Below are 288,358 nucleotides of genomic sequence, written 5' to 3' on the forward strand. Positions count from 1 at the left end.
AACTTGTCTGAAATTTAAACGGCATTTTGGGTAAGGTGTGATCATGATATACAAACAGAGAGTAGACAACAGAGTAGATAACAGATTCAGCTTGATAAAGAAACCAACCCACTGGACGGAGATAATTTTAGAATTCTACCATTGATATAATCACCAGAACAGAACCAGTTTAAAAGTTTACACTATTACCTGATAACAAGCCAATTTCAGTTTAATGTATGAAATACTATTGTAAGGTCATTTCTTTCTTCCTTAAAGACAGGAACCAAAAGGCGACACATAAAAATGAAGTGCAGCTTTGAACAACGGTTAAGTATAAATCCTTGTCTACACAACTTTCCATCCTACTTCCTGCATTAGGTTCACAATTAAAAGATCAATTCCCTTTTAGCTCTAAATCAGCTGTATTTTTGCACTGGACGGTTCTCAGGAAAAAAAAAAATTAAATATAAAACCTGATTGGAAAAGATCCTTTTCCTTGTGTTAATCAAAGAATTTTCTTTGATTTATGTTTTAAAAGCACAGGAAGCTGGCGATGCCGCAGCTTTTAAGGTACTTTATTTTAACAAGAGGCAGGCAATAAATGAATAAAAGCTATTTTCCATGCAAATAATAGACAGTATTGTTTGGTAAGAGACAGGTGAGGCTAAATGAATTAATACACCTCATGAAAATGCAGTCCAAAAGGTTTTATTTTAGTGCCAATGGTTTAAAATTTGGCCATGGAAGCTACTAAAGGCAGTTAAGCGACATTAGTGTATATAATGAGAAAAGTACACCATTCCATAGGTAACTAAAAGAATACTATTTAAACCTGGCCTCTAAACACTAGAGCTCTTCTACTATTACTTTCCACTTGGATAAATATGCAAACCAGAACATTTTCTGGTCTTCCAGTTTAAACAGATGTGGAAGGAGAAACCATGCTGGGGGTAGAAATTCCATTTGCCTATTCATAGAATATCCATCCAGCTGATTGGATTTCTCCTGGAATCAAGGTGTTTGTCATGGTTTGTGGTGGCCTCCCTGGGCATCTAGAGGCTGCTGCATATTCTGTAGAGCAGGACCTTCAAGCCATACCTGGTGACCCCAGGCAGAGCCCCCGTGAATATTATAATTTGTGCAGAAACCTCTGGCTAAGCTGGGATCCTGGGAAGAAGTGGAAGAACCTTCTCTAGAACCATATAGAAACAGCTGAAGATACAAACAGTTCTCCTGAACATCTGTGGCAGGTTCCACTCAAACTCACTAATATGCAGCCACAACACCACAAGAATTACACAGCTGACTGTCCTGGTATTAAATGATACTTAAGACTTGCCTTGGGCCATGTTATGGTACATCAATGAAAGCTGATAAAATAAAAAATGGTATTTGCATTCATTGTAGTTTTTTTAGTGCATTTGATCCTGTATTTTTATGGAACAAGAACCAGTTGTTTTGGGAAGCCCTTTATCTCAGTTTAGAAAACTGTCTTAAAGCAGAAGTCTACACACAGGCCCCAGTGTCCCTTGGTAGTGTAGATTATTGTGCAAGGTTATACACAAGCTTGTTTCTGGTTGCAAAGCATTGCATATACTGCATTAATCTATGCACACATTTCCACATTGCTGGACGTACTTGCTTTCAATGCAGCACTAGGATTTTGCAAACCCAGTACATCAGATGCAGGCATCAAAATCTGTTTCTGCACATGGATTGCATTTGCTGGATTGGAGTGCTTGTGTATATATACTGGAGCAGCTCTTTTCTTTTTGTACATCTGTGTAAATGTGCTTAAATCAATAGGCTTGTGTGCGCAAAGAGTTGTGTGTAAGTAGATGAGTACATGCATGCGTACCTACATGTAATTATGCATGTAGGAGAACAGCCAACTAAGAAATTCAAGCACAAAAATATGTCATCATGCAGTTAGATCTCATTGCAGGCACCTAAGTTTTCAGTCCTTGGGTTATCTTGTTTTTAATGCTTAATCCCACAGTTGAATTCAGGGACATACATTGTGTTATTAATGATTAGTTGTCGTGGCACTTAGTTCTCTTAAGTTGAAAGGCCATGATTGACTCTACCAGTTACTATGCAACCTCAGCAAAGTTCAGTGGTCACTGGTAGAAGTTTTCCTCCTTGAAAAGAAAGAGGTCCTTTAAGTTGCAAATAGTATGACATAATTTCTTTTTTATCGGGGTGGCCTTGCACTGCAGACACAATCGCAACGCTCGTGATGCTCCAGCTGAATATCTATCAGTGCCATGTTGTTCTTGGTTCGACCCTTCCTCTTGAAATGACCTGCTTCAGGGATGAATCTCAGCACCTAAGGAAGGAAATGGATGGTTGGTCAGAACCATGTAGACAGAGGGAAGGACACTGATCTTATCTGAGGAGTGCCTTACATCCAAATTCTAGAAAGGCAGTTGGTGTCACCCCAACCATAAGGTTGTAGGTTTGGCCTGAGTTTTGATAAGGTCTGTTTTCGTCTAGAAAAGTTTACGGTGGTTTCTCACATTACCATTTCTACTCGAAAAGACATTTGATAATAGAGCAGGGGTGTCAAACATAAGGCCTGTGGGCCAAATGAGGCCCCCGGAAGCCATTTATCCTGCCCCATTATAATTGGGCTCTCCCAGTTTGATAATTGGACCCGCTCATATTGTGAAAACATGGACAAGATTTGCACATTTTCTCTTCTCATTTACACCTAATAAGATTCTATGTGAGAAGGAAGTGCTTATTTCTGACCATCCTCTGCTTAATGTTGTCACTTTCTGCCGAATGATGTCACTTCTGGCCCTCAGCAGGTACCATGAATGCTAATTTCGGCCCTCTGTATGGAACAGGTTTGACATCCCTGTGATAGAGTATATCTGTGTGCATCATTAGAACAATGCTTTGTGAGATTTTAGGGGATACATTAAAGAATGGTTAGCATGAGTTTCCAGAATTGGCATTCTTTGAGTTTAAGCCCTCTTCCCTGAGGGCTTTAGTAGTTAATATGAGAAGGGTGCCTCTTGTCTCTAGTCATGCATCTCGAAATGCTTGCCTAAGACACCATGGAGTGCATTGCTGACATTCAGTTTGAGTTGTTAAGTACAGTATTATAGGGCAATTATTTTTCCAATGTTATCTTTAATCCAAAGAACAAACAATTTCTAGGCTCTTAAATCATTGGAGGACAAAATATTGGTCAGAGTAAATGAACACAGCTTCCAGCAAGTAGAGGTGAGGCTTCAGCAATGTATAATTTGAGGGGAGGGGGCATGTTCAGGCACTGATCCTTGGTGTAAGGATGAAAAAAGTACACAAGAATGTGCCTTCTTTTCATGCCAAAAGTTGAAGAAGGGCTTGGAATGCCGTGTCTGTAGAATCAGTTGTAAAGAACATATATGGTTTGCAATTTATCCCCAAGAACAAAAACAAAATGACATTTATCCAACTCATCTGACAAGGCTAGCATCCACACATAGCACTATTGTGTAACTGCGAGAGTCCAAGTGCCCAAGAATCCCTGCTGCCTTGGTCCCCTGGGAAGGACTGACCTCCTTCACCCGGTGTAATGGAAGATCAGAAGATCATCAGGTGGATGATGTGGTGTTGACAGCGATTCCATGTTTTGACAGTTCTGGAAAGGGCTGGCTCCACAGCTGTAATCAATCAAGGCCAATGGGACTCTGATGGACACTTGAGCTTCATTTGACCTTGATGGGACTTTGAATGGACATGGACTGAAGAGATGGCTCAGCTGAGCCTAATTTGGACTTAACAAGGTAGCTCACAGCTGAGCTGCATTTTGGATTATGAGACATCCAAGGATAAAAGGCAGCTTCAGAAGGACCAAGGGTACCCTGACCCAGAGGGAGATGCTACCTGACCTGGCTTACCTGGACTGTGACCTGGCATATTGACTTTGGACTGTGAGTTGGCAATCTGCATTTATTGGACTGGGACCTGACTCTGACTTTTGCTTGCTGCACTTGTGAGTTTAACAAGGGAAACTAATCAGCCTGAAGCAGGCACAAGGCCCAGTGGGGAGGAGCTGTGACAAGACACCCTGTGACTGCTGATTAGCTCGCTCTCCCTCCCCTTACCTTGCCAGGGACTGTGGGGATGGATGTGGGTCTCTACTATGGAAGTAAGAAAAATAAAACATCCACGTCCTGCAGCAGCAAACTTGCCAAGGTAGAGGGTGGGAGATCCAGCAAGGTGGGGAGAGGAGAGGATGGAGCATGTGCAAACTCATTTTCAAAATCCAATTAATGTTAGGTGACTTGGGGAAAAAAAAACTAGAAAGTCTTTGTTAGGTGGATGTGGCTATTTCAAGTGAAAACTCACACAGAGGGATGACAGCTAAGAATTGGGCAGTATTTAAGCCAACAGTCCTGACAGTGTAGGGATTTTGTCTGCTCTGTATTTTCTATTAAGAAACATAAGCACAGTATATGTACTTTACTGATAACAGGAGAGAAATCAATTGGCAGACTCTTTCCCATCTAAGGCAGGAAAGCAGAGTTTGCACAACTGAGAAATTGGACAGCTTTACTTGCTGATCAAAGGACTGATGCTTAAAGTTTCAATCCTAGCCTCCATCTAACAGTCTTAGGGTCAGGTTTATTTGGCAGACCTGAAAAGAAGAAGAAAGAAAGGTCCCTCGCTGTGGTCACGGTATTTAGAGGGAAACTCTGTCTAGTTGAAATAAAGCTGACATTTCCAGATTATGGGAATGAGGCTTGCTGAAAGATCTAATTCTACTGAAATTATTTGAAACTGACCTGAAGTTATCGAATGTGAAGTCTTTTCTCCAGTGGGGAACAGGAGCCCTCTGCAGAGGCTCAAAATAAGTACAGATTAATGTTTTGGCAGTGGAACAGGTTGCTGAGGGAGGTGGTGGATTTTTTCTCACTGGAGATCTTCAAGCAGAGTTTAGGCAGGCACCTGCTGGAGTTGCTCTAGGTCAGGGGTGCCCAAACCCCGGCCCTGGGGCCACTTGCGGTCCTCGAGGACTCCCAATGTGGCCCTCAGGGAGTCTCCAGTCTCCAATGAGCCTCTGGCCCTCTGGAGACTTGCTGGAGCCCTCACCAGCCCAACACAACTGCTCTCAGCATGAGGGTGACTGTTTGACCTCTCCTGTGAGCTGTGGGATGAGGGCTCCCTCCACTGTTTGCTGTTTTACATCTGTGATGCAGTAGCGGCAGCAAAGGAAAGGCCAGCGTTGCTTTGTGCAAGGCCTTTTATAGGCCTTGAGCTATTGCAAGACTTTCATTTATATAAGTTCATCTTTAATCTATTCATTTATGTAAACTTATGTAAATTTATTCAAATTTTAAATGTAAATCAATTCTTCTTTTCTCTGGCCCCTGACACAGTGTCAGAGAGATAATGTGGCCCTCTTGCCAAAAACTTTGGACACCCCTGCTCTAGGTGGATATCCTGCTATAGGCAGGGGGTTGGACTAGATGACTTTGTTAGACCCTTCCAACTCTATGATTCTATATCTGGGATGGGGTGGTTTATGAACATGCCTGCTGACCCCATCTCAAGTTCCACATGTTTGAAATTAAATCCGTATACAGGTCAACACATGAGCTTCTCAAAGCATGAGGGACTAATAATAATACAGGTATTTAATACAGGTATTTCTATACCGCCTTTCTTGGTCCTCAGATTTCTCCTTAGACTTTATTCAAGGCGGTTTACATAGGCAGGCAATTTAAATCCCCATAGGGATTTTTACAATTTGAAAGAAGGTTTCTATCTTTCAAGAAACCACAACATTCAGATGTTTCTTTCTTGATCTGGTCGCACATTCTGGCCTCCATCCTCCCACGCTCAGAGCAGATGGAATAGCTCGGCTCAGCTTGTCAGCTGCTTCAAGGTCGCACGGTGCCGGTGGCCTCGCTGGCGACCTTCGGATGTTATCTTCCTATGACTGTGAACTCACAATCTGTACCCTCCATTTTACAAGTTACTGATCACACAATCAGAGCTTATGCATGCCTTTTGGGAGGCATCGGTTCTTATGCAGGAACATGGAAGTCGAGGCAGCTCTGACCTTGACACTACCTCTAAACGTTCACTGAATATGTACATTGAACTCTGGAATCACAAGAACACAGAACTACATGGAGCGAAAGGCCATTGACTCAAATCTTCTCTTCCATCAAAATCATGATATGCAGAAAGGCAAAACATCGCAGAAAGCTTCCTGAAGGGCACACTGTCATGGGTAATGCAAGTGAGCCATCCACATGCTACAGGGGAATGCATTCTTCCATTTCTTGCCTCACTGGTCTATTAAGGACCCAATCCTAATAGGCTGCTTTGCCATCAGAGCTCCTGTTCTGGTGGCACAGTGCTTTCTGTCATGGCAAAATGCAACACACTGGAGAAAAGGTAAGAACTAAAGAGGAAGGATGACTTTTTATGGTGTTTCCAATTGTATGGAAAAACCTAAGCATCTGTATGCATGCAGGGTTTTATTCCATTCAATACATGCAGGTCATAAGGCAGGGACAGTGGGCACAATCCTAATAGCCCCTTCATTTGAGCAGCTGGTATGTCTTTGAAGGTCTGAGCTGGAATTGAATCAATCATGTCTATGGAGCCACATTAATAATAATTGGATGGAAACTGCAACTGCTGGGCTGGATACTGTGTTTATAGGAATATAAAGGATTATGATGGCCTTATAAAAGATCTCAAAGCATTGACAATATATGGGAGAAGCAGACAAATGTGATGCTACCCAAGATTTCTGTCTTGTAACTCCACTGAAGGATAACAAGGGCTAGAGCTTGTGTCACTTCTCTTCAGGCAAGAAACGCTTTTGTTCTTTTAATGAAACCTGTATCACATTCCCTGAGCTTGTTGGGAATTTAGGTGAATATGGAATTATCTGGGTTCACTAAAAATGCTTGACAACAAAGTGTTTTCAAGGCTGTACACCAAGTAAAGGTTTCTGTAGGTGACAATTTATTTTCTGGCTTTTAATCCATAAATCTGCAAGAGGGATCTGAAGGCCTTAGGAGTAGACCTCAACAGGTGGGAAACCCTGGCCTCTGAGCGGCCCGCTTGGAGGCAGGCTGTGCAGCATGGCCTTTCCCAGTTTGAAGAGACACATGGCCAACAGTCTGAGGCAAAGAGGCAAAGAAGGAAGGCCCATAGCCAGGGAGACAGACCAGGGACAGACTGCACTTGCTCCTGGTGTGGAAGGGATTATCACTCCCGAATCGGCCTTTTCAGCCACACTAGATGCTGTTCCAGAACCACCATTCAGAGCGCGATACCATAGTCTTTCAAGACTGAAGGTTGCCAACAAAAAAATGTAGTGCAGTATAGATGACTGTAGTGTATATATGAGCTCATCTCCTGTACCTGTTCGTGTTGGCTGCCATCTCATCATCTGGGGCAAACAGCTGGAATGTTTTCTTTGTACATATATCTATTTCTTTTTTATGGGCACATATTTTTCCATAGTCTTTCGAGAAAGATACTGTAGTCTTTCGAGACTGAAGGTTGCCAACAACAATCCATAAATCAATAACTTTTAAGTGTTTTATGTTTGTAAAAACCCGCTTTATTGATGTGATACTTGGAATCAAATATTTTTAAAGTTAGTAGAGTTTTCAACTGAAGTGAATCTGAGAGTGCCTCCAAGTTAAGTTAAAAATATGAAAATATGGCAAAGAAATGGGAACAGGAATACATCTTGCAGAGGCATTATCTTGGATGGAGCCTGAGGGGCATGTGGCCTGGGCATCACGTGGGGAGGTGCATGATTCATTCCCCCAGGCTCCACCCAGTCCCTCTGGGTTCCAGGAGAGCTGCTGGCTTTGTCACGCCCTGTCCCAGCTCCTGTGAAGATTCCCAGCTTTCATAGGAGCTGGGAGAAAGCACGCAAAGCCTCATCCTGGGAAGAACTTCAGTTCATGTTCTCCCCAAGGGTGGGGCTTGGCTGGCTTCACTGCACCCTCTTCTAGCTACTGTGAGGGCTCCCAGCCTTCATAGGAGCCAGGAGGAGATACACAAAGGGAGTTCATGTTCTCCCTGAGGGTGGGGCTTGGGTGGCTTTGCTATGCTCCATTCTGGCTTCTGTGAAGGCTGGGAACCAGCTGCCTCTCACAGAAAACCAGGGCCGTGACATCACAATATTGCGTGACATCATGATGTCACTCCTCTGGCCACTGGGGTGAGGCATTATATCTCTGACATCTTGCCTGTTGCATCTTTTTTGTATGATACAGAGCAGAGCCCATTGGATGAGATTTGAGAGGAGGCACTTTTAAGGTGGAGAACGTATGCTGCCTTCTGGAATAGGAAGTCACTATTACCTTCAGAGACCGGGGAGGTGAATCTTGGTCTAGGGTAGGCGGGCAGTGGAAAGGGGATCAGAAAGAGGGGGATCCAAGAGACCGATCTACTCCCCATTCAAGGACAACCATCATGGGGACGCCCTGGTGATTATGGGCCTGAATATGGCAATTCTTCATGTTAGACTAAAAACCAAACAGCAGTAATTACTAAGCAGCTGAACTCATTTTGAGTATGAAGTCAGTCACCCCTTATGACATGGAGATTCCCCATGAGGCCCCAACAACATTTTGTCAAGCAGTGTGTTTTATTGACGTGAATTGGAACATACAATGTCAGTCAGTTTGTTTCTGGCTGAATTCAAAGTGCTGATTTTGATCTTTACAGACATAAATGACCTTGTATCTGGAATATGTTTGCAAAGCTCACATAATCTTTTCAAACAGTATTCTCTTCATATTAGTTTATAGGGCAAAATACGCCTAGTATCCTCAACAGGACCACATCTGACTGCTTCCTGTCTGATATCAAGCATTCCCTACATGTAGAAAGCTAACACAGCAAGAGGGTAGCTTCTATACCTTCCCTTTTTCTTGATACATTAGCTTTGCAAAGAGATCGTTACAGGAGCAGCATTGAGAAAGGCAGCTCTTCATATGCATTCTGAAGTGGTACAATCTCTAGAGAAGTGAACAAGTGAACTGAGTGCCCTTGCTAAACGTTAAATTGGTTCTAAGACAGGAAGGCCGCTAAAGAGTCCATCTCACCTGCTCTGCCCCTGCTGACAACATTTAAAAAATGTGGAAGAAAGCCAGTGAAGAATAGTTAGCTCTAGGACACCGCGAAATTAAAGGACCTTGCCTAGGAAGAATGCACTGGACTCACATCAGTTTCGTCTTTGATGTATCCAATATAGATTTATCTTCACAGCGCCTATTAATACTAATGTCTAAATCTGTGTTCATTGTATTGTTAATTCATCCCTAAAGGATACATTTACATTTAAATTTACAAAAGCCAGGTCATTCAAAGCTAAATCGAGAACATTGTCCTTAATTAATTCCGTCCCCGAGATAAAGAGAATGGAAAGAATTAATAGCAATGTGGCAGAGCTGTTGAGTTAATTTTTTCTCCCTTTTCTCATTCCAGTGGCTTTTCTTCTCTCTCTCTCTCTCTCTCTCTCTCTCTCTCTCTCTCTCTCTCTCTCTCTTTTTTTTGCATGGTGCTGATTGGCCCACAAATCTGTAATCCTGTTGCGATACCATGCAGCAGAACCTTTACATTTAGTCAAAATTAACATAAATTACATGCATTTCTGGGTGTGGGATCCATAAATTGGATTGATCACATCCATCAGATGTTCAGTGGGGATGGTGGCGTAGCTAGAGGGGGGTGCAAAGCATGAGCAGGGAGCCTCACTGCAGAGTGCAAGCAGCCCCTCCCCTTCAGAACACCATGGAGGTGTTCACTTCTGTTTTGTGCCCACTGCCCAGAATGACTCTGAAGGACAGGAGCCACTTACATGCTGCAGTGAGGCTCCCTGCAAAAATTAGTGCTTTGCACCCCTGTCTAGCTATGCCACTGGGTGGGGAAAAGGGAGCAGGGGCCAACTGAATCCAGTGTTACCTCTATTTCCCAAAATCTGATTGCTGGAATTGTAGCTTCTTGCATATCATGCAATCATGCATGCATGAAGGGAGTTGGGTGGGTGCCTCTGCAGCATATGTGACCTTGATCCTATGGGGGACAATGGAGAAATGTTGCAAGAGTAATTAAAGAGAGTAAAATACCTCGTGATATTTTTTCACCAATTTGCCTGCTGTGCACGTGCAGGATTTCCAGTTTGTAAAGCCACAGCCACAATTTCCTCCACAGCGTTGGACGAGCAGGCAGCGTGGAAAGAAGACGACATTGGTCAGCTTCAGCTCCTCCCGGATGTTAACGGAATAATTCCTTGGGGTACAGCTGTAACGTTTCACCTCTTCGTTCAACCTGTCCAGGTCAACTAGAAGGGGGGGGGGGGAGAAGAAGAGACATTTCATTGTTAAGAAGGAATGTGATCTGTAGGTGAAGCCTATATTATTTTTAATTTTTGAACAGCACACAGTTAGAGCTAAACTGGCCCAGTTATGGCTAAAAATCTCCAGTGAATAATTTTAGTTCTATGGGGGGTGGGAATTGGAAGGCAATACGAAGGGAGGGGGGAAGCTGGCCTTTTTGGTTACCAATTTTTCAGTGGTTGCTCCAGTAGTGTAGCTAGAGGGGGAGCAAAGCACTAAGTTTTTCAGGGAGCATGACTGCAGAGAGCAAGCGGTCCCTCCCCTTTGGAGTCAGTGCAGGCGGTGTGTGCAAAACGGTGGCCTGCCATTTTGCAACCACTGCCTGGAATGGCTCTGAAGGGGAGGAGTCACAGTGAGGCTCCCTGCAAAACTTAGTACTTTGCACTCCTAGCTATGCCACTGGGTTGCTCAGTTTTTTCCCCTTTCAGAATGCTCCCTCCAATCAAGTCTCTGTCATGTAGTGTCATTCTAATGGGGTGTTGTTGTTTTTTTTGGAGAAAGGTGATCTTTGGGGGAGTGGGGAAGTGAATACTGGAGGGGGCATTTTAATGATTTGTATGGAGAGTTGAGTAATGGGTCAACTTAGCTGTGGCAGTGACACATTCACCTGTTGGCTAGGGCTTTTGAATAAATAAGCCAATATTATATGGGGCTTGTGTATACTCTGATTGCATTCTGCTAGTAATATTAATATTCAGCTTGGAACACACCATCCTGTGAACTGTCATTTTCTTTTTAAAAGAAATCAAGTTTCTAGCTCTTAAAGCTGCCAACGGTCTTGAAAGTGTGGGAGCAATTCTTAATGAACTCTCAGACTCTATGGGAAAGCTAAGCAAGATTTCCATTCATCTAGCTCAGGGGTACCCAATCCCCGGCCCTGGGGCCACTTGCGGCCCTCAAGTCCTCTCAGTGCGGTCCTCGGGGAGCCCCCAGTCTCCAATGAGCCTCTGGCCCTCCTGACATTTGTTGGAGCCCACTTTGGCCAGACGCAACTGATCTCACCGTGAGGGCGACTGTTTGACCTCTCATGTGAGCTGTGGGATGAGGGCTTCCTCCACCACTTGCTGTTTCATGTCTGTGATGCAGCAGCGGCAACAAAGGAAAGACCAGCGTTGCTTTGTGCAAGGCCTTTTATAGGCCTTGAGCTATTGCAAGACCTTCATTCATTCATATAACTTCATCTTTAATATATTAATTTATGTAAACTTATGTAAATTTATTCAATTTTTAAATGTAAATTCTTTTTTTCCCCGGCTCCTGACACAGTGTCAGAGAGCTGATGTGGCCCTCCTGCCAAATACTTTGGATACTCCTGATCTAGAGCTTGGGCTACAGCACATAGCATACATAACTTTTTCAGTTCTGCATAAGCATACATGTAGCATCTCACTGTAAGCATGCTTCGCTCTCTTCAAAAAAGTACTATTGCCCCAGCTGTAATCACAAAATCAATGGGAGTTACTAGTGCATCCAAGCACTGAAAGAATGGTCTTTTTTTTATTTCTTTGCTTTGACAGATTACATTGGGTTCTCTGTTGTCATTCTTCAAATCCACTAACCACACAGACCTCACTCTTCAAACGAATGCCACTTCTCGGGAAGAAGAGTTTCCTAAGTTGGTTCCCCTCTCATGCGGTTTTCTGATTGTGGTCATATCAAAAAATAAAAAATAAAACATCAGTTCTCAAAGTCAGCAACTGAATTGTCTGGTACCTTCCAAGAACAGTGGCAAAAGCAGTCACCTGGGTCACCTGCTCCTTAATTTGCCCTTGGTGCCCTCCCATTAATATGATCTGGGCAACCTGTAGCCACCGAACATATTCTCCATAGCCCTGGCTAAAGAAAAGTTTGCTAAGCCATTTAGGTGGGTAAGGAGAAGGAAAATCTATTTATTTATTAAAGTATTGATATATCCCAAAGTAAAAACACACATTTAAAACAAAAATTTTAAAAATGTGAATCTAAAATTAAAACCAATAACTGAAAACTCACAGCCTGCCAATAAGTTGACAGCCAAATGCCTACCAAAATAAGAGCCCAATTCTATCCTCCCTCTTTGCTTGTGCAGCCTTCTCAAAGGACCTTCTCTCTCCCTCCCTCCTCAGGCTGTCTTCTTTGTCTCTCCCTTACTCAATGTCCTCTCCTCTTTCCACTCACCTCCGCACTGTCCTGCAGCCCCTTTTGAGGGCTCATACCAGGTTCAAGCTGTTATGTTAAGTTGTTGAGACATACAAAATTATGCAGGGGATGGGCAGCGTGGATAGAGAGAAGCTCTTTACCCTCTCACATAACACCAGAACCAGGGGACATCCACTAAAATTGAGTGTTGGGAGAGTTAGAACAGACAAAAGAAAATATTTCTTTACTCAGCGTGTGGTTGGTCTGTGGAACTCCTTGCCACAGGATGTGGTGATGGCGTCTGGCCTGGACGCCTTTAAAAGGGGATTGGACAAGTTTCTGGAGGAAAAATCCATTACGGGTTACAAGCCATGATGTGCATGTGCAACCTCCTGATTTTAGAAATGGGCTATGTCAGAATGCCAGATGCAAGGGAGGGCACCAGGATGAGGTCTCTTGTTATCTGGTGTGCTCCCTGGGGCATTTGGTGGGCCGCTGTGAGATACAGGAAGCTGGACTAGATGGGCCTATGGCCTGATCCAGTGGGGCTGTTCTTATGTTCTTATGTTCTTATCATTTGTTGTTGATGGACCATAGAGGCAAGTGGTGATGATGTCATCACCAAGCATCCCCATGGAGGTTTGTAGCAAGCCTTGGCCTATGATGGCTTGTCCCATGCCATAGGGAGATGCAGCACATGACAGCTTGACAGCATGCTTGGAATCTCTATTGCCAGTTTGAAATTTAGGAATTTAGGAATTTATTATATAACCATAGGTCATTACAATGTATGCAAGCACATACTGCAATATACACATATAAAACAGACAATAGCATTACTATTGCCAGTTCGGAATCTGGGAACTGTATAAACTCCACAAAACTCTAGTTCTCAAAGTTTCCATTAGCAATGGAAACTCCAATATGCTCAGAAACCTTAATTACAGATGAAAATTAGATAGCTGGGATGAACCTTCAGATTCCACCAATCTTAGCTACCTATTTCTCTCTCCTCTCTTACAATTTGTTAAGTTTGGAGGAGTGTGGGGAAAGTGCATGACCAATGGGGTAGAGGTGAAACTAGGAACAGAAGGTCATGATGGAGGAGTAGCTTTCCTGTATGGGGTCTCTCCAAACTCTTGGAGAACTCTTGGGTGGCGGGGAAGAAAAATAATTCCTTTGAGTTTTCCAAGTAAGCTAATTATGCATTAAGTCTTGAAAATTCCTGTTAGAATCAAACCTACTGTAGTAACGGCCATGTGGATTTGTAGTCTCCAGAAACCCCTTTTAAAATGATATATAAGTAAAATGGTTCCATTAAAATAAGTGACTCAAATCGCAGCGTTTTCATTTCAAGATACACTTAACCAAAGAAATCTGCACAACAGTGATGTCCTAAAGTTGGGCCAGTTTCTCAGGCAGAAAGTTTCTCAGGCAGAAATATTACTTTTTTAAAAAGATTGAGAGGGCTAGAATTTTTAGTGGAATTATAACTGTCCATGTGAAAGGAGCACAGTGGCTCATATCAGTTGGCATGCCAATTACCTTGCAGGAGGAAGGTCAAGTGGTTGAAGCAAGATGAAATTACTGCTGTCATAAAGGGGGCACATCTCTGGTGATGTCAACTGAATAATGCCAGTGATGCATCTGGCTTTATAGAACTCCCATGTCACTTTTTTTAACAGAAAGGATTGAAGCTGGAAAGCTGGTTCAGTGTGGGTCAAACATCACACAGCATTTAACACACAGTGACTGTATATATGTGTGTGCGAGAGTGGCATTGCTAGGGTTGTGTGGGGGGTGTGGGCCACACCGGGTGACATGCACAGGGGGGGTGACTCACACTGGGGGAGGTGACATGCTAAAATCGCGGTCGTTAGGAGTAACCCCATCATATTATATACTGTTGGATGCAGAATTTCAAGCGAAATGTAATGCAAAAAACCAGAATGAAATATCTCCTTTCTAACAAAAGTTATGGCCAAAAAAACTGGAGAACAAAAAATGCATGGATCCCTATGGAAAGTGAAAGTGAGCCATATCACGCGTTTACTCGCGAGTAGGTGAACCTGCCTTAGTGCGTCGGAAAGGACAGGCTGAGAGGAATCCAACGACTCCAGAATGGTCCTGATCCAATGAATGCGGCCCCAAAAAACACCTGAGAAGGAAGTCCCTCCCTCCAAGCAGATGAATGTATTGTGCCCTATGGAAAGCAAAACTAAGCCTCACGGTCATGTTTACTTGTGAGTAAGCAAACATGCCTTGGCTGATGTGGAAGATCAGGTGAAGGAAAGTGCAAGGCTACCAGAATGGTCCTGATCCTATGCACCTGGAGTTAAACAAGTGCTCCAGAAGGCAGCCTCCCCCCCCCACTAATAATGATTAAAACAGAGGCTTCAGCTGATAAGGTGAACCTTTTTGAGATTTGCAAAGCCAGGTGGATCCTGACAGGGAGCTGGTTTAAACAGAAGTTGTTAAATTGAACCAGGCACTGGGTGGAACTGAAAACCTTACTGATTGGGGGGGGGGGGGGTCTTATTGCAGGCAGGATAAAAGGAAATTCACTTGGTAGAACAGGGCTGGCTTCTGCTTATTTAATTATTTGTTTTACTTTAATTATTTATACTTATTTATTTTAATTTGCCTGATGATGTTACTTCCACCATGACATCACTTCTGGTGGGTCTTGGACAGATTGTCATTCTAAAAAGTGGGTTCCAGTGCTAAAAGTTTGAGAACTGCTGCAATAAGGTGTTGGTAAGTTGACACCCTTGGGGGGGTGACACCACTAGTGATCAAAATCACTAAAATCACAGTTTGGAGGAATAATACCAGCATGTTATATATCAATCAATGCGTAATTTCATGCAGAATGTGTTCTATCTTTGTTCTATCAAAAGGTACAGCCAAAAAACCAGTGGAGGCGGAGTGATGGTACATCACCACACCCACCACCTGGGGTGTTGCCCTGCCCACTGCATGGGGGGTGACGCACTGGCATTCTGCACCGGGTGACGCGCACCCTAGTGATGCCACTGTGTGTGGGGGGAATCATTACAGCCCCATATAAAGCAGTCCCATCTTTCTTTGGGCACATGCTGACACAGAGAAAAACTAATGTGTGAAAAGGCAGCTCCCAGATCGGATGGTAATTTTTGCTACAGCAAAATTCTGGACAACCATTGCCTTTGTTTATTTGTTTGGTTTTGCTTAATAGCACAGCTTTAGTACTTTCTATCCTTGCTGCTACCAATAAAGAGCAAAAACTACCAGTAATCATTTTTATTTAACTCTAGCTTTATCACTACTCAGGATGTAGTTATCTTATAAAGTTATTGGGAAGAGCTTATCTTTTCTGAACTAGTTAAATCAGCATGTACAGAGATATCTACAAATATTAAAAGCACATCTTTCTAAAAGCTGACATTACATTAATCACATGGAGTTCATTTCTTTAAAACATTTTTACCCCACCCTTCCCCAGACAACAGGGCACCCGCTGATGTCAGTTTCAGAGTTTCCATAATTTTGTCTGCCAGTAAAGGTTGATGGTTTGTATGCTGTAATTTTTTTTAGTTTTACTTATTAGATTTCTAGGGCTACAATCCTAACCACACTTTCCTGAGAGTAAGCCCCATTGAACAAAACAGGACTTACTTCTGAGTAGACCAAGTCAGGATTGGGCCCAAAATCACTTTAGAAAAAAAAAAAATCATCAAAGCAATGATATAGGGACTTTGGGATGCATCCATGGCAAACCAAGCAGCAGAAGTAGCAGTGGCAAAAATCTGTTGGCCAGCTCTTGCCACTGGTCCTTTTGCAAAGGTGTTGACCAGGTTCCTGTCGGAGTGAATGTTTAGGCCCTGGGAAACTCTTAGCCTATGTCCAGTGGGATGCTCAGCCTTTGCCTAGCTTGGCCTACCCAACACTTACCCAGCTATTTAGATTGTAGGGTCCTAAGAAAAAGGCCTTTGACCAGTGAAAGCAGAGATGATGCACTGTAAATGGCATCAGCAGCAGCTGTGGTTACATTTTGGTTTCATTCTTTGTGGGAAGAAAGGGAGGAGCCTTTCCTGCTACCCACCTGCCAAGTCAGGGGAGTGCTAGTGCACCCTGGTGGGTATAGATGCACTGGAAGAGGCAGGACTTTGCCTTAACCCTCCGCCTAGTTCAATTGTATTGTATTGGCAACCTTCAGTCTCGAAAGACTATGGTATCGCGCTCTGAAAGGTGGTTCTGGCACAGCGTCTAGTGTGGCTGAAAAGGCCAATCCGGGAGTGACAATCCCTTCCACACCGGGAGCAAGTGCAGTCTGTCCCTGGTCTGTCTCCCTGGCTATGGGCCTTCCTTCTTTGCCTCTTAGCCTCAGACTGTTGGCAAAGTGTCTCTTCAAACTGGGAAAGGCCATGCTGCACAGCCTGCCTCCAAGCGGGCCGCTCAGAGGCCAGGGTTTCCCACTTGTTGAGGTCCATCCCTAAGGCCTTCAGATCCCTCTTGCAGATGTCCTTGTATCGCAGCTGTGGTCTACCTGTAGGGCGCTTTCCTTGCACGAGTTCTCCATAGAGGAGATCCTTTGGGATCCGGCCATCATCCATTCTCACGACATGACCAAGCCAACGCAGGCGTCTCTGTTTCAGCAGTGAATACATGCTAGGGATTCCAGCACGTTCCAGGACTGTGTTGTTTGGAACTTTGTCCTGCCAGGTGATGCCGAGGATGCGTCGGAGGCAGCGCATGTGGAAAGCGCTCAGTTTCCTCTCCTGTTGTGAGTGAAGAGTCCATGACTCGCTGCAGTACAGAAGTGTACTCAGGACGCAAGCTCTGTAGACCTGGATCTTGGTATGTTCCGTCAGCTTCTTGTTGGACCAGACTCTCTTTGTGAGTCTGGAAAACATGGTAGCTGCTTTACCGATGCGCCTGTTTAGCTCGGCATCGAGAGAATGAGTGTCGGAGATCGTTGAGCCAAGGTACACAAAGTCATGGACAACCTCCAGTTCATGCTCAGAGATTGTAATGCAGGGAGGTGAGTCCACATCCTGAACCATGACCTGTGTTTTCTTCAGGCTGATTGTCAGTCCAAAATCTTGGCAGGCCTTGCTAAAACGATCCATGAGCTGCTGGAGATCTTTGGCAGAGTGGGTAGTGACAGCTGCATCGTCGGCAAAGAGGAAGTCACGCAGACATTTCAGCTGGACTTTGGATTTTGCTCTCAGTCTGGAGAGGTTGAAGAGCTTTCCGTCTCTTTCCGTCTAGTTCAATATGGCACTGAGAACCAGGCAAAATATAGCCTACTTACTGCCCTCTCTGCTGGCGCTGTATGTCTCCCACCAGTGGGAAAATGCCTTCTGGAATTTTTATGACACCCCCCTCCAGCTGTGGGGGTGGAGCACTGGTGGTGCGCCGTTTAGGATCAGGCCCTTAGAAAGTACATTCTGAGTTCATGAGTGGACATGGTGGAGCCGAACAGGTCTAGTTAAGGCTGTCATGAATTGACTGAGCAGTGATAAACATGGCTCTGAATCTTTGGCAACATACAGGGGTTCTTCAGCAAAATGAATCATTGGAGAAAGGGTTCCCTGAAGGCAGGACATTTGAAAATGAATGACTTGGAGTGATTACCTGTTATACAAAAGGGTATTTTGGACCACAGAATGCATATTTGCCATGAGTGAGCACATATATTTGTATTCATCATCTGATTCATAGTGGCTTACTGGCAGATGGCCCAGAACCCTTCAAGGATAAGTACATGGATATTACAGTAATTTATTGGTGTCTCCTTGAAGCCCCTGAGACATGAGATCCTTCCACTCAGTTTTTGTTTAAAATTTTGAAAACTATTTTTCATCACATGAATTCCCTACACTCAGTGAGTACTTTCAGCCAGTGGCATCACTAGGGTTTGTGTCACCCAGTGTAGGAGACTAGCATGTCACTATGATAGACCTCCTATGATAGACCCCCTATGGTAGACCTCCTCCCATGCAGTGGGTGGGGCAACACCCCAGGCAGTGGGCACAGTGATGTACCGTCACCCTGCTCCCACTAGATTTTTTGGTTATAACTCTTGACAGCATAGAGATATTTCAACATGGTTTGTTTCATTGCATTCTGCATGAAATCACTCATTGATTGATATATAACATGATGGTATTATTCAAAAATATCAAGATTTAAAAATTTTTGACCAATAGTGGTGTCACTCCCCCTATGCACATCACCCGGTGCAGCCTGGACCCATTGCATCCCCCAGTGACACCACTGCTTTCAGCTTTCTCTGATGCTCATACTGGAAAATTCTAACTTGACATTCCATACTTCCACCTCCTAGACTCTATAAAAGTACAGCATATGACCCTGTGAGGCTAGCAAAAGTTGTTTAACTTGCAAACAAGTTTATTGTGGACTGATGTTTTTTCAAGAATATTCCACTTGATTAACTGTAGTATATCACCTGTGCATTCAATCCTTTGCCCCTTGGCTTACAATGTCTAGTAGAAGGATATTGACTGGATACGTCCAGGAGGTTATCGGTGCTTCCTTGTGCGATGGAGTGGGCCTGGCCACCTTGAAAAAATGAGCCATTAGGCCATTCCAAGAGGAGGCTTTCTGAACCCTGTAGTAACTATTGGCTAGTCATATATATTCCCTTGTGTTTAAACTGGTGGTTCCTGTGCAACTCCAGGTGCTATTGAATTATTATTATTATTTATTTATCACATTTTTATACTGCCTTTCTTCTAAAGGGCTCAGGGCAGTGTACACAGCTGCTCCCCTCCTTTTTCCCTCCCAACAACCCTGTGAGGTAGATGAGGCTGAGAGAAAGTGACTGGCCCAAGGTTACCCACAATGCTTCATGGCTGAGAGGGGATTTGAACCTGGATCTTCCAGGTCTGAGTCCACCTCTGAAACCACAACACCACCCTGGCTCTCAGGGTGATTACTTAGTTCTATTTCATGGTGGTTTCAGACCTGTTTTTGGTACAGAAACTGTCTTGGTCACTTTGATGACACTTGCCAACATAATCCTGCTAACTCTACTGCACCTCTCAGCAACTTGCAAAACCATCAACCATGTTATGCTTCTGTCCAGGCTGGGGTTTGACCACATTGCATTACATTGGTTCTGTCCTACCTGGAGGGCTAATTCCAGAATATGGTGCTGGTAGACTACTACTTAGATCCACAGCTTTTACACTAAGGGGTCATCTTGTTCCCCACACACTGTTTGACATCTACATTAAACCATTGACTCAGGTCATCCAGAGATCTGGTGCCATCCATACACTGATGACACCCAACACTACATCTCATTTTCGTCTAATTTAGGAGATGTTGTACAGTAGAAGTGTTGAGTTCTTGTCTGGGATCAGTGATGAACTGGGTAAGGGCACAAAAAAATGAACTTCAGTCTCAGAAAAATGGAGATACTGTTGGTGAATAGTGTGTGGGATCATGTTGTGGTGTTCAACATTTTGTAGACAGTGTTGCACTCCCCCCCCCCCCAAAAAAAGGATCAGGTTCACAGTCTGGAGAAATAATTGGTCTGGGTGCCCTTGCCTTCTGAAATTCGGAGGGTGGTAACAACTGCTGCCCACCCTATTACGTTCTCTCTCCTCTCTCTCTCTCTCTCTCTCTGTATCCTGCCTCTGCCCCATTCTGCCTCCATGCTTCTCAGTGCAGATTTTACTTTTCACAGTCTGTGCTGTTGCCTTTGCCCTAGAAAAGTCCTTTATGGAACTTTTGCTATGGCAAGCACTGATGCAGCACATGCTGCCGAGGATTGGGCCAAAAAAATCTGGTAAACAACTACATAAACTGTGCTGATGAGTGTTTTGTATACACTGGCTATATTTTACCATCATGGCCCTATATGGATATTCAGGGACATGGGGGGAGGGGCAGTGTGCTGGATGGGCGGCAAAAGCAGGCACACTTTCACTCCCAGGTGGGCCAGATGAAGGTGAAGTTCTGTCCGATCTAGCCCCAGGTAAGTTACCACAAAAATCATTCAAAACTTTTAATATGTATCCTCTTAAATATGGGTATAATAATACAGTAATGCCTCTGTTAACTCGGTCCCTTTAGTGCTGTTTCACTACGAAGTTCTTGTCCTGAGTTGATTGACAGTTACTACAGCCAATGAAAGTAGTGTGTTTTCCAAGAATAAATCCCCTATGTTGTGGCAGATGTATGTACAGTGATATCAACCATCCAACAATAGCTTTCCTTCAAGATTTCAGTGGTTCTCCAAGTTGCTGTAGCTAAAGATCACAGAACATGCATGGTGGCTTTCAGGAAGGCAACGCCACTGTCATACCCCAAACTAATCAACTGAGCAAATGTCAGGTCTCAGTTGTCACTTCCGGGCAGTAGCGTAGCTATTGGGGGGAAGTAGGGCTGCTTACACAGCATGTTGCGGTGCCTGCAATGTACTGTACTTCTGTACAGCTGCCCCTTGTAGCTATGCTACTGTTTAGGGAAATCATGTTTTATAACAATCTCAAAAAGTTTCTCAGATTTCATAGATTCTCTTTAAAAATCTCACGGCATTCTAACACAAATATTTTGAAACTGTTCCCTGTTGAAATTCCAGCCGCTTCGTCCCTGCCAAATTTCAGCTACAGATGTCATTTACTTTTAGAGGTTTCAATAAAAATAATTTTGTATATTTAATGAGTGCCATTGGCAGACACATTTTGAAAAAAAACAAAAAACATATTTCCTAAACATTACAGAGAAATTCTTTTTGTTGGCAAAAGGACAAATATCACAAAATATTCATTCCTATCCTTTGGGTTGAAAGAAATTTGGAACCTTCTTTATTTTTCATTAGTATTTTGTTATGCCAAAGTACTGAGTTCTGTTTTATTCACTGGCGTCTGTGTTGCTTGCAAAAGCAAATAAGCCTCAATTAGCATTTAGAGCAAATGGTTTTCAAATGGCTAACTCTAACTATGTTTCTGACCATTGGGGATTATGGACCTGGACCTCCCCCTATACAACAATGTGATCATAAGAATTGAGTGCAGACAATCATGGCCCATTTCTAATGAAATGGCTTGCTGGCAGAACTCGTGTTCCATTGGCATGGACTGTCACAAAAACGAAGTATAGAGTTTTGCAACAATGTGAAGATGCACTGGTGGGAAGGCCACAGCCTTCCCACTGCTGCTGGCAGGGACACCCGCTGGGCCAGGTAAGTCATAAGAACATAAGAACAGCCCCACTGGATCAGGCCACAGGCCCATCTAGTCCAGCTTCCTGCATCTTACAGCGGCCCACCAGATGCCCCAGGGAGCACACCAGATAACAAGAGACCTCATCCTAGTGCCCTCCCTTGTATTGGCATTCTGACATAGCCCATTTCTAAAATCAGGAGGTTGCACATACCTCCTGCACGGAGGAAGGGTGGGGAGGGTGTGGAACAAGGTGGCAAAGTGCGGTGATGGGGACGGGGTGGGCAGATCAGGCCTGGGAGGGGGATGGGATGGGTGGTGCTGGCATACAGCATATCCTAATCCTCTTCCTGGGCCTGATCCCCTGACACAGATCATTGCAGACTTTAGCCAGCTATAGAACTGGCCCATGTATGAACTGACCCATTGCAGTGGCTGGGGCCTACCCTGGAGCAAAGGAACAAAGGTTCCCTTGAGGAAACCTCCAGCAGCCAAAATTCCCCCTACAGAATGCAGAGTAGCCTGCACCCGCACTGCTGCATTGCCACACAGGAATTTATTTAAAATATGGCTATCAACCTGTGTGTGTGCTGAGGGGATAACCTCTACCATACTTGACATTTGTGTGTCGGACTCACTTTTGCACAGGGACCTTCGTGGACTGAAGACAACACTCCAATACCTGAGTTTCAGACCCAGAATTAGAAAGCTGGCAACACTAAGTCCAATACATGTAAGGCACCATCCATTCGGTCTGTACATCACAACATTTAAGTGCAAAGAACAGTCTGCAAAGATAGAACCCAAGATGGAACCTAACACAAGTTCCAGATAGGATTGGGCCATAAGTGGCCTTAGTCAAACCATTCCAGTTTCAATCCCTGATTTGCAATTGAAAGATGGTGAAATTAACCTACTTTAGCGGATGACGTGTGCATGATGTCTGCAAAGCATTTTCAACACTAAAAGGCTACATTAATGCCAAGTAGCATAATTTCCCAAATTAGGGTGGAATTGTGTGCATTGTGCAAACAATAAAGACACATATTGTAATTATTTTATGAAGCGTTTTAGAGTGGTTTACTCAGTTTGTTTTGATTGCACTTTTGTATTGTAAACCACACAGTGAGCTTTGCTGGTGAGCAGTGGATAAACTTAACAAATTAACACTAAATGGTTCACTGGGTACTTGCCCCCTTTTATTTTGTGTTCCTAACACTGCACTTTTTTATCTTGAGTTTCAGCAGCTGGATGCTACTAAAGCAGATAACAGGGTGCAAGATACAGAAGTTCTCCGTTTCTTCACTTACAATTAAAATGCTTAACCAGCCTGCCTACATAATGGAAATTGGAGAGATGTTCACAGCCTATAAAAACCACCTGCTCTGACAGGTGCTGACTCCAGATGTTCTTCTAAGCACCATGTGATAAAAATGATTATCCAACTCTTATTATACAGCAGGATAGTTAAGGTGGCAGCAGGGAGGCGGGGGAAGATAGCGCCGGTAATTAGGATATCCATTGCTTATCTGCGAAACCTGGCTTTTAAGGAAAGCCAAAAACCATTTGTCCTCCAGCGAAATGATCATAAGTGTCTCAATTTTATTTGGCAAGTTACTCAAAATGGCAAGCAGAAGGCAGCTGGCTAACTTGGATGGCACTTCAGTCAATCACACAGATTGAGAGAGACAGTCTCAGTCTTTGTAAATACACAACCCCCATTACTACAAAAGTTTGAGAACTTCACCAAAGGGTGAACAAATTACAGCATTGGGATTTAAACCTGGTAATCACTCCAATCCTGGAACTGACTTCCAAGTGTAAGTTCCATTTATTTTAATGCAATGTTTGACTTTGGTGCAAACTGTTGTCTTATTTTAACGATGCTGTGTTGTTGTTTTCTCGTATAGTATTTTATCTTATGCTGTTCGATGCTTTGAGTGTTTTAATATGAAATGGAAAGGTTGGTTATAATCATAAATAAGTTCCACTAAAAAGCATTGTATTTGACGTAACATGGGGCAGCATCAAAGTTCATTCTCTGTTGGTCCCCTTCACACATGCGAGGCATCTCTTGATCATGTAGAGATAAAACCTGCATGATCTGAACCAGGGGTGTCCAAAGCTTTTGGCAGGAGGGCCACATCGTCTCTCTGACACTGTGTCAGGAGCCGGGGGGGGGGGGGGAAGAATTAATTTACATTTAAAATTTGAATAAATTTACATAAGTTTGCATAAATGAATATATTAAAGATGAAGTTATATTAATGAATGAAGGTCTTGCAATAGCTCAAGCCCTATAAAAGGCCTTGCACAAAGCAAGGCTGGCCTTTCCTTTGCTGCTGCTACTGCATCACAGACATGTAACAGCAAGCAGTGGAAGGAGCCCTCATCCCACAGCTCACTTGAGAGGTCAAACAGTCACACTCACACTGAGAGCAGTTGTGTCGGGCCAGTGTGGGCTCCAACAAATCTCTAGAGGGCCAGAGTCTCATTGGAGACTGTGGGCAGCATTGAGAGGCCTCGAGGGCTGCAAGTGGCCCCAGGGCCGGGGTTTGGGCACCCCTGATCTGAACTACACAGAATAAAATGTCAAAACAAAATTTGTGTTGTGTCTTGGTTTTTTACATTAGTAATTTAGCATCCCATCAAAGAAGGGTTGATTTCACACATTTCACACATTTCTGCCCGGCCCACAGGTGTACACATTTGGTCCCTGTTGCTTAAATGCAACGTTGGGCAAAAATGGCTTAAGCTGCAATCCTCAACAAACGTGCCTGGGAGTAAGTCCCATCGAAATCACCAGGGCTTACTTCCAAGCAGACATGCAGAGGATTGTGCTGTTAGAAATCTTTTAAAAGTCAAATCTGACACTAGAATGCAACATTTAGAATGGTAAAATAGAAGTAACTTCTAGTCAATAAGTGGCCACTAGTCACTTGTTAATGGAACATATGAAGATATTCTATACTGAGTTAGACCACTGGGCCATCTAGCTCAGCATGGTTGACCCCCAACAGGCAGCAGATTACCAGAGTTTCAGATGGAACTTTCTTCTTTTCCATACATGTGCACCTTCATTGAGCTATGACCTCTGCCACTATGGAAGTGGTTCTCAAACTGTATTGCAGTGCCTGACGGCACCACAGCAAACACAGAGGGGCTCTGTGGGATGTTGCAGGTGGCCTTCCTGTCTCTCCTGGGTGCCACCATTTTGGATCCTACAAGATCCTGTTTGATTCTCACACCCTCTCACGCGAGCCAAGATGGTGGTCAGATGGTGGTTATGTCAGAATGCCAGATGCAAGGGAGGGCACCAGAATGAGGTTTCTTGTTATCTGGTGTACTCCCTTGGGCATTTGGTGGGCCGCTGTGAGATACAGGAAGCTGGACTAGATGGGCCTATGGCCTGATCCAGTGGGGCTGTTCTTATGTTCTTAAGTTCTTATGTGGTGCCAGGAAGAGCTGGGAAAAAGAGGCCACTGTAAAAGAAAAGTGCCATGACTACAGTAAGCTTGGAAACCACTGTACTGTTTTGGAAACTGCATTGGAATCTGACCAATTTTCTCATTTCTATGCAGTCCACCCAATGGGTTATTTATTTTGTTTTAAGAGGGCATTATTTTGCTCCTGTCACTTGCCTGTTGCTAATTTTACCATTAATTTTAATGATGTTTCTCTGAAAGCTCCTGCAACAGTACAACACAGTTAAGTGCTAAACAGGGTTATGGCATTCCATTAAATCTCCTCAAAATGCATTAACGTCCAGTCAAACTACTGTTTAGTGCTGTGAGTTTGGTAAACGTTCGCCAGGTTTTTAAGAAGGCAATTAATATAATAATTCTGCTGAAAGAAGAATCTCTAAGCCGTTTCCTAAGTATGTTCTGTTTTCAAGTATGTTCTGTTGAAGTGGTCCAAGTTGTGATTGGAATTGATGGTGAATACGTATATCTGCACCACAGACTTAAATGGATTTAATCGTCATTCCTTCCACTCAGTCTTAAGAATCTTTAAAAGAGAAACTTTAGCTCAGTTCCAGGATTCCATAGGGGAACATTTGACATACACTAGTGAAAAACTGACCTAACTTTGTAGCATTAAGGTGTCCTTACATTTCACACATTTTTCCTCAGTTCCTTATGCTACTGAGCATGCATGTGACATGTATGTGTGGTCATGGGTGAATGCAATCAGGGCAGGCTTTCCAGACCAGACGCCATCTTTCTTTATCAGGGGTGATGCTAAGGGAGAATCAGACCCATGATCCTCTTAACAAAGACAAACTTCTCCATGACTTGCCTCCCACACAGCCCTCCCTTTGTTCAATGACAATTCAACGACAGCCACACTTTGTCATGCCATCCTGTTCAAGCCTGCAAGACAATGTTCCAGTCTTTGGCACATCCTGTGGTTGAGACTAATAGCCCAACCCTGTGTTCCCGTGGCACGCGACTGCAGCAGCACCGAAAACAGCTGCCACCGTATCCAGCACACCCACAGCAGCTGTGGGCAGCACCTCAAGAGAAGGGGACTTTTGTCCCCTTCTCTCAGGTAAGGGAAGTAGCCCTACAATGGGGCTACTTGATTTACTGCCTACCAAAAGGTCGGCGGTGAGGGAAGAGTGTTCGTGCAGGACTCTAAGCCCCGCATGAACGCTCTGGATCTGATGGAGCTCTGCTCCACCGGGCCCACCTCCCTTCCTCCCCGCTTCCTCCCCTGGCACACCTCCTCCCTGCCCTCTTCCCACCTCCCCTCTCCCCAGAATGCCTCCTACCTGCCTCTGCCCTGCCCCCACTTACCTTACTGCGGCTCAGTGGTCTGTGCAACTGCTGAGCGGCAGAGGCCGGTCACCCACCCAGCAGTAAGCTTTGCAAACGTGCCTAACGGCATGTTTGCGACAACACGTGCCAGCGGTAAGCCGGTGTGTTGAGCCCAAGATTAGGCTCTAAGTCCGTAGTCCTAACCAACTTTCCAGCAGTGACATAAGGGCAATGCAACACTGAAGTAAGGGAACAAACATTGCCTTAACTTGAGAAGGCCTCCCCCGATTGCTGTCCCCCAATTGCTGTCTCCTGATTGCTGGATGCAGCACATGCCCCACTGGCAAAGCTATGCTAGTGCTGGAAAGTTGGTTAGGACTGCATCCTAAGAGGGCCATTTAGTTCCCAAAAGGTGGCATCTCTAGTTCCTGCTTCTTCCTCATCATCCTAATTCAATCCAAGCCCCATGGTAACTGAATTTTGGGCTCCACTGGGAAACAGGAGGGCATCCACCAAAGTCCCTCTAAGGCTTGGCCCAAAGAAAGAAAACCACCCATCCCCTGAAAACCAGGAACGGACCTTCGGGAAACAACACGTGGGTTTGGGAGGAGCTCATCCTACAACAGTCATTAGTCTATGGCCAAAAGCCCTATGAAGACAGTGGCCACAGATCCCAGGTTTTTCTCATTTCCCAGTCCTCAGCACTGCATGTGCCTGCCATGTGCATCAAGCACAGGCCACACATTCTCCCTACAAGCATAATTTCATGCAATTGAACAACTAGGGGCACAATCCTAACCCTTTATGTCAGTGCTTTCCAGCACTGTCATAACGGTGCCAATGGGACGTGTGCTGCATCCTGCAGTTGGGTGTCACTCATGGAGGCCTCCTCAAAGTCAGGGAATGTTTGTTCCCTTACCTTGGAGCTGCATTGCCCTTACAACAGTGCTGGAAAGCACTGACAGAAGGGGTTAGGATTGTGCCCTAGAACAGGTAACTTGATCTGTCCTCATTCCTTACCTGCACCTTTCCTTCTCCCTTTGTCTCCTTTCTGCAACCCTTACAACAGTCTTTCCAGCAGCAATGCTTGGAAATTAATGCTTGTAAGGTCCTTTCTCTACACCTCAAGAGTACCAGTAATTCAACCATTTATAACATTGGTTCTTCCTACCTTTGGATTTCCTTTCATAGAAATTTCTGCCTCGGTACTGAGCAGTGTCTGTGTACAGGTTCTCGAGATCTTCTTGCCAAGTATCTGGATTAAAGTGCCTGAGCAGCTCCTCCACTGTGTCAAATTCAGCGATGGTTTGATCCAGAGCTTCCGCAGTCAGAGTAGGGTCAGTCACTGATGGAGAGTGATAGGATACCCCCTAAGAGTGACATATAGTGCAGTGTACTTTGAATGAATGAGCAGTTCCATAAGGACTATAAACAATGGCTATGATGGCACCAGTTCTGCAGACATGTTCATTTGGACACATCATTAAATGCACAGCCTTGTCCCCTGGCCCAATGTAGTGAGCTTCAGTCTTAACTTTCCATTCCCAGGACTTTAACTCCAACATGGAACATTGGACCCACTGCTAATGTTGACATTTTTATACTGTATTTAATATATTGGTTTATATAGATCTAGTCTGTTTCTTTCTTTTCTGTCTGTCATACCCCTCTTTTCTCTTTCTTGCTGTCCAACAGATTACCATGGTGAAACAAGCATGGCCTCCCCTAGCAAAAGTCATGAGTCAGTTCTGGATCTTGACTGAACAGCTGAAGATCAATGATGCAGTTCTATCCAGCAGTACCTTTCTTTGATAATGGTTGGCAACTTTCTTTTGTGAGCCCCTTGAGGACAGACTGGTTGGTTGGCAACCTTCAGTCTCGAAAGACTATGGTATAAGCATACAGCACCCAGTATTCCCAAGCGGTCTCCCATCCAAGTACTAACCAGGCCTAACCCTGCTTAGCTTCCGAGATCAGACAAGATCGGGCATGTGCAGGGTAACAGGGTAACACTTGTGCCATGGCTATAAGTAGGGCTCATTTCATTCTAAATATTTTATTGGGTGGCTGTCAGGCCAAAACTTACTCTTGCATATATATTTGTTTTGTCCAGTTTGTTCTGCGACACCTTTTCCAACAGTCAACATTGGCAGTTTCATTTTTGTATTCATTTGGCCTCTTTTCATTCTCAAACTATTACTTTCTTTTGTGAGCCCCTTGAGGACAGACTGGTTGGTTGGCAACCTTCAGTCTCGAAAGACTATGGTATAAGCCTACAGCACCCGGTATTCCCAGGTGGTCTCCCATCCAAGTACTAACCAGGCCTGACCCTGCTTAGCTTCCGAGATCAGACAAGATCAGGCATGTGCAGGGTAACAGTTGCTGCACCTTTCTTTGATATAAAATTCTCAATTTCAAAAAGATACTTGCAGCACTCAGTTCCTATGAAGAAACAAGTCAAGGGGAAGGGCCATCGCTCAGTGGCAGAATACATGTATTGCATGAAAAAGGTGCCAGATTCAATCCCTAGTTATCTCCAAGTAGGACAGAGATAGACCCCTGTCTGAAACTCTGGAGAGCAGCTGTCGGTCAATGTTGACATACTAAGGCTGCAATCCTAACCTCACTTTCCTGGGAATAAGTCTCACTGAACACAATAGGACTTACTTCTGAGCAGACCTAGTTAGGATTGTGCCCTAAGCTAGATAGACCAATGAACTGACTCGGGCTAAGACAGCTTCATTGTTCAAAAAGAAAGCTCAGCTCTCTTCACAAAGGTATACATGTCATAAGAAAAATGGCTGAACCTCAAATAACCTGTTGGCAGATGTATCAAAAAAAGTTATTTCATGTATGGCAGCCTTAACTAATTCCAGCTTATTCAAATTCCAGAAGCTTTCACCAAGTCTATTGGGGCTCAAGTGGAGCCTCTAAAGGGGAGGCTGGAGAAGAGTATTTAATGGGACAAGGGAAATGCTTGACAGACTATAAACCTCACTTTCAACACAACTCTTTCAGTTATTACTTGATAGGAAACATGGGCAGCTCTTTTCTAATGAGTGCCAGGCCATTCTGGTGTTCTTATCCTTCAGAGAGATAATAAGGAAAAAGAACTCAGAATGAACTTTCACATTTTTAATGGCAAAGATTCACCAAGGATGAAAGAAAAATTGATAGTTTTTCCACAGCCACTCACATGTACAAATGAGCCCTTTCAGATGTTTTGGTCAAGCAGAATGACCACATATTTGGAAGGGGTGTTATTGTGGCAGGCTCTTCCCCTGACCAATGCATGTTCATTAGGACATGTGTGTTAGACCACTTGGATGTACAGTTGTGAAGACAGCGCTTCGTATGTACGTGATCAAAAAAGGAGTTTCCAATAAAGCCCTCTACATATGCATCTTTACTCACTTGTTCTAAAGAATTTATATCAGTCAGGGGAGAAGCCTGCCACCATGATGTTGTCCCCTATAGGTATTCATGTATCCCAAAGACATTGGATAAGGGCTGTCTGTGGTGTGAAAAAAAGAGAACCTCAAGAAGGTGTTGTTGTGCGGTTAGCCTAGAAGTGCATGCAAGTTACCATTCACTTTTTGGCAATTCCTTGGAGGAAGCAATGAGGAGTGTGAAGCTCACTCCAGCACCTTCTGGAGCTGCCTATGTTGCACCTTGATAGACCACCAACACAGGCTAGAGCTTGTTGTCCAGCTGGCCTTCCTTCCACAGAAGCTAGACCAAACTTCACCAGCATTGCAGCCATGCTTTGACAGAAGCTGGAATTACTGAGTAGTCTTCTGGGCTGATTTTGGGAGATATATTTCCACACAGTAACACCTTCTGGTACATCAAGGATCTAAGCTGAAAACTCCATTCTCTTTTCCAGATAAAATAACTGCACATTAGTTACCAAGACAGGGCTGGTGACTGATTCCCAGTTGGTTTCGGATGCAGCAGGTTGGAGATCATCCTGAAGATCAAACAAAAAAGATAGTATAAACACAATGCTATTGTAGAGGCATTTAAAGTAGGAAGTTAGAGGATTACTGGGCATTTTAATTCAGAATAAAAGATTCCTTTGTACTTGTAGCTGTGTTTATGTGAGAAAACACAAAAATATTTCATAGCTGTAAAAGGGTTTTTGGGAAGAAGGCTCCTTACTTCTGTAGGAAAAAAGGGTGTCAGTAGGATTGGTACAATGTGTAATTTCACACAAAGTGTCATTCAAGGTGGATTTTGGGATTCTTCACAAAGACAAACACCTAAACACTTCCAAAGGAAACCAAATGAATTTTCTATACAAGTGAAACTTCTCAAGGGGATTTAATTCCAAAAGTCGTCTCCTATTTTTACCCTCAAAAAGAAGCATGTGTTCAACAGAGGTACTTTAATATGGCCTTGCACATTCTATCAAAATGCCAGGACGGGAAGGGCTTGAGAAAACTGAAGTGACATTAGAGGAAAAACTCATGCCGAGTCTGATTGGAGATGGCATTGAGACTACCCTGTGGCAATCATTTCCAATTTGCTGCACTTAAATAGTAGCTCCACAGTTTCTGTCTCAGGGAAGCCACCACAGCTTGCCAGAGTTGCATATTTCTCTGCAAGCTCTCTTTAAGGATACATGCAGCAAAATAAGGTGCCAAAATGCATGTTATTTAGATAGTAGAGTGGACCCTAACAACTTAAGCAGAGGGGAACAACAACAGCATATCACGGTGAAAAGTTCTAGCCTACTCCTTTTGATTGCTATGTTTGTTTTCTGTGCGCAAGGAGTCTTTACGTCAGACCACATACAAAACTATGATGCAAACTGCGGTCCCTTCCTGCAATCTGAAGTGGTGCTGTCCATTCCAGCACTTTGGTCTTTCAGCATCTCATTCTGTGTAGAACAGGTCTACAGCAGTTGCCTGGGCATCCTCACAGGTTGACGTCACAGATCTCCCCACCCTCAACACATTGTCCTAGGAATGAGAAGTACAACTCACGAGCATTTCACATTTGGCCACTTTTATATAACACGTGCTTAGGAGGAAGATGCTGGTCGAATGTCACTTCCAGCACCAAGTGCAGCAAGGCAGGCAGCACTGACACTAGTATCCAGGCATGCTGAATGGAGAAGACTCCATCTGCCAGTGTGAGGTGAGTGGTGGTGGGGGCAGGCAGTGGGAGGAACAGGGCAGAGAGGGGGAGGAATGGTGGAGTTTTTGGGTGGGGAGAGGACAGGGAAGGAGGAGGGATGTGGAGGGAGGAAGTGGGCTCAGCAGCATGCGTGTACAGCTGGATCCTGTCTCCCTCTCCCTCTGTGTCACCATTACACTCCTTGGTTCTGCAACAGCAAAATAGCTGGTGAGAGGAAACCCATCGGGAAAGTGGAGGCTTTCTCCAGAGCAAGGGAACAAAAGTTCCTGTACCCCAAGGAGACCTCTGCAACTGCCCCCACCCTAGGATGCAGCGTGCACTCTATTGGTGCGCCTGCATCAGCCGGGGGGGGGGGAGTAAAGTAGGACTCAGCTGCCCTGTGTATTATGCATTGCACTTTTGTCACACTCTTCCTTCTGAAAATGGCTTACATTAGATTATCCCTTCTGAAAGAAACTGGAGTCTGTGTAGTTTAGATAACCACAAGACCATTTGTATTTTATTTTACTATGTGCTTTTGATTATTGTGTGTTATCTTATTGCCATGTTGAGAGAGACTGCTTTACAGCCCTTGCTAGCATGCTGCTTCGAAGTCCTAGAGCTAAACTAGACTGAGATGCACAGTGTGGACCTCAAGGGAGCCATGTTTTATTAACAGTGCATAGGAGGGCAGCAAAATCTAACAAAAGCACAGTAGGGCATAGAAGACTTTAATACTTTGCCCCTATCACAGATTATTCCGATTACAGCCTATGCACATGCCATCTGCAGTTTTTTGTTTTTTTAAAATTTCCATTGGCTTTCAATTAAAGTTTACTTAAAACTAAAATAGCAAGTGGGGGAACCACAACTGGGGTCAAATGCCAGGCACAAAGTACAAAAGTACTGCCATGGTTGCACTGCTTTCCACATGGTATCAACAGAGAGAATTAATCTGCTATAGGTGCCGTATTGCATATTTAAGTGCATGTCTAGCTTAACCAGTGAGGTGGCTAAGATTGCAGACGACACCAAACTTTTCCGAGTGGTGAAGACCAGAAGTGATTGTGAGGAGCTCCAGAAGGATCTCTCCAGACTGGCAGAATGGGCAGCAAAATGGCAGATGCGCTTCAATGTCAGTAAGTGTAAAGTCATGCACATTGGGGCAAAAAAATCAAAACTTCACATATAGGCTAATGGGTTCTGAGCTGTCTGTGACAGAGCAGGAGAGAGATCTGGGGTGGGGGTGGACAAGTCGATGAAAGTGTCGACCCAATGTGCGGTGGCAGTAAAGAAGGCCAATTCTATGCTTGGGCTCATTAGGAAGGGTATTGAGAACAAAATGGCTGTATTATAATGCCGTTGTACAAATCGATGGTAAGGCCACACCTGGAGTATTGCGTCCAGTTCTGGTCTTCGCATCTCAAAAAGGATATAGTAGAAATGGAAAAGGTGCAAAAGAGAGCGACTAAGATGATTACTGGGCTGTGGCACCTTCCTTATGAGGAAAGGCTACGGCGTTTGGGCCTCTTCAGCCTAGAAAAGAGGCGCCTGAGGGGGGACATGATTGAGACATACAAAATTATACATGGGAATGATAAAGTGGATAGAGAGATGCTCTTTACACTCTCACATAACACCAGAACCAGGGGACATCCTCTAAAATTAAGTGTTGGGAGAGTTAGGACAGACAAAAGAAAATATTTCTTTACTCAGCGTGTGGTAGGTCTGTGGAACTCCTTGCCGCAGGATGTGGTGACGGCATCTGGCCTGGATGCCTTTCAAAGGGGATTGGACAAGTTTCTGGAGGAAAAATCCATTATGAGTTACAAGCCATGATGTGTATGTGCAACCTCCTGATTTTAGAAATGGGCTATGTCAGATGCAAGGAAGGGCACCAGGATGCAGGTCTCTTGTTATCAGGTGTGCTCCCTGGGGCATTTGGTGGGTCTGTTGTGAGATACAGGAAGCTGGACTAGACGGGCCTATGGCCTGATCCAGTGGGGCTGTTCTTATGTTCTTATGCCTCTAGTCTCTCAATATGTCCAAACTGAGTGAATGTACAAAGAGAGAAGATCTACATTCACTTGAAAAGTCTGCATGGAATTCATGCATGCACACCAATATGTACAGAGGATTCCCTCCCAGTAATTGGGAAGCCTGCTTTTCCTGGGTTCCTAATTATGTGGCAAGAGCCCTTTGCAAGTGTGTTGGCTCCATGCAGACATTCAAGTGAACCAGTGCTTGAATTACACTGGAGTGGCAGGGGAGGAGGGAAGCAAGGATGATCAAGACAAGAGTTCTGTATTTTTAATGAAATTTTAAGAGTTCATTCCTATTCTCCCTTTTCCCACTGATGCAGCCATGCCAAAAATGAGCATGCCTTATCCAGAGGGAGGCTTTTCCTTCCCCAGGATGAGCAGATGTCCTCTTTTTCCAGGACATGTCCTTTTTTTTTTTTAGCTTCGTATCCTAGAAAAGAACTTAATGTCCTCCTTTTCCCTGTGAGCAGGCACCTGCGGACAGTGCATAGTCTTCTTAATAAATCATATGTAATAAAGTATATGTAATATAGTTTTAAATTTAATAATAAATAATATAACTTTTAAATGAACCACATGAAATCAATATGTGTTTTTAGCTTTTATTTTTTCATGTCCTATATTTTTCTTGAGTGTCCTCCATTTTGGTGTGCCTTGTCATCTTTTGAGGTTATGACATCTGGTCACCCTGCCCTTCCCCCTCTGTACTCCTCCCATTCTGCAATGGGTATCCTTAGACCTGCACCAGCTCTGTAGCCGGTACAATTTCATGAGGAGGGGAGGCTTGCAAAATGGGGGGTAGGATCCAGCACGAGAGATTGCTGCCAGATCCGACATTTCCCGTAGCCTCCCCACAACCGCCCTTCTCCCTCTCACTCAAAAAGAAAAAGATCACCTCTTCACTTGGCTTAGCCATAACAATATTCTGATTGATTACATGATCAATTTTTATACCACACCTGCAAATGCATTCCTAGTGAAAGTGTGAAATGTGCAATAAAAATGAACAAAAAGAAGATGCAACATCAGCAAGTCTGTTTCCACTCTCTTCCCTACCTCAGATGGGCTTAACTGTTTTTGAGCATCTGGATCATAGCCAAAGAGAAAGCTCTGGACAAGATCCTATTTACCTCCACAGAGAAAGGCAACACCTGTCCACTGTTTCAAATGGATGGCAATGATTAGGTCTTACCATCTACTCCTTGACTTTTACAGCTTGCTTATTTTGTCTGTGTGATCGCACTTCCCTTACTAAAATGCACTATCTGCTATTCACTGCAAGAAGGTTTTTGTTCCAGGATCACTTAACACAGCTGTACTCTCTCAGAGCTTTTGAAGGGCTTTCCAACCAAGCCCAATTTGCAGTTCGCATTCCCAGATTCAGTTCCTGCTTTCAGACACTTAACTGAGCAACGTCAACATGATTTTTCATACTCTTTAGATCCGTATTGTTCATAACTCTGAAAGCATTGCCTCCCATCAGCAGCATTGCGATGCTAGCTAAGGGAGCCCAAATTACGTTAAAGAAAAAGTTGGTACATAAACTTTTGTCTAATTGAGAATGTGGACTTTTTAACCAGTACAGTATTGCATTACAATGGTTTCATTTTTAAGTGGGTATAATCAATGCATCTAGGTTTAAATAAAAAGGGTAATTTCACGCAGCTAACTCTGTCTGTTTGGGGACTGTCAAGGGTGATCCAGGGTCCTGGAAGCAGCAAGCATGATCAAAGGTGATCCAAGAGCCTTGGAGGGCAGATGGAAAGCAATGTGAGGGCAGAAGGAAATGTGTGCAGAGTGCTTTGGGGGAGGATGGCACGTGGATCTTAGGTACAATAGTATCATCATCATCATCATCATCACCACCATCACGCTATTGAACTTTTTCTGCTGTCTCCTTTTTGCTTTCTATTTTGAAGTTATTGTTTCTCATCCTGCTGTTGTAAGCTGCCTTACTGCTTACATCCTGTAAGGATGGAAAAGTGGGGTATAACTCTTCATGTAGTGGAGAGAGCCCAACAGGCTCACTGAGAAGTGCAAGGAGAGACTGGGGGTTCCAACACCCAGGTTACCAGTTATTCTTACCTTACGTTGCTTGTCATGTGCTGCAGTACTACCTGGATGCGTGGGAGTTTGTAATGGAAGATCAGAAGATCATCAGGTGGATGATGTGGTGTTGACAGTGATTCTATGTTTTGACAGCTGGTTGACAGCTCTGGGAAGGGCAGGGCTGGCTCCACAACTGTAATCAATCAAGGCCAATGGGCCTCTGATGGACACCTGAGCTTCATTTGACCTTGATGGGACTTTGAATGGACATGGACTGAAGAGATGGCTCAGCTGAGCCTAATTTGGACTTAACAAGGTATCTCACAGCTGAGCTGCATTTTGGATTATGAGACATCCAAGGATAAAAGGCAGCTTCAGAAGGACCAAAGGCTACCCTGACCCAGAGGAGAACTTACCTGGACTTTGACCTTGGACTGTGACCCGGCATATTGACTTTGGACAGTGAGTTGGCAATCTGCATTTATTGGACTGGGACCTGACTCTGACTTTTGCTTGCTGCACTTGTGAGTTTAACAAGGGAAACTAATCAGCCTTAAGCGGGCACAAGGCCCAGTGGGGAGGAGCTGTGGCACAACAGAGTTCCTGTTTCATTTACAGGGACAGAGTTCACACTGTCCCTGTAAATGAAACCCCAAATCCCACAATTCTGAGTTTCATCACAGCACACGAGGAACAAGATAAGGGCTTTCTTTTAAAAGCGCAGAGGCAGCGGACCTGAGATAGCATCAGGTGGCAGACCTTGGGTTTGAGATACTTAATTGGCACATGGTCTGGATTCAAAGCACCATGGTACTAGTGTCATGTACCCAGTGGAGCTTCGGACAGGTGTTCCTTGAAAAGCAAGAAGCAGAACTCCAAAACTGCATGGCAAGCATCTTTTGAAACGGAAGACAATTTGAAAAGCAGCTTGTGATGTGGCAAGGGAGGTGCCATTATTCAGACATGACTTTGTAATGGTTATAGGGAAATACATCAGGTGTCAAGATGCAACACCTGAACTGAGCCTTAAACAATAGCCACATCTGGAGTGAGCTACTGAAAAGCCTGCCTGCCAGTATATATCACTAGCTATAATTCCATTATTGGTGATGACTATGTTAATAATAGTGTGAAATGATTTGCTGGATACCTCCTGATGCGTCCTGACATAGTCACTTGCTATAATAGAAGAGGGAGTATGATAGTCCAAACTCTGTCAAAGGAACATGAAGGTTTTCAGCTGTAATTACAGTCAAGGTCAGTCTGAGCCTAGTTTGTCTATTTATGAAAAGTGAAAGGTGTAAAGAGGGAAGAAAATGGCTTTAAGTAGCAGGTGTGTTTGATCGAGACCTCTTATTTTCTTGCTATCACATTACAGGGGCAAGGTATTGGAGCATGGCCTATTTATGAAACCAAGCAAACTATCTAACGGCACAGTCCTATGCATATCTACTCAGAAGTATGTCCCATTGAGTTCAATGGCACCTACTCCCAGGTAAGTGTGTACAGACTTGCAGTCTAAGCATGACAAGGGAAAAAAAATATCATCTAAAATAAAAAGACTTGGTGTCCTCCATTGCAACATAGAAGGCATCGAGTTTAAAACAAATATGTCATAAAATGTTGTATTATCCTGAGGAATTCATTGCCACAAGATCAGCAGGATCATATGGCACCACTTTTGCCAAATCTAAACGATGCTGTGGAAGATGAAGGACTACAGACTTGACGGCTTCTCCTTACACAAGAGAAAGTTCTAGGCATATAGGAAACTAGCCCGTCAGGGAGTAAAAAGTCAAGTCTATCCTCCATACTATAAAGTAGGGCTTCTCAAACTGGGGCATCGCAACGCTCCAGCCTGTGGGTCTTGGACTCTGCCCCCTTAGGGGCGGGGGGAGGGGGAAGGCAGGAATGCGATCCCCAGGATCACTTCTCTAAAGGGGGGGGGCAGGGATTGGCTTGCACTTACTAGTCCCTGTTGCAGCCTCCCAGGGTTTGCAATTGCAAACCGGAGACGGAGCACGATCGCTCCGCTTTCACTTTCTGAAGCTTGGGGAGCCCTGCGGAGGGTCATGCAGGGCTTCCCGCACCCCCGGGAGGCTGCAGCAGGGACTGGTAAGTGCACGCCAGTCCCTGCACTCCCTTTAGTGACGCGATCCTGGGGATCTTATTGCTGCCTTCCCAGCTCCCCCGCAAGGACTTACTGCGGTCCTCAAACCCCCTGCGAGTTTGAGAACCACTGCTGTACAGTGTTTTCTGTGTGCAGGAGGGCCCTTCCAACTCACCATCAGTCATTTTTTTTCCCAGGGGGAGTTACAGAAGGATATTTCTGTTGCCAGCACATGTCTGGAAACTGGGATAGGGAAAAGTCAGCTGGGATGGGAGTTGAAGGGGAAAAGCCGCAGGTGAAGGAAGGGTTAAGTGTTCTTCTCCTGCCTGCCACCACTCTCCTGGAAATCAAGGCCTCCAGGTCCCAGTTTGCAAAGAACTGGAGACATATGGTGAGAATGGAATGTGAAGTTCTGCCCTTTCTATCACACCAATTCTCTCTGCGTGAGAAACTCTGACCCTGAGAGTTTAATCTCATTCGCAGTGCAGAATCCAATGCCCTTGACATGACTTTGGGGAAATTCTGTCATGCTGACTGACAGTTCTTGGAGTCAGCCTCCTTGGTAATACAAGAACATGCCTTGGGAGAGACTGCAAAAAGAAGCGGATGCTTCGGTAGCTTCTCCTGTGTCTAGCGGAGCAGAAAAACAGCCCTTCAGAATTAACAGGAGGTTAATGATGGTGCGAGAGAGGGAAACTGGTCATTCCCACATCCTCCTTCCTTTGGTATGAGAGACGCTGAAGAGTGACATTTTGAAGGAGTCCTGTAAATAAGGGCTATGCAGGGCTGTTAAATGAAATTAAAGGGGAGTGTTTCTGAAGCAAGGAAGCATGACTTGCCCTGCATTTACAGCATACGGAAAACGGAAACGTTTCATCTGACAAAACATCTGTGAAATGCATTAGAAACAAGGTCTTTACAAATACAAAATATTTCTCCTGTGTCTTACAGGACACCTTTGGGACAGCATCTCCTCCTGGAGCAGCAGGTAGGGTCCTCAGCTGTGTCTCATCTGCTCCAGCCCAATCTGATCTTGTGGCAGAATGGTTGGCAACCTTCAGTCTGGAAAGACTCTGGTATAAGCCTACAGCACCCGGTATTCCCAGGCGGTCTCCCATCCAAGTACTAACCAGGCCTGACCCTGCTTAGCTTCCAAGATCAGACAAGATTGGGCATGTGCAGGGTAACAGTTGCTAACCTGGTTCTTTTTTAGCCTCTCAGGTGTAGCATCACAACAGGGGTGTGGGCTGCACTGGGTGTCACTCTCAGGAGGGGTGACACCACACTACCGAGCCTCATTCAGTAATCTTTGATCTGCTCCAGGCCTCAACGATTGTGTTTTCACCACTTGCTGCTGAGAACATCAAGCAACTAGGTCCATAGTGGGCCAAAGATCGATGAAAGGAGGCAGTCTTTTCACATTTAAAGTGATGTGATAGCTTGGGAGTGATATGATTGGGTCATTACATCATCTAGAACTTCTAGAACTCCAAGTTTTGCCAGGTAAGTACCACACTGGGTGACACACACACACACACACACACACACACACACACACACACACACACCAGGGATACCTCTGGCTCTGAGCTTTGAAAAGTTTTTATCTTCCATCTTTTCTCTCTGGCTTTCTTCTCCTCACCTCTTAATCATCAAGATGGGTCATTTTTTGTGTTAGGGGGACACAAGTGGGAAGAGGATTGATTAGGGGGTTGAGGGAGCAGGCTTGCCCCCTCACACAGGAGCCCAGGGTTCCTTTGTTTGCCTCCATCCTCTTGTAAGGGGCTTGCACATCAACAGCTGCTTGTAAACACACCTAACTTTCGCCCCTTCCCATCCTTTCCAGAAAGTGGAGGAAGGCAGTACACAGTTTTGGTGGGCTATGTTTGGGCAGCAACCATGAGGGTGCCATTTAATGGTGCCAGGTAAGCACAGGTGTCTCTCCACACTGTTGGGAAGGAAACGTTTCCCATCTGCTCCCGATGCAGGCAAGGTTTCTCCCTCCCCTACCTCAAAGCTTTACTGGGAGCCAATGGAGGCTGCTTCTGGGTTGCGCCAAGCCTGTGACCCACTCCATAGGCTTCTGTGGGTTCTAGAATACCTTCAGAAGCAAACCAGAAGTAAACCAGAAGTTGTGGGAGCAAACTGGAAGTTACTTCCAGAAGCTTCCCAACACATTCTGAGTTGCAGGTCTGGCGTGACTCAAAAGTGGCCTCTGGTGGCTCCCGGTACGGCTTTGCAGCATGGCAGGGATTATCCCACAGTTTGACTCACAGTTTGAGAATGTTGCCCTAAGGGAATTCCAGGACCTGCTCCAGGTTTGACAGTAAAGTTCTCACCAGTAAGCCCCCCCCCCCTTCTATATAGATGGGGCCTCCTGAAATTCAGGGGGTTAGAACATAAGAACATAAGAACAGCCCCACTGGATCAGGCCATAGGCCCATCTAGTCCAGCTTCCTGTATCTCACAGTGGCCCACCAAATGCCCCAGGGAGCACACCAGGTAACAAGAGACCTCATCCTGGTGCCCTCCCTTGCATCTGGCATTCTGACATAGACCATTTCTAAAATCGGGAGGTTGCACATACACATCATGGCTTGTACCCCATAATGGATTTTTCCTCCAGAAACTCGTCCAATCCCCTTTTAAAGGCGTCTAGGCTAGACGCCAGCACCACATCCTGTGGCAAGGAGTTCCACAGACCGACCACACGCTGAGTAAAGAAATATTTTCTTTTGTCTGTCCTAACCCGCCCAACACTCAATTTTAGTGGATGTCCCCTGGTTCTGGTATTATGTGAGAGTGTAAAGAGCATCTCCCTATCCACTCTGTCCATCCCCTGCATAATAAAATTATGTCTCAATCATGTCCCCCCTCAAGCGTCTCTTTTCTAGGCTGAAGAGGCCCAAACGCTGTAGCCTTTCCTCATAAGGAAGGTGCCCCAGCCCCGTAATCATCTTAGTCGCTCTCTTTTGCACCTTTTCCATTTCCACTATGTCTTTTTTGAGATGCGGCGACCAGAACTGGACACAGTACTCCAGGTGTGGCCTTACCATCGATTTGTACAACGGCATTATAATACTAGCCGTTTTGTTCTCAATACCCTTCCTAATGATCCCAAGCATAGAATTGGCCTTCTTCACTGCCGCCGCACATTGGGTCGATACTTTCATCGACCTGTCCACCACCACCCCAAGATCTCTCTCCTGATCTGTCACAGACAGCTCAGAACCCATCAGCCTATATGTGAAGTTTTGATTTTTTGTCCCAATGTGCATGACTTTACACTTACTGACATTGAAGCGCATCTGCCATTTTGCTGCCCATTCTGCCAGTCTGGAGAGATCCTTCTGGAGCTCCTCACAATCACTTCTGGTCTTCACCACTCGGAAAAGTTTGGTGTCGTCTGCAAACTTAGGTTGTCTGGAATACAAGCCAGCAGCGGCAGTGGAACTGTTCTGTGCAGCTATACTGTTGACCATCATAGGCTGCAATCCTAACCACACTTTCCTGAGAGTAAGCTCCATTGAACAAAATAGGACTTACTTCTGAGTAGACCTGGTTAGGCTTGTGCCCATAGTTTTCTTTCCTAATGCTGCCAGCATAAAAGCTACTATGTAAAGGTCTCTAGGTCTAAACCTGGGGGGGGGGGGGAAGGGGATGAGGTCAGCTGCCATCCACAGTGGTCTTTGTGGAGTCTTGGCATAATGACAGGCCTAAGAAGATCCATGATGCATGGATACTGGGTTCAGATGGTCCATGAGTATCTGATGGAAACCCTTCTTTGTCTTGCAGATGTATTTTGGAGGTTCCACCCACTTTTAAATTAAGTCATCTCTGCAGGTTCTATTTAATTTTGTGCTAAACACATAATTGGCCCACAGATCATGATTCACAGAGGCAATGCAAAGTAAAATAATTTGTTTACTTCTTTCATCTGCAAAAAAAAAAAAAAGTTCTTTTAAGGATTAGATTTTTCCCACCTGCAGATTAAAACAAAGCAAAATCTCTGTCATCTTTCTGATAACAACTAAAGGAATAGCAAGAGACCCCTGCAGTCTCTAAAGATTGGAAGCATGGTCTTCTGTCAGACTTTGCTGTTTGCTAATAAGATCAAAAGATGCTGATTTAATGTAGGCACTAAGCAGTAAAGACTAATGTTTGTTTGGATTGTTTTAACCTGACCTCAGCCTGATTGTCAGAACAGGAGTGAGAGATCATTGATTTTGCAACTCTAGTTCCTTGTGCCCTGTATTTAAAGGGCTGTTACAATTCTTTTCAGAGCTCCAAGTTAACCACAGGTGTAGATAATAGGGTGAGCAGCCCTGGGTGTGCTATTTCAAATTTCATTTAGTGGGGATGGGAGTTCAGGAAGATCCAAAAACTTGACCTTGGCTTTATTCAAGGTTCAACAAAGCTATAATTTAAAATCATTTGTTGTGATTATCTTTTCTTTTTTTTTTTTTTTTTTAATACCACCCTCTAAGCTATAGAAGTTCAGTCAACAAGGAACTAAGAGTCAACCCTTCTCTCCTTTAGCAGCTCTAGCTAGGACAGTGGTTCCTAAACGTTTTAGCACTGGGACACACTTTTTTTAACCAACACTCTATCAGGACCCACCTAGGTTTACCAGACATTTGAAAAAAAGATCCAGAAAGAAATAAAATTTATTTATAAGTAGCAATAACCAGAAGAACAGACCCTCAAACATTTCTCTCCCTATGTTTACGCATGCTTGCAAATGCAGGAGCTGAGATATTTGCAAGGTAATTAGCAGCTACAGTACCTGATTTTATAATAACCTCAGGGCTTCAGACAATTAGTTATCTGATCTTTCCACCACCCTTTGGTGATCCACCAAAAATCAGGTTGCAATCTACCAATGGGTCCCAACAGGGCCTAGGAGAGGGGTGTAAAGGTGGTAATTTGTACCCAGGCCCAGTGTCAAAAGGGGGGCCCAGGAGCCAAAGGAGGGGGCCCAGAAATTTCCTGGGATCTGACATTTTCCTATCTACTTAGACTTGTTGCTCATATAGGATGCTGGGGACACTACTGATGTCACGTGGGTGGGTAGACCTAGGCTCCAAAGACTTCTCTATCTGTTTCTACCCTACTTCGCCCCTATTCTGCTTCACCGTCACCACCCTGCTCCCCTCTGTTTCACTCCTCCATCTTTGCAAAGGGACTCAAAAGAAAATTTGTACCCCCTGATAAAATTCCTCTCAGAGGCCCTGGGACCCAACCTACAGTTTGGTAACCACCAATCTAGGTCATAAACCATTTACTTCTTTAGTACACAAGTCACTCCCAGCACAAGCCTATGCATGCCTACTCAGAAGTAAAGTCCATGGTGCTATATGGGACTTACTCTCAGGAAAGTGTGCATAGGCTTGATGCCTAGTGTGTAAAACCGGTGAGATGGCCAGAAATAGCTGTCTTCTTAAGGAACAATCACATGCAGATGTGAAATGGGTGTGTATAGCTCCCTTCTCCCATTCCCTCTGAGGTTCATGGTACCAGGGAATGCTACAGATGGGGTTCTGAGCAGGGGCAGGATAGTGGTAGCAAGTTTACTCTGAATCATGACAAGGTGCATGATGAGACCTGGAATGGAGTATGTAAGAAAAAAGAAAGGTATTTGTCATGAGTGGACTGCAGTTTGGATTTGGCCAGTTAGGTAAGTAGCTGAGTTGGGAAACCTATCTGTAGCCAAGACAGGTAAGTAGCCCATACTGAAGAGCTGGGCCAGCATTATTGGACCAGATAAATTATATTGGTCCCTTGTATCATCTGACCACTGTTGAGCAGGTAGATAAATTCACTGATGTGGCAGCAGAGAACAAGCCACCAGGCCCACCCTGGTTGATGGCACCCTAGAACAGAAAGTACAATGGCTGATCTTGCTGCCAGAGCCCCCAGTTTGGAACAGGAAGGGAAAGAGATTGTAAGTGGTATAGTTCCTGCACAGGCTTGTGCTCTGCCTAATCTTGGTTTCGATAAAAGCTACTAGCTCACTTTCCTTGTGTTCTGGATGGGAGTACCATGTAAGCCACCACAGCTCAAGAAAATCACCTGTGTATTTGCTAGCTTATGGGTATCAGAGAGTTGGCTGCGCACAGAAGCACTTCCCACACCTGTAATTGCTTCCTTAATGCACCTGGCAAATGTACCTGAACTAGCACTGAGATGGTACTGCAGGTTCAGAGAGCTGCAGTTGAAAACAAGCAAGTGGAAGGTTTTTACTTGTGTGCATTTGTGGAGGAGATAAATCACCCACAAAGGGAATGGAGTGCCTGATTATCTATTGTCTTACTGTCTCTGATGTGAATGTTTTCCTTCTTTTGCCAGCCTCTCTGTGTTCCAAAAGGCAAGCAGGGTGCTTCAGTTTTATTCACCATTTCTAGGTTCTGACTAAATGATTATCAAGCTGGTGTTAACTAATAAGCATTCCGAGTCATTTTAAGGAAATATGATCATATGAAGCTATCTGATACTGAGGTAGAACTTTGAGCCCAATGATGTCCCAGGAAGAGAGATTTCCAAGCCCTGCTGCTCAAGATCCTATGAAATGAGGAATGCCTGGGACTGAATTAGTGTATACAAAAGCTAAGCATATGGTCTACCACTGAGTTATGGAGCCTCCTGTACAGAGAAGGGTGTTAGAAAGAGAAAAATGAGAGTAAAGGCATTGCAGTATAAAGGCATACATAGCACCATGCACTGAAATAACAAGCTATTCCTTGTCACCAAATAAGCATTTTTCTTTCACCCAGGAGCACAACTGCCACCTCATCAGGAGAGCCACCCCTACCATTTAGCTTTGTGTGATTAAACTTCAGAAGAAGCAGGGCTCAGAGCTGCTTTCTGTAATCTTGTGTGGCTCAGTGTGACATGGATTCCAACTTCCCATCTCTTGCAGAGTGCAAAAGAAAAGACACCTGCACCTACCACAATGAAGCCATTAGTAGACTTGAAGGAGGCAGGGCATTTTGTACTTGGAGACCATAAGGGAGAGCTGTAGCCACTGGAATGAAGAGCAGGTGCTATAAGTAGGACGGTCTAATATTGGACCATATTTTGAGTATGATTTTGAAATCTGTCTGTTTTCATAGTGATGTTTTTTGATTGGTTGAAGGGATGGCGAGGGGTGTGCTAGAGTGAACCTTGCAGGGTAAGTAGGGGCTATGGAAAAAACAGATTGTGACAGTTGCTGGCTGCTTCAAAGTATCCTTCAAGAGGAATGCTGTTGATTAATGCACTGAACACCATGCTAGGCTCTGCATAAATTCCCAAAAACAAACGAGCCCCTGCCAACACTTTACAACCAAACAAACAAAATAACGAGAAGGATAGAGGATGGGGAGAAATATAAATAAAGCAATTTTCAAAGTTATATGAATCTAGATGGAGACTCTGGTTGCTTGCCAGAAGTAAAGATTGCTCTCATGAGAGGAAGGCCAAAGAGAAGAGTGATGTTTTCCTGAAAGAAGAGGACATAGCAGCATGTGAGAACTCAGGTAAAATGATCCATTTTAATGGGACATATAATGGGAAAACAAGAGAGAAGAAACACATAAATAAGCAAGTTCAAAAAAAAAAAAATTGGCTTGCTCCAGGTCCAGTTGCTTTGTGTTTTCACTGCAAACAGCAAAAACATGATTGTCTGTGAGGATACGAGGAGGCTGGACCCAGAGTGGGCTTAAGTTTGTTGAACAGAGGCTGGCACAGTGTGGTGTCACCCCCTTCTGAGGGTGTCACCTGGTGCAAGCCTCACCAGCCGCACCCCTGTTGAGATGCCACTGTTGAAATGTTCTGTGACTATGTGTTATCATCCACTTAATTTTCAACTGAACAGGAATGTGAATGAGGGCCTTCTATATCCAAACCCAATAATGTTCTATGAGTACTTGAAAGAAGAAAAGAAATAGTGACTAGGAAGGAAGAGGGAGAAATAGAGCATAGATCTTCAGAACAGCAAAAGGCGGTATGAGTAATGTGGAGGCATTAAAGACAGAGAAAATATAGGCATGCTATGAAGAAAAATCTTCCTGACACGGAGCTTTTTCTCTGTGATGATCTCCCTGAAGGAACGATAGAAGGTCCATTTCAGGAGGCTTTAAAAACAAGACTGGGCTGAAAGACGGGAAGAAATACGTATATAGCAAGAGAGATTTTCACCCTGAGAAATAGTTTAACAAGATGTCCTAATAGCTTTTCCAGATCTTTAGTCCCAGAGTCTGCATTCCTCCCTAACAAAGCTGCAACAGAATATGAAAGCACAAGAAACAGTCCATCCTTGCACCTGTGACATCGTAGAAAATATCATTATTATTTGACCCGTGTCTGCAAGTATCTCCCAATGATTTTTACTTGCCACGATAAAACCAGAGAGGCTCTTTAGTATGTAAATAATTACACATTTTGGACAACTGCATTTTCCAATTACACAGTGACTTTTGTGGTCAAGAGTCCATTGTTATTTCTTTTGCTACACTCATTATAAATATTTCAACTTATAATACTATAATGTATCTACATGAGTCAGAGGAGAGGTGACCTGCTCTATCGGTAATGGCTGAAGGCAGCTTTCAAAATATTGAATGCACTGAAAAAAGTAAATGTCAGTAAGGACACTGATTATAAAACATCCCACAGATTTAAAGTGTCTTTGAAATATGGAGAAAAATTCTTCAAAAGTTAATACAGCCCCCCCCATAGCTGTGGATCCTGTATCTGCGGTTTCAGTTAACCGTGGATACGGTTCATGCCCCCCACGCCCCCTTGCCTCCTGACAGTTTTCCTCCTCTCAGGTCCAGAATGTTTTCTGAGCCCAGCAGAGGCTGCACACATCCACGTGTAGCCTCTGCCAGGCTCAGAATGACTCTTACAACTGAAAAAAATGCTACTTCCAGATTTTTGTCAAAACTGGAATTGAATTTTTTAATGCTTTATAATGCATAGGGAGACCCAGGGAAGCCCTCTGCTGGGCTCAGAAAACCCTCCAAAGGCAAGGCAAGCTCACCTTCCCTTCCCTCTGGAGGGTAGAGCTGTTCCTGCACCATAGATACTATCCTATAAGGTAAGAAATTTCTACCACTAAATCAAGCATAGATCATCACCTTGCCTTATTTGTAGGTTGGTCAGGGCTGCTCAGGCTGTCACGGCAACCAGAAGAAGCCTGGAGGTGCTTTAAAAATGCCTGCAGAGGGTCTGTGAAGCCTCTGATGAACATTTTGAGTGATTGCAGACAGCTTACAAACACACAGCTTTGTCTGAGCTCCATTGTAGAGACCCAGGAGAGGGGTGGGCCCAGCAGAGGCCTCCTCTGCCAAATCCTGTTCCCCCTCCTGGCCTCAGCAGCCTGATTCGGGGCTTCTCAAGTTTGCAGCAACTAAATAGGGGACTTGTCCCCTTACTCTGAGGAGACCTCTAGCCTGCTCAGCTCCAGAGCAGGATGCAGCAAGAGCAGTGTGGCACCACTGCTGGATAGGATTCTTGGACAGCAGGACTTTTCTTAAGTTTTTACATCTCCCCAACCCTGTTGAAATACCACTTCCCTCAAACCCAGAATCGAAAAAGGCAAGCATGCTGTTGACAGGCACCTGGGGAAGAGTTCTAGGGGTCCTAGCTAGTTCTAAGGGTCCTAGCAGTGGTAGACCACTGCTTTGCATGCATCTCGAGGGAGGGCTGGAAAAGACTGCTGTCTGAAATCCTGGAGAGCTGATGCCAATCATTGCTCAGCTGGATGGATCAATGGTCTGATTCTGACTATGGTAGCTTCAGATGTTCATCTAGTTTTTGGTCTATTAAACACACGCACCTTTCTCTAACAGTGGTTCTCAAACTTGGGAGCTTTACTCCCAAAGTAAGTCTTTGCGAGGGAGGGGCAAGGGCAGTGACGCAATCCCCAGGATCACTAAGGAGAGGCGAAAGGGATGCTTTGACTTACTGTGTGTTAGGGCAAGCAGCAGGAGGTGCAGGGAGCCCTGCGCAGCCCTCCGCAGGGCTCTGCCGGGCTTGAACTCTTCTGTAATAGCAAGTGCAAGCCACCTCCTAGCTGCGTTTGCAAATTGGAGGTAAAAGCAACCCCCTGGTCCCCCTTAGCGATGCGTCCCCTTCGCGTCCCCTTCCCCTGCCCCTTAAAGGGATGGGGGAAGCATTACACGAACCGGTGGGTCATGACCCACCAGTTTGAGAACCACTGCTCTATAAATTGTGAAATAGTGTACAGTTCAGCACAATAGAGGGCCTGAAGAAATGTATGGAATTCAATCTTCAGGGACTAGAAGTTTACAGTGTATCTCTTGTATGAACCATTCTGGTGAGATTATGCAGAGGAGCAACTAAGGATTTGCTTTTACTGAAGGTTACACCTATGGGGTCTTATTTTGGATTATTTTCAACTATGTGTCTCAGGTGATGAAATGCTCTCTGTCTCACAACAGCCATGAGATGCTCAGAGATTTCACAGCTGAGAGAAAGAACAGCGATGTTGGAACAACGCTGTCTCATAAAGGTGATCCAGGATGCAAAGATTCTTTCTGTTCACATTCCTGACATGATAGATGTTCGGCAAGAATGCTAATCATTTTTCACTGCTGAAAAACTACACTGTTGAAATGATAGATTTTGTTTTTCCCAAACCCCCAGGGTCCCATATTAGCTGCATACAGTTTCTCATAAAGCTGGCTAATTGTAAGAGAGGTCCTTTGGAAATATCAAGCTATGTTGCACTGCTTAATTTTCATGCATTGTAGTACTCCAGGGAAAGCAATATCATAAATTGTTGTTTTGCTAAATTGCCTGCAAATTAAAGGCTTATACAGCATAGTAACTTACTCATAAGAACAGTTCTACTAAGCTGGGCCAACAGTCAATTTAAACTCAGCATCCTGTCTCTAAGAATAGTCAGATCCAGATTCATCAGAAATGTACTACTCCACAAACTATTTAAATGACTACAGATTGAATTTTGGTCTCCATAGGGGGATTCATTCCCAGTCACCCACCCACCCCCAATGGATATATAAACCACAGATAATGGAATCTGGAGGTGGGGTCCACTAGGACCTCCAGACACAACCAGAAGGTGCTTCCAGTGGCATCCAGGAGGTCCTCTGTGAGGTTCAGAACCCTCAATGGGTGAAATCTGCGGTTTCAAATCTGCTGGGAATGAGGACCCACTGTATGCCATTTTTGTTCTTCACTTCCCCCTTTCTAGATGCATGGGCAGGTATTAGGACACTGATAATCACTGGGAGTGAATATTCCCAGATCGAGTTTGAGAATAGCAATATTTCTGCAGTCCAAGAACATATGCATGTTCAGAAGAACATATTGGTAGGCAGCAACTGTTACCCTGCAGATGCCCGATCTCATCTGAACTCAGAAGCTAAGCAGGGTCAGGCCTGGTTAGTACTTGGATGGGAGACCGCCTGGGAATACTGGGTACTGTAGAAGAAAATAAGAAAGGCTGGAACAGACTAAAGGCCCATCTAGTTCAGCAATCTGTTTCTGTTCCACAGTGGCCCACCAGCTATCTCTAGGAAGTCCACAAGCAGGGGGGAAAAAGGTGATTGCTGGACCTGTCTTCCATGCATTTGTCTAATCCCTTTTTAAAGTCATCCAAACTAGTGGCCATCACCACACCTTGTGGCCACAGATTCCGTAGATTACGGTAAGTATGCGCTGGGTAAAGAAGTGCTTCCTTTTGTTCAGCCTAAATCTCTTATCCATTAGTTTCCTTGGATGATCCCCAATTCTCAGATTGTGAGAGAAGCAGGAAAACCTGTCTGTGTCCACTCCGTTGTATCATGCATAATTTTATAAATCTCAATCATATCCAGGGTTCCGTCTAAAGGGCGCGGCAAAATAGCCGTACACCTCGCAGCTTAGTGCCACTTGCAAAGCTCAGCAGCCTGGGAGTTACCTAACGATGTCATTGCCAAATATCCAGATGTGGTATTGCAATTTGTCACTATGTTGCACAGCTACTGAAGGGGTCTACACACTGGTGCAGACCTCTTAGCAGGAACGGTGATCACATCCCGCATTTTTCCAAACCAAAAAGCCCCAGATACTGTAGCTGTTCCTTGGAATGCTCTGGTAGAGGCAGAGGAGAAGGTTACAGGCAGCTGTGCCAGAAGGGGAGAATTGTTTCAAAATCTGTGGGACAAGCAAGCAAGTTAGCAATTACTCACTTTAGGGCCATGCTGTGCCTTCTGGAGGCTGTGCCAGACCTGCAGCCCACTCAGGGCCTCAGGATGTGACTAGAAGCCACTTTTCACATCCTCGACTTCTGGATGCATCTAGGAGGCCCTCTGAGGGAGCGACCTTGGTATCTGCAGATGGTGGAATCTGCGGACGCTGTGTCCATGGATACCAGGGGCCCACTGTATGTACCTATCCATCCCGTCCACCTACCCATCCAGATCTGTACAGGCCAGTGAACAATCTTGCCTTCTGCAAATCAAAAAGTCTCCATCTCATTAAGATGGTGAGCATGTATACATGTGATGCCTCCATACTGGAAGAAAACCACCAAGCCTAAATTAACAACCTGCTAAGGCACACTGTGTTCAGTCTGCCGCATTTATTGCATATGACCTGTGAGCATCTCATTTAGATTCATGAACTATAACCCCTGAAGGCTTTTCTTCTCTGACCTCCTTTAAGCTAAAGCTTAAAAGGATCGGCTATTTCCACTGTTATTCATTCTCCGGGTTGTTTGTCAGTGCCATCAGCTTGTCGCTTCAGCCCAGAAAGCAAGCAACATTTCTGAAACATGTTATTAAAGTGAACAGTGGCGAGTCTTGGTTTATAGCTTCCCCCCAAGTTCTTATTTAGTAAGAGGATGGTCATTCCACTTTGATCTGTGTTATATATATTTCCTGAAAGGAAATATTTACGGCCAGTTAATTTTTCTTTGCTCTAAGGCATCTCCTGCTCCATCCATCCTCAAAGCTTCAACAGCCTTTCCTGGTTGCAAGCTTTGCTTTTATTCAACAAGTGGCTCTGTTACTTACCACCAAGGAGTAATAAATCTTGAATCCAGGTTTAGCCACAAAGTAGTCATCTGACTTGAAGGTTATCTTCAGCTGGTTTGTCTTTGATGTTATTCTGGGAGGAACTTCCTTGTGCCCACACCAGCGCCCTCGGATAATTGTGCTGATTTCAGATACGTCCTCCACTTCCACAAAGTCGTATCTGGAACCAGGGTGAGAGAGTAATGAGCTCATATTGAAATACATCTTGTATAACAAGGCACTGCCAATGCTTAAGAGACAGGCAGCCCATTCCTGAGCTGCCCAGAACCCAGAGGAGCAGTGGTGCCAAAATGGCTGCTGCTGTATCCTATGGATTTTTGGGCAGCCGCCGGTGTCTCCTCGAGGGAAGGGGACATTCATCCCCTTCCCTTCAGGAAAGGCCCCAGCCCTGCAATGGGTCTATTCAAGTCTGCGCCGGCTATTTTGCAGGTGCAGAGTTGAGAGGCTCCATGTTGGGCCAGAAGGCCTGATGTGGGTTCTCGGTTTGGCGGAGCAGAGCTCCGCCGGTCCCACCCCCTGCTGCCTACTCCCTCCTCACTCTCCCCGTGCCACCTCAACATACCTCTCCACCACCTGGAGCTCATCCCTTGCTCCGGGTAGCGTGTGGCAGGTCTCTGGTTGGTGCTGGCTCAGCATGGACTGGTACTAGGCTGGCACCAGTGCTGACCTGGCATTGAGTGTTGTGGGTGTGCCTTAAGGCATGTTTGCCAACAGAGGGCCAGTGCTGAAAGTTCAGGATCAGACCCTCAATAGCCCCAGCTTAGGGGTAGATTAGAGGGTTGCTTGCATAGTAGTGTAGCCTGCAGGTGTGAGTTGGGAATTGTCCAAGGCTCTTACTGTTTCCCTAGGGATACATCTTTCATTTTGTTTATTTATTCAATTTATAAGCAGATTGCAAGGAAAATGTAATGTCACAACCATCATAAAACACATCAAAACAGAATCCATACATTAAAAAAAACAACAGCATTCACCAAGAACCAAATTGTGCATTAACATTCTCATCCTACGAATACTTTCATCAAAGTAAGTCTTAATCATTTCACGGACTTTACTTTCAAGAGAGCATGCTGACCCTTATTTAACGTCCCAATCCTAAGCCACCTAACTGGCTGGTGGGACTGGCCCGTGCACTATTGCAAATGTGCTGGAAAGCACATTGCGGTAGCATGGAGGGTCGTGGTGCTGGCAGATGGGCCTGCATTGACATGCTGACAGCAGATTAACACCTACTTGAGCAGGTAGTCTCACCATTGGCCAGTGGAGGGACAGGGGAGGGCAGAACAGAGGTGGGGGGGTGTAACAGGGCGGGGAGGGGCAAAGCAGGCCCAGAAGGGTGCAGGCATGGCAATAGTGGCAACCGCCATATCCTAGCTCCCTTCCCAAGCCTGATTTCCTGACACAGGGCTGCTGAGAGTTGCACCAGGGATTTTGCTGGTGCAAATAGCCCTATAGTAGCTGCTGGGGCTTACCGTGGGAGAAGGGGATGAATGAGCTGCCTCTCATTTCATGTTGGATACAACAGAAGCCATTTCAGCACTGCTGCATTGTGGCATAAGAACATAAGAAAAGCCTCGCTGGATCAGGCCAAAGGCCCATCTAGTCCAGCTTTCTGTATCTCACAGCGGCCCACCAGATGTCTTAGGGAGCACGCAGGACAAAATAAGCCTGCATCCTGGTGCCGTCCCTTGCATCTGGCCTTCTGAGGTAGCCTACTTCTAAAATCTGGAAGTTGAATATATCCATCATGGCTTGTGAGGGACTTTTTCTCCAGAATTCTGTCCAATCCCTTTTTAAAAGCATCTGAGCCAGACACCATTGCCACATCCTGTGGCAAGGGGTTCCACAGAGTAATTACATGCTGGGTAAAGAAATATCTTTATGGAAAGCTAGTTTAAGTTTGGGCTGCGCACTTCCAGTTTATCAGTCAGAAACAATTCAGCAATTGGGAACAGAGATATGAGTTACTTCATTTCCTCTTGAGTGCTGCCTGTGCTTCAGGGACTTGAGAAGAGCATATTGAATCACCTGCATTGAACTAGCAAAGAGGTTTGAAGCTGGCTTGAAAATTCTGGTTGAAGCTAAGCTTGCTTAATGTCAAGCATGATTAGTGCCAGCGCAAGCATAATGCTATGCTATTGTTGAAACTGAGAAGGAGAGAGAAGGCTATTTGCACCAGAGAGGGAAGGAGGAGGACTTTCACATGAGCTCACAGCCCACACCTGATCTCTTAATCATAGGTAAGAAATCAGTATGCCAACTGAGTTTTTAAAGTATTGCCATGGGAGTTTATGTCAATAGGTAACCTTTGAGTATCCTCAACAACAATGTGATCTAACAGTCTTAGAACCTGACATTTCAAAATTCACAAAACTTTTCAGATGCTTCTGTTGTAACACAGGGGTCTGTCTTTGAAAACATGTCACGAGAAGTTCAGGCTCGCTTGGATCTCTCCTTGGCCACAAGCCCAAAAATCCCCAACAGGACGTTGTGGATTATTTATTATGAACTAAAATTCATCCATATGCTTTGAATGCTCTGTGGAAGCAAAAGAGCTATAAAGCAATCGGTGCAGCTTGGAATATGGCTCCTTTGTGTGCCCAAATGAGTCCAAATTGTATCTTTATGCAAATAAACATTAAAAAGAACAAACTCTGCATGCAGACCATCATTCTTGTCCAACATCAGGCTGCTCCTCACCCATCCCTTTCCCACTCCTTTCTTGACTGCGGTACAGAAAGGGAGACATATTGGATGGTGCACAGAGCAGTCTGAGGACGGGATGAGAGTCTGAAGCGCGCTCATCTTGGAGGTTGTAGCCTTTGCTGGCTATAGTCCCTGGACTCCCAGAACTACTTGTTCTGTTCTCAGAACAGAACTGGGAGACAAGTAGCTTTCCTTATCACCCACGCAGGCTTCCTGACAAGGATCTGGTTGAAGAAGTTCAGCCCTGAGGATTCAGCTGACATGGGGGGGGGGGGGGAAGTAACTTGGCATAGATGCTAGATACTATTTAGGTAGTCTGGATAACGAATGGAGAAAAGCCATGGAAAATGACTTGTTCTCACTCTTCCCTGTGAGGACAGGGGTGGCGTGACCAGGAACACTACCTGATGCCATCTCAGGTCTGCTACCTTTGTGCTACCAAAAAACCCACACCAAAACCCTCACTGTTTGTCCTGCACGCTGTTGTCAAACCCGGAAGTGAAGGACAGTTTGCTCTATCCCAGGGATGTCCAAACATTTTGGCAGGAGGGCCACATCATCTCTCTGACACTGTGTCAGGGGCCGGTAAAAAAAAAATGAATTAATTTACATTTCAAATTTGAATAAATTCACATAAATGAATTTATTAGAGATGAAACTTATATGAATGAATGACAGCCTTGCAGTAGCTCAAGGCCTATAGAAGGCCTTGCTCAAAGCAAGGCCAGCCTTTCCTTCACTGCCGCTGCTGCATCACAGACATGAAACAGCAAATAGTGGAGGTAGCCCTCGTCCCACAGCTCAGGTGAGAGGTCAAACAGTCGTCCTCATGCAGAGGGCAGTTGCGTTGGGCCAGCGTGGGCTCCAGCAAGTCTCCGGAGGGCCAGAGGCTCATTGGAGACTTGGGGCTCCCCGAGGGCCAGATTGGAAGCCCCTGAGGGCCGCAAGCAGCCCCCAAGCCAGGGTTTGGATACCTCTGCTCTATCCCTATAAATGAAAACAGAAGTCCTGTACTTGGTAGAAGTGGTGTGGGTGGGCAGCCAGTTCCTTCTACTCTTCTCACACTCTAAGCAGCTGTGGAGTTCCCAACACTGCTCAGAGCGTACCAGCCACACTGGCCTTGGAAGAAGGAGGGAAGTGCTCGATCTCACCCTTCCTCCTCTCCCTGCCAGGTTAGTGGGGTGCTCCAAGTGATGGGGTGAGGAATGACCAAGATGGACTCTTTCCTCTTTCCATCTTCCCTACATGAAGATTGAAGAAACTAGAAGTTCACAGCATAAATCTAGAATTCCTAAGTGAATTTTGAAGCTGCCACAAGTCCTGCAGCATCCAAAGAGGCCAATAGGGCTGGGTAGCTGGGACCTTATGCAATATGTGGGCTATCAGCATGTGCCTGGGTAGGCCTTCTCCTTTGAGCCAGATCTGATGGTTAGAGAGTGGGTTTAAGACCAGGAAGACTTGGGTACCAGAAAGACCGGGAAGTACTGTAAGGCATGTTTGCACACTTGGAGAGTTCAAAGAGTAAGCAATGCCGGCGGGGAGGCCTGCACCTCGCCAATGCTGCATCCAACCCTCCCACCTGACAGAGCAGGTAAGGTCACGCTGGGCAGTGAAGGGGCAGCAGGAGGATGGTTCAGAAGCAGTGAGGGGGCGTTTCAGGACTGGAGGAGAGCAGAACGGAGGCCCAGTAGGGGGGGCGGGATAAGCCGAGCCTCTCAAGCTTGCACCTGCTATTAAGAGGCACAGATTCAAGTAGTCCCACAGGGCAGGTTGGGGCATTACTAGGCATAAGGGGAAAGATATTCACTTTTCCTGAGGAGACCTCCAGCCTGCTCCAAAGCTGCACCGGATACAGTGGAAGCCATGTTCCCCCTCTGCACCAGTGTAGGTTAGGATTAGGCTGCCTGTGACTTACAATTAGACCCAAATCCTAACCAGCTTTCCAGCACTGAGATAGCTATGCCAATGGGGCGTGTGCTGTATCCTGCAGTTGGGTGGCAGCCATGGAGGCCTCCTCAAGTCAAGGGAATATTTGTTCCCTTTCTTCAGAGTGGCATTGCCCTTACCTCGGTGCTGGAAAGTTGGTTAGAACTGTGCCCTCAGTTCCTATATTTCAGCCTAACCTAGTTCACAGGTCTCTATATATGCCTATATATGCCACCCTGAATTCCTTGGAGGAAGGGTAAGATGTTACTAATAATAACAGTAACCAATTCAGTAGATGGTAAAGAGACCTCCTGGGGCCCTGTGGGTCAGAGGAAACATCGCTGGGCTTGCTGGACTGATGGTCAGATATAGTATGAGGCAACTTGGTCTGTCTGGTCACAGAATAATGTGGGTGGAAGGGAGCTTGGAGGTCATCTAGTTGAGCCCCCTCCTCAGTGCAGGCAGGTCATCTCTCCTGGTTATGAACTGTGATCTTAGTCTTGACATGCATGTAAAAAAGATTAAAACAAAACACCCCAAACATTTACCAGTGCTATTTACTGAAGCAGTTCAGTCAGACTATCTTGGTGTCGCCTGGCAATATCCAGCCCAAGGTCTTTAAGGGTGCAATCCTATCCCCTTAGGCCAGTGCTTTCCAGCACTGACATAAGGGCAATGAAGCTCCAAGGTAAGGGAACAAACATTCCCTTACTTTGAGGAGACCTCTGTGAGTGACACCCAACTGCAGGATGCAGCACATGTCCCATTGGCACCGCTATGCCAGTGCTGGAAAGCACTGACATAAGGGGTTAGGATTGTGCTCTAAAAGTCCAGCTATCATGTCTGTTTTGCAACCACTTAAGCTGAGAGCGAGAGGTTTCTGCCTGGAACACATAAGCCCACTGAGATAGAGGTCAGTTCTGGGACACAGCCACCTTGTTCAACTCAAATTGAATTCCGACCAGTCTCCTAAACCATGCCAAGAAGCTGGGCTGGCTGTTTCTATTTGCCGTTGGGATAACATCTTGTTAAGTTTTGCCTCCCACTCACCTGCAGATTTCGTTCTCGGGCTCCTCCAGTCCAAATTGGATATCAAACACCAGCTGTATCCTCGTGTTCTCCCGTGAAAGCAGTCTCCACGTCAGCAGCAGGTTCCTGGGGTAGCTGTTTGGGAACCGAGGGCTGTGGATGTAGTTGTTTCCCCAGACGTTGATAATCTCTTCTTTCCGGTACAAGGCTGTGAGGTGATTGCTCTCTGTTAGTAATCACAACTTGTGCAAATTAGTATGTGGTTCAGAACCGAAGGGTAAAAAATACAAACCATTCAAACCAAAATAAATGACAGTGTTTGAAGAAATGGAAAATGATACGCATTTACTGGATTTTGAGGACAGGTTGTATAGGCAGGTTTTTTTGGAAAAACTGGACCTCACCATGGCCCTTTTAACTGAACTGAAAATATGCAATCTCTCTTAGGGTTGCCTCTTTGCTACCTGAACTCCAGATAGACAAACTATAGAGCTCCAAGGTAAGAGGAAATCTCTGCCTGCTTCTTCTATATGTTGCCTCATTCTCCTTAGCCACTAAGGGACAACTGGGGGAAATTTTCAAAACCATATTAGCATGTGATGGCTACAGTAAAATTCCAATCACATCAGCACATTGGAAGGCCATTATGTGTATCCCCCACTAGAGGCTAGATCGGTCAAGGTTTTAGCATGGTACCTGTAGTGGCGTAGCTAGAGGGGGTGCAGAGCACTAAGTTTTGCAGGGACCCACACTGTGGTGTGCAAGCATCTCCTCCTCCCCCCCTTCAGAGCTACTCCCAGCAGTGAGAGCAAAACAGAGGCAAATACCTCTCTGTTTTGCTGTCACTGCCAGGAATGGCTTTGAGGGCCACTTGTACACCGCAGTGAGGCTCCCTGCAAAACCTACTGCTTTGCACCCCCTCTAGCTATGCCACTGCGGGTACCTGTACTGCAAATGTTCCAAAAACTAAAGACTACACACATAATTTTTTCAAGAACTTTGTTCTGAAAATCTGGAAGAAAGAGTACAGCACTCTATTGTAGCAAAAGCACCAGACTGTACAATGCACTTGATAGTCTTTAAGATGCAACACAACTCTTTACCATAACTTCCGAAGAGATGCCCAGGCAATGAATCATTGCCACTTTCATCAAGATCAACCAAAGTGTGATTCAACCGGCTTGTGTCTACTATGCAACTTCCCACAATTGTTCTCAGAGCAATTAAAATAAGCTAGGAATCCACCACACTTTTTAATTTTGTGATGATCATTCATAGCAGATGAAAAAAAATTATGTGTGGCTTGAAAGCTTGCATTTTTTTTTAATGTTCCTTAAAACAGAGATGGTTTCTGTCTGGCAAAACTGTCTCTCTTTTCTTCTGTTGGACTGTTGGGACACTTACACATTATAATCACCACTGGAATTCCACTGACAATAGTCACCAGGGGAGTAATCCACATCTGGGTTATAGCACTTAGAATCACTTGCCATTGTGCCACTGAGCCTACTGACGCCACTCAGTCCAAGAAAGTCTACAATATGAATTGGAGAGACATGGGTCGCTACTTCTTCCTACTCTCACCCACTCAATTGGCTTAAACAGCAGCTGCAGCTGTACTGATGACAGCTGTGTGACGGGTGAAGAGAGACCTCTCTTGCTCTTCTTTTTTTCTCCCTCTCCCTCTCTGGGACTTGGAACTCTGTTCCAGGTGCAGGGATACTGGGAAAGGTGGTTTAACATAAGAACATAAGAACAGCCCCACTGGATCAGGCCATAGGCCCATCTAGTCCCGCTTCCTGTATCTCACAGCGGCCCACCAAATGGCCCAGGGAGCACACCAGATAACAAGAGACCTCATCCTGGTGCCCTCCCTTGCATCTGGCACTCTGACATAACCCATTTCCAAAATCAGGAGGTTGCGCATACACATCATGGCCTGTACCCCATAATGGATTTTTCCTCCAGAAACTTGTCCAATCCCCTTTTAAAGGCGTCTAGGCTAGACGCCAGCACCACATCCTATGGCAAGGAGTTCCACAGATCGACCACACGCTGAGTAAAGAAATATTTTCTTTTGTCTGTCCTAACCCGCCCAACACTCAATTTAAGTGGATGTCCCCTGGTTCTGGTATTATATCAGAGTGTAAAGAGCATCTCCCTATCCACTCTGTCCATCCCCTGCATAATTTTATATGTCTCAATCATGTCCCCCCTCAGGCGTCTCTTTTCTAGGCTGAAGAGGCCCAAACGCCATAGCCTTTCCTCATAAGGAAGGTGCCCCAGCCCCGAAATCATCTTAGTCGCTCTCTTTTGCACCTTTTCCATTTCCACTATGTCTTTTTTGAGATGCGGCGACCAGAACTGGACACAATACTCCACACGTGGCCTTACCATAGATTTGTACAACGGCATTATAATACTAGCTGTTTTGTTCTCAATACCCTTCCTAATGATCCCAAGCATAGAATTGACCTTCTTCACTGCCGCCGCACATTGGGTCGACACTTTCATTGAGCTGTCCACCACCACCCCAAGATCTCTCTCCTGATCTGTCACAGACAGCTCAGAACCCATCAGCCTATATCTAAAGTTTTGATTTTTTTGCCCCAGTGTGCATGACTTTACACTTACTGACATTGAAGTGCATCTGCCATTTTGCTGCCCATTCTGCCAGTCTGGAGAGATCCTTCTGGAGCTCCTCACCATCACTTCTGGTCTTCACCACTCGGAAAAGTTTGGCGTCGTCTGCAAACTTAGCCACTTCACTGCTCAACCCTGTCTCCAGGTCATTTATGAAGAGGTTGAAAAGCACCGGTCCCAGGACAGATCCTTGGGGCACACCGCTTTTCACCTCTCTCCATTGTGAAAATTGCCCATTGACACCCACTCTCTGCTTCCTGGCCTCCAACCAGTTCTCAGTCCATGAGAGGACCTGTCCTCTAATTCCCTGACTGTGGAGTTTTTTCAGTAGCCTTTGGTGGGGGACTGTGTTGAATGCCTTCTGAGAGTCCAGATATATAATGTCCACGGGTTCTCCCACATCCACATGCCTGTTGACCTTTTCAAAGAATTCTGTAAGGTTCGTGAGGCAAGACTTACCCTTACAGAAACCATGCTGACTCTCCCTCAGCAAGGCCTGTTCGTCTATGTGTTTTGAGATCCTATCTTTGATGAGGCATTCCACCATCTTACCCGGTATGGATGTTAGGCTGACCGGCCTATAGTTTCCCGGGTCCCCCGTCTTTCCCTTTTTAAAAATAGGCGTGGCATTTGCTATCCTCCAATCTTCTGGCACAGTGGCTGTTTTGAGGAACAAGTTGCATACCTTAGTCAAGAGATCTGCAACTTCATTCTTCAATACCTTAATAACTCTTGGGTGGATGCCATCAGGGCCTGGTGACTTATTGATCTTTAATTTATCAATGCAACCTGATTTTCTAATGCAACCTGAGATAGTTACATTTCCCAGCATCTGTGGTATCAGGAATGCAGTGTTTCAAGTGCTGGAGGACAGAAATGGGGGGGGGGGGAGAGTCCTTCCTCCCTGTAGCTGCTGTTGTTGGAGCTCAGAAGCCACCAGCAGAACCCAGCAGCTGTAGCTGCCAGATAAAGGACAGTTGGGATTTGGTGAAGTTTCAAGCTCAGAAATATCCCTGGCGGTTGTGAATGCATTTTGAACTTGGAGCGGGGGTAGATGTTTTTATCAAGTGTTCTCCAGTGATGCTCATAATTTCTGGTTTAAGTCCTAATGGAACCAGAGTGAGTTCACCCTTCATTGCTTACCACAAGGATTGTCAACAACACACTGAGAAATTGCCATGCTTGACAGTCATGTTTGCCACTCTTGGGAACATGACGACTCTGAACTAAACATGATGAAGGCAATCTGTATGGCCACAGTTCTAACTGTTGCGACTGGGGCAGAAATCTCTTGTAGCAGGAAGGCTGTTTTGGGTGATATCCCTATCACAAGTGTAACCTGAATGTAAAAAAAAAATGGCTGTCTTATTCTAGGTTTCTTGGGCTGCCCAACTTTTAGCTTTCTAAAGGCCCAATTCTAATAGGCTGCTGCACCAACAGAACCTGCATTCTGGCTGCACAGCATGCTTTATGGCTGTCACAAAATGCAACATGCCATTCAGCATGGCCAGACTGCAACCATGAGCACCAAGCAGCCACAACCATGTGCCAGCAGCCCACCAAAGAGCACTGGCACCGGTAAGTCGGTGCAAAGTGTGGGCAGAGCAGGTCAGGGATGGGGAGGTATGGAGCAGAGATCCGGCAAGGTAGAGGTGAATTGAGGCCAGGAAAGGGGTGCTATCAGTGGTTGTAGCACCATTGGAATTTTATCCCAATTCCTGGTCTTGATCGGCCTTCCCAGGTCCGCCCGGACTTGTGCCAGTAAAATTGCTGGCACAGGTCTGGGAGGGGGGATATATGGCAAAATGAAATGGGACTAAAGGATGAATCCTTCTCCCTCAGCATTGTCTTCCTAAACCAAATTGATACACCTATCTCTGTCTTTAGTGAAACAAAAAGTCATTAGGAGATCTGATCACAGATCCCCCGCCCCACATACGGTTTGGTCCCAAAGGTGGGTCAATCCTGTGTTGAGCAAAGTAACTGGACATATTAACTTCAGCTGTAAGAGTTCCATATCTTTAAATTAAAGCCCAATTCAAAAGCTGAGAAGAGGCATCGTTCTCAAGAGCACTTATTAATCTTATCAACAATAAAATTTAAAGATAGGGGTTTTTTTTTTTCTTCCAAGGAAAGACCTCAGTTTCTCAACCAGTAATCACCTCTAGACAGGAGAGTAGTTTCCTTTGAGCAATAGCATAATCTTTCTTTCTCAAACAGTATTCCCAGCTAAGGGTAAACTTTGATGATAACAGACAATAGGACCTTCGACTCTTCTCTTCCAGTCCCTTGTAAGCCTTTCAGCTAACAAAAATAAGATCTGGATTCATACACCCCAGTGTGCACTATTCAGATTCTTATCATTCACTATTAAGACAGCACTTTAAAAGCTGGAAGCTGACAGGCAAGGATGGTGTCAGGATTTAGCCAGGTCGGGCACTGGCCAAAGGTCCACATCCTTCAGAAAGCTGGGCTGATAACTGAACTTCCCTTACTAGTGGCAACGGTAGCGACCCATGCACCCTCCAGAGGTGGGGGGCACCATGGAGGTCCTGATGCGGGGCCCATCCAGCAACCTAGCAATGGCACTACTGACAGAAATAAGCCCTACTGAGGTATTATCTTCCAGTGTGTAAAGGCAATTTGTGGTCTGGGCTGAAGGAAATACATCAGCAGAACCTGCACTTATAGTGTCTGTCAAATTCTGACAAATACTGTATTCATGGAGAGATCCTTCTTGCGATTAGGAATGCTAGACACCTAGTGGGGAGGATAGCCTCCTCCGTACAGCTTCAAATAAAAACTAAACATAATGCGCAGGGCTATACTGCACGGTTGGGTGGGCTTGCTGAGGGCAAGATGACCAGATATGATGGAGGACAGAGTGCCTATACCTTTAACCAATATATAGAAGGGGGAATTTGGGCAGGTGCAGTTTTTTAAACCCTTCCATTTTGAGTTGCATCTACCAAAATTCCCTTTTCTATCCAGTGGTTAAAGGTACAGGTGTTCTGTCCTCCATTGGATCTGGTCACCCTAACTGAGGGTCAACTTGCTCCTTTTGACCTGGACCATATATTGCATTTACGCACTGGAGGTAACACCTCAATACAGCTCTCATCACGTTGACCCAGTACTACATATGTGTTTTATTTATTTAAAACATTTACACACTGCCCAAGACAGAATACATCAAATCGTAAAAACCAAAACGACAACAGAACTCAAGAACCAGAGCAACTACTGACAGCATCTGTCAGAAAAAAATATGCCTGAGATAAAAGATTTTACTGTTGAAACAAGGGCAAAGAGAGTGCTGACCAATTTAATTAGGGAGAGCACTTCAGAGGTAGGGCACCACAACTAAAAAGACCCTGTCTCCTGTCACTATCTGCCTGACTAATGAAAATGGGGTACTGGAGCAAGGCTTCCACTTATTCAGTGGGTAGACTTAGCTCAGCCATACCTAAATCACTGCAACAATACCTGAATCATTCAGTCCTGGCCATGGTGACACATACCTAATGTCCCAATCCTAACGGGCCTTTACACAGCCAGAATGAGTGTTCCAGTGGTGTAATCCCCTTTATGCAAAATCGACAACACTGATGGATGTGGCAAGCAGCCAGGTCTTTGCACCAATGGGGTGCTCACTGCCAGGGGTAAGGACATGCAGGAGGTGGGAGAGAGACAGGGAGGAGGTAGAACACGGTTGGGCAGGATGGGACAGTGAGGATGATGAATTGGGCCTGGGAACGGAGCAGGACCTGTTGCAGGAGCACCTGCTAAATCAGAACTCCCTTCCTGGGCCTGATCCACCTTCACGGGTGAACGCAGACTTGCGCCAGTTATAGAGTTGGCTCATAGCGGCTGCTGGGACTTATCCCAGGGCAAGGGAACAAATGTTCCCTTACCCTGAGGAGGCCTCAACATGCCAAAACTCTCCTGTGGGATGCAATGGAAGCAGCATTGGTGCAGCTGCATCACAGTGTGGAGAGTTACATAGGATTAGGCTGCCCTTGACATATAGATTAGGTTACTGCAACACACTCTACATATCAACAGTCCTTTGGATGTCCTGTTCCCATACTTCTTGCCTCAAAGAAGTATTTTATGTAAGCATTCTTGCTGCATACATAAATATGTATAAACTTATATATATATAAACTTTTTTTTCACAATTCACACTGAAAAACCCCAATAAATGGAGTGCTAATCAAGCACCACTGTAACTCCCTGTGACTGTATTTTTATGGACATGAAAATGAACTGGAGGACGAGCCCTTGTTCTAGTTAAGCATCTGAAGCCTGGAAGCTGGGGTGAAAATAAACGAGCACAAGAAAAAAATTTGGAATATTTTTCTTTATTTGACAGGTCTTCTTCAAATTCACTTAGAAACACAAATGTACCATTTCTTGTCTTCCCCTGAGCTGTTTTCTAGTAAATGGGTGAATCTGGATATCCACATCTATCAAATTCTGCATTAGAAATGGAAGTATGTCAGTCTATCAACCAAGTACCTAGAGAGCAAATAACTCTGCAAAAACAACTTGATATACAAGGCAAGCACCTGTGCACTTGTATTAATGGCTTCTCATTATATATATATATATATATATATATATATATATATATATATATATATATATAAAACAAGAGTGAGCCGTCTCATTGTATAGACCTTCATTCTGCTGCATTCGGGCTGCTGCATTCGGGCTTCCCAAAGGGACTTGGGTAAAAATTATAACCATGTCTCAAAGCCCCAAGAGAATCAATATTTCCACAGCTGCCACCTAAAATCAAGCCATTCTGGCAGGCAAAAGTGAAGCAAGCACATCTGTAAAATCTGTCCCTTTGCAATATCTGGGTCACACGGGTGCAGAGCTTGTTTGGAGTTAAAAAATATCATCGAAACTGCCCCACTCAGGGCTCACAAGGGGCTTCAGCCTCCTCTTCCCTCTGAAATTATCACCAGGTAGACGGAAATGGTGGTGGTGCGAGGACAGTCGGGCAGCCCTCAACTCGGTGGTACAACACCAGAAGAGGAGCAGAAACCTCCATTCGCACCCTGTGCTGCATCATCAGCCACAAATTTGAATGCCCTAACATCATGGAAGTGAGGCGTTGGGACTGGCTGCAGCCAACCTCCACCCCAGTGGTTCCCAAACTTGCCATGGTCACAGCACCCTTCTTTTGCAGCGGTCTCTTCTTCCTGGCTCTCCAAGGCGCCACTATCTTGGATAGAGCAAGATCTAATACGATCCAAGATGGCAGCGCCCAGGAGACCTGGGAAGAAGAGGCCGCTGGGGGCATCCTGAGTCGCCCCGTGAGTTTGCTGTGGTGCTGTCAGGTGCCATGGCACACGGTTTGGGAACCACAGCTCTACCTCTTTGTGGTATATCATGGAAGGTGTGGCTTATCTCCTGTTCTTGCATTGTACCTGGCCTGGGTGTGCAGAAAGCTGGGCTCCTCTCACATGATGCCTATGGGAGATCCTTTCTTTTCCCTTGGTGAACTGGGGGAGGAAATTGCCCTTTTGGTGGCCAACCCCCCATTTTACATGATGATGATGATGATGATGATTAATCATAATTTTGTTGTATTTATGAATTGCCTCTCTTTTTGAAAAGGTGCTGTACCCCAAAAAGCACTCGGTTTCAACAACTTTCTTTGCAGTTGCTGCCTCCTGTGCTTGTCATAGATGAATGGATGGCTTAATCTTAGGCTCTCACTTCCTCTTTCCTGTGGCTGTCTTCAGGCCCCCTGAGAGGCTGTTCTAGTCTGTGGTCACGAGTAATTCTATGGGTTGTCATGTCTGTTCACCCTGCTGATGCTACTTGCAGGTTTGATTTTTAATTCAAACCTCTGTGGTTCAGTGCTTTCCTGGGAGGGTCTTTTTTTTTTGCCCCAGAGGGCACTCCTCTGCCCAGGATGATGATGATGATGATGATGATGATGATGATGATAATAATAATAAACAACTTTATTTATACCCCGCCCTTCTCCCCAAAGGGACCCAGGGCGGCTTACAACTAATTAAAAACTGATTAAAACATAATTTAACAACAAATAAAAACATATTAAAAACACATTAACAGACACCATAAAAACAGTAGTCAGATAAAAAGTCAGATAAAAAGAGCATAAAGCAGCAGATCATAGAGGACTCAGGCCTGTAAAAAATACTAAAAGATGTAAAAAAGATGTTAAAAAGGCCATGAACTCAGAAGGCTTGTTTAAACAAAAGGGTCTTTAGGCCTTGCCGAAAAGTCTCAAGAGAGGGAGCCATTCTCAAGTCAAGGGGAAGGGCGTTCCATAACGTTGGTGCCACTACTGAGAAGGCCCTATTTCTTGCCGCCTCCCCACGTACTTCCTTAGGCGGCGGCACTTGTAAAAAGGCCTTCTCTGATGACCTAAGAGGACGAGCCGGATTGTGCGGAAGTAGGCGATCTCTAAGATACCCTGGCCCAGAGCAATAAAGGGCTTTAAAGGTCAAAACCAGCACCTTGAATTGGGCCCAGAAACGAATGGGCAGCCAATGTAGCACCCGGAGAAGCGGGCTGACAGAGTCAAACCGCCTAGCTCCAGTGACCACAAGGGCCGCTGCATTCTGCACTAATTGCAGTTTCCGAACCGTCTTCAGGGGCAGCCCCACATAAAGCGCTTTACAATAATATGGTGGCAGCGGCTACAACCTCCAAGGTTTTTTCCCCATTTAGCTGCTGGTCCAGTAAAGGGAAAGAAGGAAAGGGGTGCATGCAAGCTAATGGCTAGGCTGCTCCCCTTTCTTAGCCTACCTTTGCCTAGGAGTCCCTCCTCCTGGTAGAAGCCTTTGCACATATTCTGTCCTCGTTTGAACAAGTAAGATGGGGGCTCCTTTATTTATTTATTTTTTTACAAAGTAATATTTTCTGCATACCCAGGGAGTTCCCAGAGTATGCAGAACCTCTTACGTTGTCTTTGGGTGGCCCCATTCCACTCCCCTACTGGTCGCCCTGGAACCATAACATTTACTGTGATCTGAGAACTTTCATAACACTGCCTTCCTTTTTTTTTTTTTTTGCCAAGATCACATCTACCAGCAAACAAGCATCCCCTGTTATTCAAGTTGAAATATGCCCTTCATCAACCTATTCTGTAGGTACATTTACACTTGAGATGTAGCCTGCTGTGAAGAGACTGCCAGAGGCAATATGGTCTTAACCCAGCCTCATAATGCTTTGGAAAGAAAGATGATGTGAGTTAATCCACCCTGCTAATAAAGGAAGCCATGCTAGCATTCCCCCATCACATACGTGATAAGCTCAGTACCCCCCTTTACATTTCTAAGCAGACTTGCACTGTGTTCTGTGCTGTGCAAACACATCAACCTCAGGTTAGCACTGGGAACGCAATACCTTGACAGACTCCCGCAATAACCAAGTCTTACTTTTGAATAATGCATGTTTGCAAGAGTAGGAAATAAATGTGACATATTAAGGCCCTGGAAGAAGAAAGGCCTTCGTGTTTTTCTTTCTAGCTAGTTTTTTTTGTTCATTTCTTTTCATTTCCCTGGTGGAGCCTGGAAGAGTAATTGATTATAAGGACAACATTTACAGTAGTATTGAGAAGCATGCTGGAGAAAAGGCCAAGACTGGTCAAAGCAAAATGGGGAGATAATGGGCCATTGATATTGGCCTTAATATTGCAAGTTGGTCTCTTTTTTTTTCCACAAGGAGGAGGAGGAGGAGGAGGAAGAAGAAGAAGAAGAAGAAAACGTGAGCCTGCTGGAAAGGCTAGAGCTGTTAATCCTCAGGAAACAGAGGAAGAGGATATGATGGAGAGCTGTGGACCACAGCTAAGTGGCATCCCTTATGTTTTGCATGTAGGCATTCCCATTTCATTCTCTAGGGGGATTTCCTGCCATAGGCAGGGGTTGGACTAGATGACCTTGTGGATAACCATGATTCTATGATTCAATCTCTTAGTTCCCTAGTCTGAAAAATTGGAGCAGAAATAATCTGCAGTCAACATGGCTGTTTCCCAGTATCTGCACTGGGCCATAGGCAGCCAAACACTTGGACGGCTGATAGTACAGGCATATACATGACTAGCAGGAAGGTCAGTCAAGGGGCAGATTACATTCCAGACCAGGATTTGATGAAAAGGGGACTGTCAGGCAGGCAGGCATCAGGATAGGGAAGCTGGAAGGTTGATAGGCTAAGGTTGCAATCCTAACCACACTTTCCTGAGAGTAAGCCCCACTGACCAAAATAGAACTTACTTCTGAGTAGACCTGGTAAGGCTTTTGCACTGAGGGCCCAATCCTGTGGTCTGTGCTGTGCCTCCGTGGCATGGACCACAGTCGCAAATGTGCCATAAGGCACGTTTGCGGGACTTACTGCCGGGCTCCTGCCGGAGTTGGCTCAGCTCCAGCCAGCGCTGAGCCACCGCCCAGTGGGCGCCCATGTTCTGCGGCTCGGCGGTGCCTGCGACCGCTGGGCTGCGGAATGGGGAATGGGGGCATGGTCAGGGGCATGAGGGAGGCGTTCTGAGGAGGGGGGAGGCGTGGTCGGGGGCATTCCGGGGGGTGGGGGAGAGGCAGATCTGCAGAGCCAAGCTCCGCAGGATCCTAGGCGCTCATGGAGGGCTGCGCACCTTACACGAGCACCTTCACTTTAGCAGTGACCAAACAGTCACCGCTAAAGTGAGTAGCCCCATTGCGGGGCTGCTTCCCTTACCCGGGGGAAGGGGACAAATGTCCCCTTCTCCCGAGGAGCCTCCTGGGGTAGCATGGGAGGCTCTGGATCTGTCGGAAGCCCTTTGTGGAGCCGCTGGGTCCCGCAGCTCCTGGCAGCTCAGGATTGGGCTGCCCAACATTTAAAATAAGACTGGGAACAACAGAGCAAGATAAAATGAAGGTCCCACAGAGTCCTTGCTTTGAAATCAAAGTAGTCAAAAGTGCTTCACTTCAAAGGCTGCCAGCATATAGATCAGAAGGCTCCTCATTCAAATCCAGGCTGAAAGTCCAGCTCAGGATGCAACTTTCAATCCAGAAGAGCTAGAGCAAATCAGGTTCACACTGAAACCCAGTTCCAAAGATGTTATACCTGAATCGTCAAGGTAAGGGGTGATGCCAACATAGGAAAGTGGTGAAATTAGCAGGAATCTTTAAGTATATACTATGCTTTCTAAATTCCCAGTCCATTTCTAAACAGTAACTTGTAGCCATTCAAAAAGTGAAGGCTTATGAGCGGTAGAGATCACTGAAGGGCCAGGATAAAATGGGTAATATAGAACTAAATTTATTCAGGAAATGAGATACAAACATAAAAAGTCATAAGCTAAAATAAGCATAGATGAATGCCAGTTAAAAAATCATTGCACTTAACTAACACGGATAAATTCTGGGCAACTGTCCACTGCCTTTAACAGCTTGGAGACTAACAGCATTTTAGGAATTTAGAAACAGCATCCACAATGGAAATATCTGAAAGATGATGAATATAACACTCTCCTTGTAGTTGAATCCTGTCCAACTAATGTTGCTAGTGCTGGTAATGGAAATGTTGTTTTAAACCAATGATTTGAATAAAAATTAAAACACATGCTACAGTCCGCCTGGAGCCTTTCAAAATATTAAGCAATGGACTTTATTAAAAGGAAATTTTGTTGAGTAGCTGCCATGGAAATCTAGAAAAATTCAGAGCAGAAAGTGCTTAGTAAATTGGTTTTTTTTGGCCTTAAAAGCATGACTAGGCAATGAAAAGTGAATAAAGAGGTTAAGTTACAAGACCAAAAGAACAAGCGCTTAAGGACAAATTCAGAAAGATGGAAATGCACTGGAATTGGGAATGATACTTAGCTCAGCCATTTGTGAAAAGCTATGCTTCTATTTGGTGTTGTGTTTGCTGTGAAGAATAGAGTTGACTGTGCTACTCCCTTCCACAACAGGCCCACTTGGACCCCTCTTTACTGCCATTTTAGCACACATTAAAGACTTTTTTGTTGCGACCTGCTTTTGGGTACCTTGGTATCTTCCTCTGTGATACCAAGCTGTCTCCCCATTCTGCTTTTTGTTTGAAAAATATTACTTTGATTTTTTTGTAAGCAGATTTAACTTTTTGATTGATTGTTTTGTGGTTTTAAAATGGATACTGTTGTTCTGAGTTGCCTTGGGGACCGAAAGTTGGGACATATGTATCTTAATAAATAATCAAAAAGGCCTCCTAAAATTATGTGAAAGTAAGACTGGGATAGCATTATACAGGCGGTCCCATGTTTCTGCGGATCCCATATCTGCGGATTCAGTTACCGGCGGATGCAGGGGCCCCCAGCAACCTCCAATACCGCTATTCTGAGCCCCACAGAGGCTGTGCCTGTGGCCTCTGCGGACCTCAGAATGCCATTAAGTCAAAAAGCATCACTTCCAGTTTTTCGTAAAACCAGAAGTGATGTTTTTATGCCTTAATGTCACTTCTGGTTTTACAAAAAACAGGAAGTGATTTTTTTGGCCTAAACGGCCATTCTGTAGCCCCTCTGTAACAGATGCACATGGCCTCTGCAAGACTCAGGAGACCCTCCGGAGGTGAGGGGAGTGCAACTCCTCTTGCCTCCAGAGGGCAGGGGGTGTCCCCGGTAGCTGTGGTTTCAGCTAACTGTGGGGGGTTCCAGAACAGAACTCCCATGGATAATAGGCATGCTTGTAATTCCTTACTCTCCAAGCATCCTGTTTCAATTATGGCTGCCACATTTTTCAGAGCCCTGGCCAGGGGAAAACTCCACCCTCTGAACATCTTTGTTCAAGTGTGGCAGTTGTCTCTGTGATCTTTTCATCTTGTTGCCTCTGTGCTGTTTTCCAAGCAGTAGCAGCTCCTGAACTCTGGTCAGCCCAACTTATATATAAAAAAAAGACAGAGGGTGCAATCCTGGGTTGCCCATGGACTGGCACAAGTCCCTTGCATTGACTCAAGTGTGCCCCAATTATGCCGTAAGATCAGTTAACTGGTGTGCTCCCTGGGGCATTTGGTGGGCCGCTGTGAGATACAGGAAGCTGGACTAGATGGGTCTATGGCCTGATCCAGTGGGGCTGTTCTTATGTGTCACAAACATAGTGACTTGAGAGTCGGGGAGGCCAGCGCAAGTACGCAAGCCTCAGGACTGGTGAGTACACACTGATGGTGGGGGTGGGAGAGAACACTACTGGGGTGTTCTGGGGTGGGGGAAGGGCAGGCGGTGGACCTGTGAGCAGGCTGGGCCTGGGAGGGGGGTAATGCCAGGATCCAGCACTTAGGCTGGATCCTAATCTCCCTCCCTGGAGGCCCACCCTAGCACCGGGCTGCTCGGATCTGTGCCACATCTTTAGGTGGTGCATAACCAAGCAGCCCCATTTGGGCTGCTGTGGCATTACCTGGGGTAAGGGGAATCAATTCCCTTTGGCCCGGGTTGTGCCGCAGCCAGCCCCAACCCTGTGCTGGAAGTGGGTCAGGTCTCCTGGCCTGCCTGTTCCAGCACGGTTTAGGATTGGGCTGCCCCCTTCTCTTATTTCCTCACTCAGATGACCAGTTTTAAGTGTCATTTCTTCTAAGTAGTGATTTTACCTTTTTCCCAAAGTCTCTTTTTCCCTCATTTTTTTTCTGAATAATACATTTGTTTTCTGTTTTTCTGGGATGCCGTTACCACTCTGCCTATAACTAAACTGAAATTGACAAGAAACTCCCCCCCCCCCAATGCAACTATTTACAGCACAATGCAGAACAGGACACAAATGTAAAATGAAGGGAAGCAGGTACATCTCTTCATACCCACCCTGAGTTAATTTGCAGTTAGTGGTTGTTTCACTCCCAAATATTTGAGTTCCCACATGTTCTTATTTCAGGGGATTTCTTCCTGTTCTCCAAAACTCCTGTTGCTGTTTCATCCATTTCACACACTCACACACACACACACACACACACAGAGGAAAAAGCCACACACACACACACACATGCATGCACGCACAAAACCACCACTGCTGCCAATGTTTTTTTGCCCACCACACACATCACATGAATCTTTTGCAGGCAAAAAAAAATTTTTCTGGTTTGACAGCCAGCAAGATCAAAACAGTCAAGTCCACAGAGCTCCAGAGAAGGAGAGAAAAGCATTTTTGAATCCAGGCCACAAAACAGTTCATCTTCAGGTCACAACAGGCCAAGTAAACTGAATTTGTACAGCTAGTTCTGTCTCCTATTTTGATGACCCCCCCCCCCCACTTTCCCCATAGTAAGCAGGACTTATATTTGTTATGTTCAGGACTCTGTGTAAATCAGAAGGAATCTTGGGGCGGAGGGAATTCATAGTCCAAACACAAATGACATCACAGGATACAGCTTGTTGGGAAATGCTTTAAAACCACAGGATTATTGCCTTGCACTTGTTTGTACAGAGCGAGAGAGAGAGAAAGAGCGAGCGAGCAATACAACAAAGACAATATTACATCACTGTGCTCTTATACGAGGAAAATGATATCTTGTGGTGCCATTAATATTAGTAATTCATGTCACTCATACTCTTCCTCTCTGATCCCAAATCTCCACTGCCTTGTGGCTACATCCAGTTATGGAAAAGGCTTCAGGAGTCAACCTCGAGGCAAAATCCAGAGCTGGAGTCCCTGAGGCAGTTCATGGCTGAACACAGCCACGTTCTGGCAACTCCTGCGACGCCGCTGGAACCAACCGTATTGGCCTCTGCCTTTCCATTGGACCATTTCAGCGATGTGGAGAGGGGGGATTTGCTGCATGGGTAACAGCCTATCCTCCATACCTACTTTACCCAGGCTTCACGCACTGGAGAGGACACTCTGTTCCAGAACCACCATTCAGAGCGTGACACCATAGTCTTCTGAGACGGAAGGATGCCAACAACTCAACATACTCTTCCTCTTAAAGATAACTGTTCTTGCCTCTGCACCCACAATATACAATGCTATACAGTAAGTTGGCTTGCTCATGATAGGTGTGATTGCAGGGAAACCCCTTTGTCAGGCCTGGTGATACATTATTTGAGGTGGGAAGGCCCACAGAAGTGAGATGAAGTGATAAAATCTGGATCAGAAGAAATAAGAGCACAACAAAAGGCTGAATAGGACAAGGCACCAGACAAGATGGTGTCCAGGCACTGCAGGGCAAGAGATGGAGGGCTGGCCCGGTAGCCAACTGACAACCATTTTAGATACTCAGATGCTTTCATTTCAAATACTCTGAAATTCAGAATACAGGTAAATGGGTCACATATTTTTAAATCATTCCCCACATCAGACATACTCTGCATACTCATCCCTCATGTCAGGGAGAAGGCTAGATCAGAACCCAGATATGTTAACTTTCCAGGCCCACCGACAAAGGCGAGTCAGTGGGAAGGTGGCGCAGGACGGGGGAGGGTGGAAGGAGGTGGGGAAGGGCAGATTGCATCCAGGAAGGGCGCAGGGTTGGCAGTAGTAGCATCACCAATTTCAGTCTCCCTTCCCCGGGTTCATGCAGACCTATGCCAACGATTTTACTGGCATGGGTTCAAGTAAACTCCTCTGTGCCTGGATTACCCTCCAGGTAAGGGAACAAATGTTCCTTTACCCTGAGCAGACAGCCCTCTGGAACCGCCCTCCACAGGATTCAGCAAAAGTCATTTTGGTGTGCTTGCATCGGTGGGGGGGAAGCATAGGACTGGGCTGTCAGTTACATTTTTAAAAGGTATGAACAACAACATCTCACAGGGTAACAACTTTGTCATATGATTCATTGTAGCCTTTGTAGACTCTAGTCTTCTTACAATGCTCTCTTTTTTAGCCAGTGCCCAGTGGTGGCACACAGGTTGCACTTGAGTAGACAAACCCTGCTTTAGCAGCCAGTACAGGTATAAGTCCTGATGTCCTTGAAAGAGAAGATTGGAGGGAATGTGTTCTTACATTCCCCACCTTTATCCACTAGAATTTACTATTACAGCAATCCTGTCACATTTCTGGGAGCCTACTGCGGTCACAACTTAATCAACAGCAGTTTAAGATCTTGCTTTTACTGCACAGGAAAAGGAAGTGCAAGTTTCCTGTGCTTATGTTCCATGTTTCCAAATTTCAACCTTTGCCTCTCCCACACCTGAGAAATGCACATAGTCCTAACCAGTGCTTTTTTTGTAAAAAAAAAATAGGTGCAGGAACTCACAACTTTTTATTTATTTATTTATAAACCATTTTTATACGTGCGCGCACGCGCGCGCACACACACACACACACACACACACACACGTCCATCCCATGTGAGCTCCCTGATAGCAAAAACACTCCTGCCACAGCTGGAGTGAAACACCCCATTTTTTTTAGGTGGGGAGGTGCTCCATTGGGCTATAGGAAAGCCTATACAGTAGTTAAAGTGTTCAGAACAAATATATAAGGTCTTGAGCCCAGCTGGTGGCCATCAGTGCCTCAAGTGTTAGTTCCAAACACTTTGAGCCTAAGAGCTCTGGTGGCTCAATGGATAAACTGCAGGTCTGTGAAGCCAGAGGCTTGGGGTTCACATCCCTATGAAGAATAATTTTTTTTAGGTGGGAAGGTGCTCCATGGCTGCAAAATATAAAGGTTGGTTGCTAGTTGTCAAAAGGGGGGCCAGTTGAGGCTGCAAAACTCCTCAAAGTTCAGTCCCAGGCAGGCTCTTTTTTGACCTTTATTTTTTTTTAAGTTCCAGTTAGGACTCAACCCACAGTTAAGCTCCTGGAGTGAGCCCCCTGCTGGAGGCTGTGGGTTAAGTCCTACCTGGGACTTTAAAAAAAGAAAAGTTCAAAAAAGAGCCTGCCTGGGACTGAACTTTGAGGAGTTTTGCAGCCTCAACTGGCCCCCCTTTTGGCAACTAGCAACAACCTTTATATTTTGCAGCCATGGAGCACCTTCCCACCTTAAAAATAAAAATAAAAATATTATTCCTCACTGGGATTTGAACCCCTGACCGCTGGCTCCACAAACCTGCAGTTTATCCATTAAACCACCAGAGATCTTAGGCTCAAAGTGTTTGGAACTAATACTTAAGGCACTGATAGCCACCAGCTGGGCTGAAGACCTTATATATTAGTTCTGAACACCTTAACAATAGGCTTTCCTATAGCCCAATGGAGAGAATGCTGGGCTGTGGAGCACAAGGTTGGAGGTTCTAATCCCTCCCTAGCCAGCAGGCAGGGGAAAAAAGGTAGGGGCAAGGAGGAGGGAAAAAAAGGGGGCAGGGTGGGGCAGGGAGGGGGAAGAAAAGGTGTGGAACGCCGTTCCATTACAAAAAAAGCCCTGGTCCTAACATTGGACAGCTTTCCTCCAGCTTGGGGAGAGGCAAAGGCTTCAGGTGCAACCTTATTGCCAAGGAACAGAAAATGCAGGAAGCTTGCACATTCTGTTTCTTACAGCAAGGGAACATTGCTAAGCCTTTACCAGGAAAAGCATCTTGCTGTGAGCAACCAGCTTGCTTGCATTCAAGCTGCTGCAGGGCATCCTTGACCTTCCCCCCCATTTCCAAGATTTATCCCACAGTTAATTACCACGACTTAGTATCTTTAATCCTAGGTATACTAAACCCAGAGAGAGGGCTTAGCCTGAATTACATGTTTGTTTTACCAGAGTTGTGTTCACGTTTGCCTTTGACCTTGCAGAGTCTTTGTGATGGTGGAGGCAGGGATAAACAAAGAAAAAAAAATAACAGTGCATCTGCTGTGTAGCAAGTACTTTTTTCTCTATCTGGTTGATGATACAGCTTTTATCCACCAGAAGATCAGCTCTGTTATTAGGTGCATTTTGAGAAAATTCCTCTCATGCAATACTGCAGTACTGGGAGAGGCAATTTTGCTAGCGCAGAAATCCCATAAAGCTGTGCAGCTGTTCTGAATTATGGGACTGAATTAAGGGCTAGGTTTATTTTGTTTGTTTTTGTACTACGGTTATTAGTATATTGAATACACTATATTCATGCATTTCCACAGAGTGAATATAAGGGATCAGGGATCACTGATGTGGATCCTTCTTCAGCCTGAGTGAAGAGAAAACCGCTCTTTACCTCTTATAAATTGAGCTTTTGGACTACTGTATAATTGCAGGTGGCTTCCATAGCAAACTTTATTCTGTTGGCCTGACTTCTGGAAATCACTTTTTCAGATGGTTAAAATTGATCGTTCCCCTGCACCTTTAGTGCTGTACCCTCAGCTCCTGTCCGGTACTAGCTGCACAAATAACCCATCCCTAGATAATGAAGAAAGGAAGGGGCAAGTCTCTTTGTTTCCATTCTGTCCAAACTCTGCATAGTTGCTTTTGATTTCTGTTCTGCTCTCTGCTGCTGAACATCCTGGAAATCTCCTCCCCCACTCCAAATTCATATTTAAATACTACTTGTTCAAGTATTTCCCCATATTTCCTATCCAAACAGCTGATATGTTAATAGGTTGTAAAGTAGGCATCTCATGGTATATTTCACAAACATATGGAATGCATAGAATCGGTTATCTTATAAAATCCAATCCACCAGGGAGCAGGTGGGTTCTGAAATAATGCATTCCATCACAATGACAGCAACAGAAAAATCTGGTAATGTCAAATTTCACACAATCTCTGTCCAGCCAAGATGGCCTGCACCCAGGAGAGGCAAAAGAAGAGGCCACTGGGTACATCCTGTGGCACCCCTATGAGTTTGCCATGGCACACAGTTTGGGAACCACTATCTTAACTGATCTAGCAAGACCTTTGAGCAATAGATTTCTCAGCTGCCTTTGCCTGAACAGGAGCAACAACCACTTCTCCAAAGCAATCCCCCTTCTGAGAGGGACCGGTATGTTAGTTAAGCGTTGTCCTATAGCGGGAGAGACTTAGGACCCAATCCTATCTGACTTTCCAGCACTGATGCTGCAGCAATGCAGCCCTGAGGTAGAGGAATAAATGTGATCACATTAGGAAACCACCATGACCATGCCCACACTACAAGATGCAATGCATGCCCCATTGGCACGGCTACATCAGTGCTGGGAAGTTGAATAGGAGTTTGCCCTTAGTCTCCTGCTGCAACGTGATTGAAATACTTTATGATCTCTCAAGAGGTTCACACCTGGACTCAAGTCAGTGTTCCAGGATATAATGAATCTCTAACGCTGCCACAGTTTCATACCTTGGTTGGAATCCTAACTGTCCTTCTCTCCCCACCCCACGATCTCTTCATCCCACCCAGGAACCAACAGTTTCCCTTTCTAACCCTTTGGCCCCTTTGGGTAAACAAACTATTTTACATAGACACTAACATCCCTGCATCCATGTTCTATTCCCCCCCCCATCTCTTTCCCCTTTGTCCATTTTGTGTGTTCATGTCTCCCCTCCCTAAAATTGATGTGCAGAAAATTTCTTTTTTGTAGAGATCTATTCAGTCATGGGAGTTCCCACCTGTGCTTTGAAGAGGCTCAACCCACACTAGTGAGAGAGCTACCCTAGTGAGAGCTAGACCAAATACTAGTCTTTCATTTACTCTTGAGGGTTAAGTTAGTAAGGATCCTTGTTTACAAAGAGGAAAGCTCTGTTTTTTCTCCCCAGTACTCTTGCCACTTGTAGGAAATGGCATGCAAAACATCAGTGTTTATATATCAAAGCACAAATTTACTACCATGCTGTTAGAGATAGTGCCAGGTGTAGGAGAAGATCTGGGTGCTGGATGGGTGCAGGGAGTGGGGTTTGTAACTTTTGGCCCTAGTTTTGAGTCCAGATAAAATGCGTACATTCCAAAATGGCTTGGGACATGCTGGTCATCGGACCAATTAATTCAGAAGATTAATGTAGGATTGAGGGCAGATGGTCCCTGTCCATCATCAATAACCTGACTGACCCTCTTCCATTTCAATTTCCCTTCCTCCTTAATGTGTCTCATCTTTATTCTCAGATTGTAAGCCTGTAGGCAGGCCTGGATTTTTGTTTTTTTCTCTTAATTTATGTAAAAAAAACACATAAAAAAATTAAGTGATTTGGGTAGTAATCAAAGTCTTCAGCAAATGAAATGTGCTCTGTGTGTGTGTATGTGAGAGAGAGAGAGAGAGAGAGAGAGGTTTTCTTCAGTCCCTCCTCCCCAACTGCAGTTCCTTGTCCTTCCCGGCACTGCTCTGAAGGGTTGGAGGTTGCAGCAGGGAAGGTAGAAGTGTCAGTCTTTTGACATGGCAATCATTTGGTGGGTGTGTAGAAATACAAGGATGGATTCAAACTCTGGATTGCATAGTCTAACATCAAACTTGTGGGGCTTAATCAAATTATTTAATTTTATAATATCCCTACCCTACCCTGCCGTACCTACAGTTTGGGGGTTTACAACAACATGAAAAAAAAAATATTGTAGAAAGACTCATTCTCCCAAATTCAGTTGTGCAATACTCCCATAGGGAATTTGCTGCATATAGGAACCTGGAGCAGCCATTTTCCTGCAACATAACTGAAAGATGGTCAAATCTGGAAATGCTGTTAACTTGGAAGGTACAGTTTATCCCAGCTTAGTTTCTCTGTATCTCAGGATCATTCTTGGAAAACAGCTGTTTGGCATTTTCCCAAGAGATTACTGGTGCAAAAACACACACGCAACAACAGTTTTGCACAACTTTGTGCTTACGTACACGTGAGGAGAGAAATAAAAGTTTAAAAATAAAAACTGCAATTGCTTTCAGGATTAATTATTGATGTCACCTCCTTGGGGTTTCGGTCATGACCCTCCTGAGCAATAAAATAAAATAAAGCATTAAAAAAAATACCATTGAGGGGAACTGGCCATGAATTGAAAGGGGAAAGATGATCAACAGATGGCTTCAAGAAAAGATGTTAATGATGTTAGGAACATTTAGATTCTTTTTCTCCTTAATGGCAAAAAAAATCTTTTTGGGAAAAAAATTTTTTTCCTAACAATTTTATTTTGCATAGCAAAGAACCTAACTGCTAAATACTTAATCATTCTGCAAAGTGTCTCCTTAGGCAGTTTCAAGAATGTTCTGCATTTCTGTTTGTGGGGAGTGCAAAGGGGCCTACACTATACAAGAGGTATCACGATGATCTAAGGCGGTGTTTCTCAAACTGTGGGTCAGGACCCACTAGGTGGGTCGCAAGCCAATTTCAGGTGGGTCCCCATTCATTTCAATATTTTATTTTTAATATATTAGATTTGATGCTACCATGTATGTGACTGCATCTGGGGAAATGTTACAGCTCTGTACTTTTAACAGGCTAGTATGCATATCAGTGATTTTCAACATTTTTCATTTCATGGCACACCGGCAAGGCACTAAAATGGTCGAGGCACACCATCGGTTTTTGGACAATTGACAAGGCACACTGTACTGTCATATCCCCCAATGGCCCTACTAATAAATGACCCTCTCCCAAATTCCCGTGGCACACCTGGGAATCATTCATGGCACACCAGTGTGCCACCGCACAGTGGTTGAAAATGGCTGATGTATATGCTTTTAACAATGATAGTAAATGGAACTTATTCCTGGGTAGGATTGCAGCCTAGGATTGTTAAAAATTTTCCTGCTTGATGATGTCACTTCTGATCATGACATCACTGTTGGCTTATACCATAGTCTTTCAAGACTGAAGGTTGCCAACCACCACCATCACTTCCAATGGGTCCTGACAGATTCTCGTTCTAAAAAAGCGGGTCCCAGTGCTAAACATCTGAGAACCACTGATCTAAAGGGTATCAGAGTATACAAGATGTGAATGCTTTTGACAGTGTGAGCTCAGTTTACAAGGACGTAAGTGCTGAAATTTGTTCCCAGGAGCTACCCTATGAAATTCAGGTTTTAATTTGCTATTTATGACCCCCCAAAAAATCTAACAGCCCAATCTATTCAGTGCTGGTGCAAAAGATGCACACATCCCACACCATATCCAGCACTGAAAATGAGCAGGCCAAAGGTGTCGTCACAGTAAGGGAACAAATGTTACTGATTTTACTCTTCCTTTTGCGAAGCCGTAGCTTAGCACCTGTTGAGGTGCACTGCAAAATCACCATTGACATCCCTCTCTGGAAAGAACCCTTAGCTCCCTCACCTTGTTTTCCAGCTCCTTCCTTTTGCTAGCAGTCATCCTTTGAAATAATTCTGGTGTAAGGTTTATTCCTCTGCCCTTTTAGGAAGTCTGTCTCCCCTTTCCCAGTCTAGGTGAGTGTGCACGTACTGCTTATGTGAAAGTGTGTTTATGAGATCTATTTTCAAGACCATATTAGTAGGAGACTCGAGTCTTTCCTCCAGGTTCGTTTTTGTGCAAACCAATAGCCAATCTATCAGGTGGGCAAAATCACAAGCCATTGGATGTTACTTCTTTTCACCTGATGGTGATATCATTTAAAAGATTTTCACAGCAGCGAGCAAGCTCCCCTCTGTGAATGATTTTTGGCTGAATTAAATTGGCTTACATCGATCTTCACAACCCATCTCTAAGTCAGGGAGAGCCAAGTCGCAGTTGCATCTTTCTGCCTCAGCTTGGCCCCATTTTCTTTCAGCTTAATTTCCTACTTCTTTCTTGTTTTAATGCACTATAAATCTCTTTTCTCCCTTCCGGCCTCCTTGTCCCCTGGGCTTGGGTAATGCCACAGTTTCCATAGGTGCAAATGCCTCTCTGCAAGCCATTTGTCATCCCCCTATCTCTTTCTCCTTCCCCATTTAACTCTTCATATTAACTTTTCTGAAAGCCAGGTTTTTCCATGCTCTCCTGTTCTTCCTAGTGACTGTTGCTGCTTAGGTTTTAGTCATATGAGAGAGCACATGAGTTAGATGTGTGTAGCCTTTAAAACCATCACTTGTTTATTTTACCACATTTTATTCTTGATTATCCCTCCCTCTTCTTGTACAGATATCCTGCAATCAATACTACTCTGTTTGAACCTATGTCTCCAACCCTCTCATTGCAATAATGGGAGGAATCTAGCATTGTTCTCTCTAAGGCCCACACCTCCAAGCCACAATGTGGAACTTGGTAACCACAAAGTGGAACTTGGTAACCTCAAAGTTTGGTGATGACATCATCATAAAATGCCTGGAAGTGGCATTGTGACACAGTCATGATGCCACACAGCTACAGAATGGGTCTGCGCACCAGACCCCTTACAAGGAACCTGGTACTTAATTCTATGCCTGGACCTAGCATAATCTGTGAGAATCAATAGCATAGCTAGAGGGGGGCAAAATTATAAGTACTGGAGGTGCTGCAATGTACTGTATAAGCATTATTATTATTATTATTATTATTATTATTATTATTATTATTATTATTATTATTTTATTAATTTGTACCCCGCCTTTTTGCCCAACGGGCACACAAGGCGGCTAACAAACAATTTAAAAATACAACATGAAAACCAGTTAAAAACAGTTTACAATTATTAAAAAGCTAAAAACAAAACAAACCCCATGGATTTTCATATAAAAAGCAAGAACGCCAGCCAGCCTGTCAACAATTAAAAGCTTTTTGAAATAAAAAGGTCTTCAGTCCACGCCGAAACGTTAGCAACGAGGGAGCAGTTCTCAGTTCTAAGGGGAGGGTATTCCACAGTTCGGGGGCCACCACCGAGAAGGCCCTCTTCCTGGCCGCCACCCCTCTCACATCCCTTAGTGGCGGCACAGTCAAAAGGGCCCCCCCCCCCGAAGATCTAAGCATCCCCTCTCAACTGCCATCAAAGCCATTTCGGGCAGTGACAGCAACACACAGAAGACACTGTTGGGTTCAGCAAGTGCCTGCGCATTTCTGTCACTGGCCCAGAATTACTCCGACAGCATGTGGAAGGGCTGCTTACAAGGCACATTGGGATTTGTGTCTTTGACATCCATATCCAGGGCATGATCCATTCAAAGTGAAGCACTTTTTAAATCTTATTAATTACAATGGGGAAAATTTAACAGTGCAGTCCTATTCATGTCTACTCAGGAGCAAATCCCAATGTCTTCAATTGGGTTTGCTCCCAGGGAAGTATACCTAAGACTGTGTCCTAATTCACTGAACCCAATGAGACTCATAGCCCAATCCACCGTAAATCCCCAATGTGGCACCCAGTGCATCCTGAGGGCAGGGGAGGGGAGCTTCAGCCTTTTGAGGCCTCCCTGGGGCAAGGGAACATTTAAACCTCTGCTGGACCTGCCAGTGATATCTCTGGTATATGTTCGTGTGGACCCATGAAGGTGGATCGAGCCTATGATGGGGGTTATGTTGTGGTATGTGCTGCTGTTGCCAAAACCACTCCCTTCCTCATTCCAATCCTCTCTCCTTCCTGCTCCAACACCACCATGTTCTGCCAACTCCTTGCCCCACTCTGCCCATGCACACCTTCCTCCCACCCCCTGAATAATCTTTCTGGATCAGCGGGCATTCACTGCCACAAGGAGTTGGCCACTTCAGCAGCCAGTCTGTGTGCTCCAGCATGTCACTTTTGCAGCAGCTGGGACGTGTCTAGCGCCCTAGGGGTGCTTATTCTTGCAGCACCAGGTGCCAATAAGATTGGGTCCTCAGTGCTTAATTTTGGCTGGGTCATACCTTGAAGACATATGCTATTTAATCAATTGACAACGATTCTCATCTGGTAGGTAGCATCAAGAAGCTGGCTAGAAAGGTTGATGCTGTTCAGGAATAATCTCATATGGTAGGAAAATGGGGTAGAATAGCCACAGCTCCATGTGCCTACTCCTTCCCTAACCTACATGCCTTACTGTGTTCCCCCCCCCTCTTCTTCTTGCAGTTGGGTATTTTACATGTGCTTGTCTTCAACATGGTCATACGTTTCCTTGAGTATTTCAACAGAGTGATTAATAAGTTTAAAACAAAAATACACACAAAACAAATGGTGTGTTGTCACGGTGGCCCATAAGCTCATGCCACAAGCTCATTATTCTGTTTCCCACCCTCCAATCTGTTCTTAAGCATAGAATGAATTTGCTACAACATTAACCACAAAAATGTGGGGCCAGATGCTGCCAATTAGAGAATAAAATTCATCACATTCCTGCCTCAAATGAAATATTTTCATACATCTCCAACATAATATTATGAGAAACGAGGAACCACATTTTGCTTGCATTTTGAGCAAGGAAGGAAAAATATGACAGAAATCCAACACTTGGTTCTTGCCAAGTTTAATCTTATCCCTCTATGCTCTTTTCAAAAAAATTAAAACAAGTGCTTTAGAAAAATGTATTCAGCTTTGCAGCAAATGGACAAAACCAGGCTTAGGCTGCAATCCTATACACCAGTGGTTCTCAAACTGGTGGGTCACAACCCACCAGCCCAAGAACCCCTGCCCTTTGAGGGGTGGGGCAGGAGAAAGCAGTGACGTGATCCCCAGGATCGCACTGCTGTGGGGGAAGGGGGGCTGTTTTTTTACCTTTACTTATTTGCTGCTGGGATCCAGGGGTGTGAGGGGCCCTGTGGAGCCCTTACAGGGCTCCCTGTGGCTTGCAGAATGCTAAAAAAATGATTGCAAACCACATCTGGTTTAGCGATCGCAACCAGGAAGTGGGTTATGATCATTTTGTTCAAACATTCTACAAGCTGTGGGAGCCCTGTAGAGGGCTCCGCAGGGCTCCCCCCACCCTGGCAGCAAGGAAGTAAAGGTAAAAAACAGCCCCTCTACCTCCCAGCAGCGCAATCCTGGGGATCATGTTGCTGTTTTCCGCCCCCACCCTGCAAAGACTTACCTTACACAATTTCCTGGGAGTAAGTCCCACTGAACACAATGAAACTCTGAGTAGTCATTGGTAGGATTGTTGTCAGGCTGCAATCCTATGCATGTTTACTTAGGAGTAAAGCCCATTGAATTCAATGAGAGTTACTACTAATAGAATAATAGAGTAATAGAGAGTTACTACTAATAGAGTAATAGAGAGTTCTACTCTATTCAATGAGTAGAAAGGTAAGGAATTGGGCTGTGCAATCTTCTACATCAGACTTTCTCAATTGTGGGCACAGATCTGAGGCGAACCAGTGCCACCAGTGGAGCTCAACACGGGGTCAGGGAACAAACGTTCTGTTCCTCCAAGGAGATTCCAGTAGCTGGTCTAGCCCCACAGGATACAACAGCAGCAATTTTTGCGCCACTGTAAGAACATAAGAATATAAGAACAGCCCCACTGGATCAGGTCATAGGCCCATCTAGTCCAGCTTCCTGTATCTCACAGCGGCCCACCAAATGCCACAGGGAGCACACCAGATACTTCAGAGGTACTGAAGTACTTCAGTGGTCTTTCAGCAGTACTTCAGAGGTGGGGGTACTTCAGTGGGGTTACTTCAGCGGTGGGGCATAAGATTGGGCTGTAAGGCACCTGGCTACTACTGCTGGGCCTCTGACTCAAGACCACAGGTACCTTACTCACTGAGAAGCTCGTGAGCAGCGACAGTTCATTCATGGGGCTGACTGAAGTGGCTGCCTCAGACAAAAGATTGGCAGGGGCCACCTATGTCCTCTCACTTCTACTGCTAATGTTCTTCCCACTCCCCGGAAGGGAAAAAGAAGATGTGAACAGAATGGAAGAGGAACCATTGGGGAGAAGAGAGTAGTAGGCTCTGACACTCTAGGACATCACTCTTTTCTCCTCCACACTTCCACCTGTGCTCCATCCACCTCTTCCTTTTCCGATCCAGGAGGCTGGCACATCCCCATGTTGTGGGAGGGGACAGCATTTGGCCCACTGTGCCTGGCTTGTGCTAGTTCTATCTTGAAGTCTGCCTGCCAGGTGGAAAGCCTATCCAATATGAATGTTGTCCCTCTTTGCTGTTCTAAAAATCTTCTCAAAGTTAGTTTACAATGGAGACTGTAGAACTGTAATTACCCAGATAAGAAAAACCTAAGTGTCGATTTAAGGGTGGACACCCATTTTTGCAGCAGATAACCCATAGTGAAAATAGAATAAAGTGGCAACAAATATTTCTTAAGGCTCTTGAGGGTGATATTTTCTATTTTTATAGCCAAGACTATAATTATAAAAGAAGCCACAGCAATTACCTTGACTATCTTCTGGTATAAACTATAATTAAAAAAACCAGACATCTATGCTAAATAACAACTTTGTGGCACGACGATGCTAAAGGAGTTTTTATTTACACATCTCTATGCTACTTTGCTGCCTATTGATTTAATTGATTTAATGCACTTTCTTTTAACGTTTTAACAGTTCCCATTCTCCTAAGGTATGTTTGGCCTTTCTCAAACCTCTATTTTTTATTTCTTACTAAACCAAGGCTCCTTACATCACCCAAATCTCAGTTGCTTGTATGCAAACGGAAAATAATATTTTTCAATGCTTCCCCATGGGGGAAAAAAAGTCTCTGCAAGTAATATCTAGAGCTCAGTGTGCTGTTTAATATAGTTATTTTGTGTGTGGAAGAATAGGGTGGGGTTGTAATTGTGATCAAGGGTGTTGTCAAGGAGAGGTGGGGGAATGGACTTATCCTTTAGCACAGGTGTGTCCAAAGTTTTTGGCAGGAGGGCCACATCATCTATCTGACACTGTGTCGGGGGCCAGGAAAAAAAAAGAATTAATTTACATTTTGAATTTGAATAAATTAACATAAATGAATATATTAGAGATGCAGCTTATATGAATGCATGACGGTCTTGCAGTAGCTGAAGGCCTATAAAAGGCCTTGCACAAAGCAAGGCCAGCCTCTCCTTCACTGCCACCGCTGCATCTCAGACGTGAAACAGCAAGCAGTGGAGGGAGCCCTCATCCCACAGCTCACACGAGAGATCAAGCAGTCACCCTCACGCTGAAAGCAGTTGCAACCGGCCAGTGTGGGCTCCAACAAATCTCAGGAGGGCCAGAGGCTCATTGGAGACTGGGGGCTCCCTGAGGGCCGCATTGGGAGTCCTCAAGGGCCACAAGTGGCCCCAGGGCCGGAGTTTGGGCACCCCTGCTTTAGCAGAAGTGCTGATGTCATCAGCAGGAGTGCTCAGATTCTGCCTTTGAAACAAATTTCAAAAGGACTTTAGCTGAGAAGCATCAGGCTCAGCAAGAGGCAAGCTGAGAAATTTGGCTAGGGGCATATGTTAATATCTAGGGCCCTCAAGGACTACCTGAGAGACAGTATGTGGCTCATGTTACATTAAGGCTACAAGCCAATGTAAATTTGCTTAGGAGATCTTTAAATGAAATATAGTAAGTTTCAATCAGTGACAAGAGAAGAAAACATTCTAATTAAGAAATTTCACCTGCTCACCTGTCATCTGAAATGGTACAGTCTATCCTCATGCTTCAGGGACTGTACCACCTTAGTCCCACTTTATACTGCCATGTGTGAGATCAAGCCCTAATTGTACAAATGGGTAAAAGATAAAAACAACAACTCTAGAAGGAACCATAGCTGAGCCTGGCAAGGCTTCATGTGGATTGGGGGTAGGGGTGGAGTCCCTGAACTTGTTTTAAATGCCAAAGCTTAGCTATGAAGTGTGATGTTATGCATACCTCTGACCATGTGAAGAGAGCCTTTTGCTGACCACAATATAACTGCAATGAATCTTCACATAGGTGGGCTAAGAGGCACAGCTGCAGGAGTGCAGGCTAAAATCCTTGTTTCCTAGCCCTGTTTTCTAGGCAAAGAACTTGTGTTAACTGTAACTGCAGAACCCTATAACTGTAGAGATGATTCGGATTTTAACCTTGTGAGAAAATCAAATTTCCAGCAACAGCATTTGAGCCATTCTTTGTATCCACCCTCAAGAGAGACATATAGGACTGAGGCCACGTGTCAGATGTCATTTTCAAGAAGCCTCAGACACAGTCACTATTGGAGCCACTTAGTGCATCCCTAACTGTATAAAATCACTAGAAGCATCTGTGACGACAGCACCCTACTCTGACCTTATAAACTGATGGCCAAGTCTCTAGAGCTTTAAATATTTTGCAAGCTATAAACCTATCACTGCAGAACCCTATAACTGTAGAGATGATTCGGATTTTAACCTTGTGAGAAAATCAAATTTCCAGCAACAGCATCTGAGCCATTCTTTGCATCCACCCTCAAGAGACACATATAGGACTGAGGCCACGTGTCAGATGTCATTTTCAAGAAGCCTCAGACACAGTCACTATTGGAGCCACTTAGTGCATCCCTAACTGTATAAAATCACTAGAAGCATCTGTGACGACAGCGCCCTACTCTGACCTTATAAACTGATGGCCAAGTCTCTAGAGCTTTAAATATTTTGCAAGCTATAAACCTATCACAAACATTCCCAGAGTTTGGAAAATAAATATTTAAGAATACAAAGTCCACTCCCTTCCCTGTACTCTTTTTACAGTTCCACCTCTTTTATTTAGTAGTAGCTACACTGGAATGCTGTGGTTTGATCTCTAAAGTCCTTGCAATTCCTCTGGAATGCCAAGGATGCTGTCATTCACTATTTTTTCCCTTTGTGCCCGGTGGTTACCAGTAGGAGATGTACTTTGCTTCTTGCCCCAATGGTGGCAGCTGTGGTTATTTGGGGCATGATCCAATTTGTATGATCTTTCCTCACTACGACTGGAAGGAGAGGAATCTTCGCCACATGGAACTGGTGGACGAAAGAGAGGATATGCCTCCATCATAGGAAAAGTTCTCAGCCTATTGTATGAACTGGCTCAAAATCTATGATTTTTTAAAATAAGATTGGCATGCTGGTCATTAACTGGTCAAGTACTGTAATTGCCAAATACTGGCAAGTGTAATTATGACTGACTTCTGTTCAGAGGAATAAACATATTCCAGCCATCACACTGCTAGGTTTGCGTCACCAGGTGTGGGAGGCCAGCGTGTCACCCCCATGAAGGACCTCCTCCCAGGCAGTGGGCAGGGCAACACCCCAAGTGGTGAGCATGGTGATGGCACAATTGTCCTGCCCCTGCTGGATATTTGGCTATAACGTTTGATAGAATACAGATATTTCAACACGGTTTATTTCATTGCATTCTGCATGAAATTACACGTCAAATGATATATAACATGATGGCATTATTCAAAAATGTCAAGATTTAAAATTTTTTGGCCAGTAGCAGTGTCACCCCCCCTGTACGCATCGCCTGGCACCCCCTGCACCCCCCTAATGACACCACTGCACGACTATTATAGAATTGGTTACAGTCAGGTTTGGTTTGGTTTCCCAAGATGTAGATCCTGGGATTCATTGGGTGCATCTTGAAAGGTCAGGAGCCATGCCTACTGAGCACAGGGCATCTCTTCTTTTATGTGGCAGTCTTGCCACTAGGGCTGGCCTTTGAAGCTATAGGGCCCAATGGAAAATATTTTTGCAGGGACTTCACCCCCACGGCCCCCTATTCATTGGGATGAACAGTGAACCATCCAGCAGTGACATCACCGTCAACTACTTCCTGGAGGTGGCAATTTTAAGCCAATCGGACCCAGGGGTGAATGAGAGAGAGGACTGCCTAGTAGCAATGCTCTGCTAGCCACGCTCTCCTCATGATGCCTCAGCATAGGAGATTCCATGTCAGAGTGTCAGATACAAAGTGAGGTGCTGGCTTTGAGTGCTCCACTCACCGCTTCAGTGTGAAGGGCAAGGTTTGGCCAAATTGGTCAAATTACCGTAAGGCTGCTTTCCCCCTTTTGCAGAGGATTCTTCACATGTTCTCATGAATGAGCATGAAGAAGGATTCACCTACTGTCTTTACCACAAAAGTTTGACACAGCTTCTGAAAGGACTTGGGTGTGTACAAACTGTGTGTCAGCTTGCACTGTTAGCTTTGTGTTCTGAGGGAAGCAGAACCACAGCTTACAAGTTGGTTCAGGGAGCAGGTGTAGATTGCTGAGTCAGCAGAATCAGCAGGCACCTGGGACTGACACACCCTGGGTGTGACCAAGCCAGCACTGATTGGCTAAGCTGACTACATAAGGTTAGTCTGCTGGAGCTTCCAGTGCAGCAGTAGGGGTGTTGGAGATAACTGTGAAACTGCTGCCAGTGACTGAGGAGGCTGGATACTGTATGTATATGTTATTACTGACTTATGGACTGAACCTTTGACTGTGTATTGCTGGAAACTGATTTGGATTTGTTATACTTGGACTGACTGCTCTTCGTGCTGACTCTTGGACTGTTTACTGACTACTCTACTTGTGATATCCCTTGCTCAATACATCTGCTGAAAGTACTCTGCTGTATTTGCTGTTTTTCTTGCAACCTGCTCACATTGGGACAAAACAGGGATCCTACACCAATCATCCCACAAAATAACCTTAACATGCACAAGCAGGGATTGTGTCTTTTCTTGGCACCTGCTTATGTGAACAGAGCCTGAATCCACCAAGTTTGTCTCGATGCGTTATCAAAATATGTTTATTAGAACTGTCCTTCCGTCAGTTACTCTTTCCCACTAAAACAGAACGAAGGATGAAGAAACTGGAAGAATGTGTTGGAAAATGGAGATTTAAACGTTTAGAAGAGGGGAGAGAAGTCAACCTTTTGGGAAATAGATAACCTCCCTTTGTCACACCGATCATTAACTTCTTCTCTAAGAATTGGGTAGGGGTGGGGGGTAAAATATCAACAATGTTAAGCAGGCATTTGACTGCCTTTCTGCCTTTAAAAAGATCAAGGTCCCAACCCTATCCAACTTTCCAGTGCCCATGCAGCCGCAATGCAGCCCCAAGGTAAGGAAACTGATATGATCCTTGGTTCTTTGACATCTATGACAGAGCCTGACACTTGAGTCTGACAAAAGCAGTTCAAAGGGGAACCCGGAGGAGTGAATGGAAAGAGGGAGGAAGTAAACAAACAACATTTTTCCCCCCAGTATTTAACTCTCCCATGATGACTCACAGCCCAATCCTAAACTGCCCATTGCTCCAGGACTGCTATGGCATCCTGTGCGTAACAGGGCTGCTGCCAGTTGCTGCCACTTTCGTCCCCTTTCCCTGGGTAAGGGAAGTAGCCCCATAATGGGGCTACGCGATTCTGCAGCAGCCCTTGGGCTGCCATAGAATCAAGAGGCTCTGGATGCGGTGGAGCGGAGCAGAGCAGAGCTAGTCACACCTCGCACCATCCTGCTCTCTTTCCTGGCACATCTCCTCCCTACCCTCTCCCCATTCTCCCTTGTCTCCCCTGTCCCAGAACACCTCCTCTCCACTCACCGCTCCACACCCGGCGGTCTGAGTGACTGCCAAGCGGCAGAGCACCGCTGATTCACCAGCACTAGCCCAGCAGCAGCTGGTGCTGAGCTATCTCCCCTGCTGGATTGGTGTTGAGGGCCATGAATGTGCTTTACAGCACATTTGCGATACTCGACACCAGCAGAGCGCTGGTGGTATGAGCTCAGGATTGGGCTCTTAATCCGTTGGCATCATACACTGTTTTCTAACATGACCTGATGTTTAGTAGCCACATTGTAAAATTGATCAAGGAGACAAGTGAGTACATAAAAGCTGGAGCATTCTGTTTGTATTTCTGACTTCTAACTGTTCCAGACAGTAATTGCATGTTATGAAGCAAAAGGTGTAACAAGGTTGAGTCAAAGGAATCTTTGGTTTCTTGAACAGTTGATTTGCGTGGTTTCATATTCTTAGGGACATATCCACTGTATTTTTTCAGATACATTTTGATCAGAAAAACGTGTACCCTACACTGTGTGAATGGCAGGAGGTGGATTCCTGATCTGTTTTCAGCAAACAGAGGAGGAACAACAAAACAATGGTAGTGTCCAAACCAACCCATTCAGATATATGGTCAAGCATACAGAAACCCACTAACAAAATCTAGATTGCCCAGAGAGGGCCTTCTGTGCCTCTGAAGCCCATCACTTTCATTGGTCCAGTTCATGAGACGGCCTTCTATACGGTGGCCTTTAAGATGCGGTGGATCTTCCTGTCTTGGGAGATCAATCAACTTGGCTACCAGCCTTCCTGCTTTTCAGAGACCTGGCCATTCCAGCAAGCTTTGATGAGCTACCTTCATTTCTCTATTTAATCTGGTCTGTTGGTTTCTGCATTTTGTATTTTGGTTTATATACATACATACATATATATTATACACATAATTATATACATAATATATACACATATTATATACATATTTATTTATTTATTTATTTTACTTGATTGTGTCTATTTGATTAATTGCATCAAAAGGCACTGAAAAGGTGGGATATATCTCCCACCTTCCCACCTTTTCAGTGCCTTTTGATGCAATTAATCAAATAGACACAATCTATATATATATATATATATATATATATATATATATATATATATATATATATATATATATATATATATATTTTCAGGGTTTCTAATCACATAGAGAGAGCCCTCTGCCTCTGCACAGCTAGATGTGCAAGACCTCTTTCAGATTTTACATGAATGTGTTGAGCTCAGGCACATATTCATGTAATACCTAGACAAGGCTTCGGAATACAACCTACAAGTTGTGCATGCCTAGTCCAGTTTCTAGGGCTACAGCAAACCTTGCAAAAGGCAGAGTCCCCAATCGTGTGCATAGTTGTACATATGTAGGCTCCGTTTAGACTTTCAATGAATGTATGGTGGTTGGGAGAGAGGATGGTGGCACAATTCTTATTTATGCACACAGGCGAACATTCTTTGAATGTATGAAATGTGCTAAGATTGATGTGCTTATGATCCTTAATTGGTTGGCAAATATTTATTCAAAGTGTATCTTTCATGTCTAGGACAAATATTTAATACCTCTTTAAATTGCCAACATTAAAATGAGAAAGAGGCCTCTTTGCTGTTGCAGGATGAGTCGGTGTGTGTGTGTGAGTTTGCTACAATGAGGGTAGCATACTGTAATTATACCAGACTAATGGCACTGCATCTCTTCTGAAGGGTACCCAGAGACTTCATTTGCTTCAAAATAAATGCAGAGGACCCCATAAGACTTCCATCTAAAAAGCTCATTTCATTGAGTGGAATTATCAAGCCTCATTATGCAGTAAACAACTGTCTACATTTACAATGCAAAGGCAGGTAATTGCTGATTGAGAAATGATTTCTTGTTTATAAGAACATGCCGTACAATGGGATAGGCCAGTCACAAACAAAACACAAGTCACACATTAATCATTTTAACTGGCGTTTATTACACAAGAAGAAGAAAAAAATCACACAAAGGATGTCTCCATAAAAGGAAACTCTGGCGGGGAGAGCATGACCTCAGGTTTACATAGATAATTGTTCTTAGAGGTACTAAAGCAAATTGCAGGAAAAAAACTTGTGCAGTCATGCCATGGGGCTTGAGGAACACCAGAAATCTTGAATAAGTTTCTCTAATTTCGATCCCAGGATCTGGGATAGAATATATATGATGAAATTAAGCAACTCGGGGCACAAGCCTAACCAGGTCTACTCAGAAGTAAGTCCTGTTTTGTTCAATGGGGCTTACTCGCAGGAAAGTGTGGTTAGGATTGCAGCCTTGGTTAAAGAAGAAAGGCAGAGGGATGATGGTTATGTTCAGAAACAGAAACATAACGTTTCTGTGATCTCTTATAATGATGAAATTCATGATGGAATTCATGATGAAATGATCTCTTATAATCATAAAATTCAACCACAAGGCTTGTTCAAAGCATTTGAAAAAGGCATAGAGATATTTGGGATGATATATTGATTTCTAAGAAGGTGTAATGATTTCCAGGAAGGCATAAGTGATTGTTGTTGTTGTCATTGTCTATCATAAACTTGGTTATGCCTAATGGTTGAACCTTTATTTTTGTACCATATATTTATTAGACCTTGTGCAACTGTGCATTGTGCAATTTAAAAATAATAAATCTTTAAAAACTAAGAAATCTTGAATAAGGGTGAGTCTAATCTCAGGGCAGAAAATCCACAACTGCTACATTGCCTTTGAGTTTGTGCAGTTTTAAAGAGTACCTGTGCAATAAATTCAAGCCTAGTTATTTGTCTTTTATTATCCCTGAAAAGGCAGAGTTCCAGACAGGCTGAAAATCACATGCTGGGTTTCCTGTTTACCATTCCAAATGTGAGCTTAAATGAGTCACAACATGTTTTTTTCTTCTTCATTTTGAAGACCCAATGTAAACAACTCCCTGAAGGTAGCATCCCTCAATTCGTGTAACAGCCTAATACTGCAAGACTGATTCATTTCATCTATATTACGCCTTTTTTTCTATGGTGGGACATACCAAGATAGTGAACGTGGGGCACCCCAGAAGTCTTCCATCTGGGCACTAACCAGAATCATGTGATCCTACATCATATGCCTTCAGAGTTCAGATCATAGCCCCTACATGCCACTTTAGACTTCATTGCTGCAAAGATACACTTGAAAGGACAAGTGTATTCACTTGAACAGACAACAGATTTATCTAGGCAATGCCGACAGAAATCTCAGAAGCCTTAGCCCATATGGGAACATTGTTGTCTGGGTGGAGAGCCAATGCACAAAATGTGGATCAGAAATAGGAGCATACCATCAGGCCACGCCCTCACATTGATGCACCACTGCAGTGGTAGCCCTTGTCACATTCAGTGCTTGTCTGCAGTGGCAAGCTCAGAACATGGGGAAGACTTTCTCCTCTGGATTTAGAAAAAATTCTGTGTAGGAGGGCTAAGGAGGATGTTGAATGAGATTTCCAGTAACTAGAGGTAGGTTTTCAGTCAGTGCCCTAGCAGCTGTACATAAGAACATAAGAAGAGCCCTGCTGGGTCAGGCCAAAGGCCCATCTAGACCAGTACAGTCCGCAAAATAAGAGAAAATCCTCCAAATATGTTCAATTTGCACAGTGTATCCTGATCACAGAAGTCATCTTTTTGGCAGAAGAATCTGGACTGACTGCAAGGTTGTCCCCCCCCCCTTTTCATAACACAGAGTGCCATGCTGGTAAGCTGTCCAAAATAAGAAACAGAAAGACCATACTCTCTGAAATATGAGTTTTTAGACACAGTTTATGCCACATCACACACACGCACCCGCGCTCATCCCATCTTCTAAGAAACAGGAAGCTATGATCTTGGCTTATACTAATGCTACGCTATGCTTTAGTCACCATGCCAAGAACAGTGAATCCTGTGGTTGGTTTTGCCATGTAATGGGCCACATAAAGCAATTATATGCAAATTATTCTTGAATTGTAAACATGTGCTGAAAGTCCTTTTATTGTCCCATCTGTGAATGAGTTCTTTTAATTAAAAGGTGACAAAGACACTGCTATATTACATGTGCACAGTAGGAATATAATTTCCTTTCGTGGGTTCGTTGTCTGAAAATATAAGTATAGGTGCAACCTATATATCCACGGATTTTTTATCTTCTGATTTATCTCAACTCGAATCGAATGGGGAGAATTGAAAGTCGCACACACCTTTGCCTCCTTTGCCCTGCACTGGCTTTTCAAGGCAGCCCAAAACACTGCAAAAAGGCTCCCCCTGGCACAGGCAGGGAAACTGCCCTGGAGCCCTGGAAGAGGTTCCCCTTTCAAAGGATCAGTAAGACTCCTGGAGCCCCTGAGGCAGCAATGAGGTTGAAGAGGGGAAGGGGGGGGCAGAAATCCTCTGTAGCCAGAACACTTGCAACAAGGTGGAGCTCTCTCTCTCTCTCTCTCTCTCTCACTTACTTACACACACACACACACACACACGTTTTTTTCTTAATCTCCTCGGGTCACTGTGGAACCGAACTCACGCGCATAAATAGGCTCCACCTGTATTTACATATCATGCAATTTTCTATATCAGTCATGATATTTTCAGCAAGATCTGCTTTCTATATCCATTTTTAAGCCATTTCTGCCCAACCTTGCATATACTCAACAGGGACCAAATGTGTACCCCTGTGGTCCTGGCAAAAAATGGGTTTTAACACCGTCTACCAACAGCAGAGACAAAGGGATGGGCTACTTTGAAGGAGAGCAACCCACTGAAGAGTGATGCAAAAGAAGACAAGTATTGACTCTGCTGGAATATGCTGAGGGTCAGCTTAGTCCAAGAGTTTATCTCGGTTATAGGCCATCCAGGTGCTTTCAGGAAATACAGGTCAGACATTAAAGCAGCATTCCCCCCAGTTTGCCCCGAACACCCAGCGTTAAGAGGAATAAAGGGTCTTAAAAATAGAGGTTCCAATTAGCTATCAGGGCTAAGAGCCACTGATAGATCTCATATCCACAAGAGCCTCATCTAGCAGCATTATGGAAAACATTCTGTGGCCCAGTGGTTTTGTTTGTTTGTTTCATAAACAGCACGCAGAGGGATCTTTAAGGGCCAAATCCTACCCCTTGACAGCCCAGATAATGCAGCCCAACTGATGATGTATGTGCTGCATGCTATAGGCTGGGGGGGGGGAAGCAGGACATGTAAGTTAAAAATGTATTATGTGCCTCTCCACAGACCGCTTGTCCTCCAGTGGGTATCCTTGGAACTATGCCACGTCTTTAGCAGGTGTCTAGTCTAGGCTGGGAAGGGGAGACAAGATCTCAGTGTGCATGGTTGCCTCTGAGATCCTACCTCCAGACCATTCTGAGATGCCATCCCTCTCCTTCCTCCAGCCAGTTAGGCCCCAAACAGCCTAATCCTTGCCCTGATCTGTCCCGATAGTCCCCTGAACCACTTCCACCACCAACTTACAGCCCAATCCTATCCACACGTTCCTGGGAGTAAGCCCTGTTGACACTAATGGGACTTACTTCTGAGTAGATATACATAGCATTGGGCTGTTACAGGCAATGACAGGGGATTTATATAGAAAGATGTTCAAAAAATATTCCTCTAGTAAAAAGTGGTATATGGGGTGATGGGAATGATCAGGATTGAAACTATAGCGGGGCAAAGTTCTAAAGCCTCCCTAACCCACTATAGTTTTGCCATGTTCTGCATGCATACACATAGCTCCCCCACCCACATACACCCCTATTTATAAAAGAAAAATACCCCCAGGCATGCTATGCAGTTTGACCCTTAGCTGCTAGCCACATAGCTATCAAGAATAGCATAAGAAGCTGCACTAAACCGAGTTGGACTACTGATTGTAGACCTTGACTGACAGTGGCTCTCCAGGGTTGTAGACAGGAAGTTTTCTCTGCCTCATCTGAAGATGAGTGAAGCTGGTGCCTTCTGCATGCAAAGCATGTGCTCTGCCACTGAAGCACTGCCAAAGGTGCAAGCACACAGTTCCAGTTATAAATATTCATGCAGGCCCAGACAAAGATAACCAGATAATCAGCATGATGAGGCTGTCAAGTCAGCTGCAATTTGTAAACCCAACAGGGCTGTCAAAAAGTGTTGCAAGCTGCTTTTCTTAGGTAACAACTCCAGAGTGATTGTGAACAACATCACATATGCTTCACAGATGTTCCCGGAGAAAACAAAGCACAACACTGTACGTATGATTTCACAAAGGAGTGTGTGTGTGCAGGAAATCTGAAGGCTGGGTACAGAGGTGTTCCAGCCAGAGGGAATCCGAAGTGCTGACTTTGCCTCTGAGCTGCTGTCAGAAGATTTTGGGAAGAAGATGTTGAGAAGGTTATAAGGGGGATTGAATGCTTACATAGATCAACAGGTGAGTTTCAAAGAAAGATCATTCTGGTGTGATGAGCTCTTTTATCACACCAGAAAAGGCATTCAGCACAACACATTTCACTCCAAGCCTCTCACGGGATCATAAGCACGATACAGAAGGGCAAAAAACATGCACAAGTCAGAGCAGAGACATTACTTAAGAGCCAGAGAGAAGGAGTGGACGGTTGACTCAGTTCCTTGGAGAACATCAGCAAAGTATAGTGAAGAATGGCATAAAGATCCATATTGATGCAAACTGAAGCTTTCCAGACATGGTCTTGCAGTGAAAAACCCACCAAATGTGCCATGTGTGTCTCTTGCTGGCTAAATATGTAGAAGTAGAGGGCAGGAGGTCTGGCTCAGTTGGTAGAGCTGCTGCCTTGTATGCCTGAAGATCTGAGGCTGCCAGTTCGAAACAACCAGAAGTACCCGAGAACTGACGACACGTTGATATACTGATGAACTGAACCTCGGTGGCAGAGAAGAGTTGCCATCAAGTGGAGCATGGAAGGTGAAGGGCCAGAGAGAGGCCAGACCGGGAAGGAATCCAGCTGGAACGAGGAGTTCTATGAAAGACTAGAACTATTCAATTGTAAAAATCCTTACAGGGGTTTAGAACAGCCTGCCTATGTAAATCGCCTTGGATTAAAGTCTGAGGAGAAATCTGATGACCAAAGAAAGGCGGTATATAAATACCTGTATGTATGTATGTATGTATGTATGTATGTATGTATGTATAAACAAACAAACAAACAAACAATTAAATAAATAAACAAACAAACAAATAAATAAATACGTGTGGGAAGCCTAACCGTGCAATTTCAAAAATGATCCCCTGAAAATCACACTCCCAGCATTGTTTCTAAATCGCGTTATTCCAAAAACGTGCAAATTAAGACCATGTAAATTGAGAGCTACCAGTTATAAAGGTATAACCTAATTATCCATGGATTTTTCACCTGCAGTTTTATCTCAACGTGATGAGAAGGCCCTTTAAATTAAAGGAAAAAAGTTGTTTAACAATAGCCTTGTTAGTGTGGAGAGGGCAGCCTGCAGACAATCAATCATTCCCTCTCCAGGCACTTAGAACAACTTCACTTTGAAGCAAGTGACTCCTCTCTTCCCCCCCCCCATATGTGAAAGAAAGCAAAGTGGAAGTGATTATCACCTCCTCTTTGCATTCTTTCCCTGTGATGCACTCCCAGTGAAGGGAAAGGGTCACTGCCTCATTGTGAAGCCTTTCTAAGCATCTGGAGAGAGACTGATTGATTGATTGTCTGTCTGATGCCTCTGTCCTGCGTTACAAAGGTCAGCAAGGCTGTTTTTAAATCACTGAGCAAAGGGACATTGTTTTTTAAATGGATTTTCTTTAACCTGATTTTTGGCATCCATGTGGGTTCTGGAAGCGAAACCCTCATGGATAGCAAGACTCAACCTGTATTCTAAATAATAATAAAAAAAATTAATGCCTTTCCTTAACCCATAAGAACAGAACCACTGGATCAGGTCACAGGCCCATCTAGTCCAGCTTCCTGTATCTCACAGCAGCCCACCAAATGCCCCAGGGAGCACACCAGATAGGTAAATTTACTGGTGTGCTCCCTGGGGCATTTGGTGGGCCGCTGTGAGATACAAGGTTAGTTGTGAGGATAAAACAGAGTGGGGGTAGGCAGGTAAGAGAGCCTTGCATAGTACCCTGAATTCTTTGGAGGAAGAATAAGTTTAAAATGTAACATATAAACGAACACAAATGAGGAACAATGCAAAGAGCTATGAATTGCTGCCCACTAGTGGCACATGTTCTACCTTTCAGACTTCCGCTGGATAAACAAATTTTGCTGAAGGTCGCCCACTAGCTTGTTGCATTTCAAGTTGTTCTCTGTAAACAGAAGGGTTACAATCCAATTGTCCAATTGTGAACTGAAATTCCGTGAATGTCAGAAACATTCTTAAATCAAATGTCAAATGTTGCAGTTGAGTGGTGAGGACACAGGCATGTGACATTTGCCCAGTCCCGCACATCTGGCTGACACGATACGCAGAGACGTGGCTGAGAAGATTATATCCAAGTGACTGAAGATTGCACGTAAAGGGCGAAGAGGCTTTCGGGGGTCCGTCTTCCCACCTGCCTTGCTGTACATCTATGCTGATAAACGTGCCGGCCAAAATTGGCAGCGGAGGGCTTGTTCCTTTCCACAAGGTCATTTTCAAGAATGTCATCTCAATGACACGAGGGCAAATGGCTCTGACACACTCTTTATCCGGACCTTCTCTCAAGCTCCCTTACCTGCATGCTCTGAGCACTCTCTGGAGCGTAATGCCCTATGCCAAAGGTCTGGCAATCTCCTGCAACCAACACCAGCCTGGCCTCGCGCAACACATCTTTTCGCAAGCCGTCGGCTGAGAACATCACCTCTGTCGTGAAGGGGATTAACTTGCTATCAGGCTTGCTCACACAGCAGCCGATATGCTCTCTGCCTAACCATCACCCTCCATTCATCGCCTGCAGTTCCATTAAACACAGACATGCTTCTCTGATGCTGCACTTGCCGTTCCCATCCACAGCTACTGTATGTCCGTGGAAACTCATGTCAAAATACTGCATCTCTGCTAACGGGCACAAGCAGATCTGCGGACATCTCCCATCTTCCCATCCTTGTCCTGTCTGGCGAAGCACTTATTCATTATTCATTTTTTTTCCTTTCCAAAGAAATATACAAAAAAACTCCAGCATGTTTATTTCTTCCCTTTTGTTTCTGAGCTTAACCCATCATCAAATGTCCAAATATTCAACTGTTCCTCCTCCCCAGTGGATTTAATGCCGGGTTTCATTTCGCTGAAGGTCTCCGCTAGACAGGCCTGTTAGGTAAGCAGCAAAGCAATCTGCAGTTTCATTTTCAAAAGAACACAACTCACGGTTGTGGTTTCTTTGTTCTGCATGTTTTTCAACCCCATCTCCTGGACCACCCGTTGTCTATTGTGAAGTAAGCAAGACACATCTATTTATTTATTTAAAAACTCAAATAGGGCATTCAAAGAGAATAAGTGAGAATGAGATTGCAGGGTTTGCTCTCTCTCTCTCTCTCTCTCTCTCTCTCTCTCTCTCTCTCTCTGCTACCATTTGGTGCTGCTGTGGGACTACAGCAAGCAACAACATGTGCCCAGCACAAACAGAACAACCAATACGGACTGAACTACACACATAGCAGGATGTACTCATCAGAGTTCCCACCAGATTCTCATACGGTATTCTGAATTCCAGTACAGCAGTCAGGCTGTACTGATGTTGCCAAAACTTGAAATTCTCCTGTTCAAATCATGAATTAGGCCGTGTGGGGAGGGTGAAACATATAAGCTATCTAGTAGAAAAGAGGGAGGGAAAGAGGGAAAGAGAAAGAAACTAGCAGCACAATCCTATGCATGTCTACTGAAAAGCATAAGTCCCATTGCGTTCAATGGGTCTTATGGCCCAATCCTATGGGCTACTCTGCCTGCACCGCTGGCCTGGGCTCTTGCTAAAAGTGCCAAAAGACACTTTTGTGTCAGTACTCAGAATGGGCCACCAGCACTGAGCCCAGCATCAGTTGGCGCTGGGCCTCAGTGCCCAAAGTTGGATGCGGAGAGCTCCCAGCAGTATGTGTGGTTGCTGGCCAGCAGCAGGACTTTTGAGGGCAGGAAGGGGAAATAACTGGCTGGGGGGAAGGGAGGGGAGGATTGGACCTGGGAGGGGGCAGATATGGCTGTAGGCTCTGCCGCCATTTCCTGACCCCCATCCCAAACCAGGAAATCCGACAGAGGTCTCCTTGGTTCTGCACCAGTTCAACAGTAGGCACAGATCTGAGGGCACCCAGTGGGGCTGCCTGGATCTTACACAGTGCTTAAGAGAACTGCTGCTGCTTCCCTTCCCCATAGGATACAGTGGTTGCCATTTTGGCACTGCTGTAGCCCTGGCTGCTAGGGAAGCTTAGGATTACGCTGTTACTTCAGGAAAGCATGTATAGGATTGCAGCCAACTAAGGGCACAATCTTAACCAGGTCTACTCAGAAGTAAGTCCTATTTTGTTCAATGGGGCTTATTCTCAGGAAAGTGTGGTTAGGATTGCAGCCTAAGATATTTCTGAATAGCTGTGCCCAGGATTGGGCTTTGCAAGAGGCTTTAAGCAGATGCTTGTTGGGAAGTGATTGTTGATAGACCAGACTATTAGTTTCTACAGCAGGATATGCCTCTTTAGGTCTGACTTGTGAGTTCAGCCATGCTGGCAATGGGCATTGAGACTATTGGAACATGCATTTAATCTTAGCATCTAAAAACTCCAATGTTAGCTGGACCTTCACAGGGCACAGACATGTTGGACTCATTCAGCCAATGAAAGAAGTTAGACCTAAGATTGATAAGTAACAGAAGCCATGATAACACACTTTCTTTCCCTCGCATGTTTATGACCCCCTAGCAATCGGAAAAGAATACAGTCACAAAAATTGTCTGAGGATGGAACTTCCTGGTTCCTTTATGAAGTGAGAGCTGCCATAATCTACAGTGAATAAATCCAGGGCTTTAATATAGTTGTGATTGGGTAGCTGTGTCTCCCCATTGGGGCTCCCCACATCAGACCCACTTCCTCAAAGTCACCAGTTGTTCATCTTTTTTTCCTTTAAAGTTTCACTTTCTAAAAATTCGTTTAACCATTTTACAATTGTCATGCCAATGTCAATATTGTATATTATGTCCTGGCACGACAAAGTTCCAAACAACACAGTCCTGGAATGTGCTGGAATCCCTAGCATGTATGCACTGCTGAAACAGAGATGCCTGCGTTGGCTCGATCATGTTGTGAGAATGGATGATGGCCGGATCCCAAAGGATCTCCTCTATGGAGAACTCGTGCAAGGAAAGCGCCCTACAGGTAGACCACAGCTGCAATAGAAGGACATCTGCAAGAGGGATCTGAAGGCCTTAGGAGTGGACCTCAACAGGTGGGAAACCCTGGCCTCTGAGCGGCCTGCTTGGAGGCAGGCTGTGCAGCATGGCCTTTCCCAGTTTGAAGAGACACTTGGCCAACAGTCTGAGGCAAAGAGGCAAAGAAGGAAGGCCCATAGCCAGGGAGACAGACATGGGACAGACTGCACTTGCTCCCAGTGTGGAAGGGATTGTCACTCCCAAATCGGCCTTTTCAGCCACAGTAGACGCTGTTCCAGAACCACCATTCAGAGCGCGATACCATAGTCTTTCGAGACTGAAGGTTGCCAACATGACATTATGTCCATGTGGTAGTGTGGCTGAGTGACAGTGGCTTACGACAGCCCTGCAATGGAGTACAATGTTAATATTGCAGGTTAGATGTTGGGCCAGAGGCCCATTCCCACTTCTCTCCAGGAAGTGGAGGCCCATTCTCCACTTCTCACCATGTTAAAAACAACATCTGAACAGGGTCGTACTTCTGTTTGATTATCAACACTGTCAATAATATTCATGGGGAATAGCCACCTCGTTGACTGATGTGGATGAAATGGAGGCAGAAGCAGTCACACTCCTTTCCCCTCTTCCTGCTGGCCACTGAGAAACATCCACTCATCCAATTGGCTGGCAGAGAAGAGTGGCAGGGGAAGCAAACACATGCAAAATTCACATGGGCACCTTTGCCTTCCTCATCTCCCACTGGCCAACAGGGATTTTTACCTGTCTGCCCAGACTGGTATGTTGCCATGTGGAGGAGTCAGCAAGAGTGAGAGGGTCAGATGCACAAGATTTGTGTCCATGGGGGAGGCCTTTGGAGAGGGCTGTGACCTCGGCCTCAACGCAGCCTGGCACTGACACTGCTCTGGTACCCACCAAATGCATCTGAGCTAACAGAGGCCCACTGAACAGGGCCAGTGAAACCCATCTTAGGCCTAACTAGGATCATATGGTTGTGGTTGTTGAGATAGCTCAGTCCCAGGCAATGAACTTTATAGTCTGAAACCAGCTCTTTGAACTAAGCCCAGAAACAAATTGGTAACTCGCACAGCTGGTGGAGTCCATGCCACCCACCACACTCTTGCGAACATTCTCATGGTTGAATTTAGAGCCAATTTGTGCTCAGACTGTCTTCAAAGGCGGAGAGCACATGGCAGTCGTCCAGTCTGGGAGCTTGAAAACACATAGGAATGGTCAGTTTTGGATGGTCAGGATGCTTCACTCTAGTCTGAAGGCTGCTAGCTGGTGACATCAACGGGCATACCCCAGCTCAGTCATCTAGGAGGGACTGAACCCATGGGACCAGACAATTTAAAAGAAGCCAGATGCAGGGATCTTTCCGTGACACCGCTTTCTTGTTGCATCTCTTTAGAACCTGAATCATATTATGCTAATGTTGTCTAGGATTCATTACGGACTGTGACTTTTTAAAACCGCATCAATTACATAAGGAAACCAGTGGGGCTGGAACTATGCTATATCTGTAATTGAACATGAACTTTATAATTCCAATCTAATGAAAAGGGTTTCTGGTTTGTTACCCACTTCATTGAAAACAGGCATGTGTACACAATGGATCCAGTCCAGTGGCTTCTATGCAACAAGCAGGGACTTGGCAGCACAGGCAGAGACCTCTTCAAGGTGGCAGCTGCCCTGTCCTCTATGGCAATGGCAGAATGGTTCTTGCACGGAATAGAAATAGTTGTACAAGTATCCTGTGTTCCATCGTGTGTGGAAGCCATAAAGCTTTGGAAAACAGTCACACAGGAACCTTTGTTTCAAGTAAGGGACAGCGTATACATTACACAAATGAGTGTAAATACCACCTGAATCGTTATCATATATCCCCTCCCGTGCTGATGCAGTTGCAGCAATGGGGGGCACTGATGCAACCCACCAATGGGGGAAGGCTGTCCTGGAAGACTGCTCCAGGTAAGGTAATTTGTTCCCTTGCCCAGGGGTAAGCCTCCGCTACCTGCATGGGTCAACTTGATATCACTGGCACAACTCTGAGTCAATCTGTGCAGGCTGATCAGGCCTGGGAAGTGGGTTAGGATACAGTGCACATTTAGCTGGCACAAGTCCAAGTGGACCCAGGAAGGCGGACTGCGGCCAGGAAGGGGGATAGGATACTGGCAGCCACATTGCTGCCAATACTTCCCCCTTCCTCTCCTTGACCCACCTCTCTCTTCCCCCGATCTCCTCCCTCTTACTCTCCCCCATTCTGCCCACCTGCATTCTACTTCCTTCCCATTCTACCCGCCTCACTGACTTGTCTGTGCCGTGGGACATGGACAGACCACTGACCTGCTGCCAATGGGGGACCTGCTCCCCCATTCTGCCCACCTGCATTCTACTTCCTTCCCATTCTACCTGCCTCACTGACTTGTCTGTGCTGTGGGACATGGAAAGACCACTGACCTGCCGCCACAGCTGCTCAGTACTTATGACAGCGGCCTGGCTTTTTTGACAGCTGTGAGGCCCTCATAGGACTGGACCAAAAGATTTTTTTTTTTTTTTAAACTAAAAAACAGGTCAGGAGGAGGCTCACATTTTGAATAGAGGACTGGCAAAAGAGGGAGGGGTGTTTGAATATTTCCCCACTGACAGTTTTTTTAGCTCCATGTACTTCCTATCAATTTTTTTGCCCTGATAGTATTTCTAATGTGTATTTACCAGGACAATTATACATCTGGAATCCTGTGAGAAGAGGTCATTTTGGGTGGGGAAAAAAGAGTCGAGGGGGGGAGGGTGTTCAGCCACTTCCCCTCCCACAACTCAAAGCTGCAATCTCCTTTTCATCAAAATTGCAAGGTTCTGTTGCATGCATTTGTATGTAATGTATAATTTGTTTCACGGGCCAAAGCCAATTCCACTGCCTGGCAGCACATATAAGATTGTCATTCATTATAAATAGGATGATGGCCAAACGTATCCCCTTCTGATTCAGAATCAGCCATGATTTGTGCACTTAGGTGAAAGAAAACTGCAGAGAAAATTCTCCTGTATGCCAAGCTTTCACTTCATGCTCAGGTTGTAGCATATTCATGTTTCTGAAGTGCAAATGGGGAACATGATGTGTTTTCCTCCCCGCCCCCCCGTGTCACGATCATATAATTTGTCACAATGCACGAGCTTCTCATTGACCATTCTCACATTGTTGCGACTACCCAGACTTCTCAACTATGGGGAGGAACTGTTCCTCCATTCAGTGTTCTACAACAAAGTATTGAACATAGCGAAGGTGGCTCTGGCTAGGGAGCACATTTACATGGGGTGAGACCAGCTAACCCATTCCTGCTCCCTCCTCCTTTCTCTGTTCAGTGGATGTGGGGAGAGAAGTTCTGAAGTAAGCTTATAGCATATGCACATCAAAGTCAAATTTAAACCACTGTAACAATTGAATCTTAATAGCTTATAGTACCAGTGGCACAGAGTGACTGCCACTACAGGTATACCCTGGGTATATGCCTGTACTTTCTCTTATATCATTACATGATTGCCATTCACACCTATATGGAAAAATAAAGCTGCACAATATTTGGGATCACCATCATGTGGCTCCAACCCTGGCGCTGGAGGGGCAGGGGACATGGTCTGCAATGGCAAGTGCCCCCTGATGGATGGATGCTTCACTGCCTGTGGAGTGCACATTAATGCGCCTTATTCCCTCTTGCGATAGACTAGCCCTCCTTGCACATCAATCTTGCCTGTCACAGTGACACATGCCTCATTAGCATAAAATATTAAACTAGTTTCAGTAAATGTCTAAACACCCCAAGTACAATGTCTGCACTGCCCAAAAGATGTCATGTACAAGCCTAAACTTTTGAGCACACCAGGAAAAACTTCAATCGCTGATTCATCTCCCTGAGAAGGTCAATCATTTTTAAAAAGAAGGTATTTTGCCTCATAAGAAGAACATATCCCAACAAAAGCACCGAAGAAATAACTTTGCAGAAAGCCCTTGATGAAACATTCAATAAAACCCCCAAGATCAATAAGATCTTTGAAGTGCAGCTCTGAAGTACAACTAGTCTCATTTTCTCAACTTGCTCGGAAAAATTGATCTCGAAGCAATGCTTCATGGGCAGGAAATAGACAGAAATTGCCATATTAGCAATGGAGACCATCAGATATTTGATTCAGGCACACCACAACTTCTGAATCCATTATGGAATGCTTTTGATTTCAAATAAATCCCTCTTTTTTAAAAAAAATGTGTAAAATGTTAATGCACCAAAGAACATTCTCTTTTTATTTAATGAGCATCCCATGAGTGCAGAAGTTTGCATTGCAAGAAATGCAGTGAGATATATTAGGGAGACCTGTGCAAAAATTCTGGACTGAAAAACAAACCTGTCTCAAATTATTCCATGTTAGAAGGAGACCTAGTGTGACCTCTATACAGACGTGCACCACTTAACAACTGTTTACTTAATGATGTACTGCATATATGACGGAAGTCAAAGCACAATAAAGATGCTCTTAATGAGACAATTGGGTCTCTCATAACCTGCAGCAGAGTGTCTGTTTATACAACAGAGAGGCTCTTCATGCAAAGAAGAGGCAATCAGTCTCCAATATCCTGTGCAGCCAGCTAATGTCTGGCAGGGAGTGTCTGCTTACACAACAAAGGCAATAGATTGGACTGAATGTTCACTTAACAACCTAAATCACATAACAACAGGAATAGGAGAGCATATCCCCATCATTAAGTGGTGCACACCTGTATTTCAAGGCAGTGTATCTCTGCATGAACTATTCTGGGAATAAATAATAAGGAAGAACTATCACCTTCATGCTCTATTTCTGGGCTTTCCAAGAAATATCTGGGTGGCCACAGCTGGGAGCAGAATGGATAAGAAGGGCTTTGGTTCTGCCTGACGTAGTCTTCCTAGGGCCACGTCTACTGTGGCTTTGCTATTGTGAACTGCAGTGCCTTCAGGGAATGTGAACTGGTCCCATAAAATTGTTTTGGCCAAAAAATGTGCATGCGTTACATTCACCTTGAGTAGGTGAATCAGATTACATACAGGTCCGCTCAATCTTTTGTTTTGTGCATAGGATCCGCACGTTGCAACAGCACTGAAGTTCATAGCACTGGTGGGAAGGCCTGTGCCAGCACCCGCTGGCACCAGCTGGCACCAGGTTGCGATGTTCATTGGAGCAGGTAAGTTCAGCACTGAGCAGCAGTGGGGTGGGGAAGGGTGGGGAGGGATGCTAATGGGGTGGGGAAGGGCGGTGGAGGGCAGGGCTGGGGTGGGCGGATCAGCCTGAGGAGGGGGGGTGGGATTGCAGCACATGCTGCATTTTATCCCCCTTCTCGAACCAGATCTGCCAACATAAGAACATAAGAACATAAGAACAGCCCCACTGGATCAGGCCATAGGCCCATCTAGTCCAGCTTCCTGTATCTCACAGCGGCCCACCAAATGCCCCAGGGAGCACACCAGATAACAAGAGACCTCATCCTGGTGCTCTCCCCTACATCTGGCATTCTGACTTAACCCATTCCTAAAATCAGGAGGTTGCGCATACACATCATGGCTTGTACCCCATAATGGATTTTTCCTCCAGAAACTCGTCCAATCCCCTTTTAAAGGCGTCTAGGCTAGACGCCAGCACCACATCCTGTGGCAAGGAGTTCCACAGACCGACCACCCGCTGAGTAAAGAAATATTTTCTTTTGTCTGTCCTAACCCGCCCAACACTCAATTTTAGTGGATGTCCCCTGGTTCTGGTATTATGTGAGAGTGTAAAGAGCATCTCCCTATCCACTCTGTCCATCCCCTGCATAATTTTGTATGTCTCAATCATGTCCCCCCTCAAGCGTCTCTTTTCTAGGCTGAAGAGGCCCAAACGCCGTAGCCTTTCCTCATAAGGAAGGTGCCCCAGCCCCGTAATCATCTTAGTCGCTCTCTTTTGCACCTTTTCCATTTCCACTATGTCTTTTTTGAGATGCGGCGACCAGAACTGGACACAATACTCCAGGTGTGGCCTTACCATCGATTTGTACAACGGCATTATAATACTAACCGTTTTGTTCTCAATACCCTTCCTAATGATCCCAAGCATAGAATTGGCCTTCTTCACTGCCGCCGCACATTGGGTCGACACTTTCATCGACCTGTACACCACCACCCCAAGATCTCTCTCCTGATCTGTCACAGACAGCTCAGAACCCATCAGCCTATATCTAAAGTTTTGATTTTTTGCCCCAATGTGCATGACTTTACACTTACTGACATTGAAGCGCATCTGCCATTTTGCTGCCCATTCTGCCAGTCTGGAGAGATCCTTCTGGAGCTCCTCACAATCACTTCTGGTCTTTACCACTTGGAAAAGTTTGGTGTCATCTGCAAACTTAGCCACTTCACTGCTCAACCCTGTCTCCAGGTCATTTATGAAGAGGTTGAAAAGCACCGGTCCCAGGACAGATCCTTGGGGCACACCGCTTTTCACCTCTCTCCATTGTGAAAATTGCCCATTGACACCCACTCTCTGCTTCCTGGCCTCCAACCAGTTCTCAATCCACGAGAGGACCTGTCCTCTAATTCCCTGACTGTGGAGTTTTTTCAGTAGCCTTTGGTGAGGGACCATGTCAAACGCCTTCTGAAAGTCCAGATATATAATGTCCACGGGTTCTCCCGCATCCACATGCCTGTTGACCTTTTCAAAGAATTCTATAAGGTTTGTGAGGCAAGACTTACCCTTACAGAAGCCATGCTGACTCTCCCTCAGCAAGGCCTGTTCGTCTATGTGTTTTGAGATCCTATCTTTGATGAGGCATTCCACCATCTTACCCGGTATGGATGTTAGGCTGACCGGTCTATAGTTTCCCGGGTCCCCCCTCTTTCCCTTTTTAAAAATAGGCGTGACATTTGCTATCCTCCAATCTTCTGGTACCGTGGCCGTTTTGAGGGACAAGTTGCATACCTTAGTCAAGAGATCTGCAACTTCATTCTTCAATTCCTTAATAACCCTTGGGTGGATGCCATCAGGGCCCGGTGACTTATTGATCTTTAATTTATCAATGAGGTCTGAAACATCTTCTCTTTTAACCTCTATCTGACTTAACTCCTCGGTCAGGAGGGGCCGTTCGGGCAGCGGTATCTGCCCGAGGTCTTCTGCCGTGAAGACAGATGCAAAGAACTCATTTAATTTCTCTGCCATCTCTAAGTCTCCTTTTATCTCCCCTTTCCCTCCCTCACCATCCAGAGGGCCAACCGCTTCTCTGGCGGGTTTCCTGCTTCTAACATATTTGAAGAAGCTTTTATTATTCCCCTTAATGTTGCTGGCCATGCGTTCCTCATAGTCTCGCTTGGCCTCCCCTATCACCTTCTTACATTTCTTTTGCCACAGTTTATGTTCCTTTTTATTCTCCTCATTAGGGCAAGACTTCCATTTACGGAAGGAAGCTTCCTTGCCCTTCACAGCCTCTCTAACTTGGCTGGTTAGCCATGCGGGCACTCTCCTGGATTTAGTGGAACCCTTCTTTCTTTGCGGTATACACCTCTGCTGGGCCTCTATTACTGTTGTTTTAAGCAGCCTCCATGCACTCTGGAGAGACTGGACTCTTTTTACCCTCCCTTTCAACCTCCTTCTAACCAGCCTCCTCATTTGAGGGAAGTCCGCCCGTCGGAAGTCAAGGGTTTTTGTTAGAGATTTGCCTGGTATTCTTCCCCCAACGTGCACGTCAAAACGGATCGCAGCATGATCACTGTTCCCCAATGGCTCAGTAACGTTTACATCTCTAACCAGGTCCTGCGTACCGCACAAAATTAAATCCAGAGTCACCTGTCCTCTGGTGGGCTCCGTGACTAGCTGCTCTAAGCCACAGTCATTTAGCACGTCAAGAAATCCGGTTTCCTTATCGTGACCAGAACACAAATTGACCCAGTCAATATGAGGATAATTGAAGTCCCCCATGATTACAACCCTGTCCCTCCTTGTCACCTCCCTGATCTGTTTCCTCATTTCAAGGTCCCCATCAGATTTCTGGTCTGGAGGACGATAGCACGCCCCCAGTATTACATCGCTGCACAAGCCTGGTAATTTAACCCACAGAGATTCTACGGTGGAGTCGGACCCACCTTCAATCTCTACTTTGCTGGATTCTATCCCTTCCTTAACATAAAGGGCCACCCCACCTCCAACACGCCCCTGCCTGTCCCTCCTGTAGAGATTATAGCCCGGGATTGCTGTATCCCACTGATTCTCCGCATTCCACCAGGTTTCCGTTATGCCCACTATGTCAATATTTTCCCTTGTCACCAGACATTCCAGTTCTCCCACCTTTGCTCGTAGACTTCGGGCATTCGCATAAAAGCATTTATACACGGAATGCCCCAGGATGGGCTGCTTATTTGCTCCTTTGTCCCTGCATCCTCTCATTGTGCCAAACCGTCTATCACATCCCATCACCCTACCTTTCCCAATTTCTTCTCCTACCCTGCCTTTGTCTTGTTGTTCTCTAACCTCCCCATCCTCATCCCATAGGGATGAGGAGTCCCGAACCGGATGCCCCTCGGCTCCTGTCGGCCTTCCCCCAGGGATCAGTTTAAAAGCTGCTCTGCCACCTTTTTAATGTTATGCGCTACCAGTCTGGTTCCATTCTGGTTCAAATGGAGCCCGTCCCTCTTGTACAGGCCCCGCTTGTCCCAAAATGTTCCCTAGTGCCTAACGAATCTAAACCCCTCCTCCCTACACCACCGTCTCATCCACGCATTGAGACCCCTGATCTCCGCCTGCCTAGCTGGCCCTGCGCGTGGAACAGGTAGCACTTCAGAGAACGCTACCTTTGAGGTCCTGGCTTTCAGCTTCCTGCCTAAAAGCCTAAATTTGGCCTCCAGGACCTCCCAGCTACACTTGCCCACATCGTTGGTGCCGACATGCACCACAGCCGCTACCTCTCCCCCAGCACTGTCTACCAGCCTGTCTAGACGAGAAGTGATGTCCGCAACCTTCGCACCAGGCAGGCAAGTCACCACGCGGTCCTCACATCCGTCGCAAACCCCCCTCTCTATGTTTCTAATAATTGAATCCCCCACTACAAGAAGCCCCCGACCCCCCTCCCGCCGAGGAGTATCCCGAGTGCGCTCGGATACGGGCCCATCCCCTGGAGAAGGGATCCCCCCTAGGGGATTGTTTCCCTCCTCTCCAGGATGACGTCCTCCAGTCCCGAGACTTCCCACCCGGGCAGCCGAGGAGCTGCACGCCTGAGGTTGGGAAGAAGCCTGATCGTCCCCAGAAGTCTCCCCACGGTCCTCCTCTGGCTGCCTGCACTTCTCCAGGTCGGCCACCAAGGCTTCAAGGGAGCAGACGCGTTCCCTGAGAGCCTGGAGCTCCTTGCACCGAGGACACACCCATGACTTATGCCCCAGAGGCATATAATCATACATGTGGCACTCGATGCAGAACACTGGATAGCCCCCACCCTGCTGCTGGCTGTCTGACTGCATAGCTTTTTTGTTGTTGTTGTTGTTTTATTTAGGGGTCCTTTTAAAAACCGTACACTGGATAGCAGCCCTTTTCTCAAGGGAAGAGGAAGGGCAGTGTATGGGGCCCTGGCCTCCTCGCCCTGCTGCTGAACTCGCCCAGATGCTAAACTCTTGTGCCTTACCTGGCACTTAGTTCCCGAGGCACTGGGTTCCCAGAGGCCACACGCGTCTGCAGAGAGTCTCACGCGATGGCCTGCCTAGCTTTATACTCCTGGCTGGCTCCTCCCCCCTCCTTCCTTCCTGATTGAAAGGGGGCTGGCCTTCCCAGGTGAGTTTACAAAAGCTCAGGAAGGCAAATGGCTGCTGATGGGCGTGACCTACTCTGCAGGCTCCTGAATGGACTGCTTGGATTAGCCTAATGGGGCTCTTAATGGGTTGGGAATTGGCCCTTCCTAGGTCCTTTCCCTCCTAGTTCTGTTCTCTTAGGCTGGACTGTTTTTGTAACCTCAAGCTAGTTTTTATTTGGGTTTGTTTAATTATTTATTGCTCTCTAGATCCTGTGTCCCAATTTACTGACCTGTTTAGGTTATGTTCTAACTTAGATTAGGTTTAACCTGGGTTAAGTATAGGTTTAATTTAAACAAGTAGAAAAAACCTGCTTTCCACTTTATCCTCCTCCCTTCCTTCGATTAAGTGCTACCTTAGGTGCAGCTAACTTTCAACTTTGATTTAAATGCCTGACCCTTGGGCTCTTACTCACGAGTAGGACTCTGCTCCTGCTCAGAGTAGCCCTATGTACCTCCCTTAGGTGCTAACTTTCAATTTTGATTTAAGGTTGCTTTAAAGATAAGGTTAAGGTTAGAAGACAGGGAGTTAGAAAGACAAAGCGTTAGAATGAGTACACTTACCTCCTCCTCCTCTCCTTCTCCAAAACTCAGAGGTCTCCTTGCCTTCTCCTCGCCCAGATGCTAAACTCTTGTGCCTTACCTGGCACTTAGTTCCCGAGGCACTTGGTTCCCAGAGGCCACACGCGTCTGCAGAGAGGATTGGCTCAGACTTGTGCCAGCTATTTAGCAGGTGCAGGTCCTAATAGACCCATTGTCACAGCTGAGGATTTCCCCAGGGCAAGGGGATAAATGTCCGCTTACCTTAAGGAGACCTCCAGGATGCAAAATTCCCTTGTGGGATACAGTGCAAGCTGTGCTGGCCCCGCTGCATTGTTACGTGAAAATCCCCTTTTGCCTTTTAGTTGTGATTTTCTCTCTATCCGGTTATGTACTATGGACTAAAATATCATGCAGGTTAAACCTCAGCACACAGGCCACAATCAGGTCAAGTCACAAGCTTACACAACCTCCACCTCCCTGTGGTCACACATTATGGGAGGAAGTCTGGCATCGTAAATCATTGTTTAAGTGTCTTCTACATTGCCGTATTCATTGTATTGTTTTAACCCAATCACTGTTTAAGAACTGTATGCAAAAGTGTTTCCTAATCCAATCAATGTTTATGCAAACGAACTGCCTTATTCATAGTATTGTTTAAGTTCCCCCAGCTAGGAAGCCAGCCATTTGACTCCACTGAATTTTGCTGATAACATCCTGATCCTTTCAATGTTTTATGTGGTAGTAAGCAAGCTACCATCCAGCTCAGCACTGTCTGAAAACCCTTTTTAAGAGAGGGCTTCCTGCCACATGCTCTCTCTCTGGCTCCCCCTCCAAGGACCAACACATCTGTGTTGTGTCAGAGGGTCCTCCACACAGGACTCTCCCCCCCCCCCCATCCAACTGCTCTACAGGACAGGTAACTATCTTGTGTCTGGAACTTTTTTCCCTTCTCCCCCCCTTTTTTTTTCTCCCCTTCTCTCCCCATCTTTAGTTAGCAACTGGGTTTGGCAGACCAGGGACCCCTAAAATCCTTCCCTACAACCTTTCCTTTTCTAATTTCCTCGGATGCACCAAATACTCTCCACACGCAACCACCATGAAAGCTAGGTACACTGGATTCAAGTATTAGGACCAAGAAACATACACGTATCATTTCTCCATGTGCATTATGTTTACCTTTGTGCTTTTGTAATAAAACTACAATCTTTTATTAAAAGTTATCTTTCTCTCAGTCTCCTCTTTAAGTTAAAGGGAATTTCTCTGCATTACGCCACCTTGTTATCCAGCCTGCAATCCTGAGGTTCCAATAAGGGTAGTGTAATAATTCCCCTAACAAAACAGCCCTTTTGGTAACAGCATCACCTCTGAGGAGATTCAATAGGATTGGGCTGTGCGTTATTCAAGCACTGAGCAGACGTTAGCCATCCCGGGTAGAAGAGTGTACGGAAGCCTCTCAGGATCCCCTGCTGATGGTATGCATAGTTAGCCCCCTTGTCCACATAAGAACATAAGAACAGCCCCACTGGATCAGGCCATAGGCCCATCTAGTCCAGCTTCCTGTATCTCACAGCGGCCCACCAAATGCCCCAGGGAGCACACCAGATAACAAGAGACCTGCATCCTGGTGCCCTCCCTTGCATCTGGCATTCTGACATAGCCCATTTCTAAAATCAGGAGGTTGCACATACACATCATGGCTTGTACCCCATAATGGATTTTTCCTCCAGAAACTTGTCCAATCCCCTTTTAAAGGCATCTAGGCCAGTCGCCATCACCACCTCCTGTTGCAAAGAGTTCCACAGACCAACCACATGCTGAGTAAAGAAATATTTTCTCTTGTCTGTTCTAACTCTCCCAACACTCAATTTTAGTGGATGTCCCCTGGTTCTAGTGTTATGTGAGAGTGTAAAGAGCATCTCCCTATCCACTCTGTCCATCCCCTGCGTAATTTTGTATGTCTCAATCATGTCCCCCCTCAGGCGTCTCTTTTCTAGGCTGAAGAGGCCCAAACACCGTAGCCTTTCCTCGTAAGGAAGGTGCCCCAGCCCAGTAATCATCTTAGTTGCTCTCTTTTGCACCTTTTCCATTTCCACTATGTCCACCCTCTACACATTCAATATTTGCCTGAAGGGATAAATTTTGAGTGTGGGTAGTTGCCACCTTGGAACTCACAGAGGGCAGATCTAGGTGTGCTCATGGTTCGCAGGGGGCATCGGCTGAGGGCTCTCCACATGTGAGCCTACCCTCTATGGCAGGGGTTCTCAAACTTCTCGGGAGCAAAACTCCCAAGGTAAATCCTTATGGGGGAGGGGAAAATGGAGCGATGTGATCCCCAGGATTGCACCGCTGTTGGGGGGGCAGGGTCTTTTTTCACTTACACACTGCAGCGGAGCCCCACAGAAACCTTCACAGGGCTACCCAATGTGTGGAGAATGTGAAAAAAGCTATCACGACCCACTTCTGGTTTGCAATTGCAAAATCAGAAGTAGGTCACAATTGTCCTATTTTCATTCTCCACTCATCAGGGAGCTCTGCGGAGGCTTCTGTGGGGTTCCCCGCACCCCCCTAGGAGCCTGCTGCTGGGATGTGTAAGTGAAGGAAAGCCCCTGCCCCCCTGACAGAGACATGATCCTAGGAATCACGTCACTGCATTCCCCACTTCCTGCCCCTTAAAGTGGTACAGGCAGAGGACCCAAGCTGGGGCATTGCGCCCAGTTTGAGAACCTCTGCTCTATGGGACATGCCTGCACAGAACTTCAGTTGCATCATTTGTTACTTGTGGAGGGCAAGACAACTGGCATCAGTATTGGATACAGAACATTTCATTCATTCATTCATTTTTCACATTTTCACATCACCCTTCGTCCAAAGGACTCAGGGCGGTGTACACAGCTGCTGCCCTCCTTTTGTCCTCACAACAACCCTGTAAGGTAGGTGAGGTTGAAAGAAAGTGACTGGCCCACGGTCACCCAGGAAACTTTGTGGCTGAGGGAGGATTTGAACCTGGATCTTCCAGGTATAAGTCCACCTCCCAAATCACCACGCCGGCTCCATGCTCTGTAGATCCCCATTCATTAAATACAGAAACAAATGATCTGCTCGCACCAGCATGCAAACACAAATGACATTCAGGACTTCCCATGTATATGTGATGTTGCTTCAGTCAAAAGCTCTTAGCCATTTGCATAATGCTCCATGTAAGCAGCTTCATTTACAGCACTGTCTAGTTACACCACGAGGTACTTAGGATCTGCCCTTTTCAATAACAGCTTCGAATCCCTTTTGATTGACACTGGCATATTTTGAGAAAACATATATATATCTATGTGTGATTAATTTCAGGCAGGCTTAATTGCAAGTAGGGTGGGAAGTCACAGATGGGCAGACATTAAAAATGAAAGCAAAGACACTTGCTATTTAAGATACATGCCAACTGCTTCCTCTCGATCTCCAGAATGGTTATTGACAGAGAAGCCTCATTGGTATTCTATAAGCTGCAGAGCTTTTTACAGCCGCATGTCAACATACCAGTTATCACGGCACTGACATGCAGAGCTCTTGGAGTTTAGCTTCTGCCAGCCCTTTCATTAACATGCTTAAGTATTGTAGCACTAGATTTGTTCTGTAGCAGTTAAATCGCAAGTCTTTATTCCAGCAGGGCAGCTGATCTCCACTATAACCAACACTGGTACGCCTATTGATTCTAGAGATATATGGGAACTCCCGTGGTTATGCATGAATGCTGCCTTTGCCTCATGGTACAGGCTAAGCATGCTGAAGAATGGGATAAAATCTCAAGAGAGAAGGGGGTGCATACCGCACCGGGTGACACCCTGGGGTGGGTGACATCACTAGTGGCCCAAATTTTGAAACTCTTTTGAAAAATTTGTAAATATTTATTTATCATGTTACGTATCATTGGAAGGGTAATTTCATGAGGAATGTAATGAAACAAACCATGTTGAATTATCTGTGTTCTATCAAACGTTATGGCCAGTTAACCAGAAAAAGAAAACACAACTGCCTTATATAACAAAAAGAGGATTTATTTCACTCAAAACTGACCAATGGGACTGATTGCTCTGAGAGCCAATGAGGGGTTTTTATGACACAGCAGGGAACCAATAAGGTGTTAGTATGAGTCAGCTCTCATTTCCATGTCTCAGAGCTCATACTAGAACTCTTATTTAGTTGTGTGAGTGTCATCAAGTTGGGCACTGGTTTTTTGTGGGTTACTGATTTGTTGGACGACCTGTACTGTTCAATATATTACTCTGTTGCCCGGCCCACCAATCTCTTTGAGATACACACTTGAAATCTTTGCTGTCCTCCTTCTCTGGTATTTCTACCGATTTCTTACTTGTCCTCCTGAGTGATAACTCGGTGGCCACTACTAACGCAGTAGCAGAATTTCTTTCCGCGGTTCTTAAGCTAAAACCCCCATCCTGACTCTATACCCCCCCTTTTGTTTCCCCCTCCTCCTCCCTCTCCAGTCCCCTGTTGCGATTTTCTCCCTCTGCAATACAGCCAATGTGTTGGTTACTGTTATCATTATTTATTGTTTTAATGCCAATAAAGGTTTATGGTATAAAAAAAAAGCAGCAGAACTCCACCACATTATTTCCACTTTGGTCTGCTGCTTGTGCAGACCTGGCCTCTGTCTCATTTCCCTTCAGTGCAAACAAAATGGGATAAAACCCATGTATGCTGTCCTGAGCTCCTTGGAGGAAGGTTGGTATATTATTTCTTAATTGAATTTCTCAGGTCATTAGTATACAATGTGAAATGCATTCTAGAACATTGAGCGAATTGATTAATGAACTTACTGAGCCATGGACAATTATTTTTAAAATGTCATGGGGAACTGAATAGGTAACAGGAAAACAGAAGAGGAAAAAAAATACAAGATCAATTTTTTTTTTTACTAGTAAGTACCCAGAAATTTCCATTTACGAATGTTGTGTTTGCACCTATTACTCAAAACGTTCTTCAGTTATACACAATGCCAATCACCATGTTAACTGTTTCATTGCTCTGTACAGTCTTATGACAAAAGTACTGACAGGCTTTTTCTAATTACCTGCTGCCCTTCTTCTTCAGCTGCATCAAACTCCCTCTCCCTAAAAATATCTTTTCCCTGGAATTAGAACTGCCATTATTTTTCACAGACAGGTTTGCAGAGAAGGCAGAACAGAGTGTCGGGAGGAATGAGGCGGAATAGGGGGAGGGTGGGAGGTGTGTCAGGGCAGAAGGGGGGGCACATGGCGCAGGCAACTTGGTAGCAGCTGGCCACACCCCCTGTCTCTCCTCAGATTTGAACCAGCTAAAGAGCTAGCGCAGGTCTAAGGAGACTCATAGGAGACCATGGCACAGCAGAGTAGGGTAAGTAGGACTTTACTTCCCTCTCCACATCATGGTGCCCCTCACTGGGTTCAGCATAAGCCTCCTTGATGCGGCTGCCTCAATGGGAGGGGGCAAAAATTTATCTGGCTGGGTCATACCTTTTGTTCCGTTTAATATCTTCTGCCCGTGTCTGTGCGTGATAGTAGCGATTCATGAACAATGAGTAGAACAGCACAAATTCAAGAGGTTGTCATACATATGAATCTTGGGGGGGGAGGGGGGGCTCTTCTTTTAAAAGTAGAAAGCAAGCTAAACAACAAATCTTGTGGCACCAAAAAAGACTAACTACTTCTTAGATGCCACCCACCAGCTCAGAAACGAAGAAGCGCACTTCTATCCTTCAAAGGGAAGGGTTGTTCCCCCCCCTTCTGTGCTTGGTGTTGAAATATTTTTGTTTTTTATTCCTTGCCAATTGCAGAATGCACCCTCCCCATTTTGAGACATCAAAAACTCAGAGGCCTTTTATGATGACTACTGATGACAGCAAAGTGCCTGACAAACAGATGTCGGGTGGGGAATGCAGAGGAAAGTTCACTACAGCAGCTTTCCTTGTGGCCTTCCACAGGAAATTCTATTATGTTCAAATATGAAGTGCTGTTTTCTAAAGCTCACAGATTTAGCAAATTCCCTATTCAGAGAAGCAAACAGAAGATTTTCTCAAGCCGAGCAGATTGGTTCAAACGGCTAGCAAAAGACCAACTCCCACAGCTGTAATGTCGGCTCCAGAGGGGTAGCCACACTCATCTGTTGCCACGATGACAAGAAAGAGGCTTGTGGCACCTTAACGGCTTGCAAATGCACTGGAAGAAGGCTCTGGCGCACAAAGTCTGATGTTGCAATAAATAGGTTAGCCTTGAAGGCGCCACGAGGCTCTTCAATATTAATTCAGGATGTGAGAAGCAACACTTGGAGCAAGAGGCTTGCTATTCGGGTGGACGGGGTGCGTGGAAGGGGAAAGCTTCTATATTGCAGGGACCCCTGTGTGGAGGGGGAATACAGTGCATCTCTGTGCACTTCGAGCTCAGAGGAATTTCTGGCAGCGAGGACAGGGTCACCCAGTACCATGCTTTGCCCTGACTACAACAGTGTTCTCTTAGTTCTCCCGAACGGCAGTGAATGGCAATCATTCACAGGAAGCTAGTGAGACACCCCTGCCGTGGGGCCAAAATCCACTTGCTCTCCCTACAGACTACAGTCTTTGCAAATCAAACCTGCTTTTATGTACGGAGCACCAGATCTTCATCTGGATAGCACCATTCGGAGGTCTGCAAGAATGGGATGGGATATTGGAAAGTGACTTTTGCTCATGAAAATATCCACCAAGCTCTGCACTTGATATAGGGGGCTAGCCCACTCATGAGGTCGGGTGAAGTGGGGGGAGTGGCAGGAGAAGATGGTCTGGTCCAGAAACTGCCAAAGCAGCTTTTGCTCTTTGGTTGCAAGGTAGTATCATGTTCATGTTCATGATGGACATGCCTTATCGTGATTTTGTGGCAAGGTTGCAGCAGCTCTTGTGGGCCAATTACTTGTGCTCTTGTGCACCAATCGCTTTGCCATTCAGAAGCTACTTGAGCATGTGCATACTCTCATCAGCTAGTCAGGGGATTTTGCCCCAGCTGCTTCTGCAAAGGCTTGTGCTCTCCAATCACTTCCCAACTGGGGAAGCTATTGGAGTGCACATACTGGCACCAACTTCTAACTGGCACTCAGGGCTCTTGCCCTGTCTTGTCCCAGGGCAGATATGCCTCTGGTCTCTGTCAATACCTCACCCATGGAGGAGGAACAGAATCTGTCCACTAGTGTTCTCTTCTGAATATAAGAACAAGCTTTTTGGCCTAGAGCTGAAGACCATGAAATAGGGTTGCCAGAACTCCTCAGGTTCAGACCCACGGACTGAAAAGCAGAGCCGTTGTGTGAGGCACGCAAGCACTCACCCACAAACTCCCGTGGCACGTGGTGGCACCACTGCTTTTCAAAGGACTCTAGTAGGGAGGCTCTGCCTCACCTGCCTCCCCACCCACTGCACATTCCTGCTCACAACTCATGCACTCCTGTACATGGGTTATGCACTCTTGCAAGTGGATTGTGAGTGCTTGCACGCCTCACATGGTGGTGCGCTATTTGACGGACTCTGGTGGGAAGGCTCTGCCTACCCAGCCTCCCCACCTACCACGCATCCCTGCAGCAGAGGCCACAGATGTCTGCCTGAGGCCTCTGCTGGGCTCAGACAGAGCCTTAGGGGGAAAAACTGACTTCCAGTTTCTATGTGAAACCAGAAGTGACGTTTTTAATGCCTTATAAGGCAATAGGAGGCCTGGGGATGTGCGCAGGGGACAAGAAGGGGCGGGGCCTGCAGACCCAATCTGTGGATAAGTGAATCCATGGATATGGGATCTGTGGAATACAGGGGTCCCCCGTACATGCTTCTGCTTCCCTCAAAAGCCTGCTTTCCTCAAAAGCCTGGTGGAAATTGAAAGGCTTTGTGCAAATCCAGAGAGAGAGACACAGCATCACACAAATCCCCCGCAGTAGGGAGTTCGACAGATGAAACGATCGTGGAATAAGCCCTGTCCCATATTGTATGTGTCAATTGAGCCTGTCAGTGATGGCATTCACAGCAGAGCCTCCCCCACAGATCCCAGTGGGTGGGTAGCTTCATAAGGCAGGAAACAGTCATTAAGAATCCAGGGCCAAACTATATTATAGAGCTTTAAAGGTAATGACTAGCACTTTGAACTGAACCCAGACACAGATGTGCAGTGCGCACAAGACTGGCGTTACATGCTCCACTTGTGAGGCCATCAGCAACCTGCCTGCAGCATTCTGCACCAGGGGCAGCGTGAACACTATTCAAGCGCAGTTCCATGTAGAGTGCAGGCTTATGCATACAGATCTCCACACCTGGCTCAAGGTATATATTTGTACTAATATTCATTTATAACAAATGATTACAGCAGTGGTTCCCAAACTGTGCACTGCGGCACCTGAGGGTGCCATAGCAAAGACACAATACCACCCCATGATGAAAATAGCCAGAATAGTTGCAAAATAAGGAGTGAACCTTTCCAGGGACATGGTGAGTCCAGCGTGGCTTCATTCAAGTCGAGTCATGACTCTTCATCCCCACGACTTGACTAAAAAACGAGTCCTAATGGGTGGACCTTCCAAGTCACTCAGAGCATTTTGGTAACTCAAAAAGACTTGGATCACAAGTCCTTCCCTTTTAAAAGTCATTTGCGGCTCCACAATCGGAGCTGCTGCTTGGCTGTGTGTGTTGGAGTTCTCTTTAAAGACTCCCCTAATGTCCCCATCACATCTGTAAACAAGGCAGGAGGGGGTGGGATGAGCTGTGTTGAGAGCGGGGGCAGAAGCAGCAAGAGGAGGAGAGTCACATGCAGCAGGTGGGAGGCTTACCAGTACAACCCAATCCTTTGCAGCTCTACTCAGAAGTACTCCCATTTTTGCCAGTTGGTCAATGAGGCTTCCTCCTCCTAAGTAACCATGGAGCCGAAAGGAGCCATGTGGTTGAAAAGTGTGTTCGCTACAAACCACCTCACCTACCTCTTCCTCCTCCCTGAGCTTCTCCAGCCAATTCTAAGGTAAGAACCCCCACGGGCTCCTCCTTCTGCCCTTCCTCATCCAAAGTCAGTCAGACCGCCCATCCTTTGTCCAATGACCATCCTTCCAATGTCCAATGGTTCCTTCAGAGATGGACAAGAGAGGCTGCTCCTGCCTCCCCCCCCCCATGCAAAAGCAAAACATTAACCCTTCCCTGCCTCCTGGCTGGAACTTCCCTGCTGTTACCCGGTCTGAATGGTGGCCCCAAGAGGTCTTTCATGCTGCAAAAAAGTAAGCCAGCACACCCAGACACAGATAGACTTGAGTCTGCATGCATGGGGACCAAGTGCCGAGTCAGTGGCCTCAGGCTCGAGTCAGTGCCCGAGTCATCAATGCAGGTGACTCCAGTCTGCACAAGTCAGTGTAAAACACATGTTTTTTGTGACCGACTCCAGTCACCTGGCTCGAGTTCCCATCTCTGGGGACAGGTTCCAGAAAATTAGAAATTGTCCCTGGTAAATAGGAACAGCTGGAGCAGATGTTACCAAACAATTGATAGCAATAATGCGAAGTAATAACAACTGTATTATACGAAGTTGCAAAACTCGTAAGTTGCAAAACTTGAAATTAGACTGAGTGATGCTTAGTCTTGAACTGTCTCACGTGACGTTTGGATCAGCCCCGATGTTGCCAACAGAGAGTTCAAATTAGGGGCACAATCAATAAATGCTTCAGTAAACTTTAAGATCTTTGCTAGCACTTCTTTCACTTGCTCCCACACAAACCCAAATGGGTATCGGTGTTGGAAGAGGATGTCTGGGATGAGTTCAGATTCTTATTTCATAGGTTTTTTTTTTTAGCTAATATCTGTCACAAGCCTTTAGAAATAGGTAGGCAACAAATTGAATTCATAAACCAGATTACACTGGCTATTTTTTCCTTTTCTTTCCTGCCTCCAGGTCTCCTTATCAAGGCTGTGTCAACAGTACTTGAGCTAATAATGGTTGAGGAAAAACACAGGGAGAATCAGTGCAGACAAATTCATAGCCTAGCAGACTCTAGGCATACATGACATCACCCACTAGCAGCAAAGAGGCCAAATCCTGCCACATTTGACATCCTGAGTGCAGGCAGAGGAACTAATACCGTGTCTCTCAATTTCACATCAAAATCTATTTTCTGTTACCATTTTGCATTGCTTTGCATTGTTTGGGTCTTTGTCTGCCATGCCTGCCGTTCAAGGAAATAAAGATAAATTGCATTTTAAAAAAATTTCCATATGAACACCAGCTTTTTCTCTGTTACCCTTTCTCACAGTTACAGGTTCCAAGAGAAGCAAAGCAGGGAGGGGGAGAAGACCGTGTGTCTAGAAGCACAGTCCCTGTGTCTACAAGGTAGGGAGATGCTAGGATCAGTGCTAGGGACATGGAAGAAATAGACCAGGGGACTTGGTTTGTCCCAAGGGAACAGTGCATAGATAATATACTGTGCTTGAATGCAACACAATTTAATTCAAATTATTCATGAATCCACCAGAAATTAAAATCTCTGGCACGTTGGCATTCACTCTAACCACCTCTTAATGGTTATGTAATGTGCCTGCATAAATACATGCTAAAAGGAATACCCAAAGAAAGATCTTTATCACCAGATAGATTCACATCAAAAGAACAGGAGCCTTCAGAAACAAATAAGGCTATAAATCTTGCATGAAAAGTGTTCCTCTTGGAATGAACTCCGGAGAAAGAATGGCATCGACACAGGGAGAAAAAAAAACAACCAAGAAAGATATTGAAGATGAAGGCAGGAACTTAATTTTCTGGAAGATATCAAATTTTCTATGGTCTCTGTAACCTCAGGAGATGTTGTTCTAATATGATCATGTAAAAGGTTTTTAATCATATGATGTGACAGTAGGGAACATGCTGTGAATAATACAGCATTTTTGTTACTTTGGAGGAAAAAAAAACCCACTACGTTGCAGGTTGATGGGGTAAAACATTTCCATATGTGGAAAATCAAATTTGCTTGCAGAAAGTGTCTCCTGAGCCCCCAAGTTTGAAAGATAGTCAGGGGAAGTCTTGTGTTAGACTATCTAACTCAAAAACAAGATCCCCAGAGGGCAAAGAGTAGGACCTCTGCTATGGATCAAATGCACTGGATGGAAGAATCTAATTATTTTCGTAAGGGCAGATACACACCCTAAGATTATTCAGAAGTCAGGCACTGATGTGATAAATCCCTGATGGACAAAAAAATAGGTGAGATGGGGGGGGGCAGAGAAAAATGAAAGCTCACCATAGAGAAATTACTTATATTTGATGCGGACAGAGTTCCAAATTGTTAGATCTACTGTTGTATTCTGCAAGTTCCCTCAGTATCTGTGGGGGAATAATTTCAGGACCCCCTGAAGATAATGAATTCCATGAATAATAGGATGGGGGGCACAGGACCACAAGTACTTACCTGGGGGCTGCGCTGGGCCCTCTGGAGGTTGAACAGCCTCCCAACCTCCTTAGAAGCCTCCTTAGAACCTCCTTAGATTTTCTAATGTTAACTCTGGAATTGGGATCTAAGATGTAAGAACCTCCTTAGAAGCCTCCTTAGAACCTCCTTAGAAGCCTCCTAAGTGACTGGAAGGCACTTCTGATTTGTGCCCTGTGACTCCTGGTCGCATCCAGGTGGTTCTCTGAGGCTCTCCATTTGCAGTCTTGGCATCTGTGGATAATCTGCAAATGCAGATAAAGAGGCATCTTTGGATGCAGATAAAGCAGGCCCACTGTACAAATGGACCTACGAGTGATCAGATCAGGGATTCTAACAGCTTCAAGTTGTGGGGGAGGGAGCTCTTTTGTGGCTACTGCTTAATTAGCCCATCATCTCCAGTCGAGTTACCTTCAAAGCCTGGTGCATTTGGTTTTTAGAACTGATTGTCCGTTCCAACGTTTTATGAATGTTTGCTTTGCTGTTGCATGTTGTTTTATTCAGCTTTATTCCGTGTTGCTTCAACTGCCGCTTGGCAGAGACTGCTGTTTGGAAATGCCAGAAAGAATGAAAGAAAGCCAAATCAGGGGAGTTCAGTGATCTGCCAGGGGTGGGGGTGGCACTGAGCAAACCTGGCGAAGATAACCTCATTCTTTCAGACTTTTCTTTGGAGCCAACAAAACACAGATCAGGCGGCCCCAGGTTTCATGCCTGGTCACTCCCAATAACAGGCAAGTACTTTGAAAGTGAAAGGGTTTCATTTCACACATTTTTGTTAATAATTAACAAAAAATACCTGTGCAATAGATAAAAACTCCCAATGAGTGCCTTTTTAAAGAAAGAAGGTGCTGTTATTTCTTGACTGATGGAATGGGACACTGTGCATGCAAAGCATGTGCTCTCCCACTGTGCTCTGAGGGAGAAATGAAGAGCACCAGGTAAGGTACTCCAGTCCATGCTCCAATCCCCATGCTAATTGCTCAAAGAGAGCAAGAAGAGGATCTGAATGACAATGACCCCCTTTCCCCCCCCCCCAATGCTCCTGGAGGAAGGAGAGGGGAAAGAAACCCTGCTGTGGCTAGCTCTAGTGGCTTTCCTGGCCCTGGTGCTGCCCAGGACCATGACTGCAAACTGCCGACTCCCCCGGCTGGTCTACCCATGCACCAATCCCACCTGCTGCCTGCCTTCCAGAGGCATTTGGAGGGCTGGAGAGGCCGCGCCGCACCTACCCGACCTAGCAAAGGCCTTGTAAGGCCCTTAGATGGCCAAAAAACATCACTTCCAGTTTCTCTGTCAATCAGGAAGTGACGTTATAATGCCCTTCGAAGGTCTTCTGAGGACCAGGCCTCTCTGGCCCCCCAAAGGCCTCCATAAGGGAAGCAGCGGGCAGGACGAACAGTGGGAGGTGTCATGGTGCGGGGCAGCTGGCTCTGCCTCTCCATCTCCCAGTCCCTTGGCTGCTTAAGAAGACCAGCTGGGAGATGTAGAAGTGGAGTTCCCCCCCCACACTTGTGTAGCCGGGGGGGGGGCAACATGGTCAGTGTGGCAGGTGCCACACTGAGCCATGTAGATAGCCCCACTCACCATTGGAGCCATTCTGGGCAGTGACAGCAACACACAGGGGCTCACTGAATCAGTCTCCGGTGCGTTGCTGTCACTGCCCAAAATGGCTCTGATGGCGAGTGGGAGGGGGTCGCTTACACGACACGGTGCAGCGCCTGCAGTATGCAATGTACTGCCCCCCTGTAGCTATGCCACTGCTTACAAATTATGGTCTGCTCCTTCCCTCCCAGCTTCAGCTTCCTGCTGAAGACACATTCATTTTGCTAGGCTTTGGGGCAATTTGTTTTCTGAAAGAACGTATGATGTGATGCTATCTCTGATTCTCTTCTTATGTATTTTGTGTTTCCTGAACAGCACTGTTTTATTGTGTTTTGTATATTTACGCATTGCTGTGAGCTGCTTTGGGGGCTGTTGGGTGAAAGGTGGGCTATACATTTAACCATAAATAAATCAAATAAGACATATATGAGTACATGCTTTTATGCAAGAAGGCGATAATGTCTCTGTTGGAAAAATGTAATATATGAAGTTGCTCCAAGGGATCAAAGCAATTATTATTATTATTATTATTATTATTATTATTATTATTATTATTATTATTATTCTTGTTCATTATCTAGATGCAGAACAAGCAGCTGAGTCCCCTGTTTACCGCATACCCCTCAGAATATATAGTACCATCACTGCAGAAGAGAACAGACAATGTGGAATATTTATAATCCACGAAACATTGCCTGGTCATCGTTAATAGCTGTTTAAAGAGCCCAGTGAAATGAGGATGTGTACTTCAATGATAAATGGCAGCTCAACAAGTTCGTGCAAATAATTAGGGGCAATCTTCGATCATACAATAGGGGCGAGGATGATTATTACAGAAAGGCTCATTAACACTGTTATTCTCGAGGTATGATGGTGAGAGCAATTTTATTAACAGGAACGAACAGCCCAATCTTACCTAAATCCCCGTGCAATGATGCAGCGACACCAGCGCGGGCTACACAGCATTCTTTGGGGGATTTTTGGTAACGAGAGATCTCCTTGTGGTAAGAGGATATTCAAACTCTTGCCCCTTGGTAAGCCCCAGCAGCTACAACAGGTCAACTTGGACTGGCGCCACCAATATCACTGACACATGTCTGCATTGATTCATGTATGCAGTTCAGATTCGAAAAGGGGGGGGGGTTAGATACAGCATGTGATGGTGCTGCCAATACTGCCTCAATCCTGGACCTGATCTGCCCACCTCACCCCCATTGTCACCCCATTCAGCCTTCCTTTGCCCTATTCAACCCCTTCTGTGCCCTTTCCCCGCCTTCCCCCACCCCTGCAATGGACTCACCTGCTCTCGTAGGCCTCTGTCATTCTGCCAGCACATGCATGAAAGCTCCAGCCTTCTTACCTGGGCCTTGCACTGTTTCAAAGCACTTTATGACACTTTTGCATCAGTGCACTTAAGTGGAACATGCAATCCAATGGCGCAGGACCTCATAAGAACATAAGAACAGCCCCACTGGATCAGGCCATAGGCCCATCTAGTCCAGCTTCCTGTATCACACAGCGGCCCACCAAATGCCCCAAGGAGCACACCAGATAACCTCATTAGGATTGGGCCAAAAGACATACATTTTTGTGACTCAACAATGAAATGAAATATTAAAAATTACGTGTCTCACCTTTGTCTATATCATAGCCAAGATTAACTCCTCAGCCCTACATGTTGCATTGAGAATGAAGCATCACTGGGACACATCGATGTTGCCCTGACCTCACCGGCTCCAGCCTCTCGGTGGCGCCTTTGAGATGAAGCAGGAAGGAACTGCTGGGCCAGCTCCGCTTACAAGACTGGCCCATGTGCCTCTGGATCCCTGTCCTTCCAGTCCCTCCCTAGGAATGCTTTCACACAGACCTTCTAGTGCCCCAAGTTCCTGCTCCCAATATCACTTGCGATCATCGGCTATGTGTTGCATTTAAGCACAGTGAATTGACCATGTGCCACCCTCAATAAGGCAGCTTCAGCAGCACTGGTCATAATGCCACAGACCAGAAGGCATGGGGGTGGGGGGAATGACTTAAAGTGAGGAGGCAAATGCCCAGATCAGGGCTTGAAGTTGGCTGCCGAAAAGCAGTTTTTAAAAATCCCTGCCAGCCCCAGCAACAAATGTAAGTGCATCCCTCCTGTCTCTAACACATGGCAGGTGACCAAAAAATTTTGCAGGCAGGCAGGCACGGGAGGCTTAATCACAAGGCTGCCTTAAGTATAACTAGCATTGGCCCAAGACTTCCTGATGCCTGCATGAAAAATGCTGCCCCTCTTTACCCAATGATGTGGCTCCTTCCATTTGCCAATGTCCTAGCTCAGCACTTTCCTCCTCTCCACACTTCCTCTCTGTCCCTCTCTTTCTTTTCCAGTCCAGGGTGGAAGGAGGAGGAACAACAGGGAAGGCAATATGCTGCCTGATACAACTGCTTCAGTTGGCCTCATGGATGGGCCAGCCCTGAGTGTGATCATACACCGCCCCTCTCTTTTCTCTCTCTCTCTTTCCCTGAACCTAGGAAAACCTTGCAGCAAGTTTGTAATAAGGACCCTGCTACAGGCTTGTATGAACTCTGTGGCAAGGAATGAAGTTGTCACCACCTATGCAGAACCTGAAATTTGGAGCCAATATTCGACCTCTCTGCCTGGGTCCTCTTGGACCTGATCCTCCCTTGTCTTTCTGCTAGACCTGACCCTCCCTAGTTTAGAAACACTGTCTATGAGCTCAGTCTTTGATGAGCAAGTCTTTGAGCAAGTCTATGAGCAAAGTCATGCTTTGATGAGCAAGTCTTTGAGGACTTTGAAGTCCTCTATATGCTGCACATATAGCTATACTGGATGTCAAATGCAGCTTCCTGCGTACCACAGTCTGTTACCATTTATGACAGTGGATCTGAGGTCATAAAGACCAGTTAGGATTGTACTGCATGTTTAGGTGAGAGAGTTTAAAATGTTTGAGGAACACTGAAGTTACACTACACTGCAACAACTAAGATATATTAACCTACAATGCTCCTAACCCCCTTGTAGGAGTTTGCGAAGCACTGGTTTGGAATACAGGTGCATATGCAAAGCTCTCTGAGAGGACCTTCTTTATGGTGGCACCACAAATGTAAAATTCCTCCTGAGCTGAAACTAGCCCTTCCATAACTGCTTGAAGACCTTCCTTTTTTTAATTCTGCCTATGATTTTGTCGAGTTCAGGTTGTTTGTGGGTTCATTTCTTCACAATGTTAATACTGACCTTGAATGGTTTTTCCGACTTGAGCACCTCTTTCAGAGGGGAAAGGTGGGATATAAATATTTAAGAGCCTCCAAAATAATTTGCAGCCACTGGGGCAGTTGTCATGAGTGGTATCCTGACCTCAGACAGCTCAAAGACTCAGTGCGGAGACTTCTCGACTACCTTCTGTGACAGGGAATTACTGATGCGCAAGTAGCCCTGTTTCGTAAGTGCACAATTTCTTCCAGTGGCCAAGCTCCAAGATACTTATTTAACATTTTTAAATCAGAGCAGTTCTTGAATAAAAGGGGGAGAAATACTGGCAGATTCACAATTATAAATAGTCCTAAGTAGGCGCCACTTCAGGGGAACACAGACATTTCTGACATTTATCTTGTTTCTGTGCAATCATTGCAAAGTATATTTTTGGTCATTTTAAATGCAGATTAGCATCTGTTTTATTGCTTTGCTGTCTCCATTCCATCAGATAGTTTGGCCTGAAGCTGTACGTAACCAGACCTTTCCCCATCTCAGTGGGGTCTGTTACATATTGCGTGTCTATTAAAAGAACGCACGAATATTTGCACAATAAACATCTGCTGTTTTCCAAGTGATACAAAGGAGTGACAAGAAGGAAATAGAGACAATAAATGCTGTTATGTCTAATAAAACATTAGCCTGTAATACAGCTACTTAATGCGTTGGACTGGCCTCTTCCCAGGTCCTAATGAATTAGGAAAGAAAGACTGAAGAACATTAAGAGCCCTGTTATATCGTGCCAAAGATCCATGTGGCAACTTGCTTCCAGCCGTAGTCAGCCAGGTGTCTCTGGGAGCCCACATGCAGTGCAGATAGGCAATGGTCCCCCTTGCTGTGTGCCTCCCATTAACAGGGAGTCAGGAGCACCTCTGAACTTGACCCATGAACCACTGAACCTGGACCCATGTAGCAAATCAGAGTGAAACAACATTGATGGACCTGCTTATTTTTAGTGACGTAGGCACTGGTGCTCAACCTTTTTATAATAAAATCATCATGCTACAGGCAGTTTACAAATAAAAAGGGTTTATTATCACTATAGATCTCAGGGCAGTGGCATAACTAAGGGGTGTCAGGGGTACAATGCCTTGGGTACCTCACCTTGAGGGGGGTGTCTTAGTAACCTCTGAAAGGTACTTCTGTTTTTCACCGAAAACTAGAAGTGTCTTTCAAAGGCCTCTAAAACAGCCCTGCAAGGCATGGTGCCCGGGGCATCAGAAGGGCCTCTAAGGTGGCATATGGGGGGTATTATGGGGGTTTGGGGGCATGTGGGTGTAAAAAATGTTTGTACTCCTGGGTGCCTGATGCCTTAGCTATGCCACTGATGCAGGGATAGCATCAGGAGAGTACTGGTGGCAATAGTTGCACCCAATGCACCTTCAGTGGGCTGGGGGGGAAGTATGTGTGGCTTTCTCCCAGCAACCCTGCCTCCACGGTTTTGTTTCATCTGGTTGTAAAGCCTTGCCTGCTCCGTGGAACAGGTCCTGTGGCACTGTCAGTCAACGGACCCCCTCAGCTTGTTGGCCATTTCTCTCTCACCTCTTGACCCCCAGAGCAATGTCTGTTTATCGCTTGCTTTGGAGACAAGGAGGATTGTGCGAAATGCACACCAAACACATTTCGACTCATTCTCCAGCATAGCAAAAAAACCCGGCTTTTTCCAACAGGCAGCCTCTCTTTCTCTGCCCAGTTTCCCTGACTTCAGCGATCCAGTATCAACTGGGGACCTCCGAGTACAAAACGCTGTGCTGTTTTCAAACCCCGCAACAGCTCAGAGGAAATTGCCCACCCCTGCAATGCATTCTCTGCCCTCCCTCTCTCTCTCCCTGGGTCAATTTTCAGGCAGGCCAAGATTGCTTCCATGTGTTTGGGAGACGAGCTTTCCAGCCTTTTGCATTATGCACATCGGGCGCCGGCTGTAAGGCAGCAGCCTTGGCAGCACGGAGACGGAGTGGAGGTGGAGAGGTTGAAACATGCATAGTCATTAGGTCTGTGCAATTAGCGTTCTCGCAGCTAAGCAAACTTGACAGGAATGTTTTGGCAGCTCCTCGCTTTGGAAAGAACGTTCTCCCCCAGCCAGATGGAAGAATACAAAGAAACCTGCTTAATGACATCGAGTTAGAGAGAAATAATGCACAACATCCCACTGGTACAAGCCAGCCTTCCCAAAGCTGTTACGGTAACACATTTTTGTAGCCACATCCACATCCCAGCTGACATGGAGCCTAAGCGCATGTAACCGCATTTGCTGGCATTCATTTGGCTTCTGTTAAAACTGACACTCTAGCTGGGGGCACCTATGACATTTTCCATGTTCAAAAATCTTCCTGGATGTTGTGTTTCCCAACAACCTGGTTTCGTTTCTGGACAAGCACAGACAATACACCAGTCTTCTGTTTTTTAATTCCCAGACTTTATTCAGACCTCTGCACATGCAGTGTTCTCTGTCTGTTGGACCCCCAATCTGTCCTGTGGGGGATCCCCCAGTCTCCAATGTCCCTCTGGCCTGCCAGAGACTTGCTGGAGCCCACACAGTTCCCTTGTGACTACTCTCAGTGTGAGTGCCAACTGTTCAACCTCTCATGTGAGCTGTGGGCTGAGGGCTCCCTCCACTGCTTGCTGTCTCACGTCTGTGATGCAGTAGCAGCAGCAAAGGAAAGTCTGGCCTTGCTTTGCGAAAGGCCTTAATTCATTCATATAAGTTCCATCTCTAATATATTCATTTATGCAAATTTATTTTAATTTTAAATGTAAATTAATTCCGTTTTTCCCAGTCCCCAACACACTGTCTGAGAGATGATGTTGTCCTCCTGTCAAAAAGTTTGGACAACATCAAACCCTGCCTTAGAGGTTACTGGTATGCCCCAGCACATAAACTCACTCATTCAATCATAACACAAAAAGGAGTCTTGATGCCATCATGTGATCAAAAATCTATGCAAAAAAAAAAACAAAACAAAAACAGGTCCTGGTGCAATATCCACCACTCATACAGTCTCATCAACACCTCAGTGCTTTTTTGTACTGCTGTGTTAACAATGTACATACACACAAGGGTAGCAAAGAGGCAATGATGTTGATGACGACAACAATGATGATGATAAAAGACAGATGCAAAAATGCACTGAAGGAAGTGAAAGCTGCGGCAAGCATCTTAGATCCCAATTCCAGAGTTAACATTAGAAAGTCTCTGAGTTAGATTCCCACCCAGTCAGTGGGAAGAGCAGATCTTGCAAAATAGTGGAACAACAGAAGGATAAGAAAAATCTGCTCATCCCTAATTGTAGGTTCCTTGCATCAGGGGCCTGTCTTTTCTTGTTTATGTTACTCTGTAAAGTGCCATGTACTGTGATGGCCCTATGCTAATCATAAACATATTAATAATGTCAAACATGAAATCTGGGGGGACTTGTCCATTCAAGTATCTCACCCCGGAAGCAGTTCTTTCTCAACAGGGTGAGTGCCCAAACATGTTAATTCTCACTCTTTTTTGATGAGGGAAGGTTAGCCTAGGAAAAATATCCCCCATGATTTGCAAATGGTGAGTGCTTTTGTTGAAGGTACACCTATATGGTGAGACCCGTTATTATTTATTTCCGATGGAATAAACAGAGTGGGATGAGCTAGGAGAAGATACAGTGAAATGTGTATGTAAAGAAAATAGAGGATAAGAGAAAGGTGAAAATAATGATGCTGTTAACACAAACTACAAAGCATTTCCTTCCCTTTGTAGCATCCACTAGGGATTGAAAGGAAGTTCAGTGGCTGATAAAATAAATTTTATCACATCTTCTGGAATTATTGCCTGCTTTGGCCTTACTTGCTGATAATTCTGCTGATGTGTGAATCTTCATATGCAACCTTGTATGTTTCCAGGAAATAGGCCTTTTTGATCCCTGTGAGATGAAATTTTAATGTTTATGGCAGATACAAGCCAGTTAGGTCCCTTCATTTCTAATGCACTGAATATAGCCTGGAGAACTGTGTATGGAGCCGGAATCCAGGAATTCCTAAGTTCTGATATCGGACAGTGTGTTTCCTTTCTGTGTAAGATTGATGAGGTCTAGAAGATAAAGTTCCAGATGAGCTTCTTTGAAGCTTCTCTTTCAATAACTTCCCAGTCTTCCCCTCTTTGTTTATAATTCTGAACGGAGAGCAGAGCATTACAAGGCCAGAATGTGTTTGGGTAGATAACATTGATGGTTCCCCTGCCAGTTTGCTTCCCCAGATGGGATTCCTCCACTATTCCAAGGAAGTCAGTGCCAATCCGATTGGGCTGCCAAGTGGGGAGAATTACGACAGTGGAAGTGACTTCTGTTGTTGTAAAATGGCTGCCAATGGCATGCGCCGCGCTCCATCAGTGGTCGTTCCAGCACTGCTGCAGCAGGCAGCAGCAATGCAGCTGTTGTGCCTGCTGGTCCTGGTGGGGTTAGGGGATGGACAGGAAAGGAGAGAACTGGGGAAGTAACTGAGTGGGGAGGGTGGAGGTGGTGGAAGGAGGTGGATCCGGCAGCAATGGCACACACCAGATCCTACCCCCATTCAGAAGCATTCTCTCCACTGAAATAGACCACCAAAAGTGGTGGACTATGTCCAAGGAGACTTGTTGGAGGCCCCAGGGTTCACCAGGAGATAAATATAAATATTTTAGACTTACTTCATGATTGCCTTTGGGTCTGCCCCCCGCCCCCCACTGGATGCAGTGTGCACCTTTTTGGCACAGCTGTATTGGGGGAGAAGAGGATTAGTTTGGGCCTTCTGTGTATGAAGGATCTGCATGGGTGGAGCATGATGTAGAGTCTTGAATAAAGTCTTGAATAAAGACCAAGAAAGGCCTGTTGTTGTTGTTGTTGTTATTATTATTATTAATCAACGGTCACCATTATTACTTGCTCAGGTAAAAGATCAAAACGAGTGCCTCTTTTTAAGGCAGAAGGTCATATTAAATTTGTTTCACATGTTTAGGCTATGTATATACAATAAATTTTAAAGTGAAGGCTCTACAATGTCTCTATTACTTGGGGTAGTCAACTGGATACAGCTTTATACAGAGGGAAGACAATCATTCCATTTTCCATTATGTGGTCGTTCTTTTCGCTCTTTTTAAAATTTATGTCCTACTGTATTCCTGCACAAGGGAGATAAACCATCATCAGTGGAGACGCTCGCAATGCTGTGATGTAGCGAAGAGCCGCAGGGTACATATTCTCCAAGCGGGTCCCACGTTTCATTCATCCTTCCGAGATACTGTACACTGTTTTGGAAAAACAGAGCTGACACACTGACTCAAACAAGTGATCAAAGGTTGCAAAGACCGAAGGTGTCCTTCACAGATAATTACTGAAGGCAGATTTGGCAGAATTATTTGGAATACTAATGCCTGCACTGATACCTGCTGTATTTTTTAAAATCCATTTCCATTTGTCTGAGTCAAGCAATTTGAATGGTATTAAAATAATGCTCAAATGTATCTATGTATAAAACGGTATCAAACACATTATTGAAATACTAAAAACCCAGAAAGCAATGAGCCAAAACAGCAAGGTACATCAGCAGTAACCCAACATACCAATTGCCAGGATGCATCCCCAAAAGTATTCCCCGACAGTTTGGTTTTGTTGCTCACCGAAAGGCAGTCCCTGATGGACTCAGGCAGGTCCTTTGGCAGGCTTTTGTACAACAGTGTGTTTTACAGGCTGTTGGGGGTGTGTGAACATAAATAGAATGCTAGATGCAGGTAGGTGGCATCGAGATGCAAGCGTCTTGTGTGTGCTCCCTGAGGCATCCGGTGGGCTGCTGTGAAATATAGGAAATTAGACGGGCCATGGACCTGATCCTCCAGGGTTGATCTTATGTTCTTAACCGAAATACCATGAATAAAAAGAAAAGGCCCTGAACTATGGAGGCCACTCACTCCACACAGTAGTGGAGCATGGAGCACTGTCACTGTTGGCCATGCACATGCTGCTGGCACTGCCTTGTTGCTTGCTGGGGGCTTATCTGTAAGAACCTCACACAAAACCAATTTTGATATGATCTTAAAGGTAAACCACAGAATTGCTTCTCTAATCCTATTGGAAAAGAAGTGCATGCAGAATTTCACATAGCTGTGAGTGTTCATGAAATACAGCATGATGCAGCCATCCAACTAGGATACTGCTGGCTTAATTAAAAAATAAATGCAATCTTGCACAGTATTACTATTACTGACAGCATTTATATGCTCCCTGTCCCTAAGGGGCTCACAATGCAGATGTGCAACGGGAGGATTATTTATACGTATGGCCATTGGGGGATGTGAGTGCCCATCCGGCAGTGCAGTGTGTCTTGTCAAGTGTCAAAAATCCGATGATGTGTCCTGACAATTTTAGCACCTTGTCAGCATAGCGTGAGATGAAAAAGATTGAAAATCGCTATGCTTAATGAAGAATATTATACAGCGATAAACTTTGAAACACACACACACACAAATTCAAACTCTGATTTTGTGCATGCCCTGCAGTTTATAATTAACAGCCCAATCCTATGCATGCCTACTCAGAAGTAAGTCCCATTAGAATCAATGGGGCTTACTCCCAGGAACGTGTGGATAGGCTTGGGCTGTACGGCTGCAATCCTAAGAACAGCTGCATGGGAGCAAGCCCCAGTAAGCTCAATGGAACTTATATCTGAGTAGCTCTGCTTAAAATTGTGTTGCAAGGCTCTAAGGGCAGAGAGACCATTTCCCCTCTACCCATTTGTCATCCTTCACCCTACAAAAAAAAAAGTGACTTGACATTGTTAATAAATAGTTTTAGGAATAAAAGCATACCATATAGTGGGGATTTTATACTGGTAGTCATTTTAATTAGAAAGTACATTTTATAAGCAATTAGGAAGAAGAAGGTTTACTTGAAATATTGAATGAGGAAACAGACCATAAGAGGTGGCTGAATAAAGAATCTGATAGTGAGGGAAATAACTAACAGTTATATATATTTATATCTATTTCAATATAGTGCTCAGTGCTATAACAGATCCAAGACATGGAAAAATCTAGAATTAGTTTTTACTTAATACTGGCAACAAGATTGGTTTATACCTGATACTAAAAAGTGGGGGGGGGGGGGGAGGAGACAATAAAAGAGAATGGCTCTATAAAGTGATGGATCTATGGACACTCTTTATGATTACAACTTACTAAAGACAAAGTATGTAACATTAAATGAACTGTGGTGACCTATGGTAATATAAATGCAATGAATTCATTCCAAGGAACAGGCAATAATTTTGTCTGGCTTGATCAGGTTTAAACCACATGAAATGTATGTGTGAGAGACCGCTTTTATGATATGCCACAAAAATGGCCCCTTCCTGAGTGCCCCTTCACCGCTTCCTTGAGCAACATAAATACTGGTTGTGATTCTGAATGCACTGCTAGAAGTTATGTCACTGCTACGTCAGCTTGTGCTGTTTCTTACAGTTAACCTTTACAAGGAAAGTGGCTATGATTCTGTAAGTTAAACCCATTGCTAATATTAGACATTAATAATTTGCCAGAATGAGACAGAAAATAATTAACCAGCCCACGAACTTGCATGGCCTTTCTATCTTTAAAAAAAAAAATACTACTACAGTAAGTACTGCAGAATGCTCTAAATAGCTATGAGTGCATCATTTATTACAATTACTCATATTGCATATTTTAATTATAATTTATAATTATGTAAGCATTCATAATCATTTTATACCAGCAATAAGCAATTAGTCTTGAATAACAGTGCAAAGGCGTCTAGACAGCGATAAAAACTTTGCTTCCAAATCTCTCTGCTGCGGGGGAAATACATGGAGAGAAAAAGAACCTCAGAGATTTTCAAGCATCAGCAAAACCTTGGTAAGGGGCACAGCTAAGGCACGCACTGTCACCCATCATAATCACCATCCCTTACTAAGAAAGCACCAGAACTACAACAGGTAGTGCTCATAAATGCAAGCTAGAGCCTGCTGCATGCAAGTTTCATAGTCAATATCAGGAGCCCTACACATGCCCGATCTTGTCTGATCTTGGAAGCTAAGCAGGGTCAGGCCTGGTTAGTACTTGGATGGGAGACCGCCTGGGAATACCGGGTGCTGTAGGCTTATACCAGAGTCTTTCGAGACTGAAGGTTGCCAACCAGCAAACAGGGGACGGTCCACCCTGGGTGTCCTGTCCCAGGGGATGACAGGTGCGCCACCTAAGCCCCCACCAAGTGGATGTTTGGCGGTGGATAGGCCTTCCTGCCCACCCTTGTCTTCGAACAGCTACAAAGAGTGCTCCCCCTGGGAGCCTTTTGAAATGTGCTGCTGAGTTCCATGGTTTTATCTTTTGTTCATCCGACACCTTCCAAGTTAGGTTCCACCCATGGGTAGTATCAGAGTTTGGTTGGGTTGGGCTGATGGTGCTGAGGGAAGAAAAGTGTCCATCCTGCCCACACTTACTTAGGAGTAAGTCCCATTTACTATATTGTTAAAAGCATGTACGCAGTAGCCTGTTAAAGCACAGATGTGCAACATTTTCCCAAATGCAGTCACATACCATGGCAGCATTAAGTCTAATGTATTAAAAATAAAATATTGACATGAATGGGGAGCCACCTGAAATCGGCTCGTGACCCACCTAGTGGGTCCTGACCCGCAGTTTGAGAAACACTATACTATTCTGAAGGTTGACAATAGCCTAATATTTCTGTTCATTAATGTTAAACATCTTATGAGATGATGATTGGATAGTTAGTTGCCCAAAATCGTGCTTCAAGCAAAGAATAAGGGGCAGCCCATTTCAGAGCAACTGTTCTGTTTGCCCTGGCATTCAGAACTGACAAATTGCCTTGGCAGTACCAGAGTCTTCTGTAGTGCCTCCAGATGGGATGCTGCCACCAAAATCTGGCAACCCCCAAGGGGAAAACTGCTCACTTGGTGCCTCCATAATCTTTCAATCTGGATGGCGTTTGGCTGAGAGAATCATTTTGTTCAAGTAGAGAAGGCCTTCCGATATCAAACATCTCATAAATATTTTTCCAAACTATAATGAAACACATTGCTCTATTGCTTCCCCCATAGAGAGGGGGAAGATTTTAAATTCATGTAAATTTTCCAGAAATGTGCTGTTAGTTATAATCCATAAAGTTAACAAACACATTATATTTTAATTCTGTGATTGGTGCTTTAACTGATTTATCACCTGCTTTTTAATCAACTAATAGCCCAATCCTAACCTGTGCTGGAACAGGCAGGCCAACTGGCTGCCCCATATTCCAGCACAGGGTTGGGGCTGACTATGGCACAATTCGGAGCAAGGGTAATTGATTCCCTTTACCCTGGGTAATGTGGTACCAGCCCAGTTGAGGCTACTCAGATCTGCACCACTTGGTGGTGCAAATCCGAGCAGCCCAGCACTAAGCCAGGCCTCCAGGGAGGAGGGTTAGGATCCAGCCTATGTCCCACCACCCCATCCCTGGCCTGGCCCATCCTCCTCTGCCCCATAACGCCCCAATACTGCCCTCCTTAGACCCCTGCGCCAGACTGAACTCACCGAGCCTGGGGCCTGCGCAAACTCACCGAGCCTAGGACTTGCTCCGGCATGGGATGGCTGGCTCGTGACTTTGCATCAACCTTCCAACTCCCAAGTCCTTGCAGATGTGACTTGCACTGGCTGATAGAACTCTTGAGAATGTGCTCTATCTGCACAATCCTAATTGTGCTGTGAGCCAATATAGCTGTTCCTGCGCTGACTCTGAGTGCCTCAAACGTGTCATAAGAAACATTTGCACCTACTTGGGAGTCACCTGGGCTCTGCGACCCCTACTCTGTGCCAGCCATTGGGAAGGTGACAGGGGGATGGTTTGGAGGTGGGGAGGGGGCTTTGGGGGGGGAGGGCGGAAGAGGAGAAGGATCAGACCCTGGAGGGAGGTGGGAACAGTGGAGGCCTCCACCACATTCTAACCCCTGCTCCTAGGCCAGGGAGCCCTACACAGGCTTCCCAGATTTGTGCCAAGTATATAGCTGGCCCAGATCCAAGAATCCCCATATTGGTGGCTGGGGCATTACTCAGGGTAAGGGGAAAACTATCCCCTTACCCAAGGAGACCTCCAGCCTGCTCCTAGGCTACACTAGACGCAGCACAAGCCATGTGACCTGGCTGCACCAGCGCATCTTAGGACTGAGATAAACCCTTTCTCACGATATTGAAGAAAGTCCTCAACACATTGTAAAAAGAAAGGTCTACCTATCTATTTTCTTTTTCATTCCAAAGCTAAGATGGCTTCAAAACATGAACAAGTGTACCCTTCAACCTCAGATCCATCAATGAAATTTTTCCACCATTGATGAAATTCCACTCCCCAATTAATTTCCCAGTCCCTAGATGCTGTTCCAGAACCACCATTCAGAGCGCGATACCATAGTCTTTCGAGACTGAAGGTTGCCAACAACAACTAAAGTTTCAATTGATTCATTTGCTGATTAATTAAAATGCCCTCTGTCACTTATAGTGTTTTATTTTGCATGTGGACAGATTGCTACCATCCTCCTGTTTCCTCTGATTTCTGATTACATGCAAATTTGCTATAAAAATATAGATAATTGGCTTATCATGTGATGACGCACACACTAATATGTTAGCACTTGATAAATAAGTGCATTTGCCCATGAACCGGCCTTCAAATACTCAGGAGTTATGAACTTCCATCATTCTTCTATTCCCTGCTAGTCTTGGCTTAGTAGCAAGGCAGCTGATTGAAGGAGTTCTGCCATGTCTGGGAAGCAGAGATATCATTTTTCCCTGAATAAATAAAACCAACAAATCTGCATAGCATCAGAACATTTTTCTTATCTCCTTATCTCCTTCATGTCGGTTCCTACATCTACACCATCTGCCTGAGAGTAATTTTGTGCTCTATTTTTGTAAAAGGAATCTGTTGCCAGCATATAAAAGCGCTAGCTATCCATTTGGGGGCTTGTCTCAGGTATCTGGTGGGCCGCTGTGAAATGCAGGAAGCTGGACTAAATGGGCCTTTGGCCTGATCCAGCGGGGCTCTTCTTATGTTCTTATGTCACATATCTGTTGGCGAGAGGAGGGAGTTGTAGTTTCCATACAAGGTACTCTTGTGTCTTGGACTTTTCCGGTGTAACTGCTAAACTGCTTAAGAACATGAGCATAAGAAAAGCCCTGCTGGATCAGGCTAATGCCCTATCTAGCCCAACAACCTATTTCCTACAGTGGCCGACAAGATGGCTCTGGGAAGCCCACCTGTAGGAGGTGAAGACATATCCTTCTCCCATCGTTGTCCATGTAACTGGTATGCTGCCTCTGAACCAAGAGGTAGCATATTGCCATCATGACTAATAGCCACTGATAGACTTTTCCTCCATTCAAGTCTAATCTGCAATAAAGCCATCTAAGAGAGTATGGATTACCATATCCTGTGACAGTGAATTCAGATGATTCAAAATAATACATAGCGCAGTCCTTGCTGGCCTCTACCACTCTGGCCTCTACCACTTCAGCTTGCACATGGAAGACTGCATGTCACAACAAAACATGCAAACCTTGTCAACTTAAATAGCACTGTTTCATAAGGGCTCATCATGTGCTGTTTTTTGACTCATACCAAAATACAGTTTAGATCACTAGCTGTTGGGGGTTACTAACCTTGGGAGGAGTTACTGTGGATGCAGTATATGTGAGATAGATACTTTATTTACGGTCATCCGACTAGCTAAACACAGACAACAAAACAAAATACACAGAATTAAAACCAACACCCCTTTACATATATATAAAATCATAAAATCAGAGGTTTACATGGATGCAGTATATGTGCCTTGACTTCTAAACCACACAGCTTTCCCATGTAATAATACAGTACTTAGCACCTCTGTGCTTTCTGAGTGTACAAAGCACTTGATATTATCTTGATATTGTCCTTACAAAAACACGGCAAAGTGAGTATTATCCCCACTTTGCATGTGAGATGGAGGGGGACTGGCTTGTCTACAGCCACCTAGGGACTAATATGAAGGAAAGGCAATTTCGTTGGAGTTCTAAGTTAGGAAAGCAGTTGGGTATGAGTAAGATGTAAGAAGATGACACCTTTGCTCCTTTTGGTGGAATCAGGTCACTAGCAGGACATTCCTAATAAAGACAACTAATACTGCTTATCACTAACTCTGTATGATAACCTTGATAGAACAAGGTGGTAGTTTTAATTTTTTTAATGAGCTCTTTAGAATAGCAGCAAGTTAAATCACCTGAACATTCATTTTTAAATGTAGATGTAAAAATGGCACCTTTCATTTTCTACTTTTTCAACCGAAAATGTGTTTTTCTTTAATTACAAGCGGGCAGCTGAATAGCCAGAAGATGACTTCAAATTATCTGATTACATCCTTGCAATATTTAGATGTCATTATATTTCCCTGTAAATAAGGTATTTTTCTGTTTTTCATCTCTTTTGGCAACATACAAAAGTGAAATTGAGGGTTTTGTAACTGCAAATCAGTAACACATGCTAATATTTTCCAGCGCTTTCAAAAGTACAAATATTATAACCTAAGTCAAGAACTCTGCCAAACTGTGTTAAGTGAAATTAGAAATATTCTACAAGAGTAATGATTGCTCCGTCCACAAAGTTCAGGAATTTATATTGGTAGCAGAGAAAAATAACTGCTGGTATGTTTTGGCATGGACAGCATGCAAACCCTTATGGTTGAATTATTTTTGGCTTTCCCATACGGCAGTAATTCAGCTAGGATTATAAAAATTGTTTTTCATCCGTGGGCATGCCGTAATAAGGGATAATTATTACGCACTCACCATGGAAATGCATAAAAAATTGAGTTCTGATAAAGTATTGAGTTTCTGAAACTTAAAAACGCTGACACAAAGGTCTGACATTCACTCTGAACCTTCACCATATTTTCAATTCATTAACTTAAGAGCTACACATTAAAAATGGAGCATTACCTCAATCCTAACTGGTAGGTAGGTAGGTAGGTACCTTACTGGTACCAAAAAAGCATGGTAAAGCATGTTTGGGCCTCCTCGGGAGGAACCCAGGCCAGTGCTCCAAGAAGCGCCGGCCTGCGGAGGCTTAGGGAAGCCTCCACACTGGCTTCCTCCCAGTGCCATGCATCAGCTCGGATGAGCCAACACAAGGACGAAAGGTAGGCATGGAGGAGGCAGGGAGGAGGAGGAGGGAGGGAGGCGTTCCTGGCCAGGAGCAGGGTGCATGGTGGGCGGCCCCGGGGGCAGACAGGCAGGGAGAGCAGGGAGAGGGAGGTGGGGCTAGGATCTGGCAGTTATGCTGGAGCCCAACCTTGTTCCCAGGGAGAACAGAGCAGCTTCAAGCCGCTGCGCTCTCCTTGGACTTGCGCCACCTCCAGAGGTGGCACAAGTTCGAGGAGACCCATTGGGGCCAGCAGCCCTTATCCGGAAGTAAGGGGAAATGTTTCTCCTTACCTCTGGCTGAGCTGCTTATGGCCCTTATCCTGCGCTGGATACAGTACAAGCCTCCTGGCTTGCCTGTTCCAGCGCAGGGTAGGATTGCGCCCTATGATTCTCATAATATTATCTGCATTTTTTTGATATTTCAACCATTGGCACTGAACCATCTGCATTCTCTTGATGTGCTCTCCCTTTTATGCAAAACCACTGCTACATGTATCATTGAAAGGTGTGTTTGTAATAATAATTTTAAGACTACAAAAACCATGATGCAATGCAGTAGAGAATTAAGCACTTACGCGTTCAAACATCAGGACCTTTATCAAGCCTAGCAATGAACATAAGAACAGCCCTGCTGGATCAGGCCATAGACCCATCTAGTGCAGCTTCCTGGATCTCACTGTGGCCCACCAAATGGCTCAGGGAGCATATAAGACAATGAGAGACTTGCATCCTGGTGCCCTTCCTTGCATCTGGCATTTTGAGGTAACCCATTTCTTAAATCAGGAGGTTGTACATACACATCCTGGCTTGTAACCTGTGATGAACTTCTCCTCCAATCCCCTTTTAAAGACATCTAGGTCAGATGCCATCACCATATCCTGTGGCAAGGGGTTCCACAGACTAACTACATGATGAGTTAAGAAATATTTTTAACTACACTCTGAGTAAATAAATATTTTATTTTGTCTGTCCTAACTCCCCCAACACTAAGTTTTAGTGGATGTCCCCTGGTTCTGGTGTTGTGGGAGAGGAAAAAGAGCATCTCTCTATCCATACCTTGCATAATTTTGTATGTCTCAATCAACAATGCACAATATTGAAGCACAGGCAGCCCAAACAGAACCAGCTGAAATCTAAATAAGAAGATAGCAAGAGAGAGAGAGAGAGAGAGGATTTAGTAAAAGTTGTATGTACATGGTGTGGAGCAAGGGTGAGCAGAAAGTAAGAGGGTCGCCCAGAAAGTAATGCACCACATTTTTTTTCTCAGCCTACAGTAATGGTACGAATGCGAAACTTTAGATATACATTATTTGAATTTTCAGGAGTGCGCACACAAATTTTTGGTTTCTTCAGTCAGATAGCGTAGCTGCAGCAGTGTTTCGAAATGGCGTCTGTAAGTGATGTACGTTACAAGCAGCGTGTCGTCATTGAATTTCTCACTGCGAAGAAAGAAATTGTTGGGAACATTCACAAACGTTTGTGTACAGTTTATGAAGAATCTGCAGTCGACAGAAGTACGGTTAGTCGCTGGGCACAGAGGGTGAGGCCATTAGAAGGCGGTTCGGCAGAGCTCCAAGATTTGCAGCGTTCGGGGCGGCCATCCACGGCTGTCACACCTGACAAGACGCAGCTTGCTGATGTGCTCATTCGCGAGGACCGACGCATAACGACTAGGCAGTTGGCGCTGAAGCTGTCAATCAGCAAAGGAAGTGTGGATGCAATCATCCATGCTCTTGATTACTCAAAAGTGCGTGCACTATGGGTTCCGCGCTGTCTTACGGTGGACCACAAATCTCTCAGAAAAAACATTTCTTCTGAGTTGCTGAAACATTTTGAAGATGAGGGGGAAGCGTTCTTGTCCAGGATTGTGACAGGTGATGAAACCTGGGTTCACCATTTTGAGCCCGAAACAAAACGACAGTCGATGGAATGGCATCAACCTCAATCTCCACAGAAGAAAAAATTCAAAGCAACTGCTTCCGCCGGTAAGGTCATGATCACTGTGTTTTGGGACTGTGAGGGTGTCATACTCATTGATGTGATGCCAAGAGGCAGCACCATTAATTCTGAAGCTTATGTGAAGACATTAACCAAACTCAAGAAGCGCTTCCAGCGACTTCGGCGCCATAACAACCCAGGTGAATGTTTGATTCAACATGATAACGCTCTGCCTCACACAAGTTTGAGGACTTCAGAACACATCACTAAACAGGGTTGGACTGTGTTACCCCATCCACCCTACAGCCCTGACCTAGCTCCCTCAGACTTCCACTTGTTTGGGCCATTAAAGGATGCCATTCGCGGAAGACATTTTGAGGATGACGAAGAGGTGATTCGCACAGTGCAGAAATGGCTTCGTGACCAGAACAAGGAGTGGTACTGATAGGGCATACATGCCCTTGTGTCTCGCTGGAGGAAGGCCATAGAACTGGACGGAGATTAAGTGGAAAAATAGGGAGTGTAGAAGAAACATCATTCTTTCTTGTGTGTAAGTTTCATTGTGTTCAATAAATAATTGTTGAAGAAAAAAAATGTGGTGCATTACTTTCTGGGCGACCCTCGTAGATCAGGAGGATCTACTGGTAGATATTTGGATAGTTTACAGTCACTTAGCAACAGTGGCTGTAAATCACACCAGTTCCTGCATGCACAGCCACGTTACTTCATAGCCCCACCTTGTCTTCCATTCCTTGGTCACGTGAGAATATGAATGACAGAATGCTGGATTTTCATAAAGCAGAGGTACATTTTTAAATTACTACTTACTGAGTGTGAACACAATATGTGATGGTTCACAGAATTTCATGAGCAAAATAAAATAAAATAATGGCCAGATTCCTTACCTAAAGAATCTACAGTCTGAGAAGCCTTTATAGAGCTGGTGGGTTTTGGAAAGAGATTTTCAGTAGTGGTGTAGCTAACAGCCCAATCCTAGGCTCATTGTGCTGGTCTTATGCCAGTGCTAGGTTTTGCAAGCGTGCCATAAGGCATGCCCACGATCAGGGCCTAGGGGAGGGGGGAAAAGGGGGTAATTTGTACCCGGGATCAGGGTCAGAAAGGGGGCCCAGGAGCCAAAGGAGGGGGCCCAGAAATTTCCTGGGATCTTCCATTTTCCAATCTCACCCAGACTTACTGCCCACACGGGATGCTGGGGGCATTATGTGGCACATGATGACGACCACTGCCACAAGCCATACACACCACGCCCAGGAATGCGTACACTCCTTAACAGTGTCACACCTGGGAGAAAACCGACCTGCTACAGTCGCTCTTAGGGGTGTGGATGCACTTCCCATGGTACAGCAACTGTTACCCTGTACATGCCTGATCTTGGAAGCTAAGCAGGGTCAGGGCTGGTTAGTACTTGGATGGGAGACCGCCTGGGAATACCAGCTGCTGTAGACTTATACCATAGTCTTTCGAGACTGAAGGTTGCCAACCATTTTCCCATGGTAAACAAGACCCTTTCCATTCTACGGTGAGCCTAAATCCAATGCTACAAATCTCCTGCAGGGATTTTCTATATCTGAAAGATTTTAGCAAGACTTCGGAGTGTGTCGGGTTTTCTGTATTACTGCATCGAGTTGCCAGCGCTGAGCAGGCCTGAGCTCTGCCTGAGGAAGCCTGGTAGACCTGGGCTCCAAAAACTATTCTGGCTGCTGCCGCTTTGCCCCTTTCTGCCCTCCCCCACTGCCACCCCCCACTCTGTCCCACCCCCTCCCTCTTTCAGAAGGAGCCCAAAAGAAACCTTGTACCCCCTGAGGAGATTCCTCCCAGAGGCCCTGCTCACAATACTATGCATTGTGTCAGCTCTGGTGCCAGCAAAGTGCCAGTTCGCGATGAGCCCAGTGCCAGCCACATGCTACCTGGAACAAAGGACAAGCTCTGGGTGGCAGAGAGGTCTGTTGGGGTGGGAGGGGAGGCATTCTGGGTGGGGAAGGCAGGGAAGGTGGGGGGAGAGCAGGGTGGGAGAGGAAGCAGGGAGGGGTGGGACTGGTGGAGCTATGCTCCACCAGATCCAGAACCTCACATTGGGCCTCCCGGCCTGACACAGGGCCTCTCAACTCTGAACCAGCAAAATAGGTGGCGCAGACTTGAGAAGCCCCATTGCGGAGCTTGGGCCCTTCCCCAGGGGAAGGGGATAAAAGTGGCTTCGATGGCACTGCTGGATGCAGCAGTAGCTGATTTGGTGACACTGCACCTGGCAGCACCGCCGCCTTTAGGATTGGTCTGCCCAGGGGCAGGAGGTTACATTGCCCCAGATACAATACCTTGAAGGAGGACCAACCCACACCGCCAATGGCGGACTTGAGGCAAAAAAAGTGACCTTCAGAGGCCTGGGGAGGCTGTACATGGTCTCTCTGAGCCTCAGAAGGCCTACTGGAGGACATAGAAAGGCACTCGTGGTTTTTGCGAAAACCGAATGTGCCTTTCTAAGGGTTCCAGGAGGCCTTCAGAGGTGTGTGGAGGCCATACATGACCTCCTTGTGCCTCGGACCACCTCCCAGATGCCAGAGGGTGTTAAACACCCAGGGGGGTTTACACTGGGGGGTAAATTTGAAATGGAGAGTGTTAAAAAATTTTGTGCCCCAGGTGCCAGATGGCTTAGCTACCTGCATGCCTCTATAGAATACAAATGTTGCACATAAGAATGTGTTCGGTATAGTTGTGCAGAAATTCACCAGTGATGTTAGCTTGATAAAACTATCAAGGGAAACTGGCAGGGAGAAGTGTAGAATTGAGAGGATCGACTTTATTACATAATGAAATGAGGGTTTGTGAAGCACTTTGGAGATGCAAAGAACGTATTAACATGCATACGGCCATTATTGCGACCAGGTTTTTCTCCTCCTGCTCAGAAATCAATTCAAGGAGAAACATCATCAACACTAGAACAATTTCAGAATTCTCTTGGTTCAGATTAGATCAAATGAAGAGTTTTCTGTTCCGCTGAGAGAGTTAATACCATTCAAAGCTAAGGAAAAATAGCCACTGTGTTTGCTGATGCATATCCCATTATCTTCAACACGCTGTACACAACTGCCTTTGTTTTTCTGCTTAATTCAAATCCAGTGGACAGAGACAGGGAAGGACATTAATTATTGCTGGTTTGGGATGGAGAATTTCATTTTGAAAACAGCTTTTTGCAAGAGAAAGAAGATGCACTGACTCAGACTAACATACTGTTTTGTCTGATACCTTGCCTTTGCTAAAAAGTCTTCCAACCAAAACTTCAAAGTACCATACATATGGGAAATTTTATTGTATTGAAGATTCAGAGTAGAACTCCAATTAACTCCCTTATTTTTCCCAGGGAAGAACTGTAATTTCAGCACATTATGAACATCTGATTAAAACCTATGGATGTTTGAAATGAACCAAGCCTCAAGGTCTTGGAATATGCCACTCATATCATGGGCTTCACTCTGGGGCCTAGAGACATTCATATTTGCCTTGCCTCTCCCAGGGGATCAGGTTCTCCCCCAAGAACAACACTTTGGGAAAGTGCAGTTCAACTTCAGGCAGCGGGGGGGGGGGGCACATGATACTTGTGTGCCCCCCCCAGCTGTGCTGACTCTGAAGTAATTGGTGGTGACATGATGACATCACCACCAATTACTTCCACATAGCCTGGTTCTCTGTTTGACATACAGGATACAATGGAGGTTCCATCAGTGGCCCTAAATCCTGCATGCCAGCAGGGGATAGGATTGGGCTGTTACTCTTAGGTAGGTTGTATTGGACTGAAGCCCAAGTTCATTGAGGATAGTAGATTATGTGATTCAAAAAAGTTGAGTGAACTTTTAAAGAAATTTGGTTTCCATGACTACTCATTTTTCTCTGAATTGAAACACTTAAAGATCTTCTGTGTGTTTAGATTTTGATGCTAAATATGTGTGGTGGCTTTTGGGAAAATAAAATGTATATTTCTGGACTGCATGGTATCATTTTTATGCTTCTGAACATAAAAATTACTCATATTTGATATAGTACCATAGACCACATATCTTTTGATATAGTATCACATCAGTACCACATATCTGCTTGATGTGTTCATTTACAGCATAAAGGCCACACTATCAATTCCCTAGAAGGTATAAAGCAACTATGTGAAATAGATTCACCTCTAACAATGGCACCACCTCATGTATTACAATTACCTGTTCTTTCTTTTAAAAAAAATTGTCATCCATTCAGAGTAGTGTGCAAATTAGATGCTAATTAAAACCATATGTATACCTGACTTTTGCAGCTCAATGCTGTAAAATAAATTAGCATTTTATTTACTGGCCATTAGCATGAGGTGAAGAGTAGCTGAAACCACACTACTTTTAATAAGGTCACAATTACCGTAAATTACTTGTAAACACATTGGGCCCAAGCACCCAAAGATAAACATTCTGGGCTTGCAAAGAAGGCAGGATGCACAAGAGGGGAGAAAGCAGGATGGGGAGCTAATTTTGGAACTGACATTTCCTATAGCACTTGGTGACAGCAGGAGTTGGCTTGATTTGCAGCCACTACATTTTTGCAAGATAATTACAAAGAAGTGGGATCACTTCTGGATGGGATCAATGGATTAAGACCTGACTGTTTCTGCAAACAAGCTTACTTCTTCATTATCATAAGGCAGAATATTTGTGGATGTAGGTCTAAATGATGTCTTAGCATAGTGAGCTAGGATGTTCATGGTTCATCAGCATGTTTTAGAACAAGGGTGCCCAAACCCCGACCAGGGGCCATTTGTGACCGTCTTGGACCCCCAATAGGGCCCGTGGGGATCTTCCAATCTCCAATGAGCCTCTGGCCTGGCACAGACTTGCTGGAGCTCGTGCTGGTCTGATGCGAATACTCTCAGTGCTGACTATTAGAACTCTTGTGTGAGCTGTGGGCTGAGGTCTCCCTCCACTGCTTGCTGTTTCACATCAGTGAAGCAGCAAAGGCAGCAAAGGAAAGGCTGGCCTTGCTTTGCTCAAGGCCTTTTATAGGTCTTGAGCTTTTGCAAGACCTTAATTCCTTCATTTAAGTTCCATCTCTAACATATTCATTTATGTAAATTTATTTCAATTTTAAATGCAAATTAATTCCTTTTTCCCCAGCCCCCAACACAGTGTCAGAGAGATGATGTGGTCCTCCTGCCAAAAAGTTTGGACACCCCTGTTCTAGAATTTGACTCCATGCATGTTTATTCAGAAGTAAATCCAATGGGACTTATTCCTAGGTCAGTATACATAGGTAGGATTGCAGGACTATATGCTTATATTGGTCATTATGGTTGGTTGGCAACCTTCAGTCTCAAAAGACTATGGTATAAGCCTACAGCACCTAGTATTCCCACGTGGTCTCCCATCCAAGTACTAACCAGGCCTGACCCTGCTTAGCTTCCAAGATCTATGAATATGGACCTTTCTAGTGCCTTCTTGTTATCAGTTATCTCAAGACTTACTTAGTGATCTCCAGTAGGGGGCTTGGTCAAGGGGGTATTGGAAGTCCAGCTATATCACATCTGCTTGACAAGGCAGGCCCATTGATGATATAAATGAGGCGGCTGTGGGGAGTGGGGAACATACTTGGTGTGCCTTTCTTGCTGAGTCTGCCACCACCTTCCTTCAGTCTACCATGGACAGAGTTGCTCCAACAATGGGCAGCCCAATCCTGAGGTGCCTGGGGCGCTCAGGCTCAGCGGCACCGAGAACGACTGCCACTGGATCCTGCACACCCCGGGCTACTTTTGTCCCCTTCTCCCGGGTAAGGTAAGCAGCCCCGCAATGGGGCTACTTACTTTAATGCCGACCAAAAGGTCGGTGGTAAAGGTGCTCATGTAGGGCACCGAGCCCTCCATGAGCCCCTTGGATCCTGCAGGGCGGTGCTCCACAGACCCGCCTTCCTCCCTCCCCCCCGGCACACCTCTTGCCCACCCCCCTCCCTGCATCACACCTCCGCGTCACACCTCCCCCCCACCCTCTCTTCACCCCCTGCTGGCCTTCCCCCTCCCTGGAACGCCTCCTCCCTGCCCCCGCCCCTGCTTACCGTGCCATGGTTCAGCAATCCATGAGACTGCCGAGCTACGGAGGCTCGGCGACTGTCCTGCGCTAGCCCAGCAGCGACCAGCGCTGGGCTAGCACAGGCAGGAGCCTGGCAGAAAGGCTCAGAAACGTGCCTTACGGCATGTTTGCAACATACGAAGCTGTGCCACTGAGCACAGGATTGGGCTCTTAGTTTTCTAAAAGCGCTGCACCCTCATTCAAAAGACCATGTGGAAGGTGGTATTCTACTTTCCTACCCCTTCACCTTGCTCATGCAGTCCCTTTAAACAAATCAAGAAATGCAGAACATTTTGGGGAACCAGCTGCGAAGGAGTGAAATGAGAATTTTCCAATAGTGAAGGAAGCCCCCTTGTTTGGGAGTAGGGGGTGGGAAGAAGGTCATGCAGTACTGTGCTTTAAGGTGCTCAAATCACCGGGTCCATGAGGAGGAGGAGGAAGAGGAGGAGGAGGAGTCACCTCAGGCACAATCTGCTCTCAAGCTAGACCTGCTACTATATTAACTTATCTAAATATTTGTTGATACTTTCAAATAATTCTGTAAGATTGGTGAGGTATGACTTCCCTTCACAGCATCTGTTCCTTTGACATGTTTTCTGTGTAGTTTTAATAGCATTTTCCAGCAATTAACTTGGGACAGATGCTAGCTAGTGGGTCTATTTCCTCCCCCCCCCCAACCCTGGTTTTTTAAAAAAGTTTTAGGCTAACTACCTTCCAGTCCTGGGGAGCAAGCCAATTTTAGTGACACGTTGCACATTTTTGTGATATCATCATTTTCATAGCTGAGTTTTTGAACAACTCCAAAATGTACACCTTGTGATTTTGTTTTAATTTGTTACATATCTCAAATTTTTTATATGTGAAATTAGTTTTAAGCAAATGAGAAAATTTCTCAAGCAAGCTTTGATTCATTTTTTTAAAAAGATAATTATAATATTTATCATTCTCATATGATGAGGCATATGTGAGTGTATATATGGAAGTTTTGGAAGCAGAAGGAGATGACTGTGTTCTGCCTCCCTCCCCCCAATCAGCAAAGGTCCTTCATCCATGATATTAAACCCAGCAACGTTTCAAACTCTGGCAGAGCCAAGAAAGCTGTGTCATCTAACAACAATCTTGACAGTGCTGAACAATGTTTTCATAAGGTGGTGGCCTGGCTAGCTTACACTGAGTTTTCTAGGTTTGGACTCCATTTTCCTTTGCTCCAGCAGGGATACTGTCTGAAGCACAGACGAGCAACTGCCTTGCCTTGCTCAGTTACCCATTGCAGTTTACTATAAAGACCCGGATCAGGCCTACACAGTCTGTGGCTCCTTGCTGAGTTCACAACTCAACCCCTGCCCATAGCTAGGTACTAGTGGGAATCTAAGGGGGCGGCAAATCAGTACCGAACAGTTGGACTACAAACAGGGGTACCATAATATGTTTAAAGCAATGGGCAACCTGATAGAACAGTGGTTCTCACACATTTAGCACCGGGACCCACTTTTTAGAATGAGAATCTGTCAGGACCCATCGGAAGTGATGCCATGACCGGAAGTGACATCATCAAGCAAGAAAATTTTTTGATAATCCTAGGCTGTAATCCTACCCACACTTACCCAAGAACAAGTCCCATTTACTATCATTGTTAAAAGAATATACATAGTAGCTTGTTAAAAGTACAGATCTGTGTAACATTTCCCCAAATGCAGTCACATACCTTGGTAGCATCAAGCCTATTAATAATAAAATACTGAAATGAATGGGGACCCACTTGACATTGGCTTGTGACCCACCTAGTGGGTCCCGACCCACAATTTGAGAAACACTGAGATAGAATATGACCTAGTTGCTTTCTCTTCTATCTCTATGAGTAAAAGGCAAAATATTTTTATTTTAAAAATGTAGGGAAGAGGCTGCTATATCCCCAGAGGTGATCAGGCTTCCCTGGGGCTACAGCCATGATTCAGCACACCAGCCATGTCTTGTGAGTGACCATTCAATGCCCTGATTGATCTTTTTCTGTGTGTCTGAGATTGCAAAAGGAGGACAGCTGTCAATCCCCTGACAGCCCTGACACACATGCCTGGTGGGTGTCGTAATTTCACCTTGGCAGGTCACCAACTCTGCAGGCCTGAATGCAAAGTGTTTTAAATACTCCCAGAGCCCATCTAAATGCTAAATATTGTGAATTGTCACCTGGTTCTTTGAACTCAGTTAGAAAGGAACTACCAAAGTAGTTGTTGTTTTCTCAGGGACCACATCCTGGGAAACAGCAGCATTGAGACCAGGTTTGTGAAACAACAGCCAAGTTGGACAAAGATTTGAGAGCTATCGAGCAATTGCATTGTGCAGAGACCCAGCAGCTGAAGTGTTGTTGAACTTCAGATATTTTCATGAAAGCCAACAAATACGTCAAAACTGCTCTCTTTCCCTTCCTTTTTCTGTACACAGCCTTTGTAGAAATAGGGTTGCCAGTTCTCAGGTTCACATTTTGGAGGGCTATGTTTGGAACTCTGTGCTAGTGGCCCAATCTCCAGTCACCCCCCACCACTCTCCTCTTCCATATATGAATGTACGTTGCTGGCATGGCACTCTGCCTCTCTAATTGGCTTGAAAAGAGATGACGAGAGAGGGATTAGGGATCAATTGATAGTTGGCAATCATATAACATCATCAGGCCCCACCTTTTGAATCTCAGGTTTGACCTGGCATTTATCAGGCAAAACAAGCCAAACACAGGTGCCACGGATTCCTTAACAGCCCAGTCCTATTGGGTCTTATGCTGATGCACCTCACAGCCACTAGGACAGGGGTAGGCAACCTTAAACACTCAAAGAGCCATTTGGACCCATTTTCCAGAGAGAGAAAAAACCTTGGGAGCCACAAAACCCTTTTGACATCTAAAATGAAGATAACATTGCATATATAGTTTTTGTTTTTGTTTTTACCTTTATGTTCTTATAGGTCCCATTTTTATAATGTAGCCCCCTCTTGTAGCTTTTAGTTAGTTTTGTCATACATTCTTGTCCTGTGTTTTCAGATGCCTGGTCCTCTATGATGTTTTGCCTGATTTCAAGTCCATTCTCTGCCTGGAGAATTATGCCCACTTTAAGCAGATTAGCTCCCCTTCTTTCCCCCAACAAATGACCCTGGTTCTGCCCTGCAGTCCTGCTAGACCCCACCTCCAGGGTAGCTCGCCTGTTCAACCTGCAGAGGTCCTCTCTCCTGCCAGCAGCCTCCCACCACTACAGCAGACCCACTACAGCTGGTCTTCAACCAGGTCTCAATCCAGGGGAGGACCTGTCCTCTAATTCCCTGACTGTGGAATATTTTAGTAGCCTTTGGTGAGGGACCATGTCAAACGCCTTCTGAAAGTCCAGATATATAATGTCCACGGGTTCTCCCGCATCCACATGCCTGTTGACCTTTTCAAAGAATTCTAAAAGGTTTGTGAGGCAAGACTTACCCTTTCAGAAGCCATGCTGATTCTCCCTCAGCAAGGCCTGTTCATCTATGTGTTTTGAGATTCTATCTTTGATGAGGCATTCCACCATCTTACCTGGTATAGATGTTAGGCTGATTGACCTATAGTTTCCCGGGTCCCCCCTCTTTCCCTTTTTAAAGATCGGCATGACATTTGCTATCCTCCAATCCTCTGGCACCATGGCCGTTTTGAGGGACAAGTTGCATATTTTAGTCAAGAGATCAGCAACTTCATTCTTCCTTAATAACTCTAAGGTGGATGCCATCAGGGCCGGGTGACTTATTGATCTTTAATTATCAATGAGGTCTGAAACATCTTCTCTTTTAACCTCTATCTGACATTTCCTTAGTCAGGACGGGCCATTTGGGCAGTGGTATCTGCCCGAGGTCTTCTGCCGTGAAGACAGATGCAAAGAACTCATTCAATTTTTCTGCCATCTCTAAGTCTCCTTTTATCTCCTCTTTCCCTCCCTCACCATCCAGAGGGCCAACCGCTTCTCTGGCGGGTTTCCTGCTTCTAACATATTTGAAGAAGCTTTTATTATTCCCCTTAATGTTGCTGGCCATGCGTTCCTCATAGTCACTCTTGACCTCCCATATCACCTTCTTACATTTCTTTTGCCACCGTTTATGTTCCTTTTTATTCTCCTTATTAGGGTAAAACTTCAATTTATGGAAGGAAGCTTCCTTGCCCTTTAAGGCCTCTCTAACTTGGCTGGTTAGCCATGCGGGCACCCTCCTGGACTTAGTCGAGCCCTTCTTCCTTTGCAGTATACACTTCCGCTGGGCCTCTATTACTGTTGATTTGGGCAACCTCCATGCTCTCTATAGAGATTGGACTCTTTTTTACCTTCCCTTTCAACCTCCTTCTAACCAGCCTCCTCATTTGAGGGAAGTCCATTCATTGGAAGTCAAGGGTTTATGTGAGAGATTTGCCTGGTATTCTTCCCCCAACATGCATGTCAAAACGGATCACAGCATGATCACTGTTCCCCAATGGCTCAGTAACACTGTCATCTCTAACCAGGTCCTGAGTACTGCACAATATTAAATCCAGAGTCACCTGTCCTCTGGTGGGCTCCATGACTAGCTGCTCTAAGGCACAGTCATTTAGCATGTCAAGGAGTCCGGTCTCCTTTTCGTGACCAGAACACAAATTGACCCAGTCAATATGAGGATAATTGAAGTCCCCCATGATTACAACCCTGTCCCTTCTTGTCACCTCCCTGATCTGTTTCCTCATTTCAAGGTCCCCTTCAGCAATTCACACTAACTCCAGCAATTCACACTAACAACCATTTTAGCAAGATATTCCCAGAAAATGGAAGTAGAGACAAAAGAGAAACAATGATTTGCAGGTACCAGAAGATGGAAATGTTCCCTGGGGCACTGAGAGCTTATTTCACTCAAATATGTAAGAACTTGTCAGAGTTCCTTGAGCTGTCAGTAGTGAAATTTTAGGGTAATTTTACCATATATAAGGCCTCCGAACCGATCAGAAATATGTATAGTGCTTTTTAAGAAATCTAACTGCAGGAGTCAAAATAGCAAGGAAAGTATCTTCAGCCCCTACAGAGAAAATATGGACATTGCTGGGTTTGACTTGTATTCATTCAGCAAGTACTTCTAGTGAGAAGCCACATTAAGACCACGGGAAATTTTTTAGGAAATCTAGTTAAGGGAAGTTACATTTTTGTACCACAGAGATTTGTATCTAACTACAATACTAGAAAGAAACACTAACCAAAGAACTTGTTTTTTTTTTTTTTTTATAAAAACCCACTTTTTTCTCATCTTTTCAGAATTAAGGCTGCAAATCTACATGTAGTGTCTTGATTATCCTCCACTGTGAAATCAAATAGGCAAGCTGACTAGATAAGACCATATATATATATATATATATTTCCTGTTCTCTGATTACTCTTATTTCAGTGCGGGCACTTGGAAGCAAGTAGCTCCATATTCTATTGCTAATCCAATATTAGCTTTATATTTGGTTGTTAATCCACTTTTTATTGCATGCCATAAACAGTTCAAAGATGCAGAGTCATTTGAGTTGAAAAACAATGGGATTGATTTCCTGCCATTGAGCCAAGGAAGAAGCTTTTTTTTTGGGGGGGGGGGGGGGAATTAGTTCAGTAGAAGAGAGTAGCTATATGAAAGTTGCAAACAGTAATATGTATAATATTATATCCATATATGCCAGCTTTCAGAACTTTTCTTTGAATGAATGAACATAAGAATATCTGTGACATTATAGCAAGAACAACTTAATTGCTATACTAGCTTACATTGGTCCAGTATAATATATTACCTATGGTGATTTTTATTCTTTGAGATTTGATTTGATCAAATTGCGAGCTGCTGTCATGCCGTCTCACACATTTGTGTTCTGAGCAGATCTAGAATGTGCCAGAAAAAATGAATTTTCCAGAGTGTACGCTTAACATTGTGCTGCATCTCTGATGGGGGTTATTTGTATGTCACATGGGTTTCTAAGCACACAATTCATTCATCTCATTCAAATATAAATACTTTATATTTTCAGTCGTGCACTCCTGGGCACATATCTTGCGAAGTGGCACTGAATCTCCCGATTATCTGAACTTGCGAACCTTTACCCATGCAGCTCTGTGACTATGTACACTTTTGCAGTTCTGTGTTTAGTTGACAGATACATGCTATGAAAGCTACAGTACCATCCCCCAAGGTTAAGTTGATCCTGGCTGCTAAGAACAGCCCCACTGGATCAGGCTATAGGCCAATCTAGTCCAGCTTCCTGCATCTCACAGCGGCCCACCAAATGCCCCAGGGAGCACACCGGATAATAAGAGACCTGCATCCTGGTGCCCTCCCTTGCATCCGACATAGCCCATTTCTAGAATCAGGAGGTTGCACATCCACATCATGGCTTGTAACCCATAATGGATTTTTCCTCCAGAAACTTGTCCAATCCCCTTTTAAATCCCCTTTCTGCCAGTTTGGAGAGATCCTTCTGGAGCTCCTCACAATCACGTCTGGTCTTCAACACTCGGAAAAGTTTGGTGTCATCTGCAAACTTTGCCACCTCACTGCTCACCCCTGTCTCCAGGTCATTTATGAAGAGGTTGAAAAGCACTGGACAGATCCTTGGGGCATACCACTTTTCACCTTTCTCCATTGTGAAAATTGCCCATTGACACCCACTCTGTTTCCTGGTCTTCAACCAGGTCTCAATCCAGGAGAGGACTTGCCCTCTAATTCCCCAACTGTGGAGTTCTTTTCATTAGCCTTTGGTGAGGGACCATGTCAAACGCCTTCTGAAAGTCCAGATATACGTATAATGTCCACGGGTTCTCCCGCATCCACATGCCTGTTGACCTTTTCAAAGAATTCTAAAAGGTTTGTGAGGCAAGACTTACCCTTACAGAAGCCATGCTGATTCTCCCTCAGCAAGGCCTGTTCATCTATGTGTTTTGAGATTCTACCTTTGATGAGGCATTCCACCATCTTACCTGGTATAGATGTTAGGCTGTTAGGACAAACAGGGAAAAAGGTGCAGTTGGGTTTCTGGTTAAGTAAACTACCCACAGCTGCAAAGGGATACAGGTGCTGGGAGGTATTACAGACCCAGATTACCAAGGAGAGCTGAAAGTTATTCTCTACAGTGGCAGCAAGGACAATTTCACATGTCATGCTGGGCAGCAGATCGCACAGCTGATCTGTGAGAAGTGCAATATGGCAGCTGTCCGGGGAGTGGATGGCCCAGGGAAGCCCACTGTTAGAGGAGATCAGGGGTTTGGCTCTACAGATCAGGAGATGTGTAGTGGTCAGAAATTTTGGGTTGTGTATCTCCATTAGCCAGATGAAGCTGGGGAGATCATCAGTCAGGGACCAGGAGCCACATACTGGGTAATGGTAACAGGGAAGGACTCTCCTGTTAGTTGATAGTCTTGACAAAGGAAAGCTAAAGCGAAGGGAATGAAATTATGCAGATAACACTCCACTTGTGAGTTTTTTCATGAAGAACTGAAAGGAAAGGAGAAGGACAAGAACAGTGATGGACCAAAACAAGAGGAATCACTGGAACACCAAGGGGTGGATTGTAATGGAAGATCAGAAGATCATCAGGTGCATGATGTAGTGTTGACAGCATGTTTTGACAGCTGTTTGACAGGTCTGGGAAGGGCAGGGCTGGCTCCACAGCTGTAATCAATCAAGGCCAATGGAGACTCTGATGGACACCTGAGCTTCATTTGACCTTGATGGGACTTTGAATGGACATGGACTGAAGAGATGGCTCAGCTGAGCCTAATTTGGACTTAATGGGACATCCAAGGATAAAAGGCAGCTTCAGAAGGAGCAAAGCTACCCTGACCCAGAGGGAACCTGACCAAGAGGCTACCTGAACCCAGACCTACAGGACAGACACACGGGAGAAGGGGACTGCCAGGACTCTGCTGGAGGACACAGAAGAGAGGACTGCCAGGACCCTGCTGGAAGAGACACTCTGCTGCAGAGGACACAGAGGAGGGACTCTGCTGCAGAAGACTGAACTGGGAAGATTGGACTGTGCTTTGGAGACTGGATTGGACTTGGACTGGAGGCATCAGACCTTTACCCACTGAGTTAAGTGGGGTTTTGGGGAGGGAAAGCCTCTGGACAAGAGAACTTGGAGGGAATGTCAGTGTTTGTAGCAATAAATTCTTGTTAATTGCTATAGATAAGGAGTTGTGTTCATTTCTTTGCACATCACAGCTGTTGTTTCTAGAGATAAGGACGGGTTAATTAGCAAAAGTGGGCATTGGGAACATTTTTTGTACAGGACACCTTGCTTGGCTGCAAGTTATCCATAATACCTCTGAAAGCCTCTTTTTGGTGCTTTGATATGAACTTTCCTTGACCTGCAATGCAACACTGAATACTTGTGGGAAAATAAGCAGTGCTTCCTGTCATGATGATGCCACCAGATGATCCGGAAATTACTAAAGGTCAGCTGTGTCCCATTGGCTTGAATGGAAACAATGCACTGGGGAACACTGTACAGTCCCCTTAGTGCTTCTTGCTATATTGTAACCTGGGTTGGGCCACAGATGGATAAATTATACTGGTTGTCAGTGTTGCATTATTGACCCTCCCTACTCAGCAATGCAAATCTATGAATCTTCCCTGACATCATAGTTGTTCAGCCACTGTGACAGGAAGAGGTGGGGCTTGCGAATGACAATCGATGGGCGTCTGGGCAGCAACCAGCTTTTGCCACATTTATACGTCTCTCAGAGCCATGAAATGCGTTGCATGTTTGCAGTGGCAAATTGCTTAACACACACACACACACACACACACACACACACACACACACACACATAAAGATCAATTCCACTTCCACTGAAGTTTATTATGGGAAGGATGCCATTTATTATTTCAGTGGGAGGGTGAAAGGACAAGCTCATTGTATTTTAAATGTTGTGCTGCTCATGGAATTCAACCTCATAGTCCCAAATATACAGCAGGAACGTCTAAGTCTGGCAGGAAGTCTATCAGGAGGCAATGCTTGCCCTCTCAGACCATCAAAGCACAAATGTAGGAAGCTGGCTTTTAAAAGATGGGACACAGATCAGCGCTGAAGAATGAAACCAGAAATTACTCAGACAATAGGAAGCTAGACATCGCATGGAATGTATTGCTTACTGGAATGGCAGAGGCATGCCACGCTCCCAAAAAAAGAAAGGCTGGCTCATTTGGGCTGCCATTCTTAGAACACGTATCCTGCAGCTGCATCACATCCATGATGGTTACCAAGAATCTGATTGTGTTTAGCTCATACCACTTGATTGATTGTTTTATTTTCCACATATTTATACCACTCTTCCTCCAAGGAGCTCAGGGCGGTGTACACAGTTCCTCCCCTCCTTTTGTCCTCATAACAACCTTGTGAAGTAATGGAGGCTGAGAGATAGTGACTGGTCCAGGGTCACCCAGGAAGCTTCCTGGCTGAGTGGGGTTTTGACCCTGGATATTCCCGGTATAAGTCCAACTTCAGAACCGCTACACTAGAAGGCCATTATACTCCATTATAGAACATTGCAACAATTGTCCAATCTTCTCTGCACTCAGAAGTGGCCCATGACATTTTAATGCCTGAATAACACCCCCCACTCTGCCCATTCAGTCAGTTCAGTCTCCTGCCCTCTTACTGGCTGTTCTTCAATCAGTAATGGGCAGTCACCTTGCAATCAGCAGGTGGGCCCACTGCTGTTAACGTCACCTCCACAGGTACTAAATTCTTTAAGGAGAGAGAGAGAGAGAGAGCGCAACACTCGAGAGTTGGGTCAGAGCCACCTCTCTTCTGTGGTGCTCTTGGCCAGAGCAAGCAAGCCAATGAGTGAGAAAGAGGGAGTGTAGATCACCTAAAAATGTGCTGCTTCCCCTGGTTTGCCACCCAAGAAAGCCTGTTGCTGCCTAGGAGAGCCAGCCCTGCCTTGTGATGAGTCCATTCAGTCATTGTGGATGCAGAGAAGCAGCAGAATTGATTACCTCCTAAAGAAGCTGTCCAATACGTCTCTGCATGAGTAACTGTTCTGCATTTGCCCGCTTCCAATCAAAAGGCACACCCAAATCCATGACATGCAGAAATGCAGGGAATGAATTTATTTGAGGGCAAGTAAGTCTTACTGCTTCACGGTCTTATCATTAGAAAAGGTATTGAGAACAAAACGGCTAATATTATAATGCCGTTGTACAAATCTATGGTAAGGCCACACCTAGAGAATTGCGTCCAGTTCTGGTCTCAAAAAAGACATAGTGGAAATGGAAAAGGTGCAAAAGAGAGTAACTAAGATGATTGCTGGGCTGGGGCACCTTCCTTATGAGGAAAGGCTATGGCGTTTGGGCTTCTTCAGCCTAGAAAAGAGACGCCTGAGGGGGGACATGGTTGAGACATACAAAATTATGCATGGGAAAGATAAAGTGGATAGGGAGATGCTCTTTACACTCTCACATAACACCAGAGCCAGGGGACATCCACTAAAATTGAGTGTTGGGAGGGTTAGGACAGACAAAAGAAAATATTTCTTTACTTAGCGTGTGGTCAGTCTGTGGAACTCCTTGCCGCAGGATGTGGTGACCACATCTGGCCTGGATGCCTTTAAAAGGGGATTGGACAAGTTTCTGGAGGAAAATTCCATTACGGGTTACAAGCCATGATGTGTATGTGCAACCTCCTGATTTTAGAAATGGGCTATGTCAGAATGCCAGATGCAAGGGAGGGCACTAGGATGCAGGTCTCTTGTTATCCGGTGTGCTCCCTGGGACATTTGGTGGGCTGCCGTGAGATACAGGAAGTTGGACTAGATGGGCATAGGCCTGATCCAGTGGGGCTGTTCTTATGTTTCTTATCCCTCTGCACCATCAAGGTGGCAGAAGAAGGTGGTATTCTTCCTCTCTTTGCACAGTTAATTCCCACAATCTGCCTGCTATCTTTGGTCCCAATCATGCAATCCTTTCAGAGACAGAAGAATGGAATTCTATTTCTATGAACTAAAGAAGCGCAGTGATAAAAAACGGTATTTTAAGGGGTTCTTAAAGGTTGATGCTGATAATCCCATTCAGCAGTTTCAAGACTACTGTAACTGCAAGACTGACTGGGAAGTTTATAATTGAAATATCTGTCCTCGTGTGATATACATCTATCTGATAAAACAGGCTTGCCACTGCCAGGTCCTTTGTAGAAGTCCATTGTATTGATTACAGCTGAGTCAGATGTGTAATTTCCCTAGTTACTTTCTTTCCAAATGACAACAATGTAGTTAAAAGAGAGTGTCGTGCTAAAGAAGGGCATTCATTGAGTGCATTTCAAATCTCTGTTTGGCCACAGATGGAGCAGTCTTAGGCAAACCACCAACTTTCAGCATTGGCCTCAATATGTAGTATGGAGAACACATGTGAAGAGACGTGGAACAAAGAAATGGCCAAAAAGTATACACTAAGGGCCCAATTTTTTTTTTTTTGGGGGGGGGGGTTGCCTTTTGCAAATGCTTCCAGTCCCTTGTGCAAAAATGCACCTACATTTGTGATCTTTTGCAGGATGGTTTGTGCAAGTCAGCAATGGGTGTTTGCCCCTTGTGTTGGGGTAGGTGACAGGGGAAGCGGAAGCACGTCACCCCTTGTCTTGTCATGGTACACTGATGGTCAATGAAACCATCAGCACAGCTCAGCACATCAGGGAGCCATGGCCTGCTTGTCAGAAGGATGCCTTTCCTCTCCCCAACCCCATTTTGAGTGAGGACAATTTGAGGGTTTCCTGTGCCCTCCTGACATGAACATGTAGTGAAATCTGACTGCCTTCATAGCACTGGCTTCCCCATCAGCCTGACTATGCAGACTTTGATGGCTTGTAATTCTGGGATCATTGAGTGAATGAGGAAGAGCATCTAACAAAGTGGAGGGGTCGGTGCCAAAAGCAGCAACAGATCAGGTTGCCAACAGGGACTAAAGAGCCAAGATAACTTTCGGGGAAGACATTTCCGCCCATTCCAAACCCACACCTTATGCCCCTAAAATTTCAGGAGGCAACAATGCAGTCCATTCCTAGTACATGGTACATTTTAAAAGGAGCTTGAATAAAGGGAATTAGCAAGCTCTCAGTGTTATCACAGCTTGCACATTCCATTCCATTCCATGCCCCACATGTTCCTTTCAATTCAACCCCCACATCATAGAAACAATAAAAATCACAATTCACTTATATCTCTCTTCCCGTCTTCAGAATGCACAAATTGACTTTCTTATCCCCTGTAATTTCATGCCCTGGCTCCTCTCACTTGCCCATTATCAGGTATCTCCTCCCTTCTGCCTCTCATACAACCCCTCACTTTCACCATAACTTTACCCTCTTCACTTTTGCTGTTCATGATAGGACCAGAAGTTTCCTTATAAGTAAATCCCCTAATAGGAAGATAGACAACTTGTGAAGAAGGCCTGTTCTCAGAGCAGAACTTGATTAGTCTTCAGGAATTTTTATCTAGCCAGCTGACCCCATCGCACCCCACCTGCCCCTTGGGAAACAGGCGGTCAAATATGTATACATATGTTTACATAGAAAAGTCAGTTTCCTATATTCCATCATGTCAAGAAACTTAATATGGAAGGCATTGAAAGGGTCTAAATCTGACCTTTACAACAGACACTAAGGCCATCTAGGAAAGATGGGTCAAGACCCATCTCTATACCACAGTTCTATCCCCCACCAGTTTACATGATGCAGTGGTGCAGAGTGTACACTACATTCTGTGGTGGTGGGGGCAACCAGACAGCCCAAGAGAGGTAAGTGAAAATAATTTTTACTTACCTCCCAGCAGGCTGCCTAGTTACCAGAGATGGAAACTGGAGTCAGGTGACTTGAGTCTGAGGCACTACAACACATGTTTTTTGCAAACTCATGTACCCTCAAGTCATCTGTGTCAATGACTCTGGCATTGACTCGAGTCTGAGGCCACTGAACAGAAATGAGTCCCCATGCATGCTGACCTGAGTCTACCTGGGTGGGCTTACTTACCTTTTTCATGGCGTGAAAGACCTTGTGGGGCCATCATTCAGATCGGAAGAGCAGGGAAGTTCCAGCCAGGAGGCAGGGAAGGGTTAATGTTTTGCTTTTGCAGTGAGCAGGAGGTGGGGGAGGGGGCTCTCTTGTCCATCTCTGAAGGAACCGATCATCATTGGATGAAGGTTTTTTCCCTGCCAGGAGTGAGAGAAGAGTGGGGGGAGGTGGCTCCTAGCCATCCAGTAGAAATAGCATGGCTCTAGCAAGCTCATTGAAAGATCAGCCGGAATGGGACTACTTCTGAGCAAAGCTACAAAGGATTGGGTCAAAAATAAGTCTCCTGGTTGCTGCATCTGACCCTCCTGGCACTTGCCACTTCCATCCCCTCTCTCACACAATGTCCCACCCCCTCCTGCCTTGTTTACAGATAAGCTGGGGACAGCAGGGGAGTGTTTGAAGAGAACTCTCTCTCTCTCTCTCTCTCTCTCTCTCTCTCTCTCTCTCTCTCACACACACACACACACACACACACACACACACACACACCGGCAGCAGCTTTTTTTTTTTTTTGCAGACTCTGGACTCAAGTCATTTAGAGTCCCCAAAATGCTCTTGGCGACATGGAAAGTCCACCTATTAGGACTCGTTTTTGATTCAAGTTAAAGAGAGCAAGACTCATGACTCAATTCTAGTCAAGTCAAGCTGAATTTGCCCATCTCTGCTGGTTACCAATGGATCTCCTTGGAACTACACCAGTTACTTAGCTAGCATAAGTCTGATGAGCCTCAGGGGATGAATTCATGCTGGAAAATAGGATACTGACTGCTGTCACCAAAATCCACTCCCTACTGCCCTGGTTTGGCTCATCCCCTGTCCCGAGTCTCCCCTGAACCACCCCACTGCTGCCCTACCTGCTCTGATGAGGTGTCTGGGAGCTGTTGATGGACATATGGAGCTTCCATCTGTTTGTGCTGGAAGGTCCATAGTGCATGATGGCAACAGAGCATTTGCCACACCAGACTGGCTGTTACGGCAGAGGACTGGGAGACCTGTTGCCGTCTATGCCCAATTGACATTGGCTGAACTCAGAAAATCAGAACTTCCTGATTTTGAACCTTGCCTCTATTATTAATCCTTGGGGTGACCCAAAGCAAGTCACCCTATCTCAGTCTTCAAGTCTGCAATACAGTGATGATCATATGCACATATCTGAAAGGGTCCAGTAAGGATGACATCAAGATAATGCGGGTGAAATTCCAAGTGCACTTGTATAAGTGCAGCTAGTATTAGTTCCCATACAAGTGAATAGTTGCCATTCCAGGGAACTGTAGACTGCTGGATATGCTGGAGCTGTGCTTTTCAACAAGTGGTACCCTTGGTGATATTTCACAGTAGCACAAAATGGTACCTGGCCCCATTGCCATGGCCTCCTGATTTTAGAAATGGGCTATGTCAGAATGCCAGATGCAAGGGAGGGCACCAGGAGGCAGGTCTCTTGTTATCCGGTGTGCTCCCTGGGGCATTTGGTGGGCCACTGTGAGATACAGGAAGCTGGACTAGCTGGGCCTATGGCCTGACCCAGTGGGGCTGTTCTTATGTTCTTATGGACTGCATCACCTGACCTGAAAGCAAGGGGTGGCAGCCTGGTCTTTCAAAAGGTGCTGTCAGGCAAGCAGAACAGAGGCGAGATTAGGAGGCAGCAGCAATTGAAGAAGTCTTTTCTGTGCTGCCAAGATAACTGTGGAGCAAGCAGTGGCCACCTCTAGAGGGTGGTGGTACTCAAAAAAAGTGGTACTTGCAAAGGTGATGCTTGGAAAGTGGCACTTGCAAGAAACGGTTGTATTGTTGGAGTGAGAACAAAACTTGTCCTCTAACCTTGACCCTGGCATCCCAAGGAGTTAGATATGTGCATATTTTTGCAGGGAGAACACAGAGATTAACCATACCCCCAAGGACCTTCCAGGCCTTCTTACATATGTCCATGCATGCACACACAAAGTACATTGCTTTGAGATATATATTTAACTCTTCATTGATTGAAAAGGCCCATGAAATTCCCCTGTTAAAACTATTCAACTATTAAAACAAGGGCCTTTGAGAGTGTGTTCTCTCAAAAGGATACTGGCAACAGTAATCCAAAAGGTTATTTTCCAATTTATGAAAGAATCTTTTGCCACTGAACAGTCCCAACTTCTAATCCTGGTATTCGTTAGCAGTCAAAAGACCTGGATCCCCTAGAGATGTCTTTGCAAATCTGCAAATTAAGGTTCCTGAAATCTGGACGTGAGCCCAGAGTATTTTACTGAATTAGGTTTTGTCCTTGCATTGTAATTAAAGTAGCAACCCTGGAACATGCTCAGTACAGATTTCCCCCCCCCCCTCTCTGTTCAGAACAGATCTTTTCTGAAAACTCATGTACTCTGTGTTGGCAATTCCCAGTCGGTAGGTTAGGACACCACAGAATGTCACCAAAGCTCTCTCGATATAGTGAGGTTGCCAGTATTAGGGCAAGGTCAGGAGAAGTGTGCCACATTGCTGAAAGATTAAAAAGCATCCTGAACATGTAGGTATGTTTTTTGCCAGGATATGTAGATGTGGAGAGAGCCAGCTATGTGCAGGGCACAGAGTACATGGGTCCCACGGATAGCATTCTAATATGGGCTGAAGAACAACTAGAAAAATGCCCGTTATTATGGTAGGTGGGTGTATATTATGGTGGTAGGGTTTATATAGTGCAAGAACCCCAGGGAGTGCAGTGTTTTTCTGAATTCAGAGACATGTTGCACCTTCCTCTTTGCTTCTCAGTTAGTGATTGATAGGTCACCCAGTGTCAGGATTAGAGAGCAAGTCTGCCCTCAATCCAATAATATTCCCATGTGAATTGCTTCACTTTCTCCCCATTCATTTACAAGTAGGAAATTAAGATGACGCTGTTAGGCTCTTCTATAGTCTATTGGAGTGGGTAGAAAGTAGATCAAGATCTTCTGGTAGATTGCTGGGTGATTCACAGTAGACCACACCACACTTTTTTTTTACTCTCAATTGTTTAACAGCAGCAAAAAAAATGGTTGGCAACCTTCAGTCTCGAAAGACTATGGTATAAGCCTACAGCACCTGGTATTCCCAGGTGGTCTCCCATCCAAGTACTAACCAGGCCTGACCCTGCTTAGCTTCCAAGATTAGACAAGATCAGGCATGTGCAGGGTAACAGCAGCAGCACCAATTTTTTTCCTACAATTGGCCCAATCCTATCCTTTCCAGCTGAGGTTCTAGCACCTCTTCCACTGGCACTGACTGCTGTAAAGTCGTAAAATGTACTCCAGTAGCAAGTACAGCAAAATGTACTCCAGCAGTGCCAGTGGCATAGCTAAGGGGGTGCAGGGGGTAGCAGTTGCACCGGGTATCAAGCTTTAGGGGGGCAACAAGCTGAACTTGACACTAGTGACCCAAATTGTGAAAATCTTGGTATGTAAGAATAATACCATCATGTTATATATCACTGGAAAGGTAATTTAATGCAGAATGCAGTGAAATAAACTGCATTGGAATATCTTTATCCTATCAAAAGTTATGGCCAATTAACCAGAAAATGAAAACACAACTGTCTTGTGGAACAAATAGTGGATTTGCTTAACTCCAAACCGACCTATGAGACTGATTGTTCTGAGTGCCAATGAGATGTTATTATGATATAGCATGGAATTAATAACTTTATATTTATTTACTTAATTAAATTTGATTTTATCATGCAGGGGCTCTGCAAAATCTTGTAGACCCCAGGTAGCAGATAGATGCCTTAGCTACACCACTGATTGGGGAGAGGCAGTAGAGCAAGTGGGTGGTGAGCTGCTGTGGGGGGGGGGGAGGAGGTGATTTCCTAACAATTTTCACTTTTTAAAAAGCCCGGGCATGATATCACTTCCGGTTGTGACATCACTTCTGGGGCAACATTTTGAACTTGGCACCGGGCTACATGATCATTAGCCACACCCCTGAGCACTGCACTGCTGGAGATGCTAGCAGGAAGGCTGCAGCCTTCCCATTCGTGTCATTGGCTCTCCTTTCGTCCACCAGAGAAGTCAGCAGAGGAGACAGGAGGGGTGGGAGAGGGGATAACGGGGGCAGGAAAGGGGAAAAATTGGGCAGGGAATGGGTGTAATAGGGATTGAAAGTGGATGGAAAGGGATGGAAATGCAGGGAGATTGGATCCGGATCTGGATCCTATCCCCCTTTCCTGCCCCCGTTACACCCTCTCCCACCCTGTCTCCCTGCCCCTTTCTCTCCTCCGACTTGCGCTAGTGAAATCACTAGTGCAAGTCCAAGGAGACCCCTTGTGGAGTGGAAGGCTTATAGAGGTGTAGGGGGATTTAAAGCCCCTCTCTCTGCCATTCCATCTCCCCCTCCCACACACACACACACTGGATACAGCATGTCCAGTTTTGGGGCAGCTGCAGCAGCAGGGGCAGGGAGAGGGAGGATAGGGCTGGGCTCTCAAACTGATGAAATGAAGAAACTAAAGCATGAAACAGAACTAGTTGCTTGTATGGAACAGTTGAAAACCAGCTTGTCAGTGGTGGCAGGGCTGGTTCAAGATCTCTTACAGAGACATATGCCACGTGCTACCCCCTCCCCCCCCCCCCGTTTTCTGGGGCTGTACCAGCTTCTATTCCTCCCATTCCTTGTTGTGGGTGCCATGCAGGCTGGGAAAGCCACAATCCACTAATCAAACTCACTGGTGCAGGATCATTTTAGGCCACACTGCATCCATTTTCTTCCCCAGAAGATGTTTCCTAAATGTCTGGTTTGGAGTTAAAATGCTCCACTAGGAGTGGCAGAAAACCCACATAGTTGTGCTCTCCAAAAACTCTGAAATAAATGATTAGAAGGAATAGAAGCTTATCAAGCAAGGGAAAGCACTAACTCCACCCAAGGGATAATTTACCTATTACAATCCCTGAGACCTTGTTTGGGACCTCCCAGTGCTATTATTTCTTCAAGGGCTTCCCTTTGTAAACATATGCTGGGGAGAAGTATTGAATTCCAGCTGTTTCCAGCTGTAAATCCTTGAACATTAATATTTACATGGGGGGGGGGGGTTGCATTCATTGTTGCATTCCCTTCCTGCATTCCTTTCTCCTTTCAACCGCCACCCCCCATGAAGCACAACCCCCCACCCCCTGCTCTGAAATATCTCAAACTTTGTGTGCTCCTGAATTACTAAGAATCTTACGACATCACCAAATTGCATCTGCAAGATTCTCAGCAGAGCAGACATATGAAAAGCAGGCAGGGGGTGGGATCTGCAGAGTTGGTTTATTCAAGGCTTGTCATCTAAATGTTTATGGAAGTCAGCAAGTCAGGGGGCAGGCTAGTGGAAGGGCAGCGCATGAATTATGAGTATCTTGCTGTCACTCAGCCAACTTAAAACAATTGGCACTACAACAGTCCTCTGACAGCAAGCCCAAGTCATTCTTCTTGCTAGGAGTCTTTGTTTTCTGCTGCGTGCTTTACAAACAACACAATCGACTCAGATGGTTCCATGCCGCTAAGGAAGAACTGGAAACGGATAAAGCAACCCACCACTCAGACATGGAATGTCTTTTCGGTGCCAGGATTCTGCTCTGGAACAAGGTCCAGGAGACAGTCTAGATAGAACATGTCCTGATTCTCAATCTGCGGAGTGAGCAGGCTGCTTGGAAGTGGGACACCCTAGATATAAAGTTCCTGGAAAGAGAGAGTCTCCTTCTTCCCACCACCATCAGCAACAAGGGAATGAGTTGAATATACCCAGGCAGAACTGACAGTGGATTTGAAGGGATGCCATGGAGAGCAGAGATGTCTGAATCCATCCATAGAACCTGTTTTTGTTGCTGCTTCAAGTGCACCATGGAAAACATCCTGGGAGGGGCACATTTGGGGAGGCTTAGACATTTGCTGGGTTGATCTTGTGATTACACTTAGGGAGAGCCATTGCTTTGTTCTTCTAATGAAGTTTCCCTGTACCAGTGAAGGTTCCGAAACCTTTCCAAGGGTTTTGGAAGGGAGCTAGCAATGTCCTGTTCTATTTCACATCTGACGGGACTGGGAAATATAGATTTTTGGGAAATATAGATTTTTATTTTAAAAGTTTCATACTACATACTGACGGGACTAGGGCTTCATTTTATTAATCGTTCCACACAACAGGTGCAACTGCAGCGAGGGTGTACGCCTGCATCTGTAGAACTAGTGCCTAGTTATCTGGTTGGAGTCCACTTTTTTACCCTGTTTTAGAAGGGAACTCAACTTTGTAAAAGTTTGAAAAACACTGGTCTAACAAGAGCTAGAGGAAGGGCAAGAGATGAAGAGAAAGAGAAAAACATCTTCCCAGGGTGTTCCAGCCCTTACACCTCTAATTTTCGTAACTGACTGCTGCCCAGATCTTTTACATCAAAAATCCCTGAAGAAGTTGAAGAGGTTACACTGAGAAGTTTCAGCTAGCAGCTCCTTTCCAGTTCCTGCTATGAGCTTTTTTTGGAAAAATGTTTCTCCAAGAGATATTGCAGAAAAGGTGAAGAAATATCTCAGGTGGCTAGAGCAAACAACCTGATAATCTCACAGCCCCTTTCAACCCCTTGATGCAAATCCACTGTGACTTAAAAAAAAGTTCTTTCCCTAATTATCCAGTGCTCACAGATTAAAACCAAACAAGAATCCTCTCCCTAGCTAGCAACAACTTCTTGTTCTTTTTGCAGTCACCTTGTGGTCTAGGCTGTCTGAAGAGGGCCAGTTCACAACTTTCACCCTAACCCTCACCCGTCTTAAACTTCCATGGGAGAGCAAGTCCACCACCTATTTGGGACCAGAGCTGAATTTGACACCGGATTCTGGAAACTGAAATTATGATTTGACTGGAATTAAGGAGCTCACGAAACTGACTTCAGCAGACTGTCAACTCACCTAGGGGTCTCATCCACTCTGACTGAGAAGTGCTCTTTAGGATTTTGGACAGCGTCTTTCCCAGTCTTGCTGTCTGAGACTTTTTTTTTTTTTTAAGTAGCAATGTCTAGGGATTGGAACTGAGACCTTGTGCCTGCAAACTATATATGCTCTATCACTGTGTTGTTGAACCTTGCACCCTGATGTAGTTGGCCAATCAAAGAAAGAGGCTCCAAGTCCCAGGAAGAACTTCAGCAGCTGCCTTTTGAGAAATTAAACCCTTGATAGACCTCATCAAAAGACTTGTCATTAGATTCTCACCAGGCAGTGGGTCACATCATGCCCTGTGATTTTTTCCACAGACATTGTGTGAAGTTTTCATATCTGTAATAAGTGAAGTGCCTGTACATGGGACTGGGGGGGGGGAGGAGAGGTCAGGTGCACTCATTCAATCAATATCCAACCTCCAAAGAGCCTGCGTGCTTCAGCTGCTAGTTGATCCCAGCTTTCCATATACAACCAGTGCCAATGATTTCAAAGCTGAGTGAACGAATGTTGGGACACTCTTTGCAAGGGTGTCCCAGGGTGGGGGGTATCTGCCTTTTCCAGAACCAATTCCTGGGCCTCTAGTTGGGAATTTAGTGGCAAGACCTCTGCCCTGTGCACTTTTTCTTAGTAGTAAGTGCCACTGAGTTCAGTGGAGTATCACAAGGAAGTCTGAATAGGATTGCCTCGGGCAGCTGCTGTGGGGGGAAGTGGTTCTGTAGCAAAGCACTCAATGGCTTCTCCCCCCCCCCAAAAAAAGCACCATGTTAATGATCAGGGACGTGCAGTGAGTGGGGAGGCAGGTGAAGAAGGTGAGGTTGAGCCTCCCCACCACGTGGGTGGGAGCTTTTGGGTGCCTCACATCGCGGTGGTACTTTTTGAAGGACTCAGGTGGGGAGGCTCTACCTCACCTGCCTCCCCACTCACCGCCTGTCCCTCCTGTTAATGATTCACGTGTGTGTGTGTGTGGAACTGCACCTCCTCAAAGAGCTTCCAGGGGGCTCCCTTTCCCCAACCTGCCTTTTGGCGCCCGCCTGCTCAACTTCTGGTCAATTGCACCCCGCGAGAAGAACCGCGCAACTGAGGCAAGGAGGGACTCACCATCTCTCCGCAGGTTGGAGGCTCTCAGGGCTCGGATCGAGGAGGAGGGCCCACTCTGCGCCCCGGTGGCTGCAGAGGAGCCCTGCTGGCCGCCCAGGTTGGCCCAGACCGCCGCGGAAAGGAGGAAGGGCGCGAATAGCTGCATCGGGACCCTGGATGCTGGGCACGACGAGGAAAAACCAGCCAGCAGAGCAGCCCCCCCCCCCCCCCAAGTCCGGCTCCCTCTTCCAAAGGGTGGTCTCTCCCTCCGCAGTGCTCTTTGCAAGCAAGCCCGGGACTCCTCTGCGCCCTGCTCCAGGTCTCCTCTCCAAAGTCACCCCCAGCCACGTCCAGCACCTAAGGACTTTTCTCCTAGCTCTGGGCCAAGTTAGGGGGCCAGCAGGGGGGACAGGTTGCCCCCTCCCCTCCCCGCCCACCTGCCTCCTCCTGGGGCAGAGTGAAGCGCGATCCCCCAGCGGGACGCCCGACGGAGCGCTTTCTGGGGGGTGGGTTGGCTGCAACGCCCCCCTGGCTGCCTCCTGCCTCCCAGCCGGGCTGCCTCCCGCCACTCCTTCGCCCGGTCCGGCTTGGCTGCTGCCCAGGCTTCGGGAGCGCTCAGAGGCGGCGGGGGGTGCCGCTCAGACCAGGCACCGCAGTCCGGGCTGCGCGCACAGGCTCTCCGTGCTGCCCTTCGGAAGGGAGAGACGGCGGCGGGAATGGCACCGGCGCCTCTGGCCATGGGGCAAAGAAGGCGGTGGAGGAGCCGGACGGGGCGGGCTGGCGGGGGGGGGAGGAACGAGGGAGAGGCGCCTTCTCGTGGACTTCAGGCTGCGCAGCCCCCCCGCAGCCCGCACCGTAAGAGGAACTGAAGAGCGGTGGCGTAGCCAGAGGGGGGCAAAGCACTAAGTTTTGCAGGGAGCCTCACCGCGGCGTGCAAGGGGCCCCTCCCCATCCCCATCGGATCACTCGCCTCCCTTTTGCTCTCCGCCCGCCTGGAATGGCCCCGAAGGGCCCCTTGCCCGCCCCGGTAAGGCTCCCTGCAAAACTTAGTGCTTTGCCCTCCTCTGGCTACGCCACTGCTGAAGAGCACTCAAGGGGGGCTGGTGGAAGGGACCTGGCTCCTCCTGTAGGACTGGGGGCGAGAGGGCAGGAGAGGCCAGCTGGCACCTCTTGTGTTAGCCCACATCAAAATAATGGGCATCCCCTGGCATCTGGAAAACCCCCTCCTCTGTCAAAATCCAGAGTGGAGCCTGGCTACCCACCCTCTCCTCAGCTGGGGACTTCCAACTCATCTCTCTTTCTCTCTCCTTTCTTCCTGGTAATGTTAGTTTGTAAGCTCCTTGGGGGGCAGGGTACAGCTGGCCCTAGCCCACCCCCCCCCCCCAGCATCAGAGGCACATGCTGAATGCAGGCCCTCCCTTTACTTGTTGACCAAGCAGCTCCTCCTTCTCCAACCTCTTTCATTGGAAAAGAAAGAGGAACACAGAGAGGGGGAGGAAGTGTGGAGGCGCTCTAGCCCTCCACTTTCCTCCTCTACATTTCCTTGTCCATTCCAAACCAGGAAATGATCCAGGAAGTGCATGGAGGTGGGTGATCCTGCCAAACTGCTGCCTGAGGCAGCTACCAAAGTGGCCCTTATGAATGGACCTGCTCTGGGGGCAGAGGCTTGTTGTTGGTAAACTACAGTACTTCACACACTGAGGACACAATCCTAACCCCTTATGTCAGTGCTTTCCAGCACTGGCATAAGGGCAATGCAGCTCCAGGGTAAGGGAACAAACATTCCCTTACTTTGAGGAGGCCTCCGTAAGTGCCCCCCAACTGCAGGATACAGCACATGTCCCATTGGCACCGCTGTGCCAGTGCTAGAAAGCACTGAAATAAGGTGTTAGGATTGCGACCTGAATCTCTCTCTCTCTCTCTCTCTCTCTCTCTCTCTCTCTCTCTCTATATATATATATATATATATATAGAGAGAGAGAGAGAGAGAGAGAGAGATTATAATATAATATTATAGATTATAATATAATTATATATTTTATAATAAAAATAAAATATAATAAAATAATAAAAATATAATAAAATAAAATAAAATAATAAAAATTTTATAAAATAATAAAAATATTATATAAAAATATTTTATAATATCTATAATTATATTATAGATATAATATTAGATAAATATAATATTTTCACATTTTTATACTACCCCTTCTCCAAGGAGCTCAGGGTGATGTACATGATTCTTTCCCTCCTACATGTCCTCAGGACAACCCTATGTGGTAGGTTAGCCTGAGTGACTGGCCCAAGGACACCCTGGAAGCATTGTGACTGAGCAGGGACTTGAAACTAGATCATCCAGGGTCCAACAACAGAACCATTATAACACCCTGACTCTCATATCCCACACTCACCCCATACGTGCCCACCCATCTGCCACTCACCAAGCCCCAGCTGCACTGCCAACTCCTTTTCCTGCTCACTTCCCAAGGTCTGGTGTTTGAGTCCTGCTTAGCTGTGAAGCTCAGTGGGAGACCCTGAGCTAGACTCACTCAGTCAGCGTGGCATATCTCCCAGGGATGTTGTGAGGATACATGGCCAGGTGGGGTAAGGACTACATAGGCTATGCTGAGGGAGGAAGGGTGGGATGCAAATGTGGTAGTCGGTACAATTGTGTTACAAAAATGTGCTAGCCTTGAAACTCTGTTGTTTCTGCTGGAAATTGTTACCATAGAATGCACACTGAAGAAGGTGAAGTAGTTGACAATACCATGTGATGTTGAAGACCACATGGCAAGGATGGAAAACCATCACCCTTTAACCTTGATTTTGTTTTAAATTCTCTGTGGGTGCTTAAGGGGTGTTAAGGCCTTGAGTTTCTCTGTTGATAGAAACTCAGATGAGTTTCTACTACAGTTTGGCAGAGGAACAGATTGCCAACGGAGGTGGTGTGTTCTCCCTCACTGGAGATCTTCAAGCAGAGGCTCGACATGTACCTGCTGGAGGCAGGAGGTTGGCTATATGACCTTTTTGGTTCCTTCCAACTCTGTGATTCCATGGTAATTGTAATACCTAATCTGTATTATATGGTCTTGGATGCTCTTCATGCTCGTTTTTTCCAACCCAGGGACTGGCAGGAGCAGGTTTGGGGGCAGTCCTAAAGACTACCACCAAATGTATATTCAATGTCATTGTAAGGCTGCCTGCAATCCTAAGCATACTTATTGTGATGTGAACCGTAATGGAGTCAGTAGTACCTGATTCCGAGTAAATCAACACAACCACCTAAAATGTTCTAAACCTTTTTTTCCCCCCTGTCTTTAACACACGAGTCAGTTTTTGACCTTTGGCACAAATCTTGGGCCTGTCCCCCAATATCTGTATACCTCCTTTGATCAAACTGGAAGTGGTGCCTGAAGGAAGGCGTGTTAGAGTTGTTGACTTTCTAGATTCCATAATTCTGTGCATTTGCTATGAGCTCAAAGGATCTCCTCTATGGAGAACTCGTGCAAGGAAAGCGCCCTGCAGGTAGACCACAGCTGTGATACAAGGACATCTGCAAGAGGGATCTGAAGGCCTTAGGAGTGGACCTCAACAAGTGGGAAACCCTGGCCTCTGAGCGGCCCGCTTGGAGGCAGGCTGTGCAGCATGGCCTTTCCCAGTTTGAAGAGACACTTGGCCAACAGTCTGAGGCTAAGAGGCAAAGAAGGAAGGCCCATAGCCAGGGAGACGGACCAGGGACAGACTGCACTTGCTCCCGGTGTGGAAGGGATTGTCACTCCCGAATTGGCCTTTTCAGCCACACTAGACGCTGTTCCAGAACCACCATTCAGAGCGTGATACCATAGTCTTTCGAGACTGAAGGTTGCCAACAGTTTATGGTGATTACTGCTCAGAAAATCCATCACTTTGTTCCTTTAGCCCTCACCCAGATCCCCAATTCAAGAGTTCTGTAACAGTATGGAACTTTGGAAAAGAAGAAAAAAGGCTGAAATGCTGAGTCAACTGAAGAGCTTCTCACTTCAGTAGTAAAAGAACATATTTTTGGTCTTTTTGTTTGTTCAAGAAGTTCAAAAACAGAAAAGATCTAAAACAGCTGTGTAGATTTTAACATAATTTGGAAAAGAATATCTGGAGAAGATTAAATCTGATGAGTGAATCTCTGGAGAGTTGGTGGAACAACTGCAACATGAGCTATGAGTTGGAAGTCCCCAGCTCAAGCCTCAGGTCAGCATGAGTTCTGTGGGCATCAACAAGCTGTGATCTCAGGCTCACCCGCAACCTCCTGATTTTAGAAATGGGTTATGTCAGAATGCCAGATGCAAGGGAGGGCACCAGGATGAGGTCTCTTGTTATCTGGTGTGCTCCCTGGGGCATTTGGTGGGCCGCTGTGAGATACAGGAAGCTGGACTAGATGTGCCTATGGCCTGATCCAGTGGGGCTGTTCTTATGTTATATCTAGTATAGGATGATAATAATTGCCTTCTGTACCTATGTGAGATAACATATGTGAATCACATCAAGAAAGCACAGTATCAATGACAATCAATCCTGCAATCAAGGACTTGAACCAAATTTGAATCTGAACCCCAAAACCACTTCAGACAGGACCAGCCCGTCCATGAGGCCAACTGACGTGGTCCCATCAGGCAGCAGTTTTGTAGGGGGCGCCCATCTCTGCTGCTCACCTGCCTACACTGTTCCTCCTCCTTCCAGGCTGGATTGGAAAAGGAAGAGGGGAACAGAGAGAGGAAGAGGAAGACTACCTCCACATTTCCTCTTCCCTATGCATGATGTCAAGGTGGGGTCCACATGTGCATGGACATGGGATTGGCAAGCAAAGTCCCACTTCATGTGTGTGCGTACATAAACACACATCTTATTTTTAGTTCATCTCATCTCAAGAACTTGCAGCAAGTAACAATAAGTTGTTCTGTGTAAGCTAGAACCTCATTCTCCTGTATGAAACTGGCTGGTTGGTTTACAACTTTCTTGTATGCCCTTCTTTGGATTCCAACCTTTTCAGAAGTTTGGCACCTGGGGACCCATGAATGGTTCCTTTCTCATCTTTGAAATTCTCTCCCTAGCAAGGTGTATTGGAATTGCGGAAGATATGGCAAGGAGCTAGGATCCGTGGCATAGCTAAGGAGGTGCCGGGGGTAGCAATCATACCAAGCAACAAGCTTTAGGGAGGAACAACAAGGCTGAGCTTGACACTAGTGGCCAAAACTGTGAAAAAAATTGGTATGTACAAATAATACCATCATGTTATAGGTCATTGGAAAGGTAATTTAATGCAGAACGCAGTGAAACAAACCTCATTGGAATATCTGTGTTCTATCAAAAGTTACGACCAATTAACCGGAAAACAAATGCAACTGCCTTAAAGAACAAAAAATAAATTTCTTTAACTAAAAACTGACCTATGAGACTGATCGTTCTGAAAGCCAATGAGATGTTATTATGTCACAGCATGGAACCAATAAGGTGTTAATATGAGTCAGCTCTCATTTCCATGTATCAAAATACCACTACTCCTGCTAACTGGTAAAGAGGCACTTTTTTTTCAAATGGAGCTCCTCTGACATTTAGCATGGAGGGAATAACTGTCCCTCTTCACTCCAGCACAGTGTCTCTAACCACTAAGGGGCACACTTTTTATTTATTTTCTTAATTAAATTTTGTCATGGAGGGGGGCTACAAAATCTTCTTTGATCCCAGGTAGCATAAGATGCCTTAGCTATGCCACTGGCTGAGGGCAGGTGGCAGATCAAGTGGGTGGTGAACTGCTGGGGGAAGGAGGCAAGTTTCCCCCAATTTGCACTTTTAAAAAGCCCAGGTGTGATGTCACTTCTGGTTGTGACAGCACCTCTGGGGTATCATTTTGAGCTCTGCACTAGGCTGCACAGTCATTAGCTATGCCACTGGCTAGGATGTGGTATCAGCAGTGGCCCTTTGCTCTGGGGAATGCAGGGTTAAGGCCTGGGCTTTCAGCAGAGGGTGTGCTGCACAACTGCAGCCACCAGAGGCAATGAGGCCTCTAGGGATATAAGAAGCACCTGTTGGAGGAGGAGTTTGTTCATTGTAGTTGCAGACAGAGTGGAGACTTGCTAGCAAAACACTGATTTTTTTTGGCTGAAATGGCTTGTTGACTTGTGGCTCTACTTATCAGACTGACTCTCTGGCTAACTGACTTTCTGACACACTAATTCATGGACTGGCAAACAAATAATGAACTGGCACCCTAACTGATGGACTGGAGGATGAACCATGAACTGGCACACAGACTAATGAACAAATCCAATAGAGACTGCTGAGTGGTGGTGAGCTGAGGTGGCACTGCTGTACCCAAAAGGACTGCTGCTTGACGGAGGGACCCTGCAGACTTACAGGCAAGCCAGCCAACTACTAGTCTCCTTTCTGTTGGTGTTAGGGTACAGTGGTAGTTCTTGCAGTCTGCTAGATCTAGCTGTGGTTAAGCTGGGGGAACTAATTAGTTTAAAGCGGGCATAAGTTCTTTAGGCAAAGCTCAGAACAGGAGCTTGTCAGAACACAAGTCTCACCTGACATTGAAGCCTAACAGAAAAAGAGAACAGTGTCTAGACAGCAGCAAGGAAAAGATGAAAAAACTGCTAAACAGCTGCAGAAAAATCCTAGAACTGAGCCTCGTAGCTTTCTAATGCCAGACAAGTCACTATTTTCAGCCGGATTTTTCCCATGTTGCTGCTACATTTTCTGCTTTTATCCTGTGTGTGGATTTTTTTAAAAAACGTATTATTGTTGTGTTTTTCAGAACAATGTTAGTAACTCCTCTGAGAAGCTTTTGGCCAGTAGGGCAGGATGGGCATTTAAAAAATAACTTATTTGATCACCCCCTCCCCCAATATATTTTATGAAACCTTCTCACTAATTTACACACACATATTGGTGCATTTTCCTATGTCCTTCTTAACATTTTCCCATGTATAACTAACAGCTCATTACCAACGTGAACTATGGTTCCTTATAGTTCTATTTATTCACGCATACAAGTTAACTTCCTCAATAGATCAGGGCCAGGTATGTACTGATAAGGGAGAAGCCATCAGAAAGCCAGACATTGGGGTACCTGTGCATTATAAAATGCTTGATATATTTTTTTTTCCTAGCCAATTAAGGCATGAGTGAGTGGGATGAAAGGACAGAATTCAAAGGCTGAGAGTGCCAAATACCCTCACAGCAGAAGAGCAGAAGAGCAAAGGGATAAAGTGAACTCAAAGGATGACAAGCTTTGGATGAAAGCCAGTCACATTGATACCAGCTCAAAATACCAGAAGCGGCTGGCGTACATCCCAAATCAATTAAAGAAGATTACTGCAGCATAGGCAATCTACTTGTCTCCCGCAGCAGAAAACGTAGATAACAAAGCAAAAAAAAAAGGAAATGAAGAGAAATGTTAACTAAGGAAATCAAGAGAAGAAACCTATGGACATTTGGCTTGCAAAATCCTATACAGTGGTGGTGTTGTTGAACAAGAAGACTCATATCTATGTGACTCAACACATCAAGTCTGACAGCAGGATAGGAAGCTCTCACAGAAACAGAGCTTAGAACAGCTGATCTGAGGGTCTGGTAACACCGGATTTAGTAAAATTTCTAGCACAGTTTGGGATGTGCTTTGTCCCGTCATTGTTCCACCATATCTCAGAGTTTTTCTTTCACCTTGCCCAGCCATAGGATCCTTCTTGTCTTGCCTGCTGGGCCTTCCCTCGTGGCCTCAGTGCTGTTTTGAGAGGGGAATGGGCTGTACATCACCCTCCTCTTCCTCCTCAAACAGGACCACTTCCCTGCAGCATTGTCTCGCCATGGCTGTAAAGCAGTGATTTTCAACCAGTGTGCCGTAGCACGCTGGTGTCTTGTCTGATCTCGGAAGCTAAGCAGGGTCAGGCCTGGTTAGTATTTGGATGGGAGACCGCCTGGGAATACCGGGTGCTGTAGGCTTATACCATAGTCTTTCGAGACTGAAGGTTGCCAACCATTTGGTGTACCACAAAAGGTCTGCAGGTGTTCTGCAGGAGTTTGGAGCACAGCTGTTGAAAATACTGAAAAAAGACAAAACAACTCTTCCAGGTACTGAGGTTCTAGAGTCCTAAGAGCCAGCAGAAGAGGGACAGATAATTTATTACTACAGATAGTTGTCCTAGAAACAGAACTGCAGAACCCATAAGAGACTCCCAGAAGCCACAGCTGGTATCACAACAGCAAAGACCATAGAGAACAGTACGTGATGAGAAGATAAACATTGAAAATCGCTGCTGTGGAGGCAGAACCCTCAGCTTTTCATCCTGCCATTACAGCCTCAACACTGGCATGGTGTAGCTGGCCTTATGGGCACACACATCTTTACCTTCCCCACAAAAGCCTGCCCCTCAGTTCTTTGGTGGACTCAAGCAACCAGAAAACCTGCTTGAGAAGTCCCAGGGGAGATGGAAGTAGTTGCTGGATCTGCCTGGGACCCATTTCAGCTGGTGAAGGGACTGGTGGCAGGCTTGCCAATGTACTACTGGGTTAGTACCCCTGGCAGTGAGCCAGGAGAACATGAAGGAGTGGTGGCAGGTTCCTCTGGGGAGCCTGCCAGGTGCTTGTTGTGGGGGGGGGGACCACTGCTGCTCTCGGGGGACACTGCTGCTCTCTAACAAGTTCTTCAAAATGTACTTGATAGCTAACCACTCAAGAGAGAACCATCCTTAAAGTGGGAAGTATTCCTTGCAAACTTGTAGGTCTTAACATCTGGATGTTTTAAAAAATGATAGTTAATATCTAATGAGAATAATTACTATAATATCCGTTGGCATCCTTCAGTCTCGGAAGACTATGGTATCGCGCTCTGAATGGTGGTTCTGGAACAGAGTGTCCTCTCCAGTGCGCGAAGCCTGGGTAAAGTAGACATGGAGGATAGACTGTTTCCCATGCAGCAAATCCCCCCTCTCCATGTCGCTGAAATGGTCCAATGGAAAGGCAGAGGCCAATACGGTTGGTTCCAGCGGCGTCGCAGGAGTTGCCAGAACGTGACTGTGTTCAGCCATGAACTGCCTCAGGAACTCCGGCTCCGGATTTTGCCTCGAGGTTGACTCCTGAAGCCTTTTCCATAACTGGATGTAGCCACAAGGCAGTGGAGGTTTGGGATCAGAGTTTTCCTTCTCTCAGATGAGCTGCCTTCCCAGGCTAACGAGTCCCATCTACCCGGTGGCTGTTTAGTCGCCTCTTACGACAAGTACAGCCAAACTGAGGGCCTATTCTTATCCCCAGCCCCCAGGGGATTATTACTATAATAATAATATAATAATTAATAACACAGTCCTGGAACAAGCTGGAATCCCTAGCATGTATGCACTGCTGTAACAGAGACGCCTGCGTTGGCTTGGTCATGTCGTGAGAATGGATGATGGGCGGATCCCAAAAGATCTCCTCTATGGAGAACTTGTGCAGGGAAAGCGCCCTACAGGTAGACCACAGCTGCGATACATCTGCAAGAGGGATCTGAAGGCCTTAAGAATGGACCTCAACAGATGGGAAACCTTGGCCTCTGAGCATCCTGCTTGGAGGCAGGCTGTGCAGCATGGCCTCTCCCAGTTTGAAGAGGCACTTGCCCAATAGAGTGAGGCAAAGAGGCAAAGAAGGAAGGTCCACAGCCAGGGAGACACACCAGGGATTGACTACATTTGCTTCCAGTGTGGAAGGGATTGTCACTCCCGAATTGGCCTCTTCAGCCACACTAGATGCTGTTCCAGAACCACTTTTCAGAGCGCGATACCATAGTCTCCTGAGACTGAAGGATGCCAATGATGGAATGAGATTAATACAGGAAAGTAAGATTTTCATGATCAAGAAATTGCTTTGGTTCATTCTATATGTGTCAGCCTCAAACCTGGTCAGGGTGACTCTTTAACACACAGGTCAGGCTAGGCCTGACAGATTTCACTTTGAGGTCTCCCTCTAGTAGCTGGTCCCCCCCCCATACACTCTTTTATTTACACTTAGATGTTTAGGGACTCGTCAGTATCCATTGCTTTCTTACCAATGCAGTTGGTTTCTAAACTCACCATTTACCTCGTATGTTTCATGAATCATGAAAACATGAATCTCCCTATGTTTTAGATATGCTTTTGTGGATGGCCAGACCTCTGAACAATCAAAGACCAACACAAGAGCAATTGAATGGAGAAAATTCTGTTCAAGAAAGCAAAACAATTACAGGTGCATTAAAAAAAACAAAAAACAAAACACAGAATAGCATGACTAATTGCTACTCTGATTCCTTTTAAAATATAAACTTGAGTTAGGGCCTAAGGTTTTCTCCAGCTCTTCTAGCTGAGATTCTTTTGACTGAGATGTTTAGAATTGTCAAAGAGTGATGGCCTTTGCACAATAAAGGAATCTTATTGCATCTTGATAATGCCAAAGCAAGTGAGATTTCCTGCCTGGCAGAAGGTGACAACCAGAGGAAGTTCAGTTTAGCTGGTCAGTCAAGATCCAGAATTCAGGAATCTCACTTGATAAAGGAAAGAATGCATTTGAACGTGGACTTCAGGACCTTGTTTGTGGGTAGGGTGGGAACAGACTCCTTTGAAGTTCCCAATGGCACTGGGTGTTTACATAAAGATGACACACCGAGGTTGTCCCAGAAAAGGAAAATTATATTTTAAGAATCTTTTTTCATACAATTAGAGACAGTTGCTGTGTTTACAAAGCCAGATGTTTCTGCTGAGAACACTGAGATGGATTTCAAATGGACAGCCCGAAAAACAACACCACAGATTCACCATGACAGAATACGGAGGGAGGCCTTGGGACCATATCCATTCACCAACATAATGAGGAAGTCATGCTTGGCCAACATGTACAAATCCAGGCATAATTTGCCTTATCAAGAAGGCTTGTACGTTCTACTGTGAATGCGGCAAACCTGTATACCTCTGGACTTGAGACTTGTGCAAAATTGTGTCGTTCCTGAACTCTCAGATCACCACATCTGGTGATCACTATTATCTTGACCACTACTATTAAGTGACCACAGAAAAGCCACAGATGGTTCCCAATATCTTTTCAATGATGGCTACTAGTGTTGTTTCCTCCTGAATGGGAAAATAGATAATTACAGACACCTCCCCCCCCCCACGCACACACCCTGGACATTCTTGATAAAGGAAATTGCTTTGTCTTGGCAGTTTCCAAATCTGCAATAGCATGGCAGGATTTATTCCTGAACTAAATCAAACTTTCTCTGAACCAAATCAATATGAGTGTAATCAGTGGTTAAAATCTTCAAGTACAGACCTTCAGTCACTAGAAAATGTGCTTATATGAAGCCCTGTTTAATAAATAGCCATCAATACTCTATGACAAAAAAGTGTGTGTGTGTATGTATGTGTGTGTGTGTGTGTGTGTGTGTGTGTGTGTGTGTGTGTGTGTGTGTGTGTGTGTGTGTCCCTGAAGACAGTTTTGATGAGATTATTATATTGAAGAAATGTAAAGTTTCACATTTTTCTATCATTACATAGAACATTACTATGCTGAAAAGGAATGGCAGCCTTGCTTTGCTAATCTCTATGTGCCTGGAGGCTATGTGCGGCGGGGGTGGAAGTGTATCTGCTCTGTGGCCTGCTGGGTGAAACCACTCTTCCTCCGAGTCCACAGGACATCATACATAAAATGCAGGAAAGAGTCGTGCTGTTCAGGCCTATGTAAGGTGAGCTATAACTGAAAGTTACAGACAGAGGCTGCAATCCTATCAACACTTTCCTGGGAGAAAGCTCCATTGACTATAATGGGACTTCTGAGTAGGCAGGCATAGGATTGGGCTCAGAGATATATAGAGACAGTAGGCAGAAATCAATATTTTTTGAGATTCATTCTGGAAAGAGGTAAATAGTCCAAAAGGGTATGGCTGGCTGGTTTAGCCAAGGAAGGGAGAGAGAAGTGGGGAAGGTCCTATTGAGGTTAAGCAATCAACAGTTTTGGCAGGAGGTCCAGAGTGGGCGTTCAGGTTACCATATTGTTCCCCTTTATCTGGAACACAAACCTTCCAAAAGTTTCCTGGGCAAAACAGAGGAATTGAAAGGAAGTCTTCCTCACAATTTCTACTGTGGAAATATGTTACCAGTGGAGTGGAAGTGAATTCTGAATGCAGATTTTCAGGCTTTCATTCAAAATGCCTAACATTTTCATATCATTCCATTTCAGCACCTGAAATGAAACACAATTCAAGTGGAGTCAGCTTGCCAGTGGTGTTCCAAAGTCATTTGGCACTCATACATTTTTTGCACCCCTTGGACAAGATTATTTTCAGTAATGGTTATGACATGAAATGACAAATAAAATGGCCAGAGATCGTGTTGGCAACCTTCAGTCTCGAAAGACTATGGTATCGCACTCTGAAAGGTGTTTCTGGAACAGCGTCTAGTGTGGCTGAAAAGGCCAATTCAGTTTCAGTTTCAATTTATTTGCTTAAAACCAAAGGTCGTCGCAATACATTAAAAGAAAAGCAACAACAAAATATATAACAATAACCAATAAAAACACTCATCCTTAAGATTTATGGAGTTTTGCACGGATCTTTTTTGCGGCTTTGGCAAACTTTGCTACTTGATAGGTGATAGTAACATCTGTACCCGCAAGCAAACTGCATAGCTGAGCAGGCAAGGGTCTATCATGCAATAATCTAAGTATACCAGCAAGAAATTGATTCCTAGGATGTTCATACAAGGGACAACTAAATAAATAGTGAAAGATATCATCAATAACCCCTAGTCCACATCACATAAACAAACTCTTTGATAAAAGGGGGTATTATTATATTTCTCCTCCAACCAGGCCGATGGCATACATTGAAAGCGAAGGGCCGTAAATGCTTTTCGTATCGGAGCAGCAGTTAAATTTATAAAATAATTTTCCAAACCAAAAGATGTTTTATAAACATGAAACCAAAATGCAGATGACATTTGGGAAATAATACATAAATCCATCCTCTTAGAATAAAGGCTAATTTTTTCTTTGAGCAATTTCTTGATTTCATTAGTAATAAGAATAGGAAGGGACTCTACATTGAGTCCATATTCATCCATTATAGGTCTAATTGAATTTGTCCAAGACTCTTGTGCAGGATTTTGAAGTTGTTCTAAAAAACATTTCTTTGGAAGGCGGGAGTCATTCATGGAGTTCAGTTTTAACCAATACCTAATGAGTGCAATATGACAGCTAGCTTCAACTGAAATCAATCCCACCTCAGCTCTTAAATATACAATTGGCATTGCATGGGGAACAGATAAAAGAGATCGTATAAAAAAATTCTGGGCCAATTCCAAAATAGGGGACTTTGTATATCCCCAGACTTCAGCCCCATAGGTTATTTGAGGAATTATTTTTTTGGCAAACACCTCAACAGCTGGAGCAACCAAACTTCCCCTGTGAACTCTAGTAAATTGAAGTAAAGATTGAGTAGACTGAGTCGCCTTCAAATTAACTGCATTAAAATGGTACTTCCATGAGAGTGGAGCACTAAAATGGAGACCAAGATAACTAAAAGCACCAAGCTGTTCTATAGGTTTTCCATCAAGGTTCCATCTATGAGTTTTTCCTCCCAAAAACTACAACTTTAGTTTTGGCATAATTAATAGCCAAATATTCTCTTGTGCAAAACTTACTCAATTTGAGCAAAAGCCTCCGCATACCCACAAGAGTGGTAGAAATCATTGCAATATCATCAGCATATAAAAGAATTGAGAGCTTAACATCCCAAATTGAAAGTGGAAAAAAATCTGGGCCACTCAATTCCTGTACAATATCATTAATATAAAAGTTAAAAAGGGAGCCAACAGGCATCCCTGCCGAACTCCTCTGTCTACAGGAATTGCCTCAGAAAGCAACTCATTCGCTCCTAATCTGACTCTAAGACTGGTATTTGAATGAAGCATCTGAATTAAAAACAACAATCTTCTATCAATATTAGTCGCAGCCAATTTTTGCCACAAATGATCTCTATTAATAAGATCAAAGGCCGTGCTAAAATCCACAAAAGTGACATAAATCTTTTTTTTACCCAACTGGGAGTATTTTTGAATCAAATGGTGGAGTACAAAGCATTGGTCTATAGTGGATTTCCCCTTTTGAAACCCAGCCTGTTCCTCTGCAATTATTGAATTCTCTGCAGCCCAATGTTCTAGTTTACTCAATAAATATTTAGAATACAATTTAGAAATTATACTAAGAAGACTAATAGGCCTAAAATTCTTTGGGTCAGCCTTAGAGCCTTTTTTATGGATAGGGACAATAACACTAACTTGCCACCCCTGTGGTATTTTCCTGGACTGATTTATATAGGTAAACAACATAGCAAGAACTGCGCTCCACCAATTAATGTTTGACTTAAGCAATTCACCGGGAAGCATATCCTCGCCATTTCAGGAGTGACAATCCCTTAATGGCCAGAGAAGAAGCACAGATAGTGCCAAATTGCATTTGCAACCAGGGTTACCCCCGCTGCCACCTTGGCGCAGCCTATCAGACACCCCCCTGGTACCCCGGGCCATCCACCTCCAGGCCACCCGCTTAGTACATCACTTCAGCTTGCACACATAGTTGCCAAATGATGAACATTAGCTATGGAGAAGCCTAGTGATGTCCACACATATATGTGAGTCAGCCCAAAGTCTTTTATATTACTCCAGTTGTTGATTCGCCTTACATTTTGAACGTTATCCAACCAATTTGGGTAGTTGTGCTTTGCGACCTCTATCTCAGATGGAGATATACTAGCAAGGCCATTTGAGTAGACATTCATTTTCCAGCAAAATTCATCCCCATTGCAGTCAGGTTTTAAAACACAAAGACCGTAGCAAAACAAATTACATAAAATGAGGGTAAAAATTTTCCTGCTCTAATAGAAATATTTTTTCCTGCCATCAGCTGTGACAGAGAAAACAAATATGAAGAAAAGAATTCCACAGTATTCTTCCTTTCATCCCATTAATCTTAATTTAAATCTGAAAGGAAAACCAAGAATCATCAATCTCATTTTACTTTGCACAGACTCTCAGACAATTGGTACCTCCAAAGCCTTGCAATAACTCAGTGCAATTCTAGCTTTCGGGGAGAAAAATTGAGGGGAAGGAATAGAGGGAAAACATTATTGTTGAATCCATCCTTGGAAAAATCCAAACAGATGAGCAATTGGGAAACCAGGTCCAGGATCAGCCTAGTTCTGACAATCCAGGGTGAGAAAACATGCGGGGGAGATTACAACAGACAGTTGGATGGGTGTAGAACCCATTCACACAATCTGCTGAATATATACTTGATTGGGCTTTGCCAAATACTGCTGTGGACTATGTCTGAGAGAACCAGAACTGGTCAATCAGAGAACCAGAACTTATCTCTGAACTGGTGACTAGCTGGTGACCACCTAGATGGGTAATACTGCTGCTGCCACTGTGGGATGACAAAAGGTTAGATGCCTTCTATTATCCTGAATCACCTCCTCCAAAAGTTATTCTTGGAGAACCTTCAGTTCAACCAGCTGTGTCACTAGCAAGACTGGCCTTTTGGATATGCGTTTATCACATTGGAAGCCATCAGGTTCTTGATTTTTAATGCCAAGATGGCGTAGTATTTTGTGACTTGGACTTAGACAAGGTTCAAATCCCCACTCAGCCATGAAGCTTCCCAGCTGACCTTGGGCCAGTCACCTCTCAGCCTCACCTCACAGGCTTGTTATGAGGACAAAAGAAGGGAAAGAACCCTGTCCACCACCCTTTGCTCCTTGGAGGAAGGACAGTATACAAATGTGAAAAATAAATACAAATAATAAAATAAATAATGTGTGATGTGCCACTGACGGAACATACCAAGATCCAGGTCTACAGAGCTTGCGTCCTGAGTACACTCCTGTACTGCAGCGAGTCATGGACTCTTTGCTCACAACAGGAGAGGAAACTGAACGCTTTCCACATGTGCTGCCTCTGATGCATTCTCGGCATCACCTGGCAGGAAAAAGTTCCAAACAACACAGTCCTGGAACGTGCTGGAATCCCTAGCATGTATGCACTGCTGAAACAGAGACGCCTGCATTGGCTCGGTCATGTCATGAGAATGGATGATGGGCGGATCCCAAAGGATCTCCTCTATGGAGAACTCGTGCAAGAAAGCGCCCTAGAGGTAGACCACAGCTGCGATACAAGGACATCTGCAAGAGGGATCTGAAGGCCTTAGGAGTGGACCTCAACAAGTGGGAAACCCTGGCCTCTGAGCAGCCCGCTTGGAGGCAGGCTGTGCAGCATGGCCTTTCCCAGCTTGAAGAGACACTTGGCCAACAGTCTGAGGCAAAGAGGCAAAGAAGGAAGGCCCACAGCCAAGGAGACAGACCAGGGACAGACTGCACTTGCTCCCAGTGTGGAAGGGATTGTCACTCCCGAATTGGCCTTTTCAGCCACACTAGACGCTGTTCCAGAACCACCATTCAGAGCGCGATACCATAGTCTTTCGAGACTGAAGGTTGCCAACAACAAAGATGTGCCACTGCGCGCCAAGCATGTAAAAGATAACCGTTTGTCTGAAGTTAGCTAGTAAGCGAGTATTAAAGCATTTAGGGTGCAATCCTAACCCACTTTCCAGCACTGACATGAGGACAATGCAGCTCTGAGGTAAGGGAACAAACATTCCCTTACTTTGAGGAGGCCTCCATGAGTGACACCCAACTGCAGGATGCAGCACCTGTCCCATTGGCACCTCTCTGCCAGTGCTGGAAAGCACTGGCATAAGGGGTTAGGATTGCACCCTTAGGTTGCAATCCTTTGCATACTTACCTGAGAAGAAACTCTGTTGGCACAATGACTTACTTCCAGGTGCACCTGCATAAGAGTGGGCTGTAAATTTCTCATTCCAATGAGGTTATACAATGAAACTGGTTCTAAGGATGGAGCAAAAATAATCATTCTTGGGAGAATGCTTTATTTGAAGGAATGCTCCTAAATGAATCATGTCCTGGCTAGACAGGGAAGTATCAAATGGACAGGACAAACGCTTGAGCCGCAAACTGCATCCTGTATTGCCACTCGGAGTTGGCTTGCGATCATGATATATAATTAGCAGAGTGGTTGAACAAACAGCTTTGTCATTCAGCGTCAAGGAGAAAGCATCTTGGAAGCATGTCAGAGGGGGGTAAAGCATATGATGCGTGTGTCAAAATTAGAGAAACGTTTAGGAAAATGGTTGTTTTCAGAGATGCTTACAACAAAATAAATGGTTAGCGACTATAACTTTTTATAATTGCACAGATGTAGCGTCCAGCCCTTATCCTGACAATCCTGTGAAATGAGTCACCGTTATGCTGTTGAGCATACTTCTCTGAGAGATCGGAAGTCTCCAGGAGCAGAACTAGGTTTTGTTTCCTTTGGATGAGAGAGTCCTGCAGATTTATGGTATCTTTAGTAGTATTTCCTTTATTCATGAATTTGCAAAGCACCGGGAGGCCAAGGGTCACCTGGTGAGTGTCAGGGCTGAGAATTTGGGCCTGGGTCTCCCTGCTCACAGACATTTTTTACTGACCATGGTGGGGAAGGGTGACATACAAACAGCTGGACTTCAAACATTAACAGAGGTTCATGTAAAAGCAGAACTGTTGGCCCAATTCTATTCCCCCCCCCCCCCGCTCCAGAAGAGTGTGTGCTCTGCTCATGCAGGCTATTGCAAACATTCTTTAAAGCACTATGACAGTGTGCGTGTTAGTGGTACTGGCTGGAAGGATTGTGCCATCCCACCAGCATCAACAAAGGGAGTAGTGCACACCAGACAAGGTCAGTTCTGCATCTGCAGGGTTAGGGTGCAGAGAACCCCAAGTCTGCCCCACTGCATCTGCTCAGTGGAATTTGCACTGGTTTGTGATGCCTGTGACCCACACACACTTCCAGGGTTCCCCACATTTTAGAAAGGGAACTACAGCTTCTTCATTGTAGCCATTGGTACAGAGGCCAAGTGATTTCCTTTATTTACCTATTTTTCATTTCTCTCCAATTACTTATACTGTATCCTCCTTTCCAATGCAAAGCAGCATCAAAGTTGCTTGTGTATAAAGTGTAAAAACATACCAACAAGAAAACACATTAAAATGTGGAAAAGGAACAAAACACAGTAGCATTCAGTGGCGTAGCTAATGATCCTGTAGCTCGGTGCCAAGATCAAAATGATGCCCTGGAAGTGATGTCAGAACCGGAAGTGACATCACACCCAGGCTTTTTAAAAAGTGAAAATTGGGAGGAAAACCCACCTCCTTGCCCCAGTAGCTCGCCACCTGGTTGCTCTGCTGTCCTCCTTCAGTCAGCAGCATAGGTAAGGCATCTATCTGCTTCCTGGGGGTCAAAGACAATTTTGTAGGCCCCCACCCAAATCAAATTTAATTAAGTAAATAAAAAGCTTAACCCTTGGACAGAGACACTGTGCTGGGGTAAAGAGGGACTATTATTTTGACCACAGGTGTCAAGCTCAGCTTGTTGCCCCCCCAAAGCCCCCCAAGACGCCTCCCCCAGCCCTCTCGGGTCTGTGCAACAGCTGAGCGGCAGAGGCTAGGCACCCACCCAGTGCTAGCCCAGCGCCAGCCAGTGCTGGGCTAGCACAGGTGCCCGCCTGGCAATAGGCCTCGTGTACGTGCCTTACAGCACGTTTGCGACAGTGCACACCGGCGGTAAGCCAGCGCACGGAGCCCAGGATTGGGTTCTTAATCAGCTCTCCCCAGAGAGAGAATTCCACAGATGTGGTGCCGCCAACTGCTTCCCACCAATTGGCTGACTATGGAAGACGGGCCAGAGAACAGGGTCTCCAATGCTAACCTCAGTGCTTAAGTAGATGAATAGGATGCTGGAGCATCCTAACCTCAGCTTGCATTCTCATGGGTTCTTCCTGCCCCCCTGACAGGGAATTGAGCCTCCTCTTCTGGCAGACCAGCTCAGGCCTTTGCTTTCTCTGCTTTCTGGCTGCTTCCTCCATCTTTCTATCCCCCCACCCTGGAGCTCTGAGGTAGTAGCATAGCCAGGGGGCACAGAAAGTATTGCAGACCTGCAGGACACCATGTAAGCAGCCCCCACCACTTGCCATCAGAGCCATTGGGGCAGCAAGGGAGAGTGGGAGGGGCCTGCTTACATGGCATGTGTTCTGCCAAATCCCTTTTCTGAGCTTTGCCTAAAGATCTTATGCCCACTTTAAACTAATTAGCTCCCCCAGTTTAGCTACAGCTAGATTTAGCAGACTGCAAAAGTTACTTGTGCCCCAGCACCAGCAGGAAGGAGACCAATGGTGGCTTGCCTGTAAGTCTGCAGGGTCCCTCCTCCCAGTTCTCCTAACAGCAGTCCTTTCAGGTACACCTCAGCTCCCCATCGCTCAGCAGTCTGTTTGATTAGTCAGTTAATCCATCCAAAAGTCCAGTAAGTTATACACCAGTCCTTTGGTTCATTGGCAGAGTCTTGGGTCAGTCTGTGAGTTAACAGCCAGTAAGTCAGTTAGCCAGAAAGTCAGTCCAATAAGCAGAGCCATGAGTCAGTCCATGAGTTAACAGGTACATTAGTTAGCCAGCAAGTCTCCTCCACTCCCATTCCAACATTCCTCCTGCAGAGGGCAGGAGGTCTGGCTCAGTTGGTAGAGCTGCCGCCTTGTATGCCTGAAGATCTGAGGCTGCCAGTTCGAAACAACCGGAAGTACCCGAGAACTGATGACATGCTGATATACTGATGTGCTAATCCTTGGTGGCAGAGAGGAGTTGCCTTCAAGTGGAGCGTGGGAGGCGAAGGGCCAGAGAGAGGCCAGACCAGGAAGGAATCCAGCTGGAAGGAGGAGTTCTATGAAAGACTAGAACTATTCAATTGTAAAAATCCCTACGGGGGTTTAGAACAGCCTGCCTATGTAAACCGCCTTGGATTAAAGTCTGAGGAGAAATCTGAGGACCAAAGAAAGGCGGTATAGAAATACCTGTATAAATAAAATAAATAAATAAACTACAACCCACAAACCCTTCTTGCATCAGGTGCTCCTTATATCCCTAGAGTACTCATTGCCTCTAGTGGCTTCAGGTGTGCAGCACACCCTCTGCTGAAAGTCCAGACCTTAACCTTTAAAAGGCCACTGCTGAGACCACATCCTACCCCCTCACCTGATCTTCTGCAAGTTCAATACAGCATGTTGTGGTGCCAGCAATATTTACCACGCCATCCACCTCTGGCTATGCTACCACTCCGAGAGTCGGCTCCCCACTGGTCTGATCCATCCTTCCCTGGCGGTGGCGCATCACTTGGTTGATCATTGACTGCTAATGACATCATTCTGGGATGATGATGATGATGATGATGTGTGTAGCTGAGCTACAAGGCTCTTCCTGTCATTTAAAGGTGGCATTTGGCCACAGGATTCAGGAGCATTGCATTGCAGCAGTCTATGAATGTACTCCATGATCAGGTAATGACTTATACGGTCCTATGACCAACATTCCATGCCGAGGAATAACATGGCCATTGAAAACCCGAACGGGATCATTCTGAGAACTGCAATTGCGCCTTAGACTACTGGTGTCATGTTCTCGTTCCTTATGACCTGCGTGAAGCAGTCAAGTGGCACTTCACTGTTTGTTAGAAGTAGGACGTCTGGATATCCCCGCCATACGATTAAAGTTGCAATCCGTGCCGAAATGGCACATTTTCCGAGACGTTTAAAAGATCAAAGCAGTATTTATGCGCAATGCATCCGTCATACTAACATGGGTGTCCAAATCCCCCGAGATGAAAGGGATCTTGGGAGAAATGTGCCAGAAGGATGCAATTTATGGATAAATTAGCAGAAGGAGGGGAAAAAAATGAAACTTTGCTACTCAGTTTAGACTTATAACCAGCAGGGTTCCCTCCCTCCCCCACAAATCAGAAGAACAGCTCCCAGAAAGCAAATCTCTGGATTGCAGGATTGGTCCTGCTTCCAACTTGCAATAATATTCTTGGCAGGTTTCCTCATGAGCAAGTTTCCTATATTGGCATGAGGCATTGGCTGGATTTGTGTCTATTGGCTGTAGTCTTTTAGCATCTGTCTCTTACAGTATCTCTTGGATAAGATCCCAGGACTATCTATACACCCAGTCGTACACCAGGTATATTCAGTGGGGTTTGTTTTCTCTTGTAGCCAATCATCTCCTCCCAGCAGAGCTGTTGTGGCATTGCAAGTTGTCTAAAAAACAGCCAAGTAACAAGTGCTTGTGAGGTCTGGCTGCACCAGCTGGTTCACTGCCATGGAATTTGCAAAGCCACAGGGGCCTGGCTGGAAGGTCAGCAGCCTCACTGAGCAGCAGCTGGATTCACGCTGGTCACTGTAGGCCACTGCAGGTCATGATAGGCTTTCCTTGGCGTCTGCACGAAGTCCTGACCTATGGGATATCTGCCTGTGGGAGGTAAGGACACAGAGAGGGTAACAAGGACTTGACAACAGCATCAGCCACACCAGTTTCTGGCCTTGAGATGCACAGTCAGTGTTTGTGAAGGAGTGGTGCCACCAGAGTGAGGGGGTGAGAGTTCTCCTGGGGGTGGGGGCTATAGTGGTCCTCTGCAGTGCTCCCCTGTGGCAATCATGCAGTCTGAAAACAAGAGGGGTTTAGAAGAGTGTTTGGCATGCAGTAGCAATGGTTAGAGTCCCTGGCCTTCACTGAAAAGGAGCAGGCACTCCCTGCTCTTAAGCTATGACAAAAGGAAGGGATGGTTGCAGAGGTGTAGCTAGGTCATTTGACACCCGGGGCCCATACATTTTTGTCACCCATATGATTTAATTAATTAAATAATAATAATAATTAATAATTAATTATATTTTTAATTAATTAATTCACTTTTTATACCACCCTTCCTCTAAGCAACTCAGGATGGTGTACGTGGTTCCTCCCCTTATTTTGTCCTCACAACAACCCTGTGAGGTAGGTGGGACAGAGATAGTAATAGTCATGACATGGAATGAATAATAATAATGGCCAGAAAAATAAATGCAGTGAATACTTCCCCACAAGCAATGAATGAAATTCTGCATCACATAGTATAAACATGATGGTATTATTCCTAAAAGGCACAATTTCCAGAATTTTGGTCACTAGGATGTCCCCACCCCACCCCTGATGTCTCATTGGCCTGTTTTGAGTTAAGGCAGTGGTTCTCAAACTTTTAACACCGGGACCCACTTTTTAGAATGACAGTCTGTCCAGGAACCACCGGAAGTGATGTTAGGGCTGGAAGTGACATCATCAAGCAAAATAAAATAATTATAAATAATTAAATTAAAGAAAAACATATAAATAAGGGGAAGCCAGCCCTGTTCCACCAAGTGAATTTTCTCTGTAGCCTGCCTGCAATAACACCCCCCCACACACACACACACAGATAGAGCAGTGAGATTTTCAGCCCTCCCCAGTGCCCACCTTACCAGCTCAAGCCTCTGGTTTATTTTTTTTTTTTTTTTTGGGGGGGGGTTGCCTTCTGGAGCATTTGTTGAGCTCCACTTTCATCAGATCAGGACCATGCAGCTAACCTTGCATTCCTCTTTGCCTGATTGACCAGGAGCCAAGGCACGTTGTTTGCTTACTTGTGAGTAAACACGACTGTGTGGTTTACTGTCACTTTCCATAGGGCTCAATACATTCATCTGCTTGGAGGGAGGGACTTCCTTCTTGGGTGTTTTTTGGAGGTTGCTTTCATTGGATAGGAACCATTCTGGTGTCATTGGATTCCTCTCAGCCTGCCCTTTCTTATGAACTATGGCAAGTTCACCTACTCGTGAGTAAACACGCGATATGGCTCGGTTTCATTTTCCATAGGGTTCCAGGCATTTTTTTTGTTTCTGGTTTTTTGGCCATAACTTTTGATGGAAAGGAGATATTTCAATCTGGTTTTTTTGCATTGCATTCCTCTGGAAATTCCACATCCAATGGTATATAGCGTGATGGGGTACCCCTAACCTTCACGATGTTAGCAATGTTGGGGCATTTGTGGTGTGACACCCCCCAAGGGTGGTACCCAGGGTGGATCGCCCCCCGTCCCTGCTAGCTACACCACTGGATGGTTGCACAACACAATTGATAGCAGGGACATGTGATAATCTAGAAGGGTCAGAATGTAAGGTGTAGAGACATGAGAGGGAGATGCAGCATCAGTACATTGCAGCATGATATTCCCTCACTCTTTGCTGTGTGAAGTGCAGTGACATGGCATGAGGCAGAGCCTCACCTAACCCAGCAAGTTAAAAAAAAAAAAAAGTAAAGGACCCAACAAATTTTTTTAAAAAACTTTTCACATTTCCCAAGTTGCTCCACTCTGCTCCTGCTCCAGCTTAATCCATTTAAAGCAATACACACCCAAAATACAGAGGGAACAAGGAGAGCTGCTTAGTCAGTGGGCAGCCCAATCCTGAGCTGCCCGGGGCATCCAGGCTCGGCGGCACAGAGAAGGGCTGCCGCCGGATCCTGTGCCTCCCGGGCTACCACGGGAGGCGCCTTGGGAGAAGGGGACTTTCGTCCCCTTCCCCGAGTAAGGTAAGTAGCCCTGCAATGGGGCTACTCACTTGACCATCGACCAAAAGGACAGTGGTAAGGTAAAGGCACTTGTGTAGGGCGTGCAACTCTACACGAGTGCCTTGAATCCTGTGGAGCAGAGCTCCGCGGTCCTGCCTCCGATCCCTCCCCCAGGCACGCTTCCAGCCCGCCCCCTCCTGGCATCACACCTCCCCATCACGCCTCCTCCCCGCCCTCTCTCCATCCCCACCAGCCTCCTCCCTTCCCGGAACACCTCCTCCCCACCCCCATCCCCGCCCCTGTTTAGCATGCCAGTGCTCGGTGGTCCGGGAGACCACCGAGCAGCACTGGCTGGCACCAGGCTAGCACCGGCAGGAGCCCGATGGTGAGGCTTGCAAACGTGCCTTATGGCACATTTGCGACAGTGCTCCGCGGCACGGAGCTGTGCCACTGAACACAGGATTGGGTTCTCAGTCACTATAGTGGCTTGCAAGAGACAAAACAGGCAGGGATGCCTGTGCAATTAAAACCACCAGGGAGAGATACCTCCATTTGCCCAATAATAAAAAAGAAAGCCCATGTGTCATCAATTGCTGGGAAAGCAGGAGGGATATTGCCTCTAGCAGGTTAGGCTGCAATCATGGGTATCTTCCAATTTTTTTTTTTTTTTTAATAAAGCAGGGCGGCTGTCTTCCAATCAAAAAATAGCAGGACACCTACATCAGGAAGCTCTGGGGAGGTGGCAGGAACAATTGCTTCTGTTAAAAAGTTAAAATAAAAGCCATGAAAAAAGCAGGGAGCATGGGCAAATGATTGCTCTGTATAGCTCCAGGAGAGGCAGCTTTTCTGTTGCTTCTGGGAGCCTGTGCTGAGCTCTCCCTAACTATGAGCGGAGGAAGAAAAGGTGATTTTTAAAAAAAGTTTGGGGGGGGGGTGTATGTGCTTCAGAGGCTGAGCTTCATTCATTCATTCATTCATTCATTCATTCCAACTGGGTGTCTGTCTGTAGACTCTTCCTGTGGCAGAATACCTGCAATAATAATTCTGAGAAGGCAAGAGTTGACTGCAGTGCTATTACCCTCTGTCCCCTTATCTCAAGAGGGAAATGAGAACAAGAGCCAGAAATGCCTACAGAAGAAAGATACACCTTGCCTGGCATAATGCAGATGACATTGGCTTGGATTTCCACGGCACTTATGGAAGCTCCATAAATGGAAGAAGAGTTGCAGGTGGTCTATGGACCCTGGCTGTGAATGTGATTCACCTTCTGTTCATGGAAGGAAACTCCATCAGTGGTAAGTTAGGATCCAAGACTTTTTCTTTCCTCTTTCACCAAGAGGGGAGGGAGGGCAAGCAGTGGTTAAAAGAATCTTGTGATTGTGAGAGTTCTTCTATAGGTTTCAAGTTTTTCATCTTCTGCCACACTGTTACAGGCAGAGGTGTAAGGCACTGCCCTGGCACCCAGGAAAGTGACATCATTCACTTTCATGTGTTCTCCCTGGTGTAGGGGTACTTGCTGTAGCAGCTTTGCACTCCCATCCCCTGTGAAGGCTCTAAGCCTCCACAGGAGAAAGAACAGGGGTGCAAAACAGCCAGTACCTCCTTCTCCTAACTTGTAGTCAGTTCCGGGTTCTCTTTGGAGATGGGGCACTCTCTGCAACAGCTTTAAGAACATAAGAATAGCCCTGCTGGAGCAGGCCCAGGGCCCATCTAGTCCAGCTTCCTGTATCTCAGAGCAGCCCACCAAATGTCTCAGGGAGCACACAAGACTACAAGGTACTTGCATCTCACTACCACTCCCCTGCATCTGGCATTTTATTTACCCTCCCTTGTACCTAGGGCAGAGCCTGAGGGGCAGTTATGAGGAGTTATGAGCACCTAGGGCAGAGCCTGAGGGGCAGTTATGAGGAGCCCAGATGGTGTAGCATCTGGGGCAGGTGTCCCTCAGGCTGTGCCCTAGTTACGGCTCTAGTTATAGGACTTGCGTATTGAATTGTGGAGGTGGGCTTTAGAATAGAACACATGGTCTTTTTGAGTCTCACTTCCTGCTAGTAATATGTTCCCTAGTGTGGAATGTCCAAATTAGCTGCAGTATTGTACTAGGAAAAGGAACATGCATAATTATGTAATGGCTTTGCTATACCACAGAGCACAGGAAATCAAGCAGGGACATCGCACAACTCTCCATGTCTCTAAACATCCAAAGAAGCCAATGTTTGTTACATCCAACAGCAATTTGTTGATTTTGATCTACAGAACACAATGTGTTAAGCTATTTCCATATCATTAAGGCTTTATGAGTAAAGGAACATGATGAGCTTGGAGTTAAATAGGACAAAATAACATTCAGCCTTCCAAATAAGACTGTCAGAAATTTAGCAAGTGAGTAAGCTGGGAAACAAAATGGTTTAGGCTGTCCAAGTATTAAATAGACTGGCTGGCCTGTTCCTCCCGGAATTAATGACAACAGCAGAATAATCTGAAGCTGTGATGTATTGCAAGGCTGTCTCATACTAATCAACACAATAAATTGGGAAGATTCTTGCTCAGCTGTCTAGCACACAGTTATCTCTTCATAATGCCCATCTGCACAATGGCCAATTCCTATAAACAGTTGTACATTGGTTGTGAGCATCTGATTGTGAGGCATCTGGTGGACCGCTGTGAGACAGAGGGAGCTGGACTAGATGGGCCTTTGGCCAGATCCAGCAGGGCTTTTCTTATATTCTTATGAGGATATTTTGCAGAAGAGATCAGTCCTTGTGCTGGACATGCGTCCCAGCTAGATCACTCCTATTACATTTCAGTGGTTAAACTGGAATTCATTTCTTGCAATTGAAAAAAGAAAGATGGGTCATCTTCTTAGGAAAGAAGCTTCACATTAATGAAATACAACTTTACACTGATCCAGGAACTGTTGATATACAAATGTGGTGAAACAGAGCTGTTTGTGGACAATCTTTGCAATGATCACATGTCTTTTAGTTGCATGATGATTACATCACATGAGAGCACATTTGTGGGACAGAAGAATTACAGACAGATGTGGTGTCAGGGTTATGCTGACCTCTAAAAACAGCTGTACAAAACCACTTTATGTCAAATGCACAGCTTCAATGCATCCTGTCTTCAGAAACCAGATACTACCCAGCTGCTATATCGTTTCCGACACTTCTGGTTTAGTGCCAAACCAGGAGCAGGCAATGCTCCTATGCAGACAGAGAGTGTCTGGAGGAACAGTAAAGGCTATGACAAAGAGTACGACAAACAAAAAAGGTCACAAAAATGCCTTGTTCAGTCAATGAAACTCCAACACATTTCAGTAGTCACAGCTTTCTTCTCATCCAGTGAGACATAATGAATGGACACAACTGTTTTCTCTTGCTTAGAAGACCTTTATAGCTTTTTTCTTTTTTAATGGACAATCTATATATCATCTTCTTAGAAAAAATGGAGCATTTTCTTTGCCTTGCCATGTCACAGTATAGAATAATACAATCAGCAAATGTTAGAGTTGGAAGGGTCCTTGGAGGGCTTCTAGTTCACCCCTACTCCTTTGATTTTCAACCTTTTTCATCTCATGGCACACTGGCAAGGCACTGCAATGGTCAAGGCACACCATCAGTTTTTTTACAACTGTCAAGGCACACCATGCTGCCAGCTGGGGGCTCACAATGGCCCTAACTAATAAATGACCCTCTCCCAAATTTCTGCGGCACACTTGGGGACCATTTGCGGCACACCAATGTGCCATTGCACAGTGGTTGAAAATGGCCTCCCTAATCAGTGCAGGTCACTGCAACAGCATCCTTGATAAGGGACTGTCCAGCTTAGAACATAAGAGCAGCCCCACTGGATCAGGCCATAGGCCCATCTAGTCCAGCTTCCTGTATCTCACAGCGGCCCACCAAATGCCCCAGGGAGCAGAACAGATAACAAGAGACTGGCATCCTGGTGCCCTCCCTTGCATCTGGCATTCTGACATAGCCCATTTCTAAAATCAGGAGGTTGCACATACACATCATGGCTTGTAACCCATAATGGATTTTTCCTCCAGAAACTTGTCCAATCCCCTTTTAAAGGCGTCCGGGCCAGATGCTGTCACCACATCCTGCGGCAAGGAGTTCCATAGACTGACCACATGCTGAGTAAATTAATATTTTCTTTTGTCTGTCCTAACCCTCCCAACACTCAATTTTAGAGGATGTCCCCTAGTTCTGGTGTTATGTGAGAGTGTAAAGAGCATCTCTCTATCCACTTTATCCTTCCCATGCATAATTTTGTATGTCTCAATCATGTCCCCCCTCAGGCGTCTTTTTTCTAGGCTGAAGAGGCCCAAATGCTGTAGCCTTTCCTCATAAGGAAGGTGCCCCAGCCCAGTAATCATCTTAGTCACTCTCTTTTGCACCTTTTCCATTTCCACTATATCCTTTTTGAGATGTGGTGACCAGAACCGGACACAATACTCCAGGTGTGGCCTGGAGTACTCATCAATGTGTACAACAGCATTATAATATTAGCCGTTTTGTTCTCAATACCTTTTCTAATGATTCCAAGGCCTGTTCATCTATGTGTTTTGAGATTCTACCTTTGATGAGGCATTCCACCATCTTATCCGGTATAGATGTTAGGCTGACCGGCCTGTAGTTTCCTGGCTTCCCCCTCTTTCCCTTTTTAAAGATTGGTATGACATTTGCTATCCTCCAATCCTCTGGCACCGTGGCCATTCTGAGGGACAAGTTGCATATTTTAGTCAAGAGATCAGCAACTTCATTCTTTAATTCCTTAATAACTCTTGGGTGGATGCCATCCGGGCCCAGTGACTTATTGATCCTTATGAATGAGGTCTGAAACATCTCTTTTAACCTCTATCTGAGTTAATTCCTCAGTCAGGAGGGGCCGTTCGGGCAGCGGTATCTGCCCGAGGTCTTCTGCTGTGAAGACAGATGCAAAGAACTCATTTAATTTTTCTGCCATCTCTAAGTCTCCTTTTATCTCCCCTTTCCCTCCCTCACCATCCAGAGGGCCAACCGCTTCTCTGGCGGGTTTACTGCTTCTAACATATTTGAAGAAGTTTTTATTATTCCACTTAACACTGCTGGCCATGCGTTCCTCATAGTCTCGCTTGGCCTCCCGTATCACTTTCTTACATTTCTTTTGCCACAGTTTATGTTCCTTTTTATTTTCTTCATTTGGGCAAGACTTCCATTTATGGAAGGAAGCTTCCTTGCCCTTTACAGCCTCTCTAACTTGGCTGGTTAGCCATGCGGGCACCCTCCTGGACTTAGTCGAGCCCTTCTTCCTTTGAAGTATACACTTCCGCTGGGCCTCTGTTACTGTTGTTTTAAGCAGCCTCCATGCACTCTGGAGAGATTGGATTCTTTTTACCTTCCCTTTCAACTTCCTTCTAACCAGCCTCCTCATTTGAGGGAAGTCCGCTCATTGGAAATCAAGGGTTTTTGTGAGAGATTTGCCTGGTATTCTTCCCCTGATGTGCATGTCGAACGGATCACGGCATTATCACCGTTCGCCAATGGCTTAACATTGACATCTCTAACCAGGTCCTGAGTACCGCACAATATTAAATCCAGAGTCACCTGTCCTCTGGTGGGCCCCATGACTAGCTGCTCTAAGGCACAGTCATTTAACATGTCAAGCAATCCAGTCTCCTTTTCATGAACAGAACACAAATTGACCCAGTCGATATGAGGATAATTGAAGTCCCCCATGATTACAACCTGTCCCTCCTTGTCACCTCACTGATCTGTTTCCTTATTTCAAGGTCCCCTTCCGGTTTCTGGTCTGGAGGACGATAGTATGCCCCCAGTATTACATCACTCCTCAGGCCTGGTAATTTAACTCATAGAGATTCTATGGAGTCGGACCCACCTTCAGTCTCTACTTTGCTGGATTCTATCCCTTCCTTACTGTAAACGGCCACCCCACCTCCAACATGCCCCTCCTGTAGAGTTTGTAGCCCGGGATTGTGGTATCCCACTGATTTTCCACATTCCATCAGGTTTCCGTTATGCCCACTATGTCAATGTTTTCCCTAGTTTTCCCAATGTTTTCCCTAGCTTCTGCTTCACAATGTCCAATGAGGGAGAGCTCACAGCATCTCATGGAGCAATTTGCTTTCTATTTGCTCTGTCTCTTTCTGCCTGCTGAGCTAACAAAGAGGTACTGTGTGGTACAGTAGAAAAGGGTTAAATACCTCTCTCCAGTGTTGCAGGTCTGGTCTTTACCATCCCCAGTCTGCAGCTCATAGTTACCTTTTTAAAAAAAGTGTAAAAGCTACACATTTAAACATAACATGTATTTCAGCCCTTAGCTGAGATGTGAAGTCATGTAGATCTTCCTTGGTCATGACTGACATGCCAAGTATGGCTGCAGCCTTTAAGACTGTTGGTGAATTTTTCTAGGCTATGGGTAGGGAAAAAATCTTAAAGAGTCAGAAACACTTCCACAGAAGGAGAGGTGAACTCCTCAAGCTCTGAGATCCATGAAAATCCATCAAACTGCACTTAGGTCTTAAGGTTTATCTGGTGTGCTCCCTGGGGCATTTGGTGGGCCGCTGAGAGATACAGGAAGCTGGACTAGATGGGCCTATGGCCTGATCCAGTGGGGCTGTTCTTATGTTCTTATGGTGATGTCTAACTTCACCTGTGATAGGTCATATACTATTTCTAGATCAGTTGATTCCCCAACTATTAACATGTCCATTTTCCAGATGGACAGCTTAATCCTACTCAGGGCTGATGCAGCAGGGGCCACATGGTTTACGCCGTATCCAGTGCTGAAATTGAGCAGGCTGGAAGTTTTCCTGGGGTAAGACAACATTTGATGGGGCTACTTGGATCTGTGCCAGCTAAATCGCTGGTGCAAGTTCAAGAAGACCCATGTAGTGCTTCTAGGGATGAGGAGGAGGTCAGGAAATGGCAAAGGCCTCCCCCACTGCCCCCACCTCCCTCCCAGCCTGAACCGCCTCCTCCCTGCTCTCCCCTTGCCCCAAAACACTCCCTCCCTGACTCCCTTCTGCCCTCCCCCTGCCCCTGCGCTGCTCAGCATGGCACTTACCAGCGCCATCACCCTTTGGGTTGGATTCACTGCCAGCAAAACGGTGCAGGCCTTTCTACCAATGCTTCCTGCTTGGAGTCATCACAAACGTGCTTTACAATACGTTTGTGCTGCTAGCAACAGCGCGGCAGCCACAGCAATGGCACTTGGGCCATAAGTTTATGTGTCAGTCTGAGGCTGATTCACACATGCACATATGCAGTAGCATAGCTAGAGGGGGTGCAAAGCACTTAGCATGGAGGTGTTTTGCTCTAGCAGCCCAGAATGGCTCCGAAGGGACCACTTGCATGGCGCAGTGAGGCTTCCTGCAATACTTAGTGCTTTGCACCCCCTCTAGCTACGCTACCGCATATACATCCCTTGATTTTTCTACAGTTGATCAGACCTGCTGATGGGCAACTGAAAGTGTGAAAGGACTCCACTGAAACATATTGTGTTAGACATGATTGGAAAGAGCTGCATGTGGTGATAAATCTGGAAAGGCTGGGTTACACATGCAAATCATCGCAGTGGTGCAGTCCATCATTAAGTGGACACGCATGTACCCCTTTTCCAGGATAGAGTGCACCCCTTCATGCAGGTGAGGGGATGAGCACATGGATCTCGTGGTTAGATGACACAGGCATCGTCTGATCAGAAATTATTTGCCCCTTTGTGTTCATTTTTTAAAAAGTAATTTCACCAGGCGATTAATCTGATTTAATAAAGACATTTGATGGAAACATCTAGGGCTTGGGATATAAAAACGTCAGTGCTGGAATGGTTAATGGCCTGATCTGGGATGTGTTGTGACAGCTAATGAATGTAGCTATTTGGACAGCAATCTTTAACAAATCACTTTTTCCAACTGGTGTTATTGAGGGAGTTTTCATCTGTCCTCTGCTGCAATTTGAGTAATGTTTCTGTTTAATGTCTCTTATTTTTTTTTTCCCTTCACTGGAATAGTTTATAGAGCATCTGAGGCAACTGAGACCAAGTATATTTTTTTAGCTGCATTGAGGTAAGGCTGTTGTCCTTTTCTGATACTGCAACAGACCAAGGAAAAACTCTACTGTTTACCCAGTACTGACTTGAGAATGGCTCCCTCTCTTGAGACTTTTCGGCGAGGCCTGAAGACCCTTCTGCTTAAACAAGCCTTCTGAGTTCACGGCCTTTTAACATCTTTTCTACATCTTTTAGTATTTTTTACGGGCCTGATTCCTTATGATCTGCTGCTATATGCTCTCTTTTACCTGACTTTTTATCTGACTACTGTTTTTATGATATCTGTTAATGTGTTATTATGTTTTTACCTGCTTGCTAAATCATGTTTTAATCTGTTTTTAACCGTTGTAAGCCGCCCTGGGTCCCTTTGGGGAGAAGGACGGGGTATAAATAAAGTTATTATTATTATTATTATTATTGGCAACCTTCAGTCTCAGAAGACTATGGTATCGCGCTCTGGATGATGGTTCTGGCACAGCGTCTAGTGTGGCTGAAAAGGCCGATTCGGGAGTGACAATCCCTTCCACACTGGGAGCGAGTGTAGTGTGTCCCTGGTCTGTCTCCCTGGCTATGGGCCTTCCTTCTTTGCCTCTTAGCCTCAGACTGTTGGCAAAGTGTCTCTTCAAACTGGGAAAGGCCATGCTGCACAGCCTGCCTCCAACCGGGCCGCTCAGAGGCCAGGGTTTCCCACTTGTTGAGGTCCACTCCTAAGGCCTTCAGATCCCTCTTGCAGATGTCCTTGTATCGCAGCTGTGGTCTACCTGTAGGGCGCTTTCCTTGCACGAGGTCTCCATAGAGGAGATCCTTTGGGATCCGGCCATTATCCATTCTCACAACATGGCTGAGACAACGCAGGCGTCTCTGTTTCAGCAGTGCATACATGCTAGGGATTCCAGCACGTTCCAGGGCTGTGTTGTTTGGAACTTTGTCCTGCCAGGTGATGCCGAGGATGCGTCGGAGGCAGCGCATGTGGAATGCATTTAGTTTCCTCTCCTATTGTGAGCGAAGAGTCCATGACTCGCTGCAGTACAGAAGTGTACTCAGGACGCAAGCTCTGTAGACATGGATCTTGGTATGTTCCGTCAGCTTCTTGTTGGACCACAACAGCAGGCAGGATTTATGGAATTAAATGGGCCACTTTATTGAATACACAAATTTAGGGCAGCTGAGGGTAAAATCAAAACCCTCCCCAAGTGCTGGGTACTAAGTGGGGAAACAGCCTTAACTGTCCTCGTCCCCTAGTCTCATAGGGCGTCCACCCAACTCCAGGCGTCACTCAAAATTTATTAAGCCCGCCTCTCAACATCGCCCGAAGAAGGTAAGTCAGCAGAACTGCTGTGTCTTGCAGGTCACCCCTGCCTGGCCCACCAGTTTGGGTAGGGGACTTGCCAGCCAGCCTCCTTGAGCCGGTCAGGCATCATGGGAGCGATCCTGGCTCACCCCCCTCCGTCCTTGCTGACTTAGATTGGACACCAAGGAAGTCCTCTACCTACCCAGCCCGCACTTCTAATATGTATCCACGCGCACGCGCGCGCACACGTATGTGTGTGTGTGTGTGTGTGTGTGTGTGTGTGTGTGTGTACACATGTACAATATGTTTTACTCACATTCCTGCTGCAGCACCCTGAGGGCACAATCTTAACCCACTTTCCAGCACCTGCATAAGGGCAATGCAGCTCCGAGGTAAGGGAACAAACATTCCCTTACTTCGAGGAGGCCTCCATGAGTGCCACCCAACTGCAGGATGCAGCACATGCCCCACTGGCACCACTATGCCAGTACTGGAAAGTAGGTTGGGATTTGGACCTGAGTCTGTTGCAGTTTCTAAATGCTTTTCAAGGGCAGCTCCAGGTAGAGCACATTATGGTAGTCTAGTCTGGTTATCACCAGGGCATGAGCGGCGGCCGCCAAATCCTTCTTTTCCAGGAGGAAATACAGCAATGAGGCAACGATGAAATGGTTTGATTCAATACAGAGAAAACGCTGTACAAAAAAAAAAAAATCAAAATCATTTCCTTGCTAGCCATCAGGCATGCTTTATTAGTGCCTCATTGCCTGACCTTTGTGGCACAGCCAAATTGATTTATAAGCTTCCACTGTCAGAGTGACACATTCTATTCGTCAACCCTGTCGTTGCCCTGGTTTGTTCCCGATTAATTTATTACGGCATCATTCAATGCAGAACTGATTTGGGAGCAAATTGATTATTGCCTTTGATGAGATGGCACGCCTGTCTCTCTCCTGCTCCCCAAATGGTGAGTCATCGTTCTCTGTCAGGGAAACATCTGTAACAGCATCAGAAGCATGTACTCAATGCTATTAGCATCCGTGAACGGTGTGTGGGCCTTGTGCAGCCACGAGAGGTATAAACAGAAGCAGGTGGCATTGTTATTTATCCGTCATTTTGGGAGAGCAAGTGACTTTTTTTCTTCAGTAATGATCCGAAACTGCATCCTCTTGCCAGGCCCAGTTCTAATTTTCAGCCATAGCCGCAGCGGCTGAGAAATCACACAAGATCAGCCTTCCATTCCACAAACTGACAAACCGCAAGTTGCCATTTTTGTCGTTCGTGGAAGATGAGCTGCAAATATTTGTGCAAGTTCATGACTCCAATATTACGCAGCTCACAGAGTTACACTGTTCGCGCGAGCGGTGATGTCAGTAATCTGTCGGGTGATCAACAGCCCTGGCTCTCGCTCAGCTTTCTAACAGTTCGGGGAGGTCAGTGATAATCCTCCTCATTTCACAGAAGTAGATCTGAGAGGGAAAGATTGTGACTTTTCCCCAAATGTCAAGCAATACAATGCTTTCCGCTATCTTTTATTTCAGTAGTGGCAACCGTGTCCGTAAGGCATGCTTTAAATCCTTGGAGGCATTACTTCCACCTTTGGCAACTTTTTTTTTTTTTGCTTCTTCATTGTTTCAGTAAAAGAGTCACCGTAGGTTTCTGTTCATTGATCTGTCTCATTCTGCCTGCTGAGCTCACAAAAGTAATATGCGACCAACTTCTCATGCTCTTAGGACTGAACTGTTTTGTTACAATAAATGCAGTAATTGGCCCTTCTGCTTGCCTATTTTCCATTTGTACCAGTGAAAGCTTCCTTTCTGGCACTAGTGGCAGTGGAGGAAGGGAGTATAATTTTTTAGTCAGGGCCACAGTGCAGTGGAAACTGCTAAATACACCCAATGACATTCCTGGGGCTTGTGCTGCCTTGGGGCTGCCTCTTTAAGTGTCACCCCCTGCCCTGACCCTGAGGTAATTACAGTGACATGACGACATCACTCCAGTGATGTCATTCCTGCACATTCTGAGTGGCTGCAGCCATTCTCAACAGCTGTTCGCTTCTTTCACACTTAAAAACAGTGGGTTGCCTGGGCACTCCAGCAATGCACAGCCAATCTGACTCTCTCAGAGTGGCTGCAGAGGGAGTAGATGGCAGCACTACCCCTATGCCTCCAGGGGTCTCCCATTGCAGAGTTGCCAGTTGCAGGGGCACAGCTGTGTACATAGACAGCTTTACACATAGGAACTCCATTGGCAAGTTCAGTGAATGCACATACACATGTCCCCTCCCACATGCAATTTGCACATGTGAAAATGACTCAGAATGCTCCCAGTGTAAGGAGAAAGGATGTGCTGTACCTATTAATACATGCGGCTGGAGGGTGTGCTTTCCCGCCATTCCTCACAATCTTGCATCTATTTCTGAACACTTTGTTTGTCCCACCCGCTTGGCTACAATGTGATCTTTTCTGTCCTTTCCACAAAATCCTCATCCCATTTGGGGAGGTAACAAAAGAGAACATCTGCAGTATTTCAAGCAAAAAAAAAGCAACAGGCAAGTGTAAAAATAACCCACATTGGGAGTGCCAGAATCCAGACATAACACTGGCAAAATCCAAGAACAAATTATAAGGAAGAATGAAAACAATGAGGTAGGCAGATGTGTGGAGTCCTGTTTCAGATCCATTAGAGAAGCCCTGACCAAACCCCATGGGGTTATGTAGAATTGAACCCACCTGTCTGATTTAATTGTTTTAGATCTCCGGCGCAGAATTCTGTTAGAGTTTGGGGGCAAGATTGCCAATTAAAAAATTGAGCAATGAGCTGCAAGGAATCAAAACACATTCACAGGAATGCAGATTCTGTATTATGTTCTACAGTGTAGAATCGACATCATTCTGCTGTCAAAACTTTGTTCAGCAAGAAAGAGCTAACATGAATTTAATAATAATAATAATAATAATAATAATAATAATAATAATAATAATAATAATTTGCTCGCAGAAATTGTCTACAAAATATTACTGTACAGGTGTTTGGGGAATCTTGGGACTTGTTGGACTGGTCCTGTATGAGAATGAACTTTAGCAAGCCATATGAGAAGAAGACACAGAAAGTTTCCAATTTCTATTATGAACAAACCATGGTTCCCTATTATGTACAAATCTGGGAAGATATAATTTGTTCCTGTTTGTTTACAAACAGGGATATTGCATCTTGGGGTGAGATCATAACTCAGTGATGGAGAATCTGCTTTGCGTAAAGAAGGTCTCAGCTTCAATCCCTGACATTTCCAGATAGAGATGGCAAAAACCCCTACTTGAAACCCTAGAAAACTACTGCCACTGCTGACAAGATTGAACCAGATGGACCAATGGACTGACAGCATACTATTGTACCTTCAACTGGACCATGTGGTCAAAAAACATCAGCAATCACCATGTGGTAGCAAATCATAGGCTGCAGTCCTAACCAACTTTCCAGCACTGACATAAGGGCAATGCAACTACAAAGTAAGGGAACAAACATTGCCTTACCTTGAAGAAGCTTCCATGACTGCCCCCCAACTGCAGGATGCAGCACATGCCCCACTGGCACAGCTATGCCAGTGCTGGAAAGTTGGTTAGGATTGCGCCCAAAGTTCACTAGTGTTAGGCAGGCTGTCTTTCCCAGGATCCCTGGAAGTCAGTTTGTAAACCAGTTTGTGAAGATGACATGCAATAGTATTTGATTGCTGACATTCAATGGCATTCTCTTTTAGCATTTGATTGGTGATAGAATGCAGTGACAATTTAGTATTTGAAAGTTGACCGCTTATGATGTTTCACACATGAAGGATGCTGAAATCTAAGCAATCAAGAGATACCAACAAGTTCATTTTATTGAGTTAACATTTCTGATTCAAAGTACAAATTGGAATTTTGCTTTGAAGTTTGACATTCAAAAACTTGAATTCAGCAACTGGAAAAATTCATCCGATTTTTAAAATGTGCAGAGATTCATTGCAGGTCAATGTATATTATTAGGCTAGATTTTTCAGGAGAACATTAATAGATTTATTCATTGTGGATGTTTATACCCTGCTCTTCAGTCCAAATACTTTCAGAATGGACCACCATTAAAAACATAAATAGAATTAATAAATGAATGCATGGCTCTAGTGCACCAGTCTCATATATTTTAATACTATTCCTTCCTTCAGAATAACGTAAAGTGTCATTTTTTCCATTTCCTAGATTTCCCAGAGTTTGTTCAGAATTAGCCAAGAGGGTGGTTCCACTTTATCTGTGTGTGAACAGGGAGGCCAATGCAATCGTTATTTCCTATGAGCTGATGAGTTCCATGCATAAGGTTTGCAGAGACAGAAACATGTTATTTAATTGAAAAATTAGAAAAGAAACTCACACGCCCATTCCCTGAAGACAGACGCTGGAGAATACGCAGTCTGTACTGAGTTCCCCCTCTGGCTATGAGTCAATGAGAAGCATGAGACTGCACTGACCTCAAGTCAAAGAAAGCTTTTAGCAATCTAGTTTCTTGGTGGGGTGCTTACCTGGTGGCAGCCGCAGTTACATGGCTCCAGCACACCTTGCTCAACTAGAATTCAGCTCGTGCTGTGCAACTTCCAGCAGTAGTGTGATGTAGCAGCCTGAGTGCTGAATTATGGCAGGAGATACCAGGATTCCAATCTTCACTTGAAGGTAAAGATCTCAACCCGGATCATTAGATGCATTTGATCATCACTCATCATTTAATCATTATATCATGCGATTGTTACTCTGATGAATACCCTGCTTCCGCTCCCCTCCCCCCATTTTTTGCTTTATTTTCTCTTATTTTTTTAACACCTCCCAAAGGCTTTTGTGATATCTTAGCATCCTGCAAGCTGCTGGGGCATTCTCCAGCGGTAGTTTTTGTCCTTTTAAAAAATCCCATTGCCAAGGAACCACATGACAGGGCAGCCAGGTCAAGGTACGCATTGCTTCTCTTCACATTTGAGTTCATGCAGAACAAGAGACCCTAGCCCCACCTTTGGGAAGTCTGGGATACAAGTTGGATTTACTGATATTCCACTGAAGGGATCTTGGGTTTTGTCAAATAACTTTTGCACCTGCTACACAGACTTCTGTTGTTGCTCAAATAAGTGTGAGCTCAATGTGCAATTTATTTTGTGGCACTGAAGTCTTCAGTTTCTTTGTGATGTTTTTTTTTTTTTTTTGCCGCTATCTTTTTGCCCTTGTTATGACATTTTTTCCCCATAACAAGGGCAAAAAGGAGAACGTTCTAGGAGAACGTCCAATTCAGGTCTCAGTGAAGGTCACTGAAAAGTGTAAAATTTTACATTGTAAGTATATCAGCATTCATTTGTCCAGCTCCCCATCTCACTGTTCAACTGTAATCTGTACAACTGCACATCTAAATGGGTTGGTAACAGATAGGTTGCGCAGTTGTATTTTAATCAGAACACCTCTGTGAATATAAACAACAACACCTGATCATCTGGATGGAAATAGGTCTCAAGAGGACTATCTAGGACATCTGCCTGCATCTTGGCAGAATTGATTCAGTCAACCCTAATAACAGAAAATCAAGTGTCTGCTCCAAAATGTCTTCAATGATGGGAATCAAAGAAGCATCTCATAATAATAATTTACATTTTTGTTTCAACTTTAATCTCAAAAATACTGAGCTGAGTCACACACCCATGTTCAGCTCTTGCTAACAGAAGCATGTGTGAATCACCAAGATTCAATGCCACAGAGAAAATTGTCATATCATCTCACATCATTCCAATTACACAGTCCCAGTTTGTATCTAGTATAGACTACTGTAACGTGCTCTGTGTGGGGCTGCCTTTGAAAAATGTCTTCAGCTGGTATTAACGGAAACCTGATGAAGCGGTCATAGAACTCTGGCACTGCACAAATTCCATTGACTTCCAGGTCAACGTGCTGTTCTTTTCATTTAAAATCCCATATATCTTGTGAAATGTCAGCAAGGAAAGCCACCACAAAGACTATCATAGGTATGTAAACTTTCCATACCAGGGGAAAACCCTGACTGCACAGGGTTCATGCATGTGTGGAAAGTTAATGTACATATATCTATACACGCATAGCACCCCCTTCACTGATGTTCCATTGAAAGCCAGGTAAGATACACATGCTAGGGAGGGATATCCTTGCTCCTCCCCATTGAGTATTCATACAAGTTCATATGAACAACCCTTCTGTGTTTAGGCAGGTTGGTGCTGAAGTTAGATTGCACCCTTAAAGCACTGAGCTCAGTCTGCTGGGCTTGCAGTGTAAACAGTGCACTGGTGGTGTAGGACTCAAGAGGAAAAAATGCAGACCTTCTCCAGGCACTCAATTAGATGCCAATTAGGTGAGAAAGACCTATGCAATGAGCTTCACCCATGTGGTCATATTATTTACACATCTGTCCCTGCAGTACATTACACCAGCTTCCATGCGGCTGGGAACATGTTTTCAAATATTTCATGAATTGTCCAATATTTTAGAATTACAACACCCAGAAGGTGTCCATCTTGACTCACTTTTAATACAGCAACGTGTTTATAGCATCAAATGATGAATGAGACTGTTTCGTTGAGAAATGTAGGTGAAATTCACAATTGGTGGAAATGCAAAATGATTGAAACATTTTGGAAAGGTGAATGTAGGGATGGAAAACAGTGAATTCTGAAATCTGTTTGTTAAATTATTTGCAGATGCATAGAGCTTTCTTATGGATTACTAGCTACCTGCACACAGTAGCTGTGGTAAAGGACTGGAAACATAACAAAAAACTTTCCAAGGATGAATGAATAGAAAAGGTTTGGTATATAGTACTAATGAATTATAGTACTTATATTCATTAGTATTCATTAGTACTAATGAATTATAGTACTAATAACTTTTCAGTTAATTCAGGGAGGGTTTTTTGATACCAGTGTTATACCTAAATACCTTTCAGCAGTCTGGTTCCTTTTTGGTTCAAGTGGAGCCTGTCCTTTTTTTTTTTCTTCATTAACTCTATTTTTTTTTTTTACAACTGAGTTTATTTATTTAAATAAATAAAGAGCCTGTCCTTTTTCTACAGCCTCAGCTTCTCCCAAAATGCTCCCTAGTGTCTAACAAATAGTTAGGCAATGCTTATCCACTCAGCACTAGATCTGAAACCTTATCTCTCCTTCCCCAAATATTTTAGGTTAAACAGACTAATGACTCAATTTTTCAGTGCCACGAGAGCAGAGCTAAACCTTCAAGGATTGGGAAGTGTGCCCAAAACACACAGAAACTGTGTGGCTCTGTCAACACGCATAAGTACAAGCAGTTTGTTTGACATGATCAGCCGTAATCCTATAACAGTGTAAAGCAGAATTCCCTAAAGGGGTTTTCTCAGCTTTAAAATGTCTCTGACAAGTACTTTTTAAAAATAATCTCTATCTTATTTTTTGCAATGTTTTAAAATCCTCAGTAAATGGGGATGTCTCCAAGAGAGACATATTTTAATAAGGGGGAGGGCCAAAATTTGAAGGGGTGTACATGTGTGTGTCTGCGTGGGGGTGTAATTTTCAGTTGGTTGTGAGTTGTTTCAGCCAGGTTCCCTGAGGGTGAAAGAGCCTCTTCCAGTGCCCTTTTTCATAGGCAGAGCTCAGTGGCTCTTGCACAGTCTCAGAATAGAGAACATGGTCAGGTAGCGGCATATAGCAAATAAATGGTCAGCAGCATATATAATCTCCTTTACTTGGAAGCCATGAATGAGGCAACCATGAACTTGTGGGATAGGAATGGGGCCTGGACAAAATTGTTGTGTGGGCCAGCAACCAGCCACAGGTCACTAGTGCATTATCCCTACTTTAACAACAAACTGCTCTGCTTCTTTTCTTCCAAATGATGGAGTTTCCAAGGCAGTCTTTCCCAATTTGCTTTCGTTTTGAGGATTCTTTGAAAATGTTCAAACATCTGCAGGTTGGTGTAGCAAAGAGACACCCACACCTTACACCTAGGATGGAGCAGGGAGTTCCAAAAATCAACAATTCCTCTTTGCATATAGTATCAGGGAAAGTGTTGCCCTTTCCAACCCTACCCAAAGCCTTGATGCCTTAGCAAAGGGTGAGGTAAGACTCAGAAGGGCACATATAAGCCCTTATATGTCTCTAGTGGCCCACTCCTATTTGGGCCTTGTGTCGCCGGAACATTCTGGCAGTGTAAGGCCCTTTACAGCTGCTGCAAAAGGCAACAAGCCATTCAGTGTGGCTCAATCATCATCACCATCACCATCACCACCATCATCATCATCAATATGGCTGTCCCATTCATGAAGCCATGAAGCGGACAATGCAGCTTATGTAGACTGCAGTAGCAGACCTCCCCGGCCCCACACCCTGGGCAAAGGTCTGCTATGGCTCCCCCCCTTGGTCTGCTGCCACCCCCTGTGTGAAAATCCACCCCTCCCCCCTCACCTGAGGCTCATGGAGCCTTGTATGATCTTAGCCCTCACCGAGGAAGCCTCTCTGAGGTTCCCTGGCACTATAAACTGTGCTTCCGGAAAACCAGAAGCACAGTTTCCAATGCTGGCGGGAGCCTCAGAGAGGCTTCCGCAGGGTCCTAGAGGCTCTTGTCTGGGGCATTTCCCCCATTGGACCTAATGGTAGGTCTGCAACTGGTAGAATGGCCGGTTGCAGCAAACAGACTTGTGCCCTTTACCCAGGTCTGCCAGTGCCTACTTCCATGCCACCATGGACAGATCACCACTCTGATTCGTTTCCCTGATTTCTTACTTTGCTCCTTCCTTGTGGTAGTTCAAAAGAGGAGGATGTGGAGGGCTTACCTTTCTCCCTTGGAATTCAGGGGAGGAGGAGGGGGAAGCCTTTCCTCTCTCCCTTGGCCACCTCCTCCTCCTCCTCCTCTACCGGCTGATGGAGGGAATGCTGGCATTCCCTCTGCATGCATTCAAGGAAGCACTGGCTGTGCTCAATGCTGAGCAGAGACGTATGCAGAGTGAGCAGGGTTCAGGGGGCTGACCTCTCTCTTGGTATCCAGTGTCATGTAGCCCAGCCTTCCCTCTTTGGTCATTAGCAGATATGGTGGCAACAGCACTGGATGCTGAGGGAGAGAGTCAAGTGATGTTGGCAGGGGCCTGGTGTCTCACTGTTGCTGTTATTCTAGTTAATGAGAACAAGGACAAAATTGGCAACACTGTAATAAACAACGATGTCCCTCTGAAAGCTCAGAGGGTGGGGGAGGAGAAAGAAGAGTCCTCCTAGCATGCTCTGCCCATTCTGTTTGATTCAGGCAGAGCCAATGAGAGGACCAACAGGAGCCAGCGGCAGCAACAGACTTGGTGAGAAGAAAGAGGTGGTGGAACTCTACTTTGTCTTGTCATCCTACCTTAGGGATACTTCAACGGCTGGGGAAAACGAGGAAGAGGAGGTAGCAACAGCGGTGGTGGGCAGTGGCATAGCTAGAGGGGGTGCACAGCACTAAGTTTTGCAGGGAGCCACACCATGGCATGCAAGTGGCCCCTCCCCCTCCCCTGCAGAGCCATTCCAGGAGGTGGGAGCAGCTATATGCCGGGTGCTGGCATATGGGAGCAAAGCAGAGGCATACCCACATGGGTCCTAAGGGGAGGGGGTGGGGCCACTTGCATGCTATGGTGAGGCTCCCTGCAAAACTTAGTGCTGTGCACCCCCTCTAGCTGTGCCACTGGTGGTGGGGTGCATGTGGGGAGGATTTGATTTTTTTTAGCAGGGGTGTCAGATCTGCCTGAGTTCAGTCCTCAGATCTGCTCAGGCCACTCCTGTGCGGTGGCTCATGCCACTACTCATTCAGACTTGCAGTCTGCACACAGGTAGTGCTTTTCCCTGGCGCATGTATTAACCCAGGCTTATTCTACCCAGCCACACAAAGGAAGAAAGCCCTATGCATTAGCAGTTTCCTGCTGTAGGACAGTTTATCCAGGAAGTAGTCGCCTCTCCCATTTGAAGCCACCATATTGCCTATTTTACCAATGGGCATCTGATAAGTAAATAATCAAAATAGCATGCCATCAGCTTTTATCTTTACACTACCGATGTGGGACAGAACTTTAGCCAAGTCCTCATGGATATTCAGTGGCAGTCAAAAGCACAGAGAAGTGCTGCAGTGGCCTGGCTCCCCCCGAGTCTGCATTTTGCTAACTTGCAGAAAAATGAGGAGACATTTTAATGGACCTCAGTACCAAACCCATAATGTGAAATGAAGGAAGAATGAAGAACTGCAGATCGATAGACCTTCAGTATCTAGCCATCATTAAGTCACTCAGCAGATGCAATCTGCACTCCACTGGCTAAAAATGAGCAGAGAGTGGATCACCCACCTCCTTACCTCCTTACCTTGCTGTAGGTGTAGTTTCTTCAAAGGCAGAAGTGCAGGAGTTTGATTTACAGGGACAGTTCAAATAAAGGCACTCCTTTTGTGCAGTCCCTTTAAATCACACCAGAAGTCCTGCATGTATGCAATTAAAGAAACTGCACATGGGGCGCAGTAAGTGGTTGCTTTTATTTTTTGTAATTATGCAGAAATGGCAACCTAGGGCTGTGTCAGGCAGTATTCTGGGTACCACTGCCACTATGTTTACCCCAAGGTAGCTAAGGGCTAGCTGCACCCCAGAGTATCTGAAGCTCCAACCCTAGACCAGGGTAATGCCATATGGAGGCACCAGTGGGCATAAATCCTACTTTCTCTGATGGACTGCTCATTTGGGGTTATGGGAGGCATTTGAATTTCCTATTTGGTGGGCTTCAGGATCCGATGAGCTGACTCGGGTCAAGTTACTGGCGGTATTGGTCAAGGGAAAGAGAATCTTGAGAAAGAAAAGATACCAAACCAAGGATAATGGTGATTTCCACTTGGACAACTAAGCAAGCCTTGGGGTGTTGATACATCCCAAACCTGAGATTTATACGTGGGAGCTTGGGTTGATACATGTGCCAGGGAAAAGCACTACCTGTGTGGGGACTGCAAGTCTGAATGAGATGAGCCACCACACAGGAGCTATTTCTGCCCAATGTTGCATATATGCAACAGGGACCAAATGCCTGTAGGCCAGGCAGAAATGGGTTAATGGGGGAGAGGATAGAACAGTCCAAAATAGGTGAAAAAAATAGGGGGAAACTGTGGATTTTCAACACAAATTCTGAAAAGGAGCTGCCAAACAGTATAGACAAAACTGAGCTAGTTGTACCAATGGTCTGCTACATAAAGGCAGTTTCATTTATGGACATATTTCATGAAAGGCCAGTGAAGGCTCTGAGATCTTCAGTGTAATAAAAAAGATCATGGTGTGGCCTCCCTGGATCATACAGTGTTCTGCCTCTCATCCTGTTTCCTGAATGGGCCTTGAACCAGCTGTAAAATGATTGCCCTTGGCCATATTCTGGACATTCTTCTATATCAGCAGGACCTCAGGTTCCAACCAAATTCAGGTTGGAAAAGTATTCTGCCCCATCCCAAACAGACAAGGTAGAAAAAAAAAGAGCTCACTGGGTGTATTTTCAAGAGAGGAACTCATGCTTAACTTCAGCAGATCCTAGAGAACCCTATTCCAAGGTCACCATTCCAGTTAGCCCTCCTAGCTTTCTGTGGGATCTCTACACTGTCCACCACACCTGCAATTTGACTCTATAAGAGAGCCAAGGGATTCTATCCCTTAAGAAAGATGGAAATTTATAAGAAAAAAATAATCTACTGTATCATCATTATGATGAGTGTTCGTTGCCCAAGCAGTATGTTTTTCTAGAAACTAGGCAAGTTAAATCCTGCTGTGCTTCCATTAATGTAGCTGGAGATCATTACCTCATATTTCAACACCTCCCCAAACACCATTGGAAAAGACAGCTAATGTTTCTGGGTCCTTGTGAGAATTCACCCCACCCTTTGCACAGGGTTTGTGTGGTACCAAGAGGAAAGCACAGTAAAATCTGTCTCCAGCAGTTGGCCAGTCATTCATTTAATTTTACCCTGTCATCATTGCTCACTGCAGAGCATTGCAAATTAGCATTGTGAGGAATCTGAGAAAATTGAGCTATGAGACCTAGGTAACTAGGGCTGCAATCCTATGCACACTTACCTGGGAGTAAGCCCCATTGACTATAATGGGACTTACTTCTAAGTAGACATGGATAGGATTGGGCTCTAGGTTATTTTTTCAGTTGTTCCAATAGAGAGCTTTACAGCATTCTAGGTTCAGTTATCTCTGTTTCCTAACTCAATCGTCGGCCAAGATGCTTCCTTTACACATCTGACCTGGACCTCCTTGTGTCACAGAGCATTCTGGGAAGTGTTACAAAGGGCACACAGTTCAACCGAGGCCTGGCCAGGTCTGTGGGGTATCATCATAGTGGCGCATTAACTGCTAATGCATCCTGGATCACATTTAAGACTCTCCCAGGGCTGAACATTTGATATAACAATCAGTAGTGGTGGGTGAGTAGCCTTTCATGACACCAACCCTGACCTTCCCATTGAGGAACATGGTATACTTCTGCGTATTCCCTGAAGAACAGATGTGGCCCAACTTTCCAGCACACCTGAATATGCACATCTTCTTGCCCTGGGAGGGAGATATGAAGGCACAGCATCAATACTTAGCAACATGGGATTCTCTTCCCCCTCCCTTTTGCTAACCGGTGTGGGGGCATTGCCTTGCTTCTCCTGTTGGGGTAATCTGGTAGAGATTCCAGTTGGATGTTTGTGTGTGGAAACCTCCTGAGGCAGAATATCTTGCCATTCATGTTGTGTGGGACAAGAGTTTGTGCAGAATGCTTACTTTCTGAGCCAAGTGCCCTTTCACCCTGGTTTCCCATCAGCAAAGTCCCCTTTGAAGGACCAGAGAACAGTCCCATGCTATGCATCTTCTCATCTGAGATGTGCAGTCTTTGCACCTGGACCTTTAGTACTGGAGTTGTTGTGCCGCGACTCCAATGTTGTGCTGTGTGTGAAGTGTAGCCTGTATCCTATGCTCTGTCCTAAGAAAGTGGATAGGGCAAGGGGATAGTTTGAGGCACAACTTTCTGCTATTTTTCCCTTCCTAATTGCTTTTTATGGGGTTACTCCTACCTATACCAGCTCTTTCATTGGCATAGCATTTTTCTGACATTGCGGGCATGTTTGTTGTCCGAAGGGGGGTTAGGATATAGGGTACATTGATTCATCCTCATCCATTTCACATTCTGCCTATGTCTAGAGGCCACGTCACATCCCAAATCTCCTCTTTCGGCTTCTCCACCAGCAGAGTTGTGCTGGCATCTGAATGACCAATGGTGTCACTCACCCAATGTGGGAGGCCAGCATGTCACACCCTGATGGACCTCCTTCCATGCAGTAGGTGGAGCAGTTCCCCAGGTGGTGGGTGTGGTGATGTACCATTGTCCTTCCCCAATGGTTTTTGGGGGGCTATAACTTCTGATGGAATAGAGATATTTCACTGTGGTTTATTTCATTGCATTCTGCATGAAATTGCATATCAAATGATATATAGCATGATAGCATTATTTGAAAATACCAAGATTTTAAAAATTCTGACCAGTAATGGTGTCAAACCCCCCCTCCCCCATGCACATCACCCAGTATGGCCCACACCCCTTGCACCCTCTAGTGACGACACTGTGAATGACACCTGAGTTATATGGGCACCATGTTTTTCCAGTGTTGCACAAGCATTGATGGTGCATCTGTCAGCAGGCAGGTTTCTACATTGGCAGGTCTGTCATTACACCAGCTTATGTGGAGATACACTAGCATAACTCAAAGATGGGATTGGGCCCTGAATAAAGTGGTGTTGATAAATGGATACCATCAATGATAGCAGTGATGGAACATCCTGAAAAAACAAAAAATGGGATTCTATACTGCATGATGCAGACATAGCAGCAATTGATGGTAATGGGGTTTGACTGGAAAACCACAATGACAGCAGCATTTAATTAACATTTTGTGATCAATGTAAGGGGTTCTGTCACTTGAGGTGAGGATGAACAACTTCTGACCACAGTTAATCACAAATATTGCCAGTGTGCACTTACCTGGGGTGGCAACATGGTTCAAAATCCCAGCCTTGCTTTCCTTGTACTCTACAGTGCAGAGATTGATCGCCGTCTGCCTAAAAAGATCAACAAGATATTAAGCAATAAGTCAAATCGATTGCCCTGCTTTTTGCAAATATTTTTTGCTTACCACTCAGCAGGGTAAATTAAACTACTCTTCTCCCGTGAGCTTCCATTTCCGCATAAATCTCTCTTGTTATCTTAAGCTCTTTTTTAAAAGCTGATTTGGCTTGTTCAGTTAGTGTCACCTGTTCATATTCACCGACTTGAAGATCCTTCACGTCAGATCATCTTTGCCTATGAGATGGATTCACAAATATTTCAGCATGAAATTTTTCATATATATGAAAATACTGCTTCATGGCATGCAAGGATCAAGTACTCTGACCTAGGATCTCTGAAAGGCCACCTTATCTATTGTACTTGAGAACTGAGGTCAGTCTCTGAGGCTCACTCTATGATCCCCCAATCTCAGAGGTAGGGCAGGAGGGCACATTTGGAGGTCTTTTTGGTCATAGCTCCATGAATGCCTCTCCACCACATGGCTGAATCAAAGTTGGTTATTCATGAAGGTCTTTGGGACAAGTGGTTTTCACACTGCCACTAAATGCCACTCAATGTATTTTCACATCTATTTTTTTTAAAGCTGCTCTTTTGTTTGTGTATTCCATACTTTATTTTATATATAAAATAACTGCTCCCTCGTTGCTAAAGTTTCGGCGTGAACTGAAGACCTTTTTATTTCAAAAAGCTTTTAATTGTTGACAGGCTGGCTGGCGTTCTTGCTTCTTATATGAAAATCCACAGGGTTTGTTTGTTTTTAGATTTTTTAATTGTTGTAAATTGTTTTTAATGATTGTTTTTCATGTTGTACTTTTAAATTGTAAGCCGCCTTGTGTGCCCGTTGGGTAAAAAGGCAGGGTATAAATTAATAAAATAATAATAATAATAATTTATTATATGTATGTATGTATGTATGGATGTATGGATATATCCCCTGGGGGCTGGGGATAAGAATAGGCCCTCAGTTTGGCTGTACTTGTCGTAAGAGGCGACTAAACAGCCACCGGGTAGATGGGACTCGTCAGCCTGGGAAGGCAGCTCATCTGAGAGAAGGAAAACTCTGATCCCAAACCTCCACTGCCTTGTGGCTACATCCAGTTATGGAAAAGGCTTCAGGAGTCAACCTCGAGGCAAAATCCGGAGCCGGAGTCCCTGAGGCAGTTCATGGCTGAACACAGTCACGTTCTGGCAACTCCTGCGATGCCGCTGGAACCAACCGTATTGGCCTCTGCCTTTCCATTGGACCATTTCAGTGACGTGGAGAGGGGGGATTTGCTGCATGGGTAACAGCCTATCCTCCATACCTACTTTACCCAGGCTTCGCGCACTGGAGAGGACACTCTGTTCCAGAACCACCATTCAGAGCGTGACACCATAGTCTTCCGAGACTGAAGGATGCCAACACACACATGGATGTATGTATGTATGTATGCCAACAGTCTGAGGCTAAGAGGCAAAGAAGGAAGGCCCATAGCCAGGGAGACAGACCAGGGACAGACTGCACTTGCTCCCAGTGTGGAAAGGATTGCCACTCCCGAATCGGCCTTTTCAGCCACACTAGACGCTGTTCCAGAACCACCATTCAGAGCGTGATACCATAGTCTTTCGAGACTGAAGGTTGCCAACTACAATTTTTTTAATTCAGCTGGCATGCCACATTTAAGTTCTTTAGAACTGAAGATTTAGCAAGGGAATTAACAGCCCAAAGGATGCATGGTGAAACACATGTTTGCCATAAAGCCCTATGCAGCAGTGCAAGGAGCTGGCACACCAGTGGAAATGCTAGAGCCTTCCCACACATGCCAGTGGAGCAACAGAGGCCCATAGGAGCAGCAAAGCCCAGCATGGGGACAGGGTGGGGGAGGGGGAGCAGGGATAACAGGGCAGGGGGGGTGATATGGGGAGAAGATGGGGCAAGAATGGGCAAATCGTGCCCAGGAGGGGGGCGGGATCAGCAGTAGTGGCATATATCAAATCCCAGACCCCTTTCTGGGCCTGATTTACCTGCATGGATCAACACAGGTGTGCACCACTGATATTGGTGGTACAGGTCCAAGTTGACTTATTGTGGCTGCTGGCACTTCCTTTGCCTTATGGAGAAAGGATGTGCAGAATAGAAAGGCAATTAATAATTATTCTAAGCACATTTTTCTTCAGAGTGTTTGCAACAATGTCCAAGTTTATGGATGATATAAATCTTTGGTACTGAACTTCTAGGCATCTCTTCAGAACAAAGCACATTCAACCTTCAACAAAGCTTTAGTCTGAGCAAGGATTTTCTTTCAATATTGTTGCCACTTCCCAGAAGTCTTAGCCTTATTTTAACATAGAATAACATTCATACCAATGTAGCAGAATGAAAATGTAACGGCGTCTAGTTGTCTGGAAGAAAGCATCCTCTAAGAATTATTTCTTACTACAATGCGGTAGGTACATCTCAGGATATTTTACCGAGAAGCTCATTGATGTTCAGAAATAATTGCCTGTAGAGCTCCATAGCTATGCTATTCTCACAGTCTTCAAACACAAGGCCATCTGATCCAGTTTTTTTTTTTTGTTTTTTTTTTAAAGATGTTTTAAAGATGTTGAAAGAAAGAAAAAAATAAAGTTACAAATGATCAGAAGCTTGGTTCTGCAGCTAGGCACTTTCACTTATGCATTTATTTATTTGTTTAAAATGGGAAGAAGGAGAGATAATTGAAAAGATAACTGCCACCATGACCTTGATGGGTTCATCAGTTGAGGATGCTGTACATATTTGCAAGTTTCTAGATAGCCACTCTTTACTTTAACCCAGTAGCATAGCAAGAGGGGGTGCAAAGCACTAAGTTTTGCAGGGAGCCTCAGTATGTGGTGCAAGTGACCCCCCCCCCCCCTTCGGAGCCATTCTGGGCTGTGAGAGCAAATCGGAGGCAACTTTGCTTCTGATTTGCTATTGTAGTCCAGAATGGCTCTGAAGGGGAGAAGCTGCTTGCATGATGCAGTGAGGCTCCCTGCAAAACATAGTGCTTTGTACCCCCTCTAGTGACGCCACTGCTTTGAGCAGATTGTCCTTTTCTAAGGAATTTGCACCCTGTATCTGGATGACACTGTAAAAAAAAAAAAAATCAATCAATAGCCAATATAATCCAGAATCCTAATCCTAATTCAATGGGTGCCCATCTTAACTATACATTTCCTGGTTGGCAACCTTCAGTCTCGAAAGACTATGGTATAAGCCTACAGCACCCAGTATTCCCAGGCAGTCTCCCATCCAAGTACTAACCAGGCCTGACTGTGCTTAGCTTCCGAGATCAGGTGAGATCAAGCATGTGCAGGAAAAGTTGCTGAGGGCATTTTTCCTGATGAATCCTGATGAATCCACATTTCCTGATGAATCCCTAATGTGTCACTATGATGGTGCTCTTGCCATGTATTTTTCATCTGACCACTTCAGCATCTGCCTCCTGTCATATCTTGTATGCGTCCATTATAAGCAGCTGCATCCCAGGTCCCGCCTTATATCATCACATTACCCCATGCATGCATACTACACTGCCCTCCCAGAATGGCTCCATTTTAGAGCCAAATTAACCCTCAGGAAGTTGTGTGGGCCGAACTGGAAGGAATGAGTGTGCCCCCCCCCCAGGACCCACTTGGAATCACCTGAGGAGGAAACAGACCAGGAATCACCCAGATCATGAACCACCTGCAGTGCTGCGGACCTAGGGTGTGCCACTACTACTACTCACTACCCCTTAAGATCATGCTTGGTACCCCCTTTAAGTGGCACCAGGGCAGAGGCCCTGTCATGTCACACTCTAGATACAGCCCAGATTATAAAGGGAATTGTGAAGAAGGGAGCACACATCCTGTGCTCCCCAGCCTACCTGGCCACCCACCATGTCACGAGCCAGGTTCCATGTCCCAATAACATTGCCAGGGCTGCTCAATGCACACATGAAATGTGGACATAACATGGATCTGTTGATAAGGCAGCTGGAGCACTCCATGCAGGCTGCAGGCTACACTTCAGCCTCAACAGAGCATGTGCAGCTGGTCAGCCCATCCTCTACTTAGCAAGTAAAACTGATCAATCCTTACAAAGTATAAGTGAATAGCTCACCCCCTAAAAGCTGCTTCCTGGTCCCTGATAAGAGGGATGCAAGGCTGGGCAGTTCCTGCTGGCCTGATTCAAGAAGGATGTGTGGGAAATCTTCTGTTTCCTCCATTTTGTTTTGTTTTCAATCCCCCAGAGGCTTCAGTAATGGTTCAGCATCCTAAAAGCAGCTGCAAGATTTATATATTTATTTATTGGATTTGTATTCTGCCTTTCTCCCCGAAGGGCACCCAAGGCGGCTAACAATCAAGTTAAAAAATACAGACAGACATTAAAAATACAAAACATTTAAAAAACAATTAAAAGATTAACAAGATTAAAATTAACAAGATTTATCCACAGTCGCCTTTGTCTTTAGTGCCATTCTCAATCAGCCATGTGGTTAGATGTGCTTTGCTCTCGCACTCTCTCTCTCTATACCTGGGCCTCCCCCAAAGACAAATAGCTGAGAACCAATCCAACTGTCTAAGTAAAGAGGTAAGTGATGTGGCCAGGTGGTTTCCTCTCATCCAATCAGATTACCCCAGTGGTTCCCAACTGTGAGCTGCAGCTCCTCAGGGAGCCATGGAAACCAGCCAGAGATCACAGAATCCTTACGAAAAACCCTTCACCCTGTACAATGTATGTAGAGGATTGTAACCCTAATGGGGAGCCATGGCCAATGGCCTGGTAGGTCAAGGGAGCTGCCAGTCAAAAAAAAATTGGGAACCACTGACAGCCCAATCCTATGCATGTCTACTCAGAAGTAAGTCCCATTAGAGTCAATGGCACCTCCTCCCATGAAGGTGTGGATAGGATTGGGCGGTCAGTTATCCTATTACTGCATCAAGTTTAGGTTTCTTAAGATCAAGTTCAAGGATGTTTGGGTGCATTTGGCCAGGTCTGTCATTGGATCTCTCTGCTGGTTTGCAAAAGGCACACACACTTTCCAATAAGTGTAGAAACCCAGGATTCTGGGGACAACCTAGAGCCCAAACCTATGCATGTCTACTCAGAAGTAAGACTCATTGCAGTCAATGGGGCTTACTCCCAGGAAAGTGTGGATAGGATTGGGCTGCTAAGTAGCTAGAAAGAGGAACAGCTCAAATTTGTACTTTACAAAATTCACATTTTTTTCTCTTTTTAGTCTCACCCTCTAGCTCCCCTCTGTTTTAGCCAAATCATGCTCCCCCTGCAGCCTTATAAAAATAGTAGCTAAATGAGTTGAAACAGAACTAAGAGGGCAAGGTTCCCTCTGGACCCCCTGAGGATTGACCTCCACCTTTTGTGCATATGCTATTTCACTATGGCCTCTCCCAAACTTGAATTGATGGTTTGGATCCATGGGGAGGGTGTCATGCCTGACCTAAGCTGGATTGCACCAGTATCCTTACCACCATTTTTGCTTAGTGACTGTTTTAAGAGGAGAAAGACAGGGACCAAGTGGAAAGGAGGGCGGAAGTTCTGCACCTTCAGTAGTGGTTGGTAGGCAACCTTCAGTCTCAAAAGACTATGGTATAAGCCTACAGCATCTGGTACTCCCAAGCGGTCTCCCATCCAAATACTAACCAGGCCTGACCCTGCTTAGCTTCCAAGATCAGACAAGATCAGGGATGTGTAGTGCAAAGAGAATGTTGGCAGGTACATATTCTCTGACCTTTGCAGGATGTAGCTCACTGTCAAGTTTCTACTGTCCACATGGTAAAAGTATAGAAACCTCTCCTTTTTTAGGTTCCAATCCTACCCAACTTTCCAGCATTGGTGCAGCTGCAATGCAGCCCTGAGATAAGGGAACAAATGTCCCTATACCTTCAGGAGGCCTCTGTGACTGCCTCCCCCCCCCCCACAGGATGCAGTGTATGCCCCAGTGGCACAACTGCACTGGCAATGGAAAATCAGATAGGCAGATAGGGTTGGAGATGGTTCTGAAAGCATTGAAAGCCACCAGTATATTCCTGCAAAAAAAATACAATCCAGCACAAAACTTCTTCCTGCAAAGTAACATTCCTTTATCTTATTTTCTGTTTCTCAGTCAGTATCTATTAAAATACTAATAACCCTTAAAATGAAGAAAACCACCACACCCTGGACAGTTGTAGTGGAAATATGCAAGGTTGCTAGAGGAGATAGGGCGTGATGTCAACAGTGGCCTCTTGCTCTGACAGGCCTGGGAAGTATGGGGTTAACACCAGGGCCATAGAATGCAATGCTAGTGCAAGTGCAGGGCCATAAAAGCAGTACCTGAAGGGCAGGAGAGGGTGTGGTTGACTGGGTAACCAAATGAAGACTACTGGAGATTGGTGTGTGACTGCCATGCTCAGAGCTGGTAAGAACTAAGGTATTGCTGTGACTGGAGAAACTTCTGATGGGACAGGGGAGGAAGGAGGGTTTCTGCAAGTTGAACAGGTGAGCTACCCTGGTGATGGGGGTCCAGCAGTGCTTTCTGCAGAACTAGGGCTACTTTGAATGATGGAAGCTAATTAGTCTGAAGTGGGCATATGATCTCAAAAAGAAAACTTTGGTAGGCAAAATTATTATAAAAAGTCTTTATTTTGCTTCTTCCAGTTTTTCCTTTCCTTTCTATTTCCAGAAATTCATGATTGTGATAAATCCAAAATGGCTTCTGTTGACCTTGCTTTCATGGGCAGAACTTGGAAGAGTAGGAACAATAGTGCCATCTGGTGTTGACAAAATAAACAACTTTGTCTCCAGCCATATCTGAACGGGCAAGGGCAAAAGTAACTTTTGATTCATTACCTCAGTTGGAGATACAGTGTTCTTCATTTTAAGGGATATTACTATACCAATCAAGAAATAATGCTGAAACACTGCAGAACCAGCTTTAGCAGAGCTGGTGCATGTGGCAAGAGAAGAAGACACCAGAAGTCCATCAACTATAAATTGCATTGTCTTAAAGGGCTGTTAAATGCAGTAGCACACTGTTTCCCAAACTGTGGGTCCATGAGCCCATTTCAGGTGGGTCACAGGTAGGTCAGGTGTCACAGGTTTCACAACCTTCCCCCCAGAGGGCCGCGCAGTCTGCTTATTGCCCCTAGAGGTAATTAACTTGCCATAAATCCATCCAGCCACTTAACACCTCTCAGCTTCTCCTGTTCCAGTTGCCAATTGCTCTTCAATCATGAGAGCTTCCAAACCTGATAGTCAGGTCAGGTTATCAAACCCGTTTTTGAGCCTTGCTCCAGCCTCAGCCTCCCTGACTCAGCCTGAACCCAGGAGCCGGTCTCCTTTACTGGGGTATCCAGTTCACATACCAGCCTACTCTGGATTAGCTCCCACAACCAAGTCTCTTTGCTCCATCAGTCCAATAATCCAGTCAGCTGTATTAGAGAGGATTTATTGAATAGAAAGTTAAAGAAATAGTTATACAGACAGGCACTGCATCAGTCATAGATTTCAGAATTTAGATTAGAGCATTTCAGTACAATACAACACTCAGCAATAATAAAACAATAAAGAGCTAACTCTATCACTCGCCAAAGTCTTACACTTTCAGAGCCAGTCCAACCCATCCTTGCTGCAGTCAAGGCAGGTTGAAATGGTCAAAGCTCAGGTCCCTCTTGGCCAGAGATGAAGTAATAATCAAGGGAATGCTACTTCCTTCTGCCTTTATACGTCTCCTGACCCATCCACCAATTAGAACTTGGATCCAGCCAAACATCTAGGTGTGGACGTGCCACAAGTCTTCTCTCTCATGGTGGTGGTGATTCTCATCTCATCGCCCCAACCTGAAAAGTTCACAGCTGCACCTTGTTGTTAATCAAGCAGCTTTGGAGCTAATTTAGCAGCCTGGTACCATATTTGAGGGCCTGTGAAGTGGCTGCCTCCACAGTTCTCCCAGACCTGGTACATGCTAATGAGCACTCTTGGTTGCAGCTGGGCCTTGTAGCTCAGGCCTAGCAACATGGCTAAAGGCAGAGATTTTCCTTGCTCTGATTTTACCTGGTCAACCCAATGTTAACTTTTCTGTCACATCCATTTATTTTGATATTTTATTTTTAGTATATTAGGCATGATGCCAGCATGGTATGTGGCTGCATTTGGGGAGATCTGTACTTTTAACAGGCTACAATGTATGTGCTTTTAACACTGAAAGTTAATTGGGCTTACTCCTGGGTAAGTGTGGATAGGATTGCAATCTAGGATTGTTAAAATTTTTCCTGCTTGATGATGTCACTTCTGGCCATGACATCACTTCCAGGTTAATGACATAACTTCTGGTGGGTCCTGACAGATTGTCATTCTAAAAAGTGGGTCCTGGGCTAAAAAGTTTGAGAACCACTGCAGTAGCATACAGATCTCCCAAATACAGGCATCCCAGATAGCTGTTCCACCTAAAATTAATCTCCAGCATTGTCAATTCAAAGTCCACCATGTTACTTCTGTGTTCTGCTTTATGTTTGTATGTAATGAATTGACAAAGGCACCTATGATTTCTATGAGAGAGCTCATAAAATTGTTTTAAAATTGTTATATGTTGTAGTTTAATACCTCTTATGTTCTTTGAGGGCAGGAGGTCTGGTCTAGTGGGTAGAGCCTCTGTTAGCCCAAAGATAACATCAGAAGGTCACCAGTTTGATGACACCAGCAGCTCCCTGAATGGCTGAGAATGGTGAGACCTTGAAGCAGCTGACAAGCCGAGCTGAGTGATTCCACCTGCTCTTGGTGTGAGCAAGAAGCATCTTGGCTGCCCTCCATGTGAGAGATGGAGCTGCTGTCAGCCTGCATGGGAGAACTGGAAGCCAGAAGTGAGACCAAACCAGGAAGATCCATTCTGAAATGTTTTTGTTTTCTTGAAAGAGAGAACTTCTATGATTGTAAAAATCCCCTTGAGGGATTTAGAAGCGCCTGCCTATGTAAACCACCTTGAATAAAGTCAGAGGAGTAATCCAATGACCAGAAAGGCGGTATATAAATACCTTATTATTATTATTATTATTATTATTATTATTATTATTAGACTGGGGAAGCGTACAGTGGACCCCCACTTTACAATTGATTCACTTTAAAATCAAATCACTTTGCAATGGATTCTCCATAGTAAAACAAGGTTCAATATACAGTAAGTTATTCACTTTACAACAGGATCATGACTGCGGATAGCAGGACCTTGTGGGTGATGGATAAGCAAATCAGCAATGCAAATGCAAGTATTTGGTAGGTTCTCAGTCAGTAACAGCATTTTTAACATTGTGGCTGTGGGTAGTGAGGGAAGGATACAGCTTGGAATTTGAGTTTTATAATTTTAACATTGTGTTAACTGATAACCATGTCCCCTAAAGAATGCAGTAGGCACTTTTAGAATCACTTCTTGGAGAGGGAAATGGCTTAGTTATGTGTAAGAAATAACTTCCAAGGTCTTTGAATAAATGACCCCCAAAAAATCATTATTGGGTTCGCATTATAATATTTTCACAATATAAAGGTGTGGCCATAATGGATTACCATTGTAAAGTGGAGGGTCTCCTGTACTTTCATGAATGAACCCATAGATTTATCCCTTTATATTAGTGTATATTATTGGTCCCAGGTCACCTTGATTAACTTCCCACCTAGAATATCGGGTGTTGTGATATTGCTAGTGCAAGTCATTCAAGGCACTCATCAATCACATAATTGCAGTGCAAAGGGATATGTCCATTTTTATGTGCTGATGATGATTATTCTGAAAGTCGAAGAATCACAGCAAAATCCTAACCTGCCATTTCGCTGACACGCTGACAATACAGGCTGTCAAAAATGTGCTACTAGACACATTTGCAGCTATTTGGGAGTAGGCTGCACTCGTGGGATGGCCGGCACCAGCCCACTAGCGTCACATTCCATCCTAGTGTGGCCAGTGGAACTGAGTCTTGAGTCTTGTACTGAGTGGTGCAGGCAGCAACTGTTACCCTACACATGCCTGATCTCATCTGATCTCGGAAGCTAAGCAGGGTCAGGCCTGGTTAGTACTTGGATGGGAGACCGCCTGGGAATACCGGGTGCTGTAGGCTTATACCAGAGTCTTTCGAGACTGAAGGTTGCCAACCAACCGAGTGGTGCAGAGGCTGGGAGAGGGTGACAGGAAGATGTTTCAGAGGAAGGAGGAGGCTTTTTTGGGCAGTAGGAGGTTGGAACAGGGGTCAGGACAGACTTGGGAGGGAGGCAGGATGAGTGGGAGCCTCCTCAGCATAATCCCTTTTCCCAGTCCGGGCAACCCTACAAGGGGCAATTTGGACTTGTGCCAGCTACGTAGCTGGCAGAGATCCAAGTAGCCCCATAAGGCAGGTGGGGCATTACTTGGGGTAAGGACAAAATATCCTCTTGCCCCAAGGAGACCTCCAGCCACCTCCTAACCTGTGCTGGATACAATGCAGGCCATGTGGCCTGATTGGGCTGCCAGTGATGTCCTGTATCGCTGCTTTTATGCCACAAACAGGCATAAGTTAACCCAGAGGCAAAATCACACATGCTTGCAAGGCAAAAACCCATAGGCAAAATCACACGCACACACAGATTCTTATGGTACTGTAATGTAGTGCCTTGAGACCCAAGTTAGATAAAATGCTTACACAGGATATATTAAAACCATTTGTCATATGTAGTAATTGTTTTGCTGCGGTTGCTTTGATAGCACTAAATATAAAATGAAAACATGGTTAAATTTAATAATGCTGGAATAGGAAATGTGCCCAGAGGCCCTGGACATGAAAAGTAGGTTTTAAAATAATTTTCCCTTTAAAAGATCCACAGAAATATTGTGGCATGCTGTCAGTCTGGTTTTTCCATTTGTCCTCTGCTTGAACAAAGCAATTTAAACATGAAGAGGTTCTCCCCCCCCCCCCCAGAAAAAAGAATTGTGTATGCTGTTTCCAAAGCAGGGCTGCCTCAAAGCACGACTGCACGAGGATGTTTTATAGAGCAAGCATGAAACTGATACGAAGTGGCTCCCCATGCGATTCTGGCAATTTTCCTCCTGACAAAACATCTTGATGTTGCCATTTGTGACTATGTGAGTCCTTGCAGCGATGAAGGGAGTGAGTAGATCCATAGCCCAACTTAGTTTGAACTTATGGTCTCCCTGATGTTGTTGTTGAGGCTTTTCAATTATTAAGAGTAAATGATATTATGAAAATATCTACAAGGATCCTTGTAAACTACAAGGATCCTGGGATGGAGCAGTGCCTCTCTCAGGATTTATTACAGTATTTATATATTGCCTTTTTTGTAGACTTAAATCTTGTAGACTCAAGGCAGTTTACATGGGCAGGCTGACCATAACCCCCATTTTTTTTTTCCAATGTTGTTTTTACAAGTGACATTCTATGAGACAAACTCATAGAACCCTCCATTTCTCCAGATGTTTCCATTCGTGGTGCAATCATCATCATGGCTGCACAGCTCTTGTGCTTCCCAAGTTTCCACAGGCAGCTGCAAAACACACCTTAGACTGGTTTTGGGGATCTTACCAATTTTTTGTTAGTCTACATACCTTTGTCGCTAGCCACTGGCTTCCAATCACCCGTCCAAGACAAGATCCAAGCTGATCCTGCTTAGCTTTTTCAGGCAAGGTGTTGGCTCAACCTCTAGACCATACCTCCTACTAGGGTACATACAAAATCTAATATATGCTGATAACATGAGCAACCTATAAACAGGATCCTTGTCATCTCTCCTTCAAATGGGGAAATTAAAGCATGCCCTCAAACAACTTATTTCCAGGCTATGTAGGAAACTGTCATTTTGCACACACTCACCAAGAAACCCTGATGACTAGATGCTCTGAAAGGGGCGCATTGGTACGTTTTATTTCTCAAAATAGAAAGCTCCAAATGTATAAACTATTCCCACAACAGCTAAGAAGATGGAATTCAAGTCACACGTAGCCCAAAGCGCCCTGATTACTACAGCCACATAACAAAGAAATATTTGCTGTCCCTCCCTAGAATTGGGCGATCCAAGGTGTATACCTGAATGGTTCAGATGTGTACAGGATATCCAAAGGGCTAGAATATGATACTCTCATTACTGCAAATGTCAAAAATGAGACAGTTCCACCACAATAGCAACAGAGAGTGATGTTTACCCCAAGTGCAGCATCTGTTACTGCAGACATAGACATATTAATGATTGCTAGAGAGTGGGGCTTACAAGTTTGTCAGAAAAGGGTGGAGTGTCAAGAGGGTGCTGTCACTGTAGGGTTTATTACAATAGAAGGCAGTATTCTAGTAGAGAGCTTAGCCAAACCAGACATGAAATGGAACATTGGGTGGTGGAAATTTCACTGCTTCATTTGGCTTGGATTGGGAAGTATACCAGCCAAGAACAATAATCTATGACTGCAGAATGCAAGTTGCCCTTGATCCTTTTCTTCTGGCACTGGGAGATGTGCCATCACTGGTTATCTCAGCTGTCAGACAGGTACATCTGTCCTAAGCTGGGGCAGATAATCATCTCGGAGTGCAATCCTGAAATGCCACGGGCCAGTGCAAGCCCCCTATGCCTCTCCAAGAGTGTTGTGAAGGTGCCATAAAGCCTGCTTCCCCATGTGGGATCCAACCCTGGACATGGTGAGTTCATGCTGGCTGAGGCAGCCAGGCACAGGGGGTGGGAGAGGGTGGAACAGAGGTGGGAAGGGGGCATTTATGGGTGGGGAAGAGCAGTCTTGGGGTGGATCAGGCCTGGGAAGAGGGCAGGATTGGCCACAGCAGTACAGGCCAAATCCTAACCCCAAGTTCCGGGTCCTGCAGCCTTACATGGGCTGCTTGAATTTATGGCAGCGAATTCACTGGTGCAGATCTGAGTAGTCCCAATGGGTTGGCTGGAGCATGGTACGGGGCAAGGGGTAAAATATCCCCTTACCCCAAGTTGCACTCTAGTTGGCACCTATCTTGTGCTGCATTCAGCACGGGTCACTTGACCTGCCAGCACAATTTAGGATTGGGCTGCCCCCTCCTAATCCAGTAAAGATCAACCAAAATCAACTTGAGGGGAGAGAGGATGATTCCCACAGCTCTACTAGTGGGCCTATTTAGTGGCCTTACTTGCATTTTGAGAAACAGAATCTGAAACCGAGGCAAAACCACCAAAAATAGTGTGCGGAGGGGGGGAGTGTGTTCCTCCCACTCATTCTTAATGCACAGCCTTAAAGGTTTCTTCCCTCACTTTTCCAGTGCTTATGATGCTCTCACAGCCAACTCGGCTGTGTCACCATGACTGGGGTTGTCACATCACATTAACGCAGCCTCTGTGGAAAAATAAAATGGCCTGTCAAACTTGTGGAAAGCAAAACTGGGCAAATGGTTTAAACAGGTCTCTTTAATACTGTACAGTACAACCTGACAGGGAGAGGGGACGATGGCATCTTGTACTTGTACAACAGCCACACCCTATAGTTTTTGTTTTCTTCTGAAGGACCATAGGCTCCCAATGGTCCTTCCTTCCCCTGGTAGCCAGTGGCATAGCTAGAGGAGGTGCAATGCACTAAGTTTTGCAGGTACCTGAATCACCGTCCAAGTGGCCTCTTCCCTTCAGAGCCATTCAGAGATTCACTCCCAAGCATACTGGGTCAAATGGCAGTTACATGAAGGAAACAGTATGCTAAAAGGCAAGTACATAAGATAAGCTGAATTCTCTTTCATTTGTCTGAGAAAGGATATACCACAATCTCTCTGCGTGTTCAGTCAACATGTGAGGGGGAGCATGTCTAAACAGCCACATACCTCCAACTCGGACATGCCCCCTAAGGCTGTATTCTCCCCCACCCCGAAAGGGACACTATGTGCTGTCAAACCAAACTGGGCTTCCCCCATGTTAGCTGGAAATCTGATTGGCCAAGATTCTAGCTGGCTCTACCTGTGCCTGGCCCCTGATTCCAATGAGGCTTCCTCTAAAGAGGAGGAGCAGGACCCTACTGCAGCCCTTTGACACAAACTGGAACTCTGGGAGTTAATGCTGCTTGGGAACAAGCAGAAATTGTCTTTCAATTATACACTACCCAAGAAAATTGAGATGCTGAAGGACCCACTGCCCCCCCCCTTTCCTGGCCTTGAATCCAAATGCCAGTTCCCCCCTCATCACCCTGGGACCTCAGGAGCAATGAAGATGATGGGTCTATGTAGATGTCCTGAACTGGCAATACAGCAACTGTTGCTCAAAGCCTCCTCTCCATCAGCCTGGTAGAGGAGAAGGGATCAAGTCCAACTACTCTGGGCTGGAACCCAGCTGAGATCCACGAAGGGACAGAATGGCTAGCTCCACTATAAAACTCTTCAGTTCTGGTCTATGATGGCTGATAAAATAGCTGTGTGGGGAAGTTCTTGGAACTCTGTTTTTTTTAACCAGACTCGGGGTCGGTTTGAATGATACTGTCTGAACAAGCTACCAGATGGCATGAGGAGGGATGTGTGCATATGTGTTACATCTCACCGAGTGCACAATCCCTTTTCCTGCATAATTGTGAGTGGAATGGACTGCTCTCAACACACAATTTAAAAATTACTTCCAAATAATATTCACCTGATGGGTGCTTGGGCAGTCCTCATGTCCTGCATCTTGTGATGGGATGATGTTCTCCATGGGAAGAAGGCATCCTCTTCATGCCACAGAGCAGGGATGTGCGGTGCAGGGACGGCAGGTGAGGCAGGACCACCCCACTGGAATCCTCCGAAAATCACTGCCGTCTAACCAGGTGACCATGCATTCATTCTACCTGCTTGAGTACAAGTGGGTGGAATGTGTGCACCATCACCAGGTTGGGCTGCAGCGATTTTTGAAGAATGACGACGGGGTACTCCTGCCTCACCTGCATGTCCCTTCCCCATGGAAGGCATCTTTTGAACCAGCTTGCTGCTGAACTGCTCCCCTACCCACCTAGATCTCATGACTCACTTCCTGCTCTGACCTCCCTGACCCTATTGGACAGTTGGGTTCATGGTCCCCAGACTGGAGCCCACTCACTCCAGGTTTCAGGGAAGATGTAGGTGTGGATTCAGATATTACCAACCTTGGTTCTGACCTAGGTCTAACATGAGAGTTTGTTATGTGACTGTAGGCCCCTTCAGCAAGACAGGACAACATGTTGCACATTTTCTTGTGTAGAGCAGCACAACAGTGGATCTGAGCAAATCTTCCTTTTATTTTTGTATTGGGAAAATTGAATGTATTAGAAAAATGAAAAAAAAAAAAAATCCCTCTCATACATTATCTATTCCTTCTAATGATCTGCTTAAATAATCATTATATAATTTAGACATGTCTAATTTCCAAACTGGTTTTTGCATTGTGTGAGTGATAAATCTTCCAAGGTTACATTTCATTTATCAAGAAATGAAATTCATTTTAATTTATTTTCACAGAGGATCGTAGTAATTCATAAGCTGAACACAATTAGTCTTCTAGTGCAAGGTTGCAATGATTGCAATTTCAAGTAACATTATTTTTTTATTTTTTATTTTTTTTGTAATCTGTTCCTCTTTCATTTTCAGAATGACCACATTTTTGCCCTCTTCCTTCTTCCCTCTTTCAACTATAATATTATTTTGGTTCTTTCATTCTTACAAAATGATTTAAAATTCTGTTCTTCGTTCCAGCTTGAATATGTCAGCCATTCATTCTTTCCTTGATAGCAAATCATTCAAGTGAGTTTACACTGCTGAAATCCCAAGCAATTGGCATGCAGATTGAATCAATACAATATCTTGGAAGAATTTTGCCCTTGGAAAGCCTGCAGGCTATCAGCTGTTAGAAATTCTTGTTCAAATAAAACTGCTTTGACTTAAAATTGCACAAATGCTTCCTTTTAAAATCCTTTTAGCATTGCTTGCTTGTAGATGGACTCTTTCACTGTGTACCAACAATTTAAAAGGCATAATGTACTTATCACATTTATATATAGGCATCTTCCCATAGCCACAGATATAGTATCTGTGGATGCAGTTATTCATGGATTCAGATCCTGCTCTCCCCACCCCCCGCGCATACCCCATGCACCCATTAATGTTGTTTAGAGGCTTTTCGGTGAAGTTTGTTCCTTTTACATGACGCTATAAACATGCAAGCTTATAGCCTGTACAGACAGGCTGCAGGCAGCCTGAATGCTTGAAGATACTAGATCAAATGAAAACTGGAAGCAAGAAGTTAACTGCTTCCTTTTGATGTTTGATCTAATCTCTTAAAGCAATTCACACTTCCTCCAGCCTGCCTGCATGTGCTATAAGCTTGCATATTTATAGCGTCCTGTGAAAGGAACAAACACTTCTGCCCCCCACCACAGGATGCAACACATGCCCCACTGGCATGGCTGCATCGGCGCTGGAATAGTGGATAGGACTAGGCCCTAAAACAGTAACATGAGCCTTTCCCTTGCAACTTGAGTCCTAGGACATGGACATATCTCTAAATGCACAGGCTCCAGGTACTTGCAGAGAGCGTCTATCCAGAATCGCAGTGTGGATTCCGAGCCAACAGGTCCACCACTGATATGGTATTCTCCCTTAGACAACTGCAGGAGAAATGCAGGGAACAACGACAGCCACTCTTTATAGCCTTCATAGATCTCACAAAGGCTTTCGACCTGGTCAGCAGAGACGGCCTCTTCAAGATTCTCCCCAAGATTGGATGTCCACCCAGGCTCCTCAGCATCATCAGATCTTTCCACAAGGACATGAAGGGCACTGTTGTCTTCGATGGCTCCACATCAGACCCTTTTGACATCCGAAGCGGAGTGAAGCAGGGCTGTGTTCTTGCACCAACCTTGTTTGGGATTTTCTTCGCTGTCCTGCTGAAGCAGGCCTTTGGAACTGCAACAGAAGGCATCTATCTCCGGACCAGATCAGATGGAAAGCTCTTCAACCTCTCCAGGTTGAGAGCAAAGTCCAAAGTCCAGCTGAAATGTCTGCGTGACTTCCTCTTTGCCGACGATGCAGCTGTCACTACCCACTCTGCCAAAGATCTCCAGCAGCTCATGAATCGTTTTAGCAAGGCCTGCCAAGATTTTGGACTGACAATCAGCCTGAAGAAAACACAGGTCATGGTTCAGGATGTGGACTCACCTCCCTGCATTACAATCTCTGAGCATGAACTGGAGGTTGTCCATGACTTTGTGTACCTTGGCTCAACGATCTCCGACACTCTTTCTCTCGATACCGAGCTAAACAAGCGCATCGGTAAAGCAGCTACCACGTTTTCCAGACTCACAAAGAGAGTCTGGTCCAACAAGAAGCTGACGGAACATACCAAGATCCAGGTCTACAGAGCTTGCGTCCTGAGTACACTTCTGTACTGCAGCGAGTCATGGACTCTTCGCTCACAACAGGAGAGGAAACTGAGCGCTTTCCACATGCGCTGCCTCCGACGCATCCTCGGCATCACCTGGCAGGACAAAGTTCCAAACAACACAGTCCTGGAACGTGCTGGAATCCCTAGCATGTATTCACTGCTGAAACAGAGACGCCTGCGTTGGCTTGGTCATGTCGTGAGAATGGATGATAGCCGGATCCCAAAGAATCTCCTCTATGGAGAACTCGTGCAAGGAAAGCGCCCTACAGGTAGACCACAGCTGCGATACAAGGACATCTGCAAGAGGGATCTGAAGGCCTTAGGGATGGACCTCAACAAGTGGGAAACCCTGGCCTCTGAGCGGCCCGCTTGGAGGCAGGCTGTGCAGCATGGCCTTTCCCAGTTTGAAGAGACACTTTGCCAACAGTCTGAGGCAAAGAGGCAAAGAAGGAAGGCCCATAGCCAGGGAGACAGACCAGGGACAGACTGCACTTGCTCCCGGTGTGGAAGGGATTGTCACTCCCGGATTGGCCTTTTCAGCCACACTATTTAGCATGTATATTTCCTTTTCATTCCCTCTCCTAGAGACACCCACAGAGGCAGTAAACACCGTAAACACAACACAAACATTTGGAGTTGCATGTATTTTGTAATCTGGTCCTCTGTAGGATTAAAACATTGTTAAGTCTTTAAGAAAGCAAATTGTTTGCCAGCTCAGCGTACAAGCAGGTGGAGAAAGCTGTCAGCCATATGTAATGGAGAAGGGGGCCTTGCTGTAAGAATAGGGGTGTCATACGCCAATCTGCTCCAATTTTCATCCATGAAATGCTGACATGCATCCTTTCCTATGCAGTTTTGCTGGCACAAGATTGCAGAAGTACAAGGCTGATAAAGCTACACAAACAGAATTTGATAGCAACCTCCCTCTCCAACTCCTCCCTGTTCCTGCAAGTCTCTTGTACGCTACAGCTAAGCTGCGCAGGGACTTCTTTGAGTGCTAACACCAGAGGCAGGAGCAGGTAACCAGGTGTCACCTTGTACTGGCACTCAGTGGTCTATGTTAGATTTGTTCACTACTGTGGACTGCGCCATCAGACTGCTAGAATACAAAAAATTATTTCTAAAAAGATATGCAGACCTCCTCTCCATGTTTTTTCAAAGTGCTTAGCTGCAATGTTTTAAAGTGTGTGGCAAAAAGTATGAGTCATAATAATTTCATATTGATTCTAAATGCCAGGAAAATAATTTTCATTGAAATCAAGGTATGTGAGCATGTTTTTTCTGCTATTGTCCTGTATCCCGATGTACATTTTCTTTTGTTTCAGAGGGGGAAAAAACTAACCATGCATACGCAACACTTTTCTAAACAGAACAACAAAACAAAGAGAGGCAAAATACCAAGGCAGGTACTAAGAAATGCAATTGACCTATGTGGCCTGCAGGCCAGACAGAACCATCTATCAATGGAGGAATTGTCACCAACAACTAAGCAGGGTCAGTTCCAGGCTCCAGAGAGCCTTCAGCAAACTGGCCTCTATGGCCCCCATTCTGGCTGGTGGGCCCCCAGAGCATCACTTTTCTACCATCACAATATGAAGTCAGTGGGCTGATCTTTTGGGATCAGCAGTGGGAACTTCTGCAGCTGCCAGTGACACTGATCTCTGACACTTGCTGGGGTTTTGCAATGAAACCTGACTAAGAGCACAATCCTAACCAGGTCTACTCAGAAGTAAATCCTATTTTGTTCAATGGGACTTACTCTCAGGAAATTGGGGTTAGGATTGCAGCCTAAATTTCTCAAAGTTATTTTTCTTTGATAACCGAATAGTTGGTAGAAGCCTTTCCGATTCTCGTTGAAAGGTGGCACCCAAGGGTGCTGGGCTATTTGGGATGATGGGGACAGGTATGGTGTCAAGGAAGGCAATGGATGTGGGAAGAGGAACTGCCTTTTGTGTGAGCTGCCTGTTGCAAAAAGCAGCTTAGGACTCAACCATACAGAAGCCGCTCTTATACCTCCCCACTAACCTGTGAATGTGGCTTTAACTGGTCCTCAGTTTGAAAGAAAGTTACAGGTCTCAGTTCCATGATAGTTGAATCAGTGGCATACCTAGAGGGGTGCAAGTTTTGCAGGGCACATCACCGCCGCGTGCAAGCGGCGCCCTCCCCACTTTTGCTCCCCCTGCCAGAAATGGCTCCCAAGGAGCGAGGCCGCTTGCAAGCTGTGGTGAGGTGCCCTGCAAAACTTAGTGCTTTGCACCCCCCTAGCTACGCCACTGGGTTGAATTGAGGAAGCTTAGCATTGCTTATTGTGCACGATTTGTATGCTGTGAGAATTAATTTTGCCCCTGTAAACAACATTTTGAGTTTGATTCACAACTATGAAACAGCTGTTCCGATTGAAAAAAAAGATTTTTCACTGATTCATTTGTCTAGTTTAATTCAGTTCATTATATTCCACCACATGTTTTTATTTTTTTTAATACCTCAGATAACTGGAGTACACCCACAGCTTTCTGGATAGCAGCTCTTCAGTCTTGGCTTTGGTCTGCATTATGTAAGGTTGTGACCTGGTTTATGTATTCCCTTCAGTGTCATGGCTGCCACTGCTCTGGTTTTGCTCCCATTCTACTTAAGGCTGCATGGTTCCACCCACATGATCAGGTAGACTGTGTGGTCATGTACCATGGTGGCCACACAGACACAACACACGACACAACCAATGTCAGGACCATAGGAAGCCATTGCTGAAGCCAAGGTTTACTCCAGTTCAGAATTAGCAAAGATTCAAAACAAACCAGTGCTGGGAAAATAAGATCCTTACCCAGTCAGTACTGGTCTGGATAGAAACCCTTTATAGTTTTTCTGTTGAGGTGAGCCAGTGGCCAGCCCAGATGGACAGAGTCACTCCAGTATCTGAGAACACTGCCCTGGTAGTTCAGCACATGAGGCAGCTGTAGTGTGCCCAGAGCCATGGGTTCCTATGTAAGGGTTCCTGGCAACTGCTGACAGCCATGAAATCCTTCCTGACCATGTGATCAGAAGACATGCACACTATCTGGAATGGCATGAACCAATGGTGACATGTAAACTGGGTCTGTGTAATACATGCAGGTTCAGACAACTAGACATTCTGGATAACTGAAAGTCAGTTCTGAGTGGCTGTACTGTAATCCTCGGTGAGAAGAGTGAGGGGAGGAATACGGAAAGATCAAAGCCTCTTCCTTTACTAGGATACTTGGAAATTATATTTCTGCAGTCATTTATGACCACTAAGCAACCTTGGGAATTCAAGTAGAAAATCAATTTCAGGCGTTTGCAGATGAACGCGTAAAACTTTCCATTGGCCATGTTGAATAGCCCCAGCTTACTAAAAGAAAATAACTTTTTAGAGGCCGTAGCCTTCAATTGCAGAGAAAATTGTTCATGTGCTTAATGCTGGATTTCACCACTGACCTTTTAATGTGAAAGCAAGAAGGGTACTGAACACCTGATGGGGAAAGAACAATGAGGTGAAATAGACTCCCCTCACACTGGATTTGAATCTCTCTATTACCTGCTTACAGTAAATCAAGCACATAGGAAATGACTTGTCCAAAAATGAAGCAATTATTTATTGTACTGGACCAATCTTTTATTCCTTCACACACTTTTTTATGGAAAGACAACCTTGCCAATTAGTCCACCAATGTTACAATTTTTAGCCCAAGAACTTGTCTGCCTCCCAGGACATACCTGTTTTCGAGCCAAGCTAGACAATGTTCCTACAGCATGGTTGGGACCTGTGTTTTGGTTTTGGCACTGGTGTTGTCAGAGATTAACAGTTTTAATGCAGAGTTAGACTGGACTCACCTCCATAGTCTGGAGATGGGGTTTCCTGGCCACATTTGATGCCGTTGTAGAGCAGCTTGTAGGAAATCAAGGGGAAATCTTGGACTGCCATGGGATTGGGTAGCAATGAGCCCCTTTGCACTCTCATGTAGAAACAACAATGAGAATGAAATCATTTTAAAATACATGCCTTATTGTCAGGGCTGGGCTGGCCAAAGACCTCCTGATGCCTGAAGTGGCCTACCAAATGCTGCCCCACCTTACCCAATGATGGGCCAGCCTCTGTTCCTACCCAGAGTTATAGCTCAGCACACTCCTTCTTTCCACTTTTCCTCTTCCTCTTTCATTCCCATTTCAGGGAATGCAAAGAGAAGGGAGCGCAGTGTAAGCAAGTAGGCAGACAGGCACACCCCACCAACCTGCTGCCTGAGCTGACTGCGTCAGTTGGCTTCATGGATGTGATGGAAGGCCTGTCAGGTATGTTATGCTATGGTTCAACAGGAATGCTCACTGAAACGTAAACAGCATCTTTCTGGTTGGTCTGTACGTAAGTTAGAGTAAACAAAAAAATTGTTTTAAAAGGCAAACCATTTTCCTGGATCTTGGTGGCATGTCAATCTTCTTGTTACAACAGAACAAGGTTGATACATTCGAACAAAGAGGCACTTGTGTTAAAGGCCTTTGTCTGCAGAGCAAAGGGTTTGCAGTTTTGAACCAGACAGTTCAGCTTCAGAGTATGCTAAGAAAAATCATTTTTGTCTCTGGTCTGAAAATTTTCAAATCGCAAGCAAGCTAAATCATGGTCGTATGTCACACAGTATTCTGATAAGGATACATTAGAACAACAGGCCTTTGTTTTGAAAGAAGAGAAAAAAAAATGTTTGCGGTTTGAAATTTTCGGTCTGAAGGCTTTTTTTTGAAGAGCAAAAGGTTGTACAAATGCTGGGACAAGTAGTATGGCTAGTATTTATAGCAAATCGCATAGCTATATTATAGAAGAACACTAGGCAGCTTAGTTATTGATTTTTCCTTCTTTTCAATATTATTATTATTATTATTATTATTATTATTATTATTATTATTATTATTATTAACAACAGTATTTATATACCGCTTTTCAACTAAAAGTTCACAAAGCGGTTTACAGAGAAAAATCAAATAACTAAATGGCTCCCTGTCCCAAAAGGGCTCACAATCTAAAAAGATGCAAAAGAATACCAGCAGACAGCCACTAGAACAGACACTGCTGGGGTGAGGTGGGCCAGTGACTCTCCCCTTGCTAAAAAAAAGAGGAGCACCCACTTGAAAAAGTGCCTCTTACCCAATTTGCAGGGGTTTTAAACCCAGTTTTGTGCCTAAACAAGTGTAACTAACATACAAACTTATCTTAAGTGAGTTTTAGTGGTCCAACTGCATTAAAAGGGTTTAACATCAAAGCCATTTCCGGTTAACATCAAAGGTCAGTTTCCCAGAGAAAAAGCATAAGGCAGCAATTTTTTTTGCTGAGCCCACAAACCAATGGCAAGTAAGTTGCATTTCAAGGGTACTTTGGCTACATAAAGTGGGAAAAAGAAAGTTATCAAGATGGTTAAGTGATAAGGTCAGTTTTGAGCAAAAGGGATGTTACAGTACCACCTACTGGTTGTTCAAAATCTGTAAATTGTATATGTTGAATGTAAACTGCAAAACTGGTGACTTGAAACTCACCAATCACATGGCTAATGCTATCTCCAGCCAATGAGAAATGTACGTGTCTCAAAGAGGGAACTCGAAATTGTAATAAAAGTGAGGGATTCAGACTGGGAAGACACTCTTTCTTTTTTTCTTCACTTCACGTCTCACGTTCTGACTCTCACATTCACACTCAATGCTTGGAAAGGAATCCCTTGAGACGTTGGTTATGGAATAAAGGCTTGGAACCTTTATTCCAAAGGTTCACCACTCTTGCTTACTGAGTTTGCTTATGAACCTTGCAACATCTGGGAACACCCTGCAACAGATGGACCAGCCCTGCTTACTGTGTGTGTAAAATGACTCCACCTGTGAGCTGATTTTTTCCTTCATGCACCATAAAGTGAAATTCAAACCAGAAGCCAGGCAATATGTCCTACTAGTCTGACTCCATGAGTTTTAGGTTCTTCTTCCCTCTAGCTCAGGGGTGTCAAACATAAGGCCCGGGGGCCGGATGTGGCCGGCGAAAGCTTTTTATCTGGCCCTCAGGCTCTCAGCTGCTGAACAGTGCTGAGGAGTTACTGCTGAAAGGGCAGGCCACTTGAAAATTGGGCTCTCCAATATCTTGAAATATGATCAAGATTTGTGTGTTTTCTTTTCTGTCATTTGCAGCTAATGAGTTCCTCAGTGAGAAAAAGTAGTTATTTTTTGTTTTGAACTTTTTAATGACATCACTTCCTGCCTAATGACATCACTTTCAGCCCTCAGCAGGCATCATGAATGCCATTTGGCCCTCGATATGAGACGAGTTTGACACCCCTGCTCTAGCTCATTTATTGGAGCAAAGGATTATGGGATAAGCCAAGCGTATTGCCTTAAAAAAGGGGATCTCGGAGGAAAGCCAGGCTTAGTTATGCTGAAAGTCTAATGTTTTATAATCTTTGGTGAAAATATGCTCTTCTCCAGAATGATCAGAAGCAAGTGTTCAAAATCATGGGCCCAATTCAGATAAAGCTAGTAACACTTTAGGCTCATTTAAATCAATGAGGCAAGTTAAGACTAACTTGCCCCATTGATTTTGGGCCATTATGATGATCCTCACTATATAGTATTTATTTTTCACGTGGCACTCTGGCAGATTTGCTTGCGAGTGTTGGCTTTTGTGCTGAGATGCCTGTGCATTTCTTTAGAAAATTGCTGCATTTATGAATGAATAAATTTAGTCTGTTTGACCTGATAATGCTTTTAAGTTGATTTTGCATCTCTTTTCTGATGGTCTCAGCTTCTGGGTGCATAATGACAAGCAGACTTTTATGAACTGGGGGCAGGGTGCAGGCTGATGAATTGAAGAACGTGTAAACTATTTAGATAAGCACTTTTCATTCTCCGGTACATGGTCTCCCATAAATGATGCATAGAACTTTTTATGAATTGAGCTCTTTCAATATCCAATATTTATAACCCAAACTGCAAAATCTTCCTCTTGCACATCTGCCAGCCAAAGAACAAAATTGCACTTTTTCCAAACACGTTTATTAAGAGAATCCGCAGGCCTTTCCAGAGCTCAGCTGATTGCTTTGGAGTAAGGATTTGCACAAATGAGAGCACATAAAAGTTACATCTTCGGTGAGACTTCTCTGTGTATTAATTTGCTCCACATTCGCTGTACATAATTACATTACACATTGAACACATTAAGAAGCTCGTATGCTGCCATGCTTCATGCACACATATCTCAGCAGACTGAGCTCTAATTCCCTGTGTGGACTCCGGGAGTCAATATTTACTTCACACTGCTTTCCCTTTTATGCCAGCCTTTATGATAAACCAAAAATTTTGCTGACTGCTTTGATGTCCAAAGCAGGGTGTACATTAGGGAGCTTGGAGAGAGATAGTTACATGTCAAGCATGTCCCCCTCTGCGCAACACCTCTGCAGGATGCCACCTGATCTATACATGCAAAAGAATAAGATGGTTGACTGCAAGTAAGAGAGATGCCATTTTTGAATGTTCCTCTGAGTTAAAAACTCCCTGAAAGGAGAAAAGTAGCACAACAGAGAAAAGCGAGAAACCTTGGCCTTGGTACGCCAGTTTGATTTCTACATGCAGGGAATTTTTATGCGGGGGAGCTCTCAAAGATGGAATTTTCTGCCTGTAGCCTGAGGTGGTACAATCCACTATGCCACCTTCAAACTCTCATGTGAATACCAGGTGTGACTGTGAGGGATGCTGAATTAGAAATTTTTCTGTGAGAAATCTGAGTCCTGTTCAGCGATTCCAGATCAGCATAGCAAATCTGGATCTGGATCAGCATGGCAGATCTAGAGAGGCTCCCCAAATACCTGTACTACTTACAGGTACAATTTACAGGTTTGCTGTAATTTACGATTTAATTTTACAATTTACTATTTACAGGTACAAATACCTGTACTATTAATGCTAATAGCATTAGCTAGAGCTGTGCTGGAGCTTAGCGGTACGTGAGAGTGCCCCTTCTCCAGCATGACATGAGCAGTGCCCACATGATGTTTGCCTGAACAAGGTTTTCGAAATCCCCACTTTCAATCTGATACAGATATAAGCTCAATGAAGCTTGGTGAAACGCTGTATTTGTTTACAATTTTTGAGTTAGTACACCTACCCACTGAGGATCTCATGGTGGCATATAATTTTAAAAAATCTACACAGAACAATACAATTGTCACAATAACTACATGAACATAAAATCTCAATTACTTAAAAACATGGTCACATCAGGAGTTGCACCAAACGTTCTAGCAACTAAGCTAAGTCAGGGACTCCTAAAGCCCTCCTGAAGAGGTACATGTCTGACAAACTCTTAAAGAGGTTGGAAGGGAGCCAGGTAGGTGGGCCTCACAGGAAAAGGAATTTCATAATTGGCTTGACATATAATCTGATCAGTGGCATTTTAATTTCCCTGGCCTGGGGCGCACGTCTAATGCAGCCTGCAACACAGGGCCAACTTTAAATTGTGCATTTCATATATTCTTTTTATCTGATACCTGTTCTGTCTTTCTCCTCTTATTCCAGCCAGTCTTTCTCCTCTCTCTTTTTGCTTGCTTTTGCTGATTTTAAGGGCCATTCTTCTCAGTGCTGGTACCAGGCTGCTGGGGCAAAACCTGCACTTGTCTGTCTATGGGGCCTCCTACCTGCCCCGATGATACATTTGGCACCACTCGTCGCTGATGCTGAGGCTTCAGGGGCAGCTTGACTTGATGGATGTGGGTCCCTGGTCAGTGCCTAGTCTCGCTGAACCCTGTCTGCCACCTGTCTCTTCTCATAGTATGAAAATAACATGCATGTAGATGGTGGAATAATAAGTAATTAATGATGATGACAGCCGTGATATGAAACTCCTTAATTACTGATCAATTTAAGCAAAGTGGAGAGTTCTTTCCAAGCATCAGCTATGACAAGTGATAAAACAAATTGATCACCTAAGACTTAAAACAAAATGTTCTCACCTCTATAGTAAAAAACCATCCCTCTTTTCAAATATTACTTTAGACCCCAGAGAGTTTCCTTTCGAACAGTCTATCAAAGATCAGGTTTCAAATTCCCTCCTCCTTGTACAGATTCAGGTCAACAGCTGAGATACATTCTCGTGATGAAGTCATCAAACAGAAATCATTACCCCCTTGCGTGGCCATGCACGCTCTATCTCATCACAAACAACCCATGAGATCACAGCTCATCACCTCCCTTCCTCACCCCACATTTCAAAGGAATTGTCTGCAGTCATCTCCAGATCCCTGACCACAAATGATCCTTAAAAGGACATTAGGCATTCATAAAATATGCACTCTCGTCACTGACTCTCAGCCCAATCCTTACTAAATTACCGAGTGGTGATGCAATGGTACTAGCTATGCTAACAGGGAACTTCGGCTGCTGGATATCTCTTTGGGGTAAGAGGGCATTTGTCTCCTTGCCTCTGAGTAAGCCCCAGAAGCTGCTGTGGGTCAACTTGGACCTGTGCAAGCTATATCTCTGGTGCAAGTCTGAGTTGATCCATGCAGGCAGATTGGGCCTGGGAAGGGCAGGTCTAGTGATTAGCCATGATAACCAAATGAAACTTGTGCCTTCAGAGAAGGAATGATTCAGATTGCCAGGTGCTGGAAGAGAAGGGAGGATTATACTGGATGGTCATAATCTTCAAGTCCTGCTTTTGAGCTTTCAAAGATATCTTGCTCATTGCTGGAAACAAAATAATAGGCTTTGATCTCACCCTGCAGGGCAGTTCTTATGTAAGCCATGGACCATAGATCATCTGTAGTGGAAATGATTTGCCTGCAGACAACTGGATTCAATCCTTGGTGCCTCCAATTAAAAGGTAGGAGGGAAGGACCCCTGCCTGAGATGTTCTTGATCTGCGAATCAGACCAAACAGTTCTGGTCGATATGAACTACTGGTCTAAGACAACTTTAGATGTTCACATAACCTTTACCCCTCTGGCTGTACCATGCATTCACGTGACTGGTCAACTCTTGGTGATTTCACCATCTCTTCTGTTCATCAGATTTGACCCAAGGACAATTGGAGGAAGAGCTGTGGAAAATCATTTTCCAGATAATTAGCTTCTATGCTCACAGAACCTTATGTGATTTGTACTCTTTAGGATTATTAAAGATGTTCATGGACTCTGATGAGCAAATTACTCAGCTAATTCATCCATTTTTCCCCCTTCACGCTCTGCAAAGCGGTGAAAATAAATAAGGGGAAGAAAATCATTACATTATTGATGTGATAAATAATCATGCAATTTGATGAATAAATTATTCATGTATTATTATTCATAACCCTTCTATTCTGGGTCAGTGCTACTGAGTTAATGGTGAACCATGTGCAAAGTAATTCTTGGTGGGAACAAGAGATGAGTACATGCAAAAGACATCTCCTTGCATCCTCTAATGCTGACAGAAAGAGCCAGGACTAAGGAAAGCACTACTTAATAGGTTATTTAAGGATTTTGTCCCAGGTCTCAGTGCATATTTATTATTTAGGTGCCTTTTCAAATTTCTTAGCTGTTGCACAGTACCTTCTGCCATGCTGTGTCAAGGGACATCTGTTCCATTGGGGTTTCTGTACTCAGTGACCATAGTTAAAAAAAATGCACACTCACAGGCAAACCCAAAAGCTGCACTGACCCAAAAACCAGCAACACCATCACAAGGACATGCGCTGGTCTGCCGTGGCTGGATCCCCCACAGCTGTGCCTGCCAACACAGGGAGGATTGTACCCGCCAGCTCAGGGAGTGACAAAGGGTGGCTGGAGAGCACTCTAGGGGTACTTCTTGGCAGGGAAGGGAGGAATAGGAAGGATCAGGCATGGGAAGGGGGATGGGATCAGTGGTGGCAGTGCACATCGTAACCTAACCTTTGCTTCCAGGCCAGGCAGCAGTAGCGTAGTTAGGGAGGTGCAGGGGGTAGCAGGTGCACTGGGCTACAGGGTGGGTGGGGGCAACAACGTGGCTAAGGGGGCAACAACTTGCAGGCAACAGCACCTGTGTGCAACAATTGGGCTGCTACCAGCAGCCCTGCCAGTGCCAGGCACTCCGGAGGGAGGAGGGGCAACAGTCATGGAGAGGGGCGAAACTGCATGTTGCCCCTCCCTGCAGCCGAGATGGAAGGTAGTCTAGCTCATCACTTCTGGCAGAGCTCAAGAACCACAGGTCGCGGCAGGCAGGAGGAGCTACTGACATCTCAGCAGTGCTGGAAAAACTCCATTTCTCAGCATTGCCTGTGAGAAGCAACCAAAAGCTGAGAGGGGTAGTGACCTTCCGCCATTTCCCTGAAGTAACAACCAGGTAAGTGGCAGAGGGCTGGGAGGGCTTTGGAGAGACGCAAGCAGGCAGGTCTGTGGAACGGAGGGGTTAGAGAGAGATTGGGCTCACACTGCCATGCTCCTGAAGACATAAGCAGAATTACAAGAGCACCTGGACAGAACTTGGAATGAAGTTCAGAATAAACTGCATGATTTTCAAAGTTGTCAGCAGTGGCCTCTATTTTGCTTCCCCCACTTGGAGTAACTCCAAAGGGCAGGGGGAGGTGCCATTTGCACGCCATGGTGAGGCTCCCTGCAAAACTCAGTGCTTGGCACCCCCTCTAGCTACACCACTGGTGGTTGAAAAATAATTCCCTTGTTCTGAATCTATCTCTGAGCTTGACTGAATTCAGCCTGACTGAATTCTCTCATCACTAAGAGTATCATGAGTATAAATTGAAATATACCCAGTTATTTTTCTGCTAACAGTTACTCCAATGAACCACTGATTGTACATTTGAGAAATGTACCGATTAAGCCACTGCTGGAAGATTTGTGAAAAGTTGAAAACTTGACATGGTCACCAGCATGAAAGGGTGACCAGGATGCAACACTTGAATGCAAAAGCGGCAGGGAGCCTGATGTCCAGGGCTGCAGTGGGGGTTATGCTTGTCATTCTCTAGGCATGAGACTGTAATGGAAGATCAGAAGATCATCAGGTGGATGATGTGGTGTTGACAGCAATTCCATGTTTTGACAGCTGGTTGGCAGCTCTGGGAAGGGCAGGGCTGGCTCCACAGCTGTAATCAATCAAGGCCAGTGGGACTCTGATGGACACCTGAACTTCATTTGACCTTGATGGGACTTTGAATGGACATGGACTGAAGAGATGGCTCAGATGAGCCTAATTTGGACTTAAAAAGGTAGCTCACAGCTGAGCCGCATTTTGGATTATGAGACATCCAAGGATAAAAGGCAGCTTCAGAAGGACCAAAGGCTACCCTGACCCAGAGGAGACCTTACCTGGACTTTGACTTTGGACTGTGAGTTGGCAATCTGCATTTATTGGACTGGGACCTGATTCTGACTTTTGCTTGCTGCACTTGTGAGTTTAACAAGGGAAACTAAGCGGGCACAAGGCCCAGTGGAGAGGAGCTGTGGCACAACAGAGACTTGCACAGAGCACAGGCATGAGACTTGCACAGACTCCCAATATCAACCTCTCCTTCTACTACTTTGGTCACTTCCAGAGTCTGTCCATCCATGATGCAAGTTTAAAACATTGTGTCAAGTGGTAAGTTACTGGGCATACCCTGCACCCACCCACTGCCTCCCACAGCGTAGTGCCTCCACAACTTTTCACAAAAGTACCAGGGAGCCCAAACCAGCTCCATCCTCTTCTCAAGTGAGTAGAGTGAGGAGGGTGGTTAACTCTTCCCCTTGTCCTCCAACGCTGCCACTTGTTCTTCTAGCAGCTGGTGGAGGCAATGCTAAGAGTCCAGCATTCCCTCCATGGCCACAAGAGGATATGACAAAGATGGTAGCACTGGACGTGTATTTATTTATATTGGCAACCTTCAGTCTCGAAAGACTATGGTATCACGCTCTGAAAGGTGGTTCTGGAACAGCGTCTAGTGTGGCTGAAAAGGCCAATCCAGGAGTGACAATCCCGTCCACACTGGGAGCAAGTGCAGTCTGTCCCTGGTCTGTCTCCCTGGCTGTGGGCCTTCCTTCTTTGCCTCTTAGCCTCAGACTGTTGGCCAAGTGTCTCTTCAAACTGGGAAAGGCCATGCTGCACAGCCTGCCTCCAAGCAGGCTGCTCAGAGGCCAGGGTTTCCCACTTGTTGAGGTCCATTCCTAAGGCCTTCAGATCCCTCTTGCAGATGTCCTTGTATCGCAGCTGTGGTCTACCTGTAGGGCACTTTCCTTGCACAAGTTCTCCATAGAGGATCGGGCGCAGCAGATGGAACGCTGGGTGCAGCACTACTCTGAGCTATATTCCAGAGAAAATGTAGTCACCGAAGAAGCGCTGAACAACATTGAGTGTCTGCATGTGTTGGAGGAGCTTGACAGTGAACCAACCCTAGAAGAACTTCACGTGGCCCTGGACTCCCTTGCCTTTGGCAAGGCACCAGGAAAAGACAGCATCCCTGCTGAAGCATTGGACATGAAGAACAAAGATAAGCTCTCCTTGCAGGAAGGTGGGTGGACCCCACTTGCATACACTGTTGATAGTGTATGCTTTGAAGAGTATGCACATGGATGGGTGGCAGAACTGGAGGGATTCAGGTTGCAATTCAGCATTGACTACTACTAGTTACCATCACTCAGGCATGGTAGGAGAGCTATGCTTTCTGTCTTTGCCCAAGTGCACCACCTTGATCTCAAATTACTTTATGTTACATAAGAACATAAGAAGAGCACTGCTGGATCATGCCCAGGGCCCATCTAGTCCAGCTTCCTGTATCTCACAGCGGCCCACCAGATGCTTCAGGGAGCCTCAGGGAGTATTGGTTTATTACTTTTTTTTCTCCTCTGATGGAACTCAGGGTTCCATATAGGAGCCCCAAGAAAATACCCATTCCAGGACTGACCAGAATCTACATCTCCTTCTTTTCACCAAGATTGCTTCATCAGGTGCCTTCTGGCTGAAGATGACCTAGCTTGCACAATTGTGTATCTTTTTTTTTTTTTCAGTTTATGACACTCGAATCTCACCCTGGTAGTCCTCAATCAATCCTGTGACGCAAGTTAGACTGAGAGACATGTGACAAGATCACTCAGCAAATGTAGTAGAGATTTGAACATAACTTCTCCAATTCTACTCTGACACTGTAACCACTGCACTTCATCAGACTCATGGTCAGAACATTGCACTATGACACAAAGTATATATTGACATACTCACAGACAATTTTATATCTGTGAATGAATCAGCTCCATTCACGCTCCCATGGCACCAATTTGAGAATGGGAGTGAGTTTTCATCCAATTCCTAGAGACTGTGGGCTTTCTTCTGAATAAACATGTTTAGGAGCAAGCTGCAGCAGGCCCTCTATTGTTTTGAACTCTCATTTGTAAGACCTGATATAGTACCTCTATCCATCAGGCAAAGACAAATTTCACTTTCAGTGATCACAGAGAAACATTGCTAGATAATGACATTATCGTTGGAATCATAAAGGCCAAATGACCTTTTTGGCATTTTAGCCCAGCATGCAGAAACCAGTTACATCATTTGCACATTAAGTGCTGAGCCCCACATTTTGCAAGTCAGTGCTTTCTGTATAATTCAGTTCTGCTCTTGCTGAGGACAGATATAAAAAATTGAGTACATTCAAGTAAAAGAAGAGATGCAAAGCTTTAGCACAGTGTGCTGTGGAGGAAGGATGGCTCTGCAATTCAAATTCGAGAGCCCAGTAAAGCAAGTTAGCACCATCCTGAGACTGTATCCTGGTGGGAACGTGGATTCCTGTTGTCTATTATTGCTGTTCTGGTTGTTCAAATTTCAAATGTGATTTTGGTACTTTTTGTTTTGTTTTTGACGAGGGTTCTGTTCTAAAAGGAATTATTGGATTTCAGTACTCAAGTGTTATTTATTAAATCAAAGTGGCATCCAAGAGCTGATCCAAAGCAAAAGGGATGGGCTTTTTGATAGCTATAAGCCTACACACACTTTCCTGAGAGTAAGCTCCATTGAATAAAATGGTACTTATTTCTGAGTAGACCTGTCTAGGATTGTGTTGTCAATGGTAGCACACATACTTTACTTGCAGAAGGTCCCAGGTGCAATCTCATATCTCTGGTTAGGACTGGGGGGGGGGGGGGGAGAAAGAAAAACACTCTTGGAGATCTGTGGCTTGTTAGTATAGGTAACACTGATCTAGGATGGATCAATGGTAGTAGAAGGTAGCTTCCCAGCTTCTCTTCTCATGTGAATTCTCTTGGAATCATATTGTTGTAGCCCACTATACACAAGTTTTAAATGAATACAAAATACCCAGCCTGTTTCAAAGCACAGATTGCATGCATGACGTCCAATGTTTCATTCTTTTTTTTTCTAGTGGCATTGCTTGCTCATGTGACCAGTGGCGACACAGGGGGGGGGGGTGCAAGTTGCACCAGGTGACGTACACAAAGGGGTGACACCACTACTGGCCAAAACTGTTAAAATCTTGGTGTTTTCAAATAATACCATCATGTTATATATCACTCAATGTGTAATTTCATGCAGAATGCAATGAAACAAACCATGCTCAACTACTTCTATTCTAACAAGTTATAACCAAAAAACCAGCAGGGGGTGGGGCAATGGAACATCACCACGCCCACTGCCAGTGCACTGTCCATCCCACTTCATGGGAGGAGGTCTATCATGGGGGTAATGTGCTGGGGCCACAAACCCTAGTGATGCCACTGCATGTGACAATGGCATGATTTTTGTCATAAGGTATTTATTTTGCATTTTTACCCCTTTCATTTGATGTCACATCGTGCCATGCCGTGCGGCAGATCAGCGCATTACTGAGTCATTCTTCATGGAAATCAAAAGCGGGGAGCCAGCTAGGCTGGAGCATTATGCTCCTGATAAAGATTCCTAATCCTCAGGCTCAGTTGTTTAATTCCCATGTCATCTTCTGATTAAAGAATTCAGCTGATCTGCTGCCAAGTCCCATACGTTCACACCTGATAAAAAGAAGATTGGTTTCCAAAAGACCCAGGCAGTGCTTATGAGTCAGTGGACTAAATGTTGCATTCTCTGAGCAGTTGGAAGTTTTGAGGTAGTCCTTTTCTGGAAATGGTTTAGGAAAAAAACATTTTTTAAAAAATGTTCCTTAAAATGTTTTTAAAAATGTTCTCTTGTTAATTAACCCTTAGTGCTAACGTGGAACGAAAAGTTGATAGTATTGTTATGTTACAGGACAGAAGGGACGTCCAGAAGCATGAGACATTCTCTGAGTTGTTTGAAGAAGGAAACCTCTGAGAAAAGAAAATATTTCTTTACTCAGCGTGTGGTCGGTCTGTGGAACTCCTTGCCACAGGATGTGGTGCTGGCGTCTAGCCTAGACACCTTTAAAAGGGGATTGGACAGGTTTCTGGAGGAAAAATCCATTACGGGGTACAAGCCATGATGTGTATGCGCAACCTCCTGATTTTAGAAATGGGTTATGTCAGAATGCCAGATGCAAGGGAGGGCACCAGGATGAGGTCTCTTGTTATGTGGTATGCTCCCTGGGGCATTTGGTGGGCTGCTGTGTGATACAGGAAGCTGGACTAGATGGGCCTATGGCCTGATCCAGTGGGGCTGTTCTTATGTTCTTAAACTACAATTCCCAGGAGGTCTTGCAGGTCTCTTGTTATCTGGTGTGCTCCCTGGGGCATTTGGTGGGCTGCTGTGTGATACAGGAAGCTGGACTAGATGGGCCTATGGACTGATCCAGTGGGGCTGTTCTTATGTTCTCACATTAATTTGTGCATTACACCATTATCCCATCCTTTCTCCAAGGAGTTCAGGACTGCATTTACTGTTATCCTCTCTTTACTATTATCTTTACAACAACCCTGAAGAGTAGGATAGGCAGACAGATGGTGGACCATCCAAGGACACCGACTGTCAGCCCAATCCTATGCTTACCAGTGACCAGGGCTGCAGCAGCACCAAAATGACTACTGCTGCATCCAGCTGAGCTGGGAAGCAGTGCTGGGGCTACTCAGGGTATGGGAGCTTATGCTTCCCTTACACCGTCTAAACCCCAGGTGACCCCAATGGGTCTTCTTGAATCTGCGCCTGCTATTCAATGGCACAGGTTAGAATATGGCGGTTAGGATATGACGGCAGTAAGGATATGGTGGCAGGGCTTGCCGCTATTCCACCCCTCCTGTTCTGTTCCTTCCCCCGCCATGCCTTTCTTGACACATTTGTGACAATGCGTGCCGGCATTGGGTCAGCGCGGCCCATGTTGGATCAGCCCTGCATTTTGTGGGGATTTGAAGCCAGGTCTTTGTAGTCCTACCCCGACTATATAAGTCTGAAGATAGAAAGGGGTGGAGCAGACTGACAAATAGTGCATAGGATCCAGTGTGTGTCCTCCCCTGAGACTCCCAGAAGATCCTTGTCCCCACCTCTGGTATACCAGGGGGGCCGGGGGGGTAAACGCCCTGGGGTGCCACTTGGCAGGGAGCACCATTGCCCCTCCCCCTGCTATCCGTTTTTGCTTTCTCTTCAAGTTCATTTACAGGACCTAAGCAGGCCCCCCCCAGCCCCCGGAATGCCTTCTGAGGTCTCTGGAAGACCTAAAAATACTTTCTGTGAAAATAGGACCAGGGGAGGCCATGCGTGGCCTCTGCAGCCCTCAGAAGGCCTAAAGAAGTCTCACCCATCCTCCAGGTGGCTTTTTGTGGTCTCGGTCCCAGGCAGCATAGGGGATGGGATCACAATTGGTCCCCACTCGGGAAACTCACCTCCCAACAGCTTACCTGCTCTTATGTGGTCTGTGGCCCATGCCAGTACAGAGTGCCACTTTCTGGCAGTGGCTTAGATTGGCCTGATGATGTCGTTCACCTTGCACTGTCACAGGGACATTTACAACAGCAGAGTGAGCATAATTCAAGCATAGGATTGCGTCGTTAGCCTATGCTAGCACAATGCTATGGTTTCACTGTTCACGTTATGCAAAATTTTTAAATCCCCATATAAATCTCTTCTACTCTATGCAATCATGGAGTCTTTTAAAGAAGTTATAAAGGGAATCAGTGAGCAGGTTGCAAGTTAACATTTCCCCTTAAATATAAGAGTGATCAAAATGATACACAGGCCTATTTTGAAAAGTGAGGCAATAAAATAAAAATTGCACACTTTTCCATGATGGCTATACAGGGAATTCACAGCAGGAAGCAATATAACATCTTATGCCAGGAAAAAAAAAATTGTGCTATATCTCACCATCATTTATTTCTCATCTGTCATGCATTTTACAGGAATAGAATTTTTGATATTAGAAGTGCAAGTGACAATTTTAACCATCCCCATCAATCTCAGGATTCTTGTATATACTTAGAAGAATTAAGAGGAAAGTGGAACATGTACTTTAAAAGGATTGATTCTAGTACAGAGTTATTATATAGGGACTCCATATTGATATGGAAAAGGGTGTGTATTCTACCATTGATATGGTCACTTATTAAAGTCAGCATGGAACATTATCCAGATCAAGGCATTTATTATTTTCATTTACAAACTCTCCTTTTTCATTATGAACCTCAATGCAGTATATCCAGGGTTTCTAGGTGTTCACACATCCAAGTATAGACCAGTGTCCAGCCCTGGGTGGGGTACCTGCCACCCCAGAGGTTCAGGCTCAGTGGGGTCCCTGAGCCTCAGATAGGCTGTGGAGGAAGGGGGTTGCTTCACCCTTATCCTCCTTCCTGCTCATGGCTCCTTGTAGGCTCACAGGTGAACCAGTTTCCTCAACAGCCAGTCTCACCACCACCACTGAACTTCATCCCTGGGCTGCCCCTACCTTACAAAGGGTTTGCTGGTCCCCTCTGGGCCCACACCTCCCTCCCTCCCTAGTATAAGGTCTGTCACAGGATCATGTCCACCTTCTCCCTCTTGCTCCCTTGGTGCCTCTATTCCTCTTTGTACTCTGCCCACATTACCTATGTCTTCTAAAACCTTGGCCACAGCCATGGCTATTTTGCCACGCTCAGCCTCTCTGGTTTGAGGGCCCCGTTGTGGGGGCACAGCGGACTCAGAGGGGCCGCCAGCCAGGAGGGAAATTGCTGCTTCCTGTGACGTCTCCAACTAGATGGTGCCCAGCCAGGACCTGGAGAACCAAATCTAGCCCTACTTGGTTCAACAAGATGGCTATAAGCCAGTATCCAGAAACCCAAATGAGGTTCTGAGTCCTAACCACTTGATGGAATATTATAAAAAAAAAAAATTAAAATCAATAAAAAAACACTGATGTCAATTTTACTACACACTTGCACCTAATTTTTGTTTTGTAAAAGTAATCATACTCATTGGCAGAATGCTATATATAACCAAGCAATATCAAGGGGTGAGGGCTCACTCTGGGACAATGGGCTTAGATTATATCCCGCCAAATTATTTTATAGGCCGCATGCAAAATTAATACATGGCAAATAGTTCTCTTCATTCACCCATTGGTATGGATCTATTGTAACATTGAAATGTTTGTATGCATGCATCTTTGGGTCCATATACATAGGTCAGGAATTCTCAACAGCTTTCCTATGTATGCGTTAGAGCATACATAGAATCGGGATAATTCTGCAAGAATTGGGACAAAAATATAACAGGTGAATACATGATTTAACTTTTTCTGCAAAAAGAAATGATACATCATTTTTTTTTTTTAATCTAGGCATATTTTAATGAATTTCTATCCATGAAACATTTTATCATTCAAAATTAAAGTAACCCATCTCAATCCTTTCAAATTAAAATAGGCACCTTGATTCATTCTAAGCTGACCTCGTGCCAACATTTCCCTGGGCTCTTTGGGGTAATTCACGTGATCAAACCAATATGATAATATGCTTTTGAACAAGATCTGGTCTGACTCTGTCTCATGCTGAAGAAGTCTCCGGCTGTGTTGCCCATGTTGCAACTTAACTGCATTTATTATACCACATCGAAAGGTACAAAAAGGGTGAGTAGTACTGTGATAAAAGTTGCTTGGGCTGTTCTAGTTGCCTTGCTTGTAAAAATCACCCCCCTCCCCCCCCAAAAAAACACCCCAAAATAAAATAGTAGAAAGAATGAAAGAAGCAAAAGCATCTTTCGGAACTTTGTTCATTTTAAGGAAATCACAGCAAGGTGGGGTTGCAGAATGAGAAACCTTGAAGAGACTGTTTGGCTGCAATCCAAAGCACAATTTCTGAGAAGTAAGTTCCATGAAATGCAATAGGGCTGGCTTCTGAGTAGACATGCATGGAATTGCACCAGTAGCCATGCGACTGTTGCATTGCTTCTTGAGAAACATGATTTTTAGATCATTTGAGTTTGAGAAAGTCTATTTACCAAGCATCAGTGTCACCTGCAAATCCTTAAGGAGATTCAAATATGCTCTAGTGGCTGAGTCACTTTTCTGGAGAGGCACTTTAAAAAAGAAAGAAGAGCACTCTTGAAGAAAGAGATAATGTGGAAAAACGAGTGGCCACGGTCAAAATGAAAAACAGATGATTCAGGATTGATGTTCTTTACTTTAAAGGGGCTGTTTGAGAAGAACTTAAGCTACCAAGGCAGCAAAGGACATCTGCCTGGATCTTTCCAGTGAAACAGGATGCAAACTATGTAATGCAAAGATATTCCACAGGGGCACAGGTAAATCTCTTGGGGCTATACCCAAGATCCCAAACAGCTGGGGAAAAGGGCAGAGAGATTTCCAGAAACAACAGGACTTAATTATTTTACCATGTAGAATACATATTTCATCAGAGGAAGAGTTTGTTTTTTTTAAACATTGGTTCCACATATTCCATGTACACCTTAGAGCAGTGGTTCCCAAACTGGAGGGTCACAACCCTCCACTGGAACCAGGAGAAGACCATTTCCCCTTAAGGAAAATGCCACCATGATGGCACAATGAGCCTTCGTCCCAGAGCTCACATGAGAGGTCGAACAGTTGCCCTCACACTGAGAGCAGTTGCATCAGGCCAACATGGGCTCCAACAAGTCTCCAGAGGGCCAGAGGCTCATTGGAGACTGGGGGCTCCCTGTGGGCCAGACTGGGAATCCACAAGTGACCCCTGGGCACCCCTGCCTTAGTGGTTGTCTCTTCTCTTGTTTTCTAAATTCATGCCTTCCCCCCTTCGAGCTGAGGTATTCAATCTGTGCATCCCACCTACCTAGGGAGGCATGGCTGGCCAACAGGGGCATTGTGAGGCATCTGGGGAGAGAGGTGGCTGCTCTGCTCTGCTGCACGTGCTGACTTGCTGCTTTTCTGCAGCTGAGAATGAGGTGGGTGGGGCAGCATGAGGTGGGAGAGAAGGCTGGCTGGGCAGTGGCAGAGGTGCTGCATCTCATCAGCACAGGGCAAGCTCCTGGCAGGCTTCAAACTGGGAGGGAAGCTGACCTAGAGAGAGCTCTTTCCTCTACCTGGGGAGCCTAGCCTGCTCGGGTGTCCAAATGCCCCAGTCTGCATTCCTTCATCTTGCCTGGGGGGAATGGGTGGCATCTGCATGTGTGTGAGCAGCCCCCATCTACTTTGGGGTGATCTTGCAATCCTTTCCACACTTTCCTGGGAGTAAGTCCCATTGACTCAAATGGGACTTACTTCTGAGTAGACCAACATAGGTTTAGGGTCTGTGTCAACTTAACCAAGGATCTTCACCTTTCTCTTTTTCCTCCCCCTTCAAAAAAGAAAAAAAGCCACTCTTGATGGCTTTGTCTGCAAAAATTGATTAAAAAATAAAAATACCCATTCCTTTTCAGCCATCCCCCTTCTTCCTCCTGCCTCCTTTTTTTTGGGGGGGGGGGAATACTCTGTTGGCTGCTATTGTAAGACAAAAGGCACAATCCTAGCCAGGGTGAGAGAAAGCTCCATTGACTAAAATGGGACTTCCTTCTGAGTAGATCTACATAGACTTGGGGTCTGTGTCAGGTTAACCAAGGATCCTCACCTTTCTCATTTTCCTCCCCCTTCAAAAAGAAAAAAAACCCAACTCTTGATGGTTTTGTCTCCAAAAATTGATTAAAAAATAAAAATACTCATTCCTTTTCAGTCATCTCCCTTTTTCCTCCTGCCTCTTTTATTTTTATTTTTTATTTTTTTTGGAGGGGGGGGGTACTCTGTTGACTGCTATTGTAAGACAAAAGGCACAATCATAGCTAGGTCTACTCAGAGGTAAGTCCTATTGTGTTCAATGGGACTTACTCCCAGGAAAGTGAGGTTAGGATTGCAACCAAACAGTCTCTGGCTCTCAGTTTGCAGTTAGCAGATACACACAAAACAAAGTCTTCCCCTCCCCCAGCAAATTCATCACTTCCCCCCTCCCTTTCCAAAACCCTCCAGGTGTGCTGCTAACAAACTCAGGGCACAATCCTACCCAGGCCTACTCAGAAGTAAGTCCTATTTTGTTCAATGGGGCTTACTCTCAGGTAGATTGCAGCCTCAGAGTGCTGGCAGCTGTTTTTTTGTTTCTAGTGTATAATTATAACACCTTCATCCCCATTTTGGGGGTAACTGAGGTGAGGTGTTGTAATGGGGAGCCGTGACCAATGGCCACAAGGATTAAGGGAGGCACGAGCCGGAAAAGTTCGAGAACACAGCCTTAGAGGGATATCCAAACACAAAGCAGAGACCTACACTTACAAAAACTGCAACTCTGCTGCCAGAAATGGCAGCCCTGTGTTGATTTCCACACTCCATCTCCATTTCATCTGATTCAAGTTATCCTGTGCCCTGATAGTTTGATGAGTCCCCCACATCTTCTTTCTTCACATTGTTCACTATCAGCTGAGCCAGGAAAAGCCACTAACATTGCGATAGCATCAGACCTGCATTAGGTGGGAAAGATGTTGCAGAAAGAATTATGGGAACTCAATGTAAGGGTGTTGTTTTATACCAGGGGTGCCCAAACCTTGGCCCTGGGGCCACTTGCGGCCCCCAAGGCCTCTCTATGCAGCCCTCAGGGAACCCCTAGTCTCCAATGAGCCTCTGGCCCTCCAGAGATTTGTTGGAGCCCACACTGGACCGACATAACTGCTCTCAGCATGAGGGCAACTGTTTGGCCTCTTGAGTGAGCTGTGGGATGAGGTCTCCCTCCACTGCTTGTTATTTCACGTCTGTGATGCAGTAGCAGCAGGAAAGGAAAGGCCAGCCTTGCTTTGTGCAAGGCCTTTTATAGGCCTTGAGCTATTGCAAGACCTTCATTCATTCATATAAGTTCATCTTTAATATATTCATTTATGTAAATTTATTCAAATTTGAAATGTAAATTAATTTGGCCCCTGACAAGGGGTCAGAGATATGATGTGGCTCTCCTGCCAAAAACTTTGGACACCCCTGTTTTATACATAAGAACATAAGAACAGCCCCACTGGATCAGGCCATAGGCCCATCTAGTCCAGCTTCCTGTATCTCACAGCGGCCCACCAAATGCCCCAGGGAGCACACCAGATAACAAGAGACCTCATCCTGGTGCCCTCCCCTACATCTGGCATTCTGACTTAACCCATTCCTAAAATCAGGAGGTTGCGCATACACATCATGGCTTGTACCCCATAATGGATTTTTCCTCCAGAAACTTGTCCAATCCCCTTTTAAAGGCATCTAGGCTAGACGCCAGCACCACATCCTGTGGCAAGGAGTTCCACAGACCAACCACGCGCTGAGTAAAGAAATATTTTCTTTTGTCTGTCCTAACCCGCCCAACACTCAATTTTAGTGGATGTCCCCTGGTTCTGGTATTATGTGAGAGTGTAAAGAGCATCTCCCTATCCACTCTGTCCATCCCCTGCATAATTTTGTATGTCTCAATCATGTCCCCCCTCAAGCGTCTCTTTTCTAGGCTGAAGAGGCCCAAACGCCGTAGCCTTTCCTCATAAGGAAGGTGCCCCAGCCCCGTAATCATCTTAGTCGCTCTCTTTTGCACCTTTTCCATTTCCACTATGTCTTTTTTGAGATGCGGCGACCAGAACTGGACACAATACTCCAGGTGTGGCCTTACCATAGATTTGTACAACGGCATTATAATACTAGCCGTTTTGTTCTCAATACCCTTCCTAATGATCCCAAGCATAGAATTGGCCTTCTTCACTGCCACCGCACATTGGGTCGACACTTTCATCGACCTGTCCACCACCACCCCAAGATCTCTCTGATCACCCCAAGATCACCCCAAGATACAATGAAAGAAGCCCTGGTTTTTGTTCCCATTTCCCCCTAACCCAGCAGTGTAGTTAGAGGAAGTGCAAAGCACCAAGCAGCCCTCCCCTTCGGAGCCATTCCGGGCAGGGGGAGCAAAATGTAGGCAAGCACCTGGCTCTGAAGGGGATGGGGAGGGGCTGCTTGCACACTGCAGGAAGACTCCCCGCAAAACTTAGTGCTTTGTACCCCCTCTAGCTACGCCACTGCCCTAACCTTTAAAACTGCTGAAATGCTCCTCTACTTTTCACAGTCTGGGAATGGAATAATGAAATATGGAGTGGGAGAAAGAGTACATTTCTATTCAGCCCCAATATATAGCCTTTCAATGTTTGGTTCATTATTGTAAGATTCCTGTCGTACAATTTTATCCTTAAGCATAAGACTAGCCCATCTTTATTTAGTCCACCTCAAGGTAACTAAGGGCCCAATTCTATCCAACTTACCAGCACCGGTGCAGCCGCAATGCAGCCTTGAGGTAAGGGAATAAATGTTCCCCTTACCTTGAGGAGGCCTCTGTGATTTTCTCCCCACCACAGGATGCTGTGCACGCCCCACTGGCACAGTTGCACTGGCACTGGAAATTGGATAGAATTGGGCCCTAAGGCTGCAATCTAACCACACTTTCCTGAGAGTAAGCCCCATTGAACAAACTAGGACTTACTTCTGGTTAGGACTGTGCCCTTAATAAACTTTATAAAATGGCTACGATTCTTTGGCAGCAGGGTGTGCTACTGCACCACATGGGATGCCTTTCCAGCATTATAACACTAGTGCAGTATGCGGCGGCCCGTGTAGTTACTGGAGGTAGGCGGTTCGACTCTGTCAGTCCGCTTCTCCAGCGGCTGCATTGGCTGCCCATTCGTTTCCGGGCCCAATTCAAGTTGCTGGTATTGACCTTTAAAGCCCTATACTGCCCTATACTGCTCTGGGCCAGGGTATCTTAGAGATCGCCTGCTCCCGTACAATCCGGCTCGTCCTCTTAGGTCATCAGAGAAGGCCTTTTTACAAGTGCCGCCACCTAGGGAGGTACGTGGGGCGGCTGCAAGAAATAGGGCCTTCTCAGTAGTGGCACCAACGCTATGGAACTCCCTTCCCCCTGACTTAAGAATGGCTCCCTCTCTTGAGACCTTTCGGCGAGGCCTGAAGACGCTTCTGTTTAAACAGGCCTTCTGAGTTCCCGGCCTTTTAACATCTTTTAATATTTTTACAGGCCTGATTCTTTTATGACTTGTTGCTGCTCTATGCTCTTTTTACCTATTTTTTTACTCTGACTGCTGTTTTTTATGATGTGTTAATATGTTTTTATTTGTTTTTAAATTATGTTTTTATATGTTGTAAGCCGCCTCGAGTCCCTTTGGGGAGAAAGGCGGGATAAAAATAAAGTTGTTATTATTATTATTATTATCCTTTTGGCAGATTTATCAAGTTGTTCATTTGGTCACGGCTGACAGCAGCCTGAGTCACGAGACCACTGAGCGAGTAAATGCAGCCTGGACAAAGTGGCGCATGATGACCAGTGCCTTTTGTGACAAGAAGATTAGTGACTGTCTTAAGTTGAAGATCTACTGCAGGGGTCTCCAAACATTTTGGCCAGAGGGCTGCATCAAATATCTGGCATGGTGTGGAGGGCCAGAAAAAATTTAAATATAAAATTTAAATAAATAAATTAGAGATGGAACTTAGATGGGGGAATAAATGAATTAATGGGCTCATTCATTTAACCTCTCTGGCCTTCAGAACACCCTCCAGACACAATCAGAGCACAGTTCCGGTCATATTCAGTTGAGTGGGCCAGAGGCTTTCAGGGAACAAGAGGTTTGCCGTGGGCCGGAAAGAGTCTGGCTGCGGGCCACATCTGGCCCCCGGGCCAGGGTTTGGAGACCCCTGATCTACTGGATGGTCATCAGGCCAGTCGCACTCCATGGAGCTGAATGCTGGCTGGTGACAAGAGAAGCCAAACGTTGCCTCAGGATCATGGAGACAAAGAAGCTGTGTTGGATCAGTGGTATCCGTTGTTTTGACCACGTCCGCAGTGACAACATCCAACAGTGGTATAGTGTTGCTCCACTCACTGACAAGTTGAGAGAAGCCTGGCTTTAATGGTACAGCCATGTTCTGCGCGCCGATGGCGATATGCTAGCGCAGAAGGGCCTTCAGTTGCAGGTCAATGGCAAATGACTGAAGGGCTGTCTGAAGCAGCCCTGGCTTGATTTGCTGTACGGTGACATAAAAATCACCCACCTACACCTGGACAAAGCCCACAACCCTAAGAAATGGTGACTCCGATCCAAAATAGTGGACCCCGCCACCACACGGGACAAACGCTAATGAAGAAGAAGATCAGGTTGTTCATTTGTACCATGTACGATCTGGATAATTCTTGCACTGCATTTATGAAACAATGAGATCCAATTTCCCCACTCAGTTTTCTCCCTTTTAATGTGATTGTTAAGATTTCTTTTGAGCAAATGCTAATGACTCTGCTATTTTGGGCGAATAAGAGCTCAAGCTGTAAAGAATTGCAGCTCAAAGCAAACTGTTCCAAGGAGTTGCCACTAGCCATGTTTCAACTTTACCAAGACTACAGCAGCAGGGACTGTCAACTGTCCTCATATAACTCAGCTGGAAGCACAAGTCAAGCCTGATAGCTTCAAAACAGTCCACTGCTGGAGGAAAAAAAAATAACACATGGTATAATGTGTTTCATTTTGGGGAGGTTTTCATTTTCTTAGTGGAACTCAGCGTAACTCACATCACAGATTCACTGTCAAAATGAGTGTCTAGTTGCAGCTTCTCTGTCATTAATGTTCCACCTGATGTCAAACTAACACATCATGTCCTTCCATTTTAACATCCAGTGAAGTGGAGTGAGATGGGGAAATGCATAGCATGTTGTTGCCACATGCCCCTACTAAACATTGTTGGGACAGAAAGGATAAACTGGGCTTGGGGTGATAAATATGGATGAAATGCTGCCTGCAGGACACTAGAGGGCAGTATACTGTTCAGTTAGCTGAGACCTCTTTACCTGCCCCTTCTACAGTTCTTGCAGGAGGTGTGCTATCTTCAGGTTTGTTGGGAAAAGGGGCTGTGGCACCCTTGCAGGGCCAGCCCCTTCCCAACCAGGGGATGGGTGATTTTCTTGGGGATGCTGAGCCTGGTTCCAGGTTTGCCTGGCCCAGTCCAGAGCCAACATACTGCAGGGACCTCCAGGATTTACACAATGATTAGAGGTGTTGCAAAAATTAAAGAAATGTTAGTCCATTAGTCATCTGGCTGTTAATTGACTATTAAGTGATTGATTAACAGCCCAATCCTATCCACATTTTCCTGGGAGTAAGCCCCATTGACTCAAATAGAGTCTTCTGAGTAGACATGCATAGGATTGGGCTGTAAATTGGCAATCATTTCATACAACCAAGACAATAGTTCAAAGACAATTTCAGTCTTTATTTTATGTGTCTTAAGCATTCCCACCTGTTAAGAAAGGGGAATACCTCCTTAAAGGCAAGCCTGTCACCTGCAGTTTACAGAAGTACTAAAAATAATTAACTTTTAAAAAATTGTGTCACCTGACTTATCACATTTTTTTAAGATAATCAAAAGATTTTAAAATAAGCTAATCCAACCAGTCTAGCCAATGCAACTACCATCAGCAATGCACAATGTACACACACACACACACACACACACCCCTCTAAAGGCCCCCTAGGTGGAACACATATAATAAAACATTTTATAAATTTTAAAATCCAACAGTACAATCCAAACAAAACAGGGAGCAAGAGCAGAATAGCAACGAAGCATCTTCAATCAACACTCAATGCTTCAATCAACACTCAATTCAGTAGGGTGAATCTATCTATCTATCTATCTATCTATCTATCTATCTATCTATCTATCTATCTATCTATCTATCTATCTATATACCTGGAAGTCATTTATTCAACATGTGCTCCACTCTTTCAACTTCTCTCTGCTGGTTTAAAGGCTACAGTTGCCCTCCCCCATGTTGATTTGCATATGACATGCTGATTCAAATTGTGTGAGTGTGAGAGAGAGAGGCAGTGTGCACCAACTTTAGCTCAGGTCTATTCCCAATCCCAAAGGTGTTAATGAGAGTCCACTTGCAGAAATCTATGTGTGACAGCAGGAATTTGCAAGATAAAAAGGCATTTCCAGTTTGCTAGCTAAAAAAGCATTGGAAGCAACATTTGTGAACTAAAAGAAGACTGGGTTCCACTTTTCAACTGTTTCCACTTTTCACCACTGCTTTGCTCCCTAACCTGTCAAGTGAGCAGAGGATGCCTGTATCTACAGGTGGGCCTGCATTATACGTGGGTTTGGTACCCATGGATTTCTTCACCTGCATGTTCCAAACCTGGGGGGGGGGGGAGAAAGAGCCCACCTGCACCCTCCAAATACAACTGAAATTGTGCTCTGGTCACATCTGGAGGATGTTGTCAGGGCTGGGGAGGCAAAGAAATGTGACTTCCGGTATTCCCTTGTAAAGCATTCTGAGGCTCAGTCCAAATTTGCGGATTTCAGCGTCCATGGACTTCTGTATCTATGGAGATTCCGGGAGCAGGCTACCTGTTGACATGACCCAATTTACTGAGAGATATATGGAGCATTTCAACATTGCACTGCCCACAATCTGTCTGTGGGGTCTTTTCTGTAGAGCATATTCTCATCAAACTGGGGGTGAAAAGAGAAAATGAAAGCCTCATGCTAGAAACTGAATAGTAATTCTCAAGGAATTAATGAAATAGAGATACAAATTGCTGAGCAATTAGAGATCAATGACTATGTTAATTACCAAATGGAGAAAAAGGAATACTTGTATCATTAGTTCAATGGCAAACTATCCTTGGTGCAAGCCTTTCAAGTGCAACGCTGCCACCAAGTGATTAACCAGTTAAAGTCAGAGCTTGTTAAATCTGGAATACTGGGGTAACAAATGGAATAATTAATTTAGCCCCACTGGTAGTGTTCTCTGGCAAGAAAATCTCTTTTTCCTGAAAAACAGAATGGTTGCAGTAGTGATTAATGGCGAGTTGAATGCTTGCAAGTTCTGTGAATTTGAATTAGACATTTTTGGCTATTTCAGCAGCATAAGAATTCTTCATCTAAGTCAGTGGTTCCCAACACTACGTACTTTTTTCACATGCGTACCCCTTGGTAGCCCATTTCCATAAATTGTATTATTACCCCTGCGAGTCATTCTAATGCGCCCCTACAAGGCATTCTAGTACAGACCTGCCTTTTTCCACCATTATTCAATTCTTTTTCAAGGACCCCTAAAGTTCCTGGCAAGTACTCCTGGGGGTACACTTACCCCAGACTGGGAACCACTGATCTAAGTGGATGCCTGTGAACTGCATCAATTGAAGCATCCAGAGAGGAAAAATGATGGAGAAGCTGCAATCCTGTGCACATTTACCTGGGAGTCCTATTGAACTCAACAGAGCTTACTTCTGAGTAGAGATGCATTGGGTTGAGCTCTAAAGAAGCATTGTAAGCAAGTCTGGGATGAAGTCTAGTTCAGAGCTGTTATCAATCACATGGGCTAGGAGACAGCTTACAAAGAGTAAAGCATAACGATCACCCCTAAATTCTGGCTACACTGAGTTGTAGAACATCCTTAAGCCTGGTCAGCTTCTTTGTACCAAAGCTTGGGATTGTCACCAAGCTCTGTGGACCAGTTCAGGAATTGCATTTTCCTGGTAGTCCTACAAATCAGCTTCTGAGGGCATTTAGAGAGTTCTGTTTGTGTTGCCATTCATGTTCAGGGTTTGGGCATTAAAATATGAAGAGGGTCATTGAAAGCAAGCCACCTAAAGGTGGACCATTTATATAATGCAGTGTTTCTCAAACTGTGGGTTGGTACCCACTAGGTGGCACATGAGCCAATTTCAGGTGGGTCACCATTCCTTTCAATATTTTATTTTTATTAGACTTGATGCTCCCATGGTATGTGACTGCATTTGGGAAATGTTACAGACCTACACTTTTAACAAGCTACTATGTATATTCTTTTACAATGATAGTTAATGGGACTTACTCCTGGGTAAGTGTGGGTAGGATTGCAGCCTAGGATAGTTAAAAATTTTCCTGCTTGATGATGTAACTTCCGGTCATGACATCACTTCCGGTGTGTCCTGACAGATTCTCATTCTAAAAAGTGGGTCCCGGTGCTAAATGTGTGAGAACCATTGTCAGTGGCATAGCTAAGGGGGTGCAGGGGGTAGCAATCACACCGGGCAACAAGCTGAGCTTGACACTAGTGGCCAAAATTGTGAAAATCTTGGTATGTATGAATAATACCATCATGTTATATATCATTAGAAAGGTAATTTAATGCAGAATGCAATGAAACAAACACATTAGAATATCTCTATTCTATGAAAAGTTTTAGCCAATTAACCAGAAAACAAAAACACAAATGGCTTAAGGAACAAAAAGTGGATTTCTTTAACTCAAAACTGACCTATGAGACTGATTGTTCTGACAGCCAATGAGATGTCATTACGATACAGCATGGAACCAATAAGGTGTTTATATGAGTCAACCCTCATTTCCATGTATCATAATACAGCTAGTCCTGCCAACTGGTAAAGAGGCACTTTTTCAAGTGGTGCTCCTCTTATATTTAGCAGGGGGAGAATAACTATCCCTCTTCACCTGAGCACAGTGTCTCTAACCAATAAGGGGCACACGTTTTATTTATTTACTTAATTAAATTTGATTTTGTCATGGGGGCTACAAAATCTTCTTTGATCCCAGGTAGCATATAGATGTTTTAGCTATGCCACTGGCTGGGGGTAGGTGGCATATCAAGTGGATGGTGAACTGCTTGGGGGAGGAGGCAGGTTTCCCCCCAATTTGCACTTTTTAAAAAACCTGGGCGTGATGTCACTCCCGGTTGCAACATCACTTCTGGGGCATTATTCTGAGCTCTGCACCGGGCTACACATTCATTAGCTATGCCACTGACCACTGGTATGATAAGTTGGCAACCTTCAGTCTCGAAAGACTATGGTATCCGCTCTGGTATGATGTACTGTTACATACAGGAAAGAGTTGATTCAGTGTAATGGTGAAGAGACTAAGTGCCCAATCCTATCCAACTTTCCAGCACTGGGGCAGCCGCAGTGCAGCCCCAAGGTAAGGGAACAAATGTTCCCATACCTTGAGGAGGCCTCCAAGATGCCTCCCCCACACAGGAAGCAGCGCATGCCCCACAGGCACAGTTGCACCTGCACTGGAAAATTAGATAGGATTGGGTCCTGAGTTGTGAATCTAGACTTTAAATTCAAATCTCCGTGTTGCCATAAAGTCACGCCATAAACTCACGCAGAGGAACCATAGCAAGCCACAGTCTTCCAGCGTCAGCTGCAATATTTATGTTCTTATCTGTGGAACTCCTAGCCACAGGATGTGGTGACGGCATCTGGCCTGGACGCCTTTAAAAGGGGATTGGACAAGTTTCTGGAGGAGGACAGAGTTTCTGGAGGAGGAGTTTCTGGAGGACAACTTGGACAAGTTCCTGGAGGAAAAATCCATTACGGGTTACAAGCCATGATGTGTATGCGCAACCTCCTGATTTTAGAAATGGGCTATGTCAGAATGCCAGATGCAAGGGAGGGCACCAGGATGAGGTCTCTTGTTACCTAGTGTGCTCCCTGAGGCATTTGGTGGGCCACTGTGAGATACAGGAAGCTGGACTAGATGGGCCTATGGCCTGATCCAGTGGGGCTGTTCTTATGTTCTTATGAGGACAATAATACTTAACTTGAGATCATCCTTACAACAGCCCTGCAAGGTAATACATGTGTGAAGCACTTTGCGTACTCAGAGAGAGTAACTCACTGTACAATTGTTCAGTTATTATTGGATGTATGATTTGTCTTCATGGCATCGATGCCTTGCAGAGCCTTGTGAGGTCTGAGCTTCACACCTTCAAGACAGTTGTTCATTATGTATCTATGTATAGAATTTTAAATTCACCTTTCTCCCACACCAAAGGGGACTCAAGACAGCTAACAGTATCAACATCAACAATATATATTACCCATCAACAATATATATTACAAACCATTAAAACATTAAAAAATTAAACCATTAAAACAGCAAAACACCCACGATCACCTGTGTACTTGTTACACAGTTGTTTCTTGTTCACATTCCTTTTCCTCTGATTCTGCAGGAGCACTTTCCTCTTTTTTTTTTTTTTTTTTTGGTCTTGGTTCTAATTATAGCTCAAGCACACTGGCATCTTCAAAATGCTGAACAAAATCTATATTTAGGAGGATGGCATGTAGGCCCTAGGAAAAAGCAATCATAGGCACAAATGCTTCCATGAATTTAAAAAAAAAAGTTCTTAAAATAGGACCTGCAATTTCAGAGGAATCTTTTATAAATTTGTTCCGCTCTTTCAGTGATTAGATATCATGCTGATGGATGCCATAAGATCTCCCTCCCCCGCACAAGCACAGAGAGGTAATCAGCTTCCTGTCATTTCCCCTTAACTCTTCAACATGCAAATGATGAGTAATATTCTGTCTTAATATTAGCCAGAATTGCTATCACATTCTAGAAGAATCTGCTAAAACTATAGGTTACTATGTTGCTCCATAAGAAAAAGAATCCAAAAGTCACATTTGAGTAATACCTTTATGACCAAGCAGCCGCTCAAGATGTGCCATTTGGAAATACCTGAATTTTGATGGTAAACCCAGAAATCATCACCATCATGAAATATTAATGGGAACGATTCCTTGAGGACAAGGTTTACTACCCACCCACCAATACTTGCACATACTCTCACACACAGCCATAATAAACAAGGTTGCACACTACAGGATGGATCAGTTTTAACACTGACCCCCCCCCCCCTCCCAAAACACTAGAGCAGGGATGTCCAAACTTTTTGGCAGGGGGGTCCATATTATCTCTCTGACACTTTGTTGGGGGCCAGGAAAAAAGTATTTACATTTAAAATGTGAACAAATTTACATAAAAATATATTAGAGATGGAACTTATATGAATGAATGAAGGTCTCGCAATAGCTTAAGGCCTCTAAAAGGCCTTGCACAAAGCAAGGCCAGCCTTTCCTTCGCTGCCACTGCTGCTTCACAAACATGAAACATCAAGCAGTGGAGGAAGTCCTTGGCCCACAGCTCACTCAAGAGGTTGAACAGCGGCCCTCACGCTGAAAGCAGTTGGGTCAGGTCAGCATGGGCTCCAGCACGTCTTCGAGGACCAGAGGCTCAGTGGAGACTGGCGGGTCTCAGTGGTCTGAATTGGGGGTCCCTGAGAGCCGCAAGTGGCCCTCAGGCGGGGGTTTGGGCACCCCTGCACTGGAGCAGTGGTTCTCACTTTTTAGCACTGAGACCCATGTTTTAGAAAGACAATCTGTCAGGACCCAACAGAAGTGATGTAATAAACCTGGAAGTGATGTAATGGCCAGAAGTCACATCGTCAAGACAGAAAATTTTTAACACCCCCATGCAATCAAATCAATTAATTAAGGGCACAATCCTAACCCCTTATGTCAGTGCTTTCCAGTACTGACATAAGGGCAGTGTAGCTCTGAGGTAAGGGAACAAACATTCCCTTACTGTGAGGAGGCCTCTATGAGTGACACCCAATCGCAGGATGCAGCACATATCCCATTGGTACCGCTATGCCAGTGCTAGAAAGCACTGACATAAGGGGTTAGGATTGCGCCCTAAGTAAAATAAATTAAAAGTTTACAATAAGTAAGTTTAAAATTTATTAAAAAGAAAGAAGAACCCTTCTCAACCTTCTAAGCAGTTGCTGATCTGTTTTTTTTTCAAAAATTCCCCGAACATTCCGAAGGCTGCAATCCTATCCACACTTACCCGGGAGTAAGCCCCATTGACTATCACTGTTAAAAGCACATACATAGTAGTCTGTTAAAAGTGCAGGACTGTAACATTTCCCCAAAGGCAGACACTTAACATGGCAGGCAGTCACATACCATCAAGTCTAACATATGAAAAATAAAATACACATTGGAATGAATGGGGATTCACCTGAAATTGGCTTGCAACCCACCTAGTGGGTGTAATGGAAGATCAGAAGATCATCAGGTGCATGATGTGGTGTTGACAGCGATTCCATGTTTTGACAGCTGTTTGACAGCTCTGGGAAGGGCAGGGCTGGCTCCACAGCTGTAATCAATGGGACTCTGATGGACACCTGAGCTTCATTTGACCTTGATGGGACTTTGAATGGACATGGACTGAAGAGATGGCTCAGCTGAGCTTAATTTGGACTTAACAAGGGGCTAACAAGGTAGCTCACAGCTGAGCTGCATTTTGGATTATGAGACATCCATAATGAGTCTGGTGAAATCCTTATGGAGCTCTTCACAATCCATTCTAGATTTCACTACCTGGAAAAGTTTAGTGTCAAACTTTTGACACAAACTAGTGTCAAACTGCCTCGCTGCTTATCACCAACTGCAGATATTTGTGAACAAACCGAAAAGCATTGGTCCCAACACCAATCCCTGGTGCATGGTGCTTTTCACCTCTCTGCATTCTAAAAGTTGGAAATTTTCTCCATTCTAAAAGCCATTCTAAAAGATGGCTCAGCTGAGCCTAATTTGGACTTAACAAGGGGCTAACAAGGTAGCTCACAGCTGAGCTGCATTTTGGATTATGAGACATCCGAGAATAAAAGGCAGCTTCAGAAGGACCAAAGGCTACCCTGACCCAGAGGGAGATGCTACCTGACCCAGAGGAGACCTGACCTGACCTACCTGGACTTTGACCTTGGACTGTGACCCGGCATATTGACTTTGGACTGTGAGTTGGCAATCTGCATTTATTGGACTGGGACCTGACTCTGACTTTTGCTTGCTGCACTTGTGAGTTTAACAAGGGAAACTAATCAGCCTTAAGCGGGCACAAGGCCCAGTGGGGAGGAGCTGTGGCACAACAGTGGGTCCCAGCCCATAGTTTGAGAAACACTGCACTAAAGCAGCGTTTCCCAATCTGTGGGCTGCAACCAGATGGGAGGCACTGGAGGCTGCTTCAGAGTTGTGTGCAGTCTGCAACCCACTCCATTGGGCTATGTGGGCCCAGAATACTCTGTGGAAGTGACCGGAAGCGACTTCTGGTTTGCTTCTGCAACTTTTAGTGGCTTCCATAGGGCACTCTCAGGTCTGTGGAGGCCAGTGGAGTGGGTTATGGGCCAGGTGTGACCCAGAATCAGCCTCTGGTAGCTCCGAGGAATACTTCAGGGCAATTGTGCATGTCGGGTCACAACCCACTGCAGAGGATGAGGTGGGTCATGGCAGTAGAAAGAAATGAGCACAGAGGCCTGCTGTGCTATGAAGGTGTTGGGGGCATTGCATGTTCTGCACATGCTCCTTAGGATATAAGCCAGTGGGGCTTTTTCAGCCCTAAGATTAGTTCACTTATCTGGAGTCCAGTAGTGGTCTGGGAGTTTGGTTAATGAGGAATTCTGGTAAGTTCCACTTCTCTGCAATGGCACCAAATGTTTTCTTAAAGGCTGCTACAAAATGGGTTATTCCTGTGGTTGAGATATATTGAAACAAATGTAAAAAGAGCCTGCTGGATCAGGGCAAGGACCCTTTTAGCCCAGCTTTCTGTATCTCACAGTGGCCCACCAAATTTCTCCAGGAGCATGCAAGACAATAACTGTATCCTGTTGCCAGTCTTTTGCATCTGGCATTCAGAGATAGACTTTAAAACCTGGAAGTTGCATACAGTCATCATGACCAGTAACCTGTGATGGTCTTTTCCTCCATAATTCTGTCCAATCCTCTTTTAAAGGCGTGTTGGCCAGGTGGCATCACAACAACCTGTGGCAAGGAGTTCCACAAATGAATTACATGCTGGGTAAAGAACTATTTCCTCTGGTCTATCCAGACTCTCCCACTAGTTAATGTTAGTGGATGTCCCTTATTTCTGATGTTTTGTGAGAGGGGAAAAAAATCCCTCTATCGATCTATCCATCCCCACTCTATCCATCCCTCACATAATTTTATATATCTCAGTCATGAAACCCCAGGAGCCTTTTTTCCAGACTGAAGAGCCCCAAATACTGTGGCCCTTCCTCATAAGGGAGGTGTCCCAGCCCACTAATTATTTTGATCACTCTCTTCTGCACCTTTTCCAGGCCCATTACTGTACAGCCCGTACAGCTTCCAGAATTGGGCACTGGAGATGTGGCCTTACCATTGATTTGTACAGTGGTATAGTAATATTGGTCATTTGAGAATTTTATTCTCAACCTTTTTATTGAGAATTTTATTCTCAAGCTTTTTTCGATGATCCTGAGCATGGAATTAGCTTTCATAGCTCTCACACCCTGGTTCAATGCCTCCATGGAGTTGTCCACCATTACCCTGCGAGCTATCTTCTGATCCATCACAGTCAGTTTAGAACCCATCAGCATATATGTGAAATTATGATTTTTTTTTTTCCTAAATCTGTATCACTGTACACTTTCTTTTACAGAAGAGAATCTGCCATTTTGCCCCCTGTAGTGGCGCAAGATGCTGCTATGGGAAACAACCAAGGCTTCTGGGGCCTTGTTGTTCGGTGGGAGTGCAGAGGCACTGAAAGATGTCGCAGTTTGACACTGCTTCGGAAGCCCACAAGGCCTAGGGCCTTGTGGTTTGCTGGGAGTACAGAAAGCAGATGCACTGAAGGGTTAGTAGGAACCGAAATAGCAAGGAATCAGAGCAGCGAGGAGCAAAGCAAAATGAACGAGCCAGGAGACAGATTTCAGAGGGGTGCAGAGAGGTTGAGGCTGGAGCAGATCTGAGAGAGTCCGTTGCTCCGCCTCTACCAAGCTCTATTTATTCTTAAACATGTGTCGCAATCTCTTACAATACAAAGAGTTACTGAAGGTTGTACTGTTTGGGAACCGGCTGTCTCTAGCCAGCTTTCTAGCTAACCACAAATTCCATTGACATTGATAAGAAGCGCTTCTTCATAACATCCTCTTGTTGACAGGCTACTGGGCTTCAAACTCAGCATGTTATCTAAGGCTCCAGCTTCTACTTAACAAGAACAGGGCAGGGGCTTTCCGATGTGTCAGAATTCCAACGCAGGTGTGCCTGCACTGTTGCCATGTTCACTAAAAGCCTAATATTCTATGCATTTTCCTACAGCCCCCCATTACCCAAGTTTGGTGAAATCCTTATGGAGCTCTTCACAATCCATTCTAGATTTCACTACCTGGAAAAGTTTAGTGTCAAACTTTTGACACAAACTAGTGTCAAACTGCCTCGCTGCTTATCACCAACTGCAGATATTTATGAACAAACTGAAAAGCATTGGTCCCAACACCAATCCCTGGTGCATGGTGCTTTTCACCTCTCTCCATTCTAAAAATTACCCGTTCCCAGCGGTCTCCAAACTGGAGACTGCTGTGTCCCAAAAAAGCCCTACCTGTCCCAAGCAGTGCTTACTGTTTTCCACAGTGCCACACTTCTGTCAAGCTGATCTTGCCACAGGGATGCTCTGAGTGGTCATGTCTGCTTGGACATCCTGTTTCGCATTCTTCTGGGATGCTGGGCAATAGACACAACTGCCCAGAGCATCCCTCTGCCAAGATCAGCTTGAAAGAAATGCGACACCACAGTAGAACAGTGAGCTCTGCTCATGGGGGAGAGGAGGACTTTTTTCCAAACCATGGATCCAGCCAACAGGTTGGGGTTTGGAGAGACCTAGTTTGCACCCACTCTGTTTCATGTTCATCAAACAGTTCCTAATCCATAAGAGGACCTCCCACTTATTCCTTGATGGTTGAGTTTTCTCAGTACCCTTTGGAGAGGGACTGAGTCAATATATTGATCAAATTCTCATGTTTGACATTTCTAGTTCAACAGAATTGCATCTGCTGAATGGGTGTACTGCTTAAGAAAAACTTTACATTATGTGAATGATTTTAATGAGGTGCGCCTGATTATTAACCACTGCGAAGACTGCTGCTTATGTTTGATTACAACACTAATGCGTGTGGGTGAAAATGCAAATTTGATTATTTCAAAGGAGCTGTGGGAATGCAAATATATATTGGGCAGCATCTGTCCTTCGATAACATGTATATTAGTTACTGGCATTAAAGCTCTATGATAATGAGATTTTTAATAAAAGGAAATGGAATTAAAGCATTATAAACAATGAGGGCCAGGATTATATTGCAAAAAAAATTATTTTTAAGTTTCAATCACAGTGCAGAACTTGATAGATATGCAAATCTCAATTACAGACTGTAGCATATTTAGAAGAAAGTAGCATTATGTCTTTAGGGCTACAATCCTATACACACTTTCCCCATTAAACACAATGGAATTTACTTCTGAGTAGACATGCATGTGCCCTAGGATATTAACCACAAAAAAACCGAGTTCATTGGCTACAGCAGGGGTGGCCAGCCTTTCACCTTTAGGGCTCCTAGACCTTTAACAAATGTGCAGAAGTGGGAATTTCAGCAGGAGCAGCTTGTCATCTTGCAGCTTGTATGGCTATCATCTCACAGTTGACAAGCTACACCTGTTGAATTTCCATCCTCTACACCAGTGGTTCCCAAACGTTTTAGCACCAGGACCCACTTTTTCAAGCAACATTCTATCACAACCCAACTAAGTTTACCAGACTTTAAAAAAGATCTAGAAAGAAATTTTATTTATTTACAAGTAATAATAACCAGAAAAAGTCTCAGACATATTCTCTCTATATTTACACATGCTTGCAAACTGCAGGAGCTGAGCTCTTTGCAGGGTAATTAGCAGCTATAGTGCTGATTTTTCAATAGCCTCAGGACACGAGGCAATTAGTTATCTGATCTCTCCATCACCCTTTGGTGACCCACCAATAATCAGGTTGTGACCTACCAGTGGGTCCCAACCCACAGTTTGGGAATCACTGTTCTACACAATTGTTACAGGTCCCAGGAGTCCTAAAGGTAAAAGATTGGCCACCCCTGGACTACAGCATGGTTTATTAAATGTAGGTATCTCGTGCTAACTTCCAAAGTTCACAAAAATCAGATGGATCTCTTTGTGTTTTGATGTGAGTAACCAGAGCACATGTTATATTAGGAAAATGGCGTCCCTTTGATAGGTTCTCATCATTCCTAGCTGTAACATATACCATGTCTAACTGGGCAATGGCTGAGAATATATCATACTTCAGACCAGGGTGGTTAACCAAACATATATTGATCAAGAGGACGCTATCTAGTTCTGCCAAAGTCTTAAGAACACAGCATCAATATGGCCAACTCAAAGGCAGCCTGGGGTTCTGCTATCCTTCTTACGGCCTGTGCAGGCCCATTCTTATTGTCAAATAAATTGACAAATTGTTTCAAGAAAACTGGGAAAGCCAGGGCAAACAGGAAATTGCAAGAGTAAAGAATCTGAACATTTGTGTGGATTATACTGCTAGCCTGCAGTCTGACAGCATGCCGATTGCTATAAATTCTCATATGAGAATGGCCAACTTTTGATTTAGAAAAAGTATGGTACCTGGGAGAGTGGGCAGTTGCAGATAAGAACATAGGGAACTGCATAAAAAGGAATCCCTATTCCTGCTGCTGAGACGCCACAAGAAAAGTCCTGCTGGATTACGACAAAAGCCTCTCTAGTCCACCACCATGTCTCCCTCAGTGGTGAACCAGATGCTCCCAAGAAGCCCACAAGAAAAACACAAAGGTGATAGTATCCCCTTTTTTTCCATTGATAGGCCTGTCATCCATGATTTGTCTAAGCCATTGTCCACTTGCGGACTTGCCCCACCATTTTGGGAACTCTAGCTGTCCCATTACAACCCTGGTAGAGCAGCAGCCGCCAGCACCAAATGACCAACACATGGCTGTATGCCTAGTCCTTCCACTGCCCCCCAGAGCCATCTCCTTGGCTGATCCTTCTAGGATGAGGGCCTCTGGGGCAGTGCTGGCCCTTTAACCCCAAGACTGCAACAGGTGGAACCGATAGCAGGGGTGGTACACAGATAGCCCAGGAAGGGGAGAGCCTGTGAAGAGAGGTCTCTGGTCTGGTTAACCAAGAGCTGCTGTGTCTGGTGCAAGCCCAAGAAAGGAGCCAAGGGGAGAGGGAAGAAGGATAAAGCGCCCCTCCCCACTGCTGAACTCTGAGGCCTTGTTGGGGGATCCCAGTGGTTGGGCCAGCAACACCCTCTCTTATTTCTACCCCTTTTCCCGTGGGGCCAAGAAGGACTTTGAACACCAAGTGGAGCACGCTCCTCTTGCAACAACCCTGCTGGGGCTCAGGACAGAGAAAATACAGCTGTATTTAAAGCCATCTAACCTAGTGGCTATCATCACTTCTTCCAACAGTGAAAATCACCACATTGCTCCACTACTACCCATTCTGCCTCCCACATCTCAACTGAGCGGCACCTGTGATTGCCACACATGTTCCCTCTAGCATCTCATGAAGAAGGATGTGATATGGTGTGCTAGGACTGAACTTCGCCAATCTGGTACTCTAGTACATATGCATCAGCTATCAGCTATTTGAAAACAATTATGCTGACCTCCACTCAAAATGTCCTGACAAAAGCCAAATTTCTGGTTTTTCTGGAACAAAGATTCTGAAAGTTGGTCCAGACATTTAATAAAGCAACTGGACCTTGTTTTGTTTGTTTGTTTGTTTGTTTTTGGTCAGTTGGTAGTCCTATGTATGATTCTCTGTCCAGAACTCTGGCAGAAGTGCTTGGCTTCGCCACAATTCTCTCCCAAACCTAGCAACTACAAAAATATCACTTAACCGACCAACTGGGGGGAAAGGGGGTCAGAGTGGAGAGGAACAGAAAACTAAATTAACTCAGGGAAAGAGCCCCAGGTGCTATCTTTGCATGATATTCAATGATCTGCAGCTGCATCAATGTAAATATTAAACAATTGAGATGAATTCTTTAATTAGCCTTCTGAAAAAGATACAGGAAAACAGTAAGAACACACCTGACGCTAAGCAGGGCAAGATAAACTCATCCCAGCTGTCAGTAAACTGGCTGTTGGAAGGCAGAGCGCTGCTATTTTGTGCAAACAATATAAAATGCTTAGGGAAGAGGCAATTAGCATTAACATGTATAGAGCAAATGAATGGAGCCTGATGGCATTTACTTGGCTGAGGACTCCCAGAGTTGTGAGGTGAGGGGGGGGGGGGAATAGAAGAAATTAGATATGCTGTGGATGGATTAACCCAAGCTGGTAGAGGATAGAGGTGTCGAGTTAGTTACAACACTAGCTTAAAAACATTGCACTGAAGGGGATCATTTAGCCACTAGTCCCAGCTGGGAGCCTGAGAATCAGAGATGGCACCCAAATAGAGATGGCTCTGTTTTACCCCTGAAGGCCTTTCAACTATGATTAGAGAACATTCTCCGACATTTCTCCTTGAAAGGAGCCCCCAAATTGGTTTTGAATTTCACTTTGTGTGACATGTTAATGCCAACTGAATTGGACAATGTGCAGCACACACCCCCCCCCCCCCAAGAAATTTCACTTCTCTTGCAGAAATTCATTTGGCTTGACTTGAAGTGGTCTCAAGAGTTTCTCCTTGGAACCCTGAAATTTACTTTGCACTTCACTGTGTGGGAAATGTTAAAGCCATCCTTTTTTTTTCAGTGTTGTCTCCCTGTAGACTTTGGTTGCAGTAGCCTGGATGTTAGCTACTTAGAGAAGCAATAAGACACTGGGCACACTTCAGGCACGTGGTATTGTATCGCTCTTGTGCGCATCCTAGAAAAATAAAGACCACTTCTAGACAGCCTTTGGCTAAGATGGCCAACTTTAATATTCTCAGCAAACATCATATTCTCTAAAGAGTGGTTTGGGACCAACCCTCCCCCCACCCCACAGTGGTCAGACTTCATAAAAAAAAAACTGTCAACATATAGTAGTAAAGACTTCACCATGACAAAGAACATATTTTCAGGCGTGTACATATATGTGCATCTTGAATTAAGAATGCATCAAATATTCTAAAAAGAAATAATGTCAAAGTATAGGCGTCCCCTGCTTTCCGACAGTCTGTTTTTCGATGTTCCGCTCTTTCAACACATTACAATTATACCCCGAAGTCATTCATTCTTCTAAATGTTCCTTTAAACCTCTCTCTGCTGTTCTAAAGGCTAAAATTGCCCTCCCCATGTTGATGTGAATATGACATGGTGATTCAAACTGTGTGGGTGTCTCAGACAGACAGACAGACAGACAGACAGACAGACAGACAGACAGACAGAGCACACTGATTTTAGATTCGGTCCTATTCCCATTTCTGAAGGCATTAATGAGGGTCCATTTGCAGAAATCTTTGTGTGACAGCAGGAATTTGCAAGATAAAAAAAGGCATTTGCAATTTGCTAGCTAAAAATTATTGGAAGCAACAATTGTAAAGACTGGGTTCCACTTTTCAACTGTTTCCGCTTTTCACCTAATCTGCTCCCTAATCTGCTCTGCTCACTAATCTGTCAAGTGAACAGAGGACACCTGTATCAGAGAACATCACAGAGTAAACAAACAGGTAGATAGAGTTGGACAAAACAAAAAAATGGTGATGATTTTGATTCATCTTTATGTGACGCCATGGAGTCCAGCATTGGGTTGATTGTTGAATTTTTTATTTTTGTTTCTAGCATTTCTAATAAGCACATGCACACAGAGTGTGTGTGTGTAAAATGAATTATACGCACCCCATTCCATACATATTCCAGATAAATAGTAATAAGAAACCATACCTGGAAAGAACAAATGCAAGGATTGGTGTTCCCAATATGTATTGAATATCTCTTTATCTAAGCAAATGATGATGATGATGATGATAATAATAATAATAAATTATTTATTTATTAATCGGGCAGGAGGTCTGGTCTAGAGGGTAGAGCCTCCATTTGCCTGAAGATAACATCCGAAGGTTGCCAGTTCGAGGCCCCCGGCACAGTGCAACCTTGAAGCAGCTGACCAGCTGAGTCAAGTTATTCCATCTGCTCTGAGCGTGGGAGGATGGAGGCCAGAATGTGAAACCAGATCAAGAAAGTAACACCTGAATGTTGTGGTTCTTGTAAGATAGAACATTCTTTCAAATTGTAAAAATCCCTACGGGGATTTAATAAGCCTGCCTATGTAAACCGCCTTGAATAAAGTCTTGAATAAAGACCAAGAAAGGTGGTATATAAATACCTGTATCATCATCATCATCATTATCATCATCATCATCATCATCATCATCATCTCTTTATCTAAGCAAATGATACATATACTGTAATCCAGCGGGGGGCTGCAGGGGTTTGAGTACACTTACCTGAGCCTCCTGAAGCCTCCCAGGGGTGTGGGGAGCCTGGCGTGACCTTCTGCAGGGTTCCCCGCAGCTTCAGAAGTAAAAGTGGAGCAATCGCTGGGTAGGGAAAGTGGACCCTACCCAGCTTCAAGGTTGGTGTCAAGGCCTGGGATTGGGTCCAGTGCTAGTGCTTCTGACCTTCTTTTTCAGAGCTGAACTCCACATTCAAGGTAGGAGTCATGATGGAAACATTAATATGCTTTCTTTCCCTCAAATCAGGCTGCATGAGAACCAAATACACACACAGAGAGAGAGAGAGAGAGAGAGAGAGAGAGAGAGAACACGCAGATTATTTTATAGGAAACAATGTGCATGTACACTTTTAGATCTATACGCACACAAACATACACACAAATTCAAACATTCAAATTCACAAAGTGTGTATTGTGTAAGAAATACATATTTTCCTTTCTTATCAAATTATAACGCACATTCATTCATTTTATGAGCATCATTTATTCCAGCTCTGCTTTCAGTCTTAGTGGGGGTTACCTAATTCAGACAACAACAACGACAGCACAAAAATTTTAAGTGAAGGGCAGAAGGAAAGCAAAACCCCACGACCGACTAACTGAAGCACCATGATTTATAATTACAGAAATTCATCATTTCCTCCCCTACGTGACTTGTCAGACCTCCTTGTACCCTGATGGCAGGTTCTCCCTTTCAGCATTTTTGCTGATTCCTATTGATATGTTTTACACAGTTCACAGAAGATGGGGGACTTGGTGTTTGATGACTCCCAACTGCTGCCCTCCTGTATGCAAAACAAAACAAGATTTGTATGAGAACAACAAAAAAATTTTCCTGGCAGCTATTCATACTTCCTTAGCGATTCTTCATTTTTTGTCCCCATAGAAAAATAAATGCATTTACCTCCGTTTCTGATGGTTAAGACTACAAATGAACAGCAGCACTTACCATGTATATGTATTGGCAACTTTCAGTCTCGAAAGACTATGGTATCGCGCTCTGAAAGGTGGTTCTGGCACAGCGTCTAGTGTGGCTGAAAAGGCCAATCCGGGAGTGACAATCCCTTCCACACCGGGAGCAAGTGCAGTCTGTCCCTGGTCTGTCTCCCTGGCTTACCACATCAGTGTAATTACACATTCTCAGCCAGGGGCCTGTCTCCTGCCTGGTTCTGCCGTTTGAAACTGTTCTTGTGGATCTAAATCAGCACTGTGGACATCAGCGCTTCCCTCCTTGGGCATTGCTAGTCCCGCCATGTCCTTCCATCAAAGAAAGGATCTGCTCCGTGTGCCCCTAACGGCCCATCATTCAAAAGCGTTGCCTACTTTCCACATCTAAAGATAGGGCATTAATATAATATTTCTCATAAGCTCCAGTAAGGACCTCTAATAAGGCACTCGGCGTTCAGTCACATAACTGACAGGGCAGTCCAGGGAATTAGCATTGTTTAGTCATTCTACTTGATCAATACCCCCCGACTACACTTTTGTTCACTTGCAAGGGCATTTTCCAGAGTAAATGACTCCTAACGTCAATCATAGCTAAATATTTTGTGCTACCAGTGGTGCTGTTGGGGAGATATCACTGATGGCTTTGTTCTCCAACCCTTAATATGCATGTCATTTCCTTCACTATTGGTGCATGAGGTGGACCAATGGGCTGTAAATAAAAGAGCCGTATGCCACGTTATTCCCCCCCCCACTCAAGTTTTTGACACAGTGAATTTAAAAGATGCATTTCCATAAATCAAGACAAACAGGGGAGAAATATTCCCAGGATGCTCACTGTGGCTTCAGTTAATGAGACAAGGAACACAATAACATAATGCTAATTTTCGTAAAGCTGCCCGGTTATCAAATGAATTATATCACAGCAGAGGGTCCAATGATGACATTTCCCAAACACAGACATGTTCAAAAGCAGAAAAAGGGAGGAACAGCCTATCTGTTTAAAGTATATAGTTAAAGCTTGATTTTAGAATAATTTAAGTTGCAATTCCAGGCACACTTACAAGCCAATCCTGAACTGCCTGGCACCCAGAGGAGCAGTGGCACCGAAATGGCTGCTGCTGCATCCAATGAATACTGGGTAACCACCAGCAGTTCCTTGGGAGAAGGGGACATCTGTCTTCCCCTGGACAGACCTTGCAAAGGGGCTACTTGACTGTGCGGGCTATTTAGGCAATGCAGAATAAAGCGGCCCCATGTCGGGCCGGAAGGCCTGATGCGGGGATCTGTCCTGCCCCCTCCCGCCCCACTCCCTCCCCACCTTCCCTCTGCCCTCCCCAGAATGCCTCCTCCCACCCCTGCTCACCTCTCCGCTGCCTGGAGCTCGACTGCGGCTCCGAGCTACAAGCCTCTCCCTGATTTTCTGGTTACTCCATGCAGAATGCTGTTTTGCATGGGGGAAGACTCAAAAATATGGCTCACCAAGCACAGTCTGAAGTCAAATAGTCCAGAAATGGCAAATTAGCTTTTTGCTTGTATACCTGGTGTGCACGAGTCCACATCGCACTCCCAGAGATTGACTATCTGGGAGAAACTTCCAGTCCCTGAGAACTATGAAGCGCCCAATCCAAATGGGCTACCCCGTCAGCGGAACACATGTCCCGCCAGCACTGGTTGCTGCAAAGCAGCCGCAAAGTCAGGCAGCACCGGCTGTTGGAGCACTAGCGGCCTCCCCATGCACACCAGTGGATCATGGAGAACCCACCTAGGCAAGTACGGCGGCTTGGGAGGTGGGAAGGGGTGGGGGAGGGCAGAACAGGGGCGGAGAAAGAGCAGATTGTGCCCAAGAGGGGGTTGGGTATAGCGGCAGTAGCACCCTCTGAATTCTAACCCCCTTCCTGGGCCTGATTCGGTGTCATGGATCAACATAGACTTGTGTCAGTGATGGAGCGGATGCAGGTCCACATTCAGAGCATTGCCTCAAGGGGAGTTAGTTATGGTTGGTCGGTAAGTTTCTTTGTCATGTCTCTAATTCCCATAAATCAACGCTGCAGTCAAAACCGGAGTGCCCAAATTAATCAAGACAGCACAAATCCATAAAAATATGAGGGGGGGGGGTGAAGAGGAATCCATAAATTTCAATATCTGGTTCCATTTCAATGAATTGAAATTATTAGAACTGCTGCAAACAGTGTTGCAAAGACATACTAACAATAGATCATATTTTGCTAATGATTAAGGGCCCAATCCTATCCAATTTTCCAGTGCTGGTGCAGCTGTGCCAGTGGGGTGTGCACTGCATCCTGCGATGGAGGGGCAGTCACTTGGGCCTCCTCAAGGTATGGCAACATGTGGGCAGGAGGTCTGGTCTAGAGGGTTGAGCCTCCATTTGCCTGAAGATAACATCCGAAGGTCGCCAGTTCGAGGCCACCGGCACCATGCGACCTTGAAGCAGCTGACAAGCTGAGCCGAGCTATTCCATCTGCTCTGAGTGTGGGAGGATGGAGGCCAGGATGTGCAACCAGATCAAGAAAGAAACATCTGAATGTTGTGGTTTTTTGAAAGATAGAAACCTTCTTTCAAATTGTAAAAATCCTTACGGGGATTTAAATTGCCTGCCTATGTAAACCGCCTTGAATAAAGTCTAAGGAGAAATCTGAGGACCAAGAAAGGCGGTATAGAAATAACAGTATTATTATTATTATTATTATTCCCTTACCATGGGGCTGCATAGTGGCTACACTGGAGCTGGAAAGTTGGATAGTGTGCTCCCTGAGGCATCTGGTGGGGCCACTGTGAAGTACAGGAAGCTGGGCTTGATGGGTCTTTGGCCTGATCCAGCAGGACTCTTCTTATGTTCATAGGCCATAGAAATTTTTTTAAAAATGTGATTTTCCTCTTGGAAGAGCTTGAATGTTTAGGTTCAAACCACAATGAATCAAGATCATACTTTGCTGAAACCAGAGGTCATCATTAAAAAGAAATCTTCAACATAGGAAAATAATATCCAAGCAGCTTTCAGCACAAGAATCCATGGCTGTGAGACTGTTGAGACCAGGGACCTTGGTACCATTCATAATATGCTTGGTCTATATCAGCAACAAGGGAGCACCAAAAACCACAAGATGATCTCATAGTCCTGAACTTTAGAAACTCCTTTTAATGGTATTTGCTAAACCACAAGATGATGACTAAACCTTTCTTTTATTATTGTTTACTATCACTATCTCAGACTTTTTGATAACTCTGGAATAACATCGTAGTTCCCTCAGTCTGCTTCCTCCGCTTCCTCCGCACCAGTTCCCCGTCCAATTTTGTCTACCTCCACCTGCTGCCTACCCCACTGCTGGCTTATCAGAACACCCCCCTTGTGCCAGCCCAGTCTTAGACAGGATTGAGCCATTGAAGTTTCAAAGGAGTAGCAGTACCTCTATCAACTGCTGTCTCGTGGCAGGTGCCATTTTTAATTCCCTTTCTCCAACAGATTTCCTCCCACTGAAGTTCCCCTTCAATTAATTATCTCCAGAACATTCATTTATTTCTCTTCATTTTTCTTAGTCGTGCCAATTCTCCATTAGTCCTTGGTGTTTCTGAACCATCCTCGCCTGTGGCACTGTCCCTAATGATGAACAAACTTGATAATTGGCTATTCTTTCTTGGTGATTGTTAATGGCTTTCTCTGCTAATGATAACATCAGTTTTAACTTCCTGTGCCCTGGTTTTCATTCTGTCCTGTCTCATATTTCTGCCAATCCATCTGCTTCCCTTTAGATGCCATATCACCATTGGAAACTGAATTATGCCTATGAATTTCTGATTCTTCCAATTCAACTCACTTGTCTTCTTCCATCTTTCTCAGCATTTCATCCCCTTTTCCTGTTGTTAAATCTTGTCAATAGTTTTTCTAGAATATTGACAAAATTTACTTGGTTCTTTCTTTTGACATCCCTTAACTCTGGTCCAGAAGGTTTAAAAGACATAGAGATGACTCAGACATTACCAAGAAGTGACTTCATCTTTCATCAAGTGCCATGCACAGGGTGGAACTCTGTAAATGAACAATATTTTGCAATGGTATTGTGTTTTATGAATGCACAGTGCAGTTTCCATGTATTCTCCTGCTGTCAGAGCAATCCTGTGAGATTTGTAATGGCAAAATCCTATTGTTGGTGCATAACACCAATGATTGAGCTGGTGCAGGTCCAGGTTGACCCATAACAGTTGCTGAGGCTTACAAATGTCCCCTTACCTCAAGGAGACCTTCAGCAGTCACAAATCCCCTGCAGGATATGGATGTAGCTGTGCCAGCACCACTGCATCACCAGGTGGTGTTTTAGACATGATTGGGCTTTGAGTCAAATCCAGGTTAATGTTAGCACAGGGTGGCAACATGTACGCTGTGGCATTGTGGCATTTTCCAGAAGCTGAAATAATTGTGCAAATGATAACATGCACCATCAAGTGCAATGTTCTGGCATATCAGGTATATCTACTTCAAGAATTTCAGGGAACAGGTGCCAGGGGATGCCTTGTCCTGAGTCCCTGGATAGTTGCCACCAGTCTGAATAGACAATACTGGACTTGAAGGACCAATTCAGTAGAAGGCAGCTTCATACAGCCATTGCCAATGTGACGGTGATTTAAAATGACTTTCCCATGGCAAATTAATTGCCTCCTAGTTGTAATGCGTAGAAAATGAATTGACATGGATTTTCACGAGTGCCTTACGAATCTCTGTGCTCAAGAACATGCTACACATATGTGTACGTATTTGGGACCTGGTATGCACCCTGTAGACTGAGTGGTGCATCTGCAAACCCATAGCAAAGGTCGCAGAGAAGTCCAGAATGAGACAGGGCTTTGCAAAGTAAGTGGAATCTCAAGGCAGAGGCAGCCCAAGATGAGCTGCAGCCTGAAGCCACCTCCCAGTTGTGCTGCCCGCCCATCAAATTCCACTGGCCATCCCAGTCTCTTTTGACTCCCAGAATTCTCTCTTGCTCAGCCACATTACAAGAAAAGACAGTAGAACTGGAAGTCAGAGGAGGTAGAGGTAAGTTCTCCCTAGCCTCTTCTCATGCACTCTCTGAGTGTGCAAGAGGAATGGGGCCATAGGGGAGGACTCACCTCCTCCTTCTCCACCTCTGTGGCCCCAAGCTGGAAATATGATGGGAAAACACAGGACACTCCCTGCTAGATTGCCACCCACTTATCTTAGACCCTGCTCCAACCTTTCCCTAAGGTGGGTACCTTGTGTATTTTGTGTAATCTGTTTAATGGAGCATTTTCCAGGGATTTCCTATCCCTGGTTTCATCATGATAGAGATGCAATAGATAAGTTTAAAAGGGGGAGGGAGGACATATTGAATTTTACTATTTGTAATGAATTTCAGGGATGCTGAAAGAAGCAGTGGCTAACTCAATCACCATGGATTTCCATGTTTCCAAATAATTATTTATTTCCATAAATTGATTTATCTTGGTACCAGTTCACACTCTGGCAGCAAGATCTTATTAAATCTTGGGGTAGTTTAGCTAAGTCCTTAGAGACAGCAGAACAGCTTCTGTTCACTCCCACTAAACTCAGTTACGTATTCCCAGAAACCGAAATGCACAAAGATTGTGAACGTGGCAGTCCTGGGAGGCAGTGTATTTAATCAATCAAGAACAAAACCTTGGTGGAATTACCTCTCAGAAAGATAAAGTATTTTAATTTTATGCAGTCTCCTTCTCAGAAGGAGTTTGAATAATCACAGCAAAGGCTCCCAAGTTAACTTCATTTCAAAAACATATACTCGTTTTGTTTCTAATTAATTTCCTTGTTTTAAATGCTCCAGGAATGTGCAGATAGATTTTCTGATATTTACAAGTGCACCCCAAGAAACCACGCTCAAATCTGACAGTAGACAATAGGCATTATTGTGTGTTGTGATACAGATGGTGTCCCGTTCGGTAACACAGAACCACACAGAAAGTAGTTGTAGATGGCAACCTTCAGTCTCGAAAGACTATGATATTGCGCTCTGAATGGTGGTTCTGAAACAGCGTCTAGTGTGGCTGAAAAGGCCGTGCATGATTGTGTCTTGTGACATATCTACTCTGAAATAAATCCTGTTGATTTCATTGAGACTTACTTCCTTGTAAGTATGTAGGTCTGGTCTAGAGGGTAGAGCCTCCGTCTGCCTGAAGATAACATCCACAAGGTCGCCAGTTCGAGGCCACTGGCACCGTGCTACCTTGAAGCAGCTGACAAGCTGAAGCCGAGCTATTCCATCTGCTCTGAGCGTGGGAGGATGGAGGCCAGAATGTGAAGCCAGATCGGAATGAAACACCTGAATGTAGTGGTTCTTGAAAGAAAGAAGCTTCTTTCAAATTGTAAAAATCCCTATTTAATAAGGAATTTAATAAAGCCTGCCTATGTAAACCGCCTTGAATAAAGTCTTGAATAAAGACCAAGAAAGGCGGTATATAAATACCTGTTATGATGATGATGATGATGATGATGATGATGATGATGATGTACAGAATTCAGTAAGGTCTAAAAATCAGAGCTACTGCCCCTCTTTGCATTGGACACTTTCCTATGTCAGAGCAAAGGCTCTCTTTCTCTCTCTCTCCCTACCCCATTCCTTGACCTGAAAGGTGTCCAGAATCATCTGATTTGCTACCAAGAAGACCAGTCTACCAGCTGAAATGTCATACACATATAACTGTTGTTTCTTATTGGGTTACTTAATGTTTGCAGGAAAAAGTATAAAGAAAGGAATACTATAATTGTTGCTTTCATACATCTGAATCTAGATCATATGTTGAAAATTGCCACTGAGTCTACTTTGCTGTTAGTCTCTAATTTGAGCCTTGGAGAAAAAGAGAACATTCGGCTGCAATCCCATGCAGGCATCCTTGGCAGTAAACCCCACTGAACACAATGGGACTTACTTCTAAGTAGACTCATATAGGATTGCATTCTAACAAACCATTTATACACAGATGTTATACTAACAAACCATTTACTGTATATTAAAAAAAAAACCTGACGTTCAGAGCAATCCACACCTACCTTTATGTTGACTTCGTGAACATGCCATAAAGTATGTTTGTGCTACTTTGAGGGTTGGGGAGACCAGCACTTGCATCCCCCTGCCGAATCTGGTCCCAGCTGAGGTGAGTTCGCGCTGACTGAGGGTGGCCAGCACAGGGATTTGGGGACGACAGGATAGGGGTGTTTTGGGGCAGGGAAGGGCGAACCGATGGGCAGACCAGTCTCAGGAGGGTGCTGAGTCAGGCCTCCAAAACTGCATCCTAACCCCCGTCCCAGCCAGCCCATCATTACATCAGGCCGTGCGCATTTGCAGCACTCATTTTGTTGGCGCAGATCCGAGTAGTCCCATTGGCGTGGCTGCCGTGCGACAAAGGGAAATGAATCCCATTACTCCAAGTTGCTCAGGATCCACCTCAAACCGTGTGCTGGATACAGCACAGGTCACCTGCCCTGCCTGTTCCAGCGCTGATTAGCATTGGGCCTATAAACTGATTGAAGCATGTGAAATGGCCACAGAACTTCTGTAGACCAGCCTTTAATCCACATGTGTGTTTTTACCCTATAATTATAAAGTAAAATCATGCCCCGAGTTTTGATTATTACGGGTATGAAAAGGTTGCCCTTTCAGAGCTTTCTGGTCAACAAGGTCTTTTAGCCTCTGTGAGTTCTAGATTTGGGCTTTTGAGCTACTGTAGGAAAAAGTGTGACTATCTGGGGATAGATTCTGAGGCTGCAATCCTAACCACACTTTCCTGAGAGTAAGCCCAATTGAACAAAATAGAACTTACCTCTGAGTAGACCTGGTTAGGATTGTACCCCGAGTCTCCCATTTTAGGGAAAAGTCCATAAAATGTCCCCTTTTAGATATTTCTACGTAGTTCTCAAGATGTCTTGGGATATGGTGCGTATGGAAAGTTAGCTTTCTGGGTAATATGGGAGTGTCCTGGACTTTGCTTGGACCAAACCTCACATCTTCAGATCATTTGGAAGTACTCTAACAACTCCAAGCCCCCCACTCCACCCCCACAAGCCTTTTTATGTTGGTGGCTGGATTTAGTCTGTAGAATATCAGGTCCCACGAACCTTGGGTATTCACAGATATTTCCATGAAATATATGTCCTCTTCCAAGTAAGATGATGATGATTTATACAACTGCTTTGCAGAGGGAGCATTCACAAAGTTATGTATGTAGCAAAATAAACACAGAAATGATTTCTTTTCCAAAAAGAGCTCTCAGTCCAAAATGATGCAGATGAAACTTCAGCAAACAGCCCCAGGAAAAGACTGCTGGAATGGACAGGAACAGTTTCTCCAATGATGTAGGTTTTTCAGCTGCCCTGCCTGCAAGCAGTGGGCAGGTAACAACCACGATAAAAATTATTGACATGAGTTTAGAAAACCATGTATCTGGGATGTAGGAGGTACTTTGTTTCAGAAGTCAGAATTTGTGGAGAGGAGATTGTATTGAAAGAGAGAAGGGGGAAAACACTTGGCCAAATGAGCTATTGCTCAGATCAGTCTGAGAAAAAAAAATGCAGGAGAGAAGATCAAAAGATAGCATCGGAGACCAAGAGGAAAGGAGAACTGATAAATGCATGTCTTTATGTAGAAAGCTACAGTCCAGATAAATTGCAGATGCTACAAAAGCTTTTCCTAGGGTTTCTGGTGTGATTCATAAACTTGAAATTCCATCAGTTTCATTCATTACTTTCACCTCCCTTCAGGTAGGAAAAGCAAACTGTCACCCCTGCATCAGCAGCCTGGAGCTTCCTAGGGTGCTAAAACTATGTACCAGAATCCTAGAACAATAGAGTTAGAAGGGATCTTGGAGGTAATCTAGTCCATCCTCCTGCTCAGTGCTAGTCACACATGGCCATCCAGCCTTTACTTGAAAACCTCCTATGAATGAAAGCCCACCACTGTGCAAGGTAGATTGTTACACAATTCTTTTAGCTAAGAAATTTTTCCTCATCCAAATCTTCTGAAATTTTATTTACTGTGGTTTCAAACCATTGGTGTTGGTCCTGCCACACCAAAGAAAGTCTTTCTCTTCTGCAGGACAGAGCTTCAGATACTTGAAGATGGCTATCATATCTGCTCTCAAGTCTTCTCTTCTCCACACTAAACATACCAAGCTCTTTTACCATTCCTCATAGGGAAGGGGACTTCTGGAAGAAGGCAGTCTGACAAAGGCTGCAATCCTAGCCACACTTACCTGGGAGTAAGCCCCATTAACTAAAATGGGACTTACTTCTGAGCAGACATACATAGGCTTGGACTCAAAGGGAAGTAGCACCTGGTGGTTAGATTAGCCTGCATGGACCACTTCCAGCTTCCCCACTTTCTCCTTAGCAGACTAGCATCTGAACAGGGAACAATGTTGGTAGATTGTATTTACTGTATGATTTATGCCATGATCTGAAGGTGGGGAGAAGCATAAGATCTATGGAGGTGAAGTGGTCGTTCTCAGTACTTCCCTGAGGAGTGTCACAGTCTTGCAATGCTCCTGTCCGTTAGTTATGGTCTCAATTGACGGGAAGCATAAGTCAAAGAACACTGGAAACAAAAAAAAGGGAAAAGATGTTTGTGCTCTTGGACTTGGTCCTGCTTGCCCTCCTTCCACCTCAAAACCACAAGCCCATTTTGTACAGAAAGAACTGCAGTGCTTGCAAATTATTGTTGTGTTGAGCTTGCTGAAATCCATTCCCAGCCACAATCTGGTCCCAAGGTGTCATGTTTCTGAATACATTACAATGGCTGAGAATTTCCCAGCATTAATCTGTTCCTTCAGTTTCCAGATGTGATCTGGCCCTGGGAGTTCAGTCTGTCCTCTCCTCTGTGCTGACTAATCTTTTCTCACAAGAACGCAGAGGTCAAGAGTGTACGTAATGATAGTTGTTCACGGCATCCAATTGATATTAATATATGTACCCTCTTTTCCATACATAAACAAACTCAAGGTTAGCAAGAAGACAATCATACATTAATTAAAGGGCAAAATGCCTGCAC

The 288,358-nt window shown here is 45.1% G+C and overlaps 1 protein-coding gene and 4 pseudogenes across 1 annotated transcript; 1 reads left to right on the plus strand and 4 right to left on the minus strand.

Annotated features, from left to right (window-relative positions):
• Positions 1–1,780: 1,780 nt before the first annotated feature.
• PDGFD (platelet derived growth factor D) lies at positions 1,781–170,181 on the minus strand. The gene is made up of 8 exons (XM_066619548.1): positions 169,986–170,181; positions 169,464–169,622; positions 56,469–56,673; positions 50,766–50,946; positions 30,329–30,388; positions 27,590–27,788; positions 10,092–10,306; positions 1,781–2,311 (listed from the first exon to the last, which is right to left on the minus strand). The coding sequence occupies exons 1-8, from the start codon at positions 170,179–170,181 to the stop codon at positions 2,177–2,179; spliced, it is 1,350 nt and encodes a 449-aa protein (XP_066475645.1). The 3' UTR covers positions 1,781–2,176.
• LOC136646303 (5S ribosomal RNA) lies at positions 28,315–28,433 on the minus strand (annotated as a pseudogene).
• LOC136646369 (5S ribosomal RNA) lies at positions 28,689–28,808 on the minus strand (annotated as a pseudogene).
• LOC136647248 (5S ribosomal RNA) lies at positions 38,822–38,938 on the minus strand (annotated as a pseudogene).
• A 56,273-nt stretch (positions 170,182–226,454) lies between the features above and the next one.
• On the plus strand, positions 226,455–226,574 carry LOC136646945 (5S ribosomal RNA; annotated as a pseudogene).
• The last annotated feature ends 61,784 nt before the right edge of the window (positions 226,575–288,358 follow it).

The sequence above is a fragment of the Tiliqua scincoides genome, chromosome 3 (genome assembly GCF_035046505.1).
Source record: "Tiliqua scincoides isolate rTilSci1 chromosome 3, rTilSci1.hap2, whole genome shotgun sequence".
In the NCBI taxonomy this organism is placed as follows: domain Eukaryota; kingdom Metazoa; phylum Chordata; class Lepidosauria; order Squamata; family Scincidae; genus Tiliqua; species Tiliqua scincoides.

Bases quoted from the DNA above. Each gene is read 5' to 3' on its own strand.
- PDGFD (XM_066619548.1), bottom strand. From the start codon at position 170,181: ATGGCCAGAGGCGCCGGTGCCATTCCCGCCGCCGTCTCTCCCTTCCGA. The intron at 10,307-27,589 runs GTAGGAAGAACC...CCCCCCTTCTAG, and splicing joins CTATGAAAGGAAATCCAAAG to TTGACCTGGACAGGTTGAAC. The intron at 2,312-10,091 runs GTATTTTACTCT...TTCCTTCCTTAG, and splicing joins TGGTGAAAAAATATCACGAG to GTGCTGAGATTCATCCCTGA.